At 39.2% G+C, this 203,272-nt stretch overlaps 13 protein-coding genes and 2 long non-coding RNA genes across 29 annotated transcripts; 9 read left to right on the forward strand and 6 right to left on the reverse strand.

Moving 5' to 3' along the window:
- Positions 1-920: 920 nt before the first annotated feature.
- On the reverse strand, positions 921-9,953 carry LOC143353396 (glycogen debranching enzyme). Its single transcript, XM_076786692.1, has 25 exons — positions 9,720-9,953; positions 8,622-8,745; positions 8,361-8,550; positions 8,081-8,288; positions 7,379-7,513; positions 7,099-7,317; positions 6,784-7,019; positions 6,424-6,636; positions 6,142-6,336; positions 5,930-6,059; positions 5,735-5,858; positions 5,204-5,469; positions 4,964-5,122; positions 4,683-4,891; positions 4,393-4,596; positions 4,085-4,317; positions 3,929-4,018; positions 3,633-3,810; positions 3,192-3,548; positions 2,683-2,830; positions 2,241-2,604; positions 1,934-2,142; positions 1,463-1,648; positions 1,148-1,384; positions 921-1,059 (listed from the first exon to the last, which is right to left on the reverse strand). Exons 1-25 carry the CDS (start codon positions 9,840-9,842, stop codon positions 994-996), a joined length of 4,803 nt encoding a protein of 1,600 aa, XP_076642807.1. The 5' UTR covers positions 9,843-9,953; the 3' UTR covers positions 921-993.
- A 1,982-nt stretch (positions 9,954-11,935) lies between these two features.
- LOC143353395 (proteasome adapter and scaffold protein ECM29) lies at positions 11,936-23,209 on the forward strand. Of its 2 annotated transcripts, XR_013082125.1 has the most exons (29): positions 11,936-12,164; positions 12,797-13,044; positions 13,119-13,237; positions 13,539-13,688; positions 13,773-14,051; positions 14,133-14,319; positions 14,379-14,464; positions 14,548-14,737; positions 15,060-15,205; positions 15,281-15,587; positions 15,720-15,906; positions 15,996-16,370; positions 16,443-16,615; positions 16,699-16,800; positions 17,093-17,299; positions 17,365-17,479; positions 17,557-17,740; positions 17,814-18,102; positions 18,183-18,416; positions 18,881-19,225; positions 19,312-19,468; positions 19,544-19,699; positions 19,777-19,908; positions 19,977-20,286; positions 20,374-20,557; positions 20,648-20,780; positions 20,849-21,058; positions 21,129-21,471; positions 22,916-23,209. XR_013082125.1 is itself a non-coding variant. In XM_076786691.1 (28 exons), the coding sequence occupies exons 1-28, from the start codon at positions 12,140-12,142 to the stop codon at positions 21,326-21,328; spliced, it is 5,430 nt and encodes a 1,809-aa protein (XP_076642806.1). In that variant the 5' UTR covers positions 11,936-12,139; the 3' UTR covers positions 21,329-21,485. The 2 variants fall into 2 exon arrangements, 1 of the variants encoding a protein (XP_076642806.1); XM_076786691.1 differs by lacking the exon at positions 22,916-23,209 and having other exon boundaries at positions 21,129-21,485.
- A 6-nt stretch (positions 23,210-23,215) lies between these two features.
- Positions 23,216-25,866, reverse strand: Peng (Pumilio and CPL domain-containing protein penguin). The gene is made up of 2 exons (XM_076786704.1): positions 25,319-25,866; positions 23,216-25,162 (listed from the first exon to the last, which is right to left on the reverse strand). Exon 2 carries the CDS (start codon positions 25,150-25,152, stop codon positions 23,293-23,295), a length of 1,860 nt encoding a protein of 619 aa, XP_076642819.1. The 5' UTR covers positions 25,153-25,162; positions 25,319-25,866; the 3' UTR covers positions 23,216-23,292.
- A 139-nt stretch (positions 25,867-26,005) lies between these two features.
- On the reverse strand, positions 26,006-32,963 carry Sec24cd (COPII coat complex component secretory 24CD). Of its 3 annotated transcripts, none has more exons than XM_076786695.1 (17): positions 32,805-32,963; positions 31,744-31,868; positions 31,567-31,669; positions 30,328-31,475; positions 30,140-30,265; positions 29,845-30,024; positions 29,563-29,758; positions 29,214-29,329; positions 28,735-29,145; positions 28,372-28,498; positions 28,128-28,288; positions 27,868-28,047; positions 27,530-27,731; positions 27,259-27,453; positions 26,996-27,187; positions 26,715-26,908; positions 26,006-26,620 (listed from the first exon to the last, which is right to left on the reverse strand). In XM_076786695.1, the coding sequence occupies exons 1-17, from the start codon at positions 32,830-32,832 to the stop codon at positions 26,477-26,479; spliced, it is 3,828 nt and encodes a 1,275-aa protein (XP_076642810.1). In that variant the 5' UTR covers positions 32,833-32,963; the 3' UTR covers positions 26,006-26,476. The 3 variants fall into 3 exon arrangements, with proteins under 3 accessions (XP_076642810.1, XP_076642811.1, XP_076642809.1); XM_076786696.1 differs by having other exon boundaries at positions 27,262-27,453; positions 30,328-31,478; XM_076786694.1 differs by having other exon boundaries at positions 30,328-31,478.
- Positions 32,964-35,125: 2,162 nt separating this feature from the next.
- Positions 35,126-36,299, forward strand: LOC143353402 (steroid receptor RNA activator 1). Its single transcript, XM_076786707.1, has 3 exons — positions 35,126-35,290; positions 35,467-35,949; positions 36,031-36,299. Exons 1-3 carry the CDS (start codon positions 35,272-35,274, stop codon positions 36,192-36,194), a joined length of 666 nt encoding a protein of 221 aa, XP_076642822.1. The 5' UTR covers positions 35,126-35,271; the 3' UTR covers positions 36,195-36,299.
- A 463-nt stretch (positions 36,300-36,762) lies between these two features.
- Positions 36,763-38,845, forward strand: Gmer (GDP-L-fucose synthase-like protein). Of its 2 annotated transcripts, none has more exons than XM_076786705.1 (7): positions 36,763-36,913; positions 37,264-37,412; positions 37,489-37,603; positions 37,670-37,798; positions 37,882-38,095; positions 38,174-38,311; positions 38,390-38,845. In XM_076786705.1, exons 2-7 carry the CDS (start codon positions 37,276-37,278, stop codon positions 38,623-38,625), a joined length of 969 nt encoding a protein of 322 aa, XP_076642820.1. In that variant the 5' UTR covers positions 36,763-36,913; positions 37,264-37,275; the 3' UTR covers positions 38,626-38,845. The 2 variants fall into 2 exon arrangements, with proteins under 2 accessions (XP_076642820.1, XP_076642821.1); XM_076786706.1 differs by lacking the exon at positions 36,763-36,913 and adding an exon at positions 36,959-37,182.
- A 750-nt stretch (positions 38,846-39,595) lies between these two features.
- On the forward strand, positions 39,596-148,363 carry Inae (inactivation no afterpotential E). 5 transcript variants are annotated; one of them, XM_076786697.1, is made up of 17 exons: positions 39,596-39,719; positions 41,336-42,238; positions 104,542-104,753; positions 116,250-116,351; positions 117,349-117,535; positions 118,585-118,669; positions 119,365-119,693; positions 122,231-122,426; positions 125,025-125,213; positions 128,154-128,444; positions 129,240-129,469; positions 129,638-129,661; positions 132,801-132,933; positions 138,405-138,604; positions 145,101-145,445; positions 146,348-146,522; positions 147,277-148,363. In XM_076786697.1, the coding sequence occupies exons 2-17, from the start codon at positions 42,144-42,146 to the stop codon at positions 147,553-147,555; spliced, it is 3,072 nt and encodes a 1,023-aa protein (XP_076642812.1). In that variant the 5' UTR covers positions 39,596-39,719; positions 41,336-42,143; the 3' UTR covers positions 147,556-148,363. The 5 variants fall into 5 exon arrangements, with proteins under 5 accessions (XP_076642812.1, XP_076642816.1, XP_076642813.1 ...); XM_076786698.1 differs by having other exon boundaries at positions 39,603-40,091; XM_076786701.1 differs by lacking the exon at positions 129,638-129,661.
- Positions 148,364-148,932: 569 nt separating this feature from the next.
- LOC143353403 (PAT complex subunit Asterix) lies at positions 148,933-149,763 on the reverse strand. Its single transcript, XM_076786708.1, has 3 exons — positions 149,691-149,763; positions 149,480-149,631; positions 148,933-149,288 (listed from the first exon to the last, which is right to left on the reverse strand). Exon 3 carries the CDS (start codon positions 149,279-149,281, stop codon positions 148,949-148,951), a length of 333 nt encoding a protein of 110 aa, XP_076642823.1. The 5' UTR covers positions 149,282-149,288; positions 149,480-149,631; positions 149,691-149,763; the 3' UTR covers positions 148,933-148,948.
- Positions 149,764-149,854: 91 nt separating this feature from the next.
- LOC143353390 (periodic tryptophan protein 1 homolog) lies at positions 149,855-152,600 on the forward strand. The gene is made up of 10 exons (XM_076786683.1): positions 149,855-150,177; positions 150,349-150,407; positions 150,477-150,583; positions 150,663-150,842; positions 151,026-151,308; positions 151,395-151,553; positions 151,631-151,739; positions 151,812-151,902; positions 151,983-152,219; positions 152,306-152,600. The coding sequence occupies exons 1-10, from the start codon at positions 150,115-150,117 to the stop codon at positions 152,476-152,478; spliced, it is 1,461 nt and encodes a 486-aa protein (XP_076642798.1). The 5' UTR covers positions 149,855-150,114; the 3' UTR covers positions 152,479-152,600.
- Positions 152,601-152,609: 9 nt separating this feature from the next.
- Positions 152,610-156,367, reverse strand: Rybp (ring and YY1 binding protein). Of its 6 annotated transcripts, none has more exons than XR_013082122.1 (4): positions 155,857-156,366; positions 155,122-155,596; positions 154,054-155,047; positions 152,610-153,514 (listed from the first exon to the last, which is right to left on the reverse strand). XR_013082122.1 is itself a non-coding variant. In XM_076786688.1 (4 exons), the coding sequence occupies exons 2-3, from the start codon at positions 155,296-155,298 to the stop codon at positions 154,709-154,711; spliced, it is 516 nt and encodes a 171-aa protein (XP_076642803.1). In that variant the 5' UTR covers positions 155,299-155,596; positions 155,857-156,367; the 3' UTR covers positions 152,610-153,514; positions 154,685-154,708. The 6 variants fall into 6 exon arrangements, 4 of the variants coding, with proteins under 4 accessions (XP_076642803.1, XP_076642800.1, XP_076642799.1 ...); XR_013082121.1 differs by having other exon boundaries at positions 153,642-155,047; XM_076786688.1 differs by having other exon boundaries at positions 154,685-155,047; positions 155,857-156,367.
- Positions 156,368-157,067: 700 nt separating this feature from the next.
- Positions 157,068-168,013, forward strand: Nclb (PWP1 homolog no child left behind). 2 transcript variants are annotated; one of them, XM_076786690.1, is made up of 12 exons: positions 157,068-157,583; positions 157,792-157,920; positions 158,013-158,198; positions 158,276-158,427; positions 158,496-158,725; positions 158,955-159,047; positions 159,109-159,297; positions 159,381-159,673; positions 159,761-160,077; positions 163,974-165,391; positions 165,651-165,772; positions 165,853-168,013. In XM_076786690.1, the coding sequence occupies exons 1-12, from the start codon at positions 157,581-157,583 to the stop codon at positions 167,347-167,349; spliced, it is 4,629 nt and encodes a 1,542-aa protein (XP_076642805.1). In that variant the 5' UTR covers positions 157,068-157,580; the 3' UTR covers positions 167,350-168,013. The 2 variants fall into 2 exon arrangements, with proteins under 2 accessions (XP_076642805.1, XP_076642804.1); XM_076786689.1 differs by having other exon boundaries at positions 157,069-157,583; positions 158,496-158,835; positions 158,918-159,047.
- Positions 161,383-162,968, reverse strand: LOC143353393 (uncharacterized). The gene is made up of 3 exons (XR_013082123.1): positions 162,749-162,968; positions 162,478-162,583; positions 161,383-161,591 (listed from the first exon to the last, which is right to left on the reverse strand). It is a non-coding gene; the product is annotated as an uncharacterized LOC143353393 (long non-coding RNA).
- Positions 168,014-168,843: 830 nt separating the features above from the next.
- Positions 168,844-186,463, forward strand: LOC143353855 (uncharacterized). Its single transcript, XM_076787459.1, has 26 exons — positions 168,844-168,948; positions 169,208-169,351; positions 170,742-170,835; positions 170,903-171,148; positions 171,218-171,363; positions 171,427-171,726; positions 172,484-172,765; positions 172,845-173,108; positions 175,055-175,122; positions 176,303-176,477; positions 176,717-176,810; positions 176,878-177,123; positions 177,198-177,343; positions 177,414-177,713; positions 177,906-178,187; positions 178,286-178,543; positions 178,623-178,627; positions 180,186-180,279; positions 182,746-182,928; positions 184,161-184,254; positions 184,322-184,567; positions 184,642-184,787; positions 184,858-185,157; positions 185,426-185,557; positions 185,656-185,913; positions 185,993-186,463. The coding sequence occupies exons 2-26, from the start codon at positions 169,221-169,223 to the stop codon at positions 186,081-186,083; spliced, it is 4,581 nt and encodes a 1,526-aa protein (XP_076643574.1). The 5' UTR covers positions 168,844-168,948; positions 169,208-169,220; the 3' UTR covers positions 186,084-186,463.
- Positions 181,047-181,795, forward strand: LOC143353394 (uncharacterized). Its single transcript, XR_013082124.1, has 2 exons — positions 181,047-181,120; positions 181,616-181,795. It is a non-coding gene; the product is annotated as an uncharacterized LOC143353394 (long non-coding RNA).
- A 1,445-nt stretch (positions 186,464-187,908) lies between the features above and the next one.
- LOC143353856 (fatty acyl-CoA reductase wat-like) lies at positions 187,909-191,882 on the forward strand. The gene is made up of 8 exons (XM_076787460.1): positions 187,909-188,075; positions 188,693-188,786; positions 188,870-189,115; positions 189,748-189,893; positions 189,949-190,248; positions 190,613-190,894; positions 190,967-191,224; positions 191,730-191,882. The coding sequence occupies exons 1-8, from the start codon at positions 187,909-187,911 to the stop codon at positions 191,836-191,838; spliced, it is 1,602 nt and encodes a 533-aa protein (XP_076643575.1). The 3' UTR covers positions 191,839-191,882.
- The last annotated feature ends 11,390 nt before the right edge of the window (positions 191,883-203,272 follow it).

Consider the following 203,272-nt stretch of genomic DNA (forward strand, 5'->3'; position numbering starts at 1 on the left):
ACGGTGATACAAATCTGTATTAACGACACTCTTCATTTGGCCGCTAATGAGAAGAATATTCGGTGTCAGTGAGGTTTTCATGTCGAAAGTGTCCCTGGCCGACCCATTAAAATAAAATATGCTGGACGCATTTGTTTTCGTGTACGTATGAACTAACAAGCGATGCTGAGTATTATCGTATTGCGAGAACAATATGCCGTTACGTTTACCATTTTCCGAACAATACTTAAAACATACGGTGTCGTTCTGTTGAAACAAATCGACCTCCCTTGCGTATAGTGGTTTCTTCCCATACACCAATCGGTCGGAATATACTGGACTGTTCTGTAAGCTGGCGCACTGTTTGCAAATCTTTTGTCGAGGAAGGAAAAGAGTATTAATTAAAGTCTTCGCGGTCGTTGGACTATATTTCTCGTAATAATCCATTATATCACACTCGAATGCATGAACTTCTTCGTAAACGTGATCCGTCTTCGCCAAATATTTCATATTTGCGTCAGCCTCTGCGCTCTCCGCGGCTACGTTACTTTGATCGGTGAATTCGTTTAGGAACTTTGTTGATAGTTTACCCGAGTATTTCAATGGCTCGTTTCCATAGGTAACTTGTGCCGTTTTTAGTACATCGCCTCCTGATATCGTCGAGAGGTCTGTGGTACTCGACAATGTTTCGATTGTATCCAAATTGCCAAGTAAAGTAGGAGAAACGTACTCGTGCCTGGTGTCTGAACCGCTTCTGTTCTCATCGGACTCTTGGATCGAGTACAAACCGTTGTTCGTAGACATGATATCGGTGGTTATAAGTTTGCACGGCTGTGTGCTTGTTTTCTCTACGTGCGAAATACAATATGCGTGTGTCTCCGTGCGTTGTGTACCTACGACAGTATCCGAGTGGTGCAACTTGTTGTCGTGTTCTGTACTTCTACGTCTACGTTCTTCCTCTAGTCGCAAATGTTCTAAGTGTAACTGGCGGTGGTGAACACACGCAAAATTGTATCAGTTCGTTCGTTCGATCTCCTCGGAACGTAACTCCCGTTTTATTTTATCTAAATCGTAAAGAACCTGGAAGCAAAAATATAAAATTACAGAAAAAAAAATAGAACGTACCGTTTCCTGGGCAGGAAAGAAAGTTCTTCGCTATTCTCCAAACCTCTAGAATAGCAGAAGCGCTCCAAGCTTGGGTTCTGCAGCTGTCCTTGCAATATTCGCCGTCTTTGTTAGTCAATTCGGGAAGACCTCTCCAGTGATTCGTGGAAGCTTCTATATAATGTCGAGAAATAATCGTTTCGGTCGAATCAATAGTACGGAGCAATTCTTCTTTTCCACCAACCAATGGAGCAAAGTACAGTCGTGCTCGAAGGAAATATCCCATAGGCCAAACCCATTCCTGTTGGTTACAATATATTATATCAATTTCATTTCGAGACACTTTAGAGCGATAAATAATTTTTCAAACACTATTTACAGGGCCTTGGTGGTAATTCCAACCATGGGCTAATTTAGTATCTCCACTGTCGTTCGAGTTATCATAGTATCCATTGTACGCCCAATCAGCGGGATCTAATGTTTTCATCCCAAGTGGTCCTAACAAAATTTCTTCTGTTTTCTTTAGAGCTGCCCATGCATGTTGCGGGTTGAACAATTCCGGAGCCTTTTCAAACGACAATGTTTTAATTTTGTGTTAGAGACTTTTTAAAAGAAATACATTACATGATTACTAAACTGTGGATTTTATGTATTTATGGTAAAAATGAATGTGCGGGAAACAAGACTGTAGAGACATTAGAAAAATTTGAAAATATTGTTACATTACTTTCGACCGACTAAAATTATTGACAGAAGATATACGGTCCCATCTAGCTACTATTTTTTACGATCGACATAAAACATTTTTATTTTGTATGAAAACCCACAGTCTAATGATTACGATACTTACAACCACCATGGCAATGGGGAAATTAGGTCGTAACTGATAATCAGCCCATGCTTGCGTTGCACCATGACTATCCTTATATATCCCACGTCGATGAATTAGCTCTGGCTGCAATTCATTCTCAGTTTTGGTTTCGTTAACGTAAAAGTATTTTTCGAAGTTCATTGAAATCTTGTCTGCCCACTGTTTGTAACTCCATGTCACAACAGATCCTGAAACATTACATCGAAGTGGAATATGAAAATGAAGAATATAAATAATAACTTGTTTAGAAAACAACAATTGAAGAGGGTGGTGCAATTTTTCTCACCATCACGGTTCTTTCTTTGCACGCTACCGTACGGGAAAAGGTTTTGTTTGTATAGTTCAGCCAGGAAGCTCAGAATACTCTTGCTGAGCCCCACTATTTCTACAGCCGAACCATCTCGTGGTGTCGCAGGCTTCCCCTTGTTACCGGCCTTCTCGGAAGATCCCATTTTGTCCATCCATGTGCCACAGTTGGCGTCATTTCCTCCAAATATAAATCCAGTCTCCGGATGCACTCCAATTTGATTATTAAAACCGCGATCGGTCATATGCTCGTCAATTTGTCTTCCAGCGTTCCTTTCCCTGAAGCAAAGTCCTTGGAAGTGCGTTAACAAAGCCTCTTGGACAACGTCGTGCAATGGTTGGTCCTGAAAATGCGTTGGAAAACATATTACATGCTTCTCATGTGCTCATTAACTTTACCAAGATAAAAACATACTACGTACTACTTCCCCTGCTGGTAGTGCTGATGAATCATCAGTCGGGAACAACCTGGAGACTTTATCAGTGAAAATCTTCAAACCATTTGGCACTTCTTGTATGTAACATTGAATCGTGTATAACCACCACCATAAAGAGTCTCGGCAATTGTATCTAAAAACATAATTTATAACAATAATCGTTTTGTATTTTCTACGTGGATTTTTAAGGGGGTATTTTGGCTGTCCGGAAATCGATTTTTCTTCAAGTATAAGTGTTGTAGAATATGTGTGCAAAAGGATTTGTTTGTATTCGTAAAATAAACGTGGTTATAGGCGTTGCGAGATTTAGATACAAGTTGAATCTTTAAACGCGTTTTTTTTTTTAAACAATTGCCACGATATCTCAAGTTCTAGTTGATCGATTGACTTAAAATTTTCAGAGACATTTTCTGAAAAGAATTCCTAAAAATTCGAGCAAAAACAGCCTCGAAAATAAGAATAGCCCCTTGAAGTTTGAAGTGTTGGCCATTTACCTGGCATTCTTTCCTTTGTCAAGTAGATTAGGAATCAGACCATGTCGTAAAGTTTCTCCGTAACCAAGGATAATGAATCTTGCTTCGGTGTATCTGCCCGTCAGTATGAGTAATCCTCTCAAAGCGATAAAAGTGTCTCTTCCCCAATTTCTCATATAACCAGTAGTGAAGTGTGGCAAGCCAGCAGACAGCGTCATGCACATTTGTTCGGTTTCTCCATTGTATTGTTTAACTAATGGCTTAGGTGGGTCTAAATTAGGCGATAGATCCGGCAATGGAGAGGATCTTACTACACCTCCCATTTGTATCGAAGTCAGAGACAACATTTTGATGAAAGTGGAGCCATCTTTCACGAAACTAATAACAGAATTAGGTCATTATAAAACGTTATTATATACAAATATGAAAAATTTAAATATTTATACATATTAAAATAAATACCTTGACATTAAGCTGTAGCATTGTTCGAGGAGAGTCATATAAACGTTAACAACTATGACATCGAAGTAACTAGGTACTAAATAGCGAGGTATCAATTTAAATGGCTCAGCAGCATCTTCCAGCCATTCTCCAAGAGCTTTAGTTCCATCGTCTTCCTTCAGACGTTGCCACGTGTAGTCTGTATATGTATAAGTCAAAGATAGAGAGAGGATATTATCATAGGATAAATGAAATAAAAATAGGTATAACGGTATTAACGCGAATATCGGTAGAAATAGGACGTAGACTGTTCTCACCTATTAACCAATTGCCCTGTCTCAGATTAATGCACATTGGATGACCCAGATCGTTATTTGGACGAATATCCGCTAACAAAGAAATGACGCCTGAAAATAGAAAATTTCTTGATTACTGTAATGAGAGAATTATATAGTAAATATTAAACAATTTACCTTGCAACCCTGCGTAGACAAGAGGACCGTATCCAGGGATGTCATATACACCGAATCTGTTTGAAGTTTCATCGCGTTCTTCTTGGTCGCATCTATATAATGCCTTGTTCAAATCCACCAAATTCATACGAGAAGCTATAACACGTAAATCAGAGCTCTTCGACGATGTTATCACTGAAATAGTATTGTGCAGTTTTGCAAGAGCAGGTTTTATGTTAACATGAAGTGACACTCTGAAAATGAGAAATATAGATTAATAGTCAAATCTATGCGAAAAAAGTACAAGAAGAAACACGTAGACGTATTACCGAATAGCAATGATAGAGCCCGGTTGGAAGTTCACAAAATTCAACTGAGTGATCTTAGGATCGCCAGAATCAACTTTTTCCAAAACTTCGGAATCACAGATCTGTATATGCTCTTTGAGACTTAAAACATATTCGGACAGGCCATTTATGTACGTATCGTCTTGGGCATATTTTTCTGGATAATGGAAAGGCGATGTTCCATTCCTAAAGTCAATTAAAGTCAATATGATGTCAATGACGATTTCAATACGCGCTAAAGAATAGAAAGAAAGGGATAGACAATTTCTTACTTTACTCCCACATGAGACAAAGACGCTTCTAAAACAATTTCTTCCACCACACCTTCCACACGCAATGGTTTCACATGCCTTCTCAGATCGTTAGCATTGGGATCTGGGTGTTTGAAAGCTGTGAAGGCAACGAGAACTACGCTATCATGAGATGTCGGAGAATGCCTTGTTACAGCCACTACGTCTGTATCCATTTGATCAACAAAAACCTGTAATTTCAGTAATTAATATTAAATTATTCATAGTTTCCAGAAAATAGATACCGCAAAAACTCAGCATACTTGAGAGAATTTTTGCTGTCCAAGAGTATAATGTAAGTCGTTTAAAGCTTTTTTCCCTGCAATTATGCCTGTCTTCAGTCCTACAAGTCCAATACCGTCTACCAAATCCTCATGATCGGTCCAAGAAGCATATTGTCTTGTTTCGTCCACTACGTGTATCTGTGGGAATTAATTAGTTAGAATTAAACAAAAAATTATTTGAAATAAAAATAGTGTACGAGTAGATATAAACAAATTTACATGATGCGGAACTAATTCATCGTATCCATGACTGCTGCCACTGGCGCACGCTGCCATCGATACAAGCGCAGCACTTGGTAGTAAATCAAATACGCTGCGTTTTTCCACTGGACTTGGATTGTCATGAGTTATGTCTAAGAAAAGCGCGTGTGCTATGCACGGTACTAGAGGCCGTTTACGTGGTTGCATAAACGCTCCGACTGGTTCACCTCCGTATCTGTATACTAATCGGCCTTCCTCGTGGCTGTCCCATGCAGACATTGCCTCTGTTTATAAAATTATTAGTCATTTAATAGCAGCATTCGTTTCGTTCGTGAAAGTATTCCAAATCAACACCAGGTTTACGGTGCACTAAAAGTGACTATTTTACATTACTTTATAAAAATAACAAGAATGTGTCTATCAAAATTTTTAGTCTCATGGATCTCTCTAATCTCTCATGGACGCATATCTTTACAATCTGAATAACCGTAAATTGGAAATATTAGAACGCGTTCCGTGAACACTAGTGTTAAAAATGAATCTTCGTACCCCGAATTAGAGAAGTGATACCAAGACGGTTCACGAATATATTGTCTTTTTGATCGGAATTAGTAAATAATTCTGCAACGACGTATAAATCTGGACGGACTCGTCGAGCAGCATCAAGCATGTACTGAAAAGTTTAAGGATGCATTAAAGATTAATAGAAATTTGAGCGTCCTTCAATTTCTTTCTATCAAGTACCTCTGCGACCGGAATAGGCGTCGAATGGCAATTGTCCAAACGGATACCATCAAATATTTTAGCTGTCTGCTCAACGTAAGTAGTCATGTGTTGCCATAAGAATGGGCAATCTTCTGGTTTCTCTCCATACCTTAAATACATGTATTCGCATGTAATAAGAGCAACGCAGACACTAAAACTCTTAATGGAAGAAACATAAATTTTTGCGTTACCTTAATTTCACACTATCACCCCAAGCAATGAGCTCTCTTCTTATATAAACATTGGAATCGGCATCTGCAAAATTCTTCAAAGGATCGCCATTCATCACCCACCCATTATGAACCATCAAATAACATCCTGCGTCTGAATACATTGTTGCTTCTCTTTCAGCCAACGTTTGAGGTGCTCCATAGTCAGTAAAATATCTGAATGGTAATTAGTGTGATTATTTACCAGAATCAGAGAAACGATTAAAATCCGAGAGTAACAAAATTTGTTTAAAGGAAGAATACCTAGGGACAAGAGGGTTCCTTTCGCTTATTTCTTTGAGCCTTGGTCCATCAGGTTGTACTCTGAAGTATCTGATACCAGCAACCGTGTTCTCGATTGCAGCATTCAAATGGTTTTGTATCTCGTTAATTATCGCATCATTAAGTTCCTGTAACTTTTTCCTCAAATCTTCTGCACATCGTTTCAGACGAGTTTCCTCGTCAAAACAGTCGACTCTGTAATCGTATAATATATTAAGGTCAGTGTAAAAGTTCGTTCCCGATTTCATATTGTATTTTGATACGAAATCGGACACACACTTTTGCACTGATGTAATAGTAGCGGCAAAAAAAAGATTGTACCATTGTTACAAAATCATTTACCTGTATATATTATATTTTCGCAATGCGAGCTGCATATTTATTGTTGCTTTCAATCTACGGTATTTCGGATCTTTGATCACTTCTATATCCTCCAATATTGGCTCGGTAATGTCCTGAGGCATTTGGTTTCGTGCTAAATTCAGAAATTCGGCAATGGTTTCATTGATGTCTACTATGTATAATTCTTGTATTTTTACGAGCGGTAGAAAATATGTATGAAGTGCATGGCGAATCGACTGAAAGCATAAAAAGCAATTAATATTTATACAATTATTGTTATCGCATACGAATACGGATGTAATTTGTTTGATTTACATTTAAATGCTCTTCGGTTTCGACTACTGAAGGAATACCCTTGAACTCCCATTCTCCAGCAGCTACTTGTACCGTCAATTCAAATAACGCGGCATCCAAAATATATGCAGGGCGCAAGTGAGGACTATTCGAACAATTGTATGTACATTCTGGATGAGATACTAAGAATGGACTTTCGTTGGCCGTGTGATTCAATACAATATCACATATACTTAACATCTGTAATGAAATGACGTTATAAAAAGAAATCATTCTGCTTATGAGAAGTTAAACGACGTACATTCCATTCGTTACGCATTTTATTTGTAAGTCGTTCAATATCGTCGAATGTTACCGGTTTCTCGTCATCATTGAAGGATGGATTTAATTTTAATTGATCGCTAAGGCTGTAAGATGATTTAGAGAATCCCAACTCCTAAAAAATAATGCAGTTTGTGTTACAAATTATATTATTAAGTTGTTACATATGAGATGTCCGATTTTAGAATACAAATCTTATAAAACGTTTTGTTCAAGAAATGCTACTACAGTTTACAGGTTTATTACAGAAAACTATTAAAATACAAAGCTAATCCTTAATATCCTATCTTGAATTTGAATCTAGATGTCTAAATTTATTTTTAAATAAATTTTATTTTAACGTCAATCAATGCGACTAGTCGTATATTCCTTTTATGTATGCAGAAAAATAACATATTGACGATAACATTATGGTCGAAATGTACTATTCGTACTATTCGTTGATGGTAAAAAGGACTACAAAATGGAGATAACAATCTTGTAAATGAAGAACGTGAATGACCAAAAAATTCAATTTTTATCGTAATACAATCAAGAAACTTGAAATTCGTTGACAGAATACGTTGGTTACAATGGTGCTTACTTTGATCGATAAGTTCATTTAGGATAAAAGTTACGTTTGTTTAATGTTACTGTTAACAATCGGATATTTCATAATAGTATAGCAATTAATTAATATTACCTGAATTGGTGTGAAGTGAATTATGTTGTACCCAGAATTTCGAGCTACTAAAAGCTTGTCTTCCCATGTAGAGAAAGGTCCTAAACATTTTGCCAGAACAGTTTGACACTGAATACAATCTAATGGCAATGCTTCTCCAGATGCTCCAACTTTCAGTTCTGGGTCAACCAATAAATATCCAGAAGCAATTGGTTTTGTGCCTTCAGAACTAAAAAGTTAAATATTAATGTATAATATTTTAAATAGTTAATATTAACATTGTACGCATAATAATACTTACTTAGGATCTGTGAGATAATAATGGAATGAACCAGCCAAAGATAAACATATGCTGGCTGTCTCGTTTGACCATTGTAATGGATAATATGTGTGTCTCTCGAATGTCTGAGTGTTGCTCAAAGGATGATTTATAAATAGGTCAAGTGTTTTCCCAAGCAAGGAAGCGCCTAATCGAAATTCCACTCTCCATCCTGTAGAATATAATTTTGTGTTTAAAAAATGATTTCGAGTAAATAACAATTATATATTTATAATTACATACCTTTCTTTAATCTATACAGTATCCCATCAAGATGTTCTCCATTATTTAGAGTTAAGACTCTTATCTGCTCAGAGTCCACACTTTGCGATGATGACATATGCTCTGTCATATTCTCAGTCACTGCCTACAAAAGAAACAAATGTTCTGTAACATCTAGAATATTTAACTTCTACATTCTAATTGTAGCAAAGATATATTCATATTTTTTTTATATTTATAACTTTATACTTTCACAACATATTTCTTGTAATACACCATATTAAAACACTAATTAATTCTATTAGCAACACAACACAGGACTTTTGAAACTAACAGGAACTAAATAAAGAATAAATGAAAAATTTGTTTTAATGAGTACACTGAATATACTGGAATGGTAAGATACGTTAGACAATTATAAATTGATGAAACATTTCAAACTAAGCGTGACAATCCATATTAGTTCTGTAAGACAAATTGCTCGTCGAGAGCCTAGTACTTACACGCAAGATGCGGTAAATGGATAAATACTTAGGCCACAAGTTCCTTTAATATAAGTTAGCAGCACAAAGCAGTTAGCGAGCGTACAAGATGCATATTACATTACAGGGTTCTGCTGCATGAACATGCACAAAGCCTTGAGCTATTCTCATCTAGATGCTTGGATTACCTCTTTGTAATAGTAAGGACAGAAGCAGACTTCCTACCATATAGTATTAATTGTACATTTATTACTACGGTTCTATGTCTGACTTCCAATTCAATTCTGACTAATTTTAACAAAGCAAGTAATTGTGATTATTTGCCCATTATTGTGGCATTAGTCGGAAGATTCAAACAAGAATTTTATTGCAATTAGAGTTTTAGTTTCTTAAATATTTTTGTCTGCTGTTGAATACATAATTGCATGTACGTGTATTAATACATATACGTGTAGAATATTTTCAACGTTAATGACTTTTTCCGAATGAAGCACCATGATTTTATTGATCGAGTGTCGCAAAGACAATGAATTATCGAATGGTAATTAAATGAATAATGAGGACCTTATCAGTCATGACAAATGATACAAATGTAAGGGAGTTATTGGGAATTATTGATATATCTGTTGAAACTTACATAATAACAAAGATATTTTAAGTAGTGACAACTGTAAAGACGCCGAAGAATGCTCCTAAGCTTCTTGATTAGTGCCTTTGATGCATCTCGAAAAAAATTACTTATTGCAAGCACAGAACCCATTCTCAAAATAACGTAATCATATGGCTGAAATCACTTGTTACTAAGCGAAACGAATTCGTTAAATTAATTGTATGCTATCACAGCTCTTATCACAGTTGTTTTTTTTTTTACTTAAGCAAAGGCCATTTCCTATAACAGATGCAAAGATATATGTGTATATTTAGAATAGATGATAAACCGTTAATCACTTTCAATAATAAAAATATTAGGTAATTCCTTTTAAATTAGCGATAAAAATATAAAAAAATATTAGTTATTAATATTTACCGTTCTATTTCATTAAAACAAGATAATATGTTAGGAAACTGCTTTATTTGTTCTTTCAATATACATGTAAATATATATGTAAAAAATACAATATGTTTACATTGAAAATACAATAATATTATTTATTGTTGCCTGTAGTTATTTCTAAAAATGTTAAAGAATTATGTTCGTATAAAATGTATGTTTGACGAAATAAAGATTCAAATCGGACCGTCTATCGATCGAATACAATCGTGTAAACATAAAAGTTTAAATGACGTTAATGTTGTAAAGCTTGTATGAGAGAATGTATCAATTTAAAATAAGTATGTCAAAGCTGCTTGAATGCAATTATGATTGTTATTTATGAATATATGATTGATTTGTAACAGCACATCATAATAGGCGTATAGTGGGTTAATAAATGCAAAGAAAATTCTAATTAATGGTTTTGCCCTCGTGTAACTGAAGCATGCAAATATAAAATAGTTACAACGACTTCTTAGAAAACACATATATTACAATTTTCTCCTGAGTATAATCTCGTGCATCTGTTTTCATACCTGACTACTCTGCTAACTTTTCGATAAGAAAAATTGTTAGATTCTCATTCCAAAAGAACAGGAGAAAAGTGTAAACGAGACAATATCGGGCGAAATGGAATTCTAACGCGCGTATTTCTACGGAATAAAATACTAAATAAGATTCACTGTACAATAGATTATTTTTTGTAATAAACTTAAGACTAACGCGTTTCCTTTGAATTTGACCTCTAATTCGGCGCAGACGAAGTTTGGAGGTCACGAAAATAGAAACATGGTTCAAGTTAAAGTAACAGCTGAAAGCAGACGACAGGTTGCCGTTGATGACAAATTCAGACTTGTTGATTGGACAATCATCCACGGCAACTTCGTAGCCGTTCTTTAAATATCTTCTCTGTTAAAATGTATTTTTACGATCAGTTACCCTATTTAAATAATTGTCCGTCAAAGTGAGGCATTAATGGATTAAAATCTCTAATCTGATAGATTAATTGATGCTTATGATTAACAATGACGAGACGTCAAAAAGCGCGTTCGACTGAATCGATTGACGAAGTTACTGGTTGTAAATATTAATCGCTTATCTTCAATCATTGATCGAAGATATAAATTGTATAAATAGAATATAGTAATAATAGAAAATGGTCTAGAGACCATTATGCTGAGATAAATTATAACTTTCTTTTTATTCTAAAACAATGGCTATGTAGCACAAATCTGTTAAGCGAAAGAGTTCATTCATTTCGATAAAAATAGTTTAAAGTAAAAGGGTTCGAAATCTTACGATTACGTATACAATATTTGTGCTAATTGTACGTTCTGTATATTCATGTGTTTCGTCAAAGATTTTGTTTTTAAAAACAGTGACCTCATATTTTGTTTTCAATCATAAAGTTATAGAAGCAAATATGTACTTTTCATTTTTTATGAGGGAGATCTAGGGGAAAAAAGAGTTTTTCAAGTACATAGTAAATAATATAAATAGGTTATTTTACTTTTAAATCTCGAAAATTGTTAGTAAAAACGAAATAATGTTATGTTATGAAATTATGTTACGATTTAATACTATATTACTTTCAATTGATACTTTTGTATACAAGAGTCGTAATGTTCATGTATATACATAAGTATATTTAAGTTTGCATATTAAATAGGTTATAATTTTGCAAGACACAGTAATGTTACCAATGATCGTGTAATTGAAGACAGTTATTTATGGTATTTTGATTAAAAATATAAATACAATTTAATAATATTTTAATAATAAATGAAGCAAATTTTGATTCTAGTTATGTATGCTATACTTAAGTGTTCCCAATGTTACGAAGATAAATCTTGAAAATCGAATATTATCGTTTACACGGTGAAACAGGTGAAATTATAGAAAGGAATACAGTGCATTAATAATTTTTCAGTTTGATTAGCTTTATGCAAAACTGTTCATTAAAAACTGGTGATATTTCTTATTAATCACTGTCATTCGCTTTCTCTTGCGCACATTATTTCAAAATGGCAGCTGCTACGGACGAGCTTAGTAAGTAATCCCGAAAAAACTCAAAATTATTTTATGTCGTAATGTTTTTTTCTACTCGAACGGTGCTTAATACTATCAAGTATACCATGAACTATTTAATAAAATCTAAATTGGTTACGATTACAATAATATCAAAAATATAATTGCTTGTGAAAGAAAGTTAGTTGTCATGCCGTGTTGCAGAAGGCAACTTTAAATTGTTTCATTTCTTTTTATAATAATTCACATTCAAATTTATATTCTGCAATTAATTTTACGGTTCAACATATCTCTTAGCATGATTTTCTGTGCATATTTGTATTTGTCAGTTGAGTAATACCGTATGACACTGTTACTCTCTCCTACAATTTATTCCATAATAACATTTAATGTTTTATCGTAGGATTAGAATAACAACTTTTCTCTATCGTACAATATAGTATTTCAATTATTATAAATTGCTAAGTACAATTAGTCAATAGTTAACAATGTCTGTTTATTACTCAATATCAAAGACTAAACTTAAAAGTCTTCAATCCATTTCTTTAAATCAGTTTTTTATATTTTTTGATAATGCCGATATTATTTGATATTTAAGAAATGATTTTAGATGTATTAGGGAATTAATTTACGTACAATTTATTTCATTGTAGTTCTATTGGAACGAGTGTTTATCCGATTGGCATCTGCAGACACTGACGAGCAGTTGCAAACAGCAGTATGCAAGTTTTTGCCTCCAGTTTTGCTAAAGTTATCCAGCTCCCAGGAAGGAGTCAGGAAAAAAGTGATGGAACTATTAGTTCACATAAATAAAAGAATAAAAAGTAGACCACAAGTTCAACTGCCAGTTGAGGCTCTATTATTGCAATATCAAGATCCAGCTGCCAGTTCATTTGTTATTGTATGTTATCTTCAAAATGTACCCAGTGCTACTAAGATTTTACAAGATGTGAATTAATTTTTATATGTTTATAGAATTTTACCATTATATACATAAAACTAGGATATCCTAGGATGGAAATGGAAAGACAAGCCAACCTAGTTCCAAGCGTGTTGAATGCTATAGAAGGAAAACCATTGTCTCATCAAGATAGGTTTGTTAATAGTCTATTACTACAGTAGGTCCTCGTTTGTTGCACTCGCAATCAAAAGTGTTGTGAGTCGCGTTGCGACTATTTCTTTATATCATTATATGCTGTAAATATTGTGGCGTCACTACACAGTGATCGCGATTTTAATTGAATAGTGAGGAAGTTATAAGTGGGAAATCTTGTGCAATTGATCTGACACCTTGTTCATTGTAAAAACCTTGTCTAAAATTCCAGTCCTGTTTTCTTTTAACGAGCGAGTACCTACTGTATATGCAACTAAAACGTATCTACAAAAATGTTTCAGTTTGTTACTCATAATAATGCCTGTATTGGGTCATATCGATATCCCTATGGATCCTGATAAACGGGCATCCCTTCTTGGTCTGCAAGATAAACCTTACGTAGCGAAACAGTTAATCAACTTTATGCTTGATGTACTGTTATTACCATATGGGTAAGAATATTTATTATATGGTTACATTCCGAGCTTGTTATTAATAGCACTCAATTAAATTCTAATTGAGAATTATTACTCTAGATCTGTGGGGCAAACAGAGACTCAACAACCAGGTCAAGCAATAGATTGGTCACAGTTTCCTGTGCCACCTGGATTAAGTGAATATGCCTTTAAACGAGTAATTGGAGAAAAACCACCAACAGCTGAACAGCTTGAACAAACAAAGCTTGGAATTGTAAAATTCTTGGCTGGGGGATTTTTCCCTGACTCGGACATCCTTATACATTTGATAGTAGCTGCTGCAGACACTAGATTCAATGTTGCTAACATGGCAGACTTGGAATTGAAAAAAATTGTTAAGTAAGTTTATTTATATATATACATGTAGATATAATTCATAACAAATGTTAAATACTTTCAATTGTTTTTGTAAATATTCAGTACATTGAATTGGTCATCGAAGCAGTTAGCTACTCCACTGTACACGCTATTTTTGGGTACTAACCCGTTGAAAGAAGTTAAGCTAGAGATGAAGCGACTGCCTGCAAGTACCCGAATTCGATTGAAATTGTTGCATTATTTGTGTCGTATAACCAAAGTTGATTTCATCATAACGCCATGCATAGAGGTATGTTTTATAATTTTATATCATATGTAGCGATATCTCTAACATAAATTAACTTACAGGTAGTTTTCGACTCTCTTTACGGAAAGAATACAAATCCCAAGTTGAAATCAATGGCGTTGCAGTTCACATTAAATATTGTTCAACAGTAAGCTTAATATGTTCTAATTTCTTTTTTCTTTAATTATTATTCGTATGAATGGTGATTATATATTTTTGCATTACTTCAAGGTGTAGTCTTGCGCCTTTGGCTTGCGTAGATAGTCTCATTTTAAACGGAATGATGCAATTAATCTCTGAATTTGAAGACAGTCACAAAATAATGGCATATACCATTATTGGACAGTTGGGACAGAGGGTTCCACGATTGTTACGAATGAACCTAAATACGTTAAAGAATTTATTTGACGCACTTGTGTCGGTAAGTAAATTAGTAATAATTGCATTCATATATTATAGTATAATATGTGAATATATGCACATTATGTTATCAACACTAGGTTTACAGGACGCGTTATAATATTTTTAATTTACGATTGTTGAGATTGCAAAGATACATTCATGAGGAATTATTTACAAATTTATTTCTTTGGGTGTATATTATTAAGAAAAATGGGTAAAATTTGGATAGATGCATTCTCGTTATTTTTATAAAGTGATGTAAAACAGTTATTTTTAGTGTTCCATAAACCTGGTGTTAAAGTTTTCTGACTCATCTCATTCATTTTTTTATGATATTTAAGACGGAAGGCGATTTACAAAGGGCTGTACGCGATGCCTTAATTGCCGTAACATCTGCATTTGCGCTTAAAAAGGAAAATGAAACTAATATAGCTTCGATGAACGATTTATTGTCGCCCTATATCGAATCACCCGAATCTAATGTTAGGCAAGTGCCTATTTTTGTGTATATAGTGCAATATTTTTAACTATTTTTGTTAATACACTTTTTTTTTAAATACAGATTTGTGGCCATGCATTACGCTGCTAATGTATTTCCACCAGATGATGTACCGTCTCGTTATCTTTTGTTACTGTCATCCGGAGATAGCAAAGATGAGATCAGTTCGGAAGCCGTTAGGGTTCTATACGGCATTATTCAAAGGAACGAGAGTGACGCACAAGAGAATAGTCAAGTTGTGCTACCAGATTTTCAAAAATTGGTTATTTACTTATACTCGAAAATGCAGACCAGAATGCCTACTTCTAACAGTGGCAAAATTAATGTAGAAAGTAAAGTACTTCCATTCAGTGTCACCGTATTCACACAGGTAATTGATTTGAGATAAATCAATGTATTAGGTCAGTGCCCGATTCCTTGTTGTTTTTGAATACGAAATCGGGCACGATCTTTTTTGCACTGACCTAATATTTTACGTAACTAAGTACTTTTATTCTTACAGATAATTGCCTATCTTCGCATTTGTTTAGCGAGAAGTGCTAATGTAGTTACAAGCCATGAACCACTGCAACATCCTTGTGAAAGTACACCATTGATCGCACGTTACTTGGAAAATCTGTACAGACAACAGCCTGAAATATTAAATAATTATCTTGATATGATTTTAATTCTTAGTCATGCTTCTGCAGGTAAAAGTAACGATTATGATCATGCGTTCGACATTAGTATACTTTATGTATGGTTTATGATACTAAACGTTACATTTTATCTAATACAGATCAATGTTCCCTACAAGCTTTATTAGAAGTAGTTGGTTCTGTTCCACAGTATCTAACAAAACTGTATGAGAAAGAAACTCAAGAAAAGTGGCTTCAGGGTTTACTTAAGTCTACTAAACCAGACATACGCCAATTAGCTGCTCAAATTTATGGTGCAATAACTGCTCCATTAGCCGATTCTGCTTTCTGGGCTGAAGTGCGTCAACTTACAAATGTAACGAACGAATATGAGAAAAAACAGAAAAAGAATATCGAGGAACTGCATGGGGCAATATTGGCCTTCACATATATGATGGAAAGAAGATTATTTTCTCGTAAAAATTCCATGGACACGTTCAATATAGATTTGTATACAAATATTGTGAAATTCACATGTACGTGTATCGATATCGATATACGCACCCACGAAAATATCGCCACACTCTATATTAAAAATATTCTTTCAGGTATTCTTCTTCATGACAATTCACGCCTTTTAATGGAGGTTGCAATAGAAAGTATTGGCATCCTGGGAAAAACATATAGCTTGCCATTACCAAATGCTGGTGACGAACCAAATAAGAAAACGGTTGTAGAATCACTATTTTCTGTACAGACTGACGCGAAATTGAATACCAAGGTTTCTAGATTACTTTTTAAAGAAAATTCAACAACTAGGATACTAAGACTAACATCTTACGCATTTTGTTTTTATTCTTATAGATTAAAGAGAAGGCTGCGATTTCCTTAGGGTACTTGTGTCTAGGTGAAAATTTTCCATATACCTCAGACATAGTGACCAAAATAATTACTATGGTCAAGGAGGTAAATACATGATATTAACACTCGTTTGACTATAGAAATATTACGTGGACGGTAGATCTTTTTATAGTAAGATTTACGTAACAATGGTTATTTAATTCGCATTTAATTTTATAAAATATAGGTTTTTTTTTAATGAATCCTCACCTCAATTTATACATTCTACATTTGTTGCTTTCTTTGAAACTGTAATTTTTGGGTTTAAAAATACGCGTCGGCGGTTGTGCGAGTGTTAAGATTAAGTTTGACTCATACAGGGACACAAATTATACGCATATCTTTTCAAATTTTATAGACAAAAGACGTTGAAGTTCATTTAACTTTGGGAGAAGCTTTAGTGTGTTGTGTCCAGGGGCAAGCACATGTAGAGACACGAAATGCTTGGGAAACACTGCCAAGTGAACATAAAATACCTCTTAGCAATGCCAGTACAGAACTGCTGATGCATACGGTAGACGAATTGCTTAAGATACATAGAGAACCGCATCCTAACTTGAGACAGGTATTTATTTGCTAATTTCTGACTCTTTTCATTTCATTTTCTTTACTCTTCCTATTTTTTGTAAGGCGGTCTGTGTGTGGCTACTAGCACTCTTGAAATATAATATTCATGAGGAATGTATCAAAGAAAGGTTTTCATCGTTGCATCATGCGTTCATAGATTTCCTATCTGATGATAGCAGTAAGTGCTACCAAACTCTGTAATATTCGGAAAATAATTAAAGAATTTATCTGAAGTATATGTTATTCTCATTGCAGATATCGTGCAAGACATTGCAGCAAAAGCACTCAGTCTGATACATGTTAACAGCTCGAAGGAAGAAAAAGAAGTGTTGGTTTCAAACATATTAGATCAATTTATACATGGTCGTAAGGCTGTAAAACAAGTTACCGCAGATACAAAATTATTCGAGGAAGGTCAACTGGGAAAATCACCTACGAGGTATAACATCTTTTTTCAAGCTTCGAACCTCGTACTTTGAATTGATATCGTATTAAAAACATTTCATTTGCAGCGGAAACCTATCGACATACAAAGAAATTTGTTCCCTAGCCACGGAACTACAGAAGCCGGATTTAATATATTATTTTATGCATCTGGCGAATCACAATGCTGTGTGGAATTCGAAAAAAGGCGCTGCATTTGGATTCGCTGCTATCGCTAAAATGGGCAGCGAAGAATTGAATAAGTACTTGCCGAGCATAATCCCACGCTTGTATAGGTATCAGTTCGACCCGACACCAAAAATACAGCAGAGTATGTCTAACATCTGGCGCATAATTGTTCCATCGACGAATAAGGCTGTGAGTATCGGTCGTTAGAAAATTCTCAACTTCTCATGTGTACAAGAAATCATTTACAATAATTTTTCGTGCCTCGATAGATCGAACAGTATCATAATGAAATATTGAAAGATATAACTGATAATTTATTACATCACGAATGGAGAGTGCGTATTAGTAGTTGCAATGCGCTTGCAGATCTGTTAAGAGCGAATGTTCGTTTCAATCTTGCGGAATGCGCGCCCGAGTTGTGGAAGAAACTATTTCGTGTAATGGATGACATTCATGAGGGCACCAGGTTAGCAGCTACGAGTACTACTAAAATATTCAGCAAGGTAAGTTTTGCGTTTCACATATTCGTGGGTTCTTGTTATGGTGAACCTGCAGAACAGCTACCTGCTAGAGGTGTGCGAGAACCCGAAAATGTCGGGTCGGGTAGGGTCGAGAATTTTATTCGGGATCGGGACGGGTTCTCGAATATTTTCGGGAATCCGAAAATGTTTTTGACATTATCCTTGTTTCCGAAGTGGCCGGTGACCGGTTACCAATATTAACGCTTGAGGTGTCACAGACGCACAAGTAAAAGCAGAATTCACTGTAGTGGTACCAATAGTTTTTCGCAAATATCTCGGAAACCGAGCGAGATCGCTACTAATATGTACAAGGAAAAGTTGTTCAAAATGTCGATTTCTTCAACATATCCAAAAATTATCGAAATTGGAGGGTAGGTGGTCGTTGTGCAGGTTCACCCTTGTCATTGTAATTGTTTTTCATAATTTTTTTCGAATTACAAATACAGATTTGTATCCGTTATTGCGATTCCGTTAATGGCAAAGAAGGAGAAGAAACTATACAAGCGATACTACCTGTACTGTTGGATACAGGAATAACTAATGTCCTGGACACCGTGCGATCGGTATCTCTACACACAGTGTCGCAATTAGTAACAAAAGCCGGCCCGTTGCTTAAACCGTCTCTGGTTACTTTGATTCCTGCTATTCTATCTTCAATTGGGGAATCAGAGAATCCAAGTTTATCCTATTTGAGTGTCAGATATGGATCGTCGTCGGAAACACAAGAGACTATTGATAGTATTAGAGCCAGTGCTACTAAGGGACACTCTGCTACTGATACATTAACAAAAGTAAGTTTCTTTTACAGCAAATGATGCGCGTATAATATATACATATATTTACACTATAATAATTCTTTTTATTTATTTGGATCTAGTGTGTACAGTACATTGACGCGGAGATTTTGAAAGCATTAATACCGAAAGTAGTGGACTTAATGAAGTCTAGCGTAGGATTTGGAACAAAAATAGCTTGTTCGCATTTTATAATTCTTTTATGTACTTATCATAAGATGGAACTGCAACCTTACGCTGGTAATTAAAAAATCACAAATGCATTATTATTATTATACTGATGATTTAATGTTATAAATGACATTTATTGCACAGGTAAAGTTTTGTCTGCATTGCTGAACGGTCTGTCAGATCGCAATTCAGTCGTGAGAAAGAATAATGCGATTGCTATCGGTCACATAGTAGTATCAGTAAAAGAATCTAGTCTCGACAAACTGTTCAAAACACTCTATACATGGTATATAGAAAAAGGTATGTAGAAACCAGTTCTTTCAAACGTCACTTATTTGTTGAATGATGGAGGAAAAGTAATTGCATTTTCATTTCAGATGACTCAACCAAAATATCGGTTGGACAAACACTGCAAGCTATAAATAATTATAATCAAGATGTCCTGAAGAAATATTCGAATATCGTTATGCCACTTACCTTCTTCGCGATGCACATGCAGAAGACGCAAGGTTTGTAGTTGGTCTAACAATTAAATCTGTAAATGTTTTCTGATATTTATGGATCGTTATCTTATCAGAGAATGAAAATATGGTCACTTTATGGACCGACCTATGGAACGAGATAACACCCGGAACCGAAGCCGGAATTATGCAAAACTTGGAAACAATAACAGAACTTTTACGGTCGTCTCTTGAGTCACAATCATGGACTGCAAAAGCACAAGCTGCCAATGCGGTTCACACTTTGGCTCAGAAATTGGGAAATCGTCTCGACCCCACTGTTCGCAATACTTTATTGAAGGTTTTAACCGATGGTCTACGTGGAAGAACTTGGGATGGAAAAGAAAGGGTGCTAAACGCTTTGGCTACACTGTCGTGTAACAGCAAGTACGGATAGAAATATGTTTTCTCCTTAAACGACAAATAAGATAACTCTGATGAGGTAACGTTGTATTGTTGTGTTTATAATTATAGGCAAGCTCTCAAAGAAGACCCTGATATGTGTGCGGTTATAGTCGAAACGTTGCACAGAGAAAGTAAAAAAGAAGCTTTTGAATACCGGCGACATGCTCTACAAGCCTTTGGTACTGTTCTGCATGAGCTAGATATTGACAAATTCCGAGAGATAAGCGATATTTTTGAAGAAATTTGGAGATCGGTAAATAAAAAAAAATTTAAATAATTATGACATAATATTTATCGGAGCTATATGAGTACAATACTCTAATCTCAACATCGTCGGCCACAGGTGCAGAATAAAAGTGACAACGAAACTCTGCATTCCGATGAAAGGACAAAAAGAAACGAGGATATTCTGAAGTTACACGAAACCGTTTATGGAGCACTTGGAAAAGCATGGCCAACTTGCAAGGAAACTCAAGGTAAACAGTCGGTTGGACTCGATGCATGAGATTTATATTTTTCCTACATTTAATTTCTGTCTGTTTAGACAAATATTGCGTAGAAATCGTAACCCGTTTTGAAAAAGTATTTCCCACGCAATCGACAATTATACAGGTGTCAATGTTGACATCGCTTACGTTATTTGTGAATAAACTTGCCTTGCTCAAATTGGACAGTGCGCAATTATCAATGAAAGATAAAGAAATGTTGCACGAGATTTGCGATAAGTTGAATAAAATACTAGGATATAGTATAGGTAAGTGGTGATAAGGATTATTTTCTACTTAGCGGAAGATGTAAATAAAATAATTGCTCTGTTTTTACAGGTATTTCGTACACTAGGATTAGAAGCGAATCTTTGGACATAGCTTTATCCCTTGGTACAAAGTTGCGCGACACTAAAAATATTGAACATTTTCATAAAACAATCACTGTACTCAAAGAGTTTCTGCCCCAATTAGCGAAAGATAATGAACCGGAGATTTTAACCAGGCTTATGAATATCAAGCAGACATTTAAGCTGTGAGAATTAAATGAAATTTGAAGTACTATCTAATCTAGATGTTGTTGGCAATTTACGACTCCGATTTAAATAACTGAAAAATATTGGTGATAAAAATGGCGTAATATTTGCAAAAGTTCGTTTAATGATACTTCATTATAATCGTGGCTCGTATGTATAACAATAACAATCGTTTAATAGTGCATAATTTAAACCTGCTGTGTTCTTTGGGTTTTCCCCGACCTACTCGCATTTTCATATATTTAACCCTTTGCACTCGAGCGGCGCCGATACGGCGCCCGCCAGATTTGAAGTGTCAACTCGAGCGGCGCCGATACGGCGCCCGGCTGATTTGAATCGGATTCAAAATCAAAGAACTTTCGATAGAAATGAGGTAGAGTGATGAAATTTTTTTTTAAATTAAAGCTGAAACTTTGTAGAATAAGGGAAAAATAAGGAGATTATGGTACGAACGTTTTTTAACCTTGAGAAAATTCGTTAAACTTGAACAATTTCAAGAAACTTGTGGTTTTTCCAATATAACGCGCGGAAAATTTTTTTTAACATGTTATACACCATTTCCCATAGATTTTTTCACGCTAATTTCAAATTTGGTTTCAAAATTTGTCTACGACGTCAGGATTTTGTAAAATATAGATTTTTGTGACAAAAACTAATGAAATCATTTCTATCGAAAGTTCTTTGATTTTGAATCCGTTTTCGTCCAAATTGCCCACTGTGTGACGCTGCTGCGGCGTTACAGTCTTTTTTTTGGCTCATGGAAATTTGCCTCATCAATTCTTACCTTCTCTACAAACAAGAGAAGACTAAAAAAGGGAAAAAGCCACTGAGCCATTTGAAATTTTTAAAAACACTTGTTTAGCAATTGAGAGGAACATATCGCCAGCATCGTGAACAAGCGTCTACGTCGCATTCTGATGACATTAGACTCAATGGAAAGCTGCACATACTACTTAAAGGGCCGAAAAGGGACTGTAAGGTTTGCTCTGACCGTAATACGCCTGGAGGTAGGCGGGAAGTAACATATTATTGTGATACGTGTCCTGATAAACCTAGGTTGCATCTTAGGCATTGTTTTACGCAATATCATACAAAAACTAATTACAGAGTATAATATTTCTCAAATTTTGTTGTTTTTGATATAAAAATAAATAAATTGGTGAAATTTTATTATTTGTATACGTTTGTTTGTTGATAAATGATTTTAAAGTACTTGTAAAATGTTTCCCTAATTTGGCCGAAATCGTCTCGAGTTGCTGGTTTGCGCAAGCGAAAAAGGCCTCGAGTGCAAAGGGTTAATATTATTATGGTTGCGCAATTATTTTTCGATCAAGTCGCATGCTCATCTCTCCGAAGGTTTTGTATTTAAGAAAAGCATAAGAAAATTGTTACTATACATGCTCTCTTTTCCGGATACTATTTTACATTTACGGTTCAATTGAGAATCGCAGCAGGATTAAATCTAGCTTTAGTACTGATATTTTTTATGGTTTCCTATGTTTTTACACGCACTGTAAAAAGATAGGAAAATGTATATTTATAAATATATTTGTCGTCCTATAAGTTCTGTACGAATAATATATTACACAGATTACGAAGTTCATGAGCATTTTCACCTTTAATAATGTTATAAAAACCTATCTGAATCGACAAAACTTGTACGTAGAACACGTTTTTTTTTTAAGTATATTTTCACATTCGTGTAGGTAAGTAATGTGCAATATACAGATAACAATTATAATTATGTATTATCGTTTTTACATAAGCAGTCACTTACATGTGCCACAAATAAAAAATTAAATACTAAATCCGAACGATTGTGGAATTTGACTGAATAAATTGTAAGTATTTATATTGCAAATAAAACTGCAGCAAATGATTTCACCACTGATATTAAATTTGTCACATTTTTACAACTGCTTCTAAAACCAACATCTTGTCAAATTCACAATTTTTACGGTAAACATTTAACTCAATTTTTTAAATAAGATTTTTGCTCCCGGACTCGTTTTCGATTTCAGAGCCGCCTTTATCGGATTCAATTTAGAACGTAGAGTATCCACCGTTAATCCTATTTCGTTTTCTAATAAGAATACTAACAGGAAGCAACCTCTATTGAACTCTATCCATTCCTCTATGACATTTATTTCTAAATGGCTAATTAATATTTCTCCAAACGTAGCTTCGTTCTTTTCTCGTAATTTTGTATCGTTTTGTATAAGTTTCTTTAACATCATATGCAAACCTGAATGTTCAACAACCTTATGTTCAGTGTCCTCTTCTTTAATTTTTGTATCAGGGTCAGTGATGTATTTAGCAATGGACTCAAAAGCTTGCTTCAATTTTTCTCCAACACCTGCATTTAGAACTGCCAATGTTACCATTGCCATAGAACTGTTAGACAACCATGTTGCAACTTCTTTTGTTACAGCATCGAGTAACAGATCAGAAATGCTATCACAAAGCTCTTTCTCCCGAACATCTGGTAACTTTTTACTTGCTTCATTTTTATCTCCTTGCTCCAAGTACGAGATTATATTGGGATGAAAGTAACGAGGGCTTCTTCTGGCTACTAAATACAAAATAACATGTTTTCCATATTCATTCTGTACCATGTCTGTGAGATCTTTCTGAATTTCTGATAATATAATCTTCCTTATGAGTACAGTATCGTCTACTGTATCAAACAGAGCTAGTAATATTAAATATCCATGCTCGGACATAGAGACAGTCTTTACATTTTCCTTAAGACCTTTCATAATCAACTTCCTGTCTTTGTTAGTACCATGCCATATGCACAATACAACAATTTTTGAACCAGGTTTAGTCTGAGATAATTCTACTACAGAATCTTTCAACATGACTATCATTTCTGATCTATCTTCAGCCGAACATTCGTGTAAGTATTCTAGAAGAATGGTCTGTACAAACGTATAGTGCAAAAGCTTTTTGTTTAATATCCTTGTTAGATTTCCTTTTACAGCACTTAATGTTGCTGCTTTCATATTTTCTGCAGTCTTATATACATCGGACAAAGATTTAATTTCGTTGTCTTTAGCTTGTTTGTACATATCACCATAAAATTCCTGTTTGAAATATCTCTTCTCCGCATTCTTTATATATTTTGTGTACATAAGTTCTATCAAGGGTGCAGAGACAGAATGACTCATAAACTTCACAATGTTACCGTAACAATTAGAAATGACCTCATGTTTCAAATCCAGAGGTCCATATTTCAATACACTTTTCACACAGTTCTTTGCATACTTTGATGAAATCATTTCTGTGATGAAAGGTTTTAACTCAGCGTAAATTTCTCTTTGAATCTTTTGATCGCTGTACTTGATCATCCATTGAATAATACGAGATAAATCATGTGTGAGCATTACTTTATTATAATGAGACCTCAGTAAGTCATGGATTTGTAAAGTCAACTTTTTACGTTCTAATGCTTTGCAGTCTGACCTACGTAACTTCTCACCAATTTTTTTAGCTCTAATTGCAATTTCATAGATATCATTCAATTTTTTTGCTTTGTACTTCTCCTTTAATTCTTTCTTCTGCTTTTTAATTTCCATCCAATTGGGTTTCTCCGTTTGCTCTGGATTTTGATTTATTCCCTGTTTTCCTTTTTCACCCGTTACACCATATTTACGGTTACCATTTATTAAGGGTTTTTCATACATTCCTCTCTTCTCTTTCTTCGATTTAGCCGTATCATCGTGAGAAATATTATTTTCATTACTTACAATATCGTTGGCGACAGCGTGCGATTTAAACTTCTTAGTTTTTGATTCCGTATCGGTGTGTCCTTTTCGTTTTGCCATTTTGCAACACCTCTACAAAAATATAAATACGTAACATACTGTATAAAAACAAGATCGTTTTCCTTTCTACTTTTATTAATATTACATTTACAGATAAAATGTACTAATTACGGAAATATTGTTGACATTAACGGATCAACATAACCAACAAAAGATTATAACTAACCTGAGGAATATTTTAGTGGTTCAATAATGTTTTAGACTTGCGCGCACTTGCATACGTATATTACATTAAATTCAGTTCAATGAAATTGTTTTAGTCATAATTAAACATTAATTACTAAATATTAATAAGTATGCTCGCTGCTACACGTGATACAAAGCGCACGTTGTTGCACGCTGTTCAGTTGCACGCCGCACAGTGGTAAATTATCTCACCATGGAAATGTAAATCGTCCAAAAACATTTTTCAAGGGCGCTCTTTTTGAACGGTTTTCAGATAAATCGTAATATTGTAAATTTTTATGTTTCTCCGGAAGCTTAATACTATTTTAAAATCAATTCGTAAACAATCATTCAAACGCAATTTTCATTTTTCATTGCTGACAACATACTTTATTTCGTTTCTTACATAAATAATGAAAAACAAGTTGAAAAATCACAACTTAATCGAGTGCATTATGAATGCGTATATATATGTATATATAAGAAACTTATTAGTCGTTCAATCATAAATGTGCTATATTTGTTAGTGATACTTAAACGAATATAAGTTCAAAATAATCTTTTAAAACTGTTTCACGCGCGTGCACGAACGTGATCAAGTTTACAACGTATATACGTGTGTATTGTATTAAAACAACATTAACACATTGCATAAATTGCGGAAGTACTATTTAATTAACACAAGATATACTTTTTAATATATAAATTTATAATGATTTAATACAGTTTTCTTTTATTAATTAATTTAGTATAATAATAACATTAATGACCTAGTTAAAATAAAAATTAATAATACAATTTTTACTTTTACAATTATTCGTGTATAAATCACTGTGTATGAGTGAGTGCAACTGGATGTTTCCCTTCACATGCGCCGATTCATTATAAATCGCGGAATGATTGGTTATCTCTTAATGTTCATCGCCTTCTCCGATAGGTATTAAGTTATAAATGTACGTTAGTTTTATTTCACATCATCCATCTTTCTTTCCAATGTGCGCGTCATCGCGTGCACGATCCATGTTCCCCCCAATGAGTTCTCGGTAAACTCGGTCTAATAATCTAATCCGATTCTTGACATAACGTGACCGATCAGCCATAGACATGTAGCAAACTAGGTTTTTTCCAACACAATATAACTGTTCGTTTGAGATTTATTTTATTGGCTAAGAAGTGTTCTTATTTCTTTGTGCATATGGCAAATGAAGTCAACGTAACTGGGACTTCCATCGTTTCCTCTATCTTCGATCAAGAAGTGACGTAACACCATTTCAAGTTTCTCCCGCTGTCTCACTATAGTTAACTGAAATGTTGCGATCAATTATATGCATTATTAAATATTCAAGATACTTTGCATGTTACAAAGTGATTTAGAACTCCGTTTTTTAACTACTTACCCTCATGCAACGGTGCCTCTCCATGCGCATACGATCGATAATATCTGTTATTCGTTTATTTAATGGAGTGTCTAATATTGGCAGTGAAGTACGATCTGTGTCAACTTGGACCACTGATGGAACTCCGAACACTGCCTGTACCCACTGTGGAGAAAGTCCAAGGCCCAGCCATAAGAACATATGGATACTGTTTTCTGTAGAAACGAAAAGGACAAATAACGTATTTTTCCGTGGTTTTCCCGGGGATAAAAATACAGAAAATAGTGAACAATATTGCTTACCAAGTAAATACGCGCCGTCCTCGGAGAATTTGTCAATAGAACAACGTAGCATTTGCGGTAATTCTGTGTCTTGAGGATCAACATTGTGTAAGGAAAATAACCTCGGGTAAATGTACGCTACTGATATTGAAATAGGCATCGTAGCAACAGCTTGCATAACAAAAGATCTGTCGTCGATAGTCATGTCAGCACCTGAGAACATTTCAGTTATTAATTAATAGACAATCGTTGGATAGTGAATAGATTGGATAAAAATATATTACCACCAGATAATGCATCGGTCCGTAATAATGCGTTTGTATAAAGTGGGAGTAATTTCATGCACTCCGGCAATATTAATTGACCAGCACTCGATGGGGAGGCACAGTGTTTCCGGTATGCAGCTAGCATGCACGAACTTCTTGCGATCAAATTGTCCTTTATAGTTTTTGGAGACGATTCGATTAACTTGAAAACACCTGTACAAAAATATATTTCAATTTCGGACGTCTGGAATACGTGTGTACTTAGGTAAATATTTGGAATTCGTCTTACTTTGTTTGGCGAAGAAATTTATAATGGCGTCTAGGTCACACGCACGGTATAATTCAGCTAATTGAGACGATGTCTTTAAACTAAGGTTAATGATACGCAATCTTCTGATTCCGCTGCAGGAAGTATACAACAAAGCAGCTTGAATATATACACCCTCGTCCTCCGTCAATTTGTCGTCGTGCTTCACTTCTACGGCAATTGCCTGAAATATTGAATTAAAACGTTAATGGCACCGATGAATCGTAAAGCTATGTCCACACTGAAGCAACATCGAGCAACTTTTCGTCGCCTCTTGTTGTCTTCTTCTTTATTTATCGAACAATTAGAATTAATGGTACCTTATTGCAATCTATACTAGCTAATTCCATCTCTGTGGTGTTCGACATAAAGAAATGTCCGAAGAAATCGGTTGCTCGAACACCAGTAGACGTGCGTACACGCATGGTGGCATTAAATGCGATTGGTCTACTAATGTTGTTAATAACGTCCGCGATTAAACGATCCCCATCTATGTCGGCCTAAGAAAATTAAAAGTTATCGGTCGTTCATACTCTTAAGTACTAAATAACATATAACTTCTCATGAAGGTGTATAATACCTGGAAGTAGGTGTATTTGTACACTTCTCCGCCGGTTAATCTGGCAACCTGACCTATCGTTGCAATGTCTACATACGAATTATTAAAGATAAACAGATCTACAGAACATCCTGCACCTTCACAATCTTGCCCTAGGTTATTATAAACGCTATTCTGCGGTGCTGAAAAGATAAAAATATTTTACAGATAGTGTTTGTACTCATGGTAGGAATAGTACTGGTAGTAATATGAATAAACGATTTACCTAATACCGTTTTTTCTTTCTCCGTCCCAAGCACTTTACGATCGTCGCGATTCTTCAATTTGCCAGGAGCATCAGCAATCGGTAAGGAAGAGTGGAAAACCAGTAATTTGCCAACACGGTCCGAAGCCTTAAATGTAAAATTCAATTCAATTCAATTCAAAATCAAAATTCAAAATCCCCAAAGAACTTAACGGAATCTACAAATCAAAACCAAACAAAGAAAACCTTCATAAACATATGCAATGAAATCTAAACACTGATATAGGCGTCGCTAATGACCAAGCTGTCGATGCGACGTTTACATAGGATAATCTAAAAATGAGAATTTCTAAAATTTTGCCGGAATCTGATTAATAAAAATACCTTTAGTGCTTCTAGTCCAGCTTGTATCGCAGGTGCAAGAATAGTTTCCGTTTCGCGTGTGTCCGCGAACATGGCTGGTATCTGCGTCATTAAACTGTCGATAACGGCTTCGCTTTCTTCAACATCGCACAGGAACCCGTCAAGGAGTGGCATAAACACATCTTGTACGTCTCCCACAACCATCATTTGCGGTTGGGCAAGGCATGAGTTTACATTGTAAAAATGTACCGTATTATTGTACGTTATAAATCCTACTTTCATGTTCGATTTCGATTGACCAACGTCAACGGGCAGATTCCGCAGAATTGATTTCATTTTCGCACAGAGTAAATTGACTAAGCCAGACTTAACTGTGTTGTAAGACACATCGATCACGAACACAATAGCTGGTGGTTTAGGGAAAGTATCGTTCTAAAAAAAAGAGGAAGACACAAATTGTTTAATAAAATTGTATGCAATTGTTGTGTTAATTTACTCACTTTGCAGTATTCTTTTGTAGCAAGATATTCATACGTTCCCAACATTAATTCTGGTCTTTCATAGCGATCCATGCGTTGACCGGTATGATCCAAATGCTGGAAATATTCTTCTGGAACTAAAATACAAAAGAAACAGATGTTAGGATGAAATTAGAGACGTGCGAAAACCCGATGGTCAGGACAAGTCAGAAAAGTATCGGGTCGAAACGAGTTGGGTTCTCGAAAATTTCGGGATTCTCGATATATTCGAGAATCCTAAAATTCTCGGGAAATCGACCAGACATTTTCGGGTTCTCGTACACCTTTAGATGGCACGTAAAAAGTTCTACAGAAAAGGCGAGGTAGGTACCTCCAGTGGTTGCTTTACAAAACATGCACTGAAATCTTCTGCCGGCATCAATAAATTGCATAAATGGACTCATGTACGCTTTGCATCGGACGCAGCGAACTGGACCACTCTCTCCCATATCTACAATAGGCGGTTCGTACTCTCCTTCCGCTATACGAGCCATTGGACTTACTATTACAGCAAACGGAACATTCGTCTGCAAATGAAACTCATTACATGAACAACTCGAAATTATACCAACATATATATATATATATTGCATTTAATGAACAGATTAGGTACTTGTTTCAAAATATCTGAAGTGGTAGGAACAGTGTACATTGTGGATCTAATGTATCTAGGAGATGCATTCCCCTGATCCTGCGTTATAAACTTGGTAGTTACTAATGGTGGAACCAATCCACTTTGATTTGTTATAAACACATCCCCTTTGTCACGTTGATCATCTTGTATTACTTGAATCTGTGTAAATAAAAATTTCAAATTAATATGAACTATCAATGAAAGTTAAAATCAGTGAATTCTAGGTGTAAATAGACTCGCTAACGGCCGTGCGAGTGTTAATTGATTATCTTACCGGGCTTGGCATGTGGTCAGGATCCAAACGTTTAACTTGTTGCGTCTGAGTATCTCCTTGCTGATATCCTACACCTGGACCAGGTGTACCACCGTGATATGAAACTCTTTGAGCATTGTACATATCCTGCGATAAAAGAAACCATTCAACATAGTAGAGCATAGTAGATTCAGCTATTACAAACATACATTATTATAGCCTTGGTATCCACCGGTTTGGTAACCAGCCATTGCACCGGGCGTGAAACGATTAACTCCTAACGGAGCTCCCATAGTTTGTCCCTGCATAGGAGGAGCAGACGTGTACTGTCTTTGCCCTGATGATGGTAAATTCGAAGTAGCATTCATCATGTGCCCCATAGGTTGACCTGGTAATGGAGGTTGAGCTTGTGGCTCGGGTAAATTTTGTTGTCCCGTGTATGGTTGTCTGTTGAAATTTTGTTGACCCGGTAACAGAGATGTGGCCATGTTTTGTTGGCCCAGCATTGGTGGTGGAGCAATGTTTTGTTGACTTGACATCGGAGGCGGGGGAAAAGCTTGTTGACTCGGAATTGGCGGCGGAGCAATGTTTTGTTGATTCGACATCGGAGGCGGGGGCATAGTTTGTTGGTTTGACATTGGAGGCGAAGGCATGCTTTGTTGACCCATCAAAGGAGGACCAGGCAGATTCGATTGACCATGTAGATTATACGATGGCATGCTCGAATATTCCGGATAGGATTGGCCAGGTCTTTGCTGACCTTGCATTGGTGGATACTGTTGCCCCGGCAAAGGAGGTCCAGGAAGAGGAGGACTAGGCAAATTTGACAGCGCTGATAAATTTTGTTTTGGTGGCGGTGGTCCAGGCAAATTCTGTTGCCCATGTACTCCATGTGGAGTTGCATTATTTTGACTTTGTTGACTTGGTAATGGAGGCCCAGATAAATGTGGTTGAAATGGCATTGATGGGCTAGACAGATTTTGTTGTCTTGGTAGAGGTGAATTGGAGAGGCTTGGTTGTCCCTGCGTTGGTACATTAGATAAATTCGGTTGGCCTGGTAAAGGTGGAGTTGATTTTTGTCCCGTCGGTGGTGGCCTAGAGAAACTTGGTTGTCCGGGAGATGGGTCAGCGACGTTTCTTTGGCCACTTTGATTGGTTAATCCTGCATTAAATCCTTGTTCAGGTAATGTAGTTTGGCCAGGATAATATTGTCCTAGATTAGAGTCCATAGGATGTCCAGAGAAAGGGAAACCAGACTGAAACGTGGAAGGATTTTTTGGAATCGCCTTCTGCTGTAAATCTTGTCCAGAAATTGGCGACAAAGGGTTTCCACCAGGATCAGTTTGTCCAATAGGCCCTACTACAATTAAATATACATAGTATAAACATTATCTATTATGTCATTTCATCACTATGATTATACAGGTTACTATGTTATATATACTAACCAGCTCCAGGTGGTGCATCTTGGACATTGTTAAATCTACTGATATTTGAAGGTGTAGACATTGGTGGAGTACTTTTCCCGGGTAGAGGTGGTAGAGGAAAATTCTGCAATATATTAATTGGTATCAATATTGAATAATATTAACGTTATTACTATTATTTAATCAAAGATCAATTACCGCAGATGGTGGTCTTTGTTGATCACCCAAAGACATGTTGGAAATTTGATTAACTATATTATTCTGACCGGTTGACGATGGCATAATGTGTGGATTATTTGTTGATGGTTCAAATTGAGTATTTCCTGAAAGATAATATATTATATTAACATAAAATTTATATATTTTATCAATATGAAAATATAACTAGGTCATATTATAATGTACACATAATATGTTATGTGTATACAAATACATATAATAAATAAATTTATAAATATAGTATAATATTTCACTTGATTAGTTTTAATTACACGAGTATAGTATTTCATGATATCAATAGCAAAAGATTTAAATGACATCTTGAAATTTATCTTGACAGTTGTGATCACAAACATTAAAACACTTTATCATATGTACACATGAAGACTTGGATATGTACTTTCTTTTTTAGATCAATGTGAATTTTGTATATCATTTCCTATATGTAAAACTTTTGGGAAAAGATGCACAGCTTGAGCTTCTGCATTGTATTAGATCGATGAAATTATGATGCTAAAATATACAAGTTTAGGAAACAAATTGTTTAGGAATAAATGTTCAATGTGTTGATAAAATCATAGGAATATGCAATGCTTCATAAAGTGTGAACAGATTGTACAAAGTAAGCATGACATTATTGTAGTCATTATTCTCTGAAACAATGTGTTATGAAAATGAGACACATTTGTTTAGTGTACGAATGTAATACACGTGAAAATACAGACAATATGTTCATTGGCATACTAAAGAATTTATAAATTGGTGGCAAACGTTCAAAATATGCTTCACATTGACAGACGTAAGATAACCTATACAAAACCATCTGCACAATCTCCGTAAGTTGTAAACGCTGATCATACATAAAACGTGTGTGTTGGTGATTCGAAAACAGTGTTATTGCTCAATGACTAATTATTAAAATCTTCTGTTGCTTTCGAATGATAAAAAGGTAATAAGCCATTTTGCACACGAATTACGTTAACGAACGGGCCACGCAAACGAGAAATTCACATAACACACGGAAAATATTGAGTACTCACGTTGTGTCATTGTACGTATTTGAACCATAACAAAAGTTAATATTTCCACAACTGTTTACAGTAAAATGAAGAAAATGTATTTCGCTGCAATAGTGATTGTTGCCGATGCCACGTAAGGTGGCATTGCGCATGCGCCTCATGCACGCTGACGAGACACGTCATGATAAAAATTAGAACATGTTAAAAGGAATAATGAAATGAAGACACCATCGTTTCCCATCAATTGTACATTTATTAATGAAGAAAAACTCGTGGCCTCGCCAAATAACGAAAGCATGTTAAACATTTCGCAGGATTCAAGCTCTTCGTAGAGAAAGCATGCACCTCGAAATTTTCCAGCCAATTGGTTGGTACATACATCAGCGCATTATTTAAAAACCAGGTGGCAATTATGCTATCAACAGCTACCAATGCTCGATATCGTACATACTTAAAATTACATTTTTTAGTGCTAACCTCGAGACGAATGTACTTCGTATTTGTTTAAATATACTGTAAAAATAAAATACGATAATATTGAGTAAACGAATTACATGTTTCAAAGATTAAGGAATCGAAAATAGTAACATTCCTTGAACTACCTGTATCAATAATATACGGTATAAGTGGATTATGTAAACCAATTTTATTATATCCAAAGAACCCCACAGTGCACTCAATATTGTATCCACTGCATATACACCGTTATCACATAACATGTAAACGACACATATGTGCAAACATAGGTATAAAATGTACAACGACGTTAAAACTTTAAATTGGAATCCATATGCATCGTTTAATAACGACAACGTTTTCCACAGTTTTAAAACGAGCACTTTTGACAACATCAACCTGAAATCTAAACTTCGAGTATTCATTATTAGTTTAATTAATCAAAATGTTGAATTTTTTAATGAAAATTTACTCATCTTCCTTAAAGAAGAAATAGGAATAAAATATTCCTTGTTTAATAGTCCTTTTAGTTTAAAAAAAATTGCTCATTTTGTATTTTATAAAATTTGAAGCTTACCGTTGTTCGCGTGAGACGACTGGGTAACAGAAATGAAAGTTTTCCCTTGGGCAATATCGTCGAGGACCTCGTTGATTTTTTGAAATCGATATTTAATTTTGTTTATTAGCACAGCGAACGTGCATATCACGATTGAGCTAACGAAATCGGGTATTCGATCCACGATCCACATGAGAACGTACATGTAGTTTCCATTATTATCAAGACACCCATAGTAATCCATTAAATTGAAAAGTATCGTGACAAATATTACAGTCGTGATTTGCACGATATCAGTTTTCATGCATTGTTTATAGTCGATGTAAATGTTCAGAAATTTCACATTGTTATCGATGCTGCGTATATCCTCGAATACTTGTCGTGTTCTGTCGCATTGAAGTGTAGTTGATATCACTATTATCGGTAACAGAATGATGTTCAGGTAGCGTCTGCCTTTTCGAATTTTAGTTACCGCCGTTACGGCCGTCATAAATTGCATTACATGATTTGTATAATCGTACACAGCGCTAAGAAGGGCGTAATAGGGTAGTAGCACTATAATTCCACATAATTGGTTCACGTATCGAGATCTGTGAAATTTTATGGGGTATAATCCTAGGAGAAGTAAAAATTGGAAGTTAGCATGTTGAAATTAATGTTATGACAAAAAGCTGGTAATATTAAAATAATTGTACTTATAATAAGTTCTTTTTAAAGAATTCTTACCTAAAAGTTTGATTAAACAAAACAAATACCATGACTCTTCGTAGACATTAGAGGGTCGAAACAACTTCATGTTTGCAAGTTTTCACTTCAATAAAATCACAACTAACCAGATTCACAAATCGTTTTACTTTATACTACGTTCGTGCGTTAAATTTGTCAATAATTGCTCGGTCACGTTAGGTAATAGTACATAATTTATTAGGTACTTTATTATTCGAGATTTATAATCTGTGCTAGTTAGTTGCAGCTATTTGCTTGGTACACAATTGATTGGAGTACAGAATTCAAGCAATTGAAGTCGAAGAAATATGAAAAATATCACCCACAGACACGAAAAAGTAAAATTTAGAATTTAAGTCGGTGTTGTCTATAAGTTATCTATAATGTCACAGTAATTTTGTTTAAATTATATCGTTTCTTGTATAGGTATAAAGTTATCCAGTTGAAAATTTATTCTACTGTAAGTCATAAAAATAAAATCGTCGTGTAAATAGAATTTTGAATTCAAATAGGTTGAAATATTCCCGCGCGGTCAACATAGAATACGATTCTGCGCAAAACAACGCACGATGTAACTAGATTCTAGTCAATTCTAGTCACAGGATCAGCAGATTTAGTGATAACTTAATATTGAACAGATGTGTTATATTATGTCATGTAAACAAATGCATAATTAGATGTAAATTGGAAGTTTAATCGTGTTTGTCTCCGTTTATATTTTTTGTAGTTCCGGAAGGTTATACTTCAAGAATGAACGAAAACGAGACAAGTAATTTAAATATTTTATAATACTCCTTTGTTTTCTTTAAGTTTAATGAGCATTTTTGTGGAAATGGATAATGTTTTGGGGTTTTTTCATTGTTATTGTACGCATGAAAATGTAATTGATTTTAATGATTTAAATGACCTCAGGAACAAATGTATATATATACTTTTATGTTATAGGTAAAAATCTCTCTTTGCAAAAGTCTTTATTACCTGGTCATGATCCAGGATGGAACGATCCTCCAAACTGGGCATATACCGGTACGCAAAGTTCTACAAGTACACCCACTAAACGAGTATTGAACAAGAGGGTAGCGTTTCCATTATCTTCTACACAAGCTTCCGATAAGGAGTCTTCAGTATCAAGTCCATCAATGACTATTCCACCACTGCCGCAATCTTCCATTAATTTGACAACAGCATTGCACCCTCCATTGATATCTCCTTCCAATGTAGATGCAGAAAATGTCACAGAATCATTAAAGATTGACAAAGAACAGGCATTGAATGAAGTCTTACAAAGTTTAGAGACTGTAATCAATGAGCATATAAGTGAAACGAGAGTGGAGGAAGTAAAGAAAAGAGTAGACATATTAAAAGCTAAATGGCTAGAAGATGAATTAAGTGATTTTATATGTAAAAATATTTTAAACTTGTCAAAAGGTTGGTTGCAGATGGTTTTTTTTTGTTCAAATCAATAACTTTTTAATGATTTATAGAGATAATATAACATATTTTTTACAGCATTACAAGAAGGGAATGTTGAAAAAGCAGATCAAATATATCTGTCACTGATGATGAAGCATCCTAGCCTATGCTTTCATCCTTGGGTACCTGGCATTAGGCATATCATTTTAGAATTAAAGATCAAGCAACGAGATTCAAGTGCAATGCAATCTAATACATGATAATAATAATTATTTTTATTTGATGGAATGTTTTGAAAGTAATAATGAAAGGATTGAATAACAATTTTTTTAATCTTAAGTAATGAGTGCTTCTAATAATAATACGTATATAAATTATATATATATATATATATATATATATATATATATATATATATACATCTACATATATGTATATGTGTATATATTTATATACATATATGTAAATCATTCCAGAATTGTTAATTCTGTTTATTGTGTAATTTATGTAATTTATGTTTTATAACTGAAATTATGAGTCTATGTGAATAAATTTAAGAAATTTGATTGAAGGCAAAATTGTTTACGGTACTCAATATTACATTCTCTTTTACATAAGTGCAATCTTACAATTCCTATCAAATAATAAACGCTATTCATTACTCTGTTGGTAAGGTTGCAGAAAATGGTAATGGCACAGAAACGGCCGTGGCGCTTGCGTGTGACAGAAAAACACATATCAGGTGATTACATTGACTGTTAAGTCTACTGTTATATTTCGTCTATGACGAAATGTTACAAGATGATTGGTCCATCTCTATACAATTCAAATTCAGAGTGGCAGATGGCAGCAAAGGCTTCTGTTAGAAAGTAATTGACATTCGAACCGTAAGATTTGTCAGTTTTCGAGTTTTAACTCTGTTAGTGGCAAATTATATTTTTAGTTAATGAATTACCAATTTGTACTTGATTTTTTACGTGTAAGTTATGAAATTATTATAAGCGAGTCATATTATTGTGTGAATGTCTTATTGTGTGTATACATGTCGATGTGTGCACCTCAATCTATAAAATCATTTTTACAAGACACAATCGTGTTTACATTTCTATAAATGACCACGTTATCAAAATGATATCAAGTTGTACCTTTGCATATTGTCTTCCAAAGTATTATAAAACATATGTTTAAACATTGTTCTCGTATTTTCATAAATTAACCATAGCGGTGAAATCAAAGCTCCGAATGACTGTATAAATATTTTTCATATGGTATTTATAATTACGATACATAACGGTCAGATTTTTAACATTTAAATATTTGTTCACGTAGATTTTATGAAACATGACTGAAAAAGAGAAGATTGTACTCGTAACTGGTGGAACAGGATTAGTGGGCAAAGCCATTGAAAGTGTCATTGAAAAGAATAAAAATGAAAATGAAAAATGGATATTTGTAGGTTCCAAAGATGCAGACTTATGGTAGCTTATTTTTTCGTTATTATAAATCAAGTACTCGGCCTAGCAGATTAGCAGAAGTAAAATTTTTCGTTTTCAGTAATAAACAAAGTACAGAAAAATTATTTGAAAAACACAAACCAACTCATGTTATTCACTTGGCTGCTATGGTCGGCGGCCTGTTTCACAATATGGCCCATAATCTGGACTTTCTGGTAATTCAAATGAGATTGAAGAGAATAACATCTGATTAGCATTACATTAATCTATTGAATTTTTAGAGGAACAACATTCACATGAATGATAATGTATTACAAACTGCTCATGAAAATGGAGTTGTTAAAGTTGTCTCGTGTTTGTCAACTTGCATATTTCCTGACAAGACTACATATCCCATTGACGAAACTATGGTAATAGTCTGTTTCTTATTACTATATAAAATTCTAATTAGTGTTATGTAATCAATCTATATTTTTTTCTGTAATTTCTTTAGGTGCACAATGGCCCGCCACATCCATCAAATTATGGTTATAGTTATGCCAAACGGCTTATAGATATAGCAAATAAAGGCTATCATGAACAGCATGGTAGACTTTACACCAGTGTCATTCCTTGTAATGTATTTGGACCATATGATAATTATCATCCCAGTGCTAGTCACGTTATACCAGGATTAATGAGAAGACTTCATGATCTAATAAAAGATGGTATAGAACATTTGTAATTAATTTTTTAAGATTCGTATATTGTGCGGAATGTAATCAGAAGGGATGTATATTTTTCAGGAAATACTGAAGATAAAATCTTTACTGTATTGGGTTCTGGAAAACCCTTGAGACAGTTTATTTATAGTTTAGATTTAGCTAAATTAATAATATGGGTATTGAGAGAATATGATTCTGTGGAGCCAATAATATTATCAGGTACACAGAAAGTATAAATTAAACATAATATTACTATGTAGAGCTCTCCAATTAATTATTTACTCTTGTCTTATTCAGTGGACGAATCTCAAGAAGTTACAATAGCAGAAGTGGCTGACGCAATCGCGAAGGCGTTCAATTTCAAAGGGAAAATAGTATTTGATTTATCGGCAGCCGATGGACAATACAAGAAAACAGCGAGCAACGCCAAACTGCGAAAATATTTACCAGATTTCCAATTTACACCATTCAACGAAGCCATTAAAGAAAGTGTTGACTGGTATACAGTGAATTACGATAAAGCAAGGAATTAATAAATAGTATTTAAATATTCAATTTTCAGCATATTCGCAGCTTATAATTATTCAAATAATATTATTAATTTAAAACGTTTCTCTTCGAATTGTATGTCTGATTATCTGTTGGAAGGTTGGGATTGAGTTAGATGTAATTATGCTCAATAATGAACTCGTAAGCTAAGCAGTATCGTTATAAATATTGTATATTTTTTGAATAAATATTCTGTAGATATTATGTATTTTCTTGTAAAATAAAGATCAATTATTTTCAAGTAAAGATCATTCAATCATCAAAGTGTATTTTTAAAATGAGATGTTTAATGAGCGATACAATTGTCTGTCGACGCGAGCAAACAAGTCTCAATATCAAATGCGAACTACATTTACAGTGGATGATAATATGAGAAGCGTGAATCACGCGGCGATCAATTGAAATAGGAGATAGTTCAATTGATTATCATAAAAAAATGAGTAAATTTAAACAACTGCCTGAATGGATCCAAGTATTTCTGTGGGTAAATTCGGAAAAAGCACTGAAACTTCAATAGTCAAAATAGTCGCCACCCTACTCTCATAGTGAATCTGTGGCGTTAATGATGGTAGTGGACATGAATTGTGAGCATGGGTGCAGTACACTTCCGATTCCCAATTTCTGCAAGGACCATTAAAAATTGTTAAACATTGACGGTCACAATAGTCGTCCACCCTACTCTCACCACTCACATACAGTGAACCTGTGACGTTAGTGGTGGGGATGAACAGCGGATTGTGAGCATCGGTCCAGTTGCACTGCTCGAGTTGGTAGGATGCAGGGACGACGACCATCTGGCCGGCAATGCTCGATCGTACTATCATTGCGGAGCGTCGCCGCAACGCAGCGTCTGCGGCAGGCAGGCGTCGCGACGCCTGCGCGTCGGTGTAGGTAAATTGAGCGCCCCCGTGGCCGTCGGTGGTGCACGGTGGGTGAAATTCGGTGCTCAGTCGCGCTCGAGGTGGCTCACCTCGACGGTCACAAGTGATAAGCGTTTTCCGCGTTGATATCGTGGGAGGCACACCGCCGACGTGATGCTCCTTCTGCACGTGGTGCGGCGTCGGTCCTGGGTCCGCGGGTGAGATGCTCCAACAGGATTCGCGAATTTCCTATAATTCTTACCATAGAATGACGGGGGTGGTTTCGCACGCGTTCTGCCACCGTGCACGGTAACGCCGGCCGATCGGCTTTGCCGGGAGGGTACGCGGCCGCTATGGGGTTTCCGAATCTAACGAATCACGTAAGCGGAAGCAGCGGTGCGATTTCACCGAGTCATCGTTGAACCGGATCGCCTCTGCCGCACGAACAGTATCGCGATTCAATAAAGATACTGCTCTAGAGGATACCGCGGACTATGCACCCGGAGACTATGCTTGTCTGAAGACCAGTGATAAGACGTCTTAGGTGGAACAAGTCGACGATTGTTTACTTGTTGGTTCGGACCACCGAGGTAAATTCTCGAGGATGATTTTGGTTCGAGATGGATTAAAGCGTAATCTCTGCTCGTTTCTTAGAGGAGATGCGGGGTGTCGGAACGTCTCCGGCACGAAGTAGTAAGGTGCTTAATTCTGGAGACAGGGATAAGTTGATTAGTATTGATTGCGTCTCTGGAATGGGGAATTGATTGGTAGAATGATTTGCACCCTCGTTTCGCGTTCGTTTTTTTTTCTATTGGGCGTTAATTGTGGAGGGATTCTTTTTGCGTGCGTTAAGGGTGATTACGAGGATTGCTTGTACCTATTTTTTTGAGAGAAATTAATTTTGTGCTTCTTATAAGGAAAGTGTTACGTCATCCATGCTTTAGTACCATACCGGGCAAACACGGCGGTCTTTCTTTAAGGTTTTGCGACTCTTTTAATGGGTTCCTTTGATTCCGTGTGAAAAAGCGCGGTAAAAAGAGCGAGATACGCGCGACTGCGGTTCCATAAGATTCACGGAGGTCCTGGGATTCCAGGACCGCGGTGTCGCACGGTTCTGGAGATCCTACGGGAATTAAAGCTTCAACTGGCACGCGTAAATGTCATCGCTAAGTACTCTTCTACTCTTCCGTGAAAAAAGTTTCTGCTACCGAAAGGTTGGGTCGACACGCATGAAGTCGCGGGTAGCGTGAAAGTTTGTCTGGTTAAAGCGGAGATGCGTTGACAATTGCCAACACTTGCCGAAAAATTCTGAGGAAAATTCAGCTGCATAAATTATTGTGTTAAGTCCCTACTTCATTCTTTATATTCCTATTACATTCATTTGGAAAAATTTATTTGCTTCAAGAGTAGAAGGTGCACGTGCAGTTCTTTAGATGGAAATTCTTAATAAGATGGTCGTATGGACCCAGAAAAATTGATCTGTTTCAAAAGTAGTAGATGTAGTAGGGTTTTCAACAGAAAAGAGGGAGGATATATTTTAATTTGGCAGAAGACTGTGGACGTAGAAAATGACATTATCTTATCTCCTGGTAGAATTCGATAGGACTGTGTTCTGCCGTAGTGTCACGACTTCATTTCGTGTATGTCCTTTCGTTGTCCAGTGACACTCGTCTTGAAAAATATTGGAAATAAGAATGTCGATTTGCAATGAAAAGTGCAATTCATCGATACGAATTACAATTGAAATATTTTCTTTTCAACTAAAAAACATCGTTATTGTACACCTTGGCTTCTTCTAGACGAAACTAGACAAAAGTGCAATTACATTTCGCAGGTCCGCCGTAACAAGATCGAAACTCTTTATTCGCACCGCAAGAGCGGAATTAATTTCGAACGAAGTCTACCATTAGCCACAGCAACGTTTAAACACCTCGTGCAAAAATCGTGCGTAACATAAGACCACGGAACTTGACAAAAACTTGTCCAAGACCAAAGACATTCCAAAAAGGAAGCCGCAATGGCGATGTCAGCAACGCCGCTGACAGAAACCAGCACGTGACCGCAAGATAATGCGTGTTAATCACGGTTGCGCGTCTTCCGTTTGAAAAGCAGAGGGTCTTCGGCAGAACGTCGGTGTTCTGACTCGTCAGTGCGAGATTATTTGTGCGTCAGTGATCAGTGACAAGTGAGAAAGAAAGAGAGAGAGAGAGAGAGAGAGAGAGAGAGAGAGAGAGAGAGAGAGAGAGGGAGAGGGAGAGGGAGCACCAACGAGTCCCTAACTGTTTGGACTTGGTTTTCGGGCCGGGATGCACTGTCGCCGGGTCGTGGCGACAGTGCATTGCGTTGCAGTTGCAATCGTTCGGAAGAACAGCCGATAAAGCTTGCGCCCAGAAGAGGATGGGGAGGACTCGCGGTCGGTTGGACGACAGTTACGGAAATGCTTGTCTCGGGACACGACGACGACCCGGAGGATGCAACCGGCGCCAGTGTCGAGCTTCGAAGAGATCCCGGTGCAAGGTCCAGGTCCGCGTGGCCCGGTGATTCGAGGAAGGAAATCATCATCATATCGAGGCCGATCCCCGGGTTCTCGCCGACCCCGAGCACTATAGGCGATTGAATGGGAGCTAAAGCAGCGGGAAGAGATGCCTGGTATCGTGGTATTCCGACGCCGATGGAGCGTCGGCAGCGACGACCTCGTCGTGCCCGGTGCTTTCCTGTTCATCGTACATCTGATATGGTGAGCGAAACTTTCGATTAGGCTAACCCCCCGTGGGCAACCCGGGTCGTTTACGTCCGGAGCGAAATTTCACTCCTTGAATTTCTTTCGTTTCCACATTTATTTTTCCCCGGTAACCCTTGCGTCAATAACCAACATTTTCTTCGATATATTCAATGATCAAATGTAGATTAATCTGTGATCACCCAAAAACATAAAAATCTACAATAATCTAACTACTTGCCAATAGAAGTATTAAAGAAGTTGTAAAAAGAAATTGAAAGTGGATATGTACCCGGTATTGACATACGGCTTAACCCATTTGCATCATTAACGTCTATATCCGCGCAATTTGCCTGGCCGCTATCTCGCCAGAGTGTATAGTAATTAATTGGCATTCAAAATGTGAGTGATTGGTGGGCGCGAACCGATTTTCATCATTCTCAAATAGGTCTGGAGCCTTGAAACAATCGATTTTTCTTTCTCTCTGCACGGATTGCATAACTTAATTGAAGAAGTATCTTATTCTTTCAGATTTTTCTTTATAGTCGTGCTAGAAAAATGTAGAACAACTTGAAAGAGGTTCTTCCCACCCTTTGTTAAATTTTTTGAACAATTAACTATGTTCTAGACCGTTTTTAATGTATCCATAAATACCAGAGTTATATTTACGACATCGTTTTATTTTTATTGCGTGGTTTATTCTGTATACAAAATAGTGTTATTTATACACGTTTCTGTCCGACTATTTTGTTGTCATTGCTGGCATAAATACGATATATCGAACATTCTCTTCATATCGTCGTATCTTTTAGTTTCTCTTCTGCTTTTTAATCAACGAGGAAAATAAGCAATTTTTATGCAGAATAAAAATTGTTTTTGCCAATTACAAGAGCCTGGAGCTAGATAGACATTTCATTCTTACTTTAATAACTTCAACAGGCTGAAAATAATAGCTTGGCATTTTTTAATTATTTTAACCTTTCTGTGTGATGTTTTAAATGGCACCTACTCATTTTTGTTATAAACGCATAAAATCCGCAGTCCACTGATCAAAGATGACACTTTTCAGCATCGTTATCGCGGTAACATGAACGGCGCCAAGTATGCAACGGTTTCGCGAACTTTCGACACTCGGGTCCAACCGGACCCAGCCGCAATTAGGCGAGTGGTTAGCCTGCTAATGATCGGCGGTCCCCCATAGGTGTCAAGAGTTTTCGCGGGCAGGATATTCGGGGACAGATCCTTGTAATTATAGCGCCGCTTTAAAATAGGATACGTGTCCGTAGGTAATCCCGTGTGACCTAGATTTTCGGCGGCGATGCACCCAAGCCATGTGTCGTATTACAACTAATTAATAGAGATATTAGCGGAACGTCATTTCCGTCTGTTGATTACGACTGTAATTGAATAATCTGGTCGGGTAAAAGCAGGTGCATATGAGCCCCCCTATTGACATTCACTGATACGTGTAGAAATCGGACGTTTAAATGTATTAATGTGTAATTAAGCGTGAGTAGGCGTCGAGCGGAATTTCAATTATGCTCGCGAGCATCTTCTGTGTCTCACGTTGCCAACCCCTAAACTCCTAGAACTTGGATCGTTTCTCTTTGTCCCTTGCGAGAACCCCTAGAATTATGGGGCGAAGAAATATTATGCAGATTCGCATTCTGCCTGTGCCCCTTTAACTGCTCGGGCTGCAATTAAATAAATATGTTGGCTCTTGGCGAGCCGGTGGAACGTATAAGTAGTACCTCCAAACATACTTTCGTAACTTGAAGACATTTCTTTTTCTTGGACTTCTTAACAATAAGCATATTTTCTGTTTATAGTATATAACATCGTGCAGGCGTTTATTCCGTAATTTACACCATTCGGTTATTTAGTTTGTTGTATTACACTCTTCTAGTGTTTGATTTTTCATCTAATCAATCTTCACAGTTTAGTTCCACCGAAATAAACTTTTTCTCCTTTTACTGACAGTATTTCCTCATAGTTAGCCGTAATTTAATCTTCTATCTATATTATGCTTTCTGCTTTATCATCCAATAAATTTTCGACAGTTCGGTTCCACCAAAATGAACGTTTTCCCCTTTTACTGATAGTATTCGTTCATAGTTTGTCATAATCTAATCTTCTACTGTCTGCTTTTTTTCATCCAATAAATTTTCGACAGTTCGGTTCCACCAAAATAAGCTGTTTCCTCTTTCACTGATAGCATTTGCTTGTCTCTTTTTATTACTTTGTCCGTAACGAACCACGGTACATTTACTGTTGACAGTGGCGCTTCCAATCGAGGCTTTCTACGATTTCTAAATTTGAGCCCGGTTTGAGAGTACAAGATGAATATCGCCGCGCGAATATCGATAGCTCATCAAAGCAGAAACGTTTTATAGGTATTCATTACATGGTTAAAGAGTTATTAGTCGGCGATATCATTGGCTTATTATTAGCGCTGATCAAAGGGTAGTTTTCGCGTCATGATCCGCGTTAGCCTGTCTTAGCTTCGGAAAATCGTTAACGGACGTGGTAAATGACCCGGGACAGAGAGGCAAGGGTAACAGGAATTGGCGATCGTCCATTTCATTTTCGTCGTCCCCCTGTGCGTTCGTCTTTCGATATGTCGATGCAGCGACTTGGCTTCTCCGTGTTTCCTTTCATCCCCGAAACAGCGCGGTCGATAAAATTTTAATTAAAACAAAAAGGCGTGTTCCCATTGTTCACGGTTCCCGCCGACCCTCGAACGAGTGTGCAATCAATTTCCCCCTTATTTCGCGGATTCTGTCGCGATACTTGTCGTGCTGTCGAAACCTTAAGAAAAAAAAATGAAAATCCCATTCCAAAGTGGGAAATCAACGTTGATCTTGTCAACGATTCAACGTCGCGGCCCTTTATCATCCTTATGTTACACTGATGCAGAAAAATCTTATTTTGCACGAAGATCAGCAGTCTTAAACCCTTAGCATAAGGGTGGAATTGACCAGTTTATCAGTTTTTAAATTATTGTGTACGCTAGTTTTGCTCTCTAAGATCTTCATTTTTTATAATTAATCCTTAACGGTCCGGAAGTATTTCAAGTTTACTTCCCACCAGGTCCAAGCTATTTTTCATACGAAGAGAAACTGTGGACTCAACATTTTTATATCAAGTATAGCAAGGAAAATATATATAGTATTAATTAATTTGATTTTTGCCGCCATATACGCGGCATTGGACCCAGTAAGTAAAAGTGCCATGCTGCGTATATAGCGGCATTGGTCCGTTAAGGGTTAAGCTTTTGGGAACATAGTGTAACCACATATTATAATGAAAATCGCACACAAAGTTTAATCCTCCTTTCTCTTGTCTATAAGACTTTAGTTTTATAAGGGTTTAGTGTTAAATCACGTGGAATTGAATAGCAAAATTTGGGAGGAAACAGGAAGTGGAGGTAATTATAGACAGGGTGTGAATGCAAAGGGGGCAAAATTCTTTTGAGCGTACCTCTCGGAGATGCACGGCCGGATTCCTTCAGTGTACGCCGTAACGAGGCGTCCGAGCATAGTTTCGTTCCGCGTTTCAGTGATTCAGTGCATCCGTGACAGCCGGCTGGTCACGAAGTCCGACCGGTCCGGTCGTTCGCCTTGTTCGAGCCTGTGTAGCGCGGAGAGCGCGCGCGGTCCGGCGGCGCGTCACCCGTCTCGCGTTATAGGTTATGTCATCGTGCGCGCGTGACGTTTGCCACCGTGTACGAGGGCGATTTCTGTATCGAGCCTCGAAACATCCGCCGGAAGTATGCCGTGCCTGGTGGTGTTCGGCAGGCGTTGGAAAATCGGCAGCGACGACCTGTTGTTGCCGTCCGCAATCTTGGCTCTCGTTCACCTGTTCGAGTAAGTGGCCTGAAACAACTATACCTTTGCACCGTTTTTCACCCGCGGCGTCTCTGTGTACAGCAGATAGTAGCGTCCAGTTGAATTCAACTTGAATTGACACCATCCCCGCTCTTCTCCCACAATTCACTTCGCAGTGAGCGTATTGTCACCGAAGCTACTGTCCAGGGATCGCAAGTTGCCCAGCACCTATATATAAACTGTATTAACCCCTTCCGGTCCTACGTCGACTTATTCCGGTCCAGACTTCCGGTGCTACGTCGACATATTCCGGTCCAGAAAAAGTTACTTCAAATTATCTCAGGAAGAGAATTCCCCTTTTAAGGAAGTGCAACATTTTTGGGACACTCTGTATATTCCATATGTAATTTTACTAATCTATTTAGAACAGTTGAGAAATACAATTTTTGTTACATATCAAGTAATAGCGGCATTATTCATGAATGTAATGTACATGCGGGATATAATCGAACTATCTTTCTCACGATAACGTTATCAATAAGAGCAAGCTTAAAATTCGCCTTGCCTCACTCCTGATTGTGTTGAAAATGACGAATGAATAAAAATGCAATGTCTTCGGTCTTTGATACGAAATTTTGGGATAGCGATCTTAAGATAGGGAATATAATCGAATTATACGATGCTCTAACAAACTCCCGAAAGAATTTTAGGTAGAAATCCTGTACCATTAAGCTTGTGGCGTAGTTAGCTCGTACCTCAGGTTCTCTGTACGGTACCTCAGTAGACGAGGAACAGAACCTGAATAGAATCTAAAGAAAGGAGACGGAAAAGGTCTCCCGTTCACGAGAATTCGCTGTATCTTAACCAATGTAAATTTAACCGAGCACTACCGTATCTTGAACTGCTAGCCGCGTTTTAAAGCCTGCGTTCGAGACGAGATCGACAGATAAATCGACAGTTGGATCGATCGCGCCGACGTCTGCGCTTCTGTCGTCGACTTTGATCGATGAACAAGTTCGATACGGACCATTCGAGCACGACGATCGACGTTGACATGTCGGCGTTCGAGAGGTCGAGATGCTTCGCGGACGAAACCGAGGGCGCAGGTTCCACGTTCCGATAACGACAGGACCCGCGAGTGCATAACGAAAGTACCGTGCAACCAGCGAACCGTTTCGTTACATGAGCATACGATACATGTATACACACAGTGCACATGACCCGCGAGCCCGCAACAACTGGATGCTACGAAATGTACTGGCGCACGTTATCGACTCCCTGCGATCTCTCAATTAACCGGCGAACGCCAATTTCGGGGGTGACGTAACAGTGCAAATGTCAATGATAATTTTCTGCGGAAATGTGAAACGAGCGAACATTGCTGCGGGTGGACCGCTCGCGCCCCTGTTCGAAGTTCATGTCGAAGACGGACGTGCGTATGCTGTTCCACTTAACTCGTGTGTCAGTAACCATTTTCCATGATATTCAATGATACACTTGATTATTTTGATGTATATTTTTATCCCTCGAATGTGAATTAATCTGTGGTCATACAAAAGTCTACAATTATTTTACTACTAGTAGAAAAGGACAGCGCGTGTAAACACGGACCACGCGGCAGAAGGCGCACTACACACCGTCAATTAGAGCACTAAATACAGTCCAAATTGTATCGTGTTTAGTGTCACTTTAATCAGAAAAATGCCACAGATAGGTGAAAGTCTCATAAAAAAATAATAAAAAATAAAGAATGTTTGTAATTCGATTAGCGGTGGTTGACACCGGTATGTTTACACTTCCACTGCTCGGCGGCCATGGCAGCTCGAGCTTCTGGGCCCCTCGCGGTGTGTGCCCCCTAGTGGAAGGAATAGGCGAACTGTCTAAGATCGTATAGTTCCGTCCGGCTTTTAGTATTTTAAAACTGTTCTAAACACGTTGGTAAAGATGCACAATGGATTATAGTTGAACTGTACGATGTTACGAGTCGTGGAATAAAAAGAGAGGAAACTCTTTGTACCGCAAAGGGTTAAAGAAATTTTATAAAGAAATTGAAAATGAGCACCCGAGTACCCGGTTATGGACATGATGGTTAAGTTTACTTTCTGTGCTTATTTGCCGGCAATTTTTATGGGAATCCGTGTTGGATATTGTAGTTTGTTATCTCGGAGATGGTTCGATGGATTCTTAACCGTCGCAGCGTGTGTCTTATCAGTCTTTTCCTTCATCTCATTAAAAGTGACTGATATCGGAAAAATGGCGGACACGGTGAGTACGCGAAAGCGGTTTACTGTAACTATATCGATGATCCATTTAGTATATAAATGATGTCTCTTCTGTATGCGTTACGTGACAGCCCGAGCCCAGGGAAAAAGTTTTATCGAGCACGGTGAGCAACTTCTCTGAAGAGTAATAACCGCGGATATGTGCACACAGCAGAGCATTCTCCTTCAAAGTAGCGTCGTCTCGTATCTATTCCCAAGATGGCGGACGCTTTTAGTTAGCCGGATAGAAGAAGGGTTAGAAGCTATTAATACCTCTATAAAAAGCGATTTCTTTAAAATTTACTGTAGGAACAGTAAATTCTGGCATAGTAATATACCCTATATATGACTTGCTCTCCTTTTTGTAACTCTGGCATAATAATTCTTGGTGCGTCGTTTGAAAAATATATAATTCTTTGAACCATTTACTATTTTCTTTCTTTAATATTTCTTCCTAAATAATTTGTGATTTTATAGAATAATCGTGTAGGAGCGATAGCAGCAGATTATGTTCTTGGAATTCGTTTAAAATTAATTTTAAAGTTAGATGTTGTGCAATTTCACCGAGAAACTGAGTAAATATCCTCTTGTTTGTCTCAATTCTCACCGCTTATTTTGAGTGATGGCCGTGTTGAGGCATTCTGAGTACCCTAATACTCCTGGGGGTATTTCATTTGAAGCATGTGATTCCACGTCCCTGAAATTATGGCGGCGACGCCTCCATTTTTCTTAAATGGGACGGGTCATAAATTTATATATTTTTAGAAAGTTATTCTGAATAGCCGGTAAACTTAAGCATTTCGAACATCTAAGGAAATGCTGTAAAAGTGAAACTCAATAGAAAAGGGTTTTTCAAATAACCATAATTCTCTTTGCAACCTTTTTTCCTTTAATAAAGGAAGAGTTTAATAAAGGAAGAGTTGATGTAGAGGTGTCTTTTGTGACCTAGAGACTTTCACCTGTGCAACATGACGAAACGCGCATGTAACATTCATTGCGTATTTTCAAGCAAAAATTTGCGGAGGCGTCGCGTTCCACGCTTCCATTAAAACACAAACTCGCTATAATAAAGTTTTCGCGATTAAAACATCGACGCATGATTGACATTCTTCATAAATTCCGAACGCTCAAATTCCTTCGGTATTTGGTTGTCATACGTACTGTGACGAATTAATGCAGCACATGAAATGCAACGGAATGTGAAATATTGTGTGCAAGATTGAAAATCCTTAAAAAAAACAATCGAAAACTGCCAACAAAGTACGTAGTAAAACGTTTTATTGCGAAGGTTTCTCTCTTGCCTGTTCACGTCGAATTTTGCGCGGTATCCCATAAAAAATATCATGGCGATATCAATCGTGAAAATCAATCATTGCGAGATAGTTTCAGAACTTTCAAATGATTTATTCTTTAATAACAAAAAAAAAAAGAATCACTCGCATCCGACACTAATCCAATTATCTCCGACACGATGATCCGCGTGGGAGGAGAATTAGCATATTCCAATTTGGCGTGGACAAATTATATTTTGCTTCCAATTTTTATAAATAAGGTTATTTCACAAGGGAGACGTTTGTTTCGACGCCTTAGGATCCTTTCGGATAAAAATAAACTGGAAACGCCACCGGTGTTTGATAATGCAAACGTCTCCTTGTATTTCGCAACTCCTCGAACGGCGCAAATGCATCAAATTGCATGTGCATTCGCGGAGCAGCGGCGCGGCAGCGTGTGTAGAAGCAAGTGGCGACCGCAGATGGTCCAGCAACGTTTCAGGAAAATGGTCGCATTTGCTTCGAACGGGTTCTCTTTATAGTAACTTCCTTTGAGCTTGTTTGGAAAACGTGCAAGCATCGAGCGTCGTCGGCAAACCGAATAGATGATGTTCTTTTCCGCAGCGATGCTCGATCACGTATCTATCTCGTGCACCAACGCCGTAACATCCGAAACGTCCGGAGCGTGAAGCATCGCTGCATTCGGCGGGTTTTCTGGATTTATCTTTGACCTTTGACCAACGCTTCGTTTACCCCTTAACACGTAAAGCCGGATGCTCGTTATACCACCTGTGACATTTAAATCGAATCGCCGGGGAAAATAACTTTGAAATGCATCAACGGTAATTTCGCTTTGTGACGAAACCCCTCAGATCTCCGCAATTTAACTGTCACTCAAATGGTATACTGTTTCTTCAGATTGCGATTGATCGCACTAGAATCTCAAAAATTCCGTAATAATTTACCGAGATACTTCAAAGTTTATAGTTCAGGGCCATAAAATCAAAACGTTGGGAAGAAGAAGAAACTTTATATTTGAAATTATCTTGCAATGAAGCGAGAAGCGGTACATAGAAAATGTTGTTGGGGTCACGAAAGACCCCAGGGTACCAGTTGTTACAAAAAGTGGACGTGGGGATCTAGTTTTTCGGATTTTGTCGCCTCGAAGACTGATAAATGATGTATACAGGTTTTAATTTCTGTTTCTAACAAAACCCTCAGACCCTCCCTTCAAACCTTTATACTTTTCTCGAACTTGTACGTTCATGCTCGAGACTAATGCAAGCGGGTGAAGGTGGGAACCTAGTTTCTTGGATTTTGTCATCTTGGAGACGCTGGGATGATGGCGCGTGATAAATGATGATGTATAGAGGTTCTAGCAAAAAATAACGCAACGGGTGAAAAGATATGAAACGATCAGTGATAACACGTTTACGGCTCCCAGTAGAGGCCACATTGAATGCCTGTAAATTTACGATGTCGCTTTAGAATCATTTTGCAGATGGAAATGGAATTTTCCCATAAATGGTGACAGATGATTCTTTACTTTCTGCGGTAGTAGTAGGTAGATACAGAATTTTAAGGAAACAGAGTTATTGGTTGTAAAGACGTTCAGTATTCGGTGAAAAGTGGATTGGAAAATTAGAAAGCAATGGAAGTATTGATAAATTTTCCTTTCTGATACAATGCTTTTAAACTAAGAACATCTAAAGAGGATATCCACGCATTTGGAAATAAAATTTATTAAATTATAGATTGCGGATCTGCGAATAAAACAAAATTTAAACAAAAGTGCATTTCCTCTTCTAATAATTTTACCATTCGGCCCTCCTAGGGTTTAAAATTCTGCATAAAGCCAGGTGACCTGGATCGAAATCAGTAAAAATGGATCAGGGTGGATCGTCTATCTAAAAAATTATGCAAAGTATGATCATGCTCGGTTACCGTGAAAACAAAGGAGCTTCACCAACGATCTTCTCGCCGCGCTTCGCATCATAATTTTCGGCGACAGCGGGCGATTATCGCGCGCAAATAGCCCGAGGAAACCCTCTGTTTCCGTTTACAACGTTCCTCACTTTTCCGACGTGGATCTTAGGGCCGCGCTCTACCGAGGGGTTTGTCCGCGACGGTAAATAGATTTAGCTCTGAATCCAACCGCGCACCTTCGTCGTATAAACTCGTCGGGCTTCCTCTTCGTGGGGCGTCGACGCGACGCTATCCTCTCTTTCTCTCACTCGAGCCTTTCATTCTCTCTTTCCATGAAAAATTCATGGGGTTATCGGGCTAGCGCAAAGGCGTGCGCGCGCGCGCTTCAAAGTCTATTAAATTTCAAATTTCGTGACGACCGTCAAGCGCCGACTCCGACGTCGAGCATGTAAATTCCGCGGGAAACCGCCGTAACATTGAAGCCGGTGCAAGAGCGAAGCTTATTGACGGAACTGCGTCGGGTTTACTGCGGAGGCATTTAGACTCGACTCGAGTGCGGAATTTTTCGTTTCTCTCTGAGCTGCACGCGGAACGCGCCAGGATCGTTGACTTTGTGCGGAAAGATTGTGCGAAGCTGCAGAATACAGTTATCTGTACAATAAAAGCGTTGTTCAAAAGTGTACTTGCAGTAAAAAGGAACTGCAACGATATCACTTTCCGTTTCTCTCTGAAATCCACGTAGAATGTGTCAGGATCGTCGATTTCGTGAAAATTAAACGAAACTGCAGAATGGAGTGTTCCGAATAAAAGCGATGTTGAAAATGCACTTCCGGTAACAAGGAAGGGTTTTACACTGTTCGACTTCGATTTAAATGAGGTTGTGTATAGAGAGACGAAAATGTACTATGATATGTGTGTATAAAATTGACTTTGCAATGATACTTTCTTATTATGTTGTTATTTCCTATAAATTTTATTATCTTCTCAATCTTCTAGGTCTTCGGGTGGGGGTGGTAGATGCTGTTTGTAAATATTCTCTACAGTTCTGTGCTAGTCCCAGAATTTTCTTCTAACAATCTTGACTTTTAATGATTTTTGAGCATCTGTGTATAATTGTTTTTAAATCAGCTCTTCGGCAATCGAATTTTTTTAGATCACTGAATAGCCATCGAAGCAAAGATATTTTTCGTAGTTTGGTCCGCACGTTTAGGATCATTTTTGCCAGGCCAGCTTGTGCCCAGTTATTCCACGCCCACTGAAAATTGAATTATATGTATACCATACTTCGGAGCTCCTACGAATCATGTCTCCATCGGAAGATTGCAACCCTGGATTCTTCCAGGGTTTACTACTTCCTTCGACCTTCTCCGACATCGGGTCACTTTCTACCCATACGTGAACAATGACGAAGGAGGACAGAGGATGGTATTCAATATTAACTGGTTTTATTTAGATGGCAGTGAGATAGAGAAATGCATTACATGCACCCTACATTCGAAACACATACCACGGAATAATATTCGAAATTTATTCAGCGGGTCGAGTCAGCACAGATAAACAATTCTTGCTACGTGCTCTTTTATGAAGTCCGAATGTGTCTGTGCTTATATATGTTTTCTCGTAAAGCAGTGTGTATATACAAAAGGTCACTGCAGTTTCGAGAGGATTGCAACGTCAACTAATAAACGAATGGATGGATGTTTGTATATCAAACAAAATTTGTGGGGTACATTTCCAGCACTTCACATGTTAAAAACGATTTTACATTTTTAAGAGTGAAATTTATTTTTCATAATCCTGTACCTCTTCCCTTAACAATATTCGGATTTTTCAAACTTTTCAGTCAAACATTAATTTATTTTTCTGTACATTCTCTGTCACGAATCTTGATTTTTGCTGAGAAAAAGTCGCAGGTCTTTTAGCATCATTTCAAAAGCGATTTCGAAACCCTGCTTTTCTAGTCGGACCCGATTCATTCGTCCGTTTCTGAAGCGATCCCCTTTAAGCCTTGCGAGACCGTTGACGAGGAGTTACACGCACCCCCGTGAAAACGCGTCCCCCATAAGCGCGCGCGGCCTCTTTCACAGCGGACCGAGCTCTCTACCGTCTCGCCTATTCGTAGACTCGTACTTTTCGGTCGTACAGAAAACAGAAGCCATTGCCGCGCGATCACGTCGCGCATATTTCTGTCAGTGATGACCTTTGGAAAATGCGGGGCGGGAATGATCGTAAAGAAACTCCTTCGCTACGACACTCGTTTATTCCGAGTTCTGCGAACGTGTTAATCCGGGCGAGAGCATAAAATTCACAGAACCCTCTGGAAACGAGTGCTGCTGAGCACGAGCGTCACCGGGAGATTGTATTTATACGCCGAATATTATTCTATGGATTAATGAAATATTTTCGATCACGCCGGAATCGCTACTGAGATTAAAATCGTTTCGGAATTAATGAAATTTCGGAGCCGCTGATACCTGCTTTGTGTATTTTTAATTTATACCGTGAGGGGAGTCGAGTGATGTTGGATCAAAATTGGTAGAGGCATGTTTGTTTTCGATCATTTGTGTTACGATTTTTTTTTAGGGCGTATCAAGTTAATTTAGTTCTGGTGATTGAAGCGTCTCGAAGTGAACGTGTTACTCATTTTTGTTCTATAAAACACTGTCGTTTAAATCGTTGTAAAGGCGAAGTTTCACTCTTCAAATCCGTGGTAGATTCATTCTCGAAAAATATTTTTTAACGTGTTTACAGACATTTCAACTTGTAGTCTTTCCGAGAAACATCGTGTCAGGTGTGTTGTCCCATAACTCCGACAATTTTAAGTATTTCGATTTACAAAAATTATATTGTACAGTCCAAATAATTAGAAAATATGTATGCAAAACCTCGACGCGTAACGTTCGCCTGATTTATTTACAAAAATTTCCAAACAAGGCCTAGACCAGAAAATTGAGATAAGACACGCGTTTATGGCGTCTAGTATGGTTCTGTACAGTTCGTGCGTGTTCACTGCGCACTGACAGGGATCGATTGAATCAGTATAGGTATCAGGAATCGGCAAAAGGCGATAGTACTTTTCGAGGATCAATACGTCAGGCACAACGCTCGCAATGGTTTCGCTCGTGAATGGCCCGTTACACCCTCTCTCGTCAGCTATGAATCATTTAAGGGTCACCCTATATATCCATTCTCATTCAGCGCTATTGTGTTTACGCGCGTGTTACGCGCTCGAAAGAAGAGAGACATTTCTATTTTGCTCCCGCGTTCGTTGCAGTTCACGTTTGGTTTTGCATAAAAGTCCACTGTCTGACGATTACTAAAGCTGTACCAGTATGCACAACTTCTTTCAGAAGTTTTGCTTGGTGACGGATTAAAATTCTTCATTTTTTCAGGATTCGAGTAAATAGAGGATTATATCTATTATTCTGCTTATAATTATTCTGCTAAAATCAGGAGAAGCTTCTTAAAAGAAGCTGTTGAAATAAAACAATGTCTTGTAAGGAGTTTGATAAACCCTCGTGTGGCTGACCATTTTTATAATTACATAATTGGAGATGTTTAAAATCATGCTTCATTTATCAATTTTTGAAAACATATTTTCTAAGCTGCTTCTTGTGGACACATTAATCCTTCCATTGTTCCTAACGTCGCAGCAGTTGTTCATTTAATCAATTCGCCAGAAATTGAACATTAAGTGACGATTTAGATACTCTTGGTCAACATAGACCCCGTCTCCGCCGTGGCAGGGTTAAGTATAACATATTTCAGTATCTTGAATTTCTTAGGTTGTCCCAAAAGTTCGTTTTTGACTAGTGTGCGATGTAGGAAATAGTAGAACATTAATAAAAAAAAAAAAAGAAAATAATCGTGCTGTTTGTACATGCTCAAATTCATTTGACAACATGAAACTCGCACGGATAGGATTTCTGGGACAACCTGTTAAACGAAATATCAAATGTAATTCGCGAAACCGTGCGCGCGCCGCTGCGAGATCGATGGACAATCGTCTCCGGTTTCTCTTTTTGTTTTCCGCGGATTTCCTCGCGAAATGCCCGCCGGGAAACGCGTTTGTTCCTCGAGTCGTTTTCAAAGAAAGTTGAACAAACCCCGGGCGAGTCACAATATCGCGAAATCGCCGCGCGATTTGAACCGATAAGATCTCTCAGCGGCGCGGACACGACAACCGTCGAGAGATCTCCTCGTGACGCGAAAAACCGGGAACGCGACACCGCTTTGTGTTTCGCAGGTTTCACCGATTCAGCGGTTCCGTGTTTATTAACTCATTTGCATCGCGGCGGCTGTGCACGCGCTTTTTACGTTCGTATCGTGCGACCGCGTTTCAGACAGCTAGGCGACTCTTCCTTCCTATGGAACACAAACCTGTCCCTTTATCTTTATGAGGCCGCGATTGGTCGCTTGCTGAATGGAATTAGCACGAATCGATATTTATCAATGACACGTTTCTCTGTATGCGTAGCACGTACCGCACGCGGTGTTTAATTAGCACGCCATTGCTGGATTGCGGATTTTATTCATTTATGACAAGAACGGTTTGATGGAATTTAGAACAGTGATCGGATTAAACGACTGAGAGGAGCTGGGTAATTACTAAAATTATTCGTTTAGATAGTTAAGAAAGGAAGACGTGTAGAATATGTTTGTTTTGCGTACAAGTCTGGAACTGTGTAATTATACAAAATCAAAATTGTCTTCTGCAAGTGCAACAGGAGCCAAATCGAAATTTCTTTGCTCTTTAGTTGTAGAAATAAATAGCCCATATAATTAACGAGCTGCATATTTTATGTGCTTGTGGTCGCCGCAGCTGTTGAACCAAAGCCCTCGGTAAAACTTAATTTACCAAAAGCAGAAATGAAAGTTTCAAGCGCCTTGGTCAAATAACGAAACGTGCATGCGAAACGTGATTGCCGGCAGATTTTTGCACTGCTGCTCACCGTAACAGCTGAAACGAAAAGCGCGATTACGTTTCGGTCGACGTCGGACACGTTTTAAGAAGGTTCTGACGTTCTCGTCGCGTCGGGTTGAACGTCCGCGAAAAGTCGAATTTTTCATCGCGCCGAGGGCCGGAGTCGGTCGAATTTTTGACGAGCGTGTCGTTACTGGCAAACGCCGTGGAAGCTCGAGCGTGTCGCCTCAAATTTTTTTGGCCAAGATATAGGTAGCACCTAACGCCGGGAATGTTCTATTTATGTTTCAACCAGGCCATACGTTTTCATAAATCATGGAATGCGCCAACGGCGAAATATTCTTGCCGCCGCGCCGGTTCGCCGTTAACGCGCGCGTGCACCGCAACTATTACGGCCCGAAACCATTGCCACACGTATTGTACCGGCCGCATTCTATGCCGATATCACGTGCGGCCGACACCGCGATATATTATATTCGATAAATTTGCGGAGAACCTCGCATTCTGTGCGTTTCTTCGGCCGTGTTTTCGCCGCGGTAATCCCTCCGAGCTTTTGGAACGCAAACTTTCGCTTCTTGGAAAATACCTCGGTCTTGTGGTGCAGGCCGATGGTATCTCGTGAACGTAGAAACAGGATTATACAAGATTCTCCGGTGATTATCCTCGCTTTGTCACTGCACAAGAACTTCAACTCTAGTTCCAAGGAGGTCCACTCTAGGTCAAAGGATCTCCGATCTAAATGAACCCTTCAGAAACGACGACCTGTTGTCGAATTCTCTCTGTAGAATCTATAGTAAAGTCTTGAGCTAAGCCCAATCCTCGGGTCCGTGCTGTGACATAGATCGTGTAGAGATACTATTTTCTTGTTACCGCGCCGAATGTAGAAAAGGACAGCGCGTCTAAACACGGAATACATACCGTCAATCGAACCACTAAACACAGTTGAAATTATATCGTGTTTAGTGTCATACCCCTCGCGGGGTATACCCCCAGTGGAGGGGATAGGCGAACTGACTAAGATCGTGTAGCTCCGTTCATCTTAGATCAAGACTTTACTGTAGTAGCACACGTTATTATTACGTTACAGATGTTATCATAATCTGTAGGTGATTCAGACTTTTTTCATATTTAATAAACAGCAAGAGAGGAAAGATAAAAAATTCGATTCAAAGGACTCTCAATCTGAAAAAAATCTAGTCAGGCTCAAGTTGAAAGATCTACGCAGCGAAGCATTCGAAACAGAGATCTCCCAGCTCCAATCTACAAACCGCCTGTCACGTTCCGATGCAAAATTGTGGCGTGCAATTTGTATTTTATTTCCTCCCATCCGTGCCGCGACCATTTGTACAACTCTGTTCCACTTCCGCACAGTTTTATTGTCGCAGTTACGCAAAATTGTTATTGCTTTTTTTTTCTAAAAAACGTCGACATTTCTTCTCGTCTTTGTTTTTTTCTTTTCTTTTTTTGCGACCCCAGTACGTGACTTTTCGAGGGTGAAATTACGCTTTCCACTTGCATTTTCCGCGTACACTGAGAACGAACAAGCAACTGACACGAAGAACGTGGGTGCAAGGTTGCAAGAGTTCACGCTTATCAAGTCAAATGAGATTTTGTTGCCTTGCACGTTGGAATCGGATTAACATATAACCCTAACGAAACGCCGGATTCATTTACTCTGGCAAGGTCCCGGAGCATGATAGCCTCAGTGATCCTGTAAAACATCTTCCATGGGTTAAACTCGCGCACGTGTATCGAATACTATTTTTTCTCCGATATGCAGGCGGCTAAATATAAGTTCGTTCTATAAGACGTCACCATTTAGAATGTATCACACAGTCGACCCTAGTATAGCGCGATTAACGTGCTATCCGTGTTATATGGAATCCGCATTATAAGAATTAGTACAAATCAGATCAAGTTAAATTAAATTTCGTACAAATCGCAATTTTTGCTCCGCGTTATAGGAGCGTTTACTGCATTAAACGCGGACGCGCGATACGCAGAAGATTCGCAATCGAACCATTCTCGGCTTCAATCGAACTGTTTGCTTTCTGCAATCAGGATGCTCGAAACTTCGAGTGCAAATTCTTCTTGTCGATGCTATGTTCCTGTGTTTCGTCTTGGCCATGAAACTCGACTCGACTTGTTCGTTATGTAGCACTCGTCCAAGCGCAAACACGAACAAGCTTGGAAATCGTTATTTCTCGCTCTCAACCATCGATTAGGCATTATTAAAAGTTTAATCACGCCCGGAGTGCGCGAAGAATAGTACAATAAATCGATAGAAGGTATTCTGGCGTGGAGACCTTTATCAATCCGTCGACGTGTGCGTTCTGTCTTCATTTTTTTTTGCCTCTTCGTTCTCAACGATGAACGGGATCCCATTGTTCGATGATTTATTCTCGATACGATACCTCCGCCGGATCAAATTTCCCGCCGTTTCTTTTTACTCTCTTTCCTCCTTTTCTGCTTAAGAAAATCCCATTTTGCGCCCCGCGTTGCGTAATAAATGTTGCCTCCAGAAAGGGATGAGTTATGGCACCCGAAGTCCCATGCCGACGCCTCAAGAAATAATACGCGTTAAAACATTCATCATGTAATCCAACCAGTATGCCACCTTGTTTCGGGCGGTCTTGCTCGAGTGACAATGCCTGCAAGTTTCGTAACGTTCGCTGTCGTTTTTAGACGACGGATGGACCCCCGGAAATAGAACTTTTCGAATTTTTTTTTTTTTCCGGTACGTGCCGCGATTTTCGCAGATTCTTTTAGCGCATGTACTTCATTCCAAAATGGTTGCATGAGCTCTCTACTCGATGCAACTGGTCATTGGCAGAGAATCTTTGGCGGAAACCGTGTTTTACGGTCTCTCGACGGTATAACATCGATATTTCGAAAGATTCCGGTAATTGGAAATTCTAAAGAAGTTGCTGGAACAAAAATAGCTTTATGGACGAATTACTCTGTTCGCGCACAAAGTTCCGCAGTTTTGCTTGTCCGCCAGCCGGCGCGATTGATTTCTTAGCGACCTAGATGCTGACAATCGAAATCAGAAGCAATGATCGAGTCTTTAGAACGCACGCCGGGGGACCGTGTGTTTCAGCGGAGGGGAAAAAAGGAATTGTGCTCGTCGGCGGTCGTCGAGATGTATTACGAGAACAGTGCACACATAAGGACAATGGACGAGGACAAACTTCAGTATCAGTGCCTCTGCACGCCCCTGATAAGGGTCTCTACAATACTGAGGAAACGTCCGAATCAGTTTCCAAGCTATGGTAATTTTCTCGTCGCCGATAGACGCTGCGATCGTCCCGGGAGCTTTCGACCTCCACCCCGATATCATCGGCCATTTTATAGCAACTTTCTCACATTATTTAAGTCCTGTTCACCCGATTTCCCTCCCTGCGATTTAGCTGCTTTATCCCGTAACTTTGAACGCCGACCGCGAAACCGTTTAACGCTGTGTGACGAGCGACCTTTCTCGCCGCGACCAAAATTGAAAATCCAATAATCCGTGCGGGTCACTCTAGCCTGAAAAAAGTCGAGTTTGTTTGGTCTAAAAAGCTCACGGAATCAAGCTTTTCATTAATTTAATCTCGGGTTATTATCCGGGATAACCGCTTGGTACATTCGTTTAAGCCGATAAACGCTGTGCAGACACTGTTCGAGCAAAATTGAAAGTTTAGATTCGTGTACATGCAGCTCAGCACAGTTTTAACGAATTACAAGACTGGTAAGAAACTTTCTTCTTCTTCTAAGAGTCGTCTGTGGACGACAAAGAAATTGTCATCATTGTCACCGTAAAATAAATAGTAGAGCGATGGGTTAACCGGGACAAGCCACTTCAGAAAGGCGTGCGAACGCAGCATAAATATACAACAGCCCTAACGGGTCAGAATGGACCCCGTTCGATCGCCGCACGATCCGCGGGTCGAAGGTTGTCCGACCTTTCTATTAAAAAAAAAATAAAAACCTGTCGATGTATTATTTTCATCTTGTGGGAATGATTGAACATAAAAATCGAAACAGCGTCTTAACTGGGACGTGGTAACGCCGAAAAAAAAAATAAATAAAGGCAGCTCTAAAGGGTCAGAATGGACCCCGTTCGATCGCCAAAAAATAAAAATCTCGCTCTCTAAAATGCTTTTCAACGTTTACCGCGTTCCGGGCACAATATTACGCCGGGTCGGTTAATTAAAAGTGGCGTTTATTCTGTCATTAGCGGAGTGATCTTAATTTAACGAGTTACCATCGTCTTAAGAACGGTTTACCCGTCGCCGAGGAACAAAGGTGCAACCCACGCGAAAGATCGATACCGGTGATTATCGACTTGAGCAAATTGGAGGGAGTGCGCGCCCCTTAATCAAGCGGGATGCGTGATCCAACGCGCGGAGCTGTTGCGAAGAGGAGCGAAGGGGAGAGATGAAGACGCAACTACGTACAACGACGGCGGCGCTTGTTTTCGTTGATTATAAAATCTGCCTTGAAAGAACGTCTGAAATGAAAGCACGCCGACGGTCGTTCATTGATCCGCGGGGCTGCATATCACGAGCCCATTGTCGGCACCGCGTTGCGTCGTTTCGTTTGTACACCGGCGTGCAAAGAGACACGGATGCAACCGACTCGCACAAATTCTATTACCACTTTGCCGACCGACCAACCATTTAACTCGGCCGCAGTCGCAGTTTTTCCTGCAAAGCGAATTCCGCGGATTTATTCGACTTTCTGCGGATGAACGTCCGCGCTGCTGAACAAAAATAGCTTCAGGAAACGGTTCAGTCGATCATTCTTTTCATTCGTGTATGCCTTTGATGTTTAAAGAACATTTAACTCGAAATAAATTTGCACATGTCGCAAATGCAAAAAGATTGCAGTTTCAATCAGGCCCCATCTTCAAGGCTTAACAAAAAGGAGCGAAAAGAGCGCGTACATTTGACAAACAATTTTCGTTTTATACCTACGGGTCCATTTAACGAAATCAACCACGAAAAAGATTCTCCGAGTCTAGAGAAGAAAGAGAGGTTCTTCGATAAAGCGTCGGGCGCGCTGCGTGAATAAAACGTCTCCGCCCTTTGTTCCTTCTTCTGCGAAAGTTTCCTCTTAGACAGTGACACCCTGCGTTCAATCTCAAAGCACGACGATAAGGAAAAGGGCCGCGAGAAATTCCGGGGTGGAAGGGTGAACCTTTTCCTTCTGGCTTCCTCCTGAAGCCGAGCCTCTGCGAAAATCGATCTCACGAAAGTTCCGTGGCCGGGCTGTTCTCTGCGGGCAACGTGAAAGAATCCAGGAAACCAGAATATAGTATACGAACACGTCGCTGTCAGGTCGCATCGTCGGAGTTGGCTAAAATATCATATCGTCGATGAAACTCCCCGGTAAAAATGGACGCGGTAGCTTCCGCTTGCTGTTCAAGTTTCGTTCGGCATCAAACTCTCAGAAGAGTACGCTTACTCTCGCCGCGAGAGAAGTCTAAACGCTGTGGCAAGAACTCGTTCTTGTTTGTTCCTTTCTTAAAATTTAAGCCGTGCAGCTCGGGGCACATGCATTGGGAAACGTGTTCGAGTTACTGGAATGAGAAGTGCTCCCCGTTTGCGGTGTGTATGCATTGTTTAAACGATTGCACACATTGTTTCTCTTGGGAACAAGATCGCCTTTACCTCACGATTTTCTTAAATGAAACACTAACATCACTAGACGCGGTGATGTTCTTATGGAATAGGTATAGTGATTCTGTGAGCGACGTTTTTGTGGCGAACGCACTTTGCTTTATTTCTTTTTTTTCGACGAAATAAAACTAATTAAACCAAACCTTGTTGGGATCTTTATAGATCTTTATTGAAAATAAAAATTGTTTGCGTTCGATTGCACGACATTTCATTCTTTCTCTAATAATTTTCAGATTTTGAAGATATTATATCGTTGGTCTAAAATTATTTTCGTCTCTCTACTGTTTGAAATTACACCTACACATCTTTATCATAAATGAATATTGAATATTTAATAAAGGAGATACACGTTTAACAAAATATTTTAACCCTTAGCACTCGAATGGCGGCTGTGAGGCGCCACTAAAAATTGCTATGTAATTATACAAAATATTTTTTATACTATTAAATCTGTTTGTATTTAATAAATTACTATATACTTCAGTATTGTACGAGTAAATTGCGCCATTTTCGTATGTATAACATGAAGAAAAATATAGAAGGGAAATATCCTAGGTCGGAAGAAATGTTTCGTTTTGGAGTTAAAATAGCTTCGAGTGCAAAGGGTTAACAATGGAAGTCGGCAACGAAGCGGATGCTGGAAGCATGTTAAATAAATTGTTCAGTTTGTGTGCGACTTTTATGGATATTCGAGTGGCGTTCAATTACAAGTAGGAGATGCTTATGAATCAAACCAAAATGTTCGAAATAATTTGGAAACGTTCTTCCTCCAGTCGTTACACCATTCTCGCGAAAAATCAAGCAGTATGCGAGGTTCCCCTCGATTCTGCGAGCGCATGGGGTCGATACGGTTTTTCGGGGTCCGTTCCCGGCACCCCGTCGCGATAAATGCCCCTTTGTCTCCGGCAAACGACAAAAGTGGCTCCCTTTTGCGGGCACAGGGCTGCCCTGCGACCGAGAACCAGCAACGTTCCTTTTTCCGCCTCTAATTTCACGAACCGATATGCTCTCGAAACGAGGCTCTCGACCCTCTTCGCTGCTCCCACGTTCGGAGGAACGAGAACGAGTCCGTTGCAGAATTCCTGGAACGTCGCCGATATGCTATTTACCCGATGATTCGTTCGACGACGCGAAGCCCCGAGATCGGCGGATCCCTGCAATCGCGTTGACCATTTTGCGAAGCTGTAGAAGTAGGCCGCTTCGACTCCCTTTTACGCAGTGTCTGCGAACCGTGCGATTTTTCGCAGTTACCTCGTTCACACTGGAACTCTAGTTTTTGCATCGTTCGATTGCTGTTCTGTACAAAATTTGATTTTAAAAAATTGCTCCCAGGACCTACGTTGATTAGACATTTTTCACTCCTTGGTGAGCACTATGTGACCTGTGAGTATCTCTTTTTGATCACCCTGTATACGAAAGAATTTTATTCGGGAAGTTCTTATGGACGTATCTTTGCAGTCTCGACAATTCGAAATTGTGACGAACATGCTTGCAATTCGCCATTTTGTCGGTTGCGTGACTCCAAGAGAAATATCGGTCGCTATTCCGATATAAATGTGTTCCAAGCTTAAACATTTACTCCTGATTTATTTCAAAATCGTATAACTATAAGTAGACTGCAGATCTTTATGCAAAATGAACATTGTCCCAGTCAATTGTAAGAAGCAGGATTTAAATGGATCGAATTCGCGGTCTTCTTATAAGCATCGGCCCTTCATTAAGTTTGAACAGCAAATAAAAATTTTAGAAAATTAAGATCCGTTTCTGAGCTCGATCTAGAAAGAAGAGCGTGCAGGAGTATGTTAATTTAGGCTTGTCTGGGAGATTTTAATATTGATCTCGGCCCGATATTTGAGAAGAATCGACAACAGTGCGTTGCCCGGTCGAGGAGGGGTGTCACGCGGGCGGATTTGCATTGATGTCGAGAAGGGGACCACCCTACGGTCGCGCAGATACGTAAAACAATTCGGCGTTTGACGCGGGGGACGACGCACCCGTAAGGTCGACCGAAAAAAATCGACCGGTCGAAATAGCCCTCCAGATGCGTGGGATGCTTCCCGGAACCCGTCTCACCCTCCCATGGGGGTGAAAACCGTTGATGGGGCATGGGGAAAACATTTTGAACATTCCGCCACGGACGCCGACTTTGATTAAAATCGACAGTGCGTCTGGTTTCCTGCTCGGACGTATTTTGTTGCTCGAGGCTCGTGCGGCGGTTGTTGTTTCTAGGAAATCATTTTTACCGTTCATTGGTACATGAGAAAATATTTACACGATCCTTAGTTGGCAATCGTATCGTGTATTTTATTGAAATAAATGTTCGGTTCGCTGAAGCAGAGACACAGAGGGGCAAGAAACAATTAGTTCGAATTATTCTTGGCAATAATTAAGGCTTAGAAATAATGTGGGCTTGAAGGTACGGTTTTTTTATTTTAATTTGCTAAAAGATGCTTTGGTGTAGCAGACGAAAATGACAATATTCAGAATATTCACTACAAAATGGTGGTCCAGTTGCTACCGACACTAAAGACATCGCGAAGGGTTAAGGGTTGACGAAGTAACATCGAATAAAGCAGAGGAGCATGTAGAACGGGCTCGGGTTATTGAAGATTCACGAGAATCTGTCGACGTCAACAGCAATGTCTGCGCGATTCAGAGAAACTTCTCGAGTATCGCTAGTTAATGAATAATCTGAATTAGTGGGTAGCGCCAGGTATGAATGTAAAGTCTCATTCGTGTATTAGTCAAGTTCATATCGAGCTCTAACTTACTCTTGCATCTTGGGGCCGCGCAAAGTCACGAAACTGCTACGCCAATGTAAACCTGTTATTTACTTCGCTTGACACTTCGAAGAAACTTGGCACGATATTTTGAGGTGGGTATGTAACAGGGGCAACGTAATTTGACCGACGAGGCTCGAATCGCCTAATTGGCGAGACACGAAATGCCAATGGTCATCCGCAAGAAAACGATTAGATGCAATTTTTTTCTCGATTTTTGATAAAACAGAGTTCTAAATATAATTGTCCGCGAGAAGTCTGAAAATAATAATGTTATAGATTTTTTATAGATGGTGAACCGCACTCTGCACCCCGATTATTTTTATTATTAGTTGATCAATCTGGATTTTCTCTGCTGCGAAGGACACGGTTGAAACGGTTGTCGAAGATAATATTATTCTCCAACTTTTTTTACGGGATTATTTAACCTTGTTTCTGCAATCGAAAAAGGCATAGTGCTTTATGCTTAGCATCCACCCTGACAGTTACTTTTTTCTTTTTACTTCCCGGAAACGCGCAAACTTCCTCCATTAATTTTCGATATTACCAATTCAGTTTTCTTTATACTGAATTATGGAGCTGCACGGAAATCCATGACCGTATTTCAAGAAGACTGCGGTTCTTCATGCGCTCACGGCTTAGAAAAATCTTTAAAGAAGATCACACGGAAACTCTCTTAAATAAATTACTTTTCCTTGATATTTTCAATACAGAGGTAAAAAGAAAGATGAACTACGCTTCGTGACAGTTTCACGAGTAGTCGATTCAAAAAGTGTGAATTTGATCATTTGCAAGCTGGCAATGTGATCAACTGCAGCCGAGTAATGCGATCAATTGCAGCATATGATTATCATTCTCTCTCGTTGACGTCATTCTTAATACCTCTCATTGCCAGCTGGGAAATTAACATTACCGTGACCTTAATTGAAATATAAAACGAAGAAAAGCCATTTTCCATTACGCTGGGAAAATTTTCTCAAATTACAATTACATTCTCAATTTCCCTATTGTATCCTCAGAGAAACTCGAGTTTGGCAATTAACACGTTTCCGAGCTTTTGAAAGTTCGGTACCGGTCGGTGCCTAAAAGCAGCAACCAACAATCATTCGCATAACTAGTGGGCCATAGATTCAAGCGATACCTTAGCACCCAGAGAGAAAGAGAGAGGTGGAGAGCGCTAATAATAGCGCCGCTTGTAATTGCAACTATTACTCGTGATTTGTGATCGATAGCTGAGTTATTTTCTGTTCCGAGGCGTAGGTTCGCTGATAAATGGCAAAACCAACTTCACCAGGATCATTCGCCGACGCAACCCGGCTAGCTTATCCAATCGACGCAGAAACACCATTAAACGCTTCCGACACGCTCTCTGATAGTATCTACAATACAATTTGTTCATCCAGTAGGAGTATACAGGGTGTTCTATCCAAAACAGCTCATCTAAATCTCTCTTTGCCACATCTACCAGAAATGGGATATTTGTCCAGATATGAACATGAATTTTCACGGTAGTCTATTTAGTGTAACAAAGGTTAGGACCCGCAAAATGCTGGAAAAGTATTCTTAGAGCTATTCTCAAACTTTTCGATTTCGATTCCATTCAATAACTTATTCCGATTTTATGAAATTTCTGGCGTCGATTTACAACAATTTTTCAACGAAAATTCATCGTTCCTTTAGCTTCGTACGGCAGTCTATTACTTAAAACAATCACTTCTAAAGCGCTTTCCTCTGATAATGCTCGCGGCGCGCACAAAGAGGGAACATTTTCAATTTTCTGCCCTACAAAATTGCTCTCTGAAATTGCAGCCCCGCGCGATGATCCGCCGCAGACTTCGGGAAAAAGAGTGGTATCGCTCGAGTGCCATGCAAAGCAGCCTCAATCTAAATTAGTTCCCTTTTTAGAACAGTTTCGAAGATCTTTGAGATGCTAAGACGTTTCCCGGAGATAGCCGGCAAGAAGAAGTATTCCCGACCATAATCCCGGCGTGGCGGGAGAATCGTGTCCCGCTAAATCGCGACCTCAAAGTGTGTTCGCGGAAAATTTCCAGAATGAAATTGCGTCAGGTGTCAAACAGACTTGAGTAATCTAGGTAAACTCTGACGCGCATTAGTCAGTGGGAAGTACAAGTTGGTCACATCGAGTTAAACCAACCCTCTTTCGGTTCCTTTCATCTTACTCGTCGAAACATTTCGCTTTCTCCATTTTCTCCACGTTATACTCGAAATTCTCTCTACAGGGTGTCCCAAAAATGTTGTGTTCCTGGAAAGGAATAACTCCTGAGATCGTTTGAAGTAACTTTTTCCGTTGCGAAAATGTTCTCCGCGGCTTCGTTAAGGAGCTATTAACGAAGAACACGGACCAATCAGAGCGCGGCTATGCCAGAGAGCTCCCACCGAGCGTGACGTTGGCATTGGCTGAGTCAGAATCCGCCTGCTGTATCCGCGCTCTGATTGGTCTGTGTTTTACGGTAATAACTCCTCAACAAAGCCGCGGAGAACATTTCCGCAAAGGAAAAAGTTTCTTCAAATTGCGCCAGGAATCAGTCCTTCCAAGGAAATACAACATTTTTGCGACACCCTGTGCATATATTAGGTTAAAGAAACTTTAGACAACTTTAAAGGAACACTTATAAGACTGTCATATTCACTTTATGGGAGTTTTCATTGTTATGAGATTTCACATCGATCAACAATGAAATAAATTTAAATATCTTATAAATAAAATTTGGAGATAGGACCTTAAAGCTTCCTACTTTAAAATTGTATATTCCTAATGAGTCTGTGGACTATAATGGTGTTTCCAGATCAAAAGACTTCATTACATTTGCATTCTGAAATCATTGCATTTGCATTCTAACACAACTATGTGGCATTTGAGATTCAAGCACCCCAGCGCAACATTGCAGTCGAGCAGACCTCTTTTGAGGTTTTTTTTTAAGTAAAAGCGTTGCACTCGACTCTTCAACCCGGAATGGGACAACTGCACCGATGCGGACACGCAGAAATTGCTGTAGGACGCGGGACCAGCGATGTCGCGGGATCGCAAATTAAGCAACCGCGGGGCAAAGTCGATTAATTATGGGCGCGCGGTTTGTAGGAGCGTTGGGACACGTTCTTTCGGAAATCGACTTAGCTAATTGGGCCACTGGCTCGGTACCAGTTCGTCAAACAGCACCGCTGTTTATTCCCGGTGGAGCCTACTCGTTGGAAACGCCGATTACACGCGCTCCGACTATTGCCGTACACCCGAGTAGGCGAACGAGGTTACGCCGCGCCAGCGAAACGTAATCACGTGTTTCGCTGTGATTTGATCGTATCGCCGGCGAACGACTTGTACGAATCCGGTCGTTTTACCCGCGATTGTTTAAGAAAACTGTCGACGACCAATTTCCGGGTCAAACGGGCGCGAAGTTTTATGTCTGTGTCATTTTCGGAACGTCCATTGTAACAGCTGAAATGACGGGGCAATTGGAGGAATCAACTTGGCGATTGCACTGTTCATCAAACAGTCCAATTAGTAGACTATGAATTTTTCTGCAATGTAGAAATCTTTGAATGGACAGGAGGCTTCGGCAGTATTTTTTTGAAAGTCCGTTCCGTGGGTTAGGATGACGAGACAATTGTGCAACGAGGCTTTCATAATTTTTGCAACGAGGCGTTGATAAGAAGAATAGATTTCCATTTAATTAGCATAAGTGGTTCTACGGCCACGTTCGCGTAGACGAAAGGCGAACGATCGAGTATATTTCCTTCGCAACGAAATATTCGGTTGCAGTGAACTTTAGCTCCGGTTTACGGTTTCTATTCTTAGAGCGTAACATTCAAATTCAGATTTAAATACCGGTGCTCCTAATAGAGCATAAAGGTTAATATCGCGCGGGCAACAACGCGGTAGACGCGGATCGATGTATTTTAAGAAAACCATGTCGATTCTCGCCGGAATGAGAAACGCTGGTTCGATTTTACAATACAGCCGGCGACCATTGTATGTAAAATTAGAAGTATATCTGGACTTTGCAGCCGTAGATTCAGTGTGATAAACTGGAGGGGGCTAGCAAAACAATTTCGCGTAGTTAGGTAGCGTTGTAGATTAACTGATTAGAGTTCGAGAATACTTGACGTACAAAATGATTTGCGTGCGCGGAGGCTGTGAAAGTTTACGTGTTCCGATTAAATTACATTCTACACGAATATGATAATATCCCACATCCTGTACAGTTCGTTTCAAAAGCGATTTATTAATATTCAATCGGTCTGTTGCTGCCTCAGCGTTGATCGTTTAAAATTTATTGATTCAAAGATAATGGACGAATAATGATTAATACGCAGTTATGAGGTACTACGAACTTGTAAAATGCAGTGAAACACGTACACTAGCAGTCAATAATATTTTCATTGCGAATAACGAAATTTCTCGTTTATTCCAGTTTCTGTAAAATGGTTTATAAAGATGAAAATTTATATGAAGATCCGCAGTCTGTCGATAATATTAACTGACTGTTTAGCAATTCAGTGACACAGATATTTTTGAAAGAGAAGGAAAGACTCCCGATTCCTCTGGGTCGAGCAACGATTCGATTACAGTGTGAACGTCCGATAAGTTTGATTCAACGTTATTCCTAAAGTGCATCCCAGCCTCTGGAAGAATCTAGGATTGTCCCCGACGGAGCCAATTTCCGAGTAATGAATTAGATTACATTATTCAACTCTCGGAGTCCCTAGGCCCGAAACGCGAAATTAATTTTTGTTCGATCAGCATTCGATATTAAATCTTTCAATATCGAGATATCTGATCGGATCAGAGATATATTTCCCCGAGAGATCGCCTTAACGAGAGCTTGACGAATATCGAAATCTACCAAAAATTTTCGATCGAGAAAGAAAAGAAAAAAGGGAACGTCGTAGACGACGACAGGTAAAATTGATATCCTGTTACTTCATCAGAATTTCGACGCGTTCGTTTCTTTCGAAGCGAGTTCCATTTCCAGAGGCGAAGACAGATCGCTGTCTTAACACGATCCCGAGGAAAATCCGAAGGTGAGATCATTTCAATCTGTCCTCGTTGAGAAGTTCTTCCCGTTTGATCGAATTTTCTAAAATTCAAACGAAACGGAGGAGTGCAAACACATTCCTCATCGAAGGAAACAAACATTCCGTGACCAATCAGCGATCTGTGCTATCACCGGGGGATATACACGATAATTCAATGTTCACACGATCAGATTACTTGCTATCTAATCGATATCATGATTTACGGTCGGCGAATTAGGGCTGAGCTTGCACTGGCGGATATGATGGTTCATCTGGTAAATTAAAAAACTTCGGAAACTTTTTGCGCAATGTTTGTTAAGATTATAAGCGTTTTATCGGGGTCGGAGATTTTCTGATCTACAGAGACTCGATAAACCACATTAATTTCTTTCAATTGCGCGACGAATATCCAACTTTTAATATGCAAAATGTTGTGAACTAGGTACGCGTAGAGTATTTGTATAAATATTCTCTCGCAATTTTTCTGTCCTGTACAAAAATGCAAAATGCATCTCTACAAAAATTCCTTGCTGAATATCACCAGTGCTTTTGTATTCCGTTAAACTCACTGATATTCTCCACAATTAAACAAATTAATGTTCGTTTAGTGCATGAGATTCTCTTAGAGCAATAGAAATGTTGTTCTCATTTAAATAAAAAATGGATCTCATTCCACGGAATAATTTTCAAGCACAATGAACCGTTAAAACAAAATCAATTATCAGCTCTCGACAGGCCACTCGCTTTTTCCGATAGCATGCATACAATCTTTTTGCGGCGACACGCACGACGTATTATCCAGCGTGATAATCGCGCGGACATGATCGATCAATTTTCTCGGATTGCGTGGAAATAGTATTACGATCCAATCGTTTCCTACGCGAGGGAAATTGATGAACTTTTATCGTCGTTCTCATCTCGCTCGTCGCGGCGCGGAGGTCCGTTGATACTGTCACTGGGAAATCCCGAAAATTTTGCGAATGGTCTTCGGTATCCGTTGTCCGTCCGCTTGTCGACAGCTAATCGATCATGCTCGATCGTGTCGTCGCCCGATGAAATTTTGATGAAGACGCGGCCGACGATGGGGCGCGTGCGATAAGACACGATCCACTTTCTGAAAAATATCCTCGGTTCCGCGCTTTTATTGCAGCATCGTAAATATTATATTTAATTGTATGTACACAAGTATGTCATACTTGGATGTACACAAGTATGTCATACTTGTATGTTCGTTCCATCAGTACTGCGAATTTCGTTGCGTATTTTTGTGAAACGCAGAAAACAGCCGCAATAATCTTTTGCATATAATTCCGTGGATTGTAGAACATGTAGAGAAATATACACATTAATGTTCGTGATTATGTTTTCCTATTTTAATATCCAAAAGTAAAAAGTCGCATTACTTATACGTAGGATGATATACATATGTGCTAAAGTGGAGTAGCCATTTTGTCGGTACAGAGAAAATGAGCCAACTTCGTGCTCATTTTTCATAGGATGTACTGCAGCTGTGAACTTTAAATTTTTAGAGCATCTAATGCGATACTTTATGTGTATTTTAGCCAAAGATAAGTTTAAAATACCGAATAGAAGTAATAGACCTAATTGATAATTGGTTGTGGACCGAATTTTAAAGAAGTCTTTGGGTAAAATACTTGTTAAAATTTGATACTTCTAAAAATTTTCGAAGATTACTGAGAAAAAGGAACATGAAACAATTTTCGGTGTACGGAAAAAATATTCACTCCCCTGAATATGTACATACCATAGTCGATTTTTTATTTGTCTGAGGATTCTAGAGCCTCTTTCGATCACAAGAGGGACTCCAATAGTTCAGCGATTGTGTTACACTGATTAAACACTGTAGTTCCGGATGCTATACAATCTGAACGGCACTAAATATCTCGAGAAGCACTCGGAAGTAATTCTGGCAGTGAAATGGCACCGAGGGCCTCGTTCGAAGGATTTTTATGCTCCTTTAGTGATTCACTAAATTTGTCCAGACAGGATTTAACCCTCCGATGCACGGAGCCTGCGAGATCCATGGAGAAAATTATTGTTTTTCCAATCTTCTCGGGGTTCCTGAATTTTCCTCCCCTCGCAGCCGTTTTATCAGATGAAGTAACAATTTTATTAGCGCTGCTTATAAAGCCCGTAGCTCGGGTGTACCCAATCTCGCGGGATGCAAAACGCGAGAGAATTGATAGAACAATTAATATCATTAAGCTGCGGACCTTCATCCAACAGGAGCTACTTACTCATTTCTTTCTAATAGTTTTCTTATACTTCATTTTTATACTTCTCAGTTTTTGTTTCATTGGATTCACTCTGATTTAGTTAATGTAGACTAAGCTTATTTTACTCAAAGTACACCTTATCAGTCGTGAAATCAGTTTTAAATAAAACAATGTGCTCTTCTTCGGACTCGAGTATTCAAATTAACAGTAATTTTTGTCATTGTTGAGTGAAAAATGAACTGTATATGTTAACCAGGATAAGACCATGTAATCACAGGATTAAATCAAACGTACCACATCTAATAAGCTAGTCTCAGGATTCCGATTCGTGATTCAACCAACGGTTGATATTAAAATCGTGGGGTGCATCTCAACGACCCCTGCAGCAATGTACCAAGCGTTCATAACACAGCGAAACATTTGGCGAGCTCAGTTTCCTCAAAATTGTTCCCAGATGAACGATTCTAAGCCTGAAGTTTCGGTTCCATCGATTTCCTGAAAAAACCATTCGGAGATCAACGATTCTAACGTTACCGTCTCGATTCCATCCATCTCTTTGTATTCGAATGACGGGGCGGGGTTAATCGAATAAGGATCGTGTTAATAGAGTCTCGGAACCAAGCGAAGTACGATCACGTTGTACGGCTGCCGGGGGCGAGGAGAGACAGGGTCAACGACTCGCTGTGATAAACCTCTGTCTGTCGAATTAACGTCGACCGATTCTTTCCCGTTCGATGCCTCGACGCGGCTGCATCCGGAGGACTGCATCAGACCTGCAAGAGCTCCTCCTCGAATTTCTTTCCCGCGAAGCTCGGTGACAGCGTCGCGAAGTGGCTACTTCGTCAGGATTGCCCCGGCTGTCTCTTTGAGCGAAGTTGCAGCCGTGTTCACGTTAGCGGTCGCCCTTCTTGCCCAGTCGGAGGACACGTTCTGTCCGCAATGTTGTTCCCGTCGACTCTCTTCGACTGTGCTTCGCTAAATAAGTTCGCTATATATACATCACCCCTCGCGTTCACCGTTTCTTGCAGTATCGCCGAAACCACTCGCAGCCTGGCGGAGAAAGAAAACGCTTAATTCCTGGAATTCCAGGCTCTCTGGAAGTACAGCGGTTGGGTAGACGATGATCCCGCACCGGCAACCGCTAAGCGCTCATTCACTGTATTCACTGTAGTCAAATCCGGATGAACGCGGGACGTCTGCATCCGTTTATCTACGTCCGCCATTCTACGCGCGCTTTCGCAGATTGTTTCTGAACGATTTAAGCTCGAGCACCTCGCTTCGGCTTGGCTATTCCTGTTTGATCGCGTTGCGATAGATGGTTGGATGATACAGTGATTAAACGTACGGGTGCTTGATGAAATAGATGCGAAAATACGAAAAATATGCCTGATACAAGTAACAAAATCAACAAGGGAAAGATTGATCGTGCCTGTTCAAACTTTCTTAAGATCCAGATCGAATGGTTTCAAGTTTGAGCCTGTCGAAAGCATACAGCACTTCATTCCCAAGCTATTCGACTTCATGCTTGCTCGTAAACGCTGAGGATTCCGTCGGTCGTGTTGCATTCCGTTTGCAATACGTCTTCTTCCTTCACTTTTGAACTCAATCTACCCAATTAATAGAGACATTATATCACAAAATTAAACTACTTGAGCCGGTTTCTTGTTGCTTTGAGGTTTGAGCACGTTTCAAGCTGTTTAAGCTTTGATGCTATTGATGCTTCGATCTTGCGGATCTAATGGACGATTTAGACACTTGTAGAAAAAAAAAAGAAAGAGATAACAAACTTAATAGTCTCTTGAAACTCTAACAGGTGTAGCAGAAGAGATTTGAGATACGCGCGTTTCAAATTACACGGATTGACATCAACAATGCCTGTGCTTCTATGAATAGTATATATAGATTCTGATTAAAGTTCAAGAGTGTTGAAGTCAGGTGCAGTCGGTTAAAGGTTAAAGTTAATCGAGATCACTTGAAGCCAGTTGAATGGGGGCCGTGCTTGGCCGTGTTTGAAGAAGTTTGAGACGCTGGAACACACGCCAGCACCGGTCCAAAGCGATATGCAAGCCGATTTGCGTAGAATAGAGGGCAAATCTTGAGAAGATAGTGGAAGAAGCTGAGCTTCCCTGGCCCAAGGACGTTCTCCGCCAAGAAGACGAATCGACCTTCGCCGTTGACGCTGTTAAATTGTTCGCCGTTTCACGGCCACTGTCGATGGAATTAACGCCTTCCGCGACTAACCAATCGATAACCATTTAACGAAGAACTCGATTATAAATCCGCGTCATTTGTCCCGCTGACGCGGCCGTTACAGCGACCTCCCGGAAACACCGAGCAAACGCTATACCCGAAGGGCTATTAATTCCGGGAAACTTGTTCATACTCCGTGGAAATTCGATTACGTTATTTGGAAACGTATGTACATCGGTTGAACGGTTACGCTAAGCGCTTCGCGGTGCTGCAGAAGAGGTTCGGTCTTCGAAACAATGTTTATCCGACCCGGCGAATAACCGGATTTGATTGATCGATGGAACGGTAGCAACTGAATACCCTAACTCAGATAGATTCCGCGATACTCCGAGTTGCATGATACTGTATCTTAGTCAGCATGGAATACAATGTTTTATCACTCGTTTAATCTGTTTTATTTAATTCGTGGTATGTTTAGGCTCAGTGCACTCTCTTAGTTGTTTCATAGTAAATAAGATTTGTAAGAAATCGATTTAAAAATAGAATTTATATTACAGTAAAGTCTTGATCTAAGCCGAACAGAGCTACACGATCTCAGTCAGTGACCCCGCGAGGGGTCATTTTTGATCGGACTTTCCCCATCTTATTCGTGGCATTTTTTTGATTAAAATGACGCTAAACACGATACAATTTGAACTGTATTTAGTGGTTTAATTGACGGTATGTAGTGCGCCTTCGTTCGCGCTGTCCTTTCCTATAGTAGCCCTACACAGTGTCGCCAGATCAAGCCTTGTTCCCCCACTCTAATTTCCCCTTCTACTGGGCCACGGCCCGGTCACGTGACGCGTTTCGTCACTGTCGTGCGTATTCCGGTACTGGCAGAGAGGGGGTTACTTTTCCCCCTCAATGCGCGCTCCCTCCCCTCGTCTGGCAACACTGGGCTGAGATAAAGATTTTACTGTATAATGATAGAGTTACAGGAGAATATAACAAGAGTTCTAGAAAAAAAAAACTGAGCACGTTAATCTCTATACTTTGCTATAATGAGAAGTACTCACAGATAGGAGGAATACATAGTGACGGTGTTTCCTTTCATGTTTCAAGCTACTCTTAACCTACATTAAAAATTTACAGAAAATATGCGAAACGTCTACGTACTGTGTACGTACCGCGCGACATGAAGTCTATAAAAAGCGTAAAGTAAGGAATACAGAGGAATTATGTCGACTATGTATTCTCCTTATGTCGTTCCATATTATAATTTCCCGTAGCTTCTTCTACGTTCAGTTAGTCGAACAAATCGATCGAACAAATATTTCGGGGCAAACTCGATGTCGTCGTGTCACGGAATGGCTACCTGCACGCCTGATTAAAAAGTTTCGATTTTTCGAAGCGCCGAGGCAACTCGCAGCAAGTTTCTTTTCGTCGTGCGAGCACAAAAGTCAATAAAATGCGAGTCTCATCGTTCGTCTGGACATTTCTCGATACACCGTGGACTCAATAATCCTGTCGGCGGTAGTAAACGCGTAATCCGCACGGAAGACCTGTTTCCAATACTTCGTCGTGTTCAGTTTATATCGTGCGTAACCCCCCCCCTCCCTTTTTTTACTTCGACTTTTCGCTGCGCCAGAACGATTTTATTTGTCGATAACCCGCGACGGGTAGGGACGCGTATTATTTCTATCATTGCGAGGGACTGGAGTTCGCAAGCTTTTGCTTTTCAACCCTTTTAGTGCCGATTCAACGAAAAATAGCGAATCGTGTTGGTGAGATTCGAGCGAAAACTCATTAAAATTTTGTATAAATCGCACAATCGCGCGCCAACAGCGTTGTATCGTTCTCAGCACTTTTCGCAAATGCTGCCAACATTGATACATCGTCCTTCTTCTTCTTCTTTTGTTCTTTAACGTAGACGGATTGCCCATTAATAGACAGTGGATCTTGATGCAAAATGAAAAATGTTCTATTTGAGTTGCAACAAACTGCAGTGAAATAGAAATTTATTTTATAATTTGTTTTATATATTTTATTTTAGAATTTTTGAAAGTCTATGGTCCGTGTGTGTGTGTTTTTAAATGGATCTTTCAATGGCAATAACAATTTCAATCGTGGACTAACAAATCCACAAGTAAAAAGCGATTTTTAAGCTTTAATAAGACAATTCTTTTAATAGGCTCCCGGTAGATAAAGTGTTAAGTTGTTTAATACTGTATTAAATTACACACGATTTTCTAGCCATTAGCGATGATTTTATGAATTTCGTTGATACGTGGATTCCAACATTCGTTGAACATCGCTAGACGAACGAGGGTAGTTAGGCGATCTCGGATTCCCTCGGAAGTCAGAAGTAAGAGCGTGATTACCCATTGGACTTTTCTTCTTTTTGCTCTCCGCTCACCTTCTCTGGGGAAGATTCTCTTTAACTATCTTCCTCGCCTCCCTGTCGACCCGATGTGCACTGAATCTATAATCTCCGCAACCGCCGTAACCTCCTCGTCGACGTGGACGTCATTCTTATCGCTTACTTTGTTCTTTTTCAACGTTTACGCTGTCCCTTTTCACCGGAAGTGTTCGCCCGAAATGATAACCAGAGCTGAACCCTTTATTAACCCTTAGGCGAGCTAGAAGATTCGTCCGGACTTCATGAATGGCGATAGTTTTCTATGCAGAAAAATAAGGCACTGTTAGGTTTATTCTATGTTTAACACTAGAACTATCTAAACGAGACATATTCAGGCAGCATATACTTGAATGAAAAAGTGTGCGAAAACATTACTCAAGAAAATATTTCTATAATTTCAGTGAATTGTAAAAGAAAAGAAATCTGGAATCCGTCATTTTGACCGGCTCGGTAGTTCCAGTGTTGAGATTCGTTCTTGTCAAGTTTTCCAGACAGGATATATAGCATTCATGGTACAACTGGGAAAGGGTGACGCTATACGCAAAAATAAGCCTGAAGGGTAGAATGAAATTTGTTTTCGAGAAAATTGGCTTTGAATATTTTACGTACAAATGCATAAGAATTTTTACGGGATGCGGTAGGCCACGTTCAGACATTGACACGCTCGATACGTTAGCTTATTCAGTGCCACCCCCGTGCTTCGTGAATTTTAGATCATTTTTATTCTTGTTCTTTCGTATGACGAACTTACAGACTAGACTACAAGCTAATGTGTAGTACCTACTTGGAAAATTGTGTAACGATAAGTAAATCTTATCAGCGTGTTCATTTTCTGCTAAAATTATTTTGACGTTCCTTGGAAGGATTTTATCAACGAATAAAGTGTTCATTATTCCAGCAAAGGGTTATTTATGCTACCAATGAGATAGTATATTAACATTTACCTTTCAAATGTTGGATAAAGTGTAAATTCTCTGTTCAATCATTATTATAAGCGGTATTCTCATCGGAAACTAGAAAATGGAAGGAAGCTTGTATTCCGGGTCTGCAAGGTCCAAACCAGGCGCCCGAGACTGTAATAGTGTCTCTGTAATGACAACCGAAGTCCTGTGAAGCACCGGCGACGCTATGAAACGGTCTCGGAAACGAGCTAAGGCTTCCAGAGATCTTCCGGTGACGTCTCAAAGATTGTGACGCAATCGTCCGATGCTGTCTAACGGGTTCACGGCAAATAACTCCAGGATTAACGTTGTTCTTTCCGCGGCGTTATTGTTGCCCACTCGGCGAAGCGGAAAGCTTCGTGAAAATCGTCGAGGTCGTCTACTCCTCTCCTCAGTTCTAGAATGTATATCAATAGTTACAAGTTTGTTTAAAAGTTCAGACAGCTTACCAAACTCTAGGTTAGGTCTGGGCTAATTACATGTTTGCTTAAGTTCGTACAGTTTATTTAAGTCTTCTAGATCCTTGCGCCAATTTTGGGAAATACTTTCGGGTTCACGGAGTGTGTTCTTAATGGGCTCAGAAAATTGAATACTTCAAAGCCCGCCGAGGTACTTGATGAACCAAAAATACTCGAATCCCTCTTGATAGAGGACCTTCAGATACCCCTCACCCTCTCTTGGTAGACCTAGAGGACCCCCAGGAGACATCAAGGACCTCCCTGGAGAGAATTCTCCGAGAGCAGCTCTGTCTCTAGTTCGTTGCTTCAGTTGAGAGTGGTGTAGTGTGCAGCTCTGCGCAGCTGTATGCAGTCTGCTCGAAGACAACGAAAGCTCCCCCCTCCTTGGTCCTTTTGTATGAGATTGCTAAACGATAAGACTGCATCTCCCCTTAATGGCAATGCCTATTTGCTAGAGGAAGATTTCGAAAATGTCTACCAATTCTACTGAACCTACCACCGATTTAATGTTGCGATGTAAAGTTGCATTAATGTTGAATGAATATTTATAGTCGAACGCATACTGCAATAAATATCACGAAAAGTCTACATAAATTCAATCTTGACATCTCTATGAGGCAATATTTGTCAGCCACTTTTAATGCTCGGTAGGTTTACAGCTAATAATTAGGATTGAACGATAGTTAAATTACAATTGTTTAGTTTCCCCTAAATTGCGGAGGTGTCTGTCTGTCATTGTGTTTCGCGCTCGCACCGCTCGCTCAGCTAATGTTTCTACCGTTCAATTGCAAATAATTCAACTTTCTATTCATTCAATTGCTCAACTGCGCACGGAACTTCTCATTCGGCCGATTATTCACGCAATTTCTCACTCATTCGATCGCTTACGCACAATTACCTATCCCCGCAAATACACATTCGGATTTCGATGGTTGGGCAATCGAGTTTACTGTTTGTCGATCGCAAAACTAATTGACGTCACGATAAAATCACATCGAAGAGCTTCCAGATGAACAGACTGGGAAAAAGAAGAGTCTTTCTGCGGGCTGAAACAATTGACAAGTGAATTCATTCTCCTCGGTCAATGCACTCTGTTGGGAAATTGGAATGGAATCAAACTAGATGGTTGACATTAAATTCAGTGAAAAAGAATAGTTCTGAACACGTATACAACGTATATGAACTGTCGATGTTAAATTAACCCTTAATTGGCCATGGCCATGTTTTACCTGTAAGACTATGATTTGCAAGTTTTACAATGGTTTTTATGGTCTTAATTAAATTCGTGTTTACGAGGGTATGTCAATAGGAGAGAAACGAACGTTTAGGGTTAACTGAAGGGTGCAACGAAAAATGGCCGGTTAACCCTTCAGCGATGCCGCCAAATGGTTGCTTAAAGACGTAGACTGTCCAAAATTTGTCCAGCCATCTTAAAACTCTAGGGAACAACAACGCCTAAAAACGTATTGCACCTAGTAACATTGTAAAATAAATTTTGAGATATTCGTCAGGGACAGTGCAGCAGACAGACGACGATCCAGAAGGATCAAGGGTTAATTTATATATTAAACAGCGAATGGTCCCGAAGCCGAGTCTGCTCAGTTCATCAAGAAGTCAAGATTAACTCTTCGACGATGTTGGACCGTTTCCTCCACGCTGAACTTCGACCAAACAATTCAGTGTCTGCGTTCGGATCCGCTCGTTCCCGGTTCCGAGGGGAACCTCATCCTCATTATTCCGCCAAAGTCGTAAAAAGTTAGCGACAGTGTCGCCTCGGCTTGCCAAGGAACTTGCTTCAAAAACTCCATCGCGTTTCAGTTTAATTGCTCGGCCCGCTTTGAAATAATAGCGTCTGACTCGACCGCGAATGCACTTTGCCTGGCTCCTTGAGCCGGGCGCGTGTCCTGGCACCGCGTTGGAATGAATAAAAAGAAAAAAAAAAGAAAAAAAGGAGACCAGGCAAAACAAGGAGAAGGGCAGTATCCATAAAACGCACAAAGGATGATAATTCAACGATACGCGGGGAACGCGCCGCGTTTTAAAATCGCTCCGCGAGCCAAGAGATGGTCGCGACAATACGCGGAACGTTTGTGCGACTATGTTTGTCATCCTGGTGCACGTAAATGGGCGTGCACGCTCATCAAAGGAACATTTCCCGTTGCATAAAAGCCGCGGCACCAAGCCGCGACCGAATTCCCTGGCAACTTATCGGAATCAAAGTATTTTGCATGTTCGACGAGCCTGCGGACCTCGCCTCCGCGTCTAGTATTTTCGTCTCGTTGAATGCCACTCGAGAGTACTCTGAACGCCCTTTGAATTAGGTTCTTGGCCATCAACTGCGGATTTTGTTCAATTTTAGGGAGCAGTGACATGTTTGGGACCGAATTTGTTCGCCAATTTTGCGGGGGTCTCGCGCTGATCATCTGGCGGCTTTGAAATTTTTCGAATCGGATGAATACGATCATCTTTCGACATTATATGATTTAATATATATGATCTAATCGTATGGTGTAATTATATGGTTTAATATATGTTTCTGATTTAACATATATGATTTAAGTTATATAATTTAATTACATGATTTAAATGAAAATGCACTTTAAAATGGCGCTTCGTTCAGTCTTCGCGAAGATTTGTCGGTTACGAATGAACGAAATATTATAAAAGTCACAAACAGAACAATCTGTTAGCGTCTGATTAACTGAAAGTCAGAACTGCTACACTGTGAACCCATATATGGCGGGAACAAAGTTAAATGAATTTTATACACATTGTTCTTTTAAGATCATAATACCCAGAGTATCATTTAGAGAATGTAGATCTTCCCTTTGTTAAATTCTTTAAATACTTCGTGAAAGGAATGCTTTCAATTTAATAAAGCATTATAACCATGCACTGTTGCACTGTGAATCCATGTTTTATGTGGAGAAAATGAACTGTATTTTATATTTAACATTCTTCTAAGATATTGCCTACAGTACCATATTATCCGCACCATCCCATTGTTAAATTCTTTAAACGTTTCATAAAAGGAACGCACAAAGATTACCAGAGAAATAAACGCTCAATTTATTCCACACGAATATTCCACAATATATTCTACGTTTTCTAAAAATCATTTTATTTTAGAATGGATTTTAATTAATAGATTTAACAGATTGGAGAAACTGCATTACACGTAGAAAGTAATACTAATCATTTCCTGTGTTAAATGGAGAAGCAAGCACTGCTGTTTCGTGTGCAATGACCTAACGGCTTAGTTTTGCAGGATTTCTTATTTGAAGTGTTTATTTGAACTTAAATGAGCCGTGTGCGTTTCGCATGAAAATTGCACCGGCAATAAAACGAACTAATGAGGGAGAAGCTGATGTTTGTGCTCGTGGGGAGTACCCTCGACGTTAAATATGCAGTAAACACCTGGCTCAAGAGGGCAGCTTTTGCAGTTGTAGCTTTTGCTTCGGTCTACATGCTGTTGCTCGAAAATAATCGATCGATCGGAATACCTGCAGTATTTTACGAAAAGAGAAACGTTGAAACAAACTTCTACTTTCGTAGATTATCCTACAATAATCGGAGCAACGTGAAAATTAATTTTCACTAGCTGAAAACCGTAATTTCTATATTTTACAGCAACAAAATTGCAATTACTATATTTTCGCACAGTGCCAATTTCACTAGCTAAAAAATTTGCAATTTATATATTTTCACACAGTACCAAAACCGTAATTTCTATTTTTTTTACAGTACTCAACTTCATTAGCTGAAAAATTGAAATCTTTATGTTTCTACACAGTACTGTGTCTACATTGTAATTGCACAGATAGTTGAATTTTCGTCTATTGATTTTTTAGTTCCAGTTCGACAAGGTTCGCGAAGTTGCGAATTTCGAGCAAGAGAAATAATATTTCACGCTTTGTTTAGAACCGGACGCCATCGTTTTTCAAGCATATTTTTGTCACATGATCGAGTTTTAGAACACACAGCGACGTTTCGGGTTTCCCGTGTGCACTTTTCCCGCTAGCGATAACTTTCTGCGTAATTAAACACATCGCCGCGTAAAAAATATTTCCGCTGCGCCAGCTTCCATTTTCGTTTCGCCATTCATTCTTTTCACGCATTGAAACATTCTTCGCTCGAGTGTGGGAGTTTGCTCTGAATGCGAGCTAGTACAACGCGGGCTTGGCTCATAAAAAACATCGAACAACGGCAAACAGAGCCCAGAGACAGTTTTTGTTTTTCTGAACGATTTCGCGGAGAGGGGGTGGGGGGAGTGGAGAGCCTGGCGTTTATACTTTGAAAATCGTTTATAATGCGTGCTGTGATATTTACATTTTGTCCGGTGGTAATTAAATGTTCTGGCGAATTAAATGTGTTTTCAAAATTTCATCAACGCGTACATGAAGATAATTTCAGTTTGTTATTTACTTTGTTTCTTCATAATGTTTCACAAGGAGCATGAGTACATAATCCAAACGACGAACGTGAACACTGATCCTTGATATGGAACAGCAATGATAAACAATGATAAAAATTAAAATATTTGATTAAAATCAACCCGATAATCTCAAGTGTTGCACTTTGTATGTTTCTGGGGACACTGACGTTTCTACGGGGGTAATTTGTTCTAGAGAATTGTAGGGGTCCCTGGTCGACCTCTGAATAAAAAGGGGGAAGTATTGAAGTCTTTTTTCGATTATGGGACGCAAGTGTTCGCAATCGAGGGGGAGTATTGACGTATGAAGGATTCTAGCAATAGTAGAACGTTGTATACAAGGTGACCAAAAAGTACAGGCCGATCTTACAAAGATGCACTTTCGACGCAAATAAAAATTATACAATTTGTTTCTCCTACGATTTTTCCACGGATTGTACCTTGCTCCTAATTGGCAAAAAAGAAGTTTCTCCTTTACTCTGTTTCGTATGTACGAATTATGTACTAATCTTTATGCATGTATGGCATATGCAAACGCATAAGATACAAGGAAACGTGTACATTGAACAAAAGTATTCACATTCCAAATTTATTCTTACAAGGAGTCATTTAATTGATGAATGAAATGTTCCCTTCATTCTGTTTTCTATATATACATTAGTGAATTAAAATTCGTATGGCCGCCTCTTTAAACTGCGACAAAAATGCCCAACAAAATAATGCAAACGACTGTCCTGTATTTGCGCAACACCCGGTGGAAGAAGTTTCTTCGTCGCCTTGTTCATTTTGCGAATTGATTAAAATTTTTACGATACCCTCCCGAAACTACGACAAAAATGCCCAACAAAATAATTTAAAGGTTTCTGCGACAATCCCGCGACACCCGGTGGAAGAAGTTTCTACCTTACCCTGTTTTTGTTTTACGAATTGATTAAAACTTTCACGGCAGCCACTTTAAACTAAGACAAGAGTATCCAACAAAATAATGCAAAAGATAGTCCGGCATTTTGGCGACACCCGTTGTGCACCGTCAGCGGCGAATGGATTAAACCCGAGGAACACGTGTGCGTATCTCGGAAAAATAGCGCAGTTGAGCCATGACCTCCGTCATTTCTCTCGGAGCAGCGCAGTCGTGAATTTTGCATGAAGACGATGCACCAGTAACCTTTTGCGAGCGTGGCTTAGTTCCACGGGCTGGGACCTGGACAAGCATCTCTCAGCAATTATTCCTGAATGTATCATAATTGTTCGGCTCGCTCGGTGGCCGAACGAAATTTTATCGCGGCACGTTAGAGCTCTCTCTCTCTCTCTGCGAATAGGACGTAATGAGCGGTGAAAAACGCGGCTCACGAGGTATACTAAAAATTATCAGAAGGAACCGACGACGAAGAGGAAGGCGAAACCTCGAAGAGACGCCAGCAGACGCCGGTCGGCGCAAGCGTCGACCCTTTTCACTCTCGTTATCTGGTTTTCCTGGTAACCGAGTGCGGCCAACCCGCTCTCTCTCGAGCACTTCTTCGTTATGACACGCTGCTCCGGAATTCGCGTAAGCCGGCTACACTAGCGAATGCCATCTGCGAATCGCGACGAGTCTATGTCGTCGAAAAAAATTGATTTTCGGATCACGCTTTTTGAATAGTCTGCTCCCTACCCGCTTCGAACGCTTTTCGTGGTTGCACGACTTTAGATTCGTTTGAGCAGCTGTTTATTAATGTCTTTAACGCTGAACCTACCATCGCCGGTCAAAATGACCGGTACCACATTTTTTATTACAATTATTTGACTTTACAATCGCACACGCTGGCCTTTTCTACGTTCGGCGCGGTCGACGCGGTCACAAGAAACTAGTAGCCCTACACGATCTATGTCGGAGCACGGACCCGAGGATCCGAATTAGATCAAGACCTTACTGTAATATGATCGGACTGCGGATTTTTATGTAAAATAAAAACTGACTGCATCTATAGCAAGAACCAGGAGCCAGATAAATATTCTTTCTAAAATTGGAGTTAACCAAAATGAATTTTTGGTTGCAAATCATAGATCTTTCAATCGTACAGGATTTATTTCTGATAAAAGTGTTAAATATGTGTTTTTTTTTTATTAATTCCCGAGCGATACATTCTTCGTTGAAGCTGGTTGTTGAGAAAATCAATAAACAAAGATTATAATGACCATTATTAAGAAGTGCAATGAGGTTGTGCAATGAGATTAGATGATCCAGGCCACAAGGTAAACCAATTAAAGAAAATAAACTAAAATAAAATTGTAAAATTATACATGTTACGTAAATGTATAAGGTTAAACACTCGAATTTGCAAGGATATCTTAATTTATCTACCTTCTATCGTAATCGTTTATCTTGACCACTGTCACGTGGCCTAATTGGAAATAAACATCGATGACAAGGCCTCATTAATGAAATACGACACCGATGAAAATTTGTGTGTTTCTCTCTCGAGCAAAACCGTGTTCCTATCATTAAAAACAAATGAAATATTGTGAAAAATTCGTCCAGAAAAATAGCTACCTTCTGCCACATTCTGCGTGAAAAATTACAAAAAATATATTGAAGTTCGTTTTCATGTTGAAAAAATCTTTTCCGTATGCTTATCTGTTGGGCGAATAATTTCCCAAACGGCAGCACGCGTCATTTGCAATTCTGTGTAGATGAAGGTATCCGTCAGTGTCAAGGGTAGCATCCGCGCAGCGTAATTCGGAAAGTACGTGCAACTCTGTGCAACAACGGGTCTCGGCGGTCTGGGTTTTCGCGAACGGACAGCATCGATGGTAAATTAGTGTCGTCGTTCGATACGCTAATTTATATTCGGGAAGCATACTCGTAGGTCGACCTGCAGAGCAGTCGACGCGTTATCATGCTCGGTTGTTTCCCTTCGCCGTGCACGGCGTACGCGAATGAGTGGGTTCACTGTTATCGACGCTTTAAATTAAGTCCGAACAGGTATCGGTGGACCGCGACAATTTGAATACGGCGGGTCCGATCAGCAAAAACCGTGAACAACACCGGAATTCTTCGACGAAACTCGATTGCGTTCTCGATTCTACGCGAAATCATTATTTGTCTCTCCCGCAACTTCAGAACGGTAACAAAGAGGACAATCGAGGAGCGCGAAGCAAGTTTCGCGTGTGCATTGTTTTTAGCTCCATTCTACGGAATGAAAACCTATTGTCAGAATTAATTTGGTGGCTGTACCGACTGCAACTGGATGCTCAATTACTACACTGCGGATCCGTGTGCAAAATAAAAATTTTCTATGTGAATTGCGACGACCAAGAAGGGAGTTTCATGTATGGAATATTTCTCAAAAGTCCATTTTACGTTTTTAATTTGGCAATTTTTGTACCATCTGAAACTGACCATTTAATTGTCTCTTCTCGTTGTGCTGCTATGAGAATCATTTCTTGCGTAATTTAAATGGTTTCCACCAGTAGATACGCCTTATTGTTTCATACACTTTATGAATTCATGACAAACATGAGCGCGTGAAACATAAGACAGGGAAAGGTTCAGAAAAATTCTGCGCGCGAGGAAATGGTTACGATAAAGAAATTAGTGGCGAAAAGAATATCAGAACCCTGTAAATTGCAGCATACTTTTAAAAGGAGAACGTTCATGCCATTTTGTGACGGAATGGTCTCTTTTTCTCTGTAAAAAAAACTGCAGCAATTTCTGTGGCCCGATACAGCAGATTTCTACGTTTACTCGCGATACTTCGTACTCCAGCATTTGAAAGTTTTCGATTTTTATCTCCCGGCGCAGTTCGTCCCCACTTTAAAATAAAAAGAGATATGCCGCTGCGAGAATGTGCCGAATAACAGTTCAGAGGTTCCCAAGTGCTCCGACAAACACAATAGACGTCTATCTCTCCGCCGTTAGCCACATATTACGGACTTGGAGTGTTTAGATTAAGGTGAACAATTATTATGGTCGCCTGGAGTCTTTTCTTAGGAAAAACATGCTACAGGTACGACGATCGTGGCAATTTTACCCGGACAACTGGGTTAGAATCACAAAACCCTTTATCGCGGAGTGTACTCGGCACGAAAGAGCTGCAAAATTACCATGTTTTCGTAAAAACAGCTCGGTATTAGCAGATTTAAATTAAACCAATGTGGAGGGGAGTCAAATAAGTAGCTGAAATTGTTCTCTGACGGAAGATAACTACTACGGGTCCAGTTTAAGTGTTTACGTTGTGAGCAGGGGAGCCTTAAATTGCCTCTTCAACAAGAATCATTTGTAGGACTTTGTATGTACTAGGCCGAGTCTTAATGGTTCTCGTCCTTTGCCGTCGAATGGAGTATGATTTCGAGGAACGGATATCATTGGCGTACACTTTGCAAATCTGCGCTCGAGTATCTTGTTACTTACGTTCCGATCCCGGTATAGCTCTATCAACTCTTACCTTATTAAATTGCATCGGGCTTCGAGATTAATAGCGGGGGCAATAATCGGACGGACTAATGCTATTGGAAATTGCCGGCAGGATAATTCTCGAGCAATTTGTCAGTTTAAAATCAATCAAACAGCAATGTTAAAAAATCTCAAGACAAATATTACGCTTGCTCGTAACCGTAATCAGAATTCTGAACATCCGAAGTCGACAAAGTGCTCAGGGTGCTCGCTACCTTAAAATCCGAAAGTTTACAGCATAGAAAGAGAACGGACAAATATTTGACAGTATCTAAAAACAGAAAATGAATTTTCACTATGATAGGGGTACCCTTTCAACTTACACGGGACAAAAACCTGTACATGTCCAACAAATGTGCAACGCAATTTCCAATTTTTGCTACCCACCCGAAAAATCCTTGCACCGTCCCCAATGCTTAAAGGTGAACGTCCTGTTCCTTCGCCCCGGGTTAAATCCTCCTCCAGCACGTCCTGGCTTTTCGCACGAGATTCCGGAACCGTTCGATCAAACCGCTTTTCGCCAGATTTCCCCCCACCCCCGCTGACTCTTTGCGAGTTTTCCGGGCGAATCTCCGCATAAAATTTCAGAGCGGCCGGAGTCGGCATAAAGCAAAGGTGGGGGGGTAACATTCGGAGACGAAGGACATGTTTCGTACGAGTCGTCCGGTTGCGCGAATGATCATTTTCACGAGCGTCGGGGCCTGCGCCACACGCTGAAAACAGAAGCAACCATGCTAACCTCGGTTGGGGGGTGCACCGGGGGGTTTCGCGAGAGTCGTTGGGGGATAAGGGGGCACACGGCTCTCGCCGCCCGCGATGGTAAACTTTGTGGGACGAGTAGCACTCCATTCCCATCGCTGGCAGGAGCACCATAATCTGTGCGCGAGGGGGTCGCGGATGGCAGCGGCGGCAAGAGGGAACGGATAGGGGTGCGAAGAACCCGAAGAGGAGGAGAGAAAGTAGAGAAGGGCCGTCAGCCTTGGCGGCTGCGAGGTCCGTATCGATTTACCTTGTGCCGAGTTCTCCGCCGTTTCCACGTTACCCTATCTCTCTCCCCTTAACTCTCTCTCTCTCCCTCTCTCCGTGCTCGAGCTTTGTCCTCCCATGCTTCTCGTCGAGTTAAAAGCCAGAGGCCGACTGCTGATTTTCTTCCTCTCTTTCTGTTTGCTTTCCGCTACTTGTTTTCGGCCCAACGTCGCCGTCTCCGCAATTCCTTGACGAGATTCACGTCTGACACAGCTTCGTGAAGTTTCGCGATAACGCGTCAGCTGGTATTCGACATATACTGATAACGTGCCCTCCACATTCCTGGCATTAGGTCCTCTGGATGCGAAGATAATCGACGCTTTTTTGGGGGGGAAGCAGTGGGAGAATTTTTGGTACGCTTTCGTTCCTTCGTTTGCCGACGATTTTCTCGTGGTGTAAAAATTGTCTTCTGAATTAGGGTTGAGGAAGAGTGATTGCGTTTGAGGTTTTAATCCATGTAGACCTGCTGCATTGTATATGGTACGCTTCATTAAATTTTTGGCGAAAATTTTCAGCAATTTTTAGATTTCAGATGCACTCCGTTGTGATTGTAAAATCTGATACTATGAATCTGGTGATTTAAAGTATAAAGCTAAGATTATTGAAGTATCATCTTATGATCTCTTCTGCGATTATTTTGGAGGGGCTTGTGAAAATTAACAAAAATATTTGATGAACATTTATAATGATAGATGCTTGATTGGTTTGATCGAATATAACTGGACGATATTAATTTGGAAAAAGCGTATGTCACGGTTACCTATTAGCATAGTAACTATCCTGCTACTATCAAAATTGTCTAGTTAATATTAGGAATTATCAACATCGTCCAACTATTAAAAAAATAATTCTCTAATATCTCGAATAAATAACACATTGATATGAAAGTAGATAAACTGTTGAAGTAGTAAATTGGAAGTTCCATTTGCAGCAGTGAAAATGCAATGATCTTTCTCGTCAAAAGCTGTTCCATCACACATTCCAGGCGTAGAGTACACGAATGAGTTCATACACCCGTGTATACATGCATACAGTCACCTCCTTTCTTCAGTTCAAGACATTAAGAGATTCACAACGCTCCGGTCTTAGATTGTCTTGTTGTTACGAGATGTCAAGTGCTCTGTAAATTACAGTTGTTGGACACGTACCGGATATCTGTAGAATTCCAAGCAGTGCCAGCTGTAACCTCCAACTCTTCGTAACTTTTTTTTTATGCAAGAAGTTGTCGGTGCTGTTTTATCTTCAGTATTCATAGACACTTGAAAAAAAAAAAAGAAAAGCCTATCATGTTCTTAACAGCGTTCCTGATTAAATCACTGCATTTATCATTACTGAACTATGGAATTTATCCGTTCGAGAGCAAATACATCGAATGCAAAGTAGTAAAAATATTTAAAGAATTTGATACTGTTGCATTATTTTCAATTTTCACAAGAAACAAATGTCCACATAGCTGCTTCGTCTAAAAATCATTATAAAACCACGCGGGGTGTTGCCCCCAGTGGAGGGGATAGACGAACTAACTAAGATCGTGTAGCTCCGTTCGGCTTAGATCAAGACTTTACTGTATTAGGTGTGTCCACAAAGCCTTCGCATTTTTCATTCCAGTCTATCGACAGCATTCTTGGCAAGACTAAATAGTAAAACGAAATAAGGACGCTGCAAGATGACAGAACGTTCCCGAATAGAATAGACAACACTAGAGGTTTCTTGTAAACATTAAATATGCAAACAGGCCTTCCGGCCAAATATATTTTAAAAATTGGATCAACTTTCGCCTATCCATAAAAATCGAAAGAATGTTCGTTCTTCGTCTCGTGCTGCGAAAAAGAAAAATTGGTCTGTCATCTGCGCTTTTTATGAACTCCTGCATCACGCTGAAATGTGCAACGTCGAGATTGCAGCCGACCAAAAAAATTTCCGGAGCCAAGAAATTTGAAAAAGTTACAAACCAAGCCGGACCAAAAACCGCGATAAGACCGAATAGGGAGTTTGAGATTTTCGAGCATAGCTGTGCAGTGGAGTTGCGGGTCGTATCATAAGCTTCATTTAGCATCCTCCACAGGAACTGTGCATGCATGGTTGCGCATGCATTTTTACGACAAACTCGCGCAGGCCTGTCTTTGTAAGATAGCGATAGAATTCTTAGGATATCAATTTCCTGCGAACGGTTGCGCGGTGATAGCCGTATTTTTATCAGCTCGAGAACCACGGAAACGGACACTGTGTGTCTTGTAACTCTGCACGCACTTTCTCGGGAGTATACACATTTCGGAGCGTTGGCAAAGTTTGCTTAGCACGCCCACTACCGGGGAAAAAATCACTAGAGTGCCATAAAATTGATCTAAGCGGACGAAATCGAATCGACTTTCGGAGCGAGTTGCTTTCACCCTCGGGAGATATAAAATGGCGCGGAGATGGTAAATCAAACGAGAAGGAGCCGATTACCTGTTTAGGACTATCGAAGCTCAATTTCCGCTGGATGGAAAGCAATATGCTGCAGAAATGATTTCTGGTCTCGGTTTAATCGGAAGAACCTCACTAATCTATTGGTAGAAGTTTCATAAAGAAAATAATTAACACTTTACTTACCCGATATTTTTTAACCTTTTCAAAACTAAATATCAACAGTTGAAAATTTCTCAATAAATTGTTCAAAAGTGATTTCATTCTGAATTGGCTGCGTTGATCATACACGAGTAACATTATTGTTTCACTAGATTTGGAAACTAATTTTTTCTCCAATAAAATAGAAGAATTGTATTAAAAGATAGATAGAATTGTATTAAAATTGAAGAATACAGACAAGGATTAAACGAATATTCTCTATGATACATTCTGTCTCTCCGGTTTCGATTTCCTTGCTCATTTCGATTTTGTTGGCTTTTCAAGGGATTGTAAGTGATCCTGTAATTAAGCCTGTTATTAAGATTTTCAGTAATCGTGCTGGACCAAAAGAAAGCCTAGAAATTTTCTTGCACGTTATAATCCCATAGGAAATTATTCTATGACGTTGCTGAGAGTGCCTTGTTGGTTCACATGTAAAATTGCTGTTGCTGACGAAGGGTCTATTAAAAAGTTTTCAGTCATGGATCATGGACTTTTAAAAATTATAAAATAACCGCCGGTGGGTAACGTGTTAACATAACGTAACAATTTTATACACATTGATGCTTCAAGTCATAGTACACAGCATAATATTCAGAGTATACTTGACTGTCTTGTTCTAAATTATTTTGGTATTTTATAGAGGTTGCACGTTGATTTCATAAAACATTTTAACACTGAAGGTAAGCAGCCCAACAACTTCTCTTGCATACAGCTCAGTCATTAAAAAGCTTATTAATAGGCTTCCGGTAGGTAAAGTGTTAAAAACAAGATAAAGGAACGGCGCATAAATTCGTTAAAAAGTTGGTGCTCATGGTGGACGCTTTCCTCCACTTCCGCACACGAAATGTGCGAAATTAGCACGTGCACGTTCGAGCTGTGTTCCATAAATATTTCTACGGGTCGGGATGTCTTGTCTGCGCGGCAGAATTAAATTCGAATTTTCGCGACGATGGCGCGATAACCCGGCCACGCGAATCGTCGAACCGCGTCGACGAAATTCGCAACGAATATATTCGCCGGGCATTCAATTTACGGTCCCGGGCTTGACTCGACCATATTTCACCGTGGCACGCGCGGTTTTATAACTACAGCCACAAACGAATTCTCGTTTCGTCACGATCGACTGTAACGCTCGCCGGTCCTAGCGAAGGCACGTGGAAAATCGTTAATCCGATGCGCAAGTGGTACTTCCGGTTGATCTAACCGTTTGAAAGGGCCGACAGCATTGTGACCGGCGTTCCAGATGTCGTGCAGCTTTCGGTCAAAGTTCACCGGCTGATTCTTAACTTACTGCCAATACACGAATCTTTATGCGAAATAAAAATGTTCTGATGGAACAGGCAAAAATCACTTTAAATTGTTCTAATTCTAATGATTCGGTTACGACTATACTGTAGATCTTGATGCGAACTGAAAATGTTCTGCATCTGGTGCAACAGCAAAAACCACTTAGGAATTTTCACAGCTTTTCGCAGAGACATTCACAGCTGAGAATTTCTAAAAAATTGTTGAACAGCTACGCCAATTTTAGTCATATACTATTTTTAGGAACGTAATTCAGTCATTTCTTTTGGAATTATTTTTTAGAAGATTTTTACGTTCTTTTCTATATAGCGCATCGAGACTTTTACGTTGGTCGAATATTAAACTTTGCAGTTCGAATGTTTACTGGTTTCGCTGAATGTACCTTTTATTCTTTCTTTCCTTCCGCGTGTAGCTCCAACGATGGAGTTCAGCGAAGAAGCAGTATAAAACCGGAGAAAGCTGTCAAACGCCAAACGTTGATAGAAAAGCGTAGAAACTCGAATGTTTTAATTAAATACTTTCATTAAATTCAGAGTCTACACCTTCGAAACGTCGAACAAGAAATTGCACAATACCTTAAGTGTCGTTTTAATTTGTTTACTCACAGTTTGCAAAGCCCGATATTTGTTTACAACTTCCAAAACACGAGCTGGTCCAGCAATTTTCCAAATGGAATCAAATTAGGTCTGTCGGCGAAGCATTAAATTAGAAAACAGTCGAAGTGCTTTCCCGAAAAGCGCATTAAAGCGCAACGAGGGCATCAAACGGATAAACCAACGCGCTCCAGGAACGGCGATGGGCATCGGCAGAGTGTATTACGCGTATCGCGGCTTTAGTGCCGTATAAATTCGTCGCTATCTTAATGGATGCACTGTAACGCGTTCGGGTGATACGTCTGCAGCGGGACGGACACCAATAGGAAAAGTTGCATATAAACGTAACGCGAGCCTCTTGATCCCGACGCTATTTATCCAGGATAGAAACGCAACCCCTCTAAATCTCCCCTAACCGCGCGTACGTCCCTCCTTCCTCGTTCCGGGACCCGCATCTTCGCGTATTTCTTCGTCCCCCGCTTGTTGCCATCCCTTATCTCCTTCACAATGGCCCTTGCTCTTTTCGACTCTTCGGCCTGGCCTTCAGCTACGCCCGAAAACGAGAACGAAACCGTTCTGGACAATTCCACGTTGCCAAGGCCCTGCGAAAGTCCTGCCAAGGTCCTCATGTTGTACATTCAACACTTCAAGATTCAATAAAATTGCTAAACATCTTACAAAAGTGTTCTACGATTTAATAAGGCGATTAGACCGCATTTGTTGCAGAGTGAAGTATATTAACAATTAGGCATCGTATGACAAATTTTAGAGCAAAACACACGCAGTGCAACATTACAATTTTTGTTAAACATTCTGGAAACAAAACTTCAATAACTTCGCGGTAATGTCCCAGTGGCAACTTCTATAAAATTTGAATAAAACCGCTTTGTTGACCCCTTTTTTCGAAAGATTTCTTAACGAATCTTTTACTAATACATTCGTCACAGTTTCCCGATTAAAATGACACCAAAGACGACACAATTTCGATCCCATTTACTCGTTTAATCCGCGATAAAGTGGAACCTCTATTATCCGAATGTATCGGCGGAACGTGAGAATGAAATGATGTGTGTCAGCCCTAAAAAAATCGTGTTCGGAGAAGATAATCCGAGACCTTGAGCCAGGTTGTCACGAAGATCGTAAGGGCTCAGATAATTCATCGTCGCTCCCGAAACTTCATGAATGAGCTATTGCACAAACTTTCCGCCCAGCAGCGGAACTTAACGCGGCGGAACTCGACCAATTAAGGTATCAAGAGGATCTTCAGCTAGGCGGAGACGTTTAAGAAATCGGTGAATTAAGGCCGCGATAATAATCCCGTCGGGACGGAATTCTAACACTCGTCCTGAAAATTCTCCTCTACAGAGAGAGGGGGTGGGGGTGGGAGGGACTCCGATGAAAGATTTCGTTCTACCGTACACATCCCACTGCACGCTCCAAGTCCTCCCAATTGTGCCAGCGAGTTACGAATCAATTAAGTCTGCGCTTTCGAGCACTCGCTAACTTGAAGAACATTTGTCAAACGGAGTTTCGCAGCTCCCCAGAACACGACCCACGGTGCGAAACGTTTATCTTTGACACTAACAGTGATTCATTAGACCCGTGCCGCAGGCTGGTGGGTTTCGGAATCATTCGAATAAATCGGTGCATAAAAATAAATAACCGTTCCCCTTATCGAGAATTGCACTCGGGTCTTGTGAATAATTACTCTTGTCGTATCGTTCTGGAATTCATAGATATCAATTTTTACAACTGTCTATGGCATTGGGTAATCATTTTTCCGTATACCTTGTATAATTTGTTAATTACATTCATTGTTACGGTGCTGCACCTTCAATTCAATTCTCAACGTAGAAATATAATACAATCTCGTACAATTTTGGACGAAAACATTCTTTCCGCTTGCGTGAACGTACATCGAGAACATTCTTTTACACTTTTGTGAACACGCAAACGAAGTTTCATTTTGCTGATGGCGTATACGTCGACCGAGAAAGGGTCTCCTTTTAATCCATTATCTGAAAGAGTCTTATTGCCTCTGAAATAATTTTTCTATCTGTAATATTTCTCAACATATTGGATCAACTATGTTTCTATAAGGGTTGCTTACGTCCTACCAATGTGCTGTAGGAAAAGATCTTCCATGCCAAAGATATGTATCAGACATAAAAATTTACGGATGCATTTGCTTGTGGGTGGATCGTTTCTACGAAACAGTTTTTGCAAGGGTTGTTTCCACCCCGTCGCACAGTGGCCCCATAGCCGGAAAACGTGGCCAAAACCTAAAATATGAACTTTCAGCTAGGTAAGCTTTAAGTATAGGGTTGGTTACTCTAAGCGTGTTTCCAAGTGGGGGTAAACAGCAAAAAGGTCGTTTTTTTTTATACCTGGCCAACAGTCACAGTCCGAACTTCGAGTTCATTAGACCATACCTTGTTAAGCTTGTGAAGCGCATTGCGAATTTTAAGTGCACAGTGTATAAATTGTGTTGAAACGTGAAATCTCGAAAAGTATAAAAGATATTAAAACGGTGTAAAACACGTGTCCAAGGCAGTATCAGTTCTTTATTTTGATGGCGTTTTCAAGGTTATTTGAAGGTCAACTTTGTTTTTTCAAATGGAAACCTATATTTTTTATTATGGGATCTTATTGTACGTAACAAGACCGGCAATTCTTTAATACTTTCTTCTTTGGGAGCTATGAAGTGCGAATAGAATACCTACTTTATACGATACAAAGGGTAGAGTTTGCTATCCGGAGAATTAGTCTTTCTCCTCGTTCAGGTCAATACGAGACAGCGAATTTTCTAATTTCAAGTTCAGATTCGAGATCAGCGACCCCAAAAACGGCTTAATACCAATTTTCAAGCAGAACCAATAATTGTGTAATAAGTTGCGAGGTTTTGACCACGTTTTAGCGATTTGGGATCACTGTGCGTCGGTACGATCAATGCTAAAGACAACGTTTCATAAAAATGTACAAACGCGTTTGCTTGAAAGCAGATCGTTCGAATAAAATAGTTTAAGGGGTGCTTTCGCCCCATCGATGTGCACAAATGCTCAAGAAAACGGCGCATATCGAAGACACTCGAAGAAATGGTTTCCCACCAAAGTTTTGCAAAAACTCACAGATGCAATTGTTTGTCGGCGGACGGTTGGAACAAAGTAATCACCGATTCCCTGTTCGGGGTGCAACTAATTGGACGGAAGTGTCTGCGTTTCGTGAAATTTCATTCCGGCTTGATAGCGGAGCACGGTCTCGTGCAGCATTCCGCCTCGTGACACGTTCATTTTCCGCTCGGGCTTGTCTGAAACCGGTGCGCGCGCTGCGAACACCGTCGCGTCGCGTCTCGGCACAAGGCTGTCGAGATCGTGTTCTGAAGTGGCTAACAAACGGTGAAGCACAACGATCGGTCATATCCCTTGAGACCTTTATCCATAGAACACGATGCACACGTTGCATTATTAAAGCACAGCCCCGTGTATCTCCATTCACAGTTGCCTGGCACGTTTCACCTCGTTTCTCGCGGCCGCTTTGAAGAGATTTCGTGATGTAGTCGCGCGCGCGGGCGCGCTTTCACGAGATTCTTTGCTCGTTCTCTGTTTCTACAGGACGCGTCGTTCGGGCAATTCTTTTTCATATACTCGCGGCGTATCAGCCGCAACATGATTAAAAGGAGGTCTCTCCGCGGGCCAATCGACTCGGTGAATGGAAAAGCCGAATGGAATTAGAGGGAAGCTGATTTTGAACGGCGTTGTGTCTGTAAACGGTTAATCGATCTAGACACAATGGTCCTGAAATTACAAGGTACTTTAACCCTTCGTGGTTTCGAAATTGTTTCTCAATTTTGTTCCCAGTGATTCCCCATTGTTTTCATTGGTTTATTTAAAACGTACTTCTAAAGGCAGCTGATTGTTCGCTACACATTCTATACTAATCGTTTTACTAATTACGTTGGAAATAACTAAAAGGGAATTTACATTATAATGCATACCTAATTGCAAACGATTAATGTAATTAATCTACAGTGAAGAAGAGCAACCGTTTTTCGAAGTCGTTAATTTATTGATTTGAGCTTCACAAATTTCTAGAGTGACATTTATAGTCAGAATTTACGAACGTCACTTTTCAACAAATTTTTCTTTTTTTGGCCGTGCGCCATTTATGAATAGAATTGAAAAAGAGGCTGATTCGTAGAGAGCTACGTAAAAATGGCTGGCGAAAGAGGGTAGTATTTTCAAGAACCGGGTTCCATTCTTCAAATAAAAGTACAATAGCTCACCAAGGTTCGTGGTCAAAACTGTATCGAACTCTCCAGAATACCTCGAAAGTGAAAACACGTGATTCATGTTATTTCGTTTCGCAAACACAGCTCCAGCGAAGAACTCGGGCGACTCTGTGAAGCTTATTTTTGAAACTCGGCAAACTGGAACTGCGAGTTTGTGTAAACACTCGCGGTCGGTTGTGTAACATTTTGCCATTAACAACGCCAAACTTTCGTACATACTCGTAACCACGCAAGTCGTTTACAATTGTCCACAAAGTATCGACACCACATTCACTTTCTGTAATAATTTCAATTAACGCTAGATTTGGGGAATCCGTCGGTGTTGAGGATATAGTCAAGCGAATGAGGCACGGAGTGACTCAGAAGCGAACGGAAAGAGATGTATAGGCAGTTGTCTGGAAAATGGGTGCTGATAAGGTGTTGGTCGATCAAAGTACGTGTGTAACGGAAGATTAAGTATATTAACAAAATAGTGGTTGAGTACAAAGGAAATAACAATGAAACGAGGCGTCGTCACGAATATACGGAAGATGCGCGAAGTCCGCGAACACAAAGACTATAATACAGCGATCAGTCGATCGTAAGAAAAGACGCGTGAACTGCGGTGATCAGTCGATCAGAGTTGCAGACTGCGGTTGTCGCGGGTTATTTATACTGTGCGGGGCCACCGACAGCGGAAAGAGTAAGGAGTGGGGTTTTTGAAAATGACAAAGGATTTGGCAGTGTCGAGCGTTAGTTAGCGCACGAGGGCAATGCCCTAACGACCGCTGCTGCACAGGAGACAAGGACGGTGGGTAACGGATTTGATATTTTGGAATATGGGAAACGATGGCCCACGCGACAAGTAATCCGTCAGACGTAAATATAAGGTTTACGTCTGCATGCGTTGACCCGGTCTCGGTTAGCTAGTTATTGTCACCCAAGCACCGAGGACGCTCGTCTGTGGATTAGCGCAAAAACTTTATGGCCTCTGTATTGCCGAAATGGTTCTTGCGTTACCGGGGTTACCGGTAACGCCTGCGCAACGATTTTGAACAGTCGGCTTCTCAATTATTTGATTTACCTACGATTGTTGAGATTGCAAAGTTACGTCCTTGAGGATTTACTTCTTTGCGCGTATATTGTAATAAAAATTGCGGGTCCCCTTCATAGGTATATTCTTATCATTTTTACGAAGTAACGTAAAGTAGTTGCTTTTAATGCTCCGTAAACTCAGCGTTAAACAGCCAGTACACCGATACAATCTTCACGTTCAGTACAAAATGTTGTTCCTAAATTGCCACTAAAAAACTACTAAAAGGGCGCTAGAAATCTCGCAGTATAAAAAGGAGCAGCATATCGCCTTTCAGAGAAAAATTGTCACAGAAAACTCCGAATATGCCAATATCTGTATCTGCTGTCATTCTACGGCTATTAATCGCGACACAATTATATTTCACTGCGGTCTTTCAGAACATTTGCGAGAAGCCGGTGTTATCGATCTCTGGATCAGCATTGTTTCTACAGTGGCCGAGATTACGTCGCGGGATTGAACTTCCCGATGTTCCTCCGCGTCTTCAATCCTTGTTTCTTTGGTTTCCGCGGATGACTAGTGGTCCCCCGACGAAATGGCCGCCTCCGCTCCTCGATTTTATTTCTAATGAAACGACCGATCGGTCGAGGATACTCCAATAAATATTCCCGCGGGAGCACCACCGCGGCGTCGAGTGTCGTTAGCGTTGTATTGTCGATTGTAGACAGATGGGGATGACTTATTAACGATGCACAATCGATGGCCGCCACCAGGGATCAGAGAGAATGGGACGCGAGCATTGTCCGGAAGGAATCGGAGTGATCGTTAACAGTAAAACGCACGAACTGTTTTAATGGCCGGTCTTTAAAATTCTGCGGCTGCGAAACCCTTTCGCTTTCGCCTTTGTTCTGTAATGGCGGTCATTTAAATGGAGGGTGCGTGTCTTAAACCCTTTCTGGGATTTGTTGCAAGCCCAAATATCGGTTTAAAGATTTTCATGGAGATTTGTGATCTAAAAGAGTTGTTACAATTATTTTATATGAATGTTTTACTTTAATTCTCGATTACTGAAGAGTCTAAAGGAAATCTGCATTCAAATTTTTCTCCCCTTTGGAATTCAATTTTGTTTGAGTAAAATTAGAAATATCTCGGCCTTTTCGAATCACTTTGAAGTTAAATTGCAAGTATAAGGAGCAATTTACTGAACGTTATAATTATAATTAACCCTTTGGCGTACAGAGACGTCTCTGACACGCCATGCTTACGCCATTTTATAGATTGAAGTAAAATATCTGTTTTGAATATATGGGAAAGTTCATTGTTAAGCTTACATAAGGTAAGTTAAATAACAAATATTCATTAAATTTCACAGCTTTGTTAGGAATAAATTTTTAACGATACCACTAGTTTCATCCCTTGCTTTTATACCAATATTAACTATCATATTTGAATATCGAACTTCGGAATTGTCATTGCGAACTAAAACCCACAATGGAAAATTGGAATTTTGAAATGTTTGTTCACCAACTACGTATCGAGTTAACAAAACAGCATACTCGTCGAATCATACGTATCTACGGCTTTAACGTTATTTGTTATGTTATTTACTGTATGAGTTTAACAAATACGTTGTTCACCATTTCCGTACAATAAATTACATTTTGTACAATTATCGATGCGAACATAATATGAAGAGCGCTAGTCTCAATTCTGGTTCTATATAATATATAGAACAGGTATATTATACCCGTATAATATTTCAAACATCGCGCTGAATAATACTTGCACAATGTCCCATTTGTAAGCAAAACAAACGTGAATTGTTTACGACAATGACCACGGTAATAATGATAATAACCGTGTGTTGAATAATTACGTGACTCATAGCGCAAGTAAAAATTACCTATTACTCATCGGTTGGACGATAAACAAACTAAGTTCGTTTCACTGTAATGGCAACATTCTTTTACACGAACAACACAAATTCACTTCGTCTTTTCAATTTCTGTTTTCTAATCGCAGGAAAATTCGTTCTATGCGGAAAATAATAAGATTGGAAAAACTAGGGTCACTGGGTAAAGGCATGCTTAACAGGCTTTGCAAATTTATGGTAATACCATACGCAATGAATTAATTCCCTGGCGGACTATCCGAGAGGAAGTAAATTAGGAACGTGTGCCATAGCACTTTTTTCCTTTTAATCTCGTCGCTTTATTGCCGTACTGTGAGAGATCCTGCGGGAGCATGATCGAGTAAATATTTCATAGCGTTACAGTTTCGTATTCAGCGAAATTGAACTTTTGATTCGATTACAAGATTGGTTCAATTGAAATTTCTAAAGGGAACGATGTTTTACGGGCAGTTTAAATATCGTTGCGGCAATTGTTACCAAAAAATTTGAATGCAATCAACGACGTTTCCGTTCCGAATACACTGAAAAAAAATTGTTAAGCGATAATTGGAAATAATTGATACGTCGATGGCACTGAAACGATGCTTACGTACAATAAAATAAAAATACTAAAATGTGTACTCCAGAGACAGTTCTTAAATTTATTTATACTGGATAGCTTTCATTTTTAATTCTGGCAGCCAAATTTTCAAAAAAATCTACGTCATTCACTTCTGCTAAATCGCAATAAAATTCTAGTTCCCTGTTATCGATATTTAACCACTTGTGAAAATATAGGAATACAAACAATATTTTTGTTCATTGGAGTGCAAACAACATGTAATGAAAACGACAAAAAAAGTTTTGATCACTGTAGATGCGAAGAAAGTTGTAATGCCAGGGGTTAATCATTAAAGTTGGAATAATTGGGCAAGTTCGGACATTCAAATGGCTCTTGTAGAACAGAAAGTAGAAGAGGCGATCGACTTAAAGTATCGAGCAACTAAAAGGTTCGAGACGTATCGGCGAATCGATCGAGACGGCGTTTCATTCTCCAAGTGGAGAGCAATCGCGTAATTACTCCGACGTGTGATGATGTAAGAAACGACCGAGCGATTACGTCGATTGCCTCTCGACGGCAACCATCTCACGTGCGACTGGTTTAAAAGGACCGTCGCGAACTTCTTCGATTCGGATCTTGGACCCTCGCATTTGCATAAGAACAGTTGTCCCTTACGAAGCCGATTCCTCGCGCGATCGAGCGAGCACCATCGCGCGCGAGCAAACTATTGTTCTTCGAACAAGAGAGCTTTTTATCCTTCCTTTTTACCCCTGGCGTTTTCTTTGAGCCTTTCTTAGATCAGCCACGTTCTCGTTTCTTTAAAATACTTACGATTCGACTGCGGACAGAAGCTAGATGAGAACGAGTTCGTTTTATCAACAATTTTAGCAGGCCGAAAGTAACGTAACAATACTCCGAAATTCTTTGAACGTCTTTACAATTTTGTTTTTCATTCACCCATTTTTACAATTGCATCTTCATACAAATTCCAATTTTTGGAGCTTGTTTTGCGAAAATCTTAACTGGAATATTTCTTACGGCAAAAATAAAAGAAACAAAATATCAAATAAGTTTTCTTGTATCTTATAGATTCAGAGGAGTCATAAGTGCATAAAGTTTCTCATTGTTTTATATTCTTTTTACTGAAAGTCGCAATCTTTTATTTTTAAAAATTACTCTGTATTTGAGGGAAGTATAGAAGTAATAATAACAACGATTGTCTAAGAAGACATAGTGTTCTTTCAGCATTTCTCAATGCATCCACATTTTTATTTTTTTAATGATGCTATCACGGTCGCGTGATTAATTTACAGAAAATCATCAGAAAATTGTTCCAACTGGATGATTTCTACCTTTCCTAAAATTATGTCCAATGTATAGTTCAACCGAGGACAACAGCAAGACATTTCGGAAGATTGTAGACGACGTCGATTTGATCCTCGATCTTCCAGCTATCCGAAGGCATCAGTGTCTTTCGGAGGATATTAAAGTTACCGGAAGCCACCGAGCTGCTGTTTTACTGAAGATTAAAGATCGACGTCTGCGATACACCACATTGTAACACTGAGATCGAGTCGAAAAGATCAGCTTGAAATTTTTTATTCTTCAACCATAAATATCACAAAGCCACCCTCACTACAAATTATTGAAACACTCTCGCTGTTGGTCTTGTACTCCTGTAAGAACGAGTTACTTTGGACTCGAATATCTAATATCGAAGCGTGATAAAAGACATCACGAAACGTATAATTAAAAATTTCCGGTGGTGCAATCAATTTATTTCATACAGTACTTCAGGATTAAACGGTATGAAGGATGCTCATCGCGCTATTCTTGAAAGCTATTCCTCGAATGCAATATACATCAAAGCAGCAATTTTCCTTCTACCTTCGAAACGAATAATAAATTCATATTACCTATCTTGACGACACTGGACATTTACACGATGTCGCCTAAGCATAAGTGGGGTAGTACATTTTTAAACCTACCTATTGCTTACCATAAGAATAACAAGATTGAATGTATGCGTCGCCATATTTATTATAATATACGGCTGCGTTGAAAAATTTATTAGATTATTTCCCATGAAACGAGTCTTTACAATTTCAACAATTTTCAAATAGAAAATCTGCGAAGGATCATTTGACCGGTGGGCTTAGTGTTAACATCTATTATTATTTTCAGTTTTTCAAAGCGTCCTTGACCTTAGACTTCAAACAAAAACGAAAACAATTCCCCGCGGGGTTCGTTTCCGTGGAAAATTGGTTTCGAGGAAACCGCGAAAGTTTATCTAATAAATCATCGCTTTATGGACTCGCTAGCACATTCTGTGTTTCTACGCGGTCGCAGAAAGTAACAAGAAAGTAGTATTCCCAATCGTAAATTATTCCTCGCGCTCGGCGTTGCGCGTAGCAGTTATAGACATATTTAAAGCGATCTATAGCACGTGGAATGCGACGAACTGTTAACGTGTTATGTATATTGGGTTCGCGCGAGTAGTCGCTTATTCGGCGATATGAACATTTAACGAGTTCCCTATTTTATAAACGGTTTCCCGAAAATGGGACACGACGTTCGAGCAAGTGGGCTATAAATATTACGGCTGAAGGCGACGATGAATTACGACACGGTGAGAATGAGTGTAAAGGGGGATGGTAAACGTCATGTGGATTCCGGACTGTTTGAAACCTCAAAGACCCCTGGATAGACTTATACTGCTCGATATATACGTTCTTTACAGCGTCCGCCGTCGCGGATAGAATTTCTCTTATAATTTATGTGCACGGAGTCTGGCGAACTTGAAGTTTACTGGGGCGAAAGCGATCACCGGCTACGGGGACTATTAGTCAAGTATATTACACTTTCAATTAGTCGGCTATACTGTTCTGTCCATCAGGGATTACCATTAAATTCTGTAATACGCATCACATATTTTTTTATTGCATTTAATATTTATTTTTGCGGGAATGTAAAATTTCTTTCGAGTATATTCGTTTTCCGCCATTTTCTATAAAGGACAATAGGGGACCGCTCAGTATTATAGGTCACGAGTTAAGTAGCGTACAATCGATTTTGGGAAGCTTTTTTAAGCTTTTGGCAAAGATTTCGAGTCTCTCCGACAATTCTGCGCGGATTTATCGTAGAATGTACAAAATACGCGACTCTTTCTCCTGTATGCTGAATTTTATCATAAAATACCTATTAGTTAAATGTAAACTATGTTTTCATCTTAAATAGATACAAAAAAAAAGGTGTATAAATAGACTCTTAAGCGAAAGGAAACTTTTCAGCATCAGTTGCAAGAAATATGAAATAACAAGTAACAGTACTTTTAAATAAAACTAAACAAGTTACACAAAAAGTGCTTTCTATCCTCATTAATCGTAGCAGATTGAAGCTAAAATATTCACATACTTAAATTCTTTTGATCTTCCCACTAAATTCCACCTACACATTGTTATTGCTACTGCATAAAATCCGCAGTCTGCGCATCAAAATTAAAGGCTTGTGGGAGAAAATGATCCCGTTTATGCAAAGCGTTTAAAGACACTGTTGTATTATCTTTAACCCACTGAAATTGTCAAGAAGAGCGACGGACGTCTATATAGACCCTGAATTTTGTAATTAATCCGCACAATTCTATTCTGCATAAAAATCCGCAGTATAATTAACGCGTCTGTTGCACAAACAACAACATTCGCATTAACTTCGACCAACGACAAAAATTAAAAGCCACTAAATCACGAATAATACATAAAATCCGCGGTCATGGGAGGAAATGAATTTCAAGCATTCGCATCATCGCATCAGTCAACTCGGCACAGTATTTAAATTAACGACTGACAACAAACACGAGAAGCACGCTAAACACCGGTTTAGACAGCCAACCAGAAAGCACCACGGAGATCAATATTTAATACATTCGAAACTCTTCGCATTTCCGGGATCAGTAAGTCCAGTACTAAACAATGAATTTCCGAATAAATATCGATGCATTCGATTGTGTAATTTAACCTGTGCGCCTAATTAGAGGCTGAATCGCAATACTACGGGCGTTTAATTATTCGAACACAAAGGGGTAGAAGGGTTAGGGTTCTTTGCATTATGCTAGGTGCGAGGGAAGACTCGCTTGTTAGAACGTATTCTGTTCACGGTTCGATAACTGATTCGATAGTCGTGATATTTTTACGGGAGCAGCTCTGATGATTCGGGCTCGGGCATTCTTCTCATGGAGCTTTTTTTCTGGTTTTGTTACAGGGTGACAGTGCTGGGCGTTCTGCTGGGGATCCTCACGTGGGATCGCAGCGTCACGTGCATCCTCCTTCTCTGGGAGTACGTTGTGGGATACTTGGTGATTTTTGGCGTCTCCATGCTGGTCGAATTCTCGATCTGCTTCCTTTCCACCAGGGGAAGCATCCTGGACACTGCGGCGAGGGCACCGATGCAATATATTCTCTACATTCGACTTTGTAAGTCTCACGATTTCATATCGCTGTCCGAATTCGGCTTAACTTCACCACGGGAAACCAGAAATTTTTAACTTTTTTTCACGCAATCCTGTAGATTTTGGCGAGATAATGTCGAAAATCCAAGTTTCAATCCTAGGAGATCGCTAGTTCAAAATTTATACGTGCGACGTTCCTTCCGATTCTTGTGCAAATTGCTCGCAGTTGGTCTTGCGTGTTGCTCACAACCTAATTTCCTGTCTGAAATGCGATAACTTTTTGTAGCGCTGTAGCTAGGTAATGGTTCTATTATCCAAACGCTCGTGTTCCGCAGATCAGTTCGGATAATCGAGACTCTACAAAATCGTGAATTGAACGAGTAAATATGGTCCAAATGGTATCGTGTTTGATCTCATTCTAACCAGAAAAATAACGTAAACACGTTTTTAAAGTGTATTGCATTTAATTTTCAAGGAAAAACATTTTGCGACACAGGTCTACGGATTTCAATGAATTCCTCTTGTTCAACAGCTGTAAGCGTACACCGCAAGCTGAAAGTTTGGAATCGTCCGGTGAATTGATGGAAATAGAGTTATGCTTGTTAAGTCAACAAACTTGGGCAACCACGAACAGTCGGGCCTAAGAGACTATGTGGTTGTTTCTAAAAATATTAGCGTTGAATCAATACGGGATTGGTCACGCGACAGAATTTTGTTCCAAACTTTCGGTCGTGAATGTTCGCTCAAGGTGAGCTCGCCTATTGTGCAACTCCGCCGACAATTGCCTACGTAAACGTTAATAATTATCACACTTTACGCGTTCGTATGTTGACACGCGATCTTGCTTATCCTTCATCTGTTCACTGAATCATTTTCTCGATTCTTCAAGATATTCGAATTCACGGCACAAATTATCTCGACGTTTAAGAAGACATAACGCAAGATTTATCAGGATTTTTTTATTCATAAAATTCAGCTTAACAAGAATTTGGTCGCGATCGTTGATGCAATACAATTTGCACCAACATTCGCGTATTAACGTACGATTTTTGTTAGTTCCCGTCAAGGTTACGTTTATTAAAAATATTATTCTGTTCCACGATTAATTTTCCAAGCGTACAAATTGTCTCGACACGTATCAGGACAAATGAAATTATTATTCCAATATACAGGGTGTCCCAAAAATGTTGTATTGCCTTGATTCCTGAAGTGATTCGAAGAAACTTTTTCCTTTGAGAAAAAGTTACTTCGAATGACCTCAGGAATAACTCGTTTCAAGGAAGTGCAACATTTTTGGGACACCCTGTCAATATGATGATACAGTAAATCGGAACAACTAGCAACAGATTTAGGGGTAAACCGGGAAGTTAATGAAAAGCAACAGCGTGCACTAATTAATTCGTCGGAGGTGAGGATTGTCAGGTTAATATTTAATACATGCATGACAGTCCAGACACAGAGGCGGAATGTTAAAACTAATATCGACCAAATGGCTGATGAGAACAACGAAATGAACCGCAGAATGGGGGCTCGAGGTTACGTGGACAGCAGAAGCGAGAAACGGGGGCGTATTTCCTCGGTCACCAGGATCGATCAGATTTTTATCAGTTCCCCCTATAGACAGAAAATCGAGCGTGGTCAATCTCAGAACCTTTGCCCGTCCTTTCGTGGTTATCCGATATATTTATGATATCGAAACCGGAGAGGGCGAGTCGACACAAAAAGGAACTAAGCGTTGGAAGTAGGTGTCGTGACGTGTTGCAGTCCTGGGAGAGTTCGTTACTTAACACAGATCTGTAAAATGTGCATTATCGCGCATTATCACGACAATGTCCGGCCAGCTATCTCTCTATTATACCATTGATCAAATTAAAAATTCCAAACTGCTGTCCAACACGCCAGTTAATATTCTAATACTTCCTGCTTGGCTGGTAATGTATCGTCGAAATTACAGAGAATCTATGCGAGCATAAATAGGCAGAATATGGTATCAGGAATTATTTCTTTGGAACAGTTTAAACAACTCTGTTAGGGAAGCGAAAACGAAGTCTGTGAAAGGATATAGCCAAATGTCAGCAGAATTTATATTCATCGCAGCTAATCAAGAAACGCTGCATTGCAGTCCTGCTGCGCTCTAGCGTTGCTGCCTATTTTTCTTTGATCCGAAATTCCTTTAAAACCCCGTATCTTTGTACATCCGACGAACACGCATGCAAAGTGGCCTGCAGTAAAACACAATAGCCCTGCCTCGCTTGTCGCCTACGAACAATTGATATTTTTCTAGAACACAAGCTCCCAAATTACGCTTCACCCGGTCCAATCTAAACGGTTCTTTTTCTGTAGGCCGTTTGGACGAATTAGTTCATCGACGTTCGCAGAATGCGCGAAATTTCGCACGCGGAAGCTGAAAGAAATGTTCAGTGTATTTTATTTATTTCCGCACTGTTATTATTATTCAGCCCTTAAATGTTCTCCTATTTTCGTATCACACTTCAAAATATAATTGACCAATTATAAGACAATCGCAGGCTTACAGTTTTTAAAGGATAAAATTCTATGGGTTAATTCGCGAGGGTTAAAAAATTCAACAGATTCTACAGGGACAGCAAATCATCGTTCGAGGATTGCACGTTTGGGATTTAGCAGGTCTGCGCAAATTTTTGCGTGTCCTGTGATTGCAGCAGCTCCGCGCTGGCCTAATGAATTTTATTATGCGCGACTCTCTTTGACGATTACGTGGGTAATCAAAGATTACGCGGCGGCCATCAGAGATACTTTCGGGAACGTCAATAACCACGTCGGGGGGAATCAAAACTGATTCGTAGACGTGCGGTGCGGGGTTCGTTAGCGAAAGCTTCGTTGGTGGCGACGGGAGGCCACTTCTTTCCCTTTCGACCCTTCCAATCTTCGCAGGGCAATGGGGGGAATATTAATAAGGGCTGATCCTTTAGTCGTAAGTCCTCGCCGATAATAAACCGAGGGTAAAAAATTTCGGACCGCGAGGGACGGCGAACGTTCGCCCCTGGAAACCGGGGAACACGTTGCCGAAAATATTTATTGCACGCAAATTCGATTACGGAGAATGCTGTATTCTTCGTTTAATTGTTCCGAGACTTGAGACACTGAGATGGTTTTAATTTCTAGCCAGTTACGCTTGAAATAGTCGAAGTGACGACTGAAGAAAATGGAGAAGAAAAATAATTGTGTTAAAGAGACTCGTTTATTAATTTGATTAAATTATTGGTGTCCACGTTTGTGCTCGACCAATCATCTTTGGCTAAAACAGTAGAAATAGAATTAAAAGAGGCAAAGTAAAAAAAAATGATTGATAACGTGGTAAGGAAGACGTGTTCTTTAGCAACAGTTGATTCATTGGAGGTATAAAACGACGAGTAATTATACGATTATATTACATAATTTTTTCATTGCATTACGGTATAAAGGCGAAAGGCTTTCACGCCATGCAAAATCGATGAATTCACACGTGGTGTTGGAAGGCAATCAATTTCGCTCGATAAAAATGTACTGCTCTGAAGCGATCTAATGGCAGTTCTGAAATAAATAATAAATTCAATTACCTATAGAGTATGTGAAAAAAAGGATTTCAAGGTTTCAGCTGACCGATGGCAAAATCCGGGTCTATTTCGACCCAGAGTATTAACAAACTACAAGAAGTACCTTTAAAAATATCTTTCAAAAAATTGATAAATAAAGCAGTCTTAAATTTAAAGATTGCAAAACCAAGAAAAATAAAAAAGCACTTAACCCACAATTTAAAAATATTTCACGTGTCCTCCTTTCATTTTGAATTTACTAAATTTACGTCACCAATGCCGCACTATATTTAATTATCGCACTATTGTGTGTACACCATAATCAATAGGCCAGGAAAATTAATTTTGGTCGACGACTAGATTACGTAATGGAACCGATGGTTAGGATTAGGCTTCATGTCCCGATCCGTCCAATAAGTCTCGTTAAGCCGGCCCTGAAATTAGTTCGCTCGCCGCTCTCGCCACGCCTGCTGATTAAAAATTGTTCCTAGAATAGGAATCGGAAATTGTCGGAAACATCGGAGTTCGTGGCCATCTTGGCCGTGGACCATACGGCGTGCCGAACAATGAATAAATCGATTGCCAGGAAGAATTGTTGAATTTCACTCCGAATAATCCAGCCAGCGTACAGACAGTTGGAGATCCACGGAGCCACGTTGCCGTGAAAGCCCATAGATTGAAGCTTACTGACCAGAATAGAGTGATTTGCCGACGGTAAAAGCCTTTTGGAAGTCTGTGTAAATGGCATTCACTGGTTCCCCGCGTGCTGAAACAATGGGAATAAAATACTGGGGGAATGTGAACCCTGTAAACATAGATTAGATATAGATCCGTGGACACAGATGTCGATTGACTATCCTTCCAATGAATGCGGTCGCTCAAATTTCGCCTACATTCGCCAACTCGTCGAACTTTAATCTTAAACACAAGCATTTTTCTCGATCCTCTCACAGCTCGCACTAATCCGTCCTTAACAATGATACAAATTCTCAACAACTTCCCCAATCCCATTTAAACTTCCTCTCGTTCCACACTATTTAACGCCAACTAAACTTGTACGGTCAACTTTGCAACACCCAACAATACAAATTACAAAATGTGCAGCAACAACATATTCCAGAAACTTCCCCGCGTTAACAAGGGATGTTATTCCCTTGAAGTCAGGATAATAAATATTCCCGCTGACGCAATAAACGCCTCCCGCATCGTAAACGCAAGGCACAATAGCGCCGGGCAATTATTTTCTGTTTTTACGGTTCGAAGGCAACCAGAAACCCGCAATTAACATTCGCCGAGGATCAGACTGCGAGCGATGGCGTCGGAATTTCCCGGCTGTTTCGCAGGGCAAGAAATTCTCTTCCAGTTGCCTATTACTTCTTGCCGTGAACAAAAGAATTGATCCACTTTTTTTAATTCACCGTGCTGTCCAACTTCCAGACAGAGGAGCGTCTTCGGCTCCTCGGCCTTTTTTTGCCTGCTCCCTTTCTCGGCGGGAAGACGGGCGTGAAATTTTCAGCCCTTCTGGCCATTAACAAATGGGTAGTCGTGTCGTTCCACCTCCTTTGCCCCTGTCTTAGTGTTACGAGATGATTCGTTAATTGTTCGTTACGCTAACGCGACCAGTTCGACCGATTCACAAAGTTAAAAGTCAGTAGTGATCGTGAGGTGTACACGGATTTTCCGCACTTGTTACAAGAGTGAGTGGCTGTAATTGGAAGCAACGAAATTCCCAACTAAGTTCTGGTTCTTGTTATTGATGTAAACAATGTTTATTTTGCATAAAAATACACAATCTACTGACGCGTTAATCACCGGGACATTCGTTTGATCAGAAGATATAACTACGGATCGCTTTAGATTGAACTGTTCATGTTCGGATAATGGAGGATTCAGATATCGGTTCGGATAGTCGAGGTTACACTATATTGTTGACTATAAAAATATACACAATCCAAAATGTATCGTGTTTGGTCTCATTTTACTCAGAAAAATGTCGCAAACATGCTGATGAAAGATCCATAAAAAAATAATTACAACACACTAAAAGTGACTAGTTTACATTGCTTTATAAAAATGACAAGAATCTTTCTATCCAAATTTTCAGCCACTTTTTTTGTAATGTGCACCCAAGTGAATTAATCTAATGTTGAAGGAGGCTCATTTTAAAACACTATCGGGAATCCAAGTCAGAGAATAGTCATACTCAGGAATCCAAATTAGGGTACTCGCTCAGACGATCGTAGCTGAGCTAGAGGATCTTTGAATCGAGTTTCGCAGAGCTATTTTACCGAAACAGCGAAGAACACATAAAACCGGAGAACAAGAGAACGTATGACTGCTTCAATTCGTTTGATAGTGCAGATGGAAGTCTCCAAAGCCATTCGAAGTACTAGGGTCTCTAAATTTCAGGAAGGAAGCAGTCTGAATTACCTACCCCTGTTAAGATCGTTCGCAACAACGTCCTCGGAACGTCTGCGCGCTCGAACTCCAGTGAATTCTCGATATATGTCAACAACACGGATCTTGCCAGCGTCGTGTATCGTCCATGAGACATACTTGAGCCGTGTTATGTTTACACTCTTCGACGTCCGAGGCCTCTCGAGCATCGTGGCCCCTCACGGGGTATACCTCGCGGTACTAGGAATTATTTCGCGACATTTATCATCCAGGTCTTGGCGACATATATAGAGAAAATCACTGTATTAGGTTGTTGCGCGTGAAATGTCCTATTCGTAAGAGTAACGTTAAACGCGCGTAATATTTTTCTAAATTAACGCATCGATTAAAGTGAACACATACATATTCGTACGTCCTTTCACTACCATATTTGGACATAATGCTGCCGCTGATATGTTTATTTTGCCACACATAAAAATACTGAACGACGATCATGCATTAACGTTGAAATAAATTTAATAATAAACTTGAATACCTAAATTAATACTAAACCTACCACTGCCGGACAAAATGACCGGTTCCAGATTCTTTATATTACAATTACTGAAATTATAATTATAAAATCCAAATAAATTCAATCTCATCATTTTTATAAGACAACATGACATCAGTTAGTTTTAAGGGTCGGTAGGTTTAGTGTTAAAATCGAAGATGGGATCCTAAAAATCAGCTTTGTACCTCACAGTGATATACCTCGAAGTGTACAATAAACCTGTGGAGTGTGGTATATTGCAGGAGCATTTTATCAATACGCTTTGCAACATTTGCACTGTAAAATCAGACATTTCAACAACTTAATGCCAAGTTCTCGGCGCCAGATGCAAAATGGTGGGGTTTCGTCTCAGAGTCACCCGCAGATCGTCCTAAAGATAAAAACTGAATTCCCCGTCGTATGTTGGATCAAAGAAGTCGGCCGTCGGAAAATCGTACTTCCCGGACGTGAAAAATTCAAGCTCTCCACTCTTCGAAACTAGTTGAACCCTTTAACTTAAAAGCCCGAGTCGGAACGTTTGAACCCGGAGAGCTTAAAACAAACTTTCGAACGTCGCGGGAAAGCTTACCGGGAAACTTCTTTCAAACTGACGAGGATCTAATTAGAGAGATCGGCTGAATACCGAGTATACCGGATATTTCCTGCAGGTATTTTGCGAAACCGTCGAATTTTTTATAGAACCGAAATCGAGCCGTGAAACTTTCTTTTTTTATTCGAACATTGTAGAACGTGAGAAAAATAGTGGGATTAAGCGGCGAATAAGTTTTGATCTTGAAAATCGTTTAGTTGTCAATCAGGGAAATCAAGGTTCTCCTCGATTTTTTAAAATAGAATTACATGTTTCTTTAACACTAGTTTTACGAAGTACTAAAAGTATTTTACATAACTTTATAAAAACATCGAGAATGCGTCTATCCAAATTTTAGGTCAATTTTTTTGGTAGTGCCCAAAGAAATAAATTTTATTAGAACGCTTAAAAAAAAAAAAGAAATTAGAAAATATTGTATGTTATGATCGAAAGAGGGAAGCTTCTTCTAACTCGAATTTCAAGAATTGATTTTCTTTCATTTTTTATCTCTCTTGGGTCTGTCCGTTCTGTTGTTCACTTGTTCAGGATGCAATTTTATTTAGCACGGGATGGCAAGGTTCTCGCGCGCACGTTTCCCGGCATTTTCGTTCGAACAGAAGCTCATAGTCGGCGTCTGTCGAAATCAGGCGATCCGAGTCGTCGTGGCGAACAAAAGATCCAAGTGTACGAGGTGCAACGTCGGTGGCCTGGCACTTCGTACGCATCCAACCAATCAGCTGTACGTGATCGGAATTTCCATGAAATTCTTCCTTGGTACGCTACACAATTCCCCGGGTCCCGGTGGAACAGCGGGGACCGGTGTTGGATCGGTTCCAGAACCGTTAATACGCTACGATGTATGTGTCTTTCGAAGGAACAGACGGTTGGAAGCCGTTCCTTGGACGAAATACCCGGTACATGATGCGCTGGCATATTGCGAGCACTTTAATATGTACGATATCGTATAAAACGAAACAACTCATCAGGGGATAACGCAGGGGCCTCTGAAAACGCTGATTTCTTGACTGCTTGGTGGACATTTCATATCCGTTCGATGTTTATAATTATGGCAATACTGCCTATGACATACATCATATTTGACGTACAGTATATGTAATTCATTAGTTGACGTCCTGTCGTTCCTAATAGCTAGACTGCGGATCTTTATGCAGAATAAAAATAATTTAGATCAATTGCAAGAAGCAAAAGACACCTTAAAATTTCCTTTTTTCTGAGATCATTAATAAATTGAAAATAACATGTCCACGTCCTTAAACTGTTTTAACCCTTTGCACTCGAAGCTATTTTGACTCGAAGACCAAACATTTCTTCCTACCTAGAATATTGCCCTAGTATATATATTTTTTCAAGTTATACATACGAAAATGGTGCAATTTACTTGTACAATACCGAAATGTTTAGTAATTTATTAAATACAAACAAATTTAATAATGTAAAAAATATTTCGAATACAGCAATTTTTAGTGGTGCCTTACAGTCACCATTCGAGTGCTAAGGGTTAATTTATTTACTGTTTCAAATTGTGCCAACTCGTTTTTGCCATAAATGCATAAAATCCGCAGCCTAGTACAACATCTTATTAATCTTCAATTTATTACCAACATCTGGTAGGGTAAGGGATCGAACTACTGCGCCCATATTAATTATACTTATTTTTAAAGCATAATGGATATTTAAAAAAGAGATATTAAATTTTTCTGTTGATTTTGTTTCTAAACTAAAGGTACTTCAACCCAGATGAACTGGCACCTGGACGATGCTGGATGACCTCACCGACAATCATTTCGCCGACAGTATCTACTCATCGACACTTTGAGATGACCGACAATGTTTTCATCGACACCAAGTTTTGTTGACAATATTTGCATTGTACGCAGTGGAGGTCGACCAGCCGACGTGAATGTTGACATTGTCGACGGAACTTGGTGTCGGTGAAATGTTTGTCGATGAAATGATTGTCGGCGAGGTCAGGGTAACCCAGGTAAACCAACCCATGAGCACAAAGATATTTGTCAACACGAAGGTCTGCGTACATCTTAGCACAATGTCAGGCCAGTGTCGCCAAATTAGGACACGTCTCCCACTCCACCCTTCCCCTTCTACGACGCTGTTCCCCCACGCTTCCGCCACGGCCTGGTCACGTGAAGCGTTTCGTCTCCGTCATGCATTTGTCACAGTGTCACGTGACTGATCCGGCACCGACAGAGAGAGGGTAACTTTTTCCCCTCGATTCGAGTCGACACCCCTGATCCGGCGGCACTGTGTCAAGCCTACAATCTCGTCGTTTTTCCGAATTCTCGCCGGGAGAGCATCGCGGAATCATTGATTCCCGTTTATCCCGTTAAAGTAAGCACCCTCGGAATGATTTCGTGTTTCGCAATCGCGTTTACGGATAATTAGGTCAAACCTATTTACCGCGACTCAGTCGGCATCAAAAGCGGCCGCGGAGCGTGTCGCACGGCTTTGTGACGAAACTATCTCCAGCTAGGCTGGGCACGAAGAAAGCACTGTCGATACGTTCAATCGTTATCCGGTCACGACCGACGCGCCGGCATTTGCGTTGACGCGTTTTCCTTTCGAGAGAGAGAAAAAAAATATATGTCCACTCGTCGCCGATCCCGCAAGGCGGCTCGACCTAAATGTTCTCCAAGCTTTCCGCCAGTCAATAAACATTTCCCGAAATGCTATTAGCGCACACAGGTTCACCTTATCTCGGGCATGTAAACTACGAGGATGTTCAAATTGAAATAAGTCTACTCTCGCTAGGAAGCAAAAAGGAAGCGCCTTGGAAAGATTTCAATTCCGTTCAGGAATGTCTATTCTTGGCAAGGCTTTTTCCTTTCTCGCGAGGAGTATGAAGACTGAAAATGTAATAATGTTTACCCGTACACACGAAGATACCCGACGGTTTTCTGTTTCTTTTTACGCCATCGTCGGTGTTAGTTTAGCTCTCTCTCGCTCTCTGGCTCTATTCCTCTCAGTCGAGTACCAGGAAAAAACGTGCGAAAACTGTTCGAGCCTCCGATGTATTCGCAGCGAGCCACTCCAGTTTGTATTTATTTGGTTTTACCAAACACGAATCGAAGCCGAGTGTTTTCGCGCAACTCCTCTCGACTTAAATATAGAACGACGATCGAACGGTTATAAAATGTTCAAACGGCTTTGCCAGGACATCTTTTCTTAAAGCTGATCTTTCACGACCCAGACAACGATCCTATTAGGTCTGTTGCCCTCTGAACAAGTAATCAGGAAAGTGGAAGATGCAAAGTGTTCTAGGTGGTTGTATAATTCCGTTGAAGAAAGCTGCAGATGCACTTCTCTAATTGCGTTCGTCGGCGTGAAAAACGTCGAGGTATCGACAGGTTGCTCAACAAGTTTCAAGGATCCCACATTCCTTTATTTTTTGTCATTGCCCTTTTAAATATATGTTGGGTATGGGGCCCAATTACTGTGCCTACAATAATTATATTTATATTTAAAGCATAATAAAATGTACTTTTTGTGCAGCTAAACGCACATGTGCAATTTTCAAATATTAATACCTCATACAAAAATGATAAGAATTCACTGCAGGCGCAGTTTCATTTAAAAATTGACTTATGCAACTGGTTCTAATAATTCGATCGCCCATGTCGAACAAAAGGGGCTGTATTAAAATACAAGATATCTTACTGTAGGAATATTTTAAGAGAATTCTTACGTCTTAGGTGTGACGTATCGGGTGGAGTGATCTCATACCGATTTCGCTATAGTCCTTTATACTCTTAATAACTCGATACTTCGTTAACACACTCGCTCGCGACTCTCGCTTCTCTAACTCTCGCTCTTCTGATCTCGCTCTACTGACTGACATAACATCCCTCGCATTCGTCCCTTTTATACAAGGCCCACTTTCATTCTTCCTCTCTTGCACTCATTTTATGGAAAGTAGAACTGTTCAGAAATTGATTTCTTCGAGCAAACTTTCGTTGGTTCGCATTGTCCTGTCAGCAGGATAATGTCTACATTATAAAATCGATCGGCGAAGAAACGTTCACAAAAGCTTCCGGTAAACTTTCATAATGCAACCAGTTGCGAAGTAAATGATGCCTGAAACAATGGTCGAGCGTCAAATCCGAAAGTTGCGAATATCGATACTCGATAAGCTTCTATACAGGGTGTTCTCGAAATCGCGAGACAACTTATGAACGAGTAAGAATTAATTAAAATTTACGAGTAAATTCTTTCCGGCCGAGACTGTGTTCTGAGGGAAAAAAGGCCAATTGTAGTTTGCACAGGAACCTAGCATGAGACGACTGATTTATTCTTGTGAAAAGGCGGGGGGGGGGGGGGGGGAGTGTTGGTTTTACGAATCACATCGGTGCAAGCGTCTTGAAACTCGAAATTGCGAGTCGGTCTGTACGAGAGCTCTGTGAAACTTTATTTCAGTTCTGTTGCTGGTGGAAACGGGATGGCTGTGTGCAGGTGTGACGTGGTTAACACACTACTACCAGACCTGTCCGGTCGACCAAGTCAGGGAAGTAATGTTAGGTAAGCGAGAACTTTTCACGAAACGCTCGAAACCCGTTCGCCAGCGTTTTTCCTCTCGCGGCGCGGCGGGGCATTAAACGGAAACGATTTTCACGCGCAGGAAATTCTTTACGGCTCCAATTATGCGATCCCGTGCCTCCGCGAAACTTTCCCCGATACGCGAAACTACGCCTGGAAATCGTACTTTCTCAATGTCGGCCCTGGCACGACAGTTTCGCGAACTGCGACGTCTAATGGATGTTCGCTAATCGATCCGCAGACTTGAATCGCTGGACGAAATTTTTCCCTTACGTTCATCTCTTGGAAAAAATCACAGAAACACGGTACATTCTTCTTTGTTTCTTATTAGACTGCGAACTTCAATAAAAATTGTCTTCATTCATTACAAGCCGCAGAAACTACATAGACATTTATTTCTTTTCTTAATAATCGGGTGAAGATACTACAACAGCAATTTGAAATTGTTCAAATGATTTTCCTATTTTGCATTTGATCATTTTTATCATAACTGCACAAAGTCCACAGTCGAATTATTATACACATTTGTTTAACTTTCTACAGTTTGGAAGTATTTCGGGGTACCATTTTGATTAAAGTGCTGCTATGAAAAAAATTTATTCAATTTTTTCGTTTAGTTTTATCCAAAGTATCGCTATGTTTAAATTTTAAACGTTCTGTGTAATGCTGGTGTTTATTAATACATATGCTTGAGCATCCCAGTAATGTGTAACATAAAAACAGGTCGGTTTAGCGTTAAGAAACGTTTGATTTTTTAGTTGAGGTAGCTCCGAGTGCAAATAATGAAATTTATTGAATAATTATAAAATGGAGGATCCGGTCATTGATCGTGGTTCGTTAAATTCGTGGAAAGTCGCGAGTAAAAATCGGCGCCGCGGCGATAAAGTATTTGACGTCACGCGAATCCTGCGGGGAAACGGGAAACAGGTTGACTCCAATCGGAACGATTCGATTACAGTACAAACTTTACGCACAACAGGTTTAGTGGTATCGAATTGGTGCGTGTTGGCGTTCGTGTCGGTGACCGTATGGTGCACGTATGACGCCGCGGGTAGATCGTGGGTGAAAATGAAGAAATATCAGCGCAGCATGAGGGAGGCGGAATCAAGAAGCGGCAAATTGCATTACAACCGAAGCGGCAGCAGAAAGAGAAACTGGCGGCAAAGGTAACGGCTCGGGAATCCTTCTATTGCTCTCGCCGTCTGACTTATTGCCAGGCACTTCTACTGGCTGATACTTTCCCTCTCCATTCATTACCATGCTCCCTTTGAATCGGAACCACGACTGTTCTTTCTGCTCGCTATGTTATAACAATTTGGAAATCTCTGGCAATTTCTCTTCTAGAAATGCTGGCCAATTGTTGAGTTTTTTATTAAATTATTCTGCGTTAATTTTGATGAAATTTTTGCGGTGCTCTTTCTTTGCGGTACTCTCGTCGGAGTGATGTAAAAATTATAAGGTATCCTTGTTTCTTAGAAGTCGGTAAAGAATTCCTGAGGCACAAATTTCAATAATATTTAACACAATTTCACTGTATTGTTGGTCGACGGAAGACGTCCACAGAGGAAATTAAATTCCGTGTCATAGTAATTACTTCGAATTTCTCCCTCATCGTAATTGTTTCCTTGAGCTTCAGCTTTCATTAGAACCGTGGGAAAAACTTTTTAAAATTAGTAAAACACGATGATTGCGTATCGTTCCTGTAGAAAATTAAATTTCGTGCACGAAGCATGGAACGAAGACCCTAAAAAATTGCTGAAACATGAACTGAAAGTGCGGAAACCATTCGTGAAGCAAATGAAATTCTGCTTAATATAAATTTCTTTAAAATCCTCTCGAAAAATGCTCTCCTAAAGTTTAGGAAAAAATTATTTTTCGACTGCATTGTAACAGTGTCTTACATCAATTTTCATTTAAAGAAGTAGTTGCCAAAGGAAGTTAAATTTTTTGAACATCACTTGTTCTAAGGTCCTCTTCAAAATTGAAAATTCGCATAAACTCCTTCGCAAACTCGAGGTATGCGAAATCCTCTAACAATCTATTGTAATGCCAACAATACCTCTAATTACCGTCCTCCTTTAATCATAATTAATGAGAACGATGCACACAGAAAGCGAAATTCCGTCCGCCCCCAATTCCCGTTTTGCTCCTCAAAGCAGCACCTTTGCATGGATCCCTACGATGTCAGTGAAAAGCAATGCAAGTTTCGTTGCAGGAAGGTGATACGTGCATACCAGGACAGTTGGGACAACAGGTGCAGAATGCTGTTCTGCTGCATGGGTAATTCGGACAGAAGTCGAGTAAGTATGCACCTCGAGATTCGCATTTCCACGTATTCGCAATTACGACCAAATAGAAAATTACGTTGTACGATAAATGAGTTATCACTTGGCGAGATTAATCTTTCAGCGCCATCTTAGGCGGACCAAACTTTCGTGGACATCTCATTAATTATTATCTTTAGAATAAACAATATTTAATACGTTTTTACTTGCAAACTAATACTCTTTCGGACTGGTGTAAAAAAGATAGGATATTCCATTTAAAAGGACAAAGCTGACCTCTAAATCTTCTAAACGCCTCCGCTTATAAAAAGGTCATGTGCACCACATAATATCTCCCTTGATACCATGTGACATGTGTGGAAATAATTTTTTGTACAACGCAGAATTTCATTGAAGTAATAAGAATCTTTATATTTACTACAGTTACACATTTCCACCATCTTTATTTTGGATGAAATTTTCAAAATGTATCGTATAATTCATAGAGATTTATAAAACATATTTTTTAAATTTTCGGACACAGGCCTAAATAATGAAGTCGTAGAATCTGACCAATTTCAATTTTTTCAAAAAATCTTTTTCGCGTCAACTGGGAAACTCGAAAAAATTGAAGTCGTTTGGTCGAATCTTAAAAGAATTATCGTCAACTTAAAAGTATCCGAATATATCTGCGACGGACTGTACAAGTATACAAAATTGCTGTGTCGCAGAACTCGTTCGCGGACATCGCTAGGCTGCTGAGCGATTTCTTCCGGGACCTGGACGTGGTTCCGTCGGACGTTGTTGCCGGGCTGGTGTTGCTGAGGAAGTTCCAGAAGATCGAGCGCGAATTGATCGTGAAGCAGCGGAAAAACGACACCTACGAGTTTTTGTCCGGCGTGCCGGTCACGCCCCGCACGAAATTCTTGTCCTTGACCGAGGACGGCGATCTGGGCCACTTTCAGTCCGCCATTCATTACATGCACTTCGCCCTCGCTGCTTATGGCTGGCCCATGTTCCTCGTTAGTCACTCGTCCGGCATCTGTCAGCTGTGCGCAAGGTAACCTACACGCCGCACATGCACACAGGTGTGTGTTGTCAACGCGGCTACGCGTGCCCATTGATTTTCAACGGGGTTCCCAACGTCAAAACGATCGACCCGCGGCCATTTGATTACAACCATTGTTACTTCCGGCGCGCATGTCGGCCGGCAGATCCTGGCCCCGTTTCCGAAGGAACCTTGATTAATGGCTCTGTTACTCGAACGCCCCTGCATTAGCGCGATTTTGCACTATTGCTTCCATTGTCTTCCACGATTATACCCTGATCGCCAGCGTTCCCTTTTTACATAATAGAAGTTATCTCAGATAACTATGTGGAAGTTTTCTTAGTTATTAGAGTCACAGTAGTGGTTTTGTTTAAATATTCCTGTATGCTGTTTCCAACACTTACTCATGATATTATTGTTCAGAATTTGTCAAGTCAATTGTAATGTCTTTCATACAACTTCAACATCGTCTAATGTCATTTTGGTCATAAATGCATCAAATTCGCAATCTAGTGATTACCATTTAAGAAAATTATCAAGCTTCTTTCAAATCTACCACCGTTAACTGTTAACAATGACCACGCTATTAAACGTTCTGGCTGTTTGCAAAGAAACTCAAACGAGTGAGAGAAATTATTTGTGGCATAATGGAATCAATCAAAATTTTCATCGACTTTTACATCATTTCTGTGATTATCTTGAGAATCGTGAACGAAAACATTTTGATTGAAATTAATGAAGACACCGTAATTGAAAGTAATTGTTATGGAATATTATTTAGTCCCTTTCAATCACGAGTTCATTTTCTTGCCGTTCCGGGATTGTTCGCACATGTAAATGTCCGTGGACTAAAATCAATTCTGCAGGTTGGTATTTGTTACGCGAAAGCGTCGATCAGATGATTGTACACATACACATATCGGCATTTTCATTTGTGATTAACAAGAGTGGTTCTCGGTTAGATTTAATAACTATGATGTTTAATCTCGCCCGTTCGTGCGGTCGTTATTGTCGTCGTTTAACTCGATGGTTTGTGGAATATCAATTTTCAGACAGAACACACACAGTAAAATATCTTTATTATTCCACTTCGAGGCCAAAGAAGTAAGCACAGTAAATTTGATTTATTTTCTATTCTCTAGAACGCGTTTCTTTTAAAAATTGCTAATCGAGAATCGTGTTTAAATTCATTATTTCATTTTTCGTTGTTGTCTGGAACATAGACAACAAAATTTTTCCTCTCGAAAACTGCATGCAAATGAGTACTACAGAAAATTGTTAAGCCAATGAAAAATTGCTCTGCGGCACCGGCTACAGTTCGTCGCAAGTAGAAACAGTGAGTCATGGTCAGACACATTAGTCAGACGAATTCAGATGCACGCGTGCCCGATAAATTATCGTGTTCGATTTTGTCGGAAACGAAACTGCACGTGATATCACTTTTTGTACATTATTAATACGATTCTGCACGTAACATTATTTTCTTCTCAGTTTTGTGGTGCAAGTGCTGCATCCAATATAATACTTGACATTCTACATGGAATTAATACACGCATTTCTACAGGAATTTCTGCATGAAATTCATACACGAAATGCATACATGAAATTCTATGTGCCATTAATACACGAAGTTCTACATGATGTTAATATACGAAATAAATTGCTTGAAATTACGTCATGGAATTACACATGAACTTCTGATTTGCTGATTTCTGATGAAGTTGTATTTCAAATTGCCTTGTGGAAGGTTCTAAAGAGATTTTATCAATAATAAAGATTTTAAACAAACTACCTTCTAATTTTACAGAGAGTTACACTTTTTTCAGACTAATGCCGTTACTTTTTATTAACCAGTTAGTTAATGCCATCTATAATAAGTCTTAGTAAACACAGCATGCAATAAAAATTGGTCCATAGACTTGATCCATGCCAATGGCACAAAAATCAATATAATGGATGAATACACAACTGAGCGTATAAATTTCTTCTTCACAAATGATGCATAGAACAGGAAGACATAAGATATGATTGAAGTAAAATTGTTCACGTCCTTCCTAAGTAATAAAACGATTTGCAGAACGTACTATTCCATTACCATCGTGTACTGACCGTGACTGTAAAGAAGGCAGCCGGATGTTTTGCACTTGTGGCAAAAATAAGTAGGTGTAAATCAAAACTGATTACAAGAATTAAAAGACACTGTTATACTATGTCCAGCGTATTGAACATATTAAGAGAGGAAATAAATTTCTATTTCACTCCAGTGTGTGTTCGCGTAGAGAATCTTTTTCCGCACGGAGATCCGTCGTCTAGTAATTAGGTCGACAAAATTTCGGTATCGATCGAGACGAAAATGTCAGCGAATCAAATTCTGAACAGGTAGTGTCCCCCTCTGCCCTCCGTGCCTTGTTCACAGCCACGGACAGTGCGTTGAACCCGTGTTTCGAAGGTGGATGTTCGAGATGCTCGAAATGATTGGTGCGAGCGGATGAATTTCCCGGGGCGCGGGATTGTTCGCGTGATAACAGCGCCGGAATCTTGTCCCGTAGAATACGATGCAGCTGTTTCCCCTGTGGTGGCCATCAGGACGACGCGACCGTGGTGGAGGACAATTGTTGCCAGTGCAATTACGCCGCGCTACGAAAGATGGTCGACGTCGCCGAGGTGGAGGTCATTTACGCGACTTTTCACGTCGACGTCGGCGAGACGCCGTTCTTCGTCGCGCTCGATTACACCAGGAAAAAGGTTCGTCCCCTATCGATTCGCATGCACTATTCCCGAGCAGCAAACCGGAAGCACATCCAGGCCGGAATGCATCCTGCGACCCTCCCCCGCAATCGCGTCCGATCGGCCTGGATCGAAAACTGCGATCGTTCGTCGACCGTTTCCACAGTTTAATTGGGAATTAAATCGATCTCGTTAAGCTGTATCATGAATTTTTCATTTAATACTAATCGCGATTCCGCTCGCGGCACATGCACCTCGACCCCCGCTATTGCTTAATTATGAAGGGCGAGAGAGGATCGCTGTTGATTAATTGCTGTCCAGTTCGCGTCGGACTCCAACTGCGTCATTTTTGAAGAATTTCAACGATGTTTTGTTAACTTTGCTCACGTTTTCCGGGATACGTTTTGTCATTCGTATAGTTGTTTGCGATTTTGGACGCTGCTCATTAAAATTGCTCTGCCGTTAATAGTAGAACTGCGAAACTTTTCGGGGGTGCAGACACGGCATCAAATAATGAAATACCAGAGGTAGTACTCTTGTTCGGCCTTTGAAATGTTTTAATACGTCCAGTTTTTTATATTTGGTACCAAAAATAATATATATCACGGTTCAGAAAATTCAGTCTGCTAATGATTTAAGGCAAAAATGTGTTTCCATATTCGGTAGAGGATATTTATGGAAAATCTGTTCCCCCCCTTTCTTTTTACAATTTCCGTGGATAGCTTCGAAATTAACTCTTAAAATAAAAGCTTCGATTTTAAAGAATTTTCTCGATAATCGCAGTATTTTGCAATCTAGACATTTATTCTTAATTTGACAGTTTCGGTATTTTTATCGAACGCAGAATCCTCGAATGCGCGTTCATTAGCGCCGATTATGCGTGTCACGCTGACTTCGTTTCTCGTACAACGAGAAGCAGTTTGTCGAGTTTAAAAAGAAATTTACTTCGACTGCAGGGAACTTAGATAGTTAGATTAAACATTACCGAAGTTCCAAAGAGTTGAACCGAACGAAATAATGTTCCGGACATCCGTAGATTCTACAAAAACATAAAGTACGCAGTATAGTTGCGACCTATCGAGTAACTAACGAAGTTAAGAGAATATCCTCGATCAAAGTGTTTAATGTTCTCGGGAAACTTAATTATTGCTGCAAACTGGACGGCAACGAATTAAATTAGACGATGAAATACGCTTCGAAGCGCGCGTAAATATTGCACAATAAAGCTGCAGGTATTGCAGCTCAATTGTTCGTTTCAATTTCAAATCTACAGAAGTAGGCCAGACGAATTTCCACTTGTTCTATCAAAATCTGGAATCTGCCATTTTTGTGTCAGTGGAACGAAGCGTCACGTGCTGCAGTAATTGGTAGATTGTAGATGTTTGTGCATTTATAGCCCATAAAAGTTCTCGCAACGCAGTAAAATGCAAATTTTAATCACCTCGGGAATAACATTTCACTCGCGTTGCCTTAAACCTTTCATAAATAATTCTCTCGAGGTTGCAAACTCTTGTAATATACGACAAGTAGTGCATGATCTGTCGCGAAATTCTGCGTGTTACGTTCGCGTACATTTGTTTTAAAGGTCGAACGAACGCGGTGCGATGTTGATAGAAAAACTGTTTGTTTTGAAAAATCGAGCCAGTGTATTTTGTTTGAAAATTTTGACGACGCATCCCATCAGGGAAAATCGATATCGCAAATGATGATGTTATTCGAGACAAATTGGAGGCAGAGCCATGCTGGACGAGTGTGCCAGAGCAATGGACATTACGCAGGAAACTAATTAATATGTAACCCTCTATGTGTACTGATCTTTTCCGAACGAGACCGATATGCATAATGAATAAAATATCACATTAATAAATACCAAAGGAATATTCTCGACTGTAATAGAATACAATTACACCTTCTTCAATTCCGATAATTGAAGAACTTTTTACCCGGGCAAGCACACTTTTTACAATGATACAATCAAATATTTTGTACTGCATTCGAGCATAAAATGGCTTCACTGTCCCGGCAAAAATTCAAATCAACAGAAAATTAATTCCCACGGTGCAAGCTCCATCCGATGCCGTACAATTTCCGTTATAAAAATATTTGAAAAAATGAATAAAGCATTCTATGTATGAAGAGTTGAATTACCGATATTTTAATACAGCTTAAGAGTTTATTAGAGAGCAATCGACACTCTAGAACGGTCGAGTCACAAATCCCGAACCACACTGATCTCGATGGCTCGCTAAAAATTCGAGCGAGAAGAAAACTAATCGCAAACTCGGATCGACCGGCGCTACTTTCGTTTAAAAATGATTTCCCAATGACAAGCAATTCCCGAACAAAAAGGTGGTAAGATTTCGCACCGCGACAGTTGGGTTCGTTCGACGGGGCACTTTTTTCCGGAGCTGGATTATGAAAGTTTCGCGTGTGCAGCTGTGCGCATGGAGCGATCTTAACGAGCGCGGTTCTCTCTCGCGATCATTAAAGCCGCCCGTCCGCGAGAATCAGCCCGCCTAATAACGCACTCGTAACGATCGCTTTCATCCCGTCCTGGAGCCGGAATGTTTAATTACCAATCTCGTGTTCCCTCGGTCCCTTTTTCCTGTTTTCCAGGTTGTCGTGAGCATACGGGGCACACTCAGCATGAAGGACGTGCTAACGGACTTGAACGCCGAGGGTGAAGTGTTACCATTGTCGCCGCCGAGGGAGGACTGGCTCGGGCACAAGGGGATGGTCCAGGCCGCCGAATATATCCGTAAAAAGCTGCTCGAGGAGGAAATTATATCCCGCGCTTTGGCCAAGGTATCGTTTCTCTTCTCGGCCGTTTTAAATGAAAATCGCGACCCGCGCCCGCCGACTCCGTTAAACGGAATAATTACGCTTAGGGGAGACTTGTGCCAAATATCGCTTAAGAAATGTCGGCTCCTCCGGGAAATTTGCTCTGTGCTTCCTCGCGAAGGTATATTGGCCCAATCATACTGTCACATCCTGCGAAAATCTTCAAAGTGATCTTTACTTTCCGTACAACATCCTGAGCAATAAACCAACGTTGCTAATATCCGCTTATTTTGTCGATTTTTCTGTTGAACCGATCACAGCTTGAAGGGACCAACAAGCTCCCAAGTTTCCTTACATTTTACTATTTATCAAAATACATATTCGTAATAATTGTATGCCAGTAGACGTGTGCTGGTCGAATGGAAACCAATTTTCAATTTCGAAATCTATGTTCAAGATCTATGTTGCAGATTTTTATTTTGCATACAGATTCGCAGTCTAATAACAAAGAATTAATTGTCGGTGTACGATTTGCGTGATCAATATATCTATATTATACATTTATAACCAGTAGATTAAAAGCAACACAGTAAAAACACTTGGAGAATTGAAACGTGTTGTATTGCTTTCGACTAGATAAAATGATTAAGAAAGGAAATTAATTTTCCTTCTGCATAAAAATCCGCGGTCCACTGATAACGTTTTTCCCTATCACTCGTGCCCGGTTCGGTCTCGGGAACAGATATCGCCAGAAAAATAAAACGGTGTCCTCTCTCTCCCCCGGGCGAGATTGCGTTCGCAAAACTTCCCCTACATCATTCCCATAAAGTTGATGCTAAGTTTATCGTGTGAATTCCCGAGCTGTTTCATATTTACGACTGTTAGCGTGCTCGCGTAAGATGCCCTACATACAGGACACACTAGGAGAGAATGTTTATCGACTCGAGAAGCTTATCGACCTTCGAAACGCCCGCCGCTACCATTCACGGTTGCGGAAATGGTCGGTTTACTTGACACTAAATGCCCCCTAAATTCTTATTCTCGGCTGTGGCCGTTAATTGACCCGGGGTTTTACGCTTCTTTCCTCCGCGCGGAGCGGCTGCGAAGGTGTTCGAAGTTTTAGGGGATCGCTATGAAAGGTTCATTCTTCGAGTCTACGGTAGATACAGCATCGAAGAAACAAAGAAAAAAGAATGTTCCGATTTTGCTACGGGCGTTTCAACTTGTAGGATTCTCAAGAAAAAATTTTAAGAGGAAACGTGACTTCAATAATTTGCTTGCTACATCTTGTAAAAATATGTAGTGCGAAAATAGAGGCTTTAGAATGAGCCCTGGTTTATTGTTGTACGACTTTCTTCCGCGAAATGTTAACAGTCGAAATATTGAAAATTTATCAAAAATTGTAAATTTAGTGTTTGAACATTTTTTGGAGCCACTGTAAAGATCTCTCGTTAGAATTATGTCGTTGAAACTTAACAGTGTGATTTTACAGCAAGCACTAAGCCTTTAATTGTGTCTTAGTTGACGAAGATGAAAGGGGAGTAGCGATAAGCGAAGTAATTGGTGGTAATTTATATTTTTATGAAAGTTTCTTTAGAGTTGGTGTCGGCAGAGATTAAGCTTCTTTTGCGAGAGGTTTGTTGCATTTAAATATGGCTTGGGCACGGGCAATATGGTTTATCACAATCCATGAAGATTGCCTCTTTCTTCATAAAATCCACAAATGAGTGGGAGCAACTTGCGAGCAAATGTTTGCTCACTTTGATCGTTCTAACTTGTTCATTAACGTCTCCATTCCTCGCTGTTGACGAGACCAAAACGGGTTTACTGCCAGTATCGCGATGGCCGCGATGATTATCAAGAGCTAAAGCGTGATTACAAACAGAGAACACCGTATTTATATGCACAGCCTTAATTGCATACTCATCAGATGTGTATTTATAAAGCTGAAGAGATACAGTGTTCACGCAACGTCTTTGTTATTTAAAAATCGATCTTATTGTAAAGCAGATTAAAATTACGGTGGAAAAATGCTCAAAGAAAGAATATTTCCATCTAGAGGGAAAAGTAATGGAAATTCGAGCGTAATTACTAAAATAAACTCCACTGGAGTTCAACTTCATCCACAGTATTTTCCATTGTTCTTAATGAGTACAGTTATTTATTAATAAATTTAAAGTAACTCTTGGGAAAGAACGGACTCCCGAGCGGAGGTGATTATTATTTAAAACTCAACCTAGTAATAACGTACTAACAGGACTGCGGATTATCGTGTATTCATAACTTTCAAGCATCTGGAAATACAATGTACAGTACAATATTCTATAGAATTTAATATTGTGTTGCATCAGTTCTCATTTACCGAAACTATTAACACAGGAAATTTCGTTTTTAATTTAGGTAACATATAAATACATAAATATACTGCAATCGTATTAAAAATGATATAAATACATTCAAGAATATACGCAAAGCATATTTACATTATTTTAAAAATATAAATGTACCTACGAACATATCTAGATTATTTTAAAAATATAAATACACCTACAAGCATAGAAAAACATTCAAATTGTGCTAAATTGTGCATTCAAATTGTGTTAAATATGCTTACACTGTTTTACCATAAATGTTTCGAGGATCGTAAATAAATTCGAGTTAAATATTTTTAGATATAGTTATATCTTTTATTAGAAGCGATTCAAGATTATAAATAAATCTTGTCACAATCATATCGGTGTATCTGCATGCGTGCAATATGAAGGGGTGAAGACAGCCCTTGAAGTTAGGGATAGCAAAAACGCATTTGATTCATTTAAGGCTGGATGAATAAAATTACAAGCGGATATTTGTAGAATATATCATGCTAGAATCGGATAAAAATTGTCATTTTGTAGCCTCGTCTCGTTAGGTAGGACAGCTGTACGATGTTCCATGGCGGAATCGTTCGAATTTCTGTTTCAGGATCCCTCGAGGGGCACGGATCAATTCGGCCTGGCATTAGTTGGCCATTCCTTAGGAGCTGGCACGGCGGCTATCCTTGCGATACTACTCAAACAGGACTACCCGGACCTGGTGTGCTTTTCGTTTGCTCCGCCTGGTGGTCTGTTGAGCATGCCCGCGCAGCAATACACGCAGGAATTTATTACATCCGTGGTGGTTGGAAAGGACGTCGTGCCTAGGATAGGGCTCCGGCAAATGGAAAGCTTGAGGGCCGATCTTATCAATGCCATAAAGAGGAGCGTCGACCCCAAGGCAAGTATTTCCCGAACGCGAAAAAGTGAAGCGCCATAGAACCTAGTTTGTTGCCCGAAATTAATATCCGAGTCGCAAAAACGCAATTAACTCCATTGCGAGCTTGGATCGCCCTTTATCACCGAACGAAATTAATTCTATATCGCAAAAATGCATTTATTAAATCTCGAATCGATTTTCGTCGGAGCACGCTCCGAATGTATTAATTGCTTTTAATAAGTCCGGACGAGAACACTTTTATGCTCCCCGTAATTGATACACGACCGGTCTGAAACCAATCCGCTGGCGCCAGTGTCAATTAGTTTCACTGGAAAGATGCGAAGTTTAAATTACTTCTCGCGACAGATGTAAAGTTTAATTACTTCGCGAGGGTGGAACGTGTTTTTAACTAACATTTTCCAGAGTATCGTCTCCCCTGAAATGGATTGCATTTATCCGTTTACTCGCGGTTTTCTTGTCAAAGATCGCCGAGCTTGATATCTCTCCAAAGAGCAAATTTCAGGATCTAAATCACTAAAGTTACATTTTAGTATCTCGAGGCGGATGTTGTGAAAAATAAATAAATAAAACGCGATAGACATTTTGTCGGCAACAAAGTCGCCCGCCCTTCGCAAAGACAGTGAAACGAGCTAAAAAGAAAGCGGAGCTAGACCGTTGAACCTGACAGGGTGAGTCGAGTATGGTCGGCCATTAAAATTTCGGGACAACTATACATAGACAGATTGCTACTATGCGCCAGAAACTGCGGGAGGGGCCGATGATAAACCGGCGTATCAATCGCGGCATTCGTTACAGTGGAAAACGATAGCGTGCTCGGTGATATGTTGCGGTTGCGGTTCCACCCCCACCTCGGCCGCAAATTTAGAGGCCGGTGGATGCATCAGCGAGTACCAGAGAGACAAGGACCTGGCCCGTTCGCAGACCGTTGTGCCGAGCGACTCGAGTATTGCGTTGACATTGCACAGACCTCTGTACCCGCCCGGTCGAATCATACACGTTGTACGACATCATCCAAACAAGGGAGAGTAAGTTCAAACATTTTCTGGCCGGGGCCCCACGGGAGCCTCCTTATGCACACGGTTCGCGAAGAGATTTCGTGAATCGGGACTATCGTTCTAAGTCTATCTCTAGGACAGAAGAACCGATCTCTCGCCGGATCGACTTTTTAATCGAGCAATCTTTTCCGTTTCTAGGCAGAAGTATGAGAGCCGCTGGAGGTACGTTTATACGAAAAAGTTTGCGTTTTCAGGGCTGCTCTGGGTAATTGCATCTTGAGGATCTGAGCCCGCATGCCTACCCCGGACTTTTACTTCTTCACTTCTTTTCCCTGACAAGTCTGACGCACACGGCTGGTCGACGAAGCAACCGATCGTTCAGCTCCGGAAACGTCTAATCTACATATACTTTGATCCCCTAGGGGGACCCATAAGTAATCAATTATTTTGAAATCTAAAACAAACTTTGTAGGAAATTCAGGTTTTTATTTCATAATTTATTATATAATCTCCATCATTATCAAGGACAGTTTGCCATCTTTCCTGCAAATTTTCAATCCCCCTCTTATAGAAATCCAGGGTTTGTGAAGCAAAATATGACTCAAGATGCCTCCTTACATCTTCTACAGAAGTGAATGTATTACTTCTTAAATAATGCTCCAGAGATCTGAAAAGATGATAGTCAGAGATTTTCCTGAGTGAGTTTCGCTGTATGGAGCCGGGCATTGTTAATTTGCAGTATAACACCTTTTCTGTGGACTAAAGATGCCCTCTTTCTCAATAGTTCTGAACACAGCCGTTGTAATTGCTGACAATACAACTTAGCAGTAACTGTTTCTCCAGGTTTCAACAACTCAAAGTGAATTATGCCACGACAGTCCCACCAAATGCACAGTAACACCTTTCTAAGCGATAAGCTAGGTTTAGGGGTTGATATTGCGGTTTGATTTGCAGAAAGCCACTGCTTGGAACGCTTTATGTTATCATAAAGAATCCATTTTTCATCTCCGGTAACGATTCTGCTAAGAAATGGATCTCTACGAAATCTGGATAGCAATGACGTGCAAATTGATCGACAAATATTCTTCTTGGTCTCAGATAATTGATGCGGTACCCATATTCCTTGCCTATATGCCTTTCCCATTTCGTGTAGGTGCCTTTGTATAGTTGACCATATGGGCCCAAGGTTTCTCGATAATTCTTGTATACTTAATTTTGGATCAGCTTCCACTCGAGATTTTAGGGTGTCATTATCAAATTCAACTGGTCGAACACTTCGAGGCCTGTCAGAGAGATCATAATTACCAGCAGCAAACCTTCTGAACCAACGTTGACACTTGTCGACCTTCGATACATCTCCAGAAACATCGTAAATTTCCTTTGTGGTTACCGTTGCATTAAATCCCGCATGAAAATGAAAAAGTATGCAATGACGAACATGATCCTGGGAAGGTACGGACGCCGCCATTTTATTACAGGGTTGTAAAAAAAATTATACTTTTTAGAATATTTTGAACACAGGCTGCTTTACCGAAAACTGTAAAAGAATACGTGTTTCCTCTTCAACGATCGGTGCAGAACTAAAGGCAAAACAAATTCTTTGCAAATAATTGATTACTTATGGGTACCCCTAATAGTTATAAACATTTTGTTAGGATCGGCAACCGCTTTATTTTCAGCAGCCACATTATTTTCGTTGCTCTTGCAAGAACGGTATTACAACTGGAAAACGTACGATAAAATTGCCACTGATATACACACGTATTTCTTCTTTCTTTATGATTTTCGAAGACGCACAAGACGTATGTACAACGTCGGAGAAACATTATTTACAATTCTCGACGATCGGTTGCTTACCCGATCAACAGAACGTGCATGAACGAACCTAGAAAAGATTACATTTTGCCCAATACGATACGTAGAATTTTGGTGTTTTGTGCACGGAATAATTTTCGTAGATTGATCGATCCAATTATTTCGAAATGTCCGGGAGTGTGTTCAATTTACAGGAGATGATGTATAGTTTGCAGGATTGTCACCGGCACGTTCATCCTCTTTCAATTATTTACAGAGATTCCCCGACACGTACAAAGACTATAAAATAATCGCTGATCATTGTGTTCGTAGAGAATTAATTTAGATGAACCATCGAAATATCAATACCCCTCTCGCTTTCTGCATTGGTCGAGTACAAAATCTACGATCGCTCAAAAGTGTTTGATCGCTGCGACAACAGCGAGACAATTGTAAATGTACGATTCGTTCGCGATACATCGTTCCAACTTCGAATAAATAGACGTTCGCGAGCAGCCACGAGCAATTTTGTTCACTAAATAAAACGGCGCCATGCTTCGTTGGCGACAAACGATCAAGCATGTTTGAGCGGTTGAGTAGTCGCGGCAATCTCCGGGTGCATAGCATAGAAAATCGAGTTTCCCAACTTCTGGTTCCGCGAATGCCTTCGACTGCATGCTCCCAGCGTAGCGAGAGTATAGTTGCTCGTAGAAGAAGACGACCGTCGCACGTAGCAGTATTTTCACAAAGGACGTGGATAAAATTCCAATTTCGTTAAAACATAACACACACGAGGTTCTCACTAAAAATTACCTGGCAAAGGTTGCGCAAACAAATCATTTGATCGGCACTCTGAAACTGTAACGCACTCGAAAACAAAACACTCGATCGTTCCACTTTCCTGAATACTTCTATCTTCATACAGAGGAGAACAATCTTTATTATAATCTTTTATCATAGGAATTTCGACGAGCATTTATCTCATTCAGCTGCGTATCTCGTAAATACAAGTGACTCATTTAATTAATTAGCGAGGTGGATTTCGATATGTCTTCTTCTGTAAACAGTAACGTTTTTATATTATCATAGTAACAAAGATCCCAATCAAATATATTGAGTCATCCCATAAACAATATAGATTTCGTATTTTTAGAAGGTAAAATAGAAGAACCGAACGTCTACTCGATCCTGTATCTGTCATAGGGGCAAATGTTTATTAAAAAAGAATGCTTTTGATTTTGTTGACTAAGAGCAACATTTCCGGGTAGTTAAAGTAGGAACATACAAAAAGTATACTTGAAATTGACGTTGCTAGGAATTACAAAATCAGAAGCAACACATCCAGATTATTAGATCAGAAGTACAGAAAAGTGGGACTTGAAATTGACATTTCCTAGGGTGTCGACTAGCTAGGAAATTAAATCCGGAGTTAAAAGCAATAAGGAATTAAAGTGATTTGTCCAGGTTGATCCGCAGATACTGCTAAGTGTGTCGATCCAATGAGGAAGACATTGCGAGGCGGTCTACTCTCGTCGATGTTCCACCTGATCCTCTCGTTGGATTGCAGACAGGTGTTGAAGAAGCGAGAACCGGTGTACCAGGCTTTGTGGGCTGGACCATGCGACTTCGACGAGGTGCTGATCAGCCCGGTGATGATACAGGACCACATGCCGGACAACATGCTGAAAGCGTTGAACAAGGTAAGCCAGGCCGACTCGATACTCGGACAGATAAAGAGGTCGCAGGCACCGGTTAGCCGGATGTCCTCGGTAAGGCCCGGTAATTACGAGCTGCTGGAGGAGACGACCGACGACCCGGACGTCCCGAGGGATGCTCAGAAGCTACCCGGAAACCGGGTACTGGTTAACGGACACGTGAACGGTCGCGAGCGTTGTAGTACGCAAGTTCAAATCGCCACGATCAATGTCACGGAAACGACCGGCGAGACCATTGTCGTCGACGTCGAGGTACACGAGCGAAAGGATACGCAATCTGGAGCCCGTTGACGCGACGTCCTCGCTCGTTGTTGATCGGCATGCCCTTTCGAACCAGTCTTTCTCGAACAGTAGACTGCGGATATCGATGCGCTCGCGGTGAACAAAGTGGCAACGGGGTCGATGAACTTCGAGCTTAAATCGGGCTCTTCGTCCTCTTCGTCGGCTCTTTCTCGTCATCGAACCGAGCAATTGGATTAGGGGCCGCGATTCTTGACTTTAGTGACCTTGGAATTTATTTGCAAAGGTCGGTGCACCGAGCAACTTTGATTTAACCTTGGATTTAGTTTGAACGGTAGTAATATATAGTATTTCCAATTAATTAATTAGCAAGTTTTTCTTTGGACTACATTTCCAATATTGTTGTTCACAAGTAGACTGTGGATCTTTACGCAGAATACAAATTTTCTGTATCGATTGTAACAAAAAGAAAATGAATGGAACTTTATTTTCGATTTGACCTACACGTTTTTCTTATGAATGCATTGAATCCGCAGTCTATTTATGAGACATTTACTGTGGAGTACATGATTATTATACTGTACCGAACTTGATCATTTGTTCAATGGATGAGTAAAAAGTTCTTACATAAGATGGACGATGATGATAAAAGTAGTGGAAATTGTGGAAAAGATAAATCGTCTAAAGATTCTAGTAGGAAGAATTTATTGTAATGTGTAAGTTAAACAGTAGCGTGATCTCTTTTTTACGATATTTGTAAAGAATGTAATGCGAAATAGTTTACTACTTTACTTACTTAATAGTATTCTTTCTAAATCGAAACCAAATGGCGGTTCCTATGTACATACAAGCTTCAGGTCATTGACAACATACTCCAAGGTCATTGAAAATGGTTGTGTTCAGACGGTTCGAATCACACTTCGGCCATCTTGGATGGGAAGCGGGCCCCTCTCGTACCATATTGTGTCTCTTCGGAAGCAAATTATTCTGAAGAATTTTCGAAAAACTGTCAATGTAGATGCAAACATCCGCAGTCTACTATTTTCGATCAACTTTTGTGACTGAAAAAAGATAACGACGTCCTACGCGTTAGGACCAAGCATATCACAGTTTATCTATTGTGTTCCGTCAAGTTTTTTGTACAAGATTATTTATTGTAACCGTAGTGCGAGATAGTTTGTAGTCGTAGCTCTTCGTTGACTAGAGTAGCGTTTTACATTGTCATGTTTGATTGTCGTTAGCGGTTTTAGTTTAGTTTTAGTTCAACACGGATCACCGATGGTATGATATGTAGATAATGCTCCTTGTGTTATTTTTTCTCTCTTAGCAAACGCAACGCTCCATTAACGCAATAATATTTCTACGGCGATCTTGTGTACCGAGCATCGTTTCCTATTATGTATTATTTATTGCTCAGATGTAGGTCGATTGACACGCATGCTCCTCGACACTGCATGAATTTTTACCGTAACGTTGTTGCAGATACAATTAATCGTGTACGTAGCTCTTTCACGTAATCGGTATACCACGTATTCTTTTATACTGGATCGTTTTGTTCTGTTTGTTTTTCTTCTCTTTTTTATCATGTGTTATCCTCTAAAGGGTTCTCTCTTTTTTATTTTATTTCCACGCGAATTGACTGCACCCAAAACGACTGAAACGATCTTGTACCTGTGTGGTAATTAAAGCCTGTTCAATTACCGGATGTAATCGAGCAATAAACAGGCTTCTCTTATTCCTTTGTAACTGTAACTCATGCGAGGAATTGTAACATATACATATAGTATACATATGTTAGTTAGATACACGTATATATAATTATATATACACACGGTTCGAATCTTGTCAACTAACTAGTGGTCGTTTTGATTGCACCCGTGACTACTCGATTCTGTATAATTTGCGATGTACGCTACTTTGATCAATATACTTTCTACCACGATGAACGTTGTTATTTATTTCGTAGGTTTCGCTTCCTAACTCTACGCTTTCGAGGCATTCACGAACAAGTATCCGTAGATGAATTACAAACGGCATCGGGTAAGGGCACCCCCAATTACTGTGGAGGTGCCAATTACACCGCCTATATTAATTATATTTACTTTTAAAGCATAATGAATATTAAAAAAGAGATATATAACATGTTAACTGATTTTAATGAAAAAGAAATGTAATATCTCTTTTTTAATATTCGTTACGCTTTGAAAATAAGTATGACTGATATGGGCACAGTAATTGGATCCCTTGCCGTAGTTTACGTTTCATTTATGTTACTCGTCGCTATCATTCGTTCGGACACACCGCTTTCGTAATTTTATTTTCGCTATACAGGGCGTTCAAGCGTCGACGTTCACCCTGTCCATTGTACTATATGCGAAAATATAAAAAGAAAGCATATCTACGAACTAAGGATCGTAAACCCGTTGTTGAAATGCCACGAGAGGAAAAATACACTCCGATCGCCTTGAATTCCACCATAATGAAACGGTAAACTTCACGCACTTACGAGCCGAGATATCAGAGAGCACGGTATAATAAACGGTTTAATAAAGTTTAATGACATTCTCGTAACCGACCAGAAGCTACAATAACAGAGTAATAAAATCTCGCTTTGTCTCCCAGTGTCCGCGCATTTCCGGCTCCCGTTTAATGCGGCGTGTCAGCGAAGATTGCTGTAAAGACTTCATCCAATAAGGATGAAACAACAACCTCGAAGAATCCCCGATTATGCTCGTCTCTGTATTTTTCATCCCCGTGGCTCGTGGTTTTTTTTTATCACTCGTAGAACACGCTTAAAACACCCTGTATAAGACACTCCCTCTTTATAGTCATTCTAAAACCATTCTTGACAAACTACAAAAACTTTTCTTCGCCTACCAAAAATATTTGACGTAGCATGTCACTTTCTAATTAATCTTCGTTCTAATCTCTAGACTGCGGTGGACATTAGAAAGACTCGAGGACACTAAAATTACTGAAAGAAGAAATATGTTTTTTTTAAATCTAATTTCTGTTTTTTTTTAACAATTAATATAGAAAATAGTCTCACGTAAAGATCCACGGTCTACTCATTATAAATCTGCGTAGCATTGATGCCTATAGGGAGGGAACACTATAGTCAATAAACGCAACAATGAATTACATTGCCGCTTACATTTGTATTATGATTTCATGTAATCCTTTAATTGATTTCAGCTTTTCGTCGATCTTTATCTTGATTTCGCTGTTTTTAGATCACGCTAGTGTGTGTCGACGGCGTGTGCAACCCGAGAAAATGGCCGTCCGTATGCTTCCGCTTTGCATGATAGTGAAACGTCGAAGTTCTTGCACCCTTGTGATTAGGGTAGCCCCGGCGTCTGGTTAGAAAATTCGACCGTAGGAATGTTACGACTGGATGCACTCCCGCACGGGAAATAATTAGCGGTACTTTAGAAAGCTGTTCGAACAGTCTGTAGTCGTGTTTTAATGGACAACGGACTCCGAAAGGAACAGTTGAACTCATTATACTCCGGGGGCTATAATACTTCCATCGAGCGGGAAGGCGTTAAAATTTCATCGACAGATCGCTTCAACTCCACAAGGAGTCCGAAAAATTAATTTTCCATCCGACTGCTGTATTTGACCCACTTTTGCCTATCTTGTAGCTTAGATCCATAGATCGGACTGCGATCTACGGAATAACGAGTCATTTTGGTTGAAATGTATTTCTAAAATTGTCGAATCAATTTTTTGCGAGACTGTAGTGTTTTTTTAGACGGTGTCTTTTGAATAAATACATCGTGCAGCATGATTGCGCGAAAGTGTCTGCGCCGACAAGATGGCGGAATACTTTGCTTTCTTGAGTTTTTGCAACTTTTTAATCGGAATAACTGTTGTGTATTTATTTATCAAATTTATCTGAATTAGCTTTAAAGTAAAAGATGAGATAAAAGACTTCGATGGCCACTTTTTCCGCAATTCTGGAGAACTATAAAGAACATTGAACTACTTTCTCCAGTTGTATATGGTGTGTTTCCTCGAAAGTAAGCTGTTTTGATGATTTGTGGTTTGAAGGTATTATTATCGATTCTATTATCAATGCAGAGGTTTCCAGGCACAAATTCCGTTGGAAACAACAGTCATCTATTTTCTTTCTGTCTCAAACTGCGCACGTATCAAAGTAGAACGTGCCGAAAATACAGTTCGAGAGAAATCTCATTTGTTTTTAACGAGGGAAAATAAAAAGATGACGAGATACGTATTTCACCATCTCGGCAGCTTATTTCGTACGTTGCAATCCAATTGTCGTTAACGAGCTCTCTGTTAGACTAGGTATTAACCCATGGAAGACGGACAGCGAGACAGCTGCATGCAAAGTGAACGCCGGGTCAGTTCGGACCCATGCTAGACTTTACTCTTGCATATGCATCGCGACACTGCATGGAAATGTTAGTTCGATTTATGTCTTGCCCGTTTCCGAAAATGGGAATAATACGTAATAATTTCAGAGAACACAGGAAACGTGTTTGTAAATTACTAACAGATTCGAATCCATTCAAATTGATTCTTGAGTGTCGAATGACCCGGTGTTTGCTGATGGAGGGGTTAATAGCGTACAGGTTGGCTCGATACCTTTCACAGATTGCAATGTCTCCATTGTTTTGTATGGTCTGGAGAAATGATAAACAAATTCTGAGGCACGTAAGAGATTATCTGATAACAGTCGTGTTTTGCCGGAGAATGTTTCAAAATGTCAGGGTCGCGTCTATTTTCTATGAACTATTACAATGACCCGTAGCGAAAGATCACTTTGCATAAAGTTCAAAAACGAGAGGAAGGCTCTTGCGTTGCGAAAGGTGTACAAAGAGGTTTTATTTATTCATTTATTTACTTTGTAGCATTCGATTATTTTCATTCAGTTTTCTTGACTTCTTACATTCCTTCCAAAAGTGTTGAAAGAAACGAACAGTGATAAACAGTAATAAATTCTTTAAACAATGAAAAAGATCTCCAGATCACTAAAAACTGTCTCACGCAGCACGTCTATGCGAAGGAAACAAAATGGAGGCATTGCAGGTGAGGGAAAACGATCGTGCCTGCCAGTGCACCCGCGAATTACACGCTCGAATGAAGTAACGAAGTGCATAAGAGCTGGCGGACGATGTCCCTTCGAATCGTGGCTAAACCAACGAGCCTTACGAGAGGATGTGTGGCTGAGGGTGTGTGGTGTGGATTAGGTGTCAGCGTGCAGAGATCGGGGCGCCGCGGAGGCCGGTGCAGCAACGCATGCAACAGTTGCAGTTGCAACGGACCCAGGGACCCAACGGAGGCCCGATCAACGACACGTCGTACTCCATCATCAAAGTACACTGGCCACCTTGCACAGCCGCGACGCCGACCTCAATGCCACCACACACTCTTCTCGCCACGACACAAGGTACATAAGACGTCTTTAGGCTTCGCTCGGTGTCTTCTCTACACGAGTTTATGCGCGCACCAGTGCTATCGTTTCATCAATGTGTTCCACTGTATCGGCATTTTCGCACTGATCTTCTCGATTGTGTTTTTCATGGGGTTCGTTGTACTCGTACACGGTGCAAACATTTCTGCAAAAATAAATGAATAGTCTAGAATTGGATTCATCCATGCAAGGTGAATTGAGACAATCATGTTTCAAGGTTCATCTTCGGTACGTACAAGAAGGGGAAAAGGTCAGTCATACACAGACACACAGATGTCTGACAAGTTTCCAAACTCCATTTTCTCAAATTACAAGCTCCAGATAAGAACATTTTATTCTACACTTTTATCCATGCATGAAGAACCACTTCATCGTTGTGTGCACTCTTTATTGCACTCTGTACGAGCACAATTGATTCAATGACGAATGAAATTGTAAAACTTCGTCTAGAAGTGTTTATACTTTTTCCACAATGTATTTAAGTAACTCATGGATTGAAGGAAATAATTAAAACATCTACGAAGTCATACATCTCTGGCGAGCATCTGTTGTTACAGAAAAAGAAAAATAATGTATAGTGACTTCGAATTAAATGAAAGGATTTATTTACTAAAATAAGAAGAATACAAATAGTCGAAGAACGCGTAATACATGAATATCAGTTTAGTGATAGTACCACGTGAGAATAATTGGATCAAAAATCGAGGCAATTGTTCCATCTATTTTGCTACGCAAAATTGATCACTAAATCTACTAAATGCTACATTAGCTTTGCGAGATAATAAAATTACATTGGCTGAAATGCAGTTTACGCCACTCGCGCGCATAAATGGATCAGCGTAATTACAACATTTGTAAACGCTTTTCGCAGTTGAAGGGTTAAAACGCCAGGACCTTCTTGCGGTCCAAGGGTAATAATGTTAGGTAGAGTGATAAATGCCTTCCGGTTCTCTTTTCCAGGTCCACTGTTGCACGTTGTAGTGCCGTATAATTGTAACAGGACAGTCGTGCAGAATTGCAGGACATGGGATAATGTTATACGCGTAGATAATTCAAGCGGATGAAATAAAATTTTGTTTCGCGAATGAATAATACAGAATACTTAAATTTATGCTGCTGGCCATTAAATGAACGGTCTTTCATTGTCTGTTTCTTTGAATGCAGCCCAAAACGGGAAGTCTCGTGCCGGAGAAATGCTTCGTAGATGTTAATTCAGTGGACATCTCGGTGAAAAGAACGCTTGAATTAAACTTCGATCGAACGGTAAAGTGGAGAGAGGAACTTGAAAAGAACAATATCACTGGTGCGAGGTCGCTGAAGACGAGTCCCCCTTCGGGAAATTATTTTATTGAGAGCTGCCCAACAAACTGGTTCGTGTCCTTCTGTCGTTAATTCTCTTTACACAGGATGCTCAATAATATACCTACACTTTGCAAGAAAAATTCCAATCGATCAAGCACTCGAAACATTAACCCTTAACGGCCCGGAAGTATTTTAAGTTTACTTTCCACCAGGTCGAAGCTATTTTTCATACGAAGAGAAACTGTGGACTCAATATTTTTATATCAAGTATAGAAAGGAAAATATTTATATTTTATTTTATATATATTTATATTTTATTTTTCTTTAATTTTTGCTTGTATGGCGGCATTGGTCCGTTAAGGGTTAAAACCAATCAATATAATCTTCATTCGTATCGCTAATTTCGATTCTTGTTACTGAACTTTTAGTACGCGTATTTTAATATCTTCCAATTTTCTACACTTCCCACGAGTGTACAATTGTTCAAACACAAACGCGCAAACAACGCCTTGCAGTTTCAAGAAAAACATCAAAGATCAATATCAGCGACACAGACTCGATGTAACAACGTTGTGATTCATTAGGTTCGTTCAGGACGAGTCTACAGCGACCGGCAAACTCCGAAAGATAAATCATTTCTGTCATCGTCACCATTGCAGCCCATTTTCGCCACCTTCGTTTGCATTCGATCTAACGCACCCACGATCACGGTATTTAGTGGTATCGCTCATTTCCATTCACCAACGTCCGCTCGAAACGAGCCCGAATTTTCGAGGAAAGTATGTGTCGCAACTGGACAACGTAGAGATTAGTTTGTATGAGATCGTCCGAGAGGACGCGACGACGATTTTCGTAACGATCCAGTTCATAGATCGGCGTCTCACGAGTAGATACAGACGATCGATCGTCCATTAAAGCAGTGACGAGCAATCTTTCGACGTGTTCAAATTGGGAAAAGCTTGATCTAAAAACCTTGTACAGTTTAATTTGAAAAGTTCTTCATCCCTGGATGAAGCATTTTGTTTATTAAATGAAGTCACAGGTTACTCATCACTGGATTAGGGAATGGTATTCACAGTCGATCATGCATGTGCACCTCGCATCATTCTACGTTTCGTTCTCTAGTCGCGCCATTCTGCAATGATTCTTGCCGGATGCGATTTAGGTTTCCGCCATTAACATGTTAACCGAGGAAGACGCTAATTTTATGTTGTTCTGTTTACTCGCTTCGAGGATCGTCTCACTTAACGTGCGTAATACCTGTCACTAGACTGCGAATTTCATGCATTTATAATTAAATTTGTCAAATTTTATGCATTTATAATCAAATTTGTCGATGGGAGACATTTTTATTCGGCGACTGCGTTTCTCGCGGTTAACGCGCGCAAATGTTCATTTTGCATAAAAATCCGCGGTCTGTTTTTTCGGCAGTTTCAGTGCGATCGTGTTCTTTATTCTTTCCGATGGCTTTCACGGTCGAAAAATCAGTTAACAGGTTAATATCTGCACACTCCTCCTGAACCGACTTTCAGCAAAGGTAAAATTAGTTATCAACGTCCAGTACGTAATCCTTTCATCCCGTAAAAATTGCAAAAGAGCGAACTTTACAGCGGGAATCAGCTCAAGCATATTAGTCGTTCTGCTTTGTAGTGTAAAATGGCGGGTCAAGGTTTTCTTGCGAATTACAATAATCCGTTTTGGAGACATCGTTGCGCGAACGAACATCATTACACGCTACTTTCGGGCGTGTTTAACCGAGCCGTCCGGTGACAGTCCACGATCCGCGTTAAATATTTAATGAACGTTTGCCGGGAGAACTTCCGTGTCGCATAATGGAGATTAAAAATGTATGATCCTGGTCCCGGTTCCTATTAACGAAAAAGCTGCAGCCGCGGCGGCCGCGAAATTCTAATTTGGGCTCTCAGCGAAATTGCTCCGTGCAAAACGCAAAGAATGGCGCGCGCAAACAGCGGTCCTTGTCACCACAATTGTCTCGCGATTATTCTTTGAGAAAAGAAACTCGAGATCGACACGCGCCGGTTTTTTTTTCTTTCGCGTTCCAGTTCTCGCGAATTTCGCAAAATTTCGCTCATTCCAGCCGCCCGAACGAAATGAATCGATCGTTCAAGGCCACCGGGGAACTACCTCCAGCATGCATCCTACGTCCGACACGATTCAACGTCTTGAAAAGTGGTCTTGAAACGTTGACTGAATAATAGTTAGAAATGATTCGGTGAAAATTGAATTTTTCCGTGCACGCTCGCGCTGTACACCGTGTTTTCCCTCTCTATAAACGCGCGTCCTGGGAGGGGGGCCGGTAACGTAATTATAGAGAGTTGTCAGCACCTGATGTCCCTCTTTTTACCCCTCTCAGGACAGAATTTGCTACGAGGATCAATATTTTTTATCGCTACAGGGAAAACTGACTGGCCATTGTTCGCCGAAAGGACAATGTGCCCGATGACGACGCGATTACAAGGAGGACGACAAAGCGCGATTATAGGGAGGGATAGCGTACGTAAATTGCTCTGCCTCTTTTTCGTTTATCTATACGTCTATTATCTGCTTTGCGAGAGAAGTCTCGAGTCGAAATAGCTGTCCACCACGTTACTTCAGACTTGCAACAGTGGAGTGGACAGCTATTAACACATTACCTACCGGCGATTATTTCATAATTTTTAGAAGTCTATGGTCCATAGCTAAACACTATTCAATGGAGCCTTCAACGGTAACAGCAATTTCAATTGTAAACCAACAAACCATCTCTAGTAATGTCACGTAATAATTTCGTTTGAGATTGTAATGTGAAAGAAGACAATTGTTGAAAATCCTATTGATAGGATTCTGGTAGGTAAAGCGTTAAGACTGCATCTTCTTTCGGAAAACGGACTGTGGACCGCTTGGTTGCACATGGGAACGATTACTACAAATGAAAGAACATAAAGTAGTTGGTAGACTGTGGATTTTTATGACAAATCAAAATCTACCTATCTTAGTCATCTTAATAAACTTTAAATTCTTCTGTCTTTTTACTTTTGTATTCGACCTATTCATTCCTGTCGTAAATGTATAAAATCCGCAGTCTGGTAATCGAGTCATGCGCAAGAGCGAAATTCAGTGTAAAAGACTATTACTAGGCTCGAAAGAAGTAATTCGATCAGGGTACAAAGCGAAAGAGTTGTACAATTATAGTGCAAGAGTTGCAAGAATTGTGTTATTATTATTATTATATATTATTACATAAGAGTGGCAGCTAATTTATATATTTAACACGTTGTGTATAGCGTGTTAAAAGAACTATGCAAGTAGGCTCTACAATTTTTCAGAAAGCAAACTCTAGCATCAAGCCCCGAATTCAATTACTTCTGAATCAGCCGGTAATTCTTGAGCACCGAGGTACAAAGCGAGCAATCGATACTAGCAAACCGCACGATCGGATACAGAAGAGCCGCGCTAAATCAGTTCCATCAGTAACACCACTTTATATTCCTAAATTGGCAACTATCATTCGATCATCCGCTAATCGGGAACCACGATAGAGAGAAGGAGAGAGGAAGAGAGAGAGAGAGAGAGAGAGAGAGAGAGAGAGAGAGAGAGAGAGAGAGAGAGAGTGAGAGAGAGAGAGACCGCCGCGATACGCGGAGAGCGTTCGATAAAAGATCGACGAGCGGTTTTCCCTGGTTAATCGGTGATTAAAACGGGAATTAATGAACCGCGGTTATTCGGGTGAAACGATTACATGGAAACACGCGTCTGGATATGCCAGGTTGTAACGACGTTGGGGCCGGCGAAGCCGCAGAGGCTGGCTTCCGGTCACGCATCGTCGACGGAAGCGTCGGAGGCGCGCGAGGTCGTCGAGATCCAGGAGATGGAGATCGAACAGGAAATGAGAGCGTTGCTGTCCTCGTCCAGCCCGGTGAAATCCCATCCTAGCAACCTGGCCGGCACACCACCGCACAGACTCTGCCTGGAGACCAGTTTCACGTCCCTGCAGAGTCCCTCGGAGTTCCCTCAGGCTGGTCGGGAGCTCAGCGTCGACTCCAGGGGGATCCCATGGGAGTACGTCAGCCTGGCCAGCGAGTTGCTGAACACGCCCAGGGCCGACGAATGCAAACTGTAAGAATAGCACTTTTATGTCCGGGACCATCGAAACCGTCTGGCCCGCTCCCTAACCGGAGGGCTGACCACTGAGGATACCCTAGGATTAACTTTGATAAGGAGAGATAGCGAAGAGAGGGAGAGAGAGAGAGAGAAAGAGAGAGAGAGAGAGAGAGAGAGAGAGAGAGAGAGAGAGAGAGAGAGAGAGACAGGAGAACGTTCGAGACTCGAGCGATCTTCGGGATCAACCGTGATCAGGCGATCCTTCGACGACCACTCTCGTCGAGACCGAGCTAAATTTCAGATTGTTCATTCTTGCGCGTATTCGTTATTACCTCAGGATCTCGTTCATTCGATAAATAATCTCATCGGAATTGTGTCACGCTCTCGTTCACATCCGCTTGTTTCACGACTCGCAGTAATCACCGCTTTAACAGCCGCGCACATAGGCGATCATCGCACTAATGTTTCCGAGGAACATTTGAGGTATCCTTGAAGGAACGCCGTTCTTGGAGGACGCGTTGCTCCGCGAAAGCTTGCAGCTGTTTCCACGTGTCTATAGAAATCCCTCGAAAGGATTGCCAGAGGAATTGCCAAGAGTTGTGGGCGAGGAAGCAATTACTTTTAAGTCAGGTAAATTACTAACGACTATCGTCCGCTGAAGTCAGCAATTTAACATCTCGACACCGGAGAGCCTGTACTAATCGGCTTTCCACTGCCGTCGACGCTCTTCCGAGTCTCCGGGCAGATAAAAGTCACCTCCGGAAAGTGATATTTCTTAATTAATGATTAATTTGATTCGTTGCAACGAGAGTTTCTTATAGACACATAGAGAAATCGCTGCGGTTATTCCCGAAGCTGTCGTGTCGTGTCCTTCAAGAACGAACGCGATCAACTTCAACCCTTTTGGACCTAGAAGAAAAACATTCTAAGCTGTCTAAGAGGAACATTCCGTTTTCTTTTTGTCAGTGTTGTTTTCTCGTTTGGGAAAGTCGAATGTTGCTCTTCAGCTGCTGTCCTTGCGGAATTGGTCGCAAGAGGTGTTTATCTGGAATATTGTTCTCGTACAAAGGTCGAACCGGCGAAGCGACTGGGACGATGCATCGCGAACAGCGCCGTTGGCGACGCCGGAAACTCTCTCGGAAGCATCGAGCAATCCACCATCACCGGTACCACCACCGAGGCCGATGAGGCGCACCCCGAAGATATCGGGAAACTTGTCAACGGCGGCGGACGACTTGAAGAACAACCTTCACTTCGCTATGCTCTCGGCGAAGAATTATTTCCTGAGGGAGGGAAACAACGGCAGTAACACAAGCAGCGGAAATAGCGAGGCTAGCTACGAGAGCGCCAAAAGCTTAACCGCTGGTCTTCCGCCGCCAGTGCCGAGAAGACGGGACTCGGTCACCGTCAGAAGGTAGCTACTTGATTAATCCTCTGCCAGGAATCTGATATTTTAAGACAGTTCTTTTATCGTAAACATTGTATGCAATGTATATTGTTTTAAATTATTTCTAGTTTACAATGAAACAGAAGCTTCCTGTTATTGTTACCATCAGACTCGCTATGTATAGGACGGCTTAATTGACCCTATTTTAAAAGAAATTTTCTATTTTACAAGAGTCTTTTTCTCTTAAATTGCATAATAGATATATCTTGTAATTTATTCCAGTTTCCGACGAAACAGAAGATTCTTTCTATTGTTGCCATCACATCCATTGTATATAGAATGGCTTCATTGACCTCTGATCCTCTGTATTTACAAGAAATCTTATGTTTTACAAGTGTCTTTTTGTCGTAAATTATATAACGTATACATTCTGTAATTATTTTCGTTTCACAATGAAGCAGAAGAGATTCTTCTTATTGTTACCATCATTTCCATTATGCACAGAATGGCTCCGTTAACAGTCCGTCTGCAACCCTATTTTTACTAACGTCGTCTGCATACTGGGTCGTCTGGATCCACGCAATTTTCTTTTTTAGGCCCCAGAAAATTTTTGAATACTCCTCCACGTAGCTGGAATGCCATTCAATTAGTTTTATTGTTTCATGTTTCCTTGATCCTTCTGAGCAGAGCAAAATTTAAAGAGTATGGAAAGAATGAGGAGTTAGTTAAGGATTACAGCTAATTACTGAATAAACATTTGTACATTACCAGGTATGTCATTTAGAGGAACAAATGACAGAACAGCTTCTGTTGCTGATCGAGTACGAACTAGAAGATTCTTGCTTCTTTTGGCGAAAACGACCCAAAACGGAAAATGGAGGGTGAAGTTTTTAATAAATGACGAATGTAACTTGTATAAAATATTTCAGAGAGCAAAGAGTATGCACGGCTGCCTGCTGTAGGGACGACCTGTCCGAAAATTCCTCGCCCCACACCTCTTCTCATTCCTCTGGAGCGTCCCACGTCTCAAACAGAGCTCAACCAGGCGACGCCGAAGAGGAGAACGACACGAACGGTTCCAGTTTAGACTTTTACGAAGCCAAGGTACAATACCCGTCTCACGTAACGCAGAAAATGCAATCATATCCATCAGAACTAGACGTTCGAGGTCATGGAAGAGTCATTCTCAGAAATTCAGATATCCAGGTATCCTCAGAAAAGTTTTCTTGGCGTGACCAACAATAAATTCTAAAACATAGTTCATCATTTATAAAACTCGGTACAGATGAATGTAATCAAATGTTTATCCCCCTTGGAATATGATAAAACCCGTACAAGGGTAAATAAATTCCTTTTTATATAAATAACAAACACGCCAAGTGTTTTGTCAGATGTACATTCAAGCTCTCATTCGCTAAACGTTCAGAAAATATATCTAATTTTATATATTTGAACAGGCCTTTAACATTAATTCATTAATTGTTTATACGCTTGAATTGCATTGTCTGCGTTCTCCAAAATGGCGAACATTCCACCAATGAATAGAACTAGTTAACTCTGATGTGGACAACTTTAGCATCTAAGATTTTTGAATTCTTTATTTCCTTTAAAATTGTTGAAGTAAATATACTAAATGAATATCTGGATAACCAGTAGTACACACAAGGGTTTGAGCATAGGGGATCAAGAATACCTTGAATGAGGAAGATATTATTTTGTAATTAAGAACTTGATGCGAACACCGAGTAAAACTTCAAGTATAATTTTACTGAAAAATAAACTTGTCTGGTGTCTGTACCAAGATCTTAAATTACAGAGCATCGAATGTTAAGCGTTAAACAATGATTTAATATTTTAGGGTTCTTCTGGGCAACGCGATAGTAGCAACGACGTGTTCCTCAGCGTTCGAAGTTCTCCAGAATGCAAGGGCCTGATGGCACCGGCTACAGATTTAGGAGCAGAATGGAAGAAGAAGTTCGACGCGACGGGATTGAGCGGGGACGCTTCTTTACCTCTCCTACGTGGGCTTTCGCCGACGCCCACTCACGGGCAACATAGTTCTCCGTTTTTTAGCGCAAAACGGAAAAAATACGTGTATCCGATCACACTGGTTGGTCGAGGCGAAAGTAGCGTTTAATAGTAAGATTTCCGACCGACCGGGGACCATAAGGAAAGGGCCAGGATAGGTGTAAAGTAATTTTGTTAGCAATCTGTGCCAACTTACCGCCGTCGCGTGCGATTATTTCAAAAGTTGATTTCCCGAATCCTTAAGTGGATGCAATTGAAATATTCTAAAATTAAGGGGCCACGCATTGCAGCCTCCTTTTTGTATGAACTTTCGCTGACCGTCTATATGCACACTCAATGAACCCGCAGTTTAATATTATTCTGTAAAATTTCTCGCTGTAAGGAATAGATAGTCAAATTCGAATGATATTCAATTTTTATAGTAGGACTCTCTTTCTCTTTGTACAGACAGTTACTTCAATGACGAAACAGAATATTTTTTAAGTCGAGAACATTTTCTGCCAACAGCAAGCAAGAATATTAAATAAATAATGTTAACTCTATATATAATACATATGTACATACAGTCTTTCTTTCCATATACATATATGTATATGTATACAGAGTTAAGTACGTGTAAATAGATACCATACAAAGCTCATAAGAATAGTATGAAGGCAACGTACGATATATATAAATAATAGTTTACATAAATTGAAATGCCTTGCTACGGAAAAATATAATAAATTTTTCTTATTAAGTTTCACACGTGTAATCGCTGAATATTGTAGTATCGTGGAACTGTGTGGACATTGCATGGCAGTTGCACTGGCCTATTCTACGCAGATATTGTTTAATATAAAACTTTGGATAGCCACATTTTTGTACAAGCTTTTTAATAGAATCAAAATACAATACAAAATAAACTGTTAGTTGAATCTATCGTTTTTGATTATCTATGTGTAATTTTGTCGTATTGTTTATATACGAACTTCATAGTTAAAACCAGATTATTTTATTCACATTTCTAAATAATTATGATTACTTTTTTTACTAATTTTTAAGAAAATGCAAAAACGGGACTGAATACGCGTATATGTATGTAAATTATATATGGAATGTAAGATACGAAGCCATTGAAATAGGCTGATTCTGTAATGAAGATTGAATGAAGAAGCATGATTTTTACTAGCAATCTCTTGATAATTGAAATTCCAAGGTCACTGTATTTATGTAAAAAGTAGATAAAATATTTAACTCTATACAATATTTATTGAACTTATACCTGTAGAATATCTTTAGGAGCAAGTGAAATATAGAAGAAGGGTTCATTTAATGTAATAAAGTACAATACTTTTTAAGAAATAAAAGAGATTAAATCAACTCTGTTTTTTTTTATTGTATCGTTAAATCCATTTCTTTTATTCTGTGTTTGTCAAATTATTTTTTATGAAAATTTAAAAAAATTGAAGGAAAGTATATTAATTAGTAATCAACAAACACTATAGAGATTTGAAATATATTTATTGAGTTGCAGATGCCCATGGTGGTGTCATAGGTTGTGGATTTTGTAAGTACGACATAACAACTGCTGATATGGACAACATAAAACTACTAAGAATTTGTTTTGTATCATCGCTTACTTTAGAATTTGCGAAGCTGATGCAAGAACAGTATAATGCAACCCATGCGCACCACTTTAATCTCATCATCAAACCGCACATGCTAAATATCATTCCTAATATGTTCATGTAGTCTGGTGTTGAGTTGTCGCCTTGCTGAGCCTGATTGCTCGCTGCAGCAGGTTTATACCTAACCTCTCGTTCAGGACGTCTCGGATCTGCTGAACTGTTCATTTCGCAACTGAAATTTATACATATACTATATATTTGATGGTAAAAAGAACTTTAAAGAAACACAACCGCCACAATGCTAAGATACAATTTTATTATGATCAAATTCGTAAGGTTATCGAACTGGTACATGTTTCCATACAATGCTAGCATTAATCAATACTCATTTCTAATTATAGAAATATACTTAAATCTACTCACCAATCTTATATAAAAAGTACCAACTTGTATATTAAAATTTTCTACTTAGTCGCACAAATTAATCAATTGATTTAATTGTTTTTTTTTTTAGTTAGTTCCAGTACCTACTTTATGAAGAATTTTGTCAACACGATCAGTTGAAGAACGTACACCTGGAAATTTTATTTACTATAAACAATAATGTAGAAAATTTATATTTTATGATACTTACTATCGTTCCTAAATGATTACAAATATTGTATAATTTACTTTTGGCACTAACTAATCAAATTTTGGTAAGTCATACCAGAGAAGGTATGAGATGGAGAGTGCTCACGCCCGGGGTTTCGACGTTCCCGGTACAGTGCTGCTCCTTGGTCTATTTTTTAGCCTGGATCAGACCCTACATCATCTTTAGCCTGGACACCGACGAGATACTGTCACAGACGACTGTGGTACCTGGATTTCTTACGCCCTCTACTCTGACGAGCGATAAATGTTACAACTACATAGATCACAGCTACTTTCGCAGCATTTCACAGTGATATTACTTGTGAACACATGTATTGAAATCAACTTCAAAAAAAGACAGAGTATCTATGTATGAATTATAAATATTATTTTCATAAATATTACTTGAAATATACACAAGAAAAATGAATGTAATACCATGCATGACTTGGGTGAGAAAAGGTGTTGCAGCTGAAAACCCTGCAAAGGTTAATAACTTTAAGTAATCACTACTCCAATTGTGTACATATTTTCGATCTGTTTTACTGTAAATACAATGAACGAATTAATTTTACGTTTTCATACTGCGCAAAATTTTACAACTCATCCATTCTTTTAGTTAGTTCTACACATTTCACATTTGGTTGTAACATTTGCAGGTTGAGCTAACACCAACAGAATTAAAGAAAATTTTAGAAGAAAAACAATCAGAGTTACAGTAAGTAATTTCTTGTTGTTAAGAATTATTTGACTTTTGATACATGTTGTGATAATTTTATTTTCGAAGTGATGATTTTGAGGAGGAAGATGATGAAGTTTTGAAGCAGGAAAACAAGAATGAGTCACACACGCTTCAGCACGATGAATATGAATTTGATAACTATGATGAAGAATGTAAGAGAAAAGCTTTATATATTGTTTAATTAATATATTCTTTTTGGTATATTATTTAATAGTCTTTTCTGATACGTAGCTGGTAATATACATTGCTCTATTGGTAACATTACAACATTTGACAACTATGGTAGAGATCCATTAGTAACAAAAGACGACGATGAAGATTCAGAGAAGGAAGATGATGGTATAAAAAGCACTGACAACCTCGTGTTGATAGGACATGTTGATGGAGATGCAAGTATTTTGGAAGTATATGGTAATTGCCCATTTTCTTAGTATACTTTTAAGAGAAATTTTGTAATTAATTTGAATCCTTTTTTGTTTTAACATGTTCATGATGGGTCTGTATCTTAGTAGTTGTATTTGTACCACCAGTGGTACATACCGTCGTAAACGTGTTAAATTGTACAATGTATTCATTTTTTTTTATTATTTTCAGTTCACAATGAAGCAGAAGATTCTTTTTATTGTCACCATGACATATTGTTACCATCATTTCCATTGTGTATAGAATGGCTCAACTTTGATCCTACAGACTCAAAACTAAGTAATTTATGTGCAATTGGTAATATGACTCCCATTATAGAAGTATGGGATTTAGATTTAATAGATTGTCTAGAACCAGCTTACAAACTTGGTCGTAAGCCAAATAAAAAGAAAAATCTAAAACGCATTGGGCATAGAAATGCTGTTTTAGATTTGGCTTGGAATGAGAATTTCACGTAAATATCTATCAAAGTTAAAAATTCTGTACTTAAATATAAATATTGATACATTATAACGTTGTGGATATCTTCGTTTTTTACAGGCATGTACTAGCTAGTGGATCAGTTGACCAGACTGTTTTATTGTGGGACTTGGAGAATGGTACACCTGTTAATAAAATTACCTCTTTTGAAGAAAAAGTTCAATCAATAAAGTGGCATCCGACAGAAACACATCAATTATTAACAGGCTGTGCAGATAAGTAAGTGTATTGTTACTATTATATTTAGATACAATGTTACTTAAATGTTGTCCAATATTTATCCTTTTCTTTTGTAGAATGGTTAGATTATTTGACTGCAGAGATCAAACAATTATAAAATCTTGGGAGACGTCGGGAGAAGTAGAAAGAGTGTTATGGAATAAATTTGATCCAAACTTCTGTATAGTTAGTATATCACGTGTAATTATTTTTATGTCTATAACAACACTTTTATAATCATTGATAACTGTATCATAGGCAAGTACAAACACTGGCCATATGCTATACTTTGATATCAGGCAAGATAAACCAATTTGGAGTACAGAAGCTCACACGAAAGAAGTAACAGGTAACTACTTGCAACAATTACTTGTGGATAATAAATTATATACAGAAATTAGAAATGTATTTATGATATTATGATTTTAGGTCTGACTCTAAGTTCATCGTGCCCTGGTTTTCTTGTTACCACTGCAAATGATGGTACCATAAAAGTATGGGATATTATTAAGCATGAGGAACCGTTATGTGTTTGGGAGAACAAAAGTAATCTTGGTGCTTTACTATGTCTTGCATCAAGTCCAGACAATCCTCTCATATTTTCTGCTGGTGGTGATAACAAATCACATAATCTTAGAGTATTCGACTTCTCTAAAATAACAGAGAGTGAGTTTTATTATATAAATGTATTTATACCTATACATTTGATCGTTCTGTGTTTCTATATAAAATAATATTGTTTTGTCGAATAGTATGCGAGAGTTTTGGAGATAGGATACCGAGAAGTAATAATCAGAATCAAATGATGGATATAACAGATGATATGGGATCAATAGTGCTTAATAACAGTAGTAGTAATACTACTACTGCTGCGTATCTAAAGAAGAAAAAGAAATTTAAGAAATCTATAAGATCGAAATGGTAAATTGTACCACTGTTGAATTTTGTGGAGACTGTAAATAAAAGGTACTCGTGTTTTGTTATACTTTGTACATTGCTTGATACAAATAAAATTTTTCAACGATTTACACTTGGACAAACATGAAAGTTTTCAGATTTTTTCTTAAAACATTTAATTTATTTTTTTCTTGTAATAATATAATGTTAATCCCAACAGTGTTTGTCGAAAGTTTTACAATCTGTACAACATATTAATTTCCTAATCATTTACAACACACACAAATTCAATTTTATTTGGTTTAACATATTCTTATACGATGAAGGCAATGGGTACATGTTTTTGATTCGCATTAATTCAATACCGTAATAATATGAAAAATGATTCAAAAACTGATGTTTTTAACATTCACTAAATACCTACTATGTTATAAAATATAGATACCCAAATTGCATACAATAAAGTAACAATTTTAAGACTATATTGTTTTAAAGTTATACTGCAATAGAATTTAAAGAAATATAGTTAAATAATCGTTCAATTTTTTCGCAAAACTAGTATGTACACAATAAAATTGTTTATCTAAGAAAAAAAATGTATTTTACATATTAATAAGAAAGAATAAAAATGTTAATTAAAACTGGTATCCTTTTAGTACGAGTCGGACATTTGTTTTTATAAAAGATTTGTAATTCCGATGATATTTATGAGATGGAAACTACAAGAATGTTACTTTTATTGTGAATTTATCTTAAGGTTGCACGATTACGTATTCCATCAATGCATTCTTCTCTGAGTAATGTTGTACTTATGTGTAAATATTTGCAAAATGTATTGTTTACTTTCAGATTTATGATGCAGACTGTTAAGTTAATTTTAATAACAAGGTCATTTTGGAATTTTAGTATAACTGGCGTACTAACATTTTAAAATAATTGTTTGTGACATTTTGTAATTTTATATACTTATGAAATAATCCCGTTGTTCTCTGGTCCTTACAGTCAATAACTTTTTTTGTGATTCAATGTTGGTAATATATTTATCACCTGGTAACGTCAAATATCTAAAAAATAAATATGAAACGAATTGTAAATCACAGTTAAAAGTGATTGGGCAGTTGCTAATATGTGCCAGCTTTGTAGCTTTTTTTGTGGTCATTTATAATATTAATAATTTAAAAAAAAGGTTACCACTGTATTGTTCCAAATTTCGTGATATTACTAATTATAGAAATTAATATTTAATAGATTGTTTTATGTTTGTTTACAGTTCGTATATAAAATCTATACACTCTGACATCATTAAGTATATCGTGTAAAGTGTAAATATTTTTCTCTGACGATTTTAAATCCAATAAACAATATGACCAGTCAAAATTAATGTATGCTTTCATTATAAAATCAAATATCTTCTAAAATTTATAAAACTGTGTATCACTTTATATTATATTTTGTATTTTAATCGCAAAATCTTTCGTGTGTATAAATTGGAAACCTCTGTATGATTGGTATTGATTGTTATGAAAGTATAAAGCTTACAACAAATGAAATTCGTACATAGATAATTTTGGAATGGGATAAAGGTATGTATGTATATACGTACCAATGCCAGTTTCTGTTCACTGTCACAGTAATTATTAAATAAACAAATTAAATAACTCATACATAAATGAGCTGATTAAAACATTCTAATTAACAATAATCTTACAACATGCTTTCTGGCAGTGGTGTTATAGATTCAATGAAAGTCATGCGGACATTATTATGTCAACAATGGATATATAAAATTCCATTTTGTAATATTAATGCACATACTGCATCTGTTAAATTCGATACTATGTAAATAGAGTAAGTAATATCCGAAGTTGCACAAATAAAATTATCTAAAGTATTCAATTAAATACTTTTACTTGTAATTCCGAATACTTTCAAACTATGGAATAAATAACATTAAGTACAACTTCAATTGATGGTTCTGAATACGATCCACATCATTGTCATGAATAGATAATTTTGATATTTATGTAAAACAACGAGAAACGACAGAAAAATCTTATATTACATTGAAATAAAGAAATTCAATGATTCCACTGATAGCATAAAACGTCTGACCTCATTGAATGTTATATAACCTGCAACACATAGAAAGAATAGTTGCTTTTGTCCACAAAATGTACCATAGTCCATAGAGATTGACATAGATTATATAATATATTAATTAGATTAATTCATACACATATGTGATATAGCGCGTTGAGCTAAGCATCAGTTCCTATATCCAAACTTCTAGAGTCTTGATTGGAGTCGTGTTGACTTCCGTTCTCAGAAGAAGCACTGCTGGATAAACCAGACTGATCTGAACTCTTCTTCACTTTTGGCTTATATTCCGTAATTACGACAGTGACATTATTTACTGTCACTTCATTGGTTTGAGCTGTACTGCGATCTATATTTTTAAGACGAGGTGGATGCCTATTTTTGCGTCTTGGTTTGTCCAATTTACGGTCTTTTTCTTTACCACTAGTAGCTGTACTACCACCGCTTCCACCCTCCTTTTTCCCTGGCTTCAAAAGTGGTACATATTGTTGCTGCGCAACCTGCGTACAGAATGAGCGTGTCATTTTATAGAGCAGAGGAAACAGGAACAGCAAAAAGTGCATAAAATTGTGACCTGTTGTGCCACAAGCTGAGGATTTATGCGGGGTTTCCGCGTAGAAGTTCCTTTACGGACGTCACACATGAGGCACTTAAATGCTTCTGCGGTATTTCTATACGTGCAGACACTGCAATCCCAATAGTTTTCTTCCAAAACCTTCGCCTGACGTTTTCCACTTCCCGAATGGTTCATTGTTCATGAAAGTCAGTTGTAGAACACTGTACGTTCTCAAAAGAGAGTCCGCCTTCCTATACGTGCCTTCAGCCTCATTAAAAATGATTTTATGAACACTGGGTACTCTACGACAATAAGATTGCTCCGAAAGAGCAAGAATAAAGATATGCAATAAAGTTAATTGAGAATTGTCTAAGACAATGGTCTGTGCATCAACTAAACAAGACAAATAGTTGTTGAATGTATTCATCTTTACTATAAGGACTATCTATATCCCTTTGTTGTATCATTCTGATGTACATGTTTTAAATTGTACCTGAAACAAATAAAAGTGGGTTAGTCCAATGATTCAATGTAACTGTTCTATTAATTAGCTTTTTAGAACAGCTAATCCTATCACAAATAGAACACAATCGTTTATTATTCTTTATTGTTACTTAACATACTCGCGCGTGCGTGAACGTGATCGTGTGCAACGTATTATTTAAAAAAATAAGATCGATTTATTACAAAAATCCTTGAGTGAAATAGATTTTGCGCGACGCAACATCGAATATTATTTATTCATGGACTTACTGATGGAAAGTGCCAATTTATGGAACTTTTCTTCTATCGAGGGTTATCTGTCTTTTTTTCCTATGCACTAGAAATGTTTACTTTTCCACACGGAAAACTCGTTTCCTTATTAAATATCCATGGTAATGTACAACATAAAAAAAATGAGTTCAGCAAAAATTAGACGTTCCTGGTAATGCAATGGTTCCAAACATTCTTTTTCTTAATGAAACAGATGGAATTCCTGACTTGCATATAAAAGTAGCATTATTGCACGTATACGACGTTCTTCTTGACAGTATTATCTGTATTCCTTATACGTACACGGAACACACTCTGACACATTTACAGTCAGGATATTTTTTCCGTCTTTCGTGTCATCGTAAAATAATTGCTTTACACAGAAAAGTCAGTAAAAATCAACGAACTCGAAGGTATTGACAAACAATCCACAGCGCTGTTCCTCTATCGGTCGAACAGCGGAATGTTGAATGTGGACCAAAATACTGTTCGCTTTGGCAACATTGCATATACCAGTAATGTACCCTCTAATGGAAAAGCCCTTACTGTACTTTAAGTGTGTACGGTATTACCTCCGTGGTGTCTCGCAATTTGGGTAATACGCGCGCCAACAAAGAGAGAGAGGAATAATACTTTCCTTCACTGTCATTGGCTAACAATTCGCCGATGCGACAGTGCTGCCCTCACAGTTCGAAAACAATGTTCTACCAGAGGAAATGAGAGTGCTCACGCCCGGGATTTTAGTGTCCCCGGTATAGTGTTGCCCCCTAATCTAATTTTTAGCCTGGACCAGAACCTGCATCATCTTTTTAGTCTGGACCAGAACCTGCATCATTTTACCTGCATCATTAGCAGCGGATTCCAAATAATGCCAGAGTGGAGGCTACTTCTATGTTAAAAGAGGCTCTTCTATGTAGGCTCTGATCCAGCCTAAAAGATGATGCAGGTACTAATACAGGCTAGAAAGATGGTGCAGGTTCTGTTCCAGGCTAAAAAGATGCTGCAGGTTCTGGTCCAGGCTAAAAATTAGACTGGGAGGCAGCACTATACCGGGGACACTAAAATCCCGGGCGTGAGCACTCTCATTTCCTCTCTGGTTCTTTCTCTTTGAAAACCGGCGCACTGCTGGATGCGCAACGGAGTGGCGGGGACTGCAAACGCGACAGCGAAGAAATTGCAAAACGCGACGTTACAGAGAGAATACTACACGTATATAAGTATATATATTTAATAATAGTTGAAATCCTCTAACATATTATAAATGTCTAAGTAAATTGTTTAAATACAATTACAATTACAAAAGAAATGAATTGTTGTACTTGAAACAGAAATACAATTGTAAAATTCATTTTATCGAATATTTATAATAAATAGCTTACGTCGAAAAAATATTTGTAGGGGAACAAGTGATTATTTCTTTTGACGCAAATTTATTAGATTTTTATATATTGTTTTGTATTGTAGTTTAATGTACTGACAAATGTTCTTCGTAAAATAGAGGCCTCTAGCTAAGTTTTGCACATTTCTGAAACTTTTCTTTTGAAAGAAGGTTTGAATTAAATTATACGGTAGATGTCACAGCACCGGACACCGTCTCTGATAATTCCGATTTACGAGTGGGTGTTTTTTTCTTTTGTTGAGTTTGATAAAAAAAATATTCGACATATGTAAATGTAATTGCGAAGGAAAATAACAGTTTGTTGTATCAAATTGGACTGGGTGGTATGGTATGTTGTGTAATTGTTTACTAAAATTGACGTTTCCTTCAAAATTAATTTTCAGGTTAATAAATATAAACAAATATTATTAGCTATTACTACTTTCTCCGTGCAGAGAAATCGTGATGGAATTCCGTGTTGTAGTCGGCTGTTCAAGCATATTGTAGAGTTATATTAAACACACTTAAAAATATTTATATAATATTTCTTACGACAGGACATATCAGATGGAATGGACAAATCATGGAATCATCCATGGACCACAGAGGAAATGAGAAAGAAAAGAAGAGAATGGAGTTTGGCAGGTGATGCAGGACTTCTTAAACATCTTCAACAATTTTCTGAGGTATTGTTTGAATCTGACATTTGTTTCTTTTGTTAGTAATCTACTACAGATATACATAGGTAATATGTTAATATTGGTGATATTCTTTGAAGAATTTAACATCAAGAGTAAATAAAACCGACGAAGCACTGAATTCGTTGACAACACAACTGAACGAAGCAGCAATACTTATAGATAATGTCACTAATATGTCCCTCGCTTTGGCTAACACCCAATTCATTGAGAGTCGTGTGCAAGAAGATGATATAGAGATCGAGAAAAAAGAAACATTGGTTCAGGTGATTCGTGGTTACAAAGCAGAGAACATTTTAACCTTTTAAATTGACGATACAATAAAACGAGGATCAATTTTTAGGAGTCTAAAAATGAAGATGTAGCAACTGCAGATTTAATAGCCAGTGTAAGTGAGAGTATAAGAGAGGGTCTAAACATAATGGACTTAAAATATGAGAAAATGGAATTTGTTGATAGTGATAGCGAAGAAGAAAGCAATGGAGTAGTATTAAGGTAAACAACTTTATCGAGTAAAGCTTCTTATTCAAACTACTCTGTATTATTTTATAATTAAATTTTAGTGTTGTATTGGGGCCAAACGATCCATATCAAGATCGGCCATTACCTTACGTTATTGGTTCTGAACAGTGGAAAAATTCAAGCAAAATTGGTTTGGAAAGTAGTAGCAGCAGCGAATCGGAACAAGTAGACGAGGAAGAAGAATCAGAAAGTGATAACGATACTGCAACACTTAGGGGTTATAACATCGGCGCTGCTCCAAAGTCAGACGTGTTAATTGGGGCAGATTATGGTAAAAGAACTGATATAGCGTACATGGACAATGATAAACTCGATGTAGTTAGTCAAAATAATATGTATTCTGCTTCTGAATCAATTACACCTAATGATAACACACCAAAGGTTTGTTTATATTGTCATGTATTTCTCGCATATTCTTCTTTTCTTTATATATAATAATATGAAATTTCTGTATGTCATTTAGGCACCATTATCGAACAATTTGACACCAAATTTTGCAGAAGAATTAGCCAAGCGATTAGGTACAGTCAGACAAGCCGAAAAACCAGTTGCTGTAGATGAAAAAAGTGAAGCATCGATAAATCGTTTCAAAGGTAATTGAATCAATATGTTAACTCTGTGATCGTGTATGTTAACCGTTGTTATATGTTTTAGACGATTTATTTACACCAGATGGAGACGAGAATGCCTTAAGTGATAAATCGAAACCTGTATTTACCGGAAGCTCAATATTAAATAGCCAAGCTTCCGAGAATTTATGGAAAGAGAAACCTATTATTAAGCCCTATGAGAATAATATTATACCGGCTAGCATCGACGTACCACCTCCCATTAGCACAGTTTGTAAGCCTCCTTTCATTTCAAATTCTTTTCAATGCGGGCAATGAACTTTTGCAATGCAATCTCATAAAAATATTTTTATTCAGCCACTAAACCGAAATCTGCGATCGATGATCTTTTCGCCGATGCAGATTCCGAAGATTCCGACGATATTTTCTCCTCTAAAAGTACGATTAAGACGATTGCAAAGAATAAACATCCGAATAATAGTAACGTGAACACAGAAGCTGTTAAGAAAAAATACTTGGACACCATAACACCGCCGATTATGAATGCAACGAGTACCCCAGAGACTAACTTGAACGATAATAATACATTTATAGATGACGACGAGGACGATTTGTTCGGTTCGTCTAAAACCCGAGTGCAAAGCAAAAAAGTAAATTTCGAATTCGATTTAATATTAATTTTGCTGTAAAACTGGGACGATGTAAAAATTTAAGAGGAAAACTATTAATCATTACAGCCCGCTGGTGGAGTGTCGATACTTGGTAACATATTAACGTCGGACATGAAGAATAAATTATCGAATAGGATGATGCGAACCCAATCATCCGAATCTTCTGGTAGCGACACACCGCCAAGGCGCGAGAACGACCAAGAGTCTATGCGTGAAAATTCGCGGAATACTCTTTCGAATGAGAATAATGATAACGAATGGAGTCCCATCCTGATGGGAATGAATAACGCAGGAAATATACCCGCTCCTTATGACAGCAACAATAGCAGCGGGATATCGATCCATCCACCGAGTATTAATATTACAGAAGGTTCGAGCATAAGGTAAGTTTCAATACGATCTCTGACTTAATTTATTCTATTCCTCTAATTCGGTTTTTACGTATGCGGAGTCTCGTAATTGGGTCAAGTTGCATCTCAATATTAATTGGAGATCTATTTTCTTACTGACCTAATTGACCTACCCTGTATATAGCTACTAATCACTTCCCTCTGTAAACAAGTTTTGTAGCAGAACTATTTCTTACATTAAACAATTGGGAACAAATTTAGTCACTTAGAAAATGATTTTGCATTTCATAAAAGTTAATTGAATTTCCTGATTTTGTTTAATATAAAAATAGATTCAAATATTTGCATAGCATCGTCTTTTTATAGATATGGATCTTAAGTAGGTTTTAGTGTATTTACATAGTAATTCATGTAGCGTGGTTGATAACGTTATCGCTTCAATTTGCGCGAGCACAACGAAGCTATTTATTCGTCTATTGTCCCACTTGGAGTCGAAGATTGCATAATATATACGATTTATTTATAAGTATCGCCGTCAAACATTCCGGGACCTATTAATTTGAACACAAACCAAATGTATGTACAAGCAAGTGTGTATTCCTCCAAAACGAGGTGGCTTTAAAGTTCATGAAGGTGAAGGTGCAATGAACATGAAACGCACAATACATAATGTCTCAATTTCAATGGAAAAATTTGTTAAAACCATTGGAAAATTTTATTTACAGTTGTGTGAAAATATAAAGTCCAATTTCTTTTTTGTTTTGAAAAGGAACAATGTCCGGCACACGATTGCACCTTTAAACAACAAAACTCTTCTCAAACATTACATACCTACATATCTCTAAATTTGACTTTTCTGCCTTCCTCTAAAGTTTGGAGACGTGGCTCTTGGATCGAAGGTTTAATTCAGATAAAATTGAACGACGCAGAGAAGATAAAAATACAATTAATATCAGCAGTTTCATCGTGTCTGATTTAGTATTTAGTGATTTAGTATGTCTGCACTGGATTGTTGTATTTCAAATTTCATATACGCGGGGATCTCCGACAAAAACGGGGGTCGTTTTCGCATTTCGCGCACACAAGAGAACAAGTACGCGTGCCAAATACTTAAAGTGCCATTGAATTGATGATCCAAACATTAGTCATCCTCCATTGCGCTTTAGTGATTGTGTGAGAAGTAAACGCGAGACTCAAGGCGAGCTCCTTCAGTTCCATAGTATCTCATCTCACTGATACTGGTATCAGTATCCCGCGCGCGTGTAATTCACTGCCAATTCGACTTCGGTTGAGTTTATTTTCTAATCGTATGGGGTATCAAATGAGTCGACCACGGCGCGCAGTTTATGGTACGAGTTTATTTCACTCTACATTGTTTCGTAAATCGTCGGATTTCTTCGAACCCATTGTTTCCTCTCGGTGAACATCTGGCAGCGTTATACTATTATTCGCAAGTCAATGTCGGACAGCAATCTGGATAAGATTTACTTAGGTCCATTGGAGTGCGGTGTTCAGTTAAGTCTGGCGGGCATCTGGCCTCCGCGCACCTAAACAGTTTTAATTATTTTAATTATTGATTAAAAATAAAAATTTTATAAATATAAAAAATTAATTAACTAATTTAAATTAAAATTTTTTAAATTATTTTAATGATACCGTTCAACTTGAGATTGCAGACATTTTTGCGTATTCGTTGTTCGAATCCGGGCGGAATTTTAAATATTAGTTTTATCCATCATTTTTCGTAAAATTTCTGTCACAACTTTAAGAATGTAATACGATATGGGACCCGCATGACCAGTTGCTGATTTGTAACTTGATTTCGCAAATGGTGATGGTTTGATGGTTGAAACTCGAATGTCTTTATTTAGCGCGTTTTGGGAATTTTATGAGTTGTATAAATTAGAGTGGGGGCAAAGACGATTCTGTTGTGTCATGATTCGTAACTTTCATTTATCGAGTCCCCATTGCTCGTTAATGAAGTCAGACATCGTAAATGATATTCTACTGCTATTCTACACACAAAGTCTTTGGGAATTAGGACAATCTAAAATTTCCGGTTCGCATTTATATCACGCGTTCGCGTACTGATAACAAGACAAAGATTCATAAAGATCTCGGTGAAATCGATCAGTGTTCGACGTTCATTTTTGTGACGTTTTAATCACTTTTGAAAGGTACTTTAATAATAAGTACCAATAAAATATATATATAAATAAAATAAAAAATAAATAAATAATAATAATAAACCAGTAGTACCCTAGTATATTAATAATTTACATTATTTACTTGGTTTGAATTCGCGTGTAGCAAACTTTGCGTTTCTAACGAAATAAAGTAAAATTGAATTTTTAGCTTCATTTGGAAATTCACGTGATCGCAATGTTTAGAAAATGGATATGAATTTTTGTTGATTTCGATCATGTAACTTACGTAATCCCGGTGAGATGGTCTCTGCTGACGCACGTCAGTTGAACGCAGTCGGGTACTGTTATTTTTTCGCCCATTTGCAATATCTTGCCTTTGTAGTTGCAAGTTGCTGTAAATGAAAGATCAAATATATCTTTTCACATCAAATGTACCGTGCATAAACGACAAAAATAGTTCGTACAAATATGACCGTGATTGAAACCCAACCCTATCGTTATGTAGGTGATTAAAACATTCGATAATTAATAGATCGGAATACTAGAGAGCAACATACCAAAAGTTTGCGAAACCAAACACATCGCCACCAAAAATGAACATAGAATGATGTTCTTCATCTTGCTGATGTAGCTGAAGCGTCCTGTCCCGTTGAGCTCACTACAGTCACTAACTCTTTCAGCAAAGATGCCTCTCGCAAGTTAATAAATATCCGCAACTTATCGGTGACCTTTCTAGATATTCCTTCCGTGGAAAAGATTCCTTCTGCCATTTTTTAAAATATATCCACCGGGTTATTCCAGCGATACGTAGCGTATCGGCGAGGCTCGCGCTAAGTCAAACGAAGCAAAACATTCGAATATTACTAATTTTGTTTTCATGAAACTTTTACGCAAGCTCGGACGAGTCATTTAATGTTTACCGAACGCCTTGAACCTGAGTCCCTCCTTCTTTTTCAATCGCTATCCTTCTCTACGTTCGGAATATTACAACGAATGTACTACCCACCCGTTCTATAACGGTGACTCTGCAGACACAAAGTTTCCACAGTTACGTTAAAACGTATTTTTTACTATACATATATGCATATATTGATACGACATTATTTTTATTGCTTATTGCTTACTTTCTAAATATCAGTGGTTTTGCTCAACAAACGTCCGAGTGATTTGAAAACAATTTCACCAAAATGCAAGAATTTACTGTTTACATATCGCGGAAACTTTTACGCAGCGTACATCATCTTATGCAAATTCATTATGTCATCTCGAACACCGTAAACGTTTTCCTGCGTTTTTGCAAACGCATTAGTATGCATTACAACGTTCGATTATCGTAATAAATCACTATAGTAATTTCTCAATATTAATAAATCGGCATTCCGTGGCATTAATTTCGTGACAATCATCTTTATGCAATTCTTTGTTAAACAGCCTGATTGGCTATTAAGTACACATAACTTTGCTACTGGTCGAAGTGACAATGACAGCGAATCAAATTATGAACTGGTAGCAAGAGGAGAGCAAGAAGAGGCAGTAAAGGAGACCCCAAAATTATGTGTACTCGCCTAGTAACTCGGACTGCGGATTTTATGCATTTATGCCAACTTATTAAAATTATTAAAGGAAGAAACAAATTTTTATTTAGTTCCGGTGCCTTGTAAACGATGCAGATAATTTTTTGCATATAGATCCAGAGTCTACTAATAACCCGCATTCCTGGCGTCCAATCCAAGTTCCCAAAAACATGTTTCCCCTCGTCTCAAAACACATGGTTGTTTTCAGCGTGGACTTCCCGCCTTCGATGACGTCCACCCGTCTGAAGTCTGAAGAGATCTATCGCGAGAGAGTGGCCAGCGACAGCCTCTTCACCGCCCGAAGTCGTAATCCGGTGAACGACACTTCGAATTCGAATTCGACGGGCAATCAGGCACAAGAGGAGCCTGTCGAGGAGCCCTCTTCAACGCAAGAGGACGACGTGTTCGAGAACGAGGAGCTGTTTGGTCCGCCCCCGTTACCGAAAGCAGACTCGAAGCCGAAATCGAAGGTCTCGTTCCCGTTCGACGACTCCGATTCCGGGGACGAGCTGTTCTCGACGACCAGCTCGGGCTCCAGGTCCCAGAAGAGCACGGACTTCTTGACCGGTGTTCCTCAGTTGTCGGACAAGTCCAAGGTCACACAGCGAAGAGGCCTGTTCGACGAGGACATCGACATATTCGACAGCAAAGACTCGCCGGACGTCGACATCTTCGGTGTAGCATCGAAGACGGTGAAGGAAGACAGCAGTGTGGCAGCTAAAAAGATCTCGGATACCGTAGATGACGCTCTCTTTGCCAGGAGCATCAAGGATACGATACCTAAAATTGATAGCTTAGAGAAACGACCGCGAGCCACGCCGAAGAAGATCAGTCTCTTCGACGACGTTGAAGATACAGATGACGGGGACCTGTTCTCCACGAAACCGGTCAAGAGCGAGACCAGGACCGAGTCGAAATTGTTCAGCAACGACGACGAAGGTGACCTGTTCTCGGCGAAGAGGACCAGCGCTGGAGAACAACTCGCGGGAACGGGTTCGATAGGGAAGGATAATGATGAGGAAAAGTCTGCGCGTAAGACCGAGAGGAAAGGCAGCGACATTTTGTCCGGAAATGGACTGTTCTCCACCACCATCGGCTCCCACGGGCTGATTTTCGAAGACGACGATTACGATGATCTGTTCAGTAGCAAAACCACGACCAAAGATAACGATTTATTGGTATCAGATAATACCAGCGACGTGAAAACAATATCTGCTGTAGCGATCGAGGTTGAACATACCGAGGATCGTCTGAACATAAACATCTCTGATATCGGTAAAATGGAACAAAGCGAGAAAGACGCTGCTCCGACAGCGCCTGTTGTCGTTGAGACCACGGAGGTTGAACCCAGAAGGAGTCCACCGAGGTCCTTGGATATTCAAGCGACTGTCTCGTCGTCTCAGTCCCAGGAAAATAGCCAGGCTGCCAGAAGAACAGTCTCCGGGAAGATTAAGAATTTGATGGGGAAAATGAGTGACCTAAAAATACTTTCGCCTATGGACACGCCGCCGCTGTGGAGGAAGAGCGACGAGAAAGCGGACGAAGATGACAGTGTGGCGGATAGAGACAGCGACGACGGCGGATGTATTAGCACGCAGGGTCACAGTTCACCACCTAGTATATCTGGTAATTTGATCAATCACATATGTTCAAAAGCATGAATTACAGAATCACTAGCTGATCCGTTATTTTGTAAAAAGAGAAATTTCTAAGTGGCTCAGACGCTGCATCAAAATTTATTCTTACCTCTAATGACTAAACTGCGAATTTGATGCATTATTATTATTGTCTGACTTATTAAGACGGTTACGACTAATTTATATCGAGAACAATGTTACACCTGATGCACATGCAAGTAATTTAAATATTGAACGTTCTCTTGCAGAAGACAGCACCGCTCAGAAGCAGTCCTTGCAGTCGACGGTCTCCGGTGAAAGCAACGTGGAAAGTGCCATTAGTTTCGATGAGCCCGCTCAAGTGGAAACGTTGTCTACAGCCGCCTCGAAGGTAACTGCTGCAATAATTGTCAAAATATTCCTCTACCTTTAATTCTATCTTCTATCTCAAACTCGTGGATAATGTTTCAGACGCGAGTCAGAATCCAAGCAAAACGCAGACCTCAGAGCAGACACGCTCGAAAATCGGCGCTCAGACAGAGCGGAATCGATTTCGACACCGTGGACGCGTCAGGAAACATCGTTCAAGACGAAAGTCATGGTCACAAATCATCGAATATTCATATTAAAGAGCCCGCCGGCACCTCGAACACCCACATCCCGCAAATCTCAAGTTTCGATCGTTCAGCTGCGTCAGGCTACGACAATATCCATCGATTAGCCGATCCCAACGCGTCTTTAGCTGCGGATGAGAAGTCCGAACTCGGTAGCATAAGCAAGGAGAGTTCAATGAGCGCTAACAAGAACACTTTACTGTCCCCGTCCACCGATGAGGAAGACTTATTCGACGTGCCACCCGATTTACCGGAAGACCCGCAAAGAGAGGACACGCTGTTCGGCAGAGCACCGATTCTGTCGCCAGTCGACAAAGTTCTCTCCGAGAAACCGGTTCCCAGTTTCAGACCTCTAAGAGACACTCACATTAAAACGATAGAGAGCAAAGACACGACCGTAGAGAAAGACGTAGTTAAGGATCAAAGTAGCAAATCGATCGAAGCTGGTAACGACCGTACCGCGGAAGCCGTCATTCTCAGCTTGGATAAACAAGATCAAGATGATGTTGAACCGAGGGATGATTCAAAGGAAGTAATAGATCCCTTGAGGGATAGCAACCACGATCCCCTGAAGGATCCCAGCCAGCTGTTCGCGTTCGTCACGAAGACACCGTCCCCGGAGAAAGGTAAGAGTCTGTTGTTCTCCGAAGACGACAGCCTCTTCTCCACTGGCAGCAAGCGGTCGTCCGAGGATCAAACGGCGAAGAAACAGATGCTGGATCTGTTCGCCGATGATGCGGAAGGTGATCTGTTCTCGGCGAGCCTGACCAAGCCAGTGAAGAAGCCTCTGAAGGACACGAAGATCAGCTTGTTCGACGACGATGGCCAAGACGACGAGGACGATAGTCTCTTCGGCCCCGTCGTGAAGAAGCCTGTAGCGAAGGCCGCGGAAGAGAAGAAGCAGTCGGTTCAACAACCTCGGAAGAAGATCAGCGTGTTCGATGACGGCGATGATGACGCGAACCTGTTCTCCGAACAGCCCGAGCACGCGCAGAAGTCTGATGCCGGAAGCGTCCAAGAACCGGCGAACAAAGGTGAAATGTTCGCAAGCGTTACCGAACCCGTGAAAACCTCGCACATCACTGACATCTATGCCGACCAATCAAGCGGCGAGGACGACATCTTCGCCTCAAAAGTGATGGCGAAGAAGGTTGTCGCGTCGAAGTCGTTGTTCCCTTCGGACGATGATGACGATGACGATGGTAACATATTTGGGAAGAAGATTTCGGCCAGTGAACCACGAGCGAAACCGATCGAAACACGGTCTACTGTGAAGAAATCGGTCACGAGGGACCTGAAGAAAACGGCCGAGAAGATCAGCGAGGATCCCTTGAGTATTTTACAGGACGATTGAACTCTGTTACTTTCGAACACGTATTGAGGACATAATATATATTTTTTTTATTTATGCTCGCCCCATGATATTTTCCGAGTTGATTTCAGATTATAGAGTCCGAATGCGGAAACGAAACGATTTAAATTTTAAAAGGGACAACCGAGAGTAGATATATGAACTGCGTGTAAATTATTGAACAAAAACGAACGTCGCGCGTTACGAGAATGGGCACTGTGCAAAGATAATACAAGTTTAGCTGTACTGTTTGATTTTATTCGTTTTCCACGCGGAGGAAATTGCGAAGAACGTTCTAATTTGTAAAATATACGAACAAAGATATTTTCCGGTATTTTTCCATGAGTATTTTGTCCAATGGGAGGTCAGGAGGATATCGAGTCTCGATAGACAAACTTCTTTTTTTTTCAGCGTCGAGAACAACGAACAAGAGAATATTATTATATACATAAGAATAGATTTGATTTATTGTCATTGATTTGTAATGTTCGACCATTTTTGCATAATCAATGTCAGTCTGCAGGCAGTGCTTTACTAGTATATGTTATATTTTGTTTCTTGTTAAATAATATATGCCATTCCACGATGTATTGTATTGTATATATTGTAACCTCCTTGCAAACATATGTATCGGTACAAATAAATTGGTAGAAGAAATCTATTGTAACATTGCGCGTACCTTTTAATTTCCCTGATATCATTCTCGCAGTGAGTGACATGCGATCGTGTGGCCGATTCACGCGTGCAAGTATTGATTATGTATACTGCCACTTAAATAGACGCAGACAAAGCGAAAGTGTAAATACTAGAGTGACCCCAAAATAAATTGTATAAAAGCACTGTCATTGTTTGGTATTACATTAACCGTTAGCCTATCAAAGCAGATACTTTTGTTCGAGGAATGAATAAACGTAAATGTTTTAATACTTCAGTGACAAAAATGCGTATAAATTTCTGTTTAAATTTAAATATCATATGTATATACAATCTTAATATTTATGTAATAATATTTATATGTATATGTTGCAACTTATGCAAGTTGCTTATGTTAAGAAAATTAAATATTCATTATTTAAATATCTCTTCATATTAAATATCTCTTTATATTGTTTATAGAAACCGAGTCTGTAAATTCCGTTTTAGATATATTATTTTATCGAATTCTGTTCAAGTCAATTGTAACTATGATGCGATCAAATAATAAATATTCGGGACCATATTTCGATGAAACGAAAAAAGTATAAACCAACCCAGTAAGCAAAATGCTTTGAATTTGACACCAAAATTTGTCTCGGAATTGCCATCCATCTGTTTCCGCATTTGACTAGGAATTCGACGACAAATTTTGGTGACCAAATCATACCAAATACATAAGGCTTTTGCTCGCACACATTCCACTAAATTTGGTTGAGAGGGCATTTGGCTAACTGGGAAATTCAAATTGGTGGAGCTTGACTGTAGATGCTACATACATATATGCACTCTTGTAGATGTGCGTTTTTTTTACCTATTGTATTCGGTGAAAACAATACGCAGTTGAAGTTCATTCGTCGTTGACTACACATCGGAGCGCTCATTACGTTCGAAGAAAGTTTAAACCAGGTGAGTGATAGGAAAATTGACTTCATTTTTTTTTGCCTGTTTCCTGAAATACTTTAATGATCTCTATATACAACTTCGTCTTCGATTAGAATGTGTGACTTCCTTTACTATACATTAATTCACTCATTAATTTACTTGAATTATTTCGGCATTTTGAAGATCCAGCAGTATGTAAATAATTTAAAGGACGCAGTGACTCTACAGAATTGAAAAACGCAGAGTTGATAAGTTCTCACATCAAATTATGCAAATGTAACAGGTATATCGGCGAGATGACTTGCGACAGGAGCGACGCGTTAATGAAGACTAAAAGCGAAATTGCCGAATTTTATAATGGTGCGACTGTTCTGGTGACAGGTGGGACAGGTTTCCTGGGGAAATTGCTCATCGAAAAATTACTGAGGTGATCCTTCTCAAAGACAGACCTGTCAAACTTTTCACATTCATCTTTCATACATCAGTACGTCAATATTAATTCACGGTAATTGCAATAAATTCACCGAGAATCGTAGAGAATACGGAACTCTGTGACTTTTTGCCTTGATTCGACAAACAGTATGGCAAACAACACTTTTGTATAAAAAACAGAATTGAACATAAACAATTCTCGAAGAATTATTTATTACCTTTTCATGCAAAGACTGCAATCGAAGTGAGAAATGTTCTGACAGATCTTTAATTTGTTCATGAACCGCCATCATAGATAGCAGAATGAGTTACGTAAGTTAATATTTCAAATAATGACATTCGTATATATATACATAATATACATAAAATATATACATATACACATACATACATACATACATACATATATACATATATATACATATACATAATATATATTTACTATTATATATATATATATATATATATATATATATACTGGTAGCAACAAAATGGCGATCATCTTAAAAAATTATGTTAGGTATGTAGTAACCACTAACCACACGCGCGCGAGGTGACATAATCTTTCCAAATGTTCAGACCGAGCTTATATAATCGTGTGAATTGATGTGGATTTAAACTATGTTAATTTTTCATTCTAAAAGATTAACAAAACAACGTGCTGCCATTGACATCTATTGTTCATCCGAATGTTTTCAAAATACTGTGATAATATCATTACACGCGTCGATGCTCAACGTCATAGTTCAAAGGGTATATCCGGTCTTTTTACGATCAACGTAACAACGTTTCCAATTGGAATTATTCAACCATTTGCACTCGAAGCTATTTTAACTCCAAAACAAAACATTTCTTTCAACCTAAACAATTACCCTTCTATATATTTTTTTCGTGTTATACATACGAAAATGGGGCTATTTATTCGTGCAATACTGAAATGTTTAGTAATTTATTAAATACACACAAATTTAATAATGTAAAAAATATTTTGAATAATGATATACAGCAATTTTTAGTGGCGCCTTACAGTCGCCATTCGAGTGCTATATATGATTTGGATGAATACTAAAAAAAGAAAAAAACAATGCAATTTCCGGATGTATCTGAGAGCTGTCCTATTCACTTAGGTACAGATTAGTGTAGATTTTAAAGGAAATGACTCGGAAGATGCAACAACTTGACTTGTACAATATGTACGTACATAGTTTACCTAAAAGCAAGGATTACAAAGCTTTATTCGTGTCGATGATCATTGAGGGACCACTACGTTGCTAGATCGTTCAGATTTGTTTATAAATAAGTAGAAATAAGAAAAAGTTGAATTTGAGGAATGCAATAAAAGATTCTTACATTTCTATGAACACGTCCCTGTTACATAATTATAGGTCCTGCCCAGATGTTAAAACCATTTACATGATGATAAGACCGAAAAAGGGGAAATCCGTGGAAGAACGATTCAAAGAAAACTTCCAGGAAGTTGTATGTAATCTGCTTGAATAAATATAAATAATGATGGAGCGGTAATCAATATTTTCGATGTATTTAGATCTACGATAGATTGAAGCGGGAACAGCCAAATTTTATGAACAAAATAGTGATGATAGAGGGTGACGCGGCCGAAGAAGACTTTGGCTTGACACCGGAAGTTAAAGCAACGTTGATGGACACGAATATCGTTTTCCATGCTGCCGCGACCGTCCGGTTCGACGAGAAACTCCGTGTTGCGGTGAACATTAACGTGAGAACAACAAAGTGTTTGTTGTTGTGGGCGAAACAGCTGCCAAACTTGAAGGTACGCTAGACATTTATTATAACGTTCACGATCGAGTAATTAATCTGTCTTGAATTAATTCGTTTGAAGGCATTCATCTACGTATCGACTGCATTCTCGTACTGCGTTAATAAAACGATCGACGAAATCCATTACCAGCCTCCCATTGAATCCGATAAGTTGATAAAATTAATAGATTGCTTGGACGACGACAAACTCCTAGCAGCAGGACCTATGTAAGCATTGGCGCGAAAATGGCAGCGGTAGTTACAATGAATCACAATTGTTGTGTCTTGTAGATTACTCCAGAATTTCCCGAATAACTATATCTTTACCAAAGCAGCCGCCGAGAATGTTGTACTAAAATTCGCAGACGATTTTCCAGTAGGGATTGTTCGACCTTCTGTTGTCACATCAACGGCAAATGAACCAACGGTATCATGGATAAACAATTACTATGGTGCTACCGGTGTATCTCTTGTAGCTAGTATTGGATTGATGCATACTATACACTGCGTACCCGAGTGTAAAGCAGAAATCATACCTGCGGATTATGTTATAGCGAATATTGTTGCTGCTGCTTGGGACGTTGGGAATAGGTAAAAATTTTAATTGCATATCTGTTTAATCCCCTTGCCAATACCTTGGTATCCAAGTATCTAATTTCTATTTACCTTCAAAATGTTGTGTACAAATAGCAAGTTGTCTTATTGTTGACAAATAGCAAATTGACATAGATTTCTACTTTTTTGGATAATTATAAACCTGTTCGCGTTTAAGGCACAAGAATACGAACTAAAACCATAAAACTTAATCATTACAATTTTATTGAACTTCGTAGATTAAAATCGATTAAGGTTGCTCTGAGTTATTAGTAATTAACAACGGCAAAAACTCAAAGATTCTTACATATTTCAATGCCTATAGCTTATACATGTAGACATATCTTGAATTTTCATTACAGGCACAGGTAAAAAACTTAAAAATCGTGTTCTCTACTTTTTCTTCGAAATTCCGAGCAATTTCAACAAAAATATTTTCACACATTACCTAGTAAACTAATCCATCTAACGTCTCAAAAGGACTCCCGTCGTTTGGTCCAATTTTTAAAAAATTATTAGTTGTTAAAAGGTGTGATTTTATCCCCGACCATATATGTACAGTGTCTTTATCAATCGACAATAACATCTGATGGAACGATTTAGTTTCGAGTAGTTTTGAAGATTTTTGTGCTGGATTTACTGTTTTCGTTTGCTTTTTTTTTTGTGAGACTGATTAGTATCATTGCTTCTATTCCTTTCCCTACTTTCACTTACCCTAAATTAACTATAACTATCACTGTAAATGATTTTCTAGGAAAGCTGCAGCGAAACTGGAGCAAAAGCCAAGTATACCGGACGAAGAAAGGATACCCATTTACAATTCAGTGACTTCACCTCAAAATCCACTGAATTGGAAGACGTATATGAGATTAACCAAACAATATGGCATTTTAAGTCCTTCCGTTCATATTATTTGGTACTACATGTTATGGTTGAATAGATACTTTATTGTCCACCAAATATGCGCCTTCTTCTTACACACAGTACCGGCGTATATTGTGGACACAATTGCACCCCTTATGGGTCAGAAACCTATGTACGTTCGAAATTATGCGCATAACAATATACGAAATGAACGAATTGTGATTTTCATTGAATAACATTATATTTTCCAGATTAGTAGATGCGTATAGGAAAATGGGTAAATTTAGTTCCGTAATACATTATTTTTCGACGCTAGAGTGGGACTTCCGGAACGAGAACGTTCAAAAAATGTGGTCGAAATTAAACGCTACCGATCGGAAACTTTTTAACTTCAATGTAGCGGACATAAATTGGGATAATTATTTAAAGCACAACATTAGAGGCATTCGTATATACTTGCTCAATGATCCACTAGATCAACAATCCGTGGAGAAAGGACTTCTTAAATTTTCCCGGTAATGTTTAATGTTATAGTATCATAATTTCTGTGATTAATAATGCATTTCGATTTTATTAAACACAATTTTTTTGCATTTCAGGCTACGATACGCACATTACACGGTAATGACATTATATGGGATGTTATTGCTATGGATTTTCGTATCGTTTGTATCATTTCTTTGGTCGTTCTGCCCCTTGTCACATTAGTGTTTAATGCTGACAGCTCAGTAATTTTCCAGCTTAAGTGGTATAATCAAGTGAAGCATTATTTAAAAATACATGACATCGATAACACTTATCCCTAATCTCTGTTTTGTTATACAGCGTGATCTCGTCTTAGAATTGTATTGTACGAAACTATTAAGTGTTTTCTATGTTCGGAAAAAAAAAAGAATATTAAATGAATCTTGTTGTAGTTTAATATATTTATAATATGTACGAGTCCAGAAAAATACCAATTACTCCCCTCCAGATGGAAATTGGAATGGAACACTTTGTAATTTTGATAACTAAGCGATCTTCTAAACAGAATGGGTTCAGATGGGTTCAAAGTTTCCAATCTAGCTTCCTGATTAGCATATACATACAGTGAATTCTCGTTGTATGTCAGTCCCGCCGTTCTTTTTACTGACACGAATACGAAATCGGAGGTTCTCGCCGAGCGTCGCATTTGAAATACGCAGGGCACGCTGGAAACCTAAGAGTCATATCTGTCTCCAAGTCATAAGAAACCTGTGACCACTAAGCGCTAGTGACAAGAAGAGTGCGAAAATGTCCGTCTCCGATACAATGTTGCACGGAGAAGCGGACAGCGAAGCTCGAGAGCCGTCGTCGCCGAGGAGTCCGTCACATATTGTCGGCTATATCGGTGTGAGACCAGAAGACCACTACTAATCCAATGACAAAACTTCTTTATTTTTCGTTATTTTTTTATGAAACTTTTACCAACATATTCGTAGCATTATCCTGATTAAAATGAAACCAAATATGATATAATTCCGATAATATTTACTTGTGTAACGAGTGACGAAAGTTTCGAACGCAGAGAAGGACAGCGTATGGGAAAGAAAGAGCCGCGGAGAGTCACGGAGCGCACGCCTTTAAATGAAAAATTTAACTTCTTTATTATTAATTACTTTTTACGAGACTTTCACCAATATATTTGTGGCATTATTCTGATTAAAATGATACCAAACGCGATATAATTCGGATCACATTTACACTAATTTTCCGTTAATGTAATTGTTACGGGAAGACTTCCATCGTTCATTACACACGTAAATATCATCGGAATTATATCATATTTGGTTTCATTTTAATCAGAAAAATGCCATGAATATGTTGGTAAAAATTTCATAAAATAATAACGAAAAATAAAGAAATTTTGTTGTTGAGACGCAACGCAATGCGAGACCCACGAAAGTGTCTCTTGAATTTGACACCGAATTCCAAACACTTCGACCACCCGACTAGAGGCAATAAATTAGCCTAAGAGTCGAAGGCTCTTGAGCCTGAAGCGACGGGACTCGTCCGATTTTTTCTGCGACTTTCCGGTGCCATAACACTAACAATTTAAGACAGCGTCTGGACCACTTCTAACGCTCTCCCCCCATTTTCTCCCACTATTCTTTAGAATCTCCACCACCAATTTTACATCCCTTAAAAACCATCTTTAAATTAATTAACCATCTTTAAAATAGTTATAATTAAACTACGAGTTATACTCACCGTTTAAAGAACTACCTAGCACGGTTTTAAGTAACCAAGCAGGAATGACAGATGTGAGAAAAGTCGAATTTACTGATCTTTTCCATCTACGAACGTACATTTGTAATTAGGTTAGTAGTGGTCTTCTGGTCTCACACCGATATAGCCGACACTTACCGCGGTGGTGTGAGATTTTCCATTGACTTCGAATTGTAAGGTTGACACTGTCATACAACGAGAATTCACTGTGCAGTGTACTCTCCTATGGTGTGAAAATCACCTCCTCCCACAATGTGAAAATTTTATCCCCACCACCAGGAGGTCCGTTCTTGGACGCTCGGTTGCGCTATACTGTCACACGATCCGAGGCAGGGTATTTACATACATCCATAATGAGTAATTATTGCGGCAGCAAACTGAATCACAGAAGTCCATAAATTTCAAGAGAAGGCGTTTGTGATTCCTGGGAAAAAGGGAGACAAAACTAATAATCAATATTTAAATATTCTAAATAATAATAAAATACGCTTTCACCACTGGATTAATTAGAAATTTATTAGACATTTTAATGAAATGCAATAAACAGTTTCAATATGAAATCGGATAGTTTTATATTGATATATTACTCTACAGCTTCTGCAATTTCATATTTTAGTTATAAGGATCGTTGACTACAGACTGACTTATAGATGACCGTTTGTTGCCACGAATGATTAGAATATCTATGTGGCCAGTCATGTCTAAATCGAGCTGACTGTTTGTTGCCCTGAGCTTTTCAATTATTCGGTTTATTCGGCCGTGCATAAAATGGTATTCATTAGTCACAATTACCATACCAAAAAGGTCGCCCCATTTTTATACAAAACCACATCGAATCAAGAATCATCACATTTGATATTCACGCGTCGTTGGACACACCACGAAAGCCACATCTTTGGAGTTTCAGCAGTCGAGGTACATGATGAGAAAATTTACTTTTCTTATCTTTAATACTTCTTGTACCTTCTCCACAATATTTCACTATTTCTGACATTTTTGTGTTCAAAAGTGCGAATTGAGATCGTTTGAGAAATGTCGGCATCGATAATATTTTCCGCATAAATGGTAGAACATGCGTTAACGAAAAATGAAGCAAAGAAGTAAAACGTTTTACTACTATAATTATTACAAAGGCATTTGTTCTACATCAATTATTCCTTTTACTCAGATTGAAGGACCTAATTATTGGGTTGGCTAAACATTTTTATCGCATCCTTTAAAGTTCACAGAAAACGTTCACTTAATTACATTAAGTTTTATAAAATGCAAGTATTGTCTGTTTCATTTATTCATAACATTTACTTTTGTACAAAATATGATCACTGCAAAGAATAGAGAAACAATATGATTCTATGGTCGGTAAAATAGTTCCATATAATTCTAGATTTTCATCATTTACAAGTAAAGTTAATGAGTTATATATCGATATTTTTATATTCTTCGACTTACATTGGTGCATAAGCAAAAGAGATGGCACGAGATATCAATGAAGCAAACAATTCTTTGGACCTGTTTGAACCACATGATTCGGAGAACAATGAAAGAAGCGAAATCGCTGAATTCTATTCTGGAACGAACGTTTTCGTAACTGGAGGAACAGGATTCATTGGCAAGTTACTCATCGAGAAATTACTAAGGTGATTATTTTGAATGATAAACGCACTGGACTTTCCATCAATTTTTTGCGATTCAGATAATGCGTACATCCCATCTTCTGCATTAAATGAAAATCTCATTCTGTCGGAATATTCCAACGGGGTAGCTCAATGACTTTTATTTATATTATCGAGATTGCGGCGATGCAACGTCGAGAAGAACAACGAAAGGGTTAATAATGCATATTTTTTATGGATTCGTTTGTATTGTATATTCATAGGTCCTGTCCACGTATTACGAAAGTTTACATGCTGGTAAGGCCGAAAAAGGGGAAGTCTCCAGAGGAACGATTTAAAGAAAACTTCGAGGAAGTTGTACGTAGAATAATTGACCGAATGAAAGTAATGACAGAATGATAATCAATGTTTTTAATGTGTGTAGGTCTATGATAGATTGAGGAAGGAGCAGCCAAATTTTTTAAGCAAGATAGTGATGATACAGGGTGATGCGTCCGAAGAAGACTTTGGCATGACACCGGAAGTTAAAACAACGTTGACGGATACGAATATTATTTTCCACGCTGCTGCAACTGTGCGGTTCGACGTAAAACTCCGCGTGGGAGTGAACACGAATGTGAGAACAACAAAATGCTTGTTACTGTGGGCAAGACAACTGCCAAACTTGAAGGTACAGTAAAACTTGTTACGAACAGTTCACAACACGATATACAATCAATTTATTTCTAATTAATCTGTTTGCAGGGGTTTGTATATGTATCAACAGCATTCTCAAATTGTGTTGATAGTACTGTCGACGAAATACATTACAAAAACACTATAGAAGCTGATAAGTTAATAACATTGGCTAATTGTTTGAATGATGATCAACTTCTAGCAATGGAACCTATGTAAGTATTAAGGCACAAGTCACGTACAGTAAAGGTAGAGATGGCAAAGTATAATTGTTCCATTTTGTAGATTGCGCGGCAAAGTCCCCAATAACTATATTCTAAGCAAAGCGGCCGCGGAGAACGCTGTACTTAAATATGGAGATGGACTTCCAGTAGCGATTGTTCGACCTTCTATTGTCATACCAACATCTGAAGAACCGATTAGAGCATGGATAAACAATTTCTATGGTATTACTGGTTTAATTGCCGGGGCTTCTGTTGGGTTGTTGCGTGCAGTACACGTCAAGCTACATGTTAGAACAGAACTTATACCTGCGGATTATGTTGTAGCTAATGTTATTGCTGCTGCTTGGGACATTGGAACTAGGTAAACATATTAACTATATGTCACCATTTCAAAATATGTAGAAATTAAATAGTTGTAACAATAGAAAAAAAAAATATATAAAACACTTTCTATGTTATCATATGACTTTCTACATTAAGTCATTGTAAATTTCTGGTAGAATATCTTTAATAAAATACAATTGTTCTAAATCGAATTTGAATAATTTCCTAGAGACCGTACGACAAAGTTGGAAGAAGATTCCATAGTTTGTGATGAAGAAAAGATACCCATTTACAATTCAGTATCTTCCACACAAAATCCACTACATGCTCTTCAATATCTAAAATGGAACAAAGTTACTGCATTCGCCGCCCCTCCTACGAAAGCTGTTTGGTACTTCGTATTTATTTGTAACTCATATTCCTATTCATATCAAATTACATCTTTCTTCTTACACACTATACCAGGAATTATTGGAGATACAATTCTACGTCTTTTGGGTCAGAAACCTATGTATGTATACAATATGTGTCTGATATTCTGTGCAAGATAATTATGATATATAAAGCAAATTAATCATCATTTTAATTAAAAAACATTACGTTTTGCAGGTTAATGGATGCGTATAGGAAAATACATAAATTTATGGATGTAATGCAGTACTTCACTACGCAACACTGGAACTTTCGGAATGATAATGTACAAAAACTATGGTCAAAATTAAATTCTGTAGACCGGAAAATCTTTAATTTTAATGTGGCAAACCTAGATTGGCAGGATTATTTTCAATATCATTGGAGAGGCGTCCGTGTGTATCTTTTAAATGATCCACTGGATAATGTGGAGCAAGCACATGTCAGATACAACAAGTAATATTTCTTGTAGCAGTATCATAATTATTGTCCTCAATGACATTTGACATTATAAATTTCAATTTTTATATTTCAGATTGCGTATGCTGCATTACACGGTACTGGCAATATTTTTGCTATTGGTCCTGTGGATTGCAGTACTTTTTGTATCATTTCTTTGGTCATGATAGCGCGTAATGCTATCACTTATGCAACTTTTCATTCGAGCTTAATTACCTTCATTAACACTAGATTTATGGGACCCGTCAAAATGACGGATTCTAATATTTTTAAGTTGCGAATATTCAGATTGTAAAAATGCATCCATGAGCAATTATTTAACAAATTGATTTCTTTGGGTATATATTATTAAAAAAATGGCTACAAACTTTGATCGATACATTCATGTTATGTTTATAAAGTAATGTAATATAGTCATTTTTACTGCTCCGTAAACCGAGTGTTAAACTGACTTGAATTCGCAATAGTTTACCACCTTGTGGAAAGAGTTGGAATATACTCGTGTGAATGTATATATACATATGTAAATATAAATGCAATAAAAATATGATAGATTTAATAGACTCGCTGTTTTAATTACATCTTTATACATACATATATCATGTGTAGCGTATACCAAGAGCGTATACATATTATTCAGGGAATATTTACTAGTTCCGCGATATGAGATACTTTTTTTAAATTAAGGATGAGGGGGAAGATGCCTTACGCACACCCCAGAAGGGGGTAGTGTGGGACTCAGGTCGCAGATGTTCGGCGTACCCATACCCACTAAAAACCTAATCTCATCCGGGACGGTAAATAGACCGCCTCTTTACTTCCACGCCTCCAGCCCCTGGTATGAGAGAGAATGGGGCCCTGCTATCCGTATTTCTCTCCTTCACTCTCCTCACGGGGCTCTTCCACACGTGTTCTTGGTTCTTAATTTAATTTACAATCTGACTCTCGATTTATAAGTCCTTTTCATGGCGTTTGATTATTAACTTCCTTTTCTTTCTCGCGTTCATAATTTTCTTTTTCTCGAATAATATAATTTATAAATTCGTCGATATGTTTCCAATTATCGGGACTATGAATGATTAGATCCATGAAATCACTCACGACTAATTGTGCACCTATTTTCTTTTCGAGATCTTCGCGCTTCTCGGACCATTGAGGGGAAAACACCAGCGTGTGCTACGGATAATCGCGAGTACTTTGGCACCACCAACATTCATTGGAGTCTGCTTTCTGTATTCGATGAAGGAATGATTCGAAGACTCCATGTCCAGTCAACATTTGCGTCAACCGGAAGTTGAGTTGTCCAAATTGTTTGCCCCTTACATTCCGCTCGTGCCATCGTCGTGGAGACGGGATCAATCTTCTTGTCCATACTGATTCTTGTATTTTATTTTGCCATTGATTATGCCAATTATTCCAGGTTCTATTTTTTATTTTATCTTTTTCGAATTTCAGATTTTCTTCTTTCCAGTTTATTAGATCTTCATCGTCAGTGTCCAGGATCTTGTACCTCTGGGTGACTTCGTACAACTGCGTTCTTTCTTCTAGGGTAATTCCGATTGGGAGAATACCCGTTATGGCACAGATGCCGTGCGTTTTTTCCTCTTCTTGTTTCTTTCATTTTAATTCTCTGTTTCAGAAATTCCAGCGCTCTTAGCAGCGATTCATCCGACTCATCCAACTCGGAGGAAGTCGAAACCCGACCTTCTTCTGCCGTTGATATTGGCATCATGGTGAGTGTACCATCACCGTTTTCTTTCTTATCCTTCCCTATCTTCTTAAGTTTACGCGCAGGTACCAATGTGGGAGATTGTGGGGATGATCCCCCCACGTCTCTCGTTCTCTTTCTTCCAGCCTGAGCTGCTTCTGCATATGTTATGGGGTTTCCCGTTTCAACTTGAGAGTATCTACTTGATGTGTCTGATTCATCCGCACCAACTCTACCTTTCGTTTCCTTTAAATGCTTTTCTGTTTCTTTCTTGGATGTTATCATGCATGTTTTTTCCGATTCTTTTATTTTAACCTTTTCTGTCATTGTAGTTACTTCTTTTGTTTCCTTTTCTGGCCATTGGTCTTGTCGTCGGGCGGTCCCGCGAAATGAGGCGCCCTTTGGCGTTGTCGCAAGCGTCGGTGGTGCGCGCAGCACATTCCTGAAACTTGGCCGTACTCGACGCGTGCAATATTCATCAGCAATCGATCTATCAAAGTTCCCGTGGTTTTCAATATGTATTGTTCATTTTAATTCTACTACTATGCAGCGTATGACGTAAACGGCCTAAGTGCAGCAGTATCGAACAATACATGTTCGATATTTTAATAATTACATAAGACAATCATCTTCATAAAAGGATACAATGAATCCGCTTTACATGCTGAAGCTCGGGCTTTGTCGTATTGGGGCCACTGTTCTATGATGAAGTTCCCAACGTAGAAAAGGACAGAGATAGAGCTACTTTATATAGATATACTGTTCCCACAACTCTCAGCAGTTCGAATTCATTGTGGCTGAATGCACATCGATTGTATTAAATCGTCCATCACTCTGGAAGATAGTCTTATTCGAACAGGCGACAGGTAAACTTTTCCACTATTACTTTCTTTACCTTTCTCATAATCTTTAACTGTCTCCTAAATGTTTTACGCTGATAGATCAATTTTCTGTACAGTCCTTCATAATAAGAATTCGCAATATAGGGTGAGTCACCAAACGTTAGCACCTCAAATATCTTTGTTGTTTCTAAAGATACGTAAAATATGGTAAGGACAAAGTTGAATGGTACAATGGGGCTGACACGATGCAAAAAAAATTTGTTTTTATGTCATTTTTTTGGAGATATCAAGGTCACCATGACTTTTTTAAATGGAACCACCCTTTTTTAAACACCTACAATGATAGTCCCTTTAATTAGGAATTCAGTGACTATAATTAGTTCAAGGTCATTCAAGGTCAAGGACAGAAAAAACGTATAAAACTAAAATATGGAAGCAGAATACCTGCACTACATTCAAAAATAGTACGGTCTGGTCGGCAGTATTGACGACGTTGTGACTTTGGCATGTAATGTGTAGGTCACATGAATTACGGCGTGCTTACAGACCGCGGTGGGCTATAAAAGACGTCACACTATCACTGTCCTTTTCTACGTTCGGAACTTCATCATAGAATAGTGCCCCGAGTACGACAAGACCCGAGCTTCAGACATACAAAGCGGATTCACTGTAATCGTGTTATTCGAAGATTACCTGTAAGTAATGTGCATGCTATTTAGTTTTGTTCTTCTTTACTTCAGTTTATTTGCATTTCATCTGTTAACCCTACACTCGTGGTGGGGTGGGGGGCTCGTCGAACCTACAGGCAGGAAAACTTTAAGTTAGGACTATTTTTCTTGGGTGAAAAATTCTCAAAAAATTATTTATTGTCGTTTGTATATTTAAGTTTAATATTTCCAAGTCCCGTTGCTATAGGAAAAAAATTACAACGCACAGAAAGGAAAATGCAAACAACACTTCGCGGCGTCAGTACGGGGGCTATGACGTGAGCAGTCCCCAACGCTCCTTTTATCTCCAAAGAATAAAAAATTAATCCCAGAACTAAACCTGTCGATATGGGTGTCGTATTAATGCGCCACGCGCAGTTCATATGGAACACGCCTGAGGTGGCTTGGGAACTTGAACCGTAGCCTTCGAAAAGCCTCGCAGAAGGTCAGTTCAGTTAAATCCCATGCCGGATGTGGATAGAAAAAAAAAACGAATTGTACGGAAAATCTTACTAATGCTTTGGAATAAGGACTTTTCTCATTTACTTATTTTTAAAATATAACCCCAACAATTTTGCACATTTCGACCCGGAAAGTTCAAAAGACAAAAAGTTCGAGCACTTCAGATATATCATAAGATTGATCGCATTATACATAATTGCCTGCTTATGCATCGTGTATATATACACATTAATCGTTTAATCGAGTTCACACCTTCATAGTTGTTTATGGTAAGTATACACACGAAATTACATGCTCGTGTAAAAGGAACCCAAATGGTAATGATGTAATTAAAAATTTAATGATGCTTTCGAAAAAAAAGAGACGAATATTTTTTATGAAAACACATTTTTCGTTTAAAATTGCACGATTTGGGCAATTTTGCATCTATTTTCATGAAAAACTTTTAGTATTCTTATATTCTGCGAATCACATTGGCAGGTACAAAAACAAGATGAAAATATCAGAAATCCATAAGATGAGCAAACCATTGGACTCGTTAGAACCACAAGTTTCGAGGAGCTATGAAAAGAGCGAAGTTGCAGAATTTTACGCTGGAACGACCGTTTTGATAACAGGAGGAACAGGGTTCCTTGGCAAGTTACTTATCGAAAAATTACTGAGGTAATAATTTTTAATAATAAACGTAATCGTTTTTTCATTAATTTCTCATGCTTCGAAGTTTCAATGAACCCTCGTTTAGCAACAATTGAACTATCTATTATACTCTACACTATTTATTTCTCTCTGTGTGAGTATTAAGCTATGTCCACAGCGAAGCAAGATCCAGCAACTTCTTGTCGCCTCTTCTTGCTTTCTGTTTTTTTTTTTTTTTTACTAAATAAGAATAACGGAAGAAGAAGGCAACACGAGACGACGAAAAGTTGATCGTTGTTGCTTCAGTGTGGACATCGCTTTACAATTTAAAAAACAGTTGCTTGGTTCTATTTTTTATCGTTATTATTATTATATTTTTATTCTATTATGGTATTAAGGAATTAGAATTAGAGAGAAGAATGTATCCGGAAATTACCTTAAAGCCTACAAAGAAACAGTTCAACATTCTTTCGACATTCTACGCAAGCGGTACAACCGATTAGGAGATTCGTTTATACCCAGACTGAGGATTTAATACATTCATACCAAAAATAAGTAGATGCAATCACTTAATAGAAGAAACATCAAAAGAATGTAATATTTATGGTTCATTATAAGAAGAAATTAATTTTTATGTAATAAAAAAACTTATACATTTCTTGTAATTCTGTAGACAATTTTTATTTTGCATAAAGATCCGCGGTCTATTTGTAATAACCAATCGCGTTAGGTTCGTAATGAACGTCCTAAAGCAGGCCATTCTAGAATGCAGCACATTCATAGCTAGTAACGTGGCGAGATATTCTACAAAAAATTTCAATCACGTACCTATTAACTAGGATCCGTATTAACGTTTTTGTGGTGTGAATAATAAACTTGTCAACACTGTCTTTCTGGATGTACACGTGTTCTTCTTGCGGACGATAGAGTAGATCCCGTTTCAAAGGCGCATTCGGTTCTTTTACATTGACGTAGTTGTGTGTGAAATTCACATTAGATTTGTATAGTTCGAAGATACATAATCTTTTTTAACGAACTTCAAATTTTTGCATCAATTGGCAGAATGTTTTAAACTATTGCACAAACTGATTTCATTTCGGATACATTCCATATACATACATACATTGAATACATATGTACATCAATTGTGGATATGTACGGAAGTAGTTCGTTATTTTGATTTGAAATATATTGATTTGAAAGTTGATCGTGAAGCAAATAGGAAATTTTATGGAATCGTTTGCATTGTATATTCATAGGTCCTGTCCACGTATTACGAAAATTTACATGCTGGTAAGGTCGAAAAAGGGGAAGTCTCCAGAGGAACGATTTAAAGAAAACTTCGAGGAAGTTGTACGTAGAATAATTGATCGAATGAAAGTAATGACAGAATGATAATCAATGTTTTTAATGTGTGTAGATCTATGATAGATTGAGGAAGGAGCAGCCAAATTTTTTAAGCAAGATAGTGATGATAGAGGGTGATGCGTCCGAAGAAGACTTTGGCATGACACCGGAAGTTAAAACAACGTTGACGGATACGAATATTATTTTCCACGCTGCTGCAACTGTGCGGTTCGACGAAAAACTCCGCGTGGGAGTGAACACGAATGTGAGAACAACAAAATGCTTGTTACTGTGGGCAAGACAACTGCCAAACTTGAAGGTACAGTAAAACTTATTACGAACAGTTGACAAACGATATACAAATCAATTTATTTCTAATTAATCCGTTTGCAGGGGTTTGTATATGTATCAACTGCATTCTCAAATTGTGTTGATAGTACTGTCGACGAAATACATAACAAACATACCATAGAAGCTGATAAGTTAATAACATTGGTTAATTGTTTGAATGATGATCAACTTCTAGCAATGGAACCTATGTAAGTATTAAGGCACAAGTCACGTGCAGTAAAGGTAGAGATGGCAAAGTATAATTGTTCCATTGTGTAGATTGCGCGGCAAAGTCCCCAATAACTATATTCTTAGCAAAGCGGCCGCGGAGAACGCTGTACTCAAATATGGAGTTGGACTTCCAGTAGCGATTGTTCGACCTTCTATTGTTATACCAACATCTGAAGAACCGATTAGAGCATGGATAAACAATTTCTATGGTATTACTGGTTTCATTGCGGGAGCTACTAATGGGATCATACGTACACTATATGGCAAGATATATAATAAAGTAGAAATTATACCTGCGGATTATGTTGTAGCTAATATTGTTGCTGCTGCTTGGGACATTGGAACTAGGTAAACATTTTAACTATGTCACCATTCCAAAACAGAACTCAAATTATTGCAAAAGTAAAAAGAAATCCTACATCATAGTGAATTTTTGGTAGAATAAGTTTAACAAAATAGAATTGTTTTAAATCGAATTTAAATAATTTTCTAGAGAACGTATGACGAAGTTGGAAAAGAATTCAATACTTTGTGATGAAGAAAAGATACCCATTTATAATTCAGTAACTTCGGCACAAAATCCAATAACTTGGTATCAATATTTCAAATTTAACAGACCTTTTGGTCTTAACTTGGTATATATTACTAGCGAAAATTTCTATTTATATAAAATTGAATCTTTTGTCTTACACACTATACCAGGAATTATTGGAGATACAATTCTACGTCTTATGGGTCAGAAACCTATGTATGTATACAATATGTGTATGATATTTTGTGCAAGATAATTATGGTATATAAAGCAAATTAATCATCATTTTAATTAAAAAACATTACGTTTTGCAGGTTAATGGATGCGTATAGGAAAATACATAAATTTATGGATGTAATGCAGTACTTCTCCATGAACGAGTGGGACTTTCGGAATGAAAATGTAAAAAAACTATGGTCAAAATTAAATTCTGTAGACCGGAAACTCTTTAATTTTAATGTGGCAAACCTAGATTGGCAGAATTATTTTCAATATCATTGGAGAGGCGTCCGTGTGTATCTTTTAAATGATCCACTGGATAATGTGGAGCAAGCACATGTCAGATACAACAAGTAATATTTCTTGTAGCAGTATCATAATTATTGTCCTCAATGACATTTGACATTATAAATTTCAATTTTTATATTTCAGATTGCGTATGCTGCATTACACGGTACTGGCAATATTTTTGCTATTGGTCCTGTGGATTGCAGTACTTTTTGTATCATTTCTTTGGTCATGATAGCGCGTAATGCTATCACTTATGCAACTTTTCATTCGAGCTTAATTATGTTCATTAAACTGACTTGAATCCGCAATAGTGTTAAAGTTAATAGCAGAATGTACTTTTGGATATGTATATATATGTGTATATTATATTATAAGGAATTATAAAGAACCACGTGTTAACCGCTCGAGGGACAAAACAGAATAGACGCAGCAAGCAGCGACGCAATCTCACACACACAGCAACACACAGGGTTGCCAACATAAAACGTGGTGTGCGAATTAAATTCACTCTAACAAATATTTCACCACCTTGTGTAAAGTGTTGAAATATACTCGTGTGAATGTATACATACATATGTAAATACGAATACAATACAAATATGATAGATTTAATATACTCGCTCTTTTAATTACATCTTTATACATATATATTTTATATTCTTTATATATATATATATCATGTGTAGCGCATACCAAGTCAGTAGTCTTGAGTGCTGATGCCTTGTCTCAGTGTGGTTGACGAAACTGAGCACCTTGGTGTAATAAAAGGGTAGACGCGTTTGCGTTATTCAGGGAATATTTACAAGTTCCGCGATATGAGATATTAAGGTGGGATTTCTATTGGTTCTGCTGTGATTTCGTTTGCTTTCCGTGTGTGTCTCGTCGTGTTTCGTTTAACGTCGACTCGGTTTCGCCGTTATTGGTTGGGGGTGCGTCTTTGAATTTTGTGTACTAGACTAGGAAATGGCCAGGAACGGTCATCTGGTCTTGTCGAGGTCGTGATTGTAAAAGTATTGTCGCTTGTGGTGTTCAAGTGTCCTATGGTGTCGTTGTTCAACGGTGGTCTTAAAAATTACCTGAATTTCGAAAACCGCTAGACCCTTGTAATTATGTGGTCTAAGTCGCTGTCGGGACGGTGCGACATGTCCTTTCATTGCTGTTACGAATCCACAACATGTGGAAACACTGCCGTTTCTTTTGTTTCCTATTAATTATTAATGTGTGTGTTTGTCTGTAACTAGAACCACTGTACAATATTACAATAGCAATTATTATATTACCTAAGTAAACACATAAGTTAATAAATGTTTCGACAATAAACATTTTAATGAAACTCAACAAACAATTTTAATACGAAATCGTATATTTTTATGTTGATTGATTATTTTACAGTTTATATGAATATACTTTCCTCGTTTTGGGTTACGAACCTGCAATTACAAAAATCGTTAACTACTGATTTATACGCGGAATATATTAAGACCATTCTTTTTAATCGGAAAGCAATTAAATGTTAAGGTATGTGTCGGAATTAACATACAAAGATTTTTACGTTTATATAAAACTCTATTTAACCGCACTACATTACAGTTAAAATTGATACGTCGTTGAATACATTTCAAAAAGCATTATCTTCGAAAGTTCTGCGATTTAGGTAAACGGTGAGAAAATGTTTAATTTTTTTTTAAATTCTTACATTTAAAAGTACTAGGACGTACAGAGAGCGGCATGCTGCAATATCAAAATTTGTCTCGGTGACATTGGACAACGTGTGAGCTCATAAACGTACAAATGAACGTCGAAATCATGCCGTTTTTCCTACTTCTTCCCGTATTTATGATAAATTTAGTTTAACATTTTTATTATAATGTTGCCGTAAAATCAATTATTTTACCCCACTTGCCGTATGCTGTTCTCCGTCTAATCACGACGTAAGATTGAGCGAATCGTTTGGAAAATGGCGGCAAGGAACACATTTCGCGCAAAACACTTGCAGTACATGAATTACATATTTACATTCTTGTATGCTTCGAATTATACATACTAGTGCAACAGAAATGGCATCAGACATCAACGAAGCAAACAATTTATCGAACTCGTCCGAATCACAAGCGTCGGAGAACAACGGAAGAAGCGAGATCGCTGAATTTTACAATGGAACAAACGTCTTGGTAACAGGAGGAACAGGATTCATTGGCAAGCTACTCATCGAAAAATTACTGAGGTAATTACCTTTAATAATACACGTACTGGACTTTTCGTCAATTTGTCGCATTTCAGTACTTTAAATACGCCAGGTCGCGCGTACATCCGGTACATTGGCACAGTCATTTTTAGCGTCAGAATTAATTAGTATTCATTTTTGCCGAAAAACAAGAAAGAACAATGGGCGCGATGGTCGGACATATTTTAAAACTCATCTTATGCTGTATTTATAATTAATTGTGCGGATTTCATGTACTTATGACAAAATGGAGTACTTGAAAACATGCGAACGCAATATTTTCAATTTATCAAAATGATTATCGAAAGACAGAACTTTCTATTTCGTTTCGATTTGTTGCAGTTGACCAAGAGAATTATTATTTTGCATAAATATTCGCAGTCTACTACTCTAGTTTGTAAATACGTACGTGGACAAATTAAAGAAAAATCAGAATCGTATTTTATACTGGGATAAATTGTTATTGCAATGATTATGAATAATATTTTGTAACCGAATTATTATTTTTTTGCATTTACGGTATTCACTGTATTCATAGCTTAGAATCCTCTGTATTAATTTCCTTGAGATTAAGATTGTTTGTTTATTATGGATTCACTCGTATTGTTGTTTTGTAGATCCTGTCCGGGTATTGTAACAATGTACATGATGGTAAGACCGAAAAAGGGGAAGTCGCCAGAGGAACGGTTTAAAGAAAGCTTCGATGAAGTTGTACGTAATGCAATTAAACGAATTTGAATTTTTAATAATAAACACGATCGTACGGTAATTAATGTTTTTCACATGGCAACTAGGTATACGATAGGCTACGTCAAGAAAAGCCGGATTTTCTAAAGAAGGTAGTGATGGTAGTAGGCGATGCAGCTGAAGAAGATCTTGGCATGACACCGGAAACTAGAGAGATGTTGAAAAATACAAATTTCATTTTTCACGTAGCTGCTCATATTCGGTTCGACGACAAACTTCGCGTGCTAGTGAACACCAATGTGAGAACTACAAAGTGCTTGTTACTGTGGGCAAGGCAACTGACAAACTTGAAGGTACATTAACAATTTGTTGAAATAATAATAACTAGTCTTCCGATCTCTATGCAAAATAAAACGTCAATTGTGTGAAACAGTAGCTAAACCGAAATTTCGGTTTTCCTGTAATAATTTTGGAATGTTTAATACAGTGCATACACAGACATTTTGATATTCTTTAAATTCTTGCACTGCTTTATACATTGACACGCAAAGTTAAAGGAACGCTCGATTTATGACTTAAACCACTATATCTCCGAAACATGATATCATGCGATAATGATCTCATTTCGAAGAGTAAAGCCTGTACTTTTAGCATTGTTAAGTGGCCTTTTTCAATCAACGATCTCGTCTCTCTGCATCGTGCGGAGGAGTAAACAGACAAAGATTCCTTTTTTAAAAAATTTTGCAAGTCCAAATACCTCTGGAGGCGTAGCAAAATTTTTTCAAAGATTAAGACCTCCGCAAATTTGACGACGCAAGTCTCCTCTTTAGAAGGGGCTATTAAATACTGATGTTCGATTGTTTTTCGCCGTTTCATAGAACTTTCAATAAAATGTGTATATCACCGTTTTTGTGCTAAATACGCAAACTCCACAGTCTCATAATAATAATATTTTCTAGTAAAATTTTAATAAACCCGTTCACAGGCATTCGTATACGTATCAACGGCATTCTCGAATTGTCTCCATAAGACCATCGAAGAAATCCATTACAAACCTCCCATTGAAGCCGATAATTTAATATCATTGGTAAACTCTTTGAACGACGATCAACTAGAAGCCATCGGGCCGGCGTAAGTATCAAAACAAAAATAATGATAGACAAATTCTAATTGTTCTGTTTTGCAGGTTGTTCCCCGAAATCCCCAATAACTATATCGTGTCTAAAGCAGCTGCAGAAAATGTTGTATTAAAATACGGGGATGGAATCCCAGCAGGGATCGTTAGACCTTCTATTGTTACAGCTACGGCTGAAGAACCAATTAAAGCATGGACAAACAATCTATATGGTGTTACCGGTCCAGCTGTGGGAACTGGTATTGGATTAATGCGTACCATGCACGTCATACCGGAGCATAAAGCAGACATTATACCTGCGGATTACGTTGTAGCCACTGTTATTGCTGCCGCTTGGGACATTGGTACTAGGTAAAAATTTTAACTCCACTAGATACGCGGAACGCTAACAGCGCCTATTTCACATTGCTTTACCAAACTTACCAGAATGTGTTTATTTATCATAACGTATTCGTCGAAGGAATACATTTATTAAGTTCTTCATTGATGCGTCTTTGCAATCTCGATAATCGCGAACTGAACAATTTAGTATTAAGTAAAATAGAAATTAAATAATTGCCAGAGTTGTGAGAATTTCCGGAACAAATCAATATGTTGTTAACAAATACATCAGTTTGAGTACCTGCGATTTCAGACCCGATTCTCGATGCTTAATCCCTCATTTAGGACAAGACTTTCAATTCTAATTTAAAATTAGAAAATATTTTTTTTCTAGAGAATCTTTGAGAAAATTGGAGCCAGGCACAACCCTGCCTGATGTGGAAAGGGTACCCGTTTATAATGCAGTAACTTCGTCTCAAAAACCACTAACTTGGCAACAATATCTGGAATGGAATAGAGAATACGGCATGCAAGTCCCTTCTGTAAAATGTATTTGGTATTTCATGTTTATATGCGCCAGATACGAGTTTCTATTTCATATCTATGCTTTCTTCTTACAAACAATACCAGGATTTATTGTAGACAACGTTGCACGTCTTATGGGACGGACGCCAATGTACGTGCATGTACGATATTTTAATAACTACAGAAGATAATCATTTTCATAAAAGGTTATTATATTTTTCAGGCTACTGGATGCATATAGAAAAATACATAAATTTTCTGTTGCGACACAGTACTTCTCGACGCGAGAGTGGGACTTTCGGAATGAAAATGTTCAGACACTGTGGAGAAACTTAAATTCAGACGATCAGAAAATTTTTAACTTTAACGTGGAAAACATAGATTGGAGGGAATATTTTTATTATTATCTTAGAGGTCTTCGTATGTACATTGTTGGCGATCCAATGGATACATTGGATGAAGCTCGTGTGAAATATAGCAGGTAATACTAACTGGTGATTGTAAACAATCCCGTCGGTTGTCTTCCTTTCCTGCCGTTTCTTACATATCGCTACAGTGTTATAATGAATTTATTAGGTGTAAAAATTAATCCGTGACCTTCATAACCTATCAATAGAAAGTTTGTTTTAACACTGACCATATCGCGGCCGGTCAAGTGACCGGTTTCACATTTTGTATTTGATAATTATTGAATTTAAGATTAAATTCAGTCTTGTGATTTTTATAAAACATTATATAGATACCAATTACATTTTGTGTTCGGTACGACTAGTGTTAATTCCAAATATTCTATCCGCCAATTTAAACATTCAGTAATTATTTATTAAAAGAAGTAATTGCTCAGAAAGTGGTGGAGATTGTCTTCGACAGCAGAGTATATTTCCGTTTTTTACAAATGATCACGAAGAGAGGGCTATGAATTAATTTGTACTCCTAATGTATAATAATACATTGGATATTGTAGAACACAACTTTTTATATTGCAGACTGCGTGTAGTACATTATACAGTGGTGACATTAGTTGTGCTATTATTGCTATGGATTGCTGCATCTCTCGTACTTTTTGTTTGGCCCTATTATCATTGGAATTATTAAGTCATATGAAGCAGACAGACGTTCTGTAGCTGAAACGAATAAATGATTTTAAAGCATTCATTGGCAATTGTGTGTATATGTTAGATATCCGGCTTCGACGCATACTCCTGTAGATCTACATTTCGTGACCACAATAATTGATTTTTTTCCATTGTTTTTAATATTTGAGAAATTGATTTTTGTAAAGACAAACTGTCCTACTTTGAACATTTATTGTTCAATGTAGTATTGTACAAATGTTCCTTCTCTTATGAAGATTTCCTGCAAACAATTCTGATTCTCGATGCTTGATCCCTGTTTTAGGACCAGAGTTTCAATTCTAATTTGAAATTAAAAAATATGCTTGTTAGGTTTTTTATTGGTTTTTATTGTAGGTGTTTGAATACAGCAAGCATGGTCAATTGGTGCTCCGAGAGTCGACAATGTAGAATCGGCTGCCCCCACTATCACGGCCCGGCCTTGCTTGCCCTACAGTAGAGCTTGCTCATCTTCTTCCCCGTTGCTGCTTTACGATCCTACTCCTAGTCATGCGGCTCCCCCACTAATTGATAACTTAATCGCGTCCGGGCGTGAGAAAGAGACAGAAAACTGCCCCACTACTACCCACGCCTAGGTGTCACCAGTAGGCATGGTGGGAATCGTTGATAATGATAGACAAGTAGGAGGGGAAATCGTCTTCGACCCGCGGGTTACAAGTTATGGCAAGGTCGTATTCCCCTCTCGCGCTGGTGCGAGTCGGTCTGCCGCAATAGGGCGGACGGGCGACCGGACCGCGATTGTAAGATCTTGGCAGCGGCCATAATAATTTGCTACTATACTACTTTCTAGTACAAACCGAGTAGTTCCATATTCTTGCGTGCTATGGTCATATATTCTTCAGGTTATGTACTTATAAGATGTAATACTTTGGCAATACAATAAGAACAGTCGATAAATCTCGATTGATTAGGTTTTAGTACGTGGATTTTAGTTACGGGTCGGCAATCAAAGTTCCCCACTCCGATTCCGACACCGACACGGACGTGTGTCGGTGTGACCGCTGTCATCATCGCAATGATATTTCTCTGCGCGGCCTCTTACAATTTTTGACGTTTGACGAATACTGCTCGCGCCTCATGAAAGACAAAATTTATCATCGTACTACCAGAGAGGAAATGAGAGTGTGCTCACGCTCGGGATTTTTTTGTCCCCACTTTTCTGCATCATCTTTTTAGCCTGGAATAGAACCTGCACACCGACGACATATTTAGAAAGACTGCCAGCCCCCGTGTTAAACTGCGAGTCCCAAAGTGGGTCCCAGGTGGGTACTGGGAAAGGTCGGTAACGTCCCCAATCACCGACGAGATGTATATATCTCGTCGGTGGTAGCATCCACTCTGGCATTATTTGGAATCCGCTGCTAATGATGCAGGTAAGATGATGCCGGTTCTGGTCCAGGCTAAAAATTAGACTATGGGGCAGCACTATACTGGGGACATTAAAATCCTGAGCGTGAGCACTCATTTCCTCTCTGGTAGTGTTTCTACTTCTACAAAACAAACAACAACGCAAATTTCGCTCTAACACACTGCAGAATTTACGGTTTCCCTCTCTAATACGAACAGAAAAAAGCGGTTTATTCCAAATTTCAATTGTTCAATTGTGAGCACAGTTTTGATTTTTGTAAAATTTTCTTAAATATTTTAAATATTTTTAAATATTTATTACTTCGAGACCGTCTTGAGTATATAAAATATGTCTGAGTGAATTTCTGATCTTTCGAAGGCTCAAATTAGAGCTGATAAGATCGCTGTTGATAACAGGATCGTTTAGGTTTGAAGGAAACTTCGAAATCATCAACATTTTCTTATTCTCTTTGAAACACAAGTTAAATGATGGTATTTCCACAAAGCGCGGAATGTTATTTATGTAACGATTGTCCATGGAAAGAGGGCGCTGGAATTAGTCGTAAAATATCGGGTCGGTAGAACAGTCAGACCTAGAAAATAAAAGATCGTAATGTGTTATGTCTATCCTATTTACGATGTTAGTTTTATTCTTAGAACATCTCTGTGATTAGTTCCATCCTTAAATATGGCCTATGATAGTACAATAGAATATGCATTTTGTTGGGGTTCAACGTTATCGATTCAGCTGGTTCCATGGATTATAGTTGCAGTTGTCACCGTTGTACATAGATGGAGCAGTCGTGTTTGTCGTGTTTCACAGAGGATCACACGGCAAGGGTTGAAGGGGTAGATGTGATCCGCAGAAAGAGAGCAGAGTATCCAAGGTAGGAAAGGTGGAGATCCAAAGAAAGAGTGCAGGACATTCAAGGAAGGAGAGGAAGAGATCCAAAGAAAGTGAGAAGGGAATATAGTAAATGTAAGGGAGGAGGGGATCTAGGGAAGGTGAAAGAGAAGAGGATGTGCGAAAGAAAAGACGAGTTGTCGCGATCCGAGGAAGAGGAGGGACAATATCCAAGGAAGGAGAGGACGAGCTCCAAGGAACAAGAGGGAAGGATCCAAGGAATTTGAGCAGGAGGAGGAGCCGATCCATGGAAGAAGAGGAAGGAGAGGAGATCCAAGGAGGTGAGAAGGAAATATAGGCAAGGGATGTAGGGAAGATAAGAGAGGAGGGAATCTAGGGATGGTAAGGGAGGAGAAGCACTCCGGTGTCCACAAAAATATTTCACTGCTTGATTCTGCAGAAGTACTGACTTTAACTACGTCAATATTTCAGACCGTTCGTTCGAAACCTTTTGCTTTAAAATACCTTTATGCGAAAGCACAGATGTGCTGCTCCATCTGTACGCAACACCGGTAACTTGCAATCAATGAATCCAGCTAAGTCGGTAAGATTCGGATCGTGATGCATGTACCGTCAACAAAATTACCAAATAACCCAAAAATAACTGGACGCAATGTTAACAGGCACATTGTACAGTCACAGTGAAAATGTAGGGAACCTATTATACAACAAGCTTTGTAAATAGAAGAACTTTGCAACGTGTGTTCAAACTTATCGGTCTGAATCGTACACAGACGATAGGATCGTTTCGATACATATCTTCTATCTCCAACCTTTCAAAATCCTATTCTTCAACTTCAAAATCACTCGCTATCAAGAAAACGATTAGCTAATAGTCATACACACATATAACGTCCGGCAAACAAATACATAATGCCCATCCGCAAGTTACCGAAAGTCCGCGCTCCGTCGCCTAAGTTGATGTCCTTGCATTATCGATCTGCTCGTTTTAACGAGTGCCATTCATTAAGACTTCCAACCTCAATCCTCTCTCTCTCTCTCTTCTTCTTCTTCTTCTTCTTCTCCGACTTTTTCTTCGCTTTTTCAAAGCGAAACGAAAGTCCGTACAAGCCCGCGTAAAGATACCGTCCTCAAGTCGTCGTCGCGGCCATTCCCGCGCTGCGAGGCTACAATAGAGCGGAAGGTATGTACTAATTGGATGCAGCCTTTCAGCCCAGTGGTAGGAGGCGAGAGGGGTTGGTTTTAGATTGGAAGAGAGCAACGTCGGAGACTGGCGCCGTTGCCGGTCCCGGTGTGCTGGCACTGGCTGCGACAGATCGAGTTACACAAAGGCAGCTTTTTAATTGGATAACGTCATATCGACGCGTTCGCACGCGTGTCCTAACTTTTCCCATCGATTTGCCTGGTCCGCCGTCCCAGCGGCCAGAGAGCCACGCCGTTCCACATAGGATCGAACACGTCGCGTCATCCTAGCTCCGCTCTCTTGCCTCACCTGGCCGCACCTTTTCCCCTGGCGGAACCAAGCAGAGCAGCGCAGAGCAGAGCAGAGCAAGCTTTTCCTCCGCAATCGTCCCCTTTCCATCGTCATCGATACACGGGCGCGAACTCGTTAGCCGTTTCGACAGAGTTCTCGCTGAGCGTAGCCATCGTCCACGGACAAAAATACGATACACACTCTGCACCATTCCCCCGTCCCCCTCCCATTCATCCCCGCGACGAACACGCGAACGCCCCTATCAAAGAACGCGATTGTATTCCCAATTTTCAATCAGTCCACCGACGAGCGACAGACGCCCCACCGACCTCCAACGGGTCCGTGACCACCGAATCCTGTTTTTCTTGTCCAACGACTGCGAACAACGCTGGTCCCGGCAATGTTTTTCTAATCGCTTGTTTTTCTTGTGCGAACCGCTCTGTGTCCCGCGCACCGCGTCACAAAGCGGTGGGATTCTTCCTTGCTGTGAACTACGAGTGGCCGAAGACGATCAGCGTCATAATTGGTCACGACTCTCGGTCTCCAATCGTCGCAAATTCAAGGACTCTTGCATCCTTCGATTTTGATCTTAACGTGTCATCAACATTCAACAGCAATAGTAATCCAGCAATTCGTTTGCGATTATTGTGTAAAAGAAGGTTGGTACAGCGGAATTATTACATATTAATAAGCTTCCGACAGATAAATTGTTGAAAATGTGATGTACTCATTGGAATCGTGATCTTTGTACTCGTCATGATTTTCGAGAAACACAAACAATCCAAGGATGTCTCATGATTCTTGTGATATGAAGTGTAATGGTCTGGAGATGGTGATCGAAATATCTTCCACTCCATTTCCACAATTATCGCGGCAGCCTCGTTGCCAATTATTAAAGTCGCGAATCATTCGATTAGCGATCTGAATGTTTGATGCGGCCCGCCTTCGGCTGCTCTACTTCCGACATCAATTCCCCTCACATTCCAGGATTGCTTCGACCGGTGTTTGTATGTATGTTTAATATCATAGAAAAGTGGCGTTCCAGGTGTCAGAGTAGCAGCGGCGGCGAAGGGAGGGGGCTAGTCGCAACGTTCCAATTATTCATAACCAATTACGGAGCTGAAGAAACAGCTATCGCTCCCTGCAGACGCTCCAAGACACGGCACAGGTAATTTACTAATGTAGAATCGCCCGTTCTCCCCTCGAACATCGCCTTTTATCCCGGTGCCCGTCCTTATTTCACCGACACCCCTCTCGGTCTCTGTCACTCGACGGGAACGCGCGCGATTCTTCTTTCCAGCATGCAGCCAGCCACCCATTCGAATCTTCCGGGCTTCGTCTCCCGCGCGCGCTACGTTATCTATCCACTTGAACCGAGCTATTACGCGATTGTATCTTAAATAAAATATCACCGGCGTCCCGTCGCCAACCACTCAAAATAATAATTGCCTTCTCGGTGTCAACCCTCGCCCTCGCGACTCTTCGACCCTCTCTCGTGTACCGTCTCTCCACCCTCGCACCCGGACCCGTCCATCTTTCTATTCTGTCCGTCGCGCGCGAGATCAAGGTCCACGGCGCAAGAAATTTACCCCATTATCTGCTTGTTTGTCCCCCGGAGCAAAGAGGATCCTCTATTCAACTCCATCCGACTCCTACATCTGCTTAGACTGTAATCGATACGCTGGCTTTCATGCATTTGCGACGAAAACGAGTTCAGCGGCGTCTTCGGGACCGAGATGTTACTTATATCGTGTACGTACGTTACTCTTTGATATTTGATCGTCCTGAAAATTTTTAATCAACATCCCAAACGAAATTCTCCTCAGGGCCCGCTCTAGGGGGGGGGGGGACAATCCGGGCTTTTGCCCGGGGCGCCAAAATTTAGGGGCACCATTTTGGCTTTGGCTGTAAGTGTGAGAAAAATAATGATGTTTTAAATATTCAATTAATAGAAAATTTCAGACTACCCTTGCCAGACAATTTTGCTAAAAAAAAAGGTCATTTTGTTCAGCGCGGTGCTTAGGGCTTAAAAAGGGGCGGCAATTTGTTCTTTTGCCCGGGGCGTCGTAACCCATAGAGCGGGCCCTGTTCTCCTAATTCTTCCGTCTTTAATTTTCTCTCCTTCTAAAATCAACCTTGCTAAATACGGACGTCGAATGAAAGACTTATTAAAATGAATAATTAGCATTCAATCGTTTGTCGATTGAGATAAATCGATTGTCGGGAGAAGTTGAAGCAACGCGGAAGTAAACAGAAAGGGTAGCAAAAATGCTAACTACGAATGTTGAACAAAATCAATTTATTTAGTCTACGGTGCGTCATCGAGTAACAGAGATTACTGGGCTGATTATTCCCTCGTTTATAAATTGATAATGCCCGGTCATAACGCGCGAACGAAACGAACGATTCAATTCTATCGGTAATTAGCGTAATTAATGCTCGGCCAAGGTTTTTTCCTCTCTCCGCAAGGCGTTCAGCGCTCCCTGCAGCGCCGTTTCAATTAAATATACGAAAACCTTTGTGAACACCCGGGAAAGGGGACACTATTTCCCTTTATTGCATCAAGCCACCGTGGCACAATATTGTACTTTTAATTATTTCAAATACCGTGATCCTGCGAGCGTTATTAAGCGAATTGCAACAGGTTTCGCTGCGATTCCAGAAATCGTGTCGTTCCAAGGATCGCTCGGAATCCTCGCAAAAAAATCCTATCAACCCGTTCTTCGTCTATTAGTTTTAATAGAAACGGTACGTTCGACGATTTCCTTCCGAAACTGGAGACAACTGAAAATCAATATTAAATTACGATTCTGAATCTCGTGAACAATGTAACGAAGTATTCTTTGGTGAAGACCTACTCCAAGTTGTTTACTTGTCAAGATACAACTGCAAATTGCATCATTCGGCTACAAAAAAAAAAATCGGCTACAATTTAAAGCGTTTCAGTCGGAAGATTTTGATTGGACACTCGAAGAATTTAATTAGACAGCTTCTCGCTGCGTCATTCGTTAATCAGCATCCAAGTTCGCAGGTCGATCATCGTTCATTTCCGATCTACAAGCATCGGGATCACAAAAACTAACAAGGAACGATCTCGAAACCGGGATATTAAAAAAATTATGAAACTTTGGGGTTGCGGGTTGCACATGCAGCTATGTATTACGCGATCTTTTTTCTGTCCAAATTCACTTCAAGGGGCGAAATCGACCCTGGTATATTCGGCTATTTTCGATTTCGCGTTGCAACTCGCAAACTATAAGAGACAGGAAAAAAATTTTCAGACAAAAGTTGCTCCTTTTAACGAGTACTATCGCCTGATAAAATATTTATCAATAGTGAATTTGGGCAGCAAAAAATCGCGTAATACACACCTATACAGGGTGAGTCACCTAAAATATCTTTGTTGCTTTCAAGGATACATTAAATGCTCGAGGACAAAGTTGAATGGTAAAATGGGGCTCACACGATACCAAAAAATGGAACCACCCTTTCTTAAACACCTACGACGATAGTTCCTTTCATTACGGATTCAGTGACTATAATTACTCAAGGTCATTCAAGGTCACGGACAGAGAGAACGGATAAGATTATAAAATATAAAAGCGGCATATGTTTATCATCAGAGTACGTTTATGCACTACATATTCCCAAACTTTTAAAATTTGTTGAATTTCCGGTTTCGCGATAGTTTCTTGTAAGTGACGATTTGCGAGGTCGCGGTATTAGTTCTGAGAATAAAGTGACCTTTGACGTAACGCGAAGACGGGTCGTCTACCAGAGTGAATCTTGTCCCCGGAGAGGCTGATTTCTGCCAAAGAACCCTTTCTTTAGTGGCGTTCCTCAAGCGAGCGAGGGTCAGTCACCCCGCTCGCTAATTAACGATCCATTAAAAGACAAACGAACAACAAACGCGGTCTTGGCCAGATTACAACTCCACCGTTGTCCGATCGTGCGGCGTCGTCTTCGACGAGAGCCATCTCTCTCTCTCTCTCTCTCTCTCTCTCTCTCTCTCTCTCTCTCTCTCTCATAACCATACTCACAACCCCCGGCAACCCCCTGTCTGTTGGTCCTTTAACGTGGCCGTTCGTTGCGTGCAATCCCGTGAAACGAGAGGAGGGCAAAAATAAAAGGAATATATTAAGAGTGTCTCCGTCGGCGTTCCCTGCCTCGCCGTGGTCCGTTCGGTCTAATTTCTAATTATTCCGCCGGAGTGGCTCTAATTAGCGTAGGTAGCTATGTACGTACCGTACAACCGTTTCCCTCGTGTCAGGGGGGGGGGGTGTGTGTGCAGCCGGAGCAGCCTAGGTAAATAAGCTCTGCGGCTGTGTTCGTGCACGTGTGGCGGCCGCCATTTACGGAGGATTTTATCGTGCACGTCGCACGCTCGCTGCCTTTGCCACAATAATTATTCTCCCTTCGAGACACGACGATGTCCGACGATCGACCGCCGATCGATCATCCGCCGGGGATCCCTCGATCCACGATCGAAACGTGTCGGATCGCTCCTATACCGACGACTAGCTTGGTAGACTTTGTATAGTGTGTTTGCCGGAAACCGTGGACCAAATTGAAAACAAAAATTTTGACTTTGTGGATTCCATTTAATGTTATCGTCATAGGAAAGTTTATTCACTCAGGATTGTATGCACTTACGCTAAAAATGGGTACGGCCATTTAAAATAGTGAGAAGATTAAAATTAGTGAAGATAGACAGAAATAGATGCACAAAATGTCTATTTCGCATAAAGATTTTGTGATTTTGCAATCTTCTTCGTTTTCTTGAAGATTATCTTTATTTATGCCGTTGTTGTTACTGTTCGTAATCGGTTCATCTCTCCAAGGCTACTTTCGATCAGTTTGATAGTGCATGCTAGGTGTAAGCCATCATTTTTATTGGAATGTATCGCATTAAGTGCTTTCAAGTCTACACATTCCACAAAGTTTATTTTCATTTATTGTGCGCAGCCACTGTTGTTCTTCACTTTCGAGGCTAATTAATCTTGTTGAGCAATCTACACGCCGGCCGCAATATTATTCGAATTTGTTGCAATGATTGCTCTGAGAACACTCTCTCATCGAATCACACAACGACTAGGCTATTTTTAGAAACTTATTGTAGGTCTACGGTACATGTAAACATTTTATTTACATGCTTTATTGCAGCTTTAGTTGCAATATTGTATTTAACGATGGCATTGATTTCCGGATATGATTGTTGTTTTGGATTAAATTTGTTGTGTGACTCGATCGGTGGAATCTTCTTAAATTCTACACTTTCCACAACGCTGGAATTTCATTACTTTGTGGGTGCCCTAACATTTTCTATGGGACTCGCATCTGGAGACTCTCAGGACAAACCTAACGTCCCAATGTGATTCTCCTGCCTTCCCTACCCTACGAATGTAATAGCCTCCTGGATGATTGCACTTAAATTTCGATCGTAATGGACTGGATATTTCCGCAAAACACAACTTTCGTACATCAATTGCAGGAAACGAGAGTCAAACACAAATCTACTCAATATAACAACGTTCTCGAGCGTTCCTGACCCGTTTGAATTTTTCAAGTTCGTGTTTGATTAGCGTACGAATGATGCCACACCGAAACTTTATTCAGATAGGCGTTGAACAGGCTACATCCAGATTACACCTAAACGGTCCGCCATCGGGATTCCCTCTGTAATCATGCTAAACTGATTGAGACGCGGTTAAGCAGCACGATCGGCAACGTTAATTTTCAGTTAACGAGGCTCGCCGTTAACAAGGAGCGCTGCACATAATTTTCACGGAACGCGTGTATCCGCGATTTAGCAAGACGTAATACCGACGCCGGCGGCGCGGCATGAATGGAGCATTTCGTTGCTGTTTCTTGTCAGTTTGTTTAAACGGGTCGGGCCGGGAATATAGCCTAGCTAGTGAGAGGGGAAGTGATAAAATAAAAGACTAGATCGATGCGGGTCGTAATGTCGAGCTCATTAAAATGTAAAGTGCGTCTGATTGGCGGCCGCGGAATTGCCGGACGAGCACTTGGGCCTGTCAGTATCAGGGGCGATGAGGAACCAGAAACCATCAATAACTAGCGGGACCGGTGCTCGCTTAACTCTAACGAAGGACGATTTCTAACGATCCCTCGGCAACGTCCAACTTCTGGACGTAATTAATTCCCCGGCTAACCCGGAATGCTATAATTAATTGCCGGTGGCCGATGAGGGGCAGAAGGGTGGCTGCAACAATATGTACCCCGAGTTCGATTAGAAGCGCGGACCTCCGTGCAGTTATGCAATTAATTAAATTCAGTTTGTTATGCGCGCGGACCGATTGTTAATTACCGCTGAACTTCGACGGGGAGAGAGAGACCGGGAAAGAGAGAAACCCGGGGCTGCAGCCGCCCCGTTGAATTCGCGTTCTGCCCATCGCGCTGTCGCCGTTTCCACGGAAGACGTCTCCACGCACCGACAATGTTCGAGACGATGATAATTGGTGCCGGCTAAATGACGACAGCCCCTTTTCGGCTACCTTTCCCCGTGTGCAAAATCAAAGACTAACCCCGTCGAGCTTTCCGTTGAAGCGAAACGGATACTGGAATAGTTTACATCATTTTTCCGCGACGCGATCGACTCCGTACGCCTGCCTCGACCAGTAACAGGTACATTTGCGAATTGCCGGTCAGGCAACCCTATCACTCTTCGCTCTGTCGGAAACACTTTGCTCGACGGACACTTTTCTCGCCACCGTTTCTGACTTTTCCACCTGTCCCCCCGTGTCCAACATTACTCCGCTATGAGTGGACTAGGGTCTCTATTCAAAATTTTCTACGTCAACTGCAAGCGACTGTAATCAAGTTGGAATCTATTCTTGTTTTCTAACACTAGGTTTACGGAGCACTAAAACTGACGATTTTACTTTATAAAAATACCGAAAATATGTCTATCCAATTTTTTAGCCATTTTTTCATGTTCACACAAAGAAATAAATTTGTCGAATAATACCTCATGAATGCATCTTTAGGATCTCTATAATCGAAGGTTAAAAATATTAGAACCCGTCATTTTGACGTAAACCTAATGTTAAATCTTTCATCTTTTCATTTTTCTGTTCTTTTTCATCGCATACAGTCATTCTTGTCACGAACGCATACAATCGGCAGTGTAATGATAATTTGCAATGGCGTCTGTATTTTTCGACTTCAATTTTTTAATATCTGAACAATTTTTGTCAATCGGTATCATTGAAAATCTTCGAAAATTAATGCAAATAAAAGGAATTCTCTTATAGTTCTTGGTCTCGTCTTTTGATACCACTTTCAAACTTTATGTTTCATGGGGGATCTAAGACATTTTTTACGATTCACGGATCTACGAAGGCCGATCCATCCGTCGGATCGTTCGTCGCGTGAATTTCGAGATCGAAACCAACACACTGGCAACCTGAAACGACTAGAATAAATCAGAGCGGGCAACGTCATTTAACGAAACGACTCCGAAAGGGACTAGCTTTCCCCGAGAATTATATTTAGAGATTTCCACGTCGGTCGTGCATTCGTGACAATTAAAGCGGACCCGGTAACGAGTTAGCAACAGTCAATTAAGAAAAATTCTGGCTCCCCTGCTATTATTAGAAATCCGCGATCGTTAAAGGCTCGGGCCGGCGACGAGGGCTTGGAAATCGACGAAAAAATATTGTCTTCGTTAAGTAAACGTCTTAATGATTG

Source organism: Halictus rubicundus, chromosome 4, assembly GCF_050948215.1.
Source record: "Halictus rubicundus isolate RS-2024b chromosome 4, iyHalRubi1_principal, whole genome shotgun sequence".
In the NCBI taxonomy this organism is placed as follows: domain Eukaryota; kingdom Metazoa; phylum Arthropoda; class Insecta; order Hymenoptera; family Halictidae; genus Halictus; species Halictus rubicundus.

Bases quoted from the DNA above. Each gene is read 5' to 3' on its own strand.
- LOC143353403 (XM_076786708.1), bottom strand. From the start codon at position 149,281: ATGAACAGTTCAGCAGATCCGAGACGTCCTGAACGAGAGGTTAGGTAT.
- Rybp (XM_076786688.1), bottom strand. From the start codon at position 155,298: ATGAACCATTCGGGAAGTGGAAAACGTCAGGCGAAGGTTTTGGAAGAA. The intron at 155,048-155,121 runs GTCACAATTTTA...TTCTGTACGCAG, and splicing joins CTCAGCTTGTGGCACAACAG to GTTGCGCAGCAACAATATGT.
- Inae (XM_076786697.1), top strand. From the start codon at position 42,144: ATGCCTGGTATCGTGGTATTCCGACGCCGATGGAGCGTCGGCAGCGAC. The intron at 122,427-125,024 runs GTTCGTCCCCTA...CCTGTTTTCCAG, and splicing joins TCGATTACACCAGGAAAAAG to GTTGTCGTGAGCATACGGGG. The intron at 129,662-132,800 runs GTACGTTTATAC...GTTGGATTGCAG, and splicing joins AAGTATGAGAGCCGCTGGAG to ACAGGTGTTGAAGAAGCGAG.
- Gmer (XM_076786705.1), top strand. From the start codon at position 37,276: ATGACTGAAAAAGAGAAGATTGTACTCGTAACTGGTGGAACAGGATTA. The intron at 37,413-37,488 runs GTAGCTTATTTT...TTTCGTTTTCAG, and splicing joins TCCAAAGATGCAGACTTATG to TAATAAACAAAGTACAGAAA. The intron at 37,799-37,881 runs GTAATAGTCTGT...TAATTTCTTTAG, and splicing joins ATCCCATTGACGAAACTATG to GTGCACAATGGCCCGCCACA.
- LOC143353402 (XM_076786707.1), top strand. The intron at 35,950-36,030 runs GTTGGTTGCAGA...TATTTTTTACAG, and splicing joins TATTTTAAACTTGTCAAAAG to CATTACAAGAAGGGAATGTT.
- Peng (XM_076786704.1), bottom strand. From the start codon at position 25,152: ATGGCAAAACGAAAAGGACACACCGATACGGAATCAAAAACTAAGAAG.
- Sec24cd (XM_076786694.1), bottom strand. From the start codon at position 32,832: ATGGTTCAAATACGTACAATGACACAAC. The intron at 30,266-30,327 runs GTATGTTTGTAA...CTTTTATCGCAG, and splicing joins GATACCAAGGCTATAATAAT to GATATGTACAATGCTCAAAG. The intron at 28,289-28,371 runs GTAAATCGTTTA...TTATCTTTTCAG, and splicing joins GAAAGAAAAAACGGTATTAG to CACCGCAGAATAGCGTTTAT.
- Nclb (XM_076786689.1), top strand. The intron at 157,921-158,012 runs GTATTGTTTGAA...TATTCTTTGAAG, and splicing joins ATCTTCAACAATTTTCTGAG to AATTTAACATCAAGAGTAAA. The intron at 159,048-159,108 runs GTAATTGAATCA...TATATGTTTTAG, and splicing joins ATCGATAAATCGTTTCAAAG to ACGATTTATTTACACCAGAT.
- LOC143353396 (XM_076786692.1), bottom strand. From the start codon at position 9,842: ATGGGTTCTGTGCTTGCAATAAGTAATTTTTTTCGAGATGCATCAAAG. The intron at 6,337-6,423 runs GTATTCTTCCTT...ATTACCATTCAG, and splicing joins AGGAACCCTCTTGTCCCTAG to ATATTTTACTGACTATGGAG. The intron at 2,605-2,682 runs GTACGTAGTATG...ACGCATTTTCAG, and splicing joins CACTACCAGCAGGGGAAGTA to GACCAACCATTGCACGACGT.
- LOC143353395 (XM_076786691.1), top strand. From the start codon at position 12,140: ATGGCAGCTGCTACGGACGAGCTTA. The intron at 16,616-16,698 runs GTTTCTAGATTA...TTATTCTTATAG, and splicing joins ACGCGAAATTGAATACCAAG to ATTAAAGAGAAGGCTGCGAT. The intron at 16,801-17,092 runs GTAAATACATGA...CAAATTTTATAG, and splicing joins TAATTACTATGGTCAAGGAG to ACAAAAGACGTTGAAGTTCA.
- LOC143353855 (XM_076787459.1), top strand. From the start codon at position 169,221: ATGACTTGCGACAGGAGCGACGCGTTAATGAAGACTAAAAGCGAAATT. The intron at 177,344-177,413 runs GTAAGTATTAAG...TCCATTTTGTAG, and splicing joins CTTCTAGCAATGGAACCTAT to ATTGCGCGGCAAAGTCCCCA. The intron at 185,158-185,425 runs GTAAACATTTTA...CAAATTTAACAG, and splicing joins GCTTGGGACATTGGAACTAG to ACCTTTTGGTCTTAACTTGG.
- LOC143353390 (XM_076786683.1), top strand. From the start codon at position 150,115: ATGAATGTAATACCATGCATGACTTGGGTGAGAAAAGGTGTTGCAGCT. The intron at 150,178-150,348 runs GTTAATAACTTT...TAACATTTGCAG, and splicing joins CAGCTGAAAACCCTGCAAAG to GTTGAGCTAACACCAACAGA. The intron at 150,843-151,025 runs GTAATTGCCCAT...TATTATTTTCAG, and splicing joins AAGTATTTTGGAAGTATATG to TTCACAATGAAGCAGAAGAT.
- LOC143353856 (XM_076787460.1), top strand. From the start codon at position 187,909: ATGGCATCAGACATCAACGAAGCAAACAATTTATCGAACTCGTCCGAA. The intron at 188,076-188,692 runs GTAATTACCTTT...GTTGTTTTGTAG, and splicing joins CTCATCGAAAAATTACTGAG to ATCCTGTCCGGGTATTGTAA. The intron at 189,894-189,948 runs GTAAGTATCAAA...TCTGTTTTGCAG, and splicing joins CTAGAAGCCATCGGGCCGGC to GTTGTTCCCCGAAATCCCCA.